The sequence below is a fragment of the Oryctolagus cuniculus genome, chromosome 7, assembly GCF_964237555.1.
Source record: "Oryctolagus cuniculus chromosome 7, mOryCun1.1, whole genome shotgun sequence".
Lineage (NCBI taxonomy): Eukaryota > Metazoa > Chordata > Mammalia > Lagomorpha > Leporidae > Oryctolagus > Oryctolagus cuniculus.
Genome location: NC_091438.1, coordinates 55,848,090 through 56,136,447, shown reverse-complemented (window position 1 = coordinate 56,136,447; position 288,358 = coordinate 55,848,090). Strand labels below are relative to the sequence as shown.

The 288,358-nt window shown below is 44.8% G+C and overlaps 1 protein-coding gene and 1 pseudogene across 2 annotated transcripts; one reads left to right on the top strand and one right to left on the bottom strand.

Annotated features, from left to right (window-relative positions):
• Positions 1 to 87,570: 87,570 nt before the first annotated feature.
• Positions 87,571 to 87,945, top strand: LOC127493662 (large ribosomal subunit protein P1 pseudogene; annotated as a pseudogene).
• A 45,243-nt stretch (positions 87,946 to 133,188) lies between these two features.
• Positions 133,189 to 282,980, bottom strand: TRIM33 (tripartite motif containing 33). Of its 2 annotated transcripts, XM_017345956.3 has the most exons (20): positions 282,340 to 282,980; positions 212,866 to 212,984; positions 212,307 to 212,451; positions 212,022 to 212,154; positions 184,157 to 184,273; positions 181,618 to 181,732; positions 179,097 to 179,243; positions 177,724 to 177,841; positions 176,179 to 176,453; positions 175,364 to 175,528; positions 164,982 to 165,182; positions 151,715 to 151,847; positions 149,603 to 149,666; positions 148,987 to 149,146; positions 147,208 to 147,557; positions 144,428 to 144,551; positions 141,809 to 141,883; positions 139,547 to 139,699; positions 138,083 to 138,133; positions 133,189 to 138,004 (listed from the first exon to the last, which is right to left on the bottom strand). In XM_017345956.3, the coding sequence occupies exons 1-20, from the start codon at positions 282,863 to 282,865 to the stop codon at positions 137,792 to 137,794; spliced, it is 3,384 nt and encodes a 1,127-aa protein (XP_017201445.2). In that variant the 5' UTR covers positions 282,866 to 282,980; the 3' UTR covers positions 133,189 to 137,791. The 2 variants fall into 2 exon arrangements, with proteins under 2 accessions (XP_017201445.2, XP_017201446.2); XM_017345957.3 differs by lacking the exon at positions 138,083 to 138,133.
• Positions 282,981 to 288,358: the final 5,378 nt, after the last annotated feature.

Genomic DNA, 288,358 nt, shown 5'->3' with positions numbered 1-288,358 from the left:
AGGCACATGCCGCATTCAGAACAGTCCACAAAGCTACAGCCTGGCTAGAGGGGAGGAAGGCAGAAAGGGCTCTTTCTCTTCTTCGTGTTTTTTTTTTTTTTTTTTTTTTTTTTTTTTTTTTTTTTTTTTTTAAGATTTATTTATTTATTTGAAAGGCAGAGTTGCAGAGAGACAGGAATGTCTTCCATCCACTAGTTCACTCCCCAAATGGTCACAATGGCCGGAGGTGGGCCAATTCAAAGCCAGGAGCCAGGAGCTTCTTCCAAGTCTCCCATGCAGGTGCAGGGGCCCAAGGACTTGGGCTATAGCAGAGAGCTGGATCAGATATGGAGCAGCCTGGACTCAAACCTGCAACCATATGGGATGCTGGCACTGTAGGCACTGTAGGCTGCAGCTTCACACAATGCCCAGAAAAGGCTCTTACAAACACAGACATTTTGCCTCTCCTGGAGAGCAACACCTGTTCGCTGTTTCTTTTGTTTTACTGGCGCAAAAGCACAGCTCATTGATTCGGGCTTCCCACGGTGCAGCCCAGTCTCAGCGGAGACAAGGAAAAGAAGAGCAGTTAATTCCTGCGTTGCAGCTCTCTGGGCAACTGGCTGATAGAATGTCTTGAGACTCCTCTGACTCGGGGGAGGTCTATTCTAGGCAGCTAGCTTGCAAATTCTCTCAATAGAAGTAAGCCTGGGAAAGTGCCATTACCCCGAGTTAGGGCTCGGCTATTGACCCAGCTCAGCTCTGTTTCATCAGAGGGAAAGTTAATTTTAATAATGAAATATCTGGGAAGGCTTCAGGGGCTAATTTTCCTCTCTTTGGATAATGTGGTGCTGTTGTCCCCAGGAGGAGCCTGCCAGCCAGCTGCCGTCACCAAACACGGAGCACAGGCACCCTCGGCTCCGGTTCCTTTCCAACTGGGCTGCCACACACGACTTGGTGAGCCGTCGCTGGCTGCCATGCAGGAAGACAGATGGCTGAGGACTGATTTCCTGGAGTTTCCTGACCAGATTTCTCTCCTTTGCTTCAGGAAGCAAACCAGTGCTTGAAGACGCAGGCCTGGGTGGCAGGTGGCCACAGCTCTGACGTGGAGCCTGCCTGGTTGGGAAAAGTCTAAACAACAGGGGATTTGGGTCAGCCCAAGTTACATTTTGGGGGGGGTGGGGGCACAGCTAGGAAGGAGGGAAAGCTAAGGTTTCCATAGCTGGCATTAAACCAAAGGCAAAGGCAACCAAGAATGGCCAGGCCAGATAGGAGCCTGAAGGTGGCCCTGGGCAGGGGCTGAGGCCACCCTGCTCCCCCACAGGGAGACGAGGACAAGGGCCTGTCCTGACCGCCACTCTCCCTGGTGCCAGCCACCTCCACGCGACAGCTGGCTTCTTCCTTGCGTCTTTGACCTTAACCACTTCACCCACGAAGACAGTGTTTCTCTTCACTGACCAAGTGCACTCCCTGGTGGTCACCTCTGCACGTGTGGCTTCAATGACCCTCCAGTCACTGTCAAGCACCCTTGCTCTTCTGTATCACCAACCCACTTGCACAATCTCCCACAGAGCCTTCCCACTGCCCCTGGGCCCAGCCTTGTGACCGTCCCTAGGACTCGCTCTCTTAGTCACCAAAGCCACTCACTTTCCTGTGGAAGGGCTCACCACAACACCCACCACATGGGTTGAGACCCCCTCCCTACCACAGCTGCTCCCTGGGGGACCCCCTCCCCATCCACTCTGGATCACAGCCGCAGAGATCATTCTCAGCACCTGATCCTGTTGCTGCCCGGTTCGAAACGCCAGTCTCCAGAATTGTCCCGAACCTCGCCTGGCTCCTCAGAGCCGCCCTGCCTCCCAGTCCCGCACCCCACATTCTATACGTGTGATGACTTTAAGTCCAGACCCTGCTTTTTCTTTCTTTCTCCAAACCTCTGAAGCCTGCTCCCTCTGTTGGAATGCTCTTACCCACATGTGATGATCCCTATACACCCCCACCTCACCTCGGTGGCTGATTCGTACTCACCCCCATTTCAGCTGAGATGTCCCTCTAGGAAAACCCCACCTCTCTCTTCCGCATCCCCTTGTCACTCTGTTCCTTTTTTTCTTTTTCAATATTTCACTTATTTATTTGAGAGGCAGAGTTACAGAGAGGGAGAGACACACAGAGAGATCCTCCATATGCTGGTTCACTCCCCAAATGCCTGCAAATGCTGCAACAGTCAGAGCTAGGCAGATCTGAAACCAGGAGCCAAGAGCTTTCTTCAGGTCCCCGATGTGGGTGCAGTGGCTCAAGCACTTGGGCCGTCTTCCGCTGATTTCCCAGGCCATTAGCAGAGAGCTGGATCAGTAGAGGAGCAGCCGGGACATGAGCCAGTGCCCATATGGGATGCCAGCGCCACAGGTGGAGGCTTAGCCCACTACGCCACAGCAGCAGCCCCTGTCACTCTGTTCCTATTCACAGTACACACCCCCCCCAGACTGTAAACGGCATAAGGACAGAGGCAATGACCTGCTCACCCTAGATTTTTTAGTGCCGGGCACAACATCTGACACACAGCAAGTGCTCAGAACCCTCGTGCTGAGAGCAAGTGAACAAATAAACAAGCAACTTGCCCGAGACTGCTCAGCAGGAAGATGTTGGCGTTAGAATTCCAACCCAGTCCTGTTTGCCTCCAAGTCAGTGGCCTCTCCTTTGCACTCTGATGACACAAGCGTCCTCATTCAGATTATTGAAAGCAAGGTGCGGTGGCCTCTGGAGCAGACACAGTGTCTTGGGGATCACTACTGTGAACCCTCAAAGGTGCTTTGAATCCGACGTTTTCCAATCAACATTGAGAAGGCGTCATCTGTCACTTACTACTCTGGTCTGCGAGACAGGTCTCGTACCTCCGATCTGCAGACTGACTGCCTTCAATCTCCAGGTTGCCCCTTGCGCTCCCCTAGAGCAAGGCCTCAGCTACAGCAGTCTGCTTCCAGGTCCAGTCCTACATAAAAGGCCCGGAAGAGCTAGAAAGAAACTGGACCGCCCAGACTGCGCTGACTTGCTGTGGATGCGATGTGACGAGCTGGCATTACAACCTTCCATGAGCCTGGGAATTTGAAGCAGGAACCAGAGAAGAGTCTCCAATCTCCTGCAGTCCCTGTAACACAAATCACAGTATTTGCCACAGGTGACTGCTTTATCTACCTCTGCTTTATGTAGATGAAGAGTTACGCACAGCGGGAAAATACAGAGACTCAGAAAATCCTGAAAGCCCTCAGAAGTGGCCTGGATTTCCCTCTCCCTGCAGGATCACTGGCTCCGACAGGGCAGGGCGTGAGCACAGCACACCAGGGCTGCCTGTGGCTCCCGGAGCGCCTCAGTGAGGCTCTCGCCTTGGGGGGTGTGACCACATAGGATCCTCAGAGATTCCTGCCATGCCTCCTCTGCGGAGGGAGCCTTCCATCTGTCTTCTGAGTCCTCAGCTGCTCAAACGCACGGACAGGAACCCTCCCACCCCTTATCCAAAGTTTCATTTTCCATGGTTTCAGTCACCTGTGGCTAACCACAATCTGAAAATAATTAAATGGAAAATTCCATTAATAAACAATTCCTAAGTTTTAAATTGCGCACTGTTCTGGGTGGTTGGAAGAAGGCTCACGCTGTCCCACTCCTCGCAGGGGACCTGAATCTTCCCTTCGTCCACTGTAATCACACTGCATACACTACTCACCCGCTGGCAACTCAGTAGCCCTCTAGGCTACCAGTTCACCCGGCGCAGTGTGGAGGTGCTTCTGTTCAAGTAACCCTTATTTGACTTTGCTTAATAATGGCTCCAAAATGAAGACGAGTAATGCCCGAGAGAAGCTGTCAAGTGTCTCCTTCAAGTATCCATAGGGGCCAGCACTACCTTGAGTTCAGGCACCCACTGAATATCTTGGAATGGCTCTCCCACGGGTAATGGAGGAGTTGTAGATGAAACAGATTGGCCATGTGTTGACATTACTGAGTTATATATGGGGGAGGGGAAGACACAAATGGTATATTCTCTGTTCTTTTCTATGTTTTCGAAATGTTCCATTGATAAAAGTTTTTTAATGCTGCATTTGAGTGTAATCTACTTTAATTTTTCTGAGGAATAATTTGTCATCAATATGTTCTAAAGTCCCATCACTCAGAAATTCTGAGAATTTACCCTCAGGAAATAATCACAAATGTGCGAAAAGTTTATCTCCTGGGATGTTGACCACAGTTTTGCTTGCTGTACTGGAGGAAAGAACTGCTTGATAGTGAGGACTAGTTAAATACAGTGTGGTGTGTCTTGTGAAGGGCTCTCCTGCAGTCATTAAAACAATCTTGGGTTTGACGACTGTGAAGAGAAAGTCATCGCATGCACTGATGATGGGAGTAAACTGAGTAACTTCTTTGGAAGATGAGCTGTTGTTGTCAATCATCACTTACGATGTATATATACTTGGACTCAACAATGAACATTTCTAAGAATTTTCCCCATTGACAGATGAGAGTGTATATACTGGGATGACTGCAGTAGTGATAAAAATTGGAAATATTATAATTGTTCAATAAATGAAGACAATTTATTGGCCTGCATCATCCTAGTTTTTCTATATTCATACAGATGTAAGGGTTCATACTGCTTGTCATCTGTATGGTTTTTTTTTATTATTATTACTTATTTGAAAGTCGGAGTTACACAGAGAGAGAAGGAGAGGCAGAGAGAGAAGTCTTCCATCATCCGCTGCTTCACTCCCCAGTTGGCCACAACGGCCGGTACTGCACCAATCTGAAGCCAGGAGCTTCTTCCCAGTCTCCCACACAGGTGCAGGGGTCCAAGCACTTGGGCCATCCTCCACTGCTTCCCCAGGCCATAGCAGAGAGCTGGATTGGAAGTGGGGCAGCCAGAACTAGAACCAGCACCCATATGGGATGCCGACACTGCAAGCAGCAGCTTTACCCACTACGCCACAGGGCTGACCCCATCTATGTTTTCATAATGATATGTTATGAATATGTTAATATTTAAATTACAGCTCAACGTTTAATTAGACTGATTTGAAGGTGTTATTTGTGTGTAATAATAATGTAACTTTTTTTTTTTTGACAGGCAGAGTGGACAGTGAGAGAGAGAGACAGAGAGAAAGGTCTTCCTTTGCCGTTGGTTCACCCTCCAATGGCCGCCGCAGCCGGCGCACTGCGCTGATCCGATGGCAGGAGCCAGGTGCTTCTCCTGGTCTCCCATGGGGTGCAGGGCCCAAGCACTTGGGCCATCCTCCACTGCACTCCCTAGCCACAGCAGAGAGCTGGCCTGGAAGAGGGGCAACCGGGACAGAATCCGGCGCCCCGACCGGGACTAGAACCTGGTGTGCAGGCGCCGCAAGGCGGAGGATTAGCCTAGTGAGCCGCGGCGCCGGCCAATGTAACAGTTTTGAAAGCTTACTGCAGACCAGGCACTGCTCTAAGTGTTTTTTACATGTTAACTTTTTTAATGTACTGACATAAGAACATCTGGGCATCACTGAGCCACCACTACCTAACAAATCACCTGTGTTATTTGGCTGTCCTGTATCCTGCCTCCCCAGGCAGCCGTGGGCCAGACAGGCAGCTCTGCTCATCTTGCATGGGTTCTTCTTCATATTTGGTGGTCATGGGGGTGGGCCAGGCTAGAATTGTCTTGCTGGGACAACTGACTTCCATAAGGACTTTCACGTCCCAACAGGCCAGCCTCAGCTTGTCCACACGGCAAAGGCAGAATCCCCAAAGAGAGCAGAAGCCCCCAGTGCTTCCTGACACTCAGATTCAGAACCGCCCCACCACCACTTCCACCATATTCTGTTAACAAAACAAACTCAGAGCCAAGGGACAGGGCAAGGTTCTCCCCTCTCTGGTTGGGAAGAGCTTCTAAGTTATGCTTCACGACATCTGTGGGAAAAGGGAAGGGAATGGCTGTGAGCAACAGTGTGTGCAGGATGCTTCCATTCGTTCAATAAAAGATCAAATAGCAGGCTCGTTGTCTCACTCACACACACACACACACACACACACAATTGTGTAGAAGATTGGAAGATTGCTGTCAGATACACAAAATTATACAAAATACACAACATTTACTAGGGTTCCCGCTGGTGAAAGGCTTTGTTTTTATTGAAACCCTTTCATACTATTTGAATTGTTTTACTCTGTGAATATGCTGAACTTACAATTTTTAAAACTAGGTATTAAAATTAAAAGGTCTCAAAAAAGGAAATAAAAATTCACAGAACTTAATGAAAATAAAAGTTATCAGACTCTGTGGGAGGCAGTTAAAGCATGAGCCCCTTATGGAAATTTTACTACTCAGGGGGTGGGGAAACTTTTTTCTGCCAAGGACCTCTATAACATCATTCATGGGCCATACAAAATGATCAACTTAAAAGTTGGCTTGGCAGCTCAACTCACAATAGCTAAAATATGGAATCAACCCAGATGTCCATCAACTGATAACTGGATAAAGAAAATGTAGTGTGCATACACAAAGAAATACAATTCAGCAATAAAAAAGAACAAAATCCTGTTTTTTGCAACAAAATGGATGCAACTGGAGATCATTATGCTCAGTGAAATAAGCCAGTCCCCAAAAGACAGACACCATATGCTTTCCTTGATTTATGATAACTAGCACAGAGTATAAAAAATGTAATACATATATAAATGAAATTGACATTTTCAGATTTGATTATTGTTTATAGCCCTTGTGTATATTCTTGAGAAACAATGGTTTTTCTACTACTAGTTGTTGAATTCTTTATTTAGTGGAAGGTTAAGATGATTATAGGTTATCTCATTGTAGAAATTAAAAGAAAAATGATGAAAGAAGGAGGGAGGGTAGGAGAGAGGGATGGAGGCAAGGTGATGTGAGAAGTACCATTATGCCTTTATTTTAAAGATTTATTTATTTATTTGAAAGAGTTACACAGAGAGAGGGAAAGACAGAGACAGGTCTTCCATTTGGTTCACTTCCCAGATAGCCTCAATGGCCAGGGCTGAGCTAAGCCAGAGCCCAGAGCTAGGAGCACCATCCAGGTCTCCCACATGGGTGGCAGGGGCCCAAACACTTGGGTCATCTTCTGCTGCTTTTCCCAGCCCATTAACAGGGAGCTGCATCAGAAGTGGAGCAGCCAGGACTTGAACCAGTGCCCATATGGAATGCCGGTGCCATAAGCAGTGGCTTTACCCGCTACACCACAGCACCAACTCCTCATTATGCTCTTAATAACTGTATATATGGGGGCCAGTGCTGTGGTGTAGGTGGGTAAAAGCCCTGGCTTGGGGTGCCGCCATCCCATATGGGCTGGTTCAAGTCCTGGCTGCTCCACTTCTGATCCAGCTCCCTGCTGATGGACCTGGGAAAGCCGCTCAGAATGGCCCAATTTCTTGGGCCCCTACACTCACACGGGAGACCTGGAGGAAGCTCCTGACTCCTGGCTCCTGGCTCCTGGCTTCGGATCAGCCCAGCTTCCACCATTGCAGCCATTTGGGGAATAAACCAGAGGAGAAAAGACCTCCCTCTCTCTCTGTCTCTACGTCTCTACCTCTCTCTGTAACTCTTTCAAATAAATAACAAATAAATCTTAAAAAAAAAAAAAAAAACCCTGTATACATGAAACACATTAATTTTTTCCTCTTTATAAATAAAAAAATTCTTAAATGGAATATTACATTAATTAGAAAATAAATTGGGGCCAACACTGTGGCATAGTGGGTAAAGCCACCGCCTGCAGTGCTGGCATCCCATATGGGCACCAGTTCGGGTCCTGGCTGCTCCGCTTCCAATCCAGCTCCTTGCTATGGCCTGGGAAAGCAGTGGAAGATGGCCCAAGTCCTTCGGCCCCTGCACCCGAGTGGGAGACCCAGAAGTACCTGGTTCCTGGCTTCAGATCAGCACAGCTCCCACCACTGTAGCCAATTAGGAAGTGAACCAGTGGATGGAAGACCTTTCTCTCTGCCTCTCCTTCTCTCTCTATGTAACTCTGCCTTTCAAATAAATAAATACATATTTTTTTAAAAAAACTAAATAAATATAGGTTTTTTTAAAAAAAAAAAAAAAAGGCCTGCTACAAATTTATTGAATTTTGAGTCCTTCATGTGGTTGCCTCGACAGAGCCAGACCAAGGGATTTTCTGGGCCTTAGGGGCTGGACGTCCACAACCCCTGTAGAAATACTCTGGAACAAATCCCCTTCTGCTGGCACTGGCGAGAGGGCATTCTGTTGCCGGAATCTGGTGGTCGAGAAGCACCAAAGCCCTCCTGGAGACTCCTCATCCCAGCACGCCGGGCTCCTGATCTCCCACCCGGCTTCTCTGCTTCCTCCTCAGTCTCCAGACCAACTCTGCAGAGTCCCTCCCCGCCCCCACACCAGCCACACCTTCAGGGGCCTTTGCATCTCAACTACCACTCAGGACTCGCAGCCTGAGGCCAACTCCGTCAGCCTTCTCTTTCTGATTCCTCCTCTGTCACAGGGCGGTAATGAGATGAGAGGGCAGGAAAGGCAGGGGCAAAGCACCGGGCTCCGGGTCACGGCGCTGATGTTGTCAGCGCCCGCGGCTCCCTGGCTCACTGCGCTCTGCGCTCTGCGGCGTCTGCCTGTAAGATCACACGGGACACGGACAAATGAGGGCTCTCTTAGTTTCAGCGTCCAGCCTGAAGGGAGGCCTCGCCTCCACACCGATCAGGACGCTCGGATAAAAGCCAGCGACTGACTAGGCACCTTCAGCAGGAAAGGGCATTTATCGGAACGCTAACAGGCAATGCTCATAGTGCATGGTTGGTAAGGGGACCGAGTTAGGAAAATGACAAGAAATGAAACCCGTCCAGGAAGCAGCCGCTGTCTGCTGCTACGGACAGTGGGCTTTAACTGTCCCTTCCTCTTGGCTCATCCCCACCAGATCAAAGGTCCCAGGCTAGAGGCACCCGGTCCGCCCAGTGCAGTTCATGTACCTGCGCCCTACAGCCAGAGTGTGGGGACCGCCTGACCCTTGGTTACCTGCCCCCAAACCAGTTCCAACTGGCATGTTCTTGAAACCATGGAGAATTAGATGATAGGCAGTGTATTAATCAGTGTTCTCCAGAGAAACGGAACGAATAGGATGTGTGTAGACACAGGTGTGGATACAGAGCAAGAAGTATTAGCAGGGACTGTCTCACGTGACTGTGGAGGCTGATGGTTCCCCGGGTCTGTCCGATGCTGACTCAGGATGCGTCAGTGAGTTGGAGACGCAGGAGAGCCGGTGGGGTAGCTCCAGTCTGAAGGCCAGCAGGCTAGAGTCCCAGGAAGCACCCACGTTTTAGTTCAAGTACGAAGACAGGAAGAAGCCGATGGAGCAGTTTGCTTGGACAGGTGGAATGTTCTTACTTGGGGGAGAGTCAGCCTTTTTGTTCCATTCAGTCTTTCAGTTGTTCGCATGTAGCCCACTCCCACCTGGAGGGCAACCTCCACTAACCTAAAAGTTAATCAGTCCACTAACCTAAAAGTTAATCACATCCCAAAGCAACTTCACCCAGGATAAGATTTGGCCAAATATCTGGGCAGCCATGGCCCAGCCCAGGCGATGCCTAAACCCAGTGCTCCATAAAGGGGTTCCCAGCACCCTTCAGGATTCTGCAGAGGACGAGGGTGTCAGAGATGGGGCTCACTGTGTGGGACACGACCTCCCAGGCAGCACGGAGGCTCGCATGTCTACAGCAGGCCTCATGGTTGAGGACAGACGACCCTCAGCGGGGTGGGAACCCATTGACAAAGTTGGGGAATCTGATGGAAGAATGCACAGGTGCTTCTCGACAGCAGTCTCGCTGGACCAGCTACATTCCTTGGTACCGGTGGAAAGATGAGAAATGTTTTCTGTTCTCACCAGTCTGACGCAGGATCCGGCTTTGTAATAGCCGTGTTTACCATGGAGCGCCTGTGCCTGGCCATTTATGTTATTAACATCCATTTGCCCCTATTAGGACACATTTCTACTTAGGAGTCTCATCATCAGAGGAGCAGCCTCTTTCTATGTCTGTCATTCTCTAGACAATCGGTGCTGATGACTTGTGAAAACACCAATGACTTAGCGCATTTTCTCCCTCTCGCTCTAAACCCTGGGCACGGTGCTCCAAAGAGGCCTTCAACACGATGAGGCTCCCAGCTCATCAGGCTTTTCACGATGAATCAGCCTCAGTTTTGAGCAATTTCCAGGAGAACATTCCATTCCAGCCTCCTCGAATTAACCAATGATTACAAACAGCACAATTCCTTTTGTGGATGTTGTCAGACATATCTCCTTGTTTTCAGTTAACAGAAAGAAAAACTGACAACCTCTGTAGGAAAATGTGCCAAATTCCCCAAAACTTGTTCAATCCTCTGGTGCAATTAAGTAGAAAGTCTTACACCCTGCCTAATGGGGCCTCCCCCAGGCAGTACAGATTAGACAGTTCTCTGCCAAAGAACCTTTCTCCCTGGCGAATGCACATGCTCCATTGAGGATGAGGTTTTCAAAGCTCTGCTTGAAATTTTTAAGAAAGTCATTTTTGCTACCTATACACGCAATTCAAATCCACTAACGGAACTTACGAAATTTGAAAATGCAAGCTGCAAAACCGTGGGCTTTTTCTCACTGTGGTAGAACTACTTGGGAAGGGCTCTGTATGTTTTTAAACAGAGATTTTTGAATAACCGCTGCAGAGAGCCATTGAGTACGTGGATGACCTAAATTCAGCATTTATCAAAACCCTTTCTACCACTGAAACTCAACTTTCCTCCTCTCTCTCTCTCTGTCTCCCTCACACCCTGGACATGAGGACGTGAGTAATACTAAAGAAGAGCAAGTGGTGATGAAATCAAGTCTCCAGACCCCACCAGCCAATCCCAGGCGCTCCCCACTGAGAGAGCCCAGGTGACAATCCTAACAAGACCAAGGCCCTAAGCCAGGCCAGCAAAGGAGGACCCTCCTCTTCTGGGGCCTAAAATCACAGGGAATTCTATGAAAACTCAGGCATGGATTTCGCTTGTCACCATCTTTGTCGTTAGGAGAATGGAATTCTTTCTTTTCGTTCTTGGTTTTTAAAGAGCCAGCTCCTCCTGGTGCAGGGCCTGCCCCTGACCCGGAGGCTGCCAGGGTGATGGCCTGCGGAAGCACCAGGCTGTGTCCTGTCTGTCACTCATGGGTGCACCATGCATTTGCATAGGTGCTGCTGGGATGCATACAATGCAGGAGACAGTCCAAGCTTTTCTGAATTCAGTGACAGCTCTTGGTGATTATCAAGCATCGTCTTTGCAATTGATGGACGCTAAAAACACAGCTCTCGTCATGTGAGGATGCTCAGTGTGTTTGGCTTTGAAAGGGGGGGCTCTTCTTACTTTAAAAAGCTGCAAAGTCCTGATGCCTTGGAGAGGGAGCCAGGCACCCCGCACAGCTCCCCTGCCCTCTGACCTCTGCAGTCTGTCTGGTGGTGGCTGGGACCTCTACACCCGGCATTGAAGTTTTATGAGGCTAAAAACCACTCTCTCCCAGCCATGTGGACATGAACACTTATAAGAACAGTTGACATTTTTAAAGGAATAAAACTATAAGATGTTCTCTATATGCACATAAAACAAGTGGCAGGTCAGGCTCTGTTAGTCTTCCTAGCGACTGTGAAGTTTGTTACTCAGATCTGTGCTCTCACGACCCCACTTTGCCATCCTGGGAGTCCTGCCTTCATTGCCAGCATCCTGTATATGTCTTTGGGGGGTTATTTATTTATTTTTTGACAGGCAGAGTGGACAGTGAGAGAGAGAGACAGAGAGAAAGGTCTTCCTTTGCCATTGGTTCATCCTCCAATGGCTGCTGCGACCGGCACACCGCGCTGATCCAAAGCCAGGAGCCAGGTCTCCTGGTCTCCCATGGGGTGCAGGGCCCAAGCACTTGGGCCACCCTCCACTGCACTCCCTGGCCACAGCAGAGAGCTGGCCTGGAAGAGGAGCAACCGGGACAGAATCCGGCGCCCCGACCGGGACTAGAACCCGGTGTGCCGCGCTGCAAGGCTGAGGATTAGCCTAGTGAGCCGCGGCGCCGGCTTGGGGTTTATTAATGTTGGTATTTTCTCAGCGACGATAAGGTAGCTGCTGATGCCTCTCTTCATCGTTGATCCGTTTCACTTGCTTGGTTTTATTTCGCTTTCCATGCCCTTGTCTGAGACCTAGCCTTGAACAGATCACTTTCCATGACCACAGTCTTCACACTCTGTTCCGAGCCACGTGGTCCTCTGCCGCCGGTGACCACCCGCAATTCATCAGTGGGAGTTGCAACTGCAAACACTCCCGCTGGTGCCTAAATAGTTGCTCCTCTTCTACGACAGCTTATTTCAAGAGAATGAAAGTCTCCCAGTTGAATAGTGAGTTTATATGCTCACTGTGGGTTGTGCCTCTGTACTCTGCTTTGAGCATACTGGGTTTTCCTGGTCTTTCCATGGTCACATTTCCATCTCTACCCCCACCCACTCTAGCCACGCTGCCCAACCAATCAGAATGCCTCTTTCTGTCTATACAATCAATCAGAAAGCCTCCTCATACCCAGCCTTCATTAAGCACCTGTGAGGGAGGAAAGCCTCTCTCTTTTAAAGAAAACCCAGACGCTTTAAGGTTTCAGTGCAGGAAAGAGACCCCGGGAGGGAAGGACCGACTGCAGGCCAGAGCTACAGCCTCTCTCCGGGGAAGGCACAGGAAGGAATTCTTAAGCCAAAGTGACAGAGCCCTGGACAGCCTTCTCTGGGACACAGTCTCACTGCCACCACTGCCGGCTCAACTATGGACTCAAACTGCTTTTCCTGGATTATTTTAGGACAGCCAAGGCAGGCTGGGATTTTCATTATATTTGTTAAACACTAAGGGATAATAAAAAGGACACACACAAATAATGAATCAAAAACATTTTTCAGGGGCCAGCACGGTGGCGCATTAGGCTAATCCTCCGCCTGCGGCGCCGGCATCCCATGTGGGCACCGGGTTCTAGTCCCGGCTGCTCCTCTTCCAGTCCAGCTCTCTGCTGTGGCCCGGGAGTGCGGTGGAAGATGGCCCAAGTGCTTGGGCCCCTGCACCCGCGTGGGAGACCTGGAGGAAGCACCTGGCTCCTGGCTTCGGATCGGGGCAGCTCCGGCCATTTCAGCCATTTGGGGAGTGAATTAAGGGACAGAAGACCTTTCGCTGTCTCTCCCTCTCACTGTCTGTAACTCTACCTGTCAAATAAATAAATAAAATCTTAAAAAAATTTTTTTCAAACTGAGAGTTCAAAGTACAGTGCGCTTAGCATCTCAACAGGTTGTTTTTTTTTAAAGATTTATCTATTTATTTGAAAGAGTTGCAGAGAAGAGGGACACACACACACACACACACACACACAGATCTTCTATCTTCTGGCTCACTCCCCAAATGGCCGCAACTGCCAGGGCTGGGCCAGATTGGAACCAGGAGCCAGGGGCTTCTTTCAGGTCTCCCACGTGAACATCAGGGGCCCAGGAATCCGGCCATGTTCCACTGCTTTCTCGGGCGCATTAAAAGGAAGCTGGATGGGAAGTGGAGCAGCTGGGACTTGAACCACCACCCATACGTGATTGGAGTCGCAGGCGGAGGCTTTACCCGCTGTGCCACACGCTGGCCCCGTGTCACCACTGTTTTCTTGAGCCTGGCCCTTTCCCTACACTAACCCATGAGAAGTCCAACTCGAAATGTCCCTGGCAGGAGTGGCTTACTTCCCCGCTTCCAGCCTGCCTTTCTCCCTCTAAACAGGGAAGCTACAAGAAGCTAGAAGTGCTAACCAAAGTCACCACTAATTCAGCAAACAGTTCTGGCCCCTCGTTTCTGGGCTAGACACGGAGGTGCCAAGGGTGGTGTGACACCACCCTACACTCCAGGTTGGTACTCCCTAGAGGGGGAAGCGACCAGCAGCCGTCAATCACGCTGCAGGACTGTGAGTGATGAGACGGGGACAGGCCAGGAGCATGCTCTGTAAATCAGACTGAGAGGTCAAGGAAGAGGTCCTGGAGTCCATCACACTTGAGGTGAAATGTGCAAGATAAGTGTGATTAGTGGGATTGTAAAAGGACATCGAGGAAGAAGGTCACGGCAGGCAGCGGGCCTGCGTGTGCAAGGAGGTGCAGTTGCATTGCCCTTTGGGAATCTTGCAGGCTCTGACGGGTTGGAGCCAAGGTGTGGGGAAGAAACTCAGGAGAAGCGGCCAGAAGAGGGTCAGAGGACAGGCTCACGGCAGGGTTTGTGTACCAAACTTTACCCCGACAGTGAGGAATTCCAAGCACGGCACTGACATGATTAGATCTGTGATGTCTAAACTCTGACAGCAAGAGAAAGGCTCAGAATGAAGTCTGGGATCTATTACAAAAATGCGTATAATAAACAACAAGGCGGTAAGCTAAGGTAGAGCCCACGGAGTTTTGCAATGACAGTGGGAAAGAGAAAAGCAAGAAATATCTGGAACACTGCCCACCTTTGTGGCTCAAACAGTTGGCTAAAAAGTAGCAGCTGATGGAGTTGAGTTCCTACTGTGTACCACATTCAGTGCTGTGTGTGCTCTCATTCCTCATTCAACCATTCCTCGTGAGAGCCTATGATGTGCCTAGCCTGGTCCTAGCTACTGCGAACAGGGCACTGAAGATAAAAACACTACACCCTCTGCCTACATGGAGTGTTCTGGAAAGCATAAGTAATCGGGAAGAAATTAAGCCAGGGAAGGCAGAGGGTCAGCAGGAGTGGGGAGAATTTGGAATTTTTTAAAGATGCATTTATTTAGTTATTTAGTTATTTAGTTATTTGAGAGGTGGACAGAGAGAGGGAGAGGTCTTCCATCCACGGGTTCATGCCCCAAATGATCTCAATGGCTGGAGCTGGGCCAATCCAAAGCTAGGAGCCAGGAGCTTCTTTGGGGTCTTCCACACAGGTGCAGGGATCCAAGGACTTGGGCCATCTTCTACTGCTTTCCCAGGCCACAGCAGAGAGCTGGATCGGAAGTGGAGCAGCCAGGACAAGAGAACCAACAACCACATGGGATGTCAGAGGCTTAGCCCACGACACCACAGCGCTGGCCCCACTTGGAATTTTAAATAGGCTGGCAGGGAAGACTTCACTAAGAGAAGACTGAGATGTGAGGCAAACAGTACTTGGGGGCAGGCATTCTGAGGCCCTGAGGTGAGGTGAGGTGAGCCTCTGACCCAGCAGGGCGGCAGGTGGTGTGAAGCAGAGCAAAGCAGAAGGGTGTGGTCCGAGGTGAGGGGAAGCCTGTGTCGAGACGACGTGCGGCTCCAGCTCTCACCCTACGGGAAACAGGAAGCTGGTGCTGGGTTTTGAGCAAAGGAGCAAAGTGATCTGACTTGCATTGGCACAAGATCATCCTGGCTGCTGTGTTGGAACCTGACAGAAGGGGGCCAAAACCAGATCTAGGAGACCAGCTTGGAGGCCTCTCCAGCAGCACAGACGCGAGAGCCCAGAGATCAGGATGAAGGCAGGGGTAGCTGTGAGAAGCTGACTTCTGGGTACGTTGTGAAAGTACAGATGTGCATGTAAGAAAAGATACCAAGAAGGTCAGCCATGGAGTTGCCATTCACAAGAGAAGTCTGCAAGAGGAGCAAATTGGGGCTGGGGAAAATACGACGGGCTTGGCTGTGACGGGTTCCTTCTGAGATGCCCATTAGGTACCCGAGGGAAGTGTTAAAGAAAGAAATTGAATACAGAAGTCAGGCCTTCCGGAGAGAGATCTGAGCTGAAGCCACGAATCGGAGACCCCAGCTTGGAGATGGCACTTGAAGCCATGATACTGGAGAAGGCATTATCAGATGTCCCATCTACACCAGTGAGTGAGAGGGATGGGGGCAGGGAGGTAGGTCCTAGTGGAAACCAGCAGTCCCCTGCCACTCACTCGCTTCAAGAGAGACCGTTACGGGAGACTGACAAAGAAGGCTTGGCAGGATTTAGGGTTCGAGGTCTTCACTTTGATCAGAAACCGCCTGTATGTCCTCACCCCAATTCTAGGATCCCCCTTGTTCCCATTCTATGTCCTGACTTCTGCATAAGATCCTTCCAGGTTATGAAGTTTTGTGGTTACAGCTTTTTAAAGATGGGTCACATACCACATAATCTATCCATTTAAAGTGTACAATTCAATCATTTTTCTTATATTCACAGATGTAAGTTCTTTTTGCTTTTTTTCTCTTTTAGTTGACACATGACTGTTTATATGTATGGGATATGGTGTGATATTTCAATACACGGATACAACGTGTGATGATCAGGTCAGAGTAGGTGGCATATCAGATGTAAATTCCTTTTGCATGGCAATTCAGCCATCTTTCAGATTGGACCCTAGGTCTGGAGTTCAGAAATCTTGGTCCTGCATCTACGGAAGCTGATGGTTTCTTTCAGGGCAGCCATAGAAGCGTTCACACTCAGGCTCTCTGGTGTGCTTAAAAGCAACCAAGTTCTTGAACAGTTTTATTTGCACCAAATTCATACATGGCACCAGCCATTTGGCACTCAGTGCCTTACTTTCTCTAACTTCACTGCAGGTGACTACTTAAGTCATTTTACTGCTGTGTTCCATGGACTACCATGCCCAATTTATCATTGGCAAGGGGGTCTTTGATGCCTTTACATCTAGTTGGATCAGTGAATCAGTCCCAGATTCCCGTCCTTGAGACTTTCCCCTGGAGTGAGCTTTAGTGTAAGTAACTACATGTATCAGTCATGGGAAGTCACTGTGGGTGTGTGGGGTAAGGAATTTACCACAGGTGGTTAGAGAATGTGGAAGTTCTCTTCTGATTGATGTGATTTTCCTACTGAGACTGAAACCAGCATCATGAGCAGAGAGCAAGTATGAAGCTGGGATTATTAAAAGTCTGGGGGGAAAAGGGGAGTTTGAAACAGTTGTGGAAGATAATATTTTTCAAAGCTGTCCAGAACAATATATATCCCATTCCACCTGCTCTTCTGACCAAGGTTGTTGACATCTCTCCATTAAGAGGTCTCTGTTGCCTTCCCTGGATCCCAGGAAGCGCTTTGTAATGGCTTCAAATAGAATGCAGAGAAGTAAGCTGTGTGATCTCCAAGGTCGGGGCACAACAGGCGATACAGCTCCCACCCGGCTTGCTCGTTCTCCCTCTCAGAACATACGCCTTGGAGCACTGAGTCACTGTGTAGGAAGCCAGCTCCACTGAGGCTGCCATGCTGGAGAGGCCACATGCATCATGCACAGATACAGAGAGAGGTGCAAGAGACCCTGAAGCTTCTCCTGCATCTAACTTTTGGAGTCTTGCAGCTAAACATGAGGAGAAGTGACTCTCAGATGGTTCCAGGCCCAGCTTCAAGCCACATAGCTGATGCTAAGTGGAACAGAGCCAAGCTATCCCCACTGAGTTGTGCCTAACTTTCAGATTCATGAGTAAAATAAATATTGGTGTTGTTTTAAGTCACTAAATCTTGGATATTCTGTGATGCAGACAACATAATTGGATCACTAGATACCCAGGATGCCTTCAGTTGAACCTGTGGGTTTGAATTAATTGACCAAGTGTGTATGGTTTATATCAAAGAGGTCTGAAGAACATTTAAAAAATGTGTACAAGCTGATCAACTTCTTGTCCCAGGGCCTCAGAACTGGGGTGGGAGAAGATCGAGGGAAGTACTCTTCAGAATTCACATTTTGGAGTAGTTCCAGAGGTAACTGATGTGAACTCCCAAGTTGAGAAGAACTGGCAAAAGTAAGAAACACATAAGGCTGAGGATCAAGTTCCATGGCAACTGGTATTTAAGAGTGAAGTGAGCACAGAGTGTGCTCTGGCTACAACGCTTCTCAAGCGTCTTTAAAAACAGCGTGATTGAAGTACAGCTTATATGTCATACACATTGGGAGTATATAATTCCATGTATTTTAGCAAATTTGCCCAATGATCACTGAAATTTTAAGACATTGTGGTCCCTTGTGCCTCTTTGCGGCGAATCCCTGATCCCACCACAAGCCCTAGGCAACTTCTAATCTACCTACAGTCTCTGCAAATTCACCTTCTCTGTAAACTCACCTCAGACATATGGGATCATGCAATGTGAAGACTTTCACAGAGCATGTTTTTGAGGTTCTACCATGCGGTAGCATGGATTGACAGTTTGCTCCTTTCTCATTTCTGACCAGTATTCCATTGTGTGGATAAATCACACTTTGTTTCATAAACAACTGAACTGCATAATGCTGCAATGGACAATCATGTGCCTATCTTCATATGGACATTCATTTCTTGTTTCTCTTTGGTAGAATTCCTGGAAGGCAATTTCAGAGTCATGTGGAAGGCAGAATTTCTTCAGAAACTGGCAAATTATATTGCAAAGTGGCAATACCATGTTACATTCCCACCAGCACGGATAGCTGGCATTGTGTATAGTTTTGATTATTGCTTTTCAAAAGAGTGTGTAAAAGTATCTCATTGTGTTTAATTTACATTTACCTAATGACTAATTACATTGGGCATGTTTTCATGCACTTATTATCCATTCACATATCTTCTTTAATGAAATGTATACTCAAATCTTTGCCCACTTTTAAATTGGGTCGTTTGTCTTCTTATCATTGAGTTTACATATTTTTGTCTTCATTTTCTTAATCATGGCTTTTGATGTGCAGATGTGCAGAAGTTTTTACTATTGATGAAGTCCAGCTTTTTTTTCAGGCTTTTTGTCTTGTTGTGCTTTGCTTCTATCCTATCTTCTTAGAAGATTTTTCTCTTTTATTTTCTCCTAGAGTTTGATAGCCTTGGGTGTCCACATTTATGTCTGTGATCTGTTTCTAGTTAACTTTTGTGTGTTTCTCTAACTTTAAATACAAATCACCTAGGGACCTTGTTAAATCCATATCCTTCAAAAATGTGTATTCTGTTTCAGTAAATCCAGAGTGCACAGAAGATTCACATTTCTAAAGTGCTCTGGGGTGATGTTGATACTGTAGGTCCACAGATCACACAGAGTAGCAGGGTTTGGGAAGATGTTATAGATTTAATTACCAGAAATGTCAAAGTGAAATGAGTAGAGTGATGTCACAGAACCAGAGGGAGCAGAGCATTTTCAAAATCAGGAATTGGGGGCAGGTGTTTGGTGATGTGGTTAAGACACCACTGGGGACGCATGCATCCCATATCACAGTGCCTGGGGCACAGTACTGGCTCCGCTCCCAATTCTATTTTCTGGCTCATGTGCACTCTTGGAGGCATCAGGTAATGGCTCGAGTATTTGGGTCCCTGCCATCCATGTGGGAGGCCTGGATTGAGTTCTGGGCTTTTGGGTTGTTGTAGGCATTTGAGGAATGAACCAATGGGTGAGAGATCTCTGTCCATCTGCCTTTCTCTCTGTTTCTCTGCTTGTCAAGAAAATGAAAACAAATAACAAAAAAAAAACTGTCAGAATTGGATAAATTAGTCAAATATTAATGACAGGTTAGTTAAGGATGGGGGCCAGGAAGAAGCATGGGTCTTAGTGAAAGCTGTTTCCAGGGAGTGATGTTAAAAGTGATATCCCAGAGGGATGAAAGCCCAACTGTGGGGAGTCGAGGAATAAATTCAATTAAAGCTAAATTAGAGATTCCCAGTGTAGAGTCCAAGTATCTAATGCTTTTTAAAAACGTGAGGGATAAGTACAGCCTATATTCACCTGTTATTCAGTCCCACATGAAGTTGCAGTCAAAGAAATAATAGAATGGCAACCAAAAAATAACTAAGTAGCTGAGATATTACTGAGGACTCTCAGTAAAATTCCAAGGGAGATTACAGACAAAACACATGCCATACTTCTTGAAAATACAGTTCCTCATCGAACTTGTTGAAATAACCTCTTCAGAATCACCAGTCTCTCCCAGCTGTCCGTTCATCTTTGATGCAATTATTTTTCACGTGAATCGTGCAGCCACCCTGACTTCCTGCTGTCTTCCCCTTTACCCATTGCCCAGCCCAAGGAGAGAAGACGAGCAGAACCCCTCTCCTATAGAAGGGGGGGTGGGGAGGGCTGCCACGACACCAACAGGATTCTCATCGGAGTGAGTCTGTGGATACTCACCTGCTCATATTTTTGCTTCTGCCCATAGGATAGCAATCAGAGAGAGTTGTAGATACTGGGGTGACAGGGATTTTTTGAGGAGAAAAATATGAACATATTTACACCCTGTAGGAAAAGAGCCAACAGAACAGGACACTCTGACGACGAGTAAAGAAATCTGGGACGCCTGATGGAGTAAGGTCACGGAGGTGATGTTGGGTTAAGGCATACAGCACAGGTGGGGTGGGATCTATGAAAGACATTGGTGGAGAGGGGCACCTGGCACACAGAAAAGGGGAACTTTAGAAGGAAGGAAAAAATGGCATCTCCCACAGAGGGAGTGTTGCACCTGAGCGAGTGTAAACAAAGGAGCATCACACATTAATAAAATCTGACGGTCCTTTAATGCCGGCGGTGGAGAGTGGGCTCATGCCCTAAAGAACTCTCGGCCCCGAAGTCCAAAGCAACAGTTTATAAAGACAAAAACCGCAAAATCGGGAGGGGAATACATGGTTGGTAGGATCCGGGGGGAATACATGGTTACCAGGGTCAAGCTGACCTAAAACCTATGCGAAACTAGTATCAATTATAATCTTGACAATACCAGTTACAATCTTAACAATTCCACTTATAATCCTGACATTAATGCAGGTATTGGTTTTAATCATATGTAGGACATAGACAAATTACATTTTTATCTTTAACGCAGGTGCCGCCTATCCACTTCCAAGCTTGAGCGATCATGCTAGGGGGGTTGCTATGCTCTGCCAAGTGTGATGTAGTGACTGCTATTGTCCGACTTTTTTAGATCATGGTTTCAGATCAGAGTCTCACGGGGGGGGGGGGGGTGGTACCATCCCAGAATGGAGTCTCAGGTTCTTCAAAATGGAGTCCCTACTGTCAAGGTGGTACTTCAGGAGTTAGGGAGGAGCAAGGGGTGGTACAGGCTGAACCCTCCACTGCTTTGCTTCCCCCAGGGAGGCAAGCAGCAAGGTGGTCGAGGAAGACAGAGGCAGGCAGAGGGCGTGTTTAAGGAAAACACTGATCGTATGCGCAGGTGCCCAGCACGTGGGGAAAGAGGTGGGCACGTGGAAGGATTTCCGGGCAGCGCATCCTCCTAGGAGGCTGGGAAGCATGCTTGCAGGCGGGTCCAGTTTTCTTAGCTACACACGCCGACCTGAGGGTGGAGATCCCGTGGCTGAGCTGACAGGGCTACAGTGCTGTAGGGTAGATGGCAAGAAAGGCAGTGGGGTAAGAAGGGAACAGGACCACGAGAGAGCAACTTGCTTAGCGTATGACGCCCATGCTAAGAAAGGGAGCTACGCTGCAGGAGAGGCTTGGGGACCTGGTGAGTGGGTCTAGGCTCAGAGACTGCGCTGGAGCTGAACGGGTGCTCAGGGGAGTGAAGGGGCTGCAAAGGTGGGACACTGTGCTCAGAAGGAACCTGGCTATTGAGCTTCTGGGAGGGAACAGCTCTGGGCATTAGATCCAGGCCAGGGGAGTGAAGACAAGCAGAGGTGAGGACGTGAAACAGTGGGGGGAGGGCACGAAAGACACGGTTCCAAGCACTCGGGCCATCTTCTGCTGCTTTCCCAGGCACATTAGCAGGGAGCTGGATCGGAAGTGGAGGAGCTGGGACTCCAGCCAGTGCTGATATGGGATGGCAGCATTGCAGGCAGGGGCTCAACCCACTGCACACAACGCCAGCCCCTGAGAGGGGATTTTTACATTACAGCGTCTGTCTGGCTTCTGTGCTGGAGACGAGGCATTAAGTGAGAACACTGTGGTCACCTCCTAAAGGTGCAATCACAAACCAGCAAAGGACGAAGGGTGGGTAGGTCTCCAGACGGGGTTAGGGAAGAAAAGCTGCGAGACTGTCACCCTGGTCCAGGGGGAATGAGTTGTCTGCCCCTGGTCATTTGTCACTGTGAAAAGGACAGATTGCCAAAGGCCCAGGGAGGAAGGGAACGCCCGTTCCTGAGGGCCTCCTGGCCGCCCAGCCAGCCCGCAGGTCTCTTCACACAACCCATTTCACAGATGCGGACTGGAGCCTGTGGGCGGGTAATAACTTGCACAAGGACACAGCAGCCAGGAAGCCAGCGAGCCCAGGTCCTTTGCATCTTTCCTTGTTGTCTGCTGAGTGAAAGCAGGGCTCTGAGCTAGGTCCGCTCCAGATCCAAACGTGACCTTCGCAAGGTGCTCTCTCTCTCTCTCTCTCTCTCCTATGTGTACTCATTGGCCCATGTCTCTGGGAGGGGGAGGGGCGGGGATCACACAGACACAGAAGAGCAGCCTGAAAATTAATTTCTAAAAGTCCTCAGGCTCTTGGCTTGTGTTTATCAAGCACTGCAAAGCAAGGACACGGCTTTGGGAAACACTTCTTAAAAATCCTTCCTTCTCTTCTCTCCTTTCCTTGGCTCCTCAGTCTGCTCTGTCTTGCCAACTCTGGAAGAAACACTGTCCCAGCCTCACCCTCCCTCCCAGCCCCGCCCCCCAGTACCGACCCTGACCTTTCTTGCTGTGTCCTGGGCGACACAGCCTCCTTGTGGGCAGGGGAGAGGACAGTTCAGAGACGGACACATGTCAATCCACGAGAAGTGTTCTCCTTGAGGAGGTTTTTTGTTTTTTTGTTTGTTTGTTTGTTTGTTTGACAGGCAGAGTGGACAGTGAGAGAGAGAGAGACAGAGAGAAAGGTCTTCCTTTGCCGTTGGTTCACCCTCCAATGGCCGCCGTGGCTGGCGCGCTGCAGCTGGCGCACCGCACTGATCTGAAGCCAGGAGCCAGGTGCTTCTTCTGGTCTCCCATGGGGTGCAGGGCCCAAGCACTTGGGCCATCCTCCACTGCACTCCCGGGCCACAGCAGAGAGCTGGCCTGGGAGAGGGGCAACCGGGACAGAATCCGGCGCCCCGACCGGGACTAGAACCCAGTGTGCCGGCGCCGCAAGGCAGAGGATTAGCCTAGTGAGCCACAGCGCCGGCCCGAAGGTCTTTGAGATTAAGAAACTGAGGCCGGAGTGGGTAGCCTGCCCACGGTTGTGTAGCTGGTTTGAGGGAGATAACCATGATGCCACCTTGAACTTCTGGAGCCTCACCTTACACTGTGTAGCTGACACAGTATAATTTACTGGTTCGTTTTAGCCTGCGCTGTGTTATTCTTGTTTTGTTCTCTGGCTGTTTTGTGCTCAATTGGAGTAGCTTTCCTTAGCCTTGAGTTTCTGGTATAATTATTCCACTGCTGTCTCCCTTAATTACATGGCCGGCGTCCTTCAACTCTTTATTTTCGTTTGTCGATATCGATTATGCTAAGCACCCTCTAATCCTTGTTTGGAAGGAAGTGGAGCATAAGCACGGAAGAGAAGAAAACAGCAGCTTCATGAGTGCTTCTGACACCTCCCTGACCGGATCGGGAGCGCCTTGAAGCCAGGAATCGTGTCTTGGACTTTATGTATTCACAGTCCCCAATGCACACAGAAGGTTCCACAAACCCTTGCTCCATAATTTTTTTTTTTTTTTTGGACAGGCAGAGTGGACAGTGAGAGAGAGAGACAGAGAGAAAGGTCTTCCTTTGCCGTTGGTTCACCCTCCAATGGCCGCCGCGGCCGGCGCGCTGTGGCTGGCGCACCGCGCTGATCCGATGGCAGGAGCCAGGTACTTATCCTGGTCTCCCATGGGGTGCAGGGCCCAAGCACTTGGGCCATCCTCCACTGCACTCCCAGGCCATAGCAGAGAGCTGGCCTGGAAGAGGGGCAGCCGGGACAGAATCCGGCACCCCGACCAGGACTAGAACCCGGTGTGCCGGCACTGCAAGGCGGAGGATTAGCCTAGTGAGCCGCGGCACCGGCTTCCATAAATATTTTTGAATTGAGGGAGGAGGGTGGAGCCAGCGCTCATTGACTGCCTTCTTCCATGAGATTCTTTGCAAACAGTATTTCAGTTCATCCACACGAGAAATGCAGCGTTCATACTCTTGCTTCTGCACTGGTGACCAATTTGTCCCAGATGGCCCGGGGCTTAGCCAGCTTTTGCACAAACTGTCCTGTGCCCCAGGCAAACCTGGGAGGGTTGATCATCTTCTACATTCTAGAGATGTGGCCACTGGACCTCAGAGATTAGTCACCTTCTACCACTTGTCTTACAGACTCAGGTTCAAATCCAAGTATGGAACAATGGGACCTGTTGGAGTACAGGAGCATGAGAGTGGAGTTGTCCAGGGCACCCTGATAAAGGGCTCCGGCCAGTGGCCTCTGGGTGCAGTTGTAGTCCCATGAGAAGTAACTACAAATGCCTACCAAAGAGGGTGGGAAGGTTTAAGGAGCTGCAGGTGGCAGGCCAGGGAGCTGGTTGGAGGATTAACCCCAGGGAGTCAGGCATGGCATCGAGATGGTGCCGAAGGGCAACGGGGCGGGGCAAGCTGGGGAGGACTCCTCTCACTCCAGTGGGGCTACCTGGAACCTCTCGTGGCAGCCACGGATGGATGGTTTGCCTGCCTGCTAATTCCATCACAGACTTGATTCGCACTGGCTGTATCAGCTGACACTAAGCTCTCCACTTACCCAGTAACAAATGAGTAATTCAGACCTGATCATCATTCCACGCTTACCACTCACACACAGATATTTATAGAAACGAATCGTGTGGCATGAAGGTCCCAGCTGGGAGAGGGGAGACATCAGCTCCCCTAGTCCTCCCCCTTCCCCCAAGCAGACAAGCACTCAGGCTTGAAGGAGACCTGCTAACGACTTGGTGCCATAAAATTAAGGACCAGACTTATTTATTTATTTATTTATTTTGGCAACAAGATAATTTAGAGGCTCTCTAGAAATCTTTCTTGTGTTCTTCCAACTTTTTTTTTTTTAGATTTATTTACTTATTTGAAAGGCAGAGTTAGAGAGAGAGAGAGAGAGAGAGGCAGAGAGAGGGAGATCTTCCATCCACTTGTTCACTTCCCAGATGGCAGCAACAACCAGGGCTGTGTCAGGTGGAAGCCAGGAGCCAGGAGCTTCTTCTGGGTCTCCCAAGTGGGTGACAGAGACTCAAGCACGTGGGCCATCCTCCGCTGCCTTCCCAGGCCATTAGCAAGGAGCTGGGTGGGAGGGGCTGAAGGTTTTGGTCTGATGATGTGGTAGAGGCCACATCCAGGGGGCCCCTGATCTGTGCCATGCGCTGAGCCTGCAGCTGGGCACCCCAAGCTGAATGGTGAGGTCCCTGTGCTCACAGCACTCTCGGGATAGTAGGGTACCCACAGCCTGAAGGCACTTGTGGAGAAAAATACATCATTATGGTTTATGTTGCTGATATGATTAAAGAGCCATGTTATATCCTTCCAAAGGCCCAGAATGATAGTAACACAGAGCGACACAAAGCCACGCTAACCATCAGTTAAGAGACGTATTTCCAGAATAAAAAATGATGGGGAAAATTTTTTATTATGTCATTGTGTGGGTAAGAACAGTGACCCAGTTACTTTCCAGATTCCTTTTGAAAAATAATTTTATCCAAACACACCAGATTTCAACTTCTGTCATTACACTCTATGGTTTATTAGCTAGTCAATCCTGTAATTCTCCATCTCAAGCCGTACAAGTATCTACCACTGATTTTAGGGTCTAGAGTTTCCCTGACAGAATTTCATAAATCAGATTTATATAGAGTCATATAATTCAGATTACATTTATATTCTTATTGTAAGCGAAATTCATATCCAGTGAAAGCTTTCAATTTCTAAAGGGCTGGCTGGCTCACCTGATTTGGGAAAAATGAACTCTCCCAGCAAATTGCTTTGATTTGCACCTCTTTCAGCAATCAGAACTCTAAAAGCCAATTTATTGGTCTGGATTCGAGAGCGTGCTCCTTTTAATTAGGTGTATAAATCCCCTTACCTCATTTTCCATTACAGCTGTGTGTGGACTCAACCTTGCTCTGTTAAAGTACAGAATAGATCATGTATTTCACCAGCAGTAAATCCATCCCTGGAGGGTTATCACATGGCCTTGACCTGCCAATGGTGGTCAGAAGATCAATGACTTAAATACTCTCTAACATGGAAGAGATTTAGTGACTAATTTTCTGAGACAGCGTAGATTTATTTTAGAAAATAGTAGTATTACAGTGAACTTCCCAAAAGAGGTTTTTAAAAAATTTTAAATGTCCCAGAGAAAGAAAAATTTATTTCAGAAATGATATAAAGGACAGTGTGGAAGGTGAGAAGAGGTGCGATAAGCTTGTTCCTTTCCTATCAGCTCTAACTTCTATCAGATGCTTCTAACCAAGCACATGTCTTCAGCTTACTTCATTAAAGCTAGAAAATGGTTTTTTAAGTTTCAGGGTTTGAGAATGATTCTTCAAGGAATCAGGGGCCACTGGGACCTCCTAGAACTTGCATGGAATAAGCCTCTGATCTGCTATGTGACTTCTTCAGGGCCACGGAGTGAACAGCAGACCTATGCTGAAAGGTGCCGTGCATGGAGGCAAAACTGCTTTGAGCATTTCAGTGAGTACAGAAAAGAGGAAACGTGACCCTGTGAACAGTAATCCCTCAAGGAATCCTGCCTCTGTCCCCAGGAGCTCTGTGCGGAGGGAGAAGGCAAAGCCAAGCGCACAAGGATGATTTCCTCCTTCCACGTCCCAGCCCCTCAGCCACCTTCTGTCCTCACAATGGGTTACAGCTCTCTGCAGCTTAGCAGATGTGTGCCCAGAGCAAAGAGTGATTCTTGAAGACTGGGCAACGGTGACTCAGGCTTAATGGGACATTCAACAGTGATATAAGATGCAAGAGGTACACTGAATGGCTCCAAAACGTCCATATAAGTTTAAAGGAGAACATTTCACTTTTCACAAACCACCCACTGTACTTGACACCACTGAACCCTAACGTCTGTCAGTGATCGCCTCTTCAAGTCAAGCCATACCGGCTTTAGCTTAGGGAGCTGGTATTAACCAAGGCCAAGACTGTAGGTTCACAGAGAACATTGGCCAATAGCTGTTCCGTGCATGCTAATTTCAGGGTGGGTTGTGCGGCTCAGCACAGCCACTGGAGGACTGAAAACTGGGTCGGGTGCTGTGGCGTGGTAGGCTAAGCCTCTGCCTGCGGCACCTGGCATCCCATATGGGTGGTGGTTCGTGTCCTGGCTGCTCCTGTTCTGATCCAGCTCCCTGATAATGGCCTGGGAAAGCAGTGGAAGACAGCTCAAGTGCTTGGGCCACTGCACCTGCATGGGAGACCTGGAAAAAGCTCCTGGCTCCTGGCTTTGGATCAGCTTAGCCCCGGGTCGTTGAGGCCATTTGGGGAGTGAACCAGGAGATGGAAGACCTTTCTCTCTGTATCTCCCTCTCTCTATATGTAGCTCTACTTCTCAAATAATAAATAAAATCTTTAAAAAAAATGAATGAATGAATGAAAACTGTTCCAGGAGTGGGCATTTGGTGCAATGGCTAAGACACTGCTTGGACGCCCACAACCCAAATCCAGTGCCTAGGTTCATGTCCCAGCTCCACTTTCGAATCTGGCTTCCTGCTAATGTACACCCTAGAAGGCAGCAGGTGATGGCCCAGGTAATTGGGTCCCTTCCACCCATACTGGAGACCTGGATGGAGTTCTGGGTTCCTGGCTCCAACCTGGCCCCAACCTCAGTCCTTGAGAACATTTTGGAAGTGAATCAGTGGATGGAATATCTATCTTGTATCCCTGCCTTTCAAATAAAATAAATAATAAATAATAAGTACAAGGGAAAAACACTCCTATTTTAAAGGGATGGGAAGGTGGAGAGTATCTGCTATTACTGAAGACCTGCTGTGCTAGGCACTTTCCACATCTCTTTTAATGTCAGCATCAACGGGGTTTGTTCCAAATAAAATGGACAGAAAATCGTCTGTACAGTCTATAAGAGGTTTTTAAAATGCTATATGCAGGGGCCAGCGCTGTGGCATAGCAGGTAAAGCCACCACCTGCAGTGCCAGTATCCTATATGGGCACTGGTTTGCATCCTGGCTGCTCTACTTCCAATCCAGCTCTCTGCTATGGCCTGGGAAAGCTCTGGAAGATGGCCCAAGTCCTTGGGCCCCTGCACCCCAGTGGGAGACCCGGAAGAAGCTCCTGGCTCCTGGCTTCGGGCTGGCACAGCTCTGGCTGTTGTGATCGTCTGGGGAGTGAACGAGCAGATGGAAGACCTCTCTGTCTCTCTCTCTCTCTGCCTCTGCCTCTCTGTAACTCTACCTCGCAAATAAAATAAATAAATATTTTTTAAAAAGTACCGAATTCTACGCAGCATATACTATTTTTCCCCATAAGCCCTGTAATGTTTTCCTGCAGAGGAAATCTGTCCTTCCGATGTTTTATGCCCTTGCGCCTCCTTGGCATCACTGCTCTTGCGCTCAGGGGCCATGGTTAAGTAAAATAAAGGTTACTGGACACGAGCACTGTGAGGACGCCATGGTGGACCTGATAACCCAGACTGCTACTGAGTGACTAAGGAGCAGGCAGCATATACACCATGGATACACTGGACAAGGGGGTGGTTCATGTCCTGGGCAGTCAGGAGCTGCTTGCCAAGAGATTCCATCAAGCCACTGAGAACGGCACACAATTCAAAGCTTATGAGCTGTTTATTTCTGGAATTTTCCACATAATATTTTCAGACGACCATGAGTAACTGAAACCATGGGAATTGATATCTGAGATTACTACTGTATGTGACTCATCCTGCCTGTATCACTCATAGTTGAAAATCCAGGACTTTGCACAGGATCTCATTTTTTTATAGTAGTTGCTCAACAAATATTTTTGAATGAATGCATTTTATAATCTATTCCTCCTTCAGAAAAACAAAATCCTATATTTTACTATATAGTACCCAAACAGCTAATCATTACGATGGAAATCAAATTTTTAAAAATGGAAATTTTGAATAAGTTTTTCCACATTATACCTATCACACCTTTTGCCATCTCTTCTGAGTGCTATGCCTCACTGCCAATAACAGCTTAGACGGGACCAAGTCTGAGGTCTAAAAATGACAGGAAGATCACAAGGAAATGATCCCAGATGTACACAGGAACTCTGTACAGAGTGTGGTTATTTACACAGTCAAAGAGTAGAAGGGGCCAGCCCTGTAGTGTAGTGGGTACAGCTGCCACCTGCAGTGCCAGCATCCCATAAGGGTGCCGGTTCAAGTCCCGGCTATTCTACTTCCAACCCACCTCTCCTCTGTGGCCTGGGAAAGCAGCAGAAGATGGCCAAGTCCCTGGGCCCCTGCACCCGCATGGGAGACCCAGAAGAGAATCCTGGCTCCTGGCTTTGGACCAGCCCAGCTCTGGCCATTGAGGCCATTTGGGGAGTGAACCAGCAGATGGAAGACCTTTCTCTCTCTCTCTTTCTCTTTCTCTCTCTCTCTCTCTTTCTCTCTCTCCCTCTTTCTCTGTAACTCTTTCAAATAAAAAATCTTTAAAAATTTTTTTTTAAAAGAAACAATATTTTGATAACAGCACAATGGAGACACAAAAGAGTTTACTTCTTGCTGGTGCCATGATCTGCTATAGGGAAATAGCAGGAGATATTTTTATGCCAGAGAATCATTCCTTTTGCTAAATATTTGTTTAGGATTCTCCCCCCGACTAGGTTCATGACCAATATACTTGCCCACTTTTCTGATTCGACTCAATATTTTGTCCTTGTCATTTTCCCCATTAGCCCAGGCTGTGGCTGTTCTCTCCACATTCTGTGGGAAAGGTTTCAAAAGTAAAACGCTCCTACAAATAGTATCATTCATTCACTCGCCAATCGCTGTGCACTGACTGGGGCCCAGGAACTGGACAGCATGAGAGGAAGGCGCCCTTCAGTCTGAGGTCTCTATCTCCATCTTGAAAAGCCAGCTCTTTATTTCTTCCCAGGGGCTCCCACTTCTGCAAAGGTGCCAGCAGAGCTTCAGTCAAAAAGAAAAGGCTCGGCTCAGATGACAATTCACTGAGTCAAAAAGCTGAGCACGGCCCTGCGGGCAGCTGGAGTCTGCCTGGGGACAGCCCTGCCTGTGCCAAGTCCTGCTCAGCTCAGAGGGCTGCCGGCCAGGAACTCCTGGAGCGAGTCCGCAGGGCAGGCACACTCTGCCGGGAGCAAAGGAGGAGGGGAGGGAGGAGGGCAAGGCTGAGTGTTACATACAAAGGGAATATCATTTTTTTTTATTTGACAGGTAGAGTTATAGACAGTGAGAGAGAGAGACAGAGAGAAAGGTCTTCCTTCCGTTGACTCACTCCCCAAATGGCCGCTTTACCCACTATGCCACAGTGCCAGCCCCAGGAAATATCATTTTAACACAATACTGCAGGGCTGCCTGCAATGCCAGCACCTCATGTGAGCACCAGTTCAAATCCAGCTGCTCCACTTCCCATCCAGCTCCCTGCTAATGCACCTGAGAAAGCAGCAGAAGATGGCCCAAGTGTTTGGGCCCCTGCCACCCAAGTAGGAGACCAGGATGGAGTCCCAGGCTCCTGAGTTCAGCCTGGGCCAACACTGGCTGTTTTGGTCATTTGGGGGAGTGAACTAAGAAATAGAAGACCTCTCTCTCTCTCTCTCTCTCGCTCTCTGTCTCCGTCTCTAAGTGTCACTCTGCATTTCAAATAAATCTATCAAACTTAACCAAAAACAAAACAAAACAAAACAAAACAAAAACAACGCTGCTCCAGTTTCTGGTCCAGGCAGGAGTTTAAAAGTTACCACTCTAAGCCGGCGCCGTGGCTCAATAGGCTAATCCTCCACCTTGCGGCGCCGGCACACCGGGTTCTAGTCCCGGTCGGGGCGCCGGATTCTGTCCCGGTTGCCCCTCTTCCAGGCCAGCTCTCTGCTATGGCCAGGGAGTGCAGTGGAAGATGGCCCAGGTGCTTGGGCCCTGCACCCCATGGGAGACCAGGAAAAGCACCTGGCTCCTGGCTCCTGCCATTGGATCAGCGCGGTGCGCCGGCTGCAGCGGCGGCCATTGGAGGGTGAACCAACGGCAAAGGAAGACCTTTCTCCTGTCTCTGTCTCTCTCTCTCACTGTCCACTCTGCCTGTCAAAAAAAAAAAAAAAAAAAAAAAAAAGGACACTGAGGGCTTTAATGGAGAATAGACAGGAGGCAGGAACCAATGGGCAATGCAAGCAGAGAGATGGAGGTTCCAAGCAAGAATCAAAAAGAAATGCAAGAGATCAACACTACTGGAACAGAAATGAAGGCTGCCTTTGATGGCTTCTCAGTGGCCTGGCCATGGCCAAGGCAAGAACCTCTGAGCTTGAGGTTATCCCAGGGGGAACCTCCAGAACCGGCACAGCAAGAGCAAAGACGGAAAACAGCAACCGGACATCCAAGAGCTGCGGGCCCCATGCACACGGTCTAACACGCAGAGGAGGGGCAGAGGAAGTCTTCGAGACAACAGTGAGAGGGCCCCAGCGTGATGTCAGACACCAAACCACACAACCAGGAAGCTCAGACAGCACCAAGCCGCACAGAAGCAGAAAACAAAGCACGGCACACTTGCACATACTGTTTTCAAACTACGCAAGAGCAAAGCCAAAGAAATACATCTGGGGGCCAGTGCTGTGGTACAGCAGGTTGAAGCTCCAGCCTACAGTGCCGGCATCCCATATGGGCGCCAGTTCGAGTCACAGCTGTTCCTCTTCCAATCCAGCTCTCTGCTATGGCCTGGGAAAGCTCTGGAAGATAGCCCAAGTCCTTGGGCCCCTGCACCGTGTAGGAGACCAGGAAGAAGCTCCTGGCTCCTGGCTTTAGATCAGCTCAGCTCTGTCCATTGCAGTTATTTGGGGAGTGAACCAGTGGATGGAAGACCTCTCTCTCTCTACCTCTCTCTGTAACTCCATCTTTCAAATAAATAAATTAAATCTTTCTTTTTAAGGAAAGGTGCAGGGACCCAAGGACTTAGGCCATCTTCTACTGCTTTCTCAGGCCATAGCAGAGAGCTGGATTGGAAGGGAGCAGCCAGTTCTTGAACCGGTGCCCATATGGGATGCTGGCGCTTCAGGCCAGGGTGTTAACCTGCTGCGCCACAGCGCCGGCCCCTAAAATAAATCTTGAGAGAGAGAGAGAGAGAGAGAAATACATCTGAAAGAAGCTGGCGGGGGGGGGGGGGGGGGCAGAGGGATACCTTACATGTAAAGGACCAGATATCAAGAAGACAAAACAAAAACAAAGCCTTGTACCCTACACAAGGCTCTTTCAAAAGTGAAGCTGAAACTCTCTCAGACAAAACATTGAGAGACTATGTCACCAGCAGACTTGCATTGCAACAGATGTTAAAGAAAATCTCTGGAGAGAAGGAAATAATAAGGGTCAGGAATTCAGATTTACATAAAGAAAGGGAGGATGGAGAAGGAGGAATAAATGAAGGTAAAATAAAAACTTTGAATTTTTTCTTATTCTTAATTGACCTAACACATAACAGTTTATTCAAAATATTAATAGCAACAATGTATCCAATTATGCTAATGTATGTATTTTGTATATGCGTACATATATGCTTATGCATGCTAATAATAAATGAAATGAATGAGAGCAATGATAAAAGGGATAGTAAGAAAGAGTTATGATAATTATATGATTATAAAGAACTCACACTACCTGGGAAGTAGTGTAGGTTGTAAGTAGGCTCAGATTTTTCCTAAGTGTGTGTCACAAACACCATGTAAAAGATTTAAAAATACATATTATGATGTTCTTGGTTTTGAGATTCTTTTTTAAAAAATTTATTTTTATTTATTTGAAAAGAGGTCTTCCATCTACTGGTTCACTCCCCAGATGGCTGCATTGGCCAGGGCTGAGCCAAGCCAAAGCCAGGAGATTCTTCTGGGTCTCCCACACCAGTGCAGGGGCCCAAGTACTCAGGCCATCTGCTGTCTCAGGCACATTTACCAGGGAGCTGAGTCAGAAGCAGAGCAGCTAGGCCTTGACCCAGTGTCCATATGGGATGCCAAGTGCTGCAGGCAGCAGCCGAACCTACTAGGCCACAACATCGGCCCTAGAAGAGTTTTTTAAAAAAGTAGAACTAACATGCTAGGAAAGAAGAGAATCATATAAAAATTCTCAGTTAAAATCCTAAAAGTTAGAAAAAGAGAAGAAAACAAAAACAGGAATAACGAACAAAAGCAACCACTAGAAAACAATAACAAATATAGCTATTAATCCAACCATATTGATAATTATTTTAAACATCAATGATCTTAATGTACTAATTACAAGAACAGAGTAAGTGGAAGTGAATTAAAAGCAAGACCCCTCCGTAAATTCCTTAAGAAATCCACTTTAATTATAAAGACAAGGATAGGTTGAAAGTAAATAAATGGACAGCCTATCCTATACCATGCTAACACAAATCTAAAGACAGCAGCAGTATCTATATTAAGTTCAGACAGAGCAAGCTTCAAAGCAAGGAAAGTTATCCGGCATAAATAAGGACATTTTATAATGATAAAGAGGGAAGTTTTTCAAGAAGAGGGAGTAGAGGCCAGATTGTAGTGTAGCAAGTTGCCCCTTGTGACACTGGCACCTCTTACCCAAGTTCCACTTCAAGTCCCAGCTGCTCCAATTCTGATGCAGTTCCCTGCTAATACACTTGAGAAGGCAGTGGAAGATGGCCCAAGTGCTTAGGCCCCTGCCGCCCATGGGGGACACATGGATGAAGCTCCAGGTTCCTGGTTTTGGCCTGGCTCAGCCCTGGCCATTGCAGTCACTTGGGAAATAAATCAGTAGATGGGGGCCGGCGCTGTGGCGTAGCAGGTAAAGCCGCAGCCTGCAGTGCCAGAATCTCAAAAGAGTGCTGGTTTGAGTACCGGCTGCTCTACTTCTAATCCAGCTCTCTGCTGTGGCCTGAAAAAGCTGTAGAAGATGGCCCAAATCCTTGGGCCCCTGCACCATGTGAGAGACCTGGAAGAAGCTCCTGGCTCCTGGCTTTGGATAGGCATAGCTCCGGCCATTGCAGTCAACTGGGGAGTGAACCAGCGGATGGAAGACCTCTCTCTCTCTGCCTCTCCTTCTCTCTCTCTAACTCTGACTTTCATATAAATTTAAAAAATCTTTATTTATTTATTTTTGACAGGCAGAGTGGACAGTGAGAGAGAGAGAGACAGACAGAGAGAAAGGTCTTCCTTTTCCGTTGGTTCGCCCTCCAATGGCCGCTGTGCTGATCCGAAGCCAGGAGCCAGGTGCTTCTCCTGGTCTCCCATGCGGGTGCAGGGCCCAAGCACTTGGGCCATCCTCCACTGCACTCCCGGGCCACAGCAGAGAGCTGGACTGGAAGAGGAGCAACCGGGACGGAATCCGGCGCCCCAACCGGGACTAGAACCCGGGGTGCCGGCACCGCAGGCGGAGGATTAGCCTATTGAGCCGCGGCGCCAGCCAAAAAAATCTTTAAAATAAATAAATAAACCAGTAAATGGAAGATTTCCCCTCTTTCTGCTGCTGCTCTTTCAAATAAATAGATAAATCTTTTTTTTTAGAAAAAATGATGGTGAGATCATTAACACATATATACCTAACAACTTAGTGCCAAACTACATGAGGCAAAAACTGAAAAACTGTAAGGAGAAATAGATGAATCCAATATTATGGTTGGATATTTTGACACCTCTAATCATAAATGCACAGATCTAGCTTGTAGAAAATCTAGCAGGCAGGACATAGCTGAACTCGACTTTGTCATCCAACATTCTTCTCAAATTCACATGGAACGTCACCAAGATTTTTTAAATACTTTCTAAGCCGTAAAACACGCCTTACTAACTTAAAAAGAATGGCAATCATACTGATGTGGTCAATGAATATATCAATTTTTAAATACAGGTTCTTGTCTCCTGCAGAGATAGAAATACTAAGCAGAGAGTGGCATTGTGTGCAAACAGGAGCAGAGCTTATTTGGCAGTGAGGGAATAAATGCAGTTTCACGCCTGAGTGTGGACTGCCCCACACTGAGAAATACCCAATAGAGTGGGACAGGAAATTGCCCATTAACTAGAGAGAAAACAAAAACTGAAAATAGTAGCTGTCGTTGGAAAGGTCTGTCCAGGAATGGGTCAGCAGGAGGGTGCGGGCTCTGCAGTAGAGCAGTATAAATGAGAGTGGTTACATCCGAGTGTGTTCCTCAGCGGCAGGACAGAAACCCAGAGTGCTGCTTCTAAGCAGGGTCCATGGGAGAAAGAGGGCTCTCTCCTGCCGCCCGCCTCTTTTATAAGGAGCTGGTGGTACCCCAGTTGGATATGCAAATGGGGAAGGGTCTTAGCATGCGCCCTGGTCCGGTATGCCACAAGTGTGTTGCGGGAAGGTGGGCGTATCAACGTGACAGTTAAACAGACAGCATCATTTTGCAAGCTTACAAGAGTTCCAGCTGGCCTAAACTTTAACTAGTTATACTGTATCAATGCAATGTCTACTCTCAGACCACATGGAATTAAACTAAAAATCAGTAAAGGAAAGATAGCTGGAAAATTCCGAAACATGGAGATTAAACAACACCCTTTGAAATAATCTATGGGTCAAAGAATAACCTCTAGAGAACTTTTAAAATATTTTAACTAAGTTATCAAAGTTGAGTTGGTCCTTGCAGCTCTCTATTTCCTGGTTCACAGTGGGCCCCTCCCTCTGCCCACATTCCACAATCCATCACCTTCATCAGACATCAGACATAAGTTCCAGATCTTGGACTGTGAACCTCCAAAACTGAACCAAGATGAACCTTTTTCCTCCTAAGTACTCCCTGCAGGTATTTTAGTTAAAGTCACGAAAAGCTGAAAAGTGGGGCGATTGCTATTCATTAAACCTGAAGATGTGGTGAATCCTTGGGAATTTGTGAACTGGAAAAGGTTGCAAGAGTTGGGAGGAGTGGGCTAGAGAAAGTGTAGAATGCCATAAGCCGAACCTTACATGTGGTTCCGATGAGAGCTTAGACGACCAGACACTGGTACAAGTGTGGACAGTGAAGTCCATGCTCATGAGGTCTCCAATGGAAAGCAGAGTTTTACTGGGAATTGGGGGAAAGGTCCTCCTGATCAAACGGTGGCAAAGAACCTGGCTTTTTTGTGTCCATGTCCTGAGACTGTGGGAGGCTGAACGTAAAGATAGTGACAGGGGCTGTGCCAGCACCAGCAGGTTAAGCCCCAGCCTGAGGGGCCAGCATCCCATATGGCTGCCAGTTGGGAGTCCCAGCTGCTCCACTTGCAATCCAGCTCCCTGCTAGTGCACCTGGGAAAACAGCAAAGGATGGCCCCAGTGCTTGGGCCCCTGCACCCACATGGGAGACATGGATGAAGCTCCTGGCTCCTGGCTTCCACCTGGCCCAGCCCTAGCTGTTGCGGCCATCTAAGGAGTGAACCAGCATATGGAAGAATTCTGTCTGTTTGTCTGTCTGTCTATCTGTCTCTCTCTCTCTCTTCTTTTTTGACAGGCAGAGTTAGACAGTGAGAGAGAGAGAGACAGAGAGAAAGGTCTTCCTTCCATTGGTTCACCCCCTAAATGGCCGCTACAGCCGGCGTACTGTGCTTATTCGAAGCCAGGAACCAGGTGCTTCCTCCTGGTCTCCCATGCGGGTGCAGGGCCCAAGCACTTGGGCCATCCTCCACTGTACTCCTGGGCCACAGCAGAGAGCTGGACTGGAAGAGGGGCAACCAGGACAGAATCCGGCGCCCCAACCGGGACTAGAACCCCGGGGTGCCAGGGCCGCAGGCGGAGGATTAGCCTAGTGAGCCATAGCGCCGGTCTCTCTCTCTCTCTCTCTCTCTCTCTCTCTCTCTCTCTAACTCTGCCTTTCAAATAAACAAATAAATCTTTAAAGAAAAAAGATGGTCAACACATCTGTCCTTAATGTGTTGTCCAATGTGAATTAATGCTATAACTAGTACTCAAACAGTATTTTTCACTTTATGTTCTGTGTGGGTGCAAACTGATGAAATCTTTACTCAATATATACTAAATCGATCTTCTGTATATAAAGATAATTGAAAATGAATCTTGATGTGAATGGAATGGGAGAGGGAACGGGAGATGGGAGGGGTGTGGGTGGGAGGGAAGTTATGGGTGGGGGAGCCATTGTAATCCATAAACTGTACTTTGGAAAATTATATTTACTAAATAAAAGTTTTAAAAAAAAATCACTAAATCAAATTGAAAAAGAAAAAAATGGTGACAGTGGGAGAGATTTCAAAGCAGGAAAGGGTGCTGGCTGCAGCACTGGGATGACTGGCAGCTGTCGTACAGGGAGAATCAGGAGCAAACGGGAGCCGGGCAGAAAGAGTGGGAAAATTTGCAGCCTAGCCTAGGGAGAAAGGAAGGAAAAGCTTGTTTGGGACAGGAAAGTGAGGTGGAGAAACTGTTAAAAAGATCGGTGCAAGTTAAAGAGAGCTGTATGTTCACAGGCTACACTGCAGGGGTGGGAAATAGGCCAGTGATATCATCTGGTCCAGCCTTGCCAAGGCAGACAGAGGTGGGACTCCAACTGCAATAAATCTATAGCAGCCCAATTTTTAAGTTATTAATTTTGCGTGACTTTTGAAGGACGACGTAAGAAATATCCAAATGGCCCTTGGCAGAAAAAAGATTCCCCACCCGTGCTGGAGGACAGAACAGAACAACGACCAAGGCGGTTCAGAGCTCTTCCAGGAGACCCCGCCCATCACAGCCCCATGGGAGGCCGAAGAGCGCAGTTTTGTCTCAAAGATCTTCCAGGGCAGAACCCTTCTGGGAGAGAGCCCAGGGCCGCTCCCTCTGGATCCTGGCTTGCTGGCAAAGTGCTCAGAGGTCACTGTGGCCCTGGTTCACATGGACCTGCAGACCTGCACGATGCCAGTTTTGCGTGTGTGCAGAATGCAAGAGTTCTGGGCTCGTAGTAGCCTTCCAGTATCCTTTCAAAGGAAAGTCTGAGGTCGGTCAGAGACGCACTGCAGGGTTGCAGCCCTGCATGGAGCCCCTGGGGAGGGGTGGGAGTGGCAATGCTTGTGAAGCTTTGAGGACGAAGCTGTAGTAGACGTCCCAGCAAGGTCGAGATAGGAGCAACGTGACAAGCCCGAGGGGGGACCCTGCAAGCAGCCTGCAAGGCAAGCCCAGGAAAGCTGTGTACACCACACGCAGCCTCAGAGTACAGCCATGGGGGCAAACAGCCATGGAGGCAGGAGGCCTCTATCTAGATTTCAAAAGATGTTTTGGACAAACTAGGGAACCACAGAGGCCTGTCATGGAGGTGGAGCCATTGTAGAGAATCTCCACTGGGCAGAAATGTGGGGTTGGAGCTGTCACAGAGTCCCAGCAGAGCGATGCTTAGAGGAGCTGCAGAGATTAGACCCCCAGCCTGGCGTGGGGCTGCCCAAGTCACTGCGCACCTGGGATGCCAGAGACGGGACTTTAGGACCTAACGCTTGTCCTACTGATTTGGGGACTTGTTCTGACCCAATTCCTACTATTTCCCCGTATCCCCCTTTCTGAATGGAAACGTATACCCTGTGTCTGTTTCATTATTGTATCCTGGGAGAATGAAACGTGGTTTTGATTGTCCAGGGGTTCAGAGCTCAGGGAGTTTGCTTTGGTTCTCAGATGAGACTTTGGACTTCTGAGCCCTGCTGGAGTCTTAAGACCATGGAACTCTGGGGAATCAAATGAACATATTTAGCACTGTGAGATTGATGTGAACACTCAGGAACCAGGGTGGGGGAGTTTGAGTGTCCCCCAAAGTCCCACGCCTTACATTAATGGTTAATGGATTAACGCTAATGGGTTGAGTGTAAACTTGATCTACTTCTGGTGTCTAGGAGGTGGCCCAGAGGGGCATCGTCGGGTCACTGAGGCATGCCCCTGGAAGGCAGTTCTTGTGAGAGGACTGACTGTAAACACTGAGCTGGGCTCAGCTGCCCATCTCTGCTTCCTGCCTCACCATATGTCCCCTCTCTGCATGTGTTCCACCATCCATCACCCTCATCAGACACCAGACCACATGAACTTGGACTGTGAATTTCCAAAACTGTGATCTAGAATAAACCCTCCTTTAAAACTGGCTTCTCTCAGGTGTTTTAAAGTAATGAAAACCTAACAAATAAGCCTTATCACACCTCCCTCTACACCACGCAGCACGGCATGGAGAAAGACTCCTCCCACTCGGGGGAGGGATAGGGAGTTAAGTCCCACAACTAAGAACCAAGTTTCACACCAGGTCCACCAGGATAAAAATCCAGTGCTGGACAGAGCCTCACAGCCCCTGTCCTCAAAAGATAAAAAATTGGAAAAGGAACCAAACAGAAATATTGAACTTACGAGCTCAATAAGTCAAATAAAAAACACAATTGAACACCTCAACAACAGACTAGATAAGCATAAGAAAAAATAGTTGGGGATGGGGGTTGGAGTAACAATTAAGAGGCTGTTCTGGATGCCTGCATCCCACACTGGAGTACATGGGCTAGAGTCCCTACTCCACTCCTGATTCCAGCTTCCTGCTAATGCAGACCCTGGAAGGCAGCAGGTGACAGCTCAAGCACTTCAGGCCCTGCCACCTAGGTGGGAGACCTGGATTGGGTTTCTGGCTCCCAGCTTGAGCCTGCCCCAGCCTTGGTTGTCATGGGCATTGGAGAGTGAACCAACAGGTGGGGGATTGCCCTCTTTCTGTATGCCTCTTTGCCTTACAAGTAAAGAAAATAAACTTGGGACTGGGTATTGGTATTGTACTGGTATTGTGGTACAGCAGGTAAGGCTGCCACCTGTGATGCCAACATCCCATATGGATGCCAGTTTGAGTCCTGGCTGCTCTGCTTCCAATGCAGCTCCCTGCTAGTGGCCTGAGAAAGGCAGTGGAAGATGGACCAAGTATTTGCCACCTCCATGGCAAACCCTGTTGCAGCCACTTGGGCAGTGAACCCGCAGCTGGAAAATCTCTCTTTCTCTCTCTTTGTGTGTGCCTGTCACTCTACTTTTCAGATAAATAAATACTTTTAAAAAAGAAATACAGGCCAGCGCTGCGGCTCAATAGGCTAATCCTCCGCCTTGCGGCGCCGGCACACCAGGTTCTAGTCACGATCAGGGCGCCGGATTCTGTCCGGTTGCTTCTCTTCCAGTCCAGCTCTCTGCTGTGGCCTGGGAAGGCAGTGGAGGATGGCCCAAGTACTTGGGTCCTGCACCCCATGGGAGACCAGAAGAAGCACCTGGCTCCTGGCTTCAGATCAGCGCAGTGCGCCGGCCGCAGCGCACCGGCCGCAGCAGCCATTGGAGGGTGAACCAACAGCAAAAGGAAGACCTTTCTCTCTGTCTCTCTCTCTCACTGTCCACTCTGCCTGTCAAAAAAAAAAAAAAAAAAAAGGGAAAATGCTGCTGAGGACATGGAGAAAAGAGAACTCTCACACATTGTTGGAGAGATTGCAAATTAATGCAGTTATTATAGAGAACAGCATGGAAGTTCTGCAAAAAATCAAAAATAGATCTACCTTGGGGCCAGTGCAATGGCACAGCAAGTTAAGCCACAGTCTGCAGCACCAGCATCCCATAGAGGTGTCAGTTCATAGTCCCAGCTGTTCCACTTCCGATCCAGCTCCCTGCTAATGGCCTGGGAAGGCAGCAGAGGATGGCCCAAGTTCTTAGGCCTCTGCACCCACATGGAAGACCCAGAAGAAGCTCCTGGCTCCTGGCTTCAGCCTAGCCCAGCTCTGGTCATTGTAGCCATTTAGGGAGTGAAGCAGCAGATGGAAGATACCCCCCTTTCTCTCGCTCTCGCTCTCTCTCTCTCTTAAATGAATAAAGTAATTGAAAAATAAAAAAGAAACAATAAATCAAGATCTATCATATGACCCACCTATCCCAGTTCTGGATAGATAGCTGAAGGAAATTAAATCAGTGTATGTCAGAGATACCTGCGCCCCATGTTTATTGCAGTACCATTCACAATAGCAAACATATGGAATTAACCCAGATGCCAATCAACAGATGAGTAAATAAAGAAAGTGTGGCATATATAAAAATGGAATATTATTCATCGATAAAGAAGAATGATATCCTGTCATCTGTGACAAAATGGACTTAAGTGAAATAAGCCAAGAATAGAAAGACAAATAGTTCATGTTCTCTCTCTTGTGTGAAAGCCAAAAAGAAATAGTTAATCTGAATGTAGAGTGGTGATTAACAGAGGTTGGATCACGGGCACCAAAACAGTTAGATAAAAGGAATGTTTCTAGTATTCCACAGCACAGTGGGCTGTCCACAGTTCATGATAACTAGCAAAGAGTTTGAAGGGTCCTAACACGAGGAAACGATAAACAGATGAAAATGTCAATTACCATAATGTGACCAACATACACTATATAAATGTCTTGAAATCTCTCTGTACCCCCAAAATATGGACAATCTCACATGCTAATGAGAAGCTGTATGGGGTAGGCATCCAGCCTGGTGGCTAAGATGCCGTTGGGTTGCCAGTGTCCCACACTGCAGTGAGTCCCTGCACTGACATCCATCTCTGGCTCTGACTCCAGCTTCTTACTGATAGGCAACAGTGGCAGCACAAGTAATTGGGTTCCTGTCACCTATGCGGGAGCTCTAGATTAAGTTCCTGACTCCCAGCCTTGGTCCAGCCATTGCAGGCATCTAAATGAGGCCAATGGATAGAGTATTTCTGTCTCTCTGCCTCTCAAATAAATAAAAATAAATTTTGAAATTAATAAAGTGCTTATTAAATATACAAAATGAATCAAAACTATTTCTAAATAACTGAGTCAATAATTAATAGCATGCAAAAACAGAAATCATCAGGTCAAAGGGGTTCACTGGTGAATTCCACCAAATATTCTTTTTTTTTTTTTTAAAGATTTATTTATGGGGCCGGCACCGTGGCTCACTTAGTTAATCCTCTGCCTGCGGCGCCGGCATCCCATATAGGTGCCAGGTTCTAGTCCCAGTTGCTCCTCTTCCAGTCTAGCTCTCTGCTGTGGCCCAGGAAGGCAGTGGAGGATGGCCCAAGTGCTTGGGTCCTGCACCCGCATGGGAAACCAGGAAGAAGCACCTGGCTCCTGGCTTCGGATTGGCACAGTGCCGGCCATTGCGGCCATTTGGGGAGTGAACCAACGGAAGGAAGACCTTTCTCTCTGTCTCTCTCTCTCTCAATGTCTATAACTCTACCTGTCGAATAATAATAATAATAATAATAAAGACTGATTTATTTATTTGAAAGTCAGAGTTATACCGAGAGAGCTGGAGAGGCAGAGAGAGAGAGAGAGAGAGAGAGAGGTCGGTCTTCCATCCTCTGGTTCACTCCCCAATTGGCCACAATGGCTGGAGCTGCGCTGATCAGAAGCCAGAAGCCAGGAACTTCTTTAGGTCTCCCATGCAGGTACAGGGGCCCAAGGCCTTGGGCCATCTTCTGCTGCTTTCCCAGGCCACAGCAGAGAGGTGGATCAGAAGAGGAGCAACCAGGTCTCGAATTGGCACCCATATTGGATGCCAGCACTGTAGGCGGCGGCTTAACTCACTATGCCACAGCACCGGCCCCCCACCAAATATTCTAAGGAAACAATTATAGCAACTCTCTGTAGAAGAGAAGCAGAGATAATATGTCCTAACTCATGTCAGCAGCCAATATCACCCTAATACCAACACCAGACAAAGATGTTACAAAAAAGGAAAACTACATACCAATATCTCTTATGAATACAGACACTAAAATCCTCACGAGCAAAAAAAAAACAAACATGAGCAAGTCAATTCCAACAATGTACAAAAAATTACATACCACAACCAAGGGAAGTTTATCTTAGTTTTGCAAGACTGATTCTTGCAAATATTAGCTAATGTAATTCATCACATCAATAGGCAAAAGTAGAAAAATCACTTGACCTTATCAATAGATGCAGGAAAAGCATTTTTCCAAATCCAGTACACATTCATAATAAACACTCTGTAAACTAATAATAGAGGGAATTTCCTCAGTTTGATAAAGAATGGCTTAAAAGAAAAACTCTCCTGCTAATATTATACATACTAAGAAACTAGAAGCTTTCTAATTAAGATCAGAAAAAAGGCAAGCATGTACTATTTGTTAAAGATTTATTTATTTATTTGAAAAGCAGAGAGGCAGGGAGAGAGGTCTTCCATCCATTGGTTCACTCCCCAAATGGCCTCAATGGCTAGAGCTGGGCCAATCTGAAGCCAGGAGCCTGGAGCTTCTTCCAGGTCTCCCACATAGCTGCAGGGGCCCAAGATCGTGGACCATCTTCCACTGCTTTCCCAGGCCATAGCAGAGAGCTGGATCAGAAGTAGAGTAGCCAGGACGCAAACCGGCACCCATATGGGATGCGGGCACTGTAGGCAGCGGCTTTACCCACTACGCCACAGTGCCAGCCCCAAGCATGTACTTTCTTACCACTCTGTTTCAACATTATGCTTGAAATTACAGATAATGCATAAGACAAGAAAGAAAATGGAAGTAATACTGATTGTGAAAGAAGAAATAAAACTGAGTTCACATATGACCCGATCATCTATGTAGAAAAACCCAAAAGACTCAACAACAACAAAATGTCCAGAACTAATCAGCAAGGGTAGCAAAATTTCAGAATGTAAAGTCATACAAAACTAAGTCACTTTCTCACATGTCAATAATTGACAGGTGGAGCTTGAAATTACAAACATGGCATCTTTCACATTAGCAACCGCTAAAATGCAATACTTAAGTACAAATCGAACTAAATGTGTACAAAATGTACATGAGGAAAAGTCCAAAACTCTGTTGAAAAAAAAACAAAGAAGAATTAAATAAACAGGGAAATATTCCATATTCGTGGATAGTAGGATTCAGTATTGCCAAAATGTCAGTTCTTTCCAGCTGTGTCAATAGATTTAATACAATTCCAATCAAAATCTTGGCAAGTTTATTTTGCAGATATCAACAAAATGATTCTAAATTTAATTTAGGCAAAAGACTCAGAATAGCCAGCACACTACTGAAGAACAAGAACCCAGGCAGAGCCTGGCACTATCCAACTTCATGCCTTGCTATCAAGCTGCAATAATCGAGACAGAATGGAGTTGTCAAAAGACAATCTACACAAATACATCTCTCAAATCTAGACAAACAGATCGACAGAGAGCCCAGAAACAGACCACACAAGTCAACTAATCTTTTTTTTTTTAACTTTTATTTAATGAATATAAATTTCCAAAGTACGGCTTATGGATTACAATGGCTTCCCCCCCATAACATCCCTCCCACCCGCAACCCTCCCTTTTCCCACTCCCTCTCCCCTTCCATTCACATCAAGATTCATTTTCGATTCTCTTTATATACAGAAGATCAGTTTAGCATACATTAAGTAAAGATTTCAACAAGGTCAACTAATCTTTGACAAAAGAGTAAAGGCAACACAACAGCAAAGAGATAATCTTTTCAACAGATGATACTGGCACAACTGGACATTCACATGCAAAAAGCAGGCTGGCGCTGTGGCTCACTAGGCTAATCCTCCTCCTTGCGGCGCCGGCACACTGGGTTCTAGTCCCGGTCGGGGCACCGGATTCTGTCCCGGTTGCCCCTCTTCCAGGCCAGCTCTCTGCTGTGGCCAGGGAGTGCAGTGGAGGATGGCCCAAGTCCTTGGGCCCTGCACCCCATGGGAGACCAGAAGAAGCACCTGGCTCCTGCCATCGGATCAGCACGGTGTGCCGGCTGCAGCACACCGGCCGGAGTGGCCTTTGGGGGGTGAACCAACGGCAAAGGAAGACCTTTCTCTCTGTCTCTCTCACTGTCCACTCTGCCTGTCAAAAAAAAAAAAAAAAAGAAAAACAGAATAAAAAAAAAAAAAGAATCTAGACAACCTTACATACTTAGCAAAAAATTAACTCGAAATGGATTCCAGACCTCAACATGAAATGTAGAGCTATAAAACTCCTACAAGATAGCTGGAGAAAATCCAGATGACTTTGGGTTTGGTGAAGGCCTTTTACTTGAAACACCAAAGGCACAATCTGTGAAAGGGAGCTGATACACTGAGCTACATTAACATTTAAAATGTCTGCTCTGTGAAATAAAGTTCCAAGAGAACGAAAAGGTAAACCAGAGACTAGGAGAATATATTTGCAAAAGACGTACCTGATAAATACTGTACTTCAAAACACAGGAAGAACCCTTAATGCCCAACAATAAGTAAGCAAATTACCTGATCAAAAAAAAAAAAAAATAGGCCAGAGACTAACAGGTACCTCACCAAAAGACAGATATACAGATGGCAAATAAACATACGAAAAGGTTCTCTGTATCGTGTGTCATCAGAGGAAGGTACATTAAAACAACCATGTGATACCACTGCACTTTGTAGAGTGGCCACACTCCACAACAAGGACCATACCGAGTCCTGGTGAGGACGTGCAGCAAAAGGAACCCTTATTCATCGCTGGGGGGGATGCTAACTGGTGCTGTGACTTTGGAAGACAGTTTCTTTCAAACTAAGCATAAACACAACCTTATCATAAATCCTTGGATTTACCCAAAGGAACTGAAAACTTGTATTTTTACAAGAGCCTTCACATGGAAATTTACAGCAACTTTCATCATGATTGTGAGAACTTGGAAGCAGCCAAGATGCCCTTAAGGAGATGAATGGATAAATAAACTGCCATACCTCCAGACAATGGGAAATGCTTCAGTGCTAAAAAGAAATAAGCCATCAAGCCATGAAAAGACATGGAGGAACCTTAAATGCCTCGTAGTAAGTGAGAGAAGCCCATCTGAGAAGGCTACATACTGTGTGATTCCAGCTGTACACATTCCATCTTCTGAAAAACTATGGAAGTCGCAAATTAGTGGTTGCCAGGTGCTAGGAGGAGAGAGGGTGAACAGAACGCAGAGAATGTTCAGGGCAGTGAAAGCACTCTGTGTGATATCATAGTGGTCACTGGCCTTTATACACCTGTCCAAACCCATAGAAGGGACAACAGCAAGAGTGAACCCTAATATAAACTGCCGGCTCTGGGGCCAGCATTGTGGTACAGAGGCTTAAGGTGCGTCTCTCGTGAGCACCTGCTCAAGTCCTGGCTGTTCTGCCTCTGATCCAGCTCCCTGCTAATGCTCCTGGGAAAGCAATGGAAGATGGCTCAAGCCCTTGGACCCCTGCCACCCATGTGGGAGACCCAGAGGAAGCTTCTGACTCCTGGCTTTGGCCTGGCCCAGCCCAGACTGTTGCAGCCATTTGGGGAGTGAACCAGTGAGTAGATTTCTCCTTCTCTCTCTGTAATTCTTTCAAATAAATAAAAAATAAATATTAAAAAAATGCCCATGTGTCAAACACACAAAACTGAATTGCTTTTGCCAAAATGACATCCACTATGGCAACAATGTGATGATAATAAGTAAACAGACAAATAAGTAAACAAAGGCAGCTACAGAGAGCAGTGTGCAAGGTGGAAGGTACCAGGGCTATGGTTTAGCACACCTGCCCCCACTGCTTGCTCTGAGACCCTGGGCCAGGTACTCAACCTCTCTGCCCGAGCCGCTCTCTACAAAGTGAGCATTCCTCTTGCATGATTGTTTTGAGAATTAGAAACAGTATGTCGAACATGGAGGGTACAACCCTGACAAATATTAGGCGTTCAATCATGATAGCTATAAAACTAAACTCTTATCCTGCACTTCATATATTTAGAGCTACCTACATCTGTACAGCAAGGATTGTTATTATTTTTTTCATGGCCAGTTGGTAGCTGGGAAGGTGGGAAGGAGTTCAAAGCCAAGTGCTGCATGCAGCAAGGGCTGATATAGGCATTCAGAGCCAAGCCCTGGAGACGCAACTGAGTGCTAGAGCTCCCCCTTCAGGCAGAGCTCGGTGTACTGGTGCAGCCTAAATGAAGGGGAACCTGCCTGCTTCCCGGCTTGGTTTGTGTTTTTCTATGAAAAATAGGATTGTTTACTCAGCCAGACTTACAAAACATTCGCTTACGATTGCTATATTTAATATTATAATATTTATGTTACTACGTTTAATTAGACAGCACATGATTTAGAATCAGTTTTTTAATACCAACACCCTGATCTAAATAAATATATAACTTGTTTCATTAACCGTGGGTATGAATCAGTGATTTTTTTTTTCACCCAAAGCTTAAATAGAACTGACTCATCCTATATCTTTCTTGGCTTGTCAGAATCCAGTTCCCCATCTCTCAAAATCATCTTCAACATTTCTTTTTCTCACAAAAATGGAACATTTATTACTCACGAACTCTATACAAAACAGTATGCTAAAAACTCAGGAGAACACACAGAAGGAGAAGGTGTGGCTCCCTGCCAACTAGAACGTTCTAGTCCAGTTTTGAGAACCAAACCCACCTGTGTCCCCTGTAAGGGCTGCGTCTTAGTGAACACGCGGAACCTACTGGGACAGATGTAAAAGACTGCAGGCAAAACCTTGGGAACGTCCATTCGTGAGTCGGCTGGGGAGTGCTTGGAAGGCCCTCACGCTGCGTTCGCTGCGGGGAGCCGGGCAGGGTGCTGGTGGTCAGACACTCGGGGAGGAACTGGTGAAGCCGCCTTGCCACAGAGGCTGAGGAGCCTCCAGGAGAGCGCGCGCTGTGCGCACTGCTCAGCCCGGGTGCGTCCGGAGACCCGGTCCGGTCCGGAGACCAGACAGGAGACAGCTCCGGGTCCCACGAATGGAGCGGGAAAGCAGCCAGGTGCAGAGAACTGTGCTCCGAAACAGGGCTTGTCTTCCCGGAAACAGAGCTCTAACTAACTGTGCACTGCAGTTAGGGTTCCTCTTTGTGCCTGTTTCAAACGTTTGTAGCCTAGTGTAGGTAAATGGTTCAGAAAATGAGTGCTGGGCGCCAGCCTTGTGGCGTGGCAGGATGAGCCGCCGCCTGTAATGCTGACATCCCATATGGGTGCACGTTTGAGTCCCAGCTGCTCCACTTCTGATCCAGCTCCCTGCCAATGCGCCTGGGAAACAGTGGAAGATGGCCCAAGTCCTTGGGCCCTTGCATCCACGTGGGAGACTCCGATGAAGCTCCTGGCTCCTGGCTTCAGCCTGGCTCTACCTTGGTCACTGCTGCCACTTGGGGAATGAACCAGTTGATGGAAGATCTCTCTCTCTCTCTCTCTCTCTCTTCTCTCTTCTCTCCCTCTCCCTGTGACTCTTTCAAATAAATAAATAAATCTTTAAAAAAGAAAGAAAAATATTTCTGAATAAAGTGCATTCCTAAAAAACAAATTGCACATGAAATGGTTAAATTGCAAACAAGAAAATGATTATGTGAGAGCTTGTGTCCAAACTCCACCCTACTCCATGTCCCTCATTCGCAGCTTATGGCAAGACCCAGGGCTCAGCACATGTTTACTGAACTAAACTGAATAGCATGTGGATTCCAGAGAATAGGGAATAAACACTAAAGGAATATAAGGACCAGTTTTTAAGATTTTTATTTATTTCAAAGACAGATCGCAGCCTCCCCACATGCCAACAACAGCCAAGACCAAGCAAGGAACTCAATCCAGGTCTCCCGTGTGTGGCAGGAAGCCAATTACTGGAGCCATCACCTGCTACTTCCCAGGGTGCACATGAGCAGGAAGCTGGCATTAGGAGTGGGGCTGGGACTCCCAGGCCCTCTGATACGGTCTCAACCACTGAGCCAAGGGCCCACCCTTGAAGGACAGCTTTTAATACCTCTTTTCCTGCCTCATTCTTCTCAATGCTTGCCACCTTCTAGCACTCTGTCATTTGTTTTATCACCTATCTCTCCCCCTTTAAAAGCAAGCAGTTAAAAGTAAGCAGAGGGTTTGTCCATTTTATTCATATCCACAGAGCATAGGCTCCTGTCTGGTGCAATGTGGTCACCAAATAAATGTTTTTGAGTGAGCAAATAAATGAATGAAAGAATGGATGTTTCAACTGTGACTTATTAAGTAGGTATATCTTAGGTGAGACTGAGATTCCTGGAATCCTGTGGAATTCCAGGCTGAGAAGAAAGCACAGGATGAAAAACCCAGTCTCTACCGGGTGTATACTGTGGCTTTGTTTACAGTCGTGGCAAACTGGAAACAATTTAATAGAGGGAATGATGTGTGTTTTATATTCCACCTCTGTAACGGACCTCTATAATGAGATGGTACATCTTTTTAATGTGATAACATAAATCCATCAAAAATAGCAGCATCAACTAGTATTTTTTTAAAAGATTTATGATAAAGCAGAAGTGATCAAATAAAACCACAAGCTACGGTCCTGTTTTCCAAAACAATTGTGGCGGGGAGAGAGATCTGAACAGAAATAAGCCTGAAAGGACCTCCCCAGGGTGCAGGGTGGAACTTTCGAGGTTTTCTTTAAGACTTTTCATGTGGTCTGATTTTTAAAATGCGAATAATGTGCATGCATTATTTTTAAGTCAAAAGATAAGGGTATTTTGGTTTTTTTTTTATCTTTTATTTAATGAATATAAATTTCCAAAGTACGACTCATGTGTTACAATGGCTTCCCCCCCCCATACCGTCCCTCCCACCCACAACCCTCCCCTTTCCCACTCCCTCTCCCCTTCCATTCACATCAAGATTCATTTTCGATTATCTTAATATACAGAAGATCAGCTTAGTATACCTTAAGTAAGTATTTCAACAGTTTGCTCCCACACAAAAACATAAAGTGAAAAATAATAGATGATTTTTTTTAAATGATGATGAAATCAGATCAGACCTATTGTCATGTTTAATCCCAGTGAGAGTCAAGTTGGGAATTGATAATTTCTTTCTTTTTTTTTTTTTTTTTTTTTTTTTTTTACAGAAGATCAGTTTAGTGTACATTAAGTAAAGATTTCAGTCGTTTGCACCCCCATAGAAACACAAAGTGAAATATACTGTTTGAGTACTCGTTATAGCATTAAGCCTCAGTGTACAGCACGTTAAGGACAGAGATCCTACATGAGGAGTAAGTGCACAGTGACTCCTGTTGTTGACTTTACCAATTGACACTCCTGTTTATGGCATCAGTAATCTCCCTATGCCATCTCACTACTCCAAGTGATCAATTTCAGTTCACAATTGATCATAATGAAAGGACTAAGAGTCAAAGGGAGCACATAAACAAGTCTAGTATCTGCTAACACTAACCGATAGAATAAATAAAGGGGAGAGTGATCCAACATGGGAAGTGAGATACTCAGCAGACTCATAGAATGGCGGATGTCCTAAATAGCACTCTGGCCTCAGAATCAGCCCTAAAGGCACTCGGATCTGGCTGAAAAGCCCATGAGAGTATTTCAGGCATGGAAAGCCAAGACACTCTGGCAAAAAGATCTCTGTGAGTGAGATCCCAGTGGAAAGAACAGGTCTTCAAAGAGGGAGGTGCCTTTCTCTGAAGGGAGGAGAGAACCTCCACTTTGACTATGACCGTGTCTAAACAAGATAAGAGTCGGAGAACTCAAGGGGCTTCCATAGCCTTGGAAACTCATAACTGGTGCATAGGTATTTTGGTTTTTGAAAAGCAACTGTCTGGGGATTCAGCCTCTCAACAGTGCAACGGGGACTAAGGAATGAGCTGCCTGGGTCCTACGGTGGCCCTGTGTTGTCACCTTCCGGGCCCTGCCTCGTGGCAGCCTCCCCAGGGGCTCCTGCCTGACACGAATTACAGCTGACCGTAACTGACCCCGCCAGTGTGATGTGATCGATTTCAGATGGTGGTCAAATTTCACAGCCAGCGGTCATCACAGAGCTACCTCTCCATCGCGCTCCTTGATGCAGCTGCCCCAGACTGCCCACCGAAGCTCCTTCTGTGAAAGCCTGGAGCCTCTGCCTCAGGTCCTGGCAGCAGGGCTCCGTGCTCCCACAGTCCTCCTCCCCTAATGGAGCAGAGACAGGGCCAGCACGGGCCGGGGAGGAAGAGTTAGTCAGACTCTGACTGGGACGAATATACTTTGGAAGTCACAGTGACTGGGGGTTGGGAGGAATGCAAGCCCCTTACCTGGGGGCTGTGCTGGGGAGTCCTCCATGTAAGAGTTCAAGGCCTGAACAGCCACCTCCGCCTTCTGGTTCTGCCTTCATATGAACCCTGGAAGCGATACAGTATATACCAGCCCACAGAGCTGTGCAGTGTGAAGTCGGGATGGCATGGATTTTTGCCATCATTATTGACTTTGGCAAAGGCCTTAAGTACTCTGCTCTTCAGGTCTCTCTCGCCCAGAAAATTGTGTTATTGATACATACTTCACATCCTAAAGAATGCAGGAGAGGGGCCGGTGCTGTGGTGCAGCGGGTTAAAGCCCTGGCCTGGGCCAACGCCGCGGCTCACTAGGCTAATCCTCTGCCTGCAGCGCTGGCACCCCGGGTTCTAGTCCCGGTCGGGGCGCCGGATTCTGTCCCGGTTGCCCCTCTTCCAGGCCAGCTCTCTGCTGTGGCCAGGGAGTGCAGTGGAGGATGGCCCAAGTGCTTGGGCCTTGCACTTGCATGGGAGACCAAGAGGAAGCACCTGGCTCCTGGCTTCGGATTGGGCGCAGCGCACCAGCTGTAGCGGCCATTTGAGGGGTGAACCAACGGAAAGGAAGACCTTTCTCTCTGTCTCTCTCTCTCACTAACTCTGCCTGTCAAAAAAATAAAAATAAATAAATAAAAATTTAAAAAAAAAGCCCTGGCCTGAAGCACCAACATCCCATATGGGCACCAGTTCTAGTCCCAGCTGCTCCTCTTCCGATCCAGCTCTCTGCTGTGGCTTGGGAAAGCAGTAGAAGATGGCCCAAGTCTTTGGGCCCCTGCACCTGCGTGGGAGACCTGGAAGAAGCTCCTGGCTCCTGGCTTCAGATAGGCACAGCTCCGGCCATTGCGGCGATCTGGGGAGTGAACCAGCAGATGGAAGACCTCTCTCTTTGTCTCTACCTCTCTGTAACTCTGTATTTCAAATAAATAAAATAAATCTTACCAAAAAAAAAAAAAAAAGAAGGAGAATGCAGGAGATTCAGGGAGGCTGGAAGATGTCTAATCGGTTCATAGCACACATTAGGGGTTTTGATGCTATTCATCTGTCAGTGTCTACTGTGGTTATTCAGAAAAGAGGATGGGGCCATATATTGCGATCCTGCTAAATGCCAGCCCCCCTCCCAGGGGGTATGCTTCCATCCTGTTCTCCTAACTCAAAAAATGTTACTACATAACTAGCCATTGCACAGATGAGGCTCACAGAGGCTGCAGGACTTGCCCAAGGTCATGATCACAAGTGTCTGCTGGTGTTTGTATCCAAGAGTGCCTGCCTGCTCCTAGAGCCTGTTATTTTCTCAGCAAAAAGTGTCAACCCTCTACAAAATGTAGGCAAAGTCCAATCTCATATTTTAGTCACAAAGATCTCTGCAATTATCCATCTGGGGACTGCGGGATATGCAATACGTGATAACAGGAGCTTGCACGTATCAGGCTAAATGCATTGTAGAGACTAAATGGATTCTCATTCCATTTCCTCCGTAGGCATTGCCAGTATCCACATTTAGCAGGTGAGAAGTCTGGCATCCAACAAAGCTGAGTGACGTGCCCCTAAGCAAAACCTGGTTTGAGTGACTCACCAGACTACCCACCACCCCTGGAAAGGTGTGTCTTGAGACAAGGAGACTGACCAGGTGCCGTGCACGGCTCCCATGGAACTTCCTGAGAACCAAGTGGCACCTGTCCACAAGGTCCAGGGGTACCAGACCTCGGAGATCTGTTGGTTTGCAGCTTCTGGGGCCAAAGCAGTGATGGGAGCCCCTAGCCAGGGAGGAGGAGCCTGGCCCCTGTCTTGACTTTAAAGAGGGAGAAAAGGGCCAGGTCAGTGGGAGCCCTGCGCTTGGGGTCAAAGCAGGCAGCAGTAGCTTAGAAGGCAGCAAAAGCACCTGCCAGAAGACAGGTGTCTGAGACAGCTGCAGCAAAAGAATTCGACTGAGGCAGAGACAGGGCCACGCGCGAAAGAACATGTCTTAAACTTTCTGTGACCATGACTCACCAGCCAACACAGTGTTACACATGGAGCGGTTATGCAAATTTGCTGCCACAGAAAGAAAAATCGTTGTCAGACGGGGCACAAAAATAGGAAGGGAAGTCTTCCAACAGTTCGTGGAAAATGTGTACACGCAATGACTACACATGGGTTTCAAAAGTCCCCTGCCCCAAAGTCAACTTATCTTTTAACTCTGTTTTCCCATAAACTTTTTGTCGCTCCCCCTCTTCATGGAGGAACGACACTAAACCCTGCCTAGGCTTCATATCCGAGTCATGGCACCATTATGTCGCTCCCCCTCTTCGTGGAGGAACGACACTAAACCCTGCCTAGGCTTCATATCCGAGTCACGGCACCATTATGTCGCTCCCCGTCTTCGTGGAGGAACGACACAGGACCCTGCACTGTTCTTTTGTCTGCTCGGCCCTCCCCGGGTTTGCTGCTGGTTCTTCCCGGGTTGGCTACTGTCCCTTCCACCTCCGTGGAAGGGCGGTTCCCCCTGCCACTTTCCCCACTTCCACGGGGGAGCGGCACACCGCTGGCCGGCTCTCTCGGGGGCTGCTCAGGTGTTCCTTCAGATAGATGTTCCCTGTGCATGTTGTCTCTCTCCTCCTTTATAGTCCTCTTCCACCAATCCCAACTCGGCTACCCACACGCCGAGTACGCTGCTCTCCTGCAATCAGGAGCAGGTCCTGCTCTTTATTGGTTGAACTGGAGGCAGCTGTGTAGAAGCTGTTTCCTCCTCTCCCAGCGCCATATTGTGGGAGAGCAGATGCATAGAATAAGTCTTAATTCCAGTAACAGTCTAGTCCGAGTTGCTCCCCACAACTTTTTGAAATACCCTCATACATACAGAGAAGAGATTTTAAAAATATAAATCACACTGCACGATGCGGAGACAGAATTTATAAAGCTATATTTCCGTATCTCTGTTGTGTAGCATGAAGTGGTGATTTGTATAAAACATGGATCCACTGTCAGGAAGGCTCACAGCACGCAGGAAGGCTTTCAGTGAACACCAACATCCAGACAGTGTTGTTGAAGAAATGCAGCGTATGGGGCTGGGCCTGTCGTGCCGGCATCCCACATGAGCATGGGTTTCAGTCCTGGCTGCCCTACTTCTGATCCAGCTCCCTGCTAATGTGCCTGTGAAAGCTCCACAAGATAACCCACGTCCCTGGGCCACTGCTACCATGTGAGAGGCCTGGATGGAGTTCCAGTCTCCTGGCTTAGGCCTGACCCGCCTCTGGCCATTGCCATCATTTAGGGAAGGGAAGAAAGACCTCTCTCTCTCTCCCTCTCCCTCTCCCTCTCTCTCTGCCTCTCTCTCTTTCTCTCTGTGACTCTGCCTTTCAAATAAATAAATAAATCTTTTTAAAAACAGAAAAGTAAGAACTGCAGCTTGTAACTGAGTAAGAAACAAGTGTAGCTGGGTTATAGAATCAACTTGGGTACCCATCGATGAATGAATGCATAAAGAAAATGAGGCTTATATTCATAATGAAATATCATTCAGTTGTTTAAAAGGATGAAATCCTGACATTTTTCACAAATGGTTATAAACCAGAGGAAGACAAACACAGCACTTTCTCTCTCACATGTGAAAGTTAAATTGTCTGCCAATCTCGACAGGAGTAGAGATGACTCGAGGCTGGGAGGGGCTGGGGAGGAGAGAAGCGGGTTGGGTAACGCCCCAGAACACCGTCAGCAAGAAATCACAAGTTCCAGCTTGTCATAGCACAATGGGACGACTCCCACTCACCACAACGCACTAGTTCTGTGAAGAACTGGGAGAGGGGATCTGTCAGGTTCCAGACAGAAAGAAAGGATGTGAAAATGGAAAAGCTAGTTGCCTGTTTCGATCCATCTACATTGTGTATGTGTTGGATTATGACACTGTACCTGATAAAAATACACAAGTAACACATTAAGAAAAAAAGGAAACACAATAAGCAAAGAGGAAAAAGAGCCACGTCCTGGATCTCAAGTCTGTACAGATCAGCCCGAATGACAGAATATTACCTTAAAGGAACAGGACATGGTAAGGCAGATCTAGTTCTCTAAAATGATCTATTGTTCTCACACGACCCTAGCAGTAAAGCTTCTGGGACACGCACCTTAATATAGCATATTTATCTACCTGTAAATTATATACATGTACTTTTATCATTAGCAAACATCTCGAAGCTTAAAACTTAGGTGAAGTTCATCCCAAATACCAGTGGAAACAAAAGCCCTGTCTTCATGATAACCTCATACTCTGTCAATAAGTATAAGAAAATGCTGATCCATTTTTTTATAGATTTATTTATTTATTTATTTACTTGAGAGGCAGAGAGAGAGAGAGGTCTTCCATCTCTAGTTCACTTCCCAGATGGCCTCAGCGGCCCGAACTAGGCCAATCAGAAGCCAGGAGCCAGGAGCCTCTTCCGGGTCTCTCACGTGGGTGTAGGGGCCCAAGGACTTGGGTCATCTTCCACTGCTTTCCCAGGTCATAGCAGAGAGCTGGATCGGAAGTGGAGCAGCTGGGACTCGAACCCGCTCCCATATGGGATGCCAGCACCGCAAGAGGCAGCTTTACCTGCTTCGCCACAGCACCAGCCCCTGGTAATCCATTTTCAACACAGAATGGACAATTACTGCTAGCTGGCTTGCAGATACAGCAAAACTCAGTAGGCAAACAGGGTGCTATGGAGCAGCCAACTCACAAGAAGAAATTAAAGTACAGAGCAGGAAGGAGGGAAGTAACTTTGTAACTCAGGAGACCTCCCAGAAGACTGTGCACCCCATAGTACTCAGCCAATGAAGACTGTGGGAGGTACCTGCTGCTAGGATATAAATAGCTTTCTCTAACAGCTCCAGGTGTGCCTGCTCATCACACACTGCATCTTGAAAGCCCAATAATAAAGCCTTTCTGTCACTGCACTTCCTGAGTCTGAGTCCATCTCTTGAGTTGACAGGTGAGTATATTTCCCATGATGAGCTTGCATTGAATTAGGATCCCTGCTATTTTCTTGTTAACTTTGTTGTGCACAGCTGTTATCATTATATTCCTCCATTCTTTCTTTGTAGGGCTCTTAAGTCTTTCCTCCTCTTTGCGGGGTTTGTTTGTTTAGATAAAATTAAATTACACAGGCTGGTGCTGCGGCTCAATAGGCTAATCCTCCACCTGCGGTGCCGGCACACCGGGTTCTAGTCCTGGTCGCTCCTCTTCCAGTCCAGCTCTCTGCTGTGGCCCAGGAAGCCAGTGGAGGATGGCCCAAGTCTTTGGGCCCTGCACCCGCATGGGAGACTAGGAGAAGCACTTGGCTCCTGGCTTCAGATCAGTCTCTGTCTCTCTCTCTCACTCTCCACTCTGCCTGTCAAAAAAAAATTTAAATAATGCAATTTGTACATTGTCTCAAGTTGTGCAAATATGCTGCAAAACTATGAAGGCAGATGAGTGAACCACTGGCCCGTGTGTGTGTGTGTGTGTGTGTGTGGTGTGACACTCAGGATGCCCTTGGGGTCTACATGTGACATGGGACCCACAGACTTACAGACCAAGCAAGCATGCTCGCATCACTCTGCATATTATTTTAAAATAAAGCTCAATTCCCTTCTTATGGATAAAATGGCAGCAGACACCTCAATATTTTCTTTTCATCCCCCCGGTTTGTCATTCTGCATTCCCTGGGCTGACCACTCCCTCCTCTGCAATGCCAGGGGCCATGGCTTCACAGACGCAGGAGCTCTTTGGGTTCATGCCTGTGGGCAGATTTATGAGGTTCTGATTTCTCCACTGACTCAGGTTGCCCACAAAAGGACCTCAAACCTTGCATCATGGCAACAAAACCTTCTTTGAAAAGATTCTGTTAAGGAAAGGAAGCACTCCTCCATCCTTTTAACCAGCCTGGGCCAGCCTCTAACGTAATTCTAGTCATTGTAAATAAGTCCTGTGGCTGTAGACCAAATGATTTCACTGGAAAAGTCCATCTCCATGAGGCAAGGAAGAAATTAACAAGGTTGACAGGGGTCGGTGCTGCTGCGCAGTGGGTTAACGCCCAGGCGTGAAGCACTGGCATCCCATATGGGCGCCAGTTCAAGACCCAGATCCTCCACTTCCAATCCAGCTCTCTGCTATGGCCCGGGAAAGCAGTAGAGGATGGCCCAGGTCCTTGGGCCCCTACATCCACATGAGAGACCTGGAAGAAGCTCCTGGCTCCTGGCTTCGGATCAGTGCAGCTCCAAACGTTGCAGCCAATTGGGGAATGAACCAGCGGATGGAAGACCTCTCTCTCTCTCTCTTTCTCTCTGCCTCTCTTTCTCTCTGTGTGTAACTCTGACTTTCAAACAAATAAATAATATTTTTATTATTTGACAGAGTTCAGAGTTACACAGTGAGAGAGAGAGAGAGAGAAAGGTCTTCCTTCTGTTGGTTCACCCCCAAATGGCCGCTACAGCCAGAACTACACCAATCCGAAGCCAGGAGCCAGGTGCTCATCCTGGTCTCCCATGCGGGTGCAGGGCCCAAGCACTTGGGCCATCCTTCACTGCCTTCCCGGGCCACAGCAGAGAGCTGGACTGGAAGAGGAGCAACCGGGACTAGAACCCCGGCACCCATATGGGATGCCAGCGCTGCAGAGGATTAACCAAGTGAGCCATGGCACTGGCCCCAATAAATCGTTTTTTAAAAAAAAGATCTCTTTACTAAAGTCATGACCAATATTTAAAAAAAAATGGTTGACAAAAAGGAAAACAGAATTAAAGAAAACAACGAATATGAGGAGCAGAAGTTTGGTGTAGCAGTTAAGATGCTGCTCTGGATGCCTACATCCCATTTCGGAGTGCCTAGCGGCAAGTTCCAGCCCCAAACCCAGTTCCAACTTCCTGCTAAAGCACATCCTGGGAGGCAGCAGGTGATGGCTCAGGTATTTAGGTCCCCTGACACCCAGTGGGAGACCTGGATTGAGTTTCTGGCTCCTGGGCTTTGAGGGAGTGAAGAATGAACCAGTGAATGGCGGTTTCTCTCGCTCTCTCTCTCTCTTCCCCGATCCCTGCCTCTCAAACAATTAATTTTAAACACCATGAGTTCCTTTTGTCCCATGGATTGTGTGATACAGTTGTTCCTCCTGCTACTGCACAACACCTGTCACGTTGGTCTGATCTGGTGCAACAGTTGATTTTCTGCATTTGTCCCCTTAACTAGATTATAGGTACCTGGAGGCAGGACCAATACAGTTTTATAGCCTTGGCACCTAGCATAGCGCATGACAAATCGTAGATATTCAGTAAATGTTACCGAGTGAATACACTCTTGGGGATGATATTAACAACCAGTGAGCATCAACAGAGATCCTGTAAGTAAAGCACTTAGCACAGGGTAATTGCTCAATAAATACACGTGTACACATTTACTATTGCATAAGGAAATACAGCTGCTCGGTGAGCAATGGTATTATTGTGCAACAGTACTTTGTAAACTGCAAAACGGTGCATTAACCTATGGTTCTGAACACCCCCTTCCCAGTCCCGCCCCGTTGCCACCATACACACTAAACCTCTGAGACACACCCAGGGCCTAGAGCCAGCCCTTTCCACTCTGCAGCGTGAGAATGCCATTGGCCAGGGGCTCGGCTCTGTACTTAGGAAGCTGTAGTTAATCAGAATGCATGTTACCCAGGCGAGATGGGAGATACAGAGGTTTACTCTCTCTCCCTTAAAGCCCAAATTCGAGAGTCAAATTCCCTGCGTTTGGGGCTGCCACACATGTTGCTGCTCTGTAGAAATAATCTGACCAATGCCACATCCTCCAGCTTCTACACTGAGATGCCAGACACCTCCACATGCCGCCAGTCCTTTCGGGAGCCTCCACTAAGTGTCTGGCTCCTCTAGGAAGCCCCATTCCTCATGCCCCAGTGGTCAAAGTCCCTTTTGATCCGTGCCATCCTTCCAGCCAATCATTCAATAAATACGTGTTCTCTCTTCTACTCACCATGTACTTGGCATTATCGTAGGTGCTGGGGAGATAGCAGTGAACAGAGCGCACATGAATTCCTCATGGAGCTTGCACTCTAAATAGAATAAACCAGTCAACTGTATAGTGCCGGGGGCTGATATGCATTCAAGAAAAACAGCAGAGCTGACAAGGGGCACAGAGACTTTGGCATGGTGGGAGTTGGATGCACACGTTCAAAGGATGGCCCCAAAGGTCCCACTGCGAAAGTGACAGGTGCATGAAACCTGAAGGAGGAGGGCATGTGCCAGGCAGGTTCTGGAGGAAGAGGGCCTCAGACTGGAGATGCCTGCGACATGCGGAGTGGGCTGGGGTTGTTATAGCGAGAAATGACCTGGGTGCCAGACTGGTAGCGTGTGTGGCTTGTGGGCTGAGTGGGGTGGGAAGCCGTGGGCACAGAGGAGTAACGTGACCTCACTTAGGTTTTTTTTAAATTTTTTTTTTGACAGGCAGAGTGGACAGTGAGAGAGAGAGACAGAGAGAAAGGTCTTCCCTTTGCCATTGGTTCACCCTCCAATGGCCGCCGCGGCCAGTGCGCTGCGGCCAGTGCACCGCACTGATCCGATGGCAGGAGCCAGATACTTATCCTGGTCTCCCATGGGGTGCAGGCCCCAAGTACTTGGGCCATCCTCCACTGCACTCCCTGGCCACAGCAGAGAGCTGGCCTGGAAGAGGGGCAACCGGGACAGAATCCGGAGCCCTACTGGGACTAGAACCCGGTGTGCCGGCGCCGCAAGGCGGAGGATTAGCCTAGTGAGCCGTGGCACCGGCCCGACCTCACTTAGGTTTTCAGAGGGAGTGTGCTGGACTCCGGGGGCAAGGGGAGACCACTGGAAGCAGAGAAGCCAGCGAGAGGGTTTTACCACAGCCCAGGTGAGACGTGATGGGACTGGACCGTGAGATATGGTGGAGGTGGTAAAAAGTAGCCATATTCTGGAAATGCTTTTAAGGTAGAAAATGCAGGATTTGCTGACCCAATAAATGTGGAGTTGACAGAAAGAAGCATCCAAGCCCGGAAGCCCGGGATGAGTTACTGCCCCTTATGCCTCTTGCAGGGAGCTGGGAGCTATCTGTTCCTCTCAGCGTTTGCTCTAATCCAAAGCCGGGTTTCCAAATTGAGCCTTTATTTTTTTTTTCACCGTTGCTCAAAGCATGCATTTCTTGAAAAGTAAGGGCACATGAAGTTCCCAAATAGTTTAACAGCGCATAAAGTAAATGATGGCTGCTGATGCTGTGCGATGAGTAGCAGCCTCGAAAACTCCTTGCTTCCCGTGGAAATTCTGTCAGCAGAATTAGGGCTGCAATTTCATTCCTCCTCGGTTGTCTGATTAAGGTTTCATTTAAGCCTTGGGCTTATTTTCGAAAGCCCTATAAACATTTTACACACCTACTCATGTATTACCGAAGCCATTCTCCGAATCCAGCCTACAGTAAAATTAATTACCGTGTCACGAGTCAGCCACATTTCAAGAGGAATCATAAATATTTACTCAGACCTGATTCAATGTCACTTGGAAATGAAACAATATTGGCAACAGATTTCTTTGTATTACGGTACACTCTTTACTTGGAAGCTTTCCATGGCAATATATCCATAAAGTTTTTAGAAGGCCATTTTCAACGTATGGAGAAGATAGTAAATCAACACTCTGATCGCTCCAGAAATCTGCAGGCCCAGAAAACCCATCTGCTGCCCCAGTTCCTCCGGGGACTGCCCCAAGGGGCTGGCAGCAACAGGCACAGCAGGCAAGCCTGGGAGAGAGGAAGAACACACATCCAGGGACCGGTGGGAGGGGCACCAGGACCCCTGCATGTCGGGAAGTCCTTGCAGGTCCTTGCAGGTGATGGCAGTGCACCGTGGGCTTGAGGGGTGGAAGCCAGACTTGCAGGCAGTCTGTATCCTGCAGACTTAGCAGCAAGCCATGTGGTAACATGGGAGAACACTGGGCGACATGGGTTCAAATCCCAGCTCTGCCACTTGGACACCGTGCAACTTTAGGCAAGAGAATCTCTTTCCATGCCTCAATTTCTTCATCTGTGAAAAAGTACCTTTGTCTTGGGTTGTGGTGAGCATGCGTAGTAAGGAGCTTAAAACAGGAGCCTGGGAGCCAGCGTTGTGGCACAGCAGGTTAAGCCACTGCCTGCAATGCTGGCATCCCATGTGGGCACTGGCTCAAGATCCGGCTGTTCCACTTCCAATGCAGCTCTCTGCTAATGCACTTAGGAAAGCAGTAGAAGATGGCCCCAATGCTTGGGCCCCTGCACCCACGTAGGAGACCCGGAAGAAACTCCTGGCTCCTGGCTTCAGATCAGTTCAGCTCCAGCCTTTGAGGTCATTTGGTGAGTGAACCAGCAAATGAAAGATTCTCTCTCTATGTCTCTCTGCCTCTAGCTCGCTCGCTCTCTCTGTAACTTTTTCAAATAAATAAAATAAATCTCAAAGAAAGGAGCCTAATACATAATAGACGCTCCACATATATGCACACACACGTGCATCTGCACACACATCTGTGCACATGCACGTACACACAGATATGTGTGTTGTAGTACTTCTACATTGTACCTGCTGCACAGTATACATATACCATAAACAGCACATCCATCATCAGTGTATATACGCACATACACACTTATACCCCGGTCTGTGTGATTAATTGGAGTCAGAGGACTGGCTTTGAGTCTCCAGCTCTGTCACTGGTTTGATTTCACCTCGCTCCCTTGGTTTCCGGGGAAGGTCATGGCCATTTTGCCCGGAGGCTGAGCAGGTGAAGTAAGAAGGCTCTGCTCCCAAGGCCACAGCGAGGCAGGCGGTTTCTGGTCTTCCGGTTTCTGGTCTGCCGGACCCCTGGGAGGGGAGGGGCTGAGTCTTCCGTAGGGGAGTAGGAGGGGGGTGGGCAGTCACGGGCTTGGGTCTCCCACCCCCTCACCCCTCCTCCAGGACTGTGTCACAGCAAGCACGTGAGTCTCCCCAGGCTGGAACTGAAACGTGTGGGCTGAGCTTGCTCACTCCGGGAATGCCGGTCGTTGTGCTCTGCACTCGGATGACTAAAGCCACAGCTAAAAGCGGAGCTGAGGGGGCTGTGGGCCTGGCGGGCGGACGCCGGTACACGGCGGGGAGGCGGCCCCAGGAGCCCACCGTGCTCCTGGCGCTCAGCTCTGCTGGGGCCCCAGCCGCTGGCAGGATTCTGCGCCTTCGCCACTCTGAGGACACCGGAACAGAGCTGCTAAGTGGAAAGGAAAGCAGTGCGAAGTCTGGGGCACCCAGAAAATCCAGACCCGCGGAGAACTCTAGAACCCCGACTCTTCTTCTCTTTCCTGAGTGGAAGGAAGAATTTTTGGGTGAGTTTTTTTTTTGGGGGGGGGGGTCTGGCTTTTGTCTTCTACTTTCAGCAGCTTCACTGACATACAATAGGTGCGTAGCAAAATTCCCCAGTGTAAGAGCACAGCTTAATGATTTTTAGTAAGTTTACACAGCCGTAAAATCGGCACCACAATCTAGTCCCACTGATCCACACAGAGAAGCTGTGTCCAGGTGCAGTCTGCCCCACGGCCACCCCCCCACCCTCCAGGCAATGTGCCTCTAGCTCCCTAGACTTGTCTTTGAGAAATGGCCTCTGTATGGAATCGTGGGCTCTGTAGTCTTCTCTGCCTCTTTGCAGTAGCATGAGGTTTCTGGGGTTCAAACGTGGTGGTCAGTGATAGTCCATTGTTTGGGAACTTTGTTCATCCATTCACCGGCTGCTGAACATTTGGATGCTTTATGGCTTTTTAAAAAACGTTCTAAGTAAAACGAGGTTGGTCTCATGCCTTTGAAGACATTCTTTGTTAATCTTCAACAAAACCATTTCTTTGTGTTAAGAACTGGGACCTTTGAAACAAGCTTCTTCCAACATGATGACATCAAAGAGTTCATTCTAACCCTGTCCCGAGGCACGCCTCCTTAGAGGGAAGCCCAAATGTTAAAGTAGGGGAGTCGTACGTTTCTCAGTGTGCGAAGCCTTCAAATACAGGACTGTTCCAGTTGGAGAAGACACACAGGCTGAGGACCTCTGCATTGGAACCTGCACAAAACACCGGCAGGTTACACCGCTGCCTGTGACACCAGCATCCCATATCACAGCTCTTGTTCGAGTCTCAGCTACTCCGCTTCTGACCCAACTTCCTGCTAGTGCACTGCAGGAACCAGCAGAAGACAGCCTCAGTGCTTGGGTCCCTACCACCCATGTAGAAGACCCAGATGGAGTTCCAGGCTTCTGACTTCAACCTGGCCCAGCCAGCCTGGCCATGGTGGCCATTTGGGGAGTGACCCAGCAAATGATCTCTCTCTCTCTCTCTTTCTCTCTGTCACTCTGCCTTTCAAGTAAGTAAATAAATAAATTTCTTTTTTTATTATTTTAAAAAGAATCTGTGCACAGGGTGTTTACATGTCCCAGTGTATAAGTGCTGACCACGAGAGGGACCAGAACAAGGACATCCCGGTGGCCTGGGCCCATAGTATCATCCTAGCCACAGCGGAGCCACACATTCCGAAGGTGGAGAGGATCCTTGGGCTGCCTCTAGAGCTTATAATATGGAGTCAAAAAAGTAGCTTGCCAAAAACCTATCACCAGGGCCAGGCCGGTGCTGTGGTGCAGCGGGGAAAGCTGCTGTCTGTAGTGCTGGCATCCCATATGGGCCCAGTTCGAGTCCCAGCTGCTCTACTTCCCATCTAGTTTTCTTCTGTGTCCTGGGAAAGCAGCAGAGCACAGCCCAAGTGCCTGGGCCCCTGCATCCTTGTGAGAGACCCAGAAGAAGCTCCTGGCTCCTGGCTTCGGCCTGGCCCTGCCCTGACCATTGTGTCCATCTGGGGAGAGAGCCAATGGATGGGAGGTCTCTTTCTCTCTCCTTCTCTCTCTCTGTAACTCTATCTTCTGCCCGATCTCTCAGTCAACAGGTGCATGTGGGCTGCCATAATGCACGTGTCAGCAAGCACTGGGGTGGAGGGAAGATGGGGCTGCTGGCCTTGATGAGTTCACTGTGTAACGAGAGAGAGAGAGAGAAAGAGAGAAGCATGCTCCTGATAAACAAGTGGCTGCAACCCTGTAGAAAATGTTCTCCCAGAGCCCCACAGAAAGCCCCGAGAACACGAAGGCAAGACCTGGAGGGGAGTTACAGACCAGCTGGCAAGTCGGGCAACAAGCGGGAAAGGAGAGAGCAGCGCTTCAATGGGAGTGTCCAGACAGTGCTACACTGCGGGGGTGGGGGGGGGGTAAAGCTGTGCCTGGTCAGCTCCACCCAGGGCTCCCCGCTACCAGACCACCATGCTGGTCCTGACATCTGCCAAGAAGCCCTGGAAAGCTGACGGCTGGCCGGCACGGTGCACCAGCCCCTCGGGCTGCTAACCACACACATTTGGTAAGCCACAATGGCTGGCAACAGAGTCATGGGGAAGGGGATTTACTTGACAGCCAACTTGGCCAAGCAACTCCTCTGCTCTTCCACAAAGAACGCCCTTGCTTGGTCTTTTTTTTTTTTTTGACAGGCAGAGTGGACAGTGAGAGAGAGAGACAGAGAAAGGTTTTCCTTTTTTGCCGTTGGTTCACCCTCCAATGGCTGCCACGGCCGTTGTGCTGCGGCTGGCGCACTGCACTGATCCGATGGCAGGAGCAGGTGCTTCTCCTGGTCTCCCATGGGGTGCAGGGCCCAAGGACTTGGGCCATCCTCCACTGCACTCCCTGGCCACAGCAGAGAGCTGGCCTGGAAGAGGGGCAACTGGGACAAAATCCGGCGCCCCGACTGGGACTAGAACCCCGTGTGCCGGCGCCGTAAGGCAGAGGATTAGCCTAGTGAGCCGCAGTGCCGGCCACCTACTTGGTGTTAAAGTCAAACTTCTTGAAGCCCGCCCGGGAGTCAGCCATAAAGAGCATCACCAAGACTTTCATTGGCATAATGCAACTTGTGTGTGCCGCGGAACAGGCAGTGCAGCCTGGCCTAGGGACACGATGAGCTCGAGTTCTACAATCAGGGGGCTTCCTCTTCATGAGTCTCTGCAAAATCAGGGGCTGCTCCGAGGAGTTCCTGGTTAAACTCGGTGACTAAAACACACACTCTGATCTCTGCCTCCCACCGAAAGTCCACTGAGACGGTAGTGCAGAATGTTAAAATCAGAACTACAAAGACCAGGAGAACAGGGAGAAATTCAGCAGATAACAAAGTCTATAAAAATATCGGACTCTGAGAAGCAGATGGACCCCCGGTAACCGGAAACACAGTTATCAAGAGAGGGAGGAGTTGAGAGGAAGCAAACTTATCTGTCCTGCAGATCTCTGGGAAGATTCAGGAATTGCACCAACCAGGTGTCTGAAAAGATAGAAGCACATGTCAGGGACAAGAAAAGGGCAAGTGATTAAAAGATCAAAAGAAGCAATTAGACCTTCTCCTTCTCCTTCTTCTAGCTTTCCCCTCTGTTATCTCAGTGAACTTCCGTTAGGAAACAGAAATGAAGGCATGCTTTCTCATTGCCACATTTCACCAGTAGCCTCCCTGCATGCTCCAACCCTGGGGAGACCAGGCCTCACTGAGGACGGCTTTTAGCCCGACTACTGAAAATGTAAATAGTGGGGAAGCATGAATACTGCCAGCCCCAGCCCCCTTGCCCTGCTCTGTTCCACAATGTCGGAATGTAAGCTTGTAAACCTCATATAAGATCCCTCTCTAGGGAAACCGGCTGGCTCAGGAGAAAACGCCTATAGGTGCTGGCCGTGGGGAGAGCGCCAATGGAAGAGCCGGTTCCCCACTGATCACCACTGCACAGGAAAGCCCACTGGACAATAAGGCCCTACTGTGTGCACAGGGCTTTAACAATACCTTCCTGTCTTCAAAATGAGCAATCAAGGTTGATCAGACATTTGGCGAATACCTAGAATGTGCAAGAGATAAAAGTAGACCAGTAGATAAAAGAAACTTAGGAAGAGGCAGTAAAGGGAACAGAAGAAGACATTCTGAAATCTGTAAATATTACCCGTGGAGTAATGTAAGACGATTGCATCCATGAACTTGAGAACAGGGGACTCCAAAAAGTAGAAATTCAGGAGTAAGCATATAGCAGGGCGGTTAAGCTGCTGCCTGGGACTCTGTGTCCCATACTGGAGGGCCTGGCTTGGGTCCTGGCTCTGCTTTCACTTCCAGCTTCCTGTAATGAGCATCCTGAGAGACAACAGGTGATGGCTCAAGTACCTGAGTTCCTGCCTCCCACGTGGGAGACCCAGAATGAGTTTCTGGTTCCTGGCTTCAGCCTGGCCCAGAGCTGACTGTCATGGGCATCTGGGGAGTGAACCAGCAGATGAGATCTTTCTCTTTCTCTCTCTCTTCCAAATAAGTAAGTTTTTAAAATAAATAAACATTCAGAAAATAATAAACAGCACTTGAAAGTTAAAGATGTGATAAAAAATGTTTTAGCACAATAGGAAATTTGGACAATAAAATTGAGAAAGTGTCCCAGAAAGAGTCAAAAGAAAAATAAATGGGCTGGCGCCGCGGCTCACTAGGCTAATCCTCCGCCTTGCAGTGCCGGCACACCGGGTTCTAGTCCCGGTCAGGGCGCCGGATTCTATCCCAGTTGCCCCTCTTCCAGGCCAGCGCTCTGCTGTGGCCAGGGAGTACAGTGGAGGATGGCCCAAGTCCTTGGGCCCTGCACCCCATGGGAGACCAGGATAAGTACCTGGCTCCTGCCTTCGGATCAGCACGGTGCGCCGGCTGCAGCACGCCGGCCGTGGCAGCCATTGGAGGGTGAACCAACGGCAAAAGGAAGACCTTTCTGTCTCTCTCTCTCTCACTGTCCACTCTGCCTGTAAAAAAAAAAATACAAAAAAAAAAGAAAAAGAAATGGAAAAGGAAAGATAAAACAATTGAAGAATCCAAAAAAGGAGACCAGCATTTGAACAACAGACATTCCAGAAAAAGGAAAGGGGGGGGGGGGGGAGAGAAAGAGAGAGAGAGAGAGAGAGATGAGAAGAAATTCCTAAAGAAACAAGATAAGAAATTTTCACAAAACAGAAGGAAATGGACCTACAGTCTTATCAACAGAAAAAGACAAAAACTCAATGCTAAAGTTCATAATGAAGTTTCAGTACACTAAGGATAAAGAAAAAGAAAAAAATCCAAAAAGTTCCTGGAGAAAGGAAATTGGAAAGGAGCAAATTCACATTTCTGAAGTTGACGGGCAATCGGAATGGCAACAATTCTCCCAACAAAACACCGGGAGTCAAAAACAAAAACAAAAACAAAAACAAAACAAAACAACAAATAAACAAACCAAAAAAACCAATAGAACAAAGCCTTCAACAGTTTGGAGGAAAATTACTTTCAACATAGAATTCTGTGCCTGTTTGAGTTATCACTGAAGTGTGAGGGTGAACAAGACTTTTTCAGACATGCATGGTCTCCAAGAATGTCCTTGCTTTCTGCCTTTCTCAGAAAGACACTGGAAAATATGCTCAACAAGATAGCAGAGAAAATTAGCGGAAAAAAAAGCAAGGAATCCAGGGACTACCTGGGATCCACGTAGTTGGGGCGGGACACACACATCAAGGAGGCCACGGAGACAGCCAGGGTAGGGCCAAAGGGATTTGAGGGCTGCAGCCCTGCTGGGGAGAGAGAGAGCCCAAATCCAGAGGGAGCAGCTTGAAGAGCTCAGTGTGGGGTGGAGGGTGGGGAGGGGACAGACACCGAGTACTCAAGGTAGCTCTGTGCTGGGAGACGTTGCAGTCTCTCAGAGAGCCCGGGATGAGTTCGACAGCCACCAAATGACTGCTTAGCAGACTAAACACAGGATGATTGTTTTCAACTCCAGAAAAGAAGAAAAAGATGAATGAGAACAAAATGTAACTGGAGTACACCTTAGTGTTCCGCTGAGACAGAAAGTCATGATTCTGCGAACTCTGAATGTTGATTTTATTTATTTATTTTTATTCGAAAGACAGAGTGACAGGGAGAGGGAGAGGCAGAGAGAGAAATCTTCCATTTGCTGGTTGGCACTACAAATGGCCACAGCAGCCAGGACTGGACCAGGCTAAAGCTAGGAGTCGAGAACTCCATCCGGGTCTCCTTCCCCGGGGGGCAGGGGTCCAAGCACTCGGGACTCCTCCGCTGCTTTCCTGGATGCATTAGCAGGGAACTGGATCAGAACTGGAGCAGCTGAGACTCAAACTGGCCCTCTGTTGTGGGATGCAGGCACTGCAAACAGTGGCATGCAGGCCCCTGAAGGTTGATTTTAAAGGGTGATTTAATGATGCCGAGAGAGCGGTGCAAGGACAGAACTCACAGGAAGGAGTGTGTGACAGCTAAATCCACAGGTACCACGGTACAAAGTCAAAAGGACATATTTAAAGCAGAAGAAAACTAAATAATAAAAGCATGTTTGAAAGCTATGTGGAAGCACCAGATTAAATACCTAACAGAGTCGACAGTGGGTGTGATGCTGAATTTCGTGCGTCACTGTTGTGAGTCGTGACACCACAGATGTTGGATGGAACATGACTCTGGATTTCCTGTGAGTGTGTTTTTAGATGAGCTTAGGATTTAAACTGGCAGGCTCTGAGTAGAACACACTGCTGTCCACAGTGGTAGCCTTCAGCCAATCAGTGGGAGAAACTTCAAGAACAGAGACGGACCCCCCCCAAGCAAGGAATTCTGCTTGCAGTCGGCCCTGTGGCCTGAGCTGCAGCCTCAGCTCTTGCCTGGGTGTCCAGGCTGCAGCCTGTGGCCTTCCGAGACTCCAGTATCATACTAGCCAACTCCTTAAGCCAGGTAAATCCCTTCTCTCCCTCTCCCTGTGTGTACTACACACAGGCACATGTAGGCACATGCACGCATACATGCACACACACACACACACTATTGGTTCTGCTCCCCTGGATCCTAATACACTGGATGTCACCCAGAGCAGCTCAGGATTCGGGGCACTGGTTGGAAGATGGCTGGGTTGGTCATGAACCTGGTTATAGTTTTTGATCTTTTAGTCTATGTGCATTTGTTCCCCTGGGAGAAAGAATTAAATTTAAAAGAAGACGATGACGTGCTTTGGAATCAGGTGGCGCTGGTATGGCTTCGGCCTCAGCCACTTACGGGCTGCGACCTTGCACAGGTCTGAGCCTCAGTCTCCCGCGGGTGAGCTGGGTCCTGGCAGGCAGCAGGAGCGTTGAAAGCAATGCATGCAGAATGAGGCTGGCGTGGCCCAGGCTGCATGGAGGGCAGTTGCTTTTCTGACAAAGACACTCTGGCTGTCATCCGTTCTCCTGGCAGGGCTCGGCGTTATTCTGACTTTGTCAGGATTATTGTTCCAATAAAATACACTGGCAGGAAAACTCATTCTCTCGGAAAAGACTATGTGTGGCCTTTTAATATTTTATCTCGGATGTGCTACATCAGACAAACACGCTTCAGCCTTATCACCACAACTCATTCCAGTGGGGCCTCCCGGAATGGAGATCAGCCCACCCCACTCCCTACATCCGGGGGCTGCCGCCCTGGGCTCAGCGATTTCCTGCCCCTCACCTCTGGGTGCAAATGAAACCATTTCAAATGACCTGATGCGCATGTCTGCCGCTCAGAGAACTGAGTGAGGAGGCAGAGGAGCAGCAGCACGGGAGGTCCCAGGAGAACGAGAGCACCTTGTGGCTGCATCCCTCGGGTGACCGAGTGCAGGAAAGTATGAGGTTGGAAAGGCATTTGCCAGCAATGGGGTCTCGCTGCCAGGGACCCATCTGCATTCCCGGCGGCGATTCTGTGTTTGCCCGTGAAGTGACCAGACGCTGCCTTGCATGGTGATCTGAACCCAGGAGCCAGGCGCAGCCTCCAGAGGAGTCTGCAAACTTCCTCAAACTGGGCTGCGGTTTTCCTGTGTTTTCAGAAGAGCTGTGCTCCTCAAAATGTGGCCTTGCCTTGGCTGGTGGTGTCTTCTCTGAGATATTTGAAAAAAAAAATTGTTTTGTTTATTTGAAAGGCAGAGTGACAGAGAGGGAAAGAGAACGATCTTCCATCCACTGCTTTGCTCCCCAAATGGCCGCCCCAGGCAGAAGCCAGGAGCTCCATCTGGGTCTCCCACGTGAGTGGCAGGGGCCCAAGGACTTGGACCGTTCTCCACTGCTGTCCCAGACCATTTGCAGGGAGATGGACTGGGAGCAGAGCAGCTGAGACTCAAACCAGTGCTCCAAAATGGGATGCCGGCATTGGCAGCCATGTCTTACCCCACCGGCTAGCCCACAACACCAGCCCCATCCTTTGGGAAATCCTGAGTATGTCAGTTTTGCAAGCTGAGATGTTAGGGCTTGGAGTGGCCCTGAGTTCTGTGTAAGTCCCAGTGCAGAAGTGTCAGCACGGTGTCCTGTCTGCTCCCCGGATCCCCCCCCCACACACACACACCGCGTGGCTGTTCTGACCCCTGCATTGGGCCTCTGAGGCAGTAGGTGCCCTAGGGCATTCCAGCGTTTGCACTTCTTCCCACCGTCCCAAGTTGCCTCTTGTGCACTGCTGGCTTCAACGTTCAGCCTTCCCCACGCTGAAGTCCTCCCCCACCTCCCCTCCCCAACCCCTGCCCCCACCCCCATTTAGCCCGGGAAGCCCCTGCCTGATTGAACTCCATCCTTCTTCCTTCTTACCTCCCAGAGCACCATGCACTTGCTGTTACCACAACAGTGAGCACGTGGGGTGTTTTCTGTCCTTTTCCTTTAAATGTGCACCCTCTGAGGAAATATGATTCTGTCTTTCTCATGCCTACGCACAGTGAGAAATCACGTGCATCCCTCGCTCCAGCTACTCAGGTCCGCCTCAATTCCCCACTGCAATAAGCTCTCCATGCCTCCTTGCTCTCTTCCACACCGTTGACCCACATGGAATAAACAAACCGGCACATAGAATGTGCTCAATTAACACGTCCTCCATGCTCGTGGTTAAAAAGATGGATTGTTTCCTGATCTGTCCTAAATCCTTCCTAATCGTGTTTCTTTGTCATGTGCCTCAAAAATGTTCTGAATGCGACACAGCTTTCCCAAAGCCCCTAGTATAGGCGCTCCTGGCGTAATCTCTGTTGTTGAAGGAAGGAGAGCGGAAAAGATGAAGGATTACTGACACGAAGCTCTCTGCTCTCGTAGCAGCAGAGGAAGCAAGAACACACCCAGAACTAGCCTCTCCAGGGACAAGTCCCCTAAAAGAAACGACAAACAGAATCAGACAGCACAGATCCCTGGACATTTTTCTTTCTTGATGAAATCGGACAGGACAGCAGGTTTCCGTCCACGCAGTGCTCGCCGCAGGAGGTCTCTGTTTTACTGCTGGTTTCATGGCCACATCTCTCTCTCTCTCCTGGAAAAAGAGATTTGCTGGCGGCTGGCTGGCTCCTTTCCCATGCAGGTCACCAGAGAGCCGCTGGATGCTGGGAAACAGTAACCGCAGTGAAATGTCAGGGAAGATTTAGTGAAACTGACCGCGGCCATGATGCCCCTCCTCCGGAAGGAGCCAGGAGAGCCAGGACCACACACGAGGAGCCCAGGGCTGATTGCAAAGGCAAGCGCAGGCTGCCCCCGCACTGGGGCCATGTTCTCTGCAAAGGAGGAGTCTGCCCAGGAGCTGCAGCGAGTGACAGAGGCCTTGGAGAGTGGGAGAGAGTCCTGCGTCATCCTGTACCTGGAGCACAAGCCGGGCCGCGCCTCAATCTTTCTGTTTTCTCACCAGGAACCTGGCAAAACGCAATGCCTGATTCTTTCAATAAGGGAACATGGACAGCAGCAATCTACAAAGTGGATCTTAGTCTAAAATGGACCCTGCTCCACACAGCGAAGTCCCTGAGATGCCTGTGGTCCCTTGGACTGGACAGCCAAAAGGCCTCAAATCCTTCCACCTTGGGAATGGCCTTCTGCATGTGGGCAAGGGCTCAGACCACCTCTCTGGACGGGCTGCAAGTGAATGGAGCATCCAGAAAAGGAGCTAAATGTTCAGAGCCGGGAGACAGCTAAGGTGTTCGGAAGTGAAGCCACTAACTGAAGCCTTGCGCTCTTGTCTCAAGCAGGTAGTGTTCACACTCCACGCGGCACAGCTAAATCCATTGACCGGCACAGGCCACCACGGGGACCAGGCACGCTTGGTTCCAGACCACTGCCATAAAACAGACACCTCAATAAAGCGAGTCATGGGATTATTTGGTTTCCCAGGGGCGTAAAAAAGTTGGGTCAGGGGGCCAGCACTATGGTGCAGTGAGCTAATTCTCCACCTGAGCGTGCATTCCATATGGGCACTGGTTCGAGTCCCAGCTGCTCCTCTTCCAATCCAGCTCTCTGCTGTGGCCTGGGAAAGCAGTGGAAGATGGCCCAAGTGCTTGGGCCCCTGCACCCGCGTGGGAGACCTGGAAGAAGCTCCTGGCTCCTGGCTTCAGATCAGCTCAGCTCTGACTGTTGTGGCCATTTGGAGATTGAACCAGCGGATGGAAGATCTCTCTCTCTGCCTCTCTGTAACTCTGTCTTTCAAATAATTAAATAAATATTTAAATAAAAAAGGTCAGTTTCACTCATATACATTTTATCTTTTTTTGAGATTTGATTATTGTTTATAGCCTTTGTCTATACTTTTAAGAAACAGTAGTTTTTCTACATGTTGAATTCTTTACTTAGTAGAGGGTTACATAAAAGTATGTCATAAAAATTAAAAGAAAAAAAGAAGGAGAAGGGAGGGAGGGTAGGGTGGGAGATAGCCTTATGCTCTTAAAATTGTATATAGGAAATCCATGAAATTTGTTCCCTTTATATAAATAAAAAGTAAATTTTAGAAACTCTTTAAATAGATGGTTAACCTAGATCACATGGGAAAAAGTTGTGTTTATACTATGCTGCAACTGATTCAATGGCATTGTATCTTTTTTTAAAAAGTACCTGCCTTAATTTTAAAATACATTATTGATAAAAAAAAAAAAGCTAGTGATCATCTGAGTTATTGGGAAAATGGCGCTGATAGACGCATTCGACATGGGGTTGCCAAAAACCTCCCATGTATAAAAACGCAAATCTGCAAAGCACAGTGAAGCACAGCACAAAAAGCGAGGCTGGCCTGGTTCTAGATAGATCCGAGCCCACCGGCCTTTGCATTTGGGAAGGGTCAAGGGTCATGACCCTCACCTCCGTTAACAGTCTCCCCTCCACCTGCCACACAGCTCCCAGAAAGCTCCCTGGGGGAGCAGGTAATCGATTCTTCTTCCTGTAGAACTCCAAGATCCCGGATGTGAGAACCTGGGCAAGGCCCCTGAACTTCACTTTCTCCCTCCACACAGTGAAGTGGCTCTCTGTGGTCCCCAAGTGGCACTTGCCGCCCACCGATATTTCTTCTATGGGGCTAAGAGAAACTATTTTCCAACAACTGCTGTAGTGTAGCAGGTTAAGCCGCCGCCTGCAACACCGGCATCCAGTATCAGAGCACCAGTTCGAGTCTCAGCTGTTCTGCTTCTGATCCAGCTCCCACTAATGCGCCCGGGAAAGCAGTGGAAGCTGGCCCGAGTGCCTGGGTCCCTGCACCCACATGGGAGACTGGAGTAAAGTTCTAGGCTCTTGGCCTCACCCTGGCCCAGCCCTGGCCCAGCCCTGGCCATTGGGTGTATTTGGGGAGTGAACCAATCGATGGAAGATCTCTTTCTTCTCTCTCCATCTCTCCTTCATTCTCTGTCCCTCTGACTTTCAAATACACACAATAAACCTTTTAAAACAATAAAAATTAAAAATAAGTATTATCCTAGACCTCTCCTTATGCATGCACTCAAATAGAAAGGTGGCTAGCTGGTTGGAACTAATTTTACAAAAATTGAATTACACTCTATATGTTATATTTGACAAAAATATCACATTTAATGTTATTTTTGAATTTAACATGAAAAAGAGATTGAAGTGAAACGGAAAATATTCTATGCCAAAAAATATGTAGTGACAGATGTGATGGCAAAGTGGTCACAAATTCTTTCCCACTTCTCCAGCAGAGAAGGGGGAATCTATTTCTCTATCCCTTGAAGGTGGGCTGGGCCTAAGATTGCTTTGACAAATGGAACACAGCAAAGTCATATTGTTCCCATTCTGGGCCTAGCCTTCAAGAAGTCTGGCATCTTCTACCTCCTCCCTCTTGGAACCCAGCCACAGGTTCCTTCAGAAATTTTCTGTAGTAATCCCTGTGGTATTTCCATGTTGTTTTAAGACAACTGAGGAGAATGTAGCAGGGCAAACGAGTATGTGGGTGTGTTTATGTTCATGTGTGAGGGCGTGCCCCCAGTGGGTAGGCACATATGTGTGAGTGCACACGTGGGTGAGTGTGTGTGTTAGGTGTGAAGATGTGTGTATGTACAGAAATACATGCATGTTTGTGTGAATGTGTGTGAGGTCATGATGTATGAGACAGACACTGAGACAGAGCTCTCCTATTTGCTAGTTCTCTCCCCAAACATCTGCAACAGCTGGGCCTGGGCCAAACTGAAACTGGGGGCAGGAGCTCAAGCCAGGTCTCCCTTGTGGGTGACAGCGACTCAGCTACTTGAGCCATCACCTCTGCCTCCCAGGATCTGCGTAGGTGGGAAGTGGGAACCTGGAGCAGAGCCGTGACTTGAAGCCAGACACTCTGATGTGGAATGCCGGCATCTTAACTGCTAGACTAAAGGGCTGCCCACGATGGTGGTTTTTGTTTGGTTGTTTGTTTGCTTTTTCTCATATGGTCTTGCAATGTCTCTGGAGAGCAGCTGTGAACTCTAACCCTACCCTGACAAGGCTTCCGAGGATTTGGCTGTGGCTGTACTCAACATGTCTCTCCCAGGATGCCTCTTTACCCTGATGGACAGCCTGGAGCCCAGTGTCCTACGTGTGGCCAGGTGTGTGGTCAGCCTGGCAGATACCCCTGTGGCTTCTGTCTCGCCTGTGTTCAGTGTACTCCCACCTGCACAGCCGCATCCAGGAGAGCCCTAAGTGAGGTTGGGTGTGTTGGGCAGGTGAGATGCAGGGGTGGTCACTCAACAGACAGACAGGAAACACCACAATCAGTGCAATATGTGCACTCCCAGTGAGAGCTCACTGCCTTGTAGAGCCGGTGGAAGCAAGGAGCCATTCCAGATTCACACTCAAGCAGTGTGTAGGAAGCCAGACAGCCAGCAGCATCCTGCTATATTCTTCTCCCCATTGAAAGCAAAATGCTCTTTGGCATTAAGGAATAGCATCTTGGGGCCGGCGCTATGGCACAGCAGGTAAAGCCACCACCTGCAGTGCCAGCCTCCGATATGGGCACCAGTCTAAGTCATGGCTGCTCCACTTCCGATCCAGCTCTCTGCTATGGCCTGGGAAAGCAAAAGAAGATGGCCCAAGTCTTTGGGCCCTTACACCTGTGTGGTAGATCCAGAAGAAGTTCCCGGCTCCAGGCTTCAGATCAGCCTGACTCCAGCTGTTGGGGTCATTTGGGGAATGAACCAGCAAATGGAAGCCCTCTCTCTTTGTCTCTGCCTCTGCCTCTCTGTAACTCTGCCTTTCAAATAAATAAATAAATCTTACAAAAAAAAAAAAAAAAAAAGGAACAGCATCTGTGCAGCCATAGAAACACTCAGAATGTGGCCTTATTTGTTGCAACAGTGGCTTGGAGGACAGCTAACTGAACTATGGCGCGAGGACGGCCAGCGCCGCAGGTCAAAGGAAACCTGTCCTGGTGAGAGCAGGAGCTGCACGGACTGTCTCCTAAAAATGTGCGAATCGTTACAAAGCCAAACCTCAGTTTTCCTGTGTGAGTCTTTAAAAGCTCAGATACGATCTTTATCTCGGGAAGCCGCAGCTGAGTTCATTAAAAATGCTTGTTAACCTAATTAGGTGACTGAATGAGCCCGCAGGCCAGTGGGCAGTGAGCCGGGCTGAGTGGGGGGGCTTGCTGTTCCGGAGCTGAGCTGCCAGCAGTGGATTATTTTAGAAAAGTCATGTCTTTAATGAAGTATGATTAGTATCTGACTTCTCACGTGTGTCTGAGCTGCTGTACTCCAAGCATCACCGTGCTGGATGGAGCTCTACAGAAGTCCCCGGGAATTAAGCTGGCAATAAGCCTGTGTCACTGGCAACAGGGTCTCCAAGTCCATGTCTCCTGCTTCATCCACCTGCTGTCTACGGCAGCACCCACCCTGCTGGACAGAGCAGCCTGGGGATCTCCAAGGGAGCCAACGCCCACTGGCAGCACCAGCTGAGCCCTGCCCGGCTTGCTATGGCACCACTGGGGGACCCGAGACCCCATGAGAGTCCATTTCCAGGAGCCAAGACTCGTGTGGGAGGGGGTCTTTGGACTCAACCGTGTGGGCTGGTAGGCTAGAGAAGAGCTCCGTGGAGAGAGGGGTTCGTCTAGAAAGCCAAAGGAGCGGCTCTAGTGGAAGTCGGGGCAAGATTCCGGGCACAGCTGTGAGTGAAGCCGCCAAGCAAAGCCAAGAGCAGAGCAGTCGGCATCCCCGCTTCAGTGTGGCAGTGGGGTGAGGGGGACGCTCCCGGCACCCGGTCTGACACGGGCCACCAGCAGGGGCAGCAGAGACTGGTGGCCTCCCTGGAGGGCATCTGTGCCATGGGCTTCCAGGAGAGGGTCCAGCAAAAGAACCCGTGAGGACTCACTCCTGAGTCACTGTGAGCCCTGGCATCCCAGGGGAACACTGCTGCGTTGGAATCCGGTGTTGTCCCAGAGAGAGGTGCACGCAGGTCAATGTCAGTGTGACATCTCGTCCCCTCAGACTAGGGAAATCTGAGACACTCAGACACACTCCACAATCAGCATGGAAATTATCCCTACCCTCATGGAACCCTGCGTGCAGACATGGCTGTCGGGCCTCTGGGAACTCAGCCAGACATGGTATTCCCGGGCTCCCTGCGAGGGTGTCCCTGGGACTGGAACGGAAGTGGGGAAAACACCGACCTGGCTCACGACTGTCTCCCACTGGCTACAGCCTAGCTCTCTTCCCGTCCCTCAGTGGAGTGGACTGGACTCCCCGGACCCAGAGGAGGCCAGAGCCACATGGTGGACGCAACCTTGCCTCGGAACCTTCACCTGGAGAGCCACCAGGGGGCACCCACCCACAGCGGCAGCACACAGCACAGACACCTTTGCAACAAGCACTGATATTTGGGGAGTGTTTGTTGCAAAAGCCAATGCTGGTCACCTCACTTATTGCACCAGAGAAGAGTTATTATCCGCAGTCTACAACAGCAGAAAGTGGCGCTCATAAGGGTTTAGTCGGTGGTCCTCACCCAGGAGCGATTATGCCTGCCGGGGAGACATCTGGCAGTGTTTGGAGATGTTCGGGGGTTGTCCCACGTGGCAGAGAGAGGGTTGAGGGAGAACCCACTGTGCAAAGGCCAGCGATGCTGCTGCACATCCCGGGGTGCACGGGACGGCCCCAGCCGCAAAGAATCATCCGACCCACAGCGCTGAGAGTGTGGAGGCCGAGGAGGCCGGTGAGGCTGAGGGGAAGGGACAGATGTGTTCAGCCGCTTGAACCTAGTGGCTGGCTCATGACCCCAGTCCTGTCTTAGAATCGGAGTGTCTGTTTACCTGTGTGGGTGAGCTGTCAGGTCACCCCCAACTCTGGGAGGGAAGCTCCCTCCTGGGACCAAAGGAGCCCAGTGGAGGAGTAACAAATGCACACACAGATTTCCATAAGCTGTGTGGGAGACCACACGGATGTTTCCTGTTCATTCAGTAAGCATCAAATATTCCTTGAAAATTGGTAAACGTGTTTGCTGCCCTGACTGGGGGACAAACCCGAGAAACTTCATTTAGGGAGAAACTTCACTTCCTCGTGCCTGGTAGAATTCTTACAGCTCCACGTGAGTAAAACAAGAAGATGTCTGGTTCTTTCTCACTGCTTTCAAAAGTAATGCTGGCTTGTTTTTTTTTTTTTAGAAAAATGACAAAAATAGAAAATAAAAATATACCATCTTCCCTAGGAAGTCGTGATACGTAATTTCGCTCATATTCTCTCTCATGTTTGTTTCTGCGCATATGCTAACATCTGTATTTTTTAATAGGGGATGTGGGGTGTGTGTGTGTGTGTATGCTTGCGTGTGTGCATCTGCACTTCAAACATCCATGGAAAATGGAATTAAAAGACAAGTCTAGGGGCTGGCACTGTGGCGTAGTGGGTAAAGCCATCACCTGCAGTGCCAGCATTCCATATGGGGCGCTGGTTCTAGTCCTGGCTGCTCCTCTTCCAATCCAGCTCTCTGCTATGGCCTGGGAAAACAGTAGAAGATGGCCCAAGTGCTTGGGCCCCTGCACCCACGTGGGAGACCCGGAACAAGCTCCTGGCTTCGGATCGCCACAGATCTGGCCGTTGTGGCCAACTGGGGAGTGAACCAGTGGATGAAAGACCTCTCTCTCTCTCTCTCTCTCTCTGCCTCTCTTTCTCTCTGTGTGTAACTCTGATTTTCAAATAAATAAATCTAAAAATCTTAAAATATATACAAGTTTATTTGGTGCAAAAATTTTTTGAAACCCACAGAGTTTTTCCGCAGTACGCATATTTCAGAAACTTGTTTTGACACGCTTCATATGTTTATATTTCAAGAAAAAATTTGTATCAAAATAAACTGACCTTCTAATCCTGTTGTCTATAAACTTTGTGAAGTACCCTTGAGTGTCAGAGACTGCTAGGTAAAATCTGTTCTCGCACCTTCCCCAGAGCACACCGGGCAAGCATTTCCCAGCCTGCCTTGACGTGGTCATGTGACTGCCCTCCCCAGTGGAGCGTGGGTAGATCGACATACATATCTTCTAGGCCTGGCTACGAATGCCTCCCTCTCCTGCTGCCCCACATGCCTGTCTCCCCCGAGCTGGCTGAGATGGAGGTGACCACGTTGAAGATGACAGGCGCCTCTTTCCACCTTAGCTCCACATGACTGGAAGAGAGTCACCCCAAGAAGCTGTTCACTGTGGGGAGCAACTCGGACTAGACTGAGTTACTGGAATTAAGACTTATTCTATGCATCTGCTCTCCCACAATATGGCGCTGGGAGAGGAGAAAACAGCTTCTACACAGCTGCCTCCAGTTCAGCCAATAAACTGTAGGACTTGCTCCTGATTGGAGGAGAGCGGCGTGCTCGGCGTGTGGGCAGCCGAGTTGGGATTGGCGGAGGAGGACTATAAAGGAGGAGAGAGACGGCATGCACCAGGAACATCTAAGGGGAACATCTAAGGGGAACACCTGTGCAGCCCCCGAGAGAGCCGGCCGGCGGTGTGCCGCTCCCCTGCGGAAGTGGGGAATGTGGCAGGGGGAACCGCCCTTCCACGGAGGTGGAAGGGATGGTAGCCAACCCGGGAAGGACCAGCAGCCAACCCGGGAAGAACCAGCAGCAAACCCGGGGAGGGCCGAGCAGATGAAAGAACAGCGCAGGGTCCTGTGTCGTTCCTCCACGAAGAGGGGGAGCGACAGTTCACCTGCTTTGAGTTGTTACAGAAGCAAGAAGTATACCTGCTTGGAACACGCAGGGCCTGGCTGTGACACAGGTTAGCAATGCTGCTCTGTACTTCTTTCACTTAAAAATATGTCTGGAACATTTTTCCACATCTAGTGGACTTCTTATAAGATGTGCTTTACTTCCCACAATTTAACTTTCCTGAAATTGGGAGATGTCTCATATTTGAGAGGTTCAGTTGCCAAACATTTCCATTAAATGATTGCATCACCACAGAATCAAGTAAATACCACAATTCTTACTTTTTTTAGGCTTTAAAAATAATAGGAATTTATTGCTGCTCTTAAACAACCAAATAGTACCACTGGGTTTATTTTTTCATATATTGTTTACTTATTATTATTATCATTATTTTAGGTGATTTGCCACAAAGATTTAATTGGGGAAAATACAAAAGATATTTAACATGCAGTATGTGACAGTGTAGTTTGTGTAGACAGTTGCTGTTTGATATACATCTGAGAATACCAAGTTAACTCATCATTTTAAGACTTCATAGTCTAGAATTACTTGTTATTTTTAAACTTTTATTTAATAAATATAATAAATATAAATTTCATAGGTACAGCTTTTTGGAATATAGAGGTACCACTGGGTTTAAAAAGAAAAGTCTGGGGCTGGCACTGTGGTGTAGTGGGTAAAGCTGCTGCCTGCAGTGCTGGCATCCCATATGGGCGCTGATTCTAGTCCTGGCTGCCCCACTTCCGATCCAGCTCTCTGCTGTGGCCTGGGAAAGTGGTAGAAGATGGCCCAAGTGCTTGGGCCCCTGCACCCATGTGGGAGACCTGGAAGAAGCTCCTGGCTCCTGGCTTCGGATCAGCACAACTCCGGCTGTTGCAGCCAATTGGGGAGTGAACCAGCGGGTGGAAGACCTCTCTCTCTCTCTCTGCCTCTCCTCTCTCTGTGTAACTCTGACTTTCAAATAAGTAAATAAACTTTAAATAAATAAATAAATAGAAGGAAAAGTGTCTGGCATGGCAGAAATGTTCAGACAGGACAGAGAAAATAGATTTTGCTAATAAAGGAGCAGAATATCCACAAGTGAAGGTGTTGGGCTGCAAACATCCCCGAGAGCCCCAGTCTGAGGTAATGAAAGCATTGGCATATGTACGTCGTGCTCAGGTTTAATTTTGTGAACCATTCAGAATACATTCAACAGCTATTATGAAAAAAGATTGTATCAGGAGAATCATACAAATTTAACTTAAGAAAACATCAGGGCCGGCGCCGTGGCTCAGTAGGCTAATCCTCCGCCTTGCCGCGCCGGCACACAGGGTTCTAGTCCCGGTCGGGGCACCGGATTCTGTCCCGGTTGCCCCTCTTCCAGGCCAGCTCTCTGCTGTGGCCAGGGAAGGCAGTGGAGGATGGCCCAGGTGCTTGGGCCCTGCACCCCATGGGAGACCAGGAGAAGCACCTGGCTCCTGCCTTCAGATAGGCGCGGTACGCCGGCCACAGCGCACTGGCTGCGGCGGCCACTGGAGGGTGAACCAACGGCAAAGGAAGACCTTTCTCTCTGTCTCTCTCTCTCTCACTGTCCACTCTGCCTGTCAAAAATAAATAAATAAATAAAAAATAAAAAATAAAAAAAACATCAGAAAGCATTCCTAAAAAGGATTTAAGTGGCAAGATGTGAGACAAAGATGTGAAATCAACCAACTAAGCATTCCACCTCACAGAAAGATTGAAAACCCCTAGTTTGAAGGCCTTCTTCGAGTCATGTTTAAGAAGAACGATCATATTTTTACTTTCTTACCACTTGTCAAACTTCCCACATTCAGTAAACTTTTTAAAAAAAAAATCTATTTATTTGAGAGCCAGAGTTACAGACCGAGAGAAGGAGAGGCAGAGAGAGAAAGAAGGGGGGGGAGGTCTTCCATCCACTGGTTTATTCCCCAGACGACGGCCACAACAGCGGAGCTGCACCGATCCGAAGCCAGGAGCCAGGAACCAGGAGCTTCTTCTGGGTCTCCCACGTGGGTGGCAGGGCTGCAAGCACTTGGGCCATCCTCTGCTGCTTTCCCAGGCCATCAGCAGGGAGCTGGATCAGAAAAGGAGCAGCAGGGACTCCAACCAGCACCCGTATGGGATGCTGGTGCCACAGACGGCAGCTTAACCTTCTACGCCACAGCGCCTGCCCCATCAGTGAAGTTTTTAAATTGGCAAGCACATTTGGTATTATATGAGAAATGGAATATTGGACCCAGGTTTGGGGATTGGAATCAACTTCTCTCTCTTTAAAGGCTTTGGAAATACTATGCACTTAAGAAAGGCTTTTTTGCAAGATGAACTCCATAAAACATTAAACATGAAAAGCAAGGAGGAGACACTGAGGTAAAATTTGACACATTAAAATTAATTCTCCTTCTAAAATGCAATTGCTGTTTTCTCTCCAAAGCAGTGAGAGGGCCTGTGGTCACTCTACAACTCTGGTTGGCTTCTTTTGATGGTTTCTGAGTTCCCTGGACACCCTAAATTATTCTCTCTGAAATATGTTCTCTTTGGCAGAACAGAACTTTTTCTCACAGAAAAAAATTGGTGGTTAAAAAATGCCTTTTTGGGTAGAGAATAAAACATTCATCAAATCCTGTCTCCCGATCTCCAAACATGTATTTATGAGAACTTGCCACCAAGAGTCTAATGGTGACAAGAACTCTTCCCAGCTGATAGCTGATTTACATTATGAGTTGTACATTCCTATTCTAGCCTGTAAACATTCCACAAATCGTGGTGTTTGTATAGCAAGCGACTTCTGAAATTTTCTTCCTTTTGAATTACTACTTATGGCACCTACACCCAATATTCAAAAAATGATAAGTCTTGGACAAGAATTCACCTGCAAAGGTTTAAGATGCAGCTTACAGGATTGATAGAATAAATTCCAGAAACTCTCTGCCCAGTGTCATTTCTGACAAATGAAGAAAATATAGGTTCTTTGAAGAAAAATCTGTGATTTGTAAAGCTGGCTGAGCCATCATCTTCAAAATAAGAGAGCCACAGGCGCCTCACTATTAATAGGTATATTTTATACCCCGAGTCATGTGGGTTCCTGCTGGTGAGTAATGAAATCCACTTGGTTTTTTGTCCAAGTAACAACAAGTCTTGTTCAAAGGAATGAGTTTTATTTAAAGCCTTGAGATTGTTGGGTTTTTTTCCCCTTGGTTGAAAGAAAAAATACAGTCAGAAACACTGACTTCTTTCTTTACTATAAAAAGGGGAAACTGCTTATTTTCTCCGAGTCCTCTACGAAACCTATATTCATGTGGAAACGAGCCTGGCAGCACTGCACCCGGGTCTAACTCCCTTCTGAAACTGTGTATCGGGTGCATTTGGCGAGCGGGTCTGCAGCCTGCTCTGCACCAAGCCTGTTCCAAGCACTTCACCCCTGGGAACCCCATTAACCCTCGGGTACCCACAGGAGACTTTCCTGCTCACTGCCTCTTCCCCCTCAAATTTAAGGTGACAGTGGCTTGTGGCTGTGACTAGAACCCTGATTTTAATGTAAGTCTTCATGCCCTCTAGGATTATCCCAAGTGGATAAAAATGAGGGAGAATAAAAAGTTAATTTCTAAAATATGATTTTGGATCAACATCAATAGAAAAGTAACAAATAAGAAAGTGCCCCAAAATAAATATTTAAGTCGACAGAGCTTGTAGTTTGAGAAATTTATATGAAAACAGGCTAACTTCCAACCATATAAGCTAATGAATTTGTACTTATTATAACAAAAAGTCAGAAACTTTGTCACAGATACACAGTTTCATAAAATGCCATGGTGCAGACTATATGCTAGAGTTAATAGAGTGAGGTTAATACAGTTTTCATCATGCTTATTTAAGCATTTAGGGAAAATATCTCTATGTAGTCCAATGTCATCTTACATAGTAAAAGCCAAGGTCCCAGGTTGGTCTTTCAGTTCTTACTCAACGTGTATTCAGTTTTGTCCCTTGAATACAGGGACAGAGATAATGGCACCTGTCTTAATGAAAGTCGGAGACTGGCCAGATAACCCCTACCACGTCCCTCCAGTGCGATCCAGCACCCACCAACTCTCATCAGCACAGCACTTCCCAAGCTGTGATTCACCAAATGCTAGGTTTGCATAAAAAGGAAGCCTTCCAAGATACAGCACATTCCCCTGCTGCGGTGCCCAGAGACACAGCCTGCAGTTTAGACTCCCGGAGCCCTGCAGCGGATGCTCTGCGTCATTTGTTCAGGCAGAGAATGTGGCTGGGGCCACTGCTTTACGTGATAGACTGGACAGTCTGCCTTAGTGCTCAAGGCTGAACATGGGGCAGATAAGAGGGGACAAGTCGGCGGGGGCCGGGGGTGGACTTCTTGGGGGATTTCTATTTTGGTTCTGAGGTCGGATTACTCGGACTGCTCCCTTGATGATCCGTTTTCCCCGTGGTCAAAGCAAGACTCCTCTGTGCCATTATTCTTAATTCAGTCATATTTTAAATGTATCCTGAATTTATTTAATCAAATAAGAAGAGACATGAAATGACTGTCATGGAGACAGAGGATTTTTTAATATTTATTTATTTATATTTTATTTATATGAGAGGCAAAGACACAGGAAAAGATAGAGACAGAGATCTTCTATCTGCTGGTTCAATCCCCAAATGTCTACAACAGGTAAGGATGGGCCAGGCAGAAACCAGAAGCCCAGAACTGAATCCAGGTCTCTCACATAGCCGGCAGGGACCCTACGACTTGAGCCGGCATCTGCTCTTTCCTGGGATGCACATTAGCAGGAAGCCGCATCAGAAGCAGAGCCAGGCCCCCCGATGTAGAATGCAGGTGTCCCAAGCGGCGTCTTCACCACTGCGCCAAACGGCTGCCCCTGGTTGTTGCTGTTGTTTTTGTTTTTAATCTATTCATTCAACAGGCAGAGAGAGATGAACTCCAACCTGCTGGTTTGTCCCTCAAATGCTCGCAATGACTGGAGGCCAAAGCCCGGAGCCAGGAACTTAATTCAGGTCTCCCACATGGGTGGCAGGAACACAGCTACTCAAACCATCACCACTACGGCCCCGGATCTGCATCAGCAGGAATGCTGGACCCAGGAGCCAGAGCCAAGGATCCAACACAGGTACTCCGATGCGAGCCTCAAATGTCCTAACCAGCATCTTAACTGCTGGGCCAGACTCCACCTTGGAAGCTTTTGTACTCAAAGGGCTCCAGAAACAGGAGGTGGGGCACATGCCGCGGGGAAGCTGGTCAGGAGATGCTGCCATGGGAGTCACAGGTGTGGGGCAGGCATTTGGCATGGTAGGAAGACACCACTTGGGATGCCTGCATTCCCTATCAGAGTGCCCGGGTTCATGTCCCAGCTCTGCTTCCCATTCTAGTTTCTGGCTAATACAAACTCTGGGAGGCACCTATAGTGGTTCAAGCACTTGGATCTCTGCAATCCATATGGGAAACTCAGATTAAGTTCCTGGCTCCTGGCTGAAAATAAATTTTTTAAAAGAAAGAAACCCAGGGCTGGCACTGTGGCTCAGTAGGCTCAGCCTCCACCTGCAGCACCAGCATCCCATATGGGCGCCGGTTCTAGTCCCAGCTGCTCCACTTCTGACCCAGCTCTCTGCTATGGCCTGGGGTAGCAGTGGAAGATGGCCCAAGTGCTGGGGGCTCTGCATTCCACACCTGGAGCTCCTGGCTTCAGTTCCGCCCAGCTCCAGTCATTGTGGCCATTTGGGGAGTTAACCAGTGGATGAAAGACCTCTCTCTCTCTCTCTCTCTCTCTCTCTCTCTTTCTCTTTCTGCCTCTCCCTCTCTCTGTAACTTTGCCTTTCAAATAAATAAATTAATTTTAAAAAGAAAAGAAAAGAAAGAAAACCATAGGAGTATAGTCAGTGAGAGAAAATGTGGGCCAGCATCCTTGCTGTGGTTTTCATAGACGCAGGCTGCCAAAGGCTTAGTTAGCACTGGCCAGCATGAATAATTTCAGGGGGCTCTGAAGAATAGGAGCTGTCTCCAGTTGTCTGCTCCCTGGCCTTGGGGCAGTCCCTACCAGTGCGAGGCCTCTGAGAGCCCCGGAAGGCGGAAGGCGGTGTTTTGGGCTCTGGGCTCTGGATTTGCTGGCTTGCGTATAAATGGCGCACTCCCTGCCACGTTCCCTGCTTTCTGCAGGAGTGAACTGCTCCACAGGCCTCAGGTGCCAAAATTTATCATAAGAAAAAGACTTATACAATCCCTAATTTGCACACTCAAACCCTTCCCCCAAATAAAACTCATTCTAAAGCATGGATACATAACCTTGGAAATGTAAGTACCCTTGCAAAATATGAAGTGAGTTTAAGTGTGTATGTGACTTTGGTTAGCATAAGTACTACCCTGCGATATCGTCTTTCTCACTCTGTTTCTCACTTTTTTCTTTCCCATCCATATTCCACCTAGTCTGAGCATGTAGCATCTAGCTGCAGTATAATATTTTTAAGGATGTACTTAAGGTATACTAAGCTGATCTTCTGTATATTAAGATAATCGAAAATGAATCTTGATGTGAATGGAAGGGGAGAGGGAGTGGGAAAGGGGAGGGTTGTGGGTGGGAGGGACGGTATGGGGGGGGAAGCCATTGTAACCCATGAGTCGTACTTTGGAAATTTATATTCATTAAATAAAAGATAAAAAAAATAAAATAAAAAAATAAAAAAAATATTTTTAAGGATGCTTTTGACTTCTCTGTTCCTCCATAGAAGGCTCCTGGTCGCTTCTAATTCCTCACCACGAACAGCCTTAATGTTCCTTTGCGCTGGAGTTTCTGGATTGTAGCTGCTGTGTCGAGGGCAGGTTCACATGCACCTGTCCCACATCCTGCAACTGTGCTCTCTGGAAAGGCAGGGCCAATTTCTACCCCAGCCAGTCACACTTAGGAGTTCTTATCTCCCCACCCACACCGACATGAATGAGTTTCCTGTGATTATGAAACCGATCTGCTTATCAATATTTCCGAAATGAATAAGCTGTGTGGGTTCTTCCAGGAATTCAGAGAAGAATTCTAAATACTGGCTCAAGTAAATCAGACGACATGGTCATTTTTAAGGATGTTATTCAGTGAGAGAAATGCATAGGAGAGGGAGAGCTTCATCTAAGGGAGAAAGAAAAGTCTAGAGAGTAAGTTGGGGCCGTACCAAGCAGAGGGCAGGCCAGCAGCCACATGCAGCCACAAGCAGCTCATCAGGGGTAGCAAAGAGAAGGCAGAGAGAGCTGATGCCCAAAGGCCACGTGCCCCCAAGGCAAGGGGCAACAAGCAAAACAAAAGGCAATAAGGTAAAAAAGGGAAGATGAAGGACTGGGCCCACCATCTTCCAGGCCTTTTATCCACTTCCAAGGGGGAGTGGTGACATAGCCTGGTTGGCAGCTGAGGATACAGGTGGGGTCAGGTAGGGGCAGGAGATCACACAGGGGGCATGGTGAAGGCGTGGTCTTCCAGCTCACAAACCTAATCAATTTTAACCTGTCTCCCGACTACATCAGTTATAGGACATCCATGTGGTCCCAACTTGAAATCACTGTGCCAGACACAGGCAGTACAATGCCCTGCACTGGGGTTCCCTCCTAAGTTTTCTCAGACTGCCCTCAGTGCCGAGAGACTAGATTGTGAAGGCACCAAATGAACTTCCTGCCTCTCTGTAACTCTGCCTTTCAAATAGATAAATAATCTTAAAAAAAAAAAAAAAGGAAGAAAGAAAGAAAAGAAAAAACAGCAATACAGAGGCCTGTTCATGGAGTAGGCTGACTTTAAGGAGCATGTTGACTCAGGAAATCGGGAAGAGCTGGAGAAGTGGGTATTCACCCAGCCGTTCAGACAGCCGTGTCCCACAGTGGAGTTCCTAGATTGGGTTCTTGGCTGTGGCTTCCAACTCCAGCTGCCTGATAATTTGCATCGTTTGAGGCAGTAGTGATGGCCCAAGTCGTTGGGTCCTTGCCGCCCACAAGAGAGACCCAGACTGAGTTCCCAACTCCCAGCTTCAGCCCAGCCCAATCATGGCAGGCATTTGAGAAATGAAGCAGCAGATGGCAGCACTCCACCTTGCTTTCTCTCAAACGCAATTGTGAAGACACACAAGGAAATGGCAGAGCTTGAAAACCGTGACCCAGCCTTTCCTCAGGAGCCACTGGGATGCTGGGGCCTTCCAAGGAAGCCGAGGCCCACTCTGTGGCCTCTGTCTCCAAGCTGGCCTGCATCTACTCAAGCCTCAGCCTGCACGAGGATCACGTGACCGTCACAGAGGTCAAGATCAATGCCCTCTTTAAAGCAGCCGGCATAGAAGGTTGAACCTTTTGGGCCCCAGTTGCTTACAAAGGCCCTGGCCAATGTCAACATCAGAACCTCATCTGCCAGTAGCTGATGCTGCACCAGCAGGAGGTCACCCCCTGCCCCAGGCCCCACTGACAGAAGGAAGTGGAGGCAAAGAAGAGCCAGGAGTCCGGCATTGACATTGGCTTTGGCCTTTTTGACCAAACTTCCCTTGCAACATGTGCAATAAAAACCTGAACTCATAAAAAAGAAAAACATGACATTTTTTACACTCAGGCAGGAGCAGTGAAAGAAGAAAAACAAAACTAAAGGTCACGTAATTAATCCATAGAAAGAGACAGATTTCCTTCGAAGGGAAGTTGAGAGCTCAGGTGATGGGATGAGCTGATTTCTACAGAGGACAATGGGAAGGGGGGAGATGTTTCGCATGGTACTGAGAGTGACTGGCACCCAGTGAAATAGAGAAAAACAGGGCAAGATTAGAGAATGAAGGCTGCAAGGACTTCCCCAGAAGTACCTGCGATCCAGGGAGCCCCTGATTTGTGTGACCCCCACCTTACACCTGCAGATAAAGCTGAGAACAGCTAGGGACCGGCCTTGCAGACTGGGACCGCTGGACCACAGGGCTAAGGAAATCTGGGTACAACGGTGGAAGACCATGAGTTAGTGACAGCACTGAACTTCCAGATGCTATCATTATCAGGAGATGCCCTGGGGCTTGTGCCTGGGAGGTGCGTAGATCAGCTGATGGGCGGGACTGCACGGGGCAAGTGCAGCGAAGGTGAGACCAACTGCAGGCCAGTAACAGAGGGACACCTGCGCTGGGTGCTGCTCTCACGAGCGACATCTCCTGGGCGGGAGGATCTGGCCCCTGACATTGAGGCACACTCAGATCTCAGTGATCTCTCTGGAGACCTATAAACAAAACCAAGAGGAAGGAATATTTCTGTGACAGAAAGCAAATGAAATGGGGGAAAAAGCAAACAGGAAAGCATTCAACTGCAGCAGTCAGTGTAAACCTGGTGTAGCCTGCTCAGGGTGTGGGTTAAGCTGTTAGAAACCCACCTACAGGACCGGAGCTGTGGCATAGCAGGTTAAACCACCACCTGCAGTGCCAGCATTCCATACGGCCACCAGTTCATGTCCTAATGCTGTTCCACTGCTGGTGGCCTTGGAAAGCAGCAGAAGATGGCCCAAGCATGTGGGTCCCTGCCACTCACCTGGGAGACCCAGAGGAAGCTCTTGGTTCTTAGCTTCTGCCTGGCCCAGGGCAGAATGTGGCCATTTGGGGAGTAAACTAGCAGATGGAAGATATCTCTCTCTCTCTCTCTCTCTCTCTCTCTCAGAACCAACGGCAAAGGAAGACCTTTCTCTCTGTCTCTCTCTCTCACTGTCCACTCTGCCTGTCCAAAAAAAAAAAAAATTAAAAAAAAAAAAGAAAGAAAGAAAAGAAACTCACAAGCCCTCCTGAGAGCAGAACTGAGAGTGAAACACAGCACAGGTGGTAACTTCCCTGAAAACACGGAGCATGGCCAGCACTGTGGCATAGTATGTAAAGCCTCTGCCTGCGGCTCCAGCATTCCATATGGGCACTGGTTCGAGTCCCAGCTGCCCCACTTCCGAGACAGCAGAGGATGACCCAAACGTCTGGGCCCTGATGAAGCTCCTGGCTCCTGGCTTTGGTCTGATCCAGCCCTGGCAGTTCGGGCCTCTGCCTTTCCTCCTCTCTGTAACTCCACCTTTCAAAAAATAAATCAATCTTTAAAAAAAAAAAAAAAAAAAAAAAAAAAACAGAGCAGAAAGCAGTGCTGGGCCAGCCAGGAGCTGTGGAAGGCCCGTGGTGGTCAGGCGCCGACGCTCGGGGCCAGGGTAGGTGGTTGGGGTCCTGGCTCCAGGTCCTTCACCCAAAAAGGCACAGCCAGTGTGGAGAGGCAGGGAGATCCCTCCCTGTGAGTGTGCCCAACACTCACATCTCTCTCAGCCTCACCACCAGCACAGGGGCCCATGAGCCCCCTCAAACCCCACAGCCTCTTGGCCACCACATCACCCAGCAGGACTGCCCCCCGAGCCTCTCTTGCCTCACCCACTGCACAAAGCCAGCCCCCTAGTCATCCCCATGCACCCAGATCCTCACCCCACTGTGGCTTCCTCAGCACTCACACTCCCCAGAGGACACCAGGCTCTCCCGCTAAGGACCAGGCCTCCCCTGCACCCTCCCACTGGGTCACGGGAGGGAAGGACTTCCCAGCATTGCTCACTATCATTTCTGAGCCATCGTCCCTTCCCTCCTAAAAGAACTCCAGCTCCTGTGACCCTCACCCTCCAATAAAACACCCAGGGCTCCGCTCACACACACTCACACTCAGAGGGCCCAGCTCTGGGCTCACCGGCTTCTCCACAACACGCCTCCCATCTGTGCGTCCAGAGATCCCTTGTGAGGCCCAGGGTTGGCCTTCTCCTCCCCTGGGCACCAGCCGCCCACTCCCACAGCCGCACCCTGGTCATGACCATCGCAGCCCTTCCCGCTCACAGCCGCGAGCATTCTCATGCTTTTCTCGCCACTGCCTACCTTTTTTATGACTCCACTAACCCAGCGAGAGAGGGCTGCCGATACCAGGAATGAAAGAGGTGACAGCACAGATTCTAATGACACGGCCAGGTAAGATGGCAGCGCCGTGGGGATGGGCGTTGTGACGCCCTCATCCCACATCAGAGCGCCTGCGTGAGTCTGATCCTGCACTTCCCATCCAGCTCCCTGCTGATGCATCCTGGGAGGCAGCCAGACAACGGCTCAAGGGCTTGGTTCCCTGTCACCCGTGTGGGAGACCCAGATGGCGTTCCAGGCTTGTCTTTGTCCTGGCTCAACCTTGACCCTTGTGGGCATCTAAGGAGTGAACGAGAAAATAAGAGATTCTCTCTCTCTCTCTCCTCCTCCTCCTCCTCCTCCTCCTCGTCTCTGCCTTCAAAATAAAAAGAAAATAAATAAATAAATATAAAAAGAAGCAGCAGCTGGCATTATGGCTGACATCCCATATGAGCCGCAGTTCAAGTCCTGGCAGCTTTACTTCTGACCCAGCTCCTTGCTAATGCACCTGGGAGAGCAGCAGAAGATGACCCAGGCACGTGGGCCCCTGCCACCCACATTGGGTGACCCAGATGGAGTTCCAGGCTCCTGGCTTCAGCCTGGCACAGCCCTGGCCATTGCAGCCATTTGGGGAGTGGGCCAGCAGATGGAAGACTTCCCTCTGTCTCTCCCTCCCTCTCTGTAACTCTACCTTTCACATAAATAAATGAATATTTTTTAAATGTTTAAAAGACAAAAGGAGAAGTGAGGCACTGTCTTAAAGGAAGGAGATTATGAAGGGTGGCTTACCAAGGCCACAAACTCCGGAGGCTTTTGCCAGCGAGAAAAGATGTCCGCCACTTTCCTGGTCTGTTCTTCCCTCACTTGGTGATCAGCCTGGACTTCACTGCCGATTTGCTGCTCTCTCTCTACAGAGCTCCAATGGCATTCAGCAGCAGCACCCTGTCTCCTGTGGCCTCCCCACAATGGTTTTACCCAGCTGGAAGATGAGGCCAGGTGAGGTTGGCCCCTGAGCTCCCTCTGCTTATCCCAGAAATCAGGGAAATGGAGCTCTGGACCCAAGTGTCCAGGGTGTGTGTACCTTCGCTTTTGCATAAAAGCAACATAATATGAATAATCATAAAATTGATTATTGATTAATAATTAATAATCAAATTAATGATCAGAAAATGCAAATTAATAATCCAGAACTTATAGGCTGCAAGTGACAAAAACTCAGATTGAGTAGCTTAACTGACGCTGGTTGGGCCTCCCAGACAGCCCATTTGGAAGCATGGCGCCTTTGGAAACAGCTGGATCCAAGGACCAAGTGACAAGTCCAGGTTCCGTCTGTTTCTGCTCTCAGCGCTACACCCTTCATTGTGCAGGGAGCCACATTTTTACTTGGGAGCCATTGCTCTCCCCAGGTAGCTAGGAGGGACAGGCAGCCAGGAATCACATCCTTCCACTTAGAACACAAGTGTGAACAGGCGAGGGCCTTTCCTAAGAGATGCCTACTGGGCCACGGAAAGGAACGTTAATGACAGGTCCTACTGAGCCACGAGCCTTGAGCCCACCCTTCTCTGCTGCTACGGGTATGAAGAAAACCAATGATCCATGTAACCTTCCATATATTTCTTGAATAAAATCAAGTCCCTCATGGCTCTCCTGCACTGCATGCTCTCCTGAGACAGTGCCGCATTGCAGCGCCATGGCCCAAACTAGTCTTCTTGCAGTCATTTGTTCTTCCAGTCATTCAACAAACAGCCCGCACCATGCTGTGCCTACACAGGTGCCACAGATGCAAGATTAGACGTGGTTAGAGTTTGGCCTGAAGGCACTTCTGTACCTGATGTTGCCGGGGGTGGGGGGGGTTCCGCTCCCAGGGGCCCGGGAACAGAACCACCGGAGCGCCACTGTGGAGACGCGTTCTGGGGAAAAGCAGGCACTTCGTGGCAAACGCCTCCAAGAACCTCAGTGTACACCCGCCTCGCTCTTGGCTCGCAATTTTGCAAGTGCCCCAGATAGCCTGGGGCCCACGTTAGCTAGTTGGTCTCTGTCTCACGCAGTGCTGTGGACTTGAACACTCAAAGTTTCTTACTATAAGTTATTATGTATTACTCTGGCTTCCAGACAGCAATAGCATCTGGAAAACCAGCTCCTGCAACAGCTGCTTGTTAACTAATATGAAAATGAGGGGAGCAGTGCTCATTCCAAAGAGAACAGGAACCAGGGATGCTGCGGTCATCCCAGACCATTTCTATTGTGTATTTATGCACTTGTCTTTCCATAATTAGATTTTGTCCAGGAATAGCAACAAAGACGCCCCCCCCCCGCCCCCGTTCTTCAGTTAATAAGTGTTTGCGACCTCCATGGGTACGAAGATATCAAAAGGCTGTGTTTGAAATGCAGCTCGGAGCTGTGATGTACTCATCCCAGTGTGCTGTGCGGTTTGGCATTCATGTGCTGTTGTGGTATGGATGCTGTTGTGTAGATCGCGGGAAGTAACCCTGGGGCTGCCTGCTTTGTGTAAGTAACCCGAGCTTCCCCTCTCTCCTTTAAATTAAGCGTGGTCTGGAGCCAACCTTTCTGCGTGTTCCGAGAGAGAGACTGATGGCCCTCCACACAGGGACACAGAAGAAGGTGACACCCACACGTAAAGGAGTCCACATCCATACACGACTTCCACAGGAGACCCGGGAGGGGCGGGCACTTGGCTTGGCTGTTAAGCTGCTGCTTGGGACGGGCACACCCCCCGTCAGAGCACCAGGGCTGGAGGGCCAGCTCCCATTGCAATTCCAGCTTCCTGCAGTGAGGAAGTACTCAAGTTCCTGCCACTTAGACAGGAGGCCCACGTGGAGTTCCTGGCCACTGCTGGCAACTGGGGAGTGAACCAGTGGATAGGAGTTCTCTCTCTCCCTCTCCTGCTCCAATAAGTAAAGTAACTTTAAATGAATATTCTCTTTCAAACAGATAAATTGAGGATCATCCTTTATACTTTGACAAAACGAATGCTTACTAGAGAATTCCTAAAATTACATTAAAGATCTCATAAAATCAAAACATCGCACAGAGTCCCACACATATGTATGATTATTGTGTGAATCAAAAATTGTTAAAAAAACAAAAGGCATTAATTTTGGAGGCCGGTGCTGTAGCACAGCAGGTAAAGCTGCTGCCTGCAGTGCTGGCTTCCCATGGGGGCTCGAGTTTGAGTCCCAGCTGTTCCACTTCCTATCCAGCTCTCTGCTATGGCCTGGGAAAGCAGAAGAAGATGCCCCAAGACCTTGGGACCCTGCATTCACGTGGAAGACCGGAAAAATCTCCTGGTTCCTGGCTTTCGATTGTCCCAGCTCCATTTGGGGAGCTCCATTTGCAGCCATTTGGGGAGTGAACAGCAAATGGAAGACAACTCTCTCTCTCTCTCTCTCTCTCTCTCTGCCTTTGCCTCTCCGTAACTCTGCCTTTCAAATATATAAATAAATCTTTTTTTAAAAGCATTAATTTTATATCACAGTAACAAAGCTTTAATTCACATGTACTGTGTTAAGGATACATCCACGTGTAGACAGATACACTAGCAAAAACAGACAACAGATTCTATAAATGGCATCAAAACTTTTGCCCCAACACCAGTACAATTCCTAGGAGGAGTCCACAGCACTCAGAAGAGCACCTGGCCCTCCGGCTCCTCTCCAGCCCTGAGATGAGCCCATACGTCAGCTGATTACCCTCCAGGCCTTGGATCCAATTTAAATTTGGTTGGTGGCAGTTGTCGGGGAAAACGTGGTACAGCAGATTGGAAATTTGCGAACCTCCTGGAAAAGCTATTTGCTAAGCTTGTGTCAAACGCCTGAGTAGGCTGTGGCAGCTGCACAATGGAAGCTCCCGGGGTGCAGATGGTGCTCCTGTCCCATGGCCAGCGCTTGGCTGCCTCCCTCAGATCATGGAGCCCATCAGCCAACAGGGCTGGGTACTTCCTCCAGGACACCTGCACCCCACTCCAGCCACCGCCACAGCCACCCACGGCTGCCACACTGCCACGGGCACAGTGGCAGAGAAGGGTGTCGAGGTGGAGCTTGCTCTGCCCCTCCGTTCACTGCAACACTGGCAGGGGCTTGGAATGAGTGTGCCCTCCCCATAGATCAAGAAGAACTGGAAAAACCCTAGCTACTACCCAGAATAGACACATGCCTCCAGCAACGCTAAGCCCTCCCCATCCCACTCAAAATGCATTAACTATCTGTTTTGGCACCTCTGGCCCCTGCCGATCTGGCTCTCTCTGCTGCACAGACCGGCACCTGCCAACAAGCCCAGATGCGTCCTCTCTAGTGCGGTTTGCCATGACTACAGGCTCACGATGTAGTCAATCACTGATTCAACCACTCGTATACATGTGTATTGGCTGTGTAGCACGTGCTAGGTGCTGGGGATACAATCGTGAGAAAGCCCGATCCTGATAAGTAAGAGGAACATCTATGAACACCTAGTCAGGAAGATCAATAAGCAGGTACACAGGGAGAGAGAGAAGTCCAGATGTGACAGGGGCACCCAGGAAGATTTCTAAGCAGACTTGCAAGTAAGAGAGACTCCGTGGAAAAGCCGAAGTCTAAACTGAAACCTACAAGGTCAGCAGGCACCAGGCAGGTCCAGGGCAGCATAGCAAGGATGGATGCAAGAGAGTGTGGACCACGCACAAAGGCCAGGGACCCCAGGGAGCACAACCCAGATGGGGCCTGCAACAAGTGTCAGCGAGGAGGTAGGACTATATTTGTTTGATTTTCTTTAGATTTTGTTTTGTGTGTACTTTTAAATTTGTATCTGTGGGGCCAGCATTGTGGCGTAGTGAGTAAAGCCACTGCCTCTGACACCAGCATCCCATATGGGTATTGGTTCGAGTCCCAGCTGTTCCACTTCCTATCCAGCTCCCTGCTAATGCACCTCTCCTTCTCTCTGTGTAAGTCTTAAAAAATTTATATCGATAGGCCAGCGCCGCGGCTCAATAGGCTAATCTTCCACCTGCGGCGCCAGTACCCCGGGTTCTAGTCCCGGTCAGAGTGTCGGATTCTGTCCCGGTCGCTCCTCTTCCAGGCCAGCTCTCTGCTGTGGCCCGGGAGTGCAGTGGAGGATGGCCCAAGTCCTTGGGCCCTGCACCCACATGGGGAGACCAGGAGAAGCACCTGGCTCCTGGCTTCGGATCAGCACGGTGCGCCGGCTGCAGTGTGCCAGCCGCGGCGGCCATTGGAAGGTGAACCAACAGAAAAGGAAGACCTTTCTCTCTGTCTCTCTCTCACTGTCCACTCTGCCTGTCAAAAAAAAAAAATTGATATCGATGTTCTATCTCCTTTTTTACCGATTTATTTATTTATTTGAAAGGCAGAGTTAGAGAGAGATCTTCCATCTGCTGTTTCACTCTTCAAATACCTGCAACAACCAAAGCAGGAAGCCAGGTACTCCACCTGGGTCTCCCACATGGGTGCAGGTCCTCAAGCACTTGGGCCATCTGCTGCTGCCTTCCCAGGCACATCAGCAGGGCGCTGGATGGGAAGTGGAGCAGCCGGGACCCGAACTGGCGCCTGTATGGAATGCCGGCATCACAAGCAGCAGCCTAACCTGTTACACCACAACCCCAGCTCCATATGGTGATGTTTTTATTAATTTATTTTTGCTATTTGCCAACCTGTCAAGGCAGGGAGATCTTTCCGTAGCTTCCCACATGCTGTTTGTCGGGCTCTCCAGCATCAAGGCGTCCACCTGGGCACCCGGCCGAGGGAGGGACTTGGAGCTTAGAGGGTGGTGTTCAGAGGGCACCCCCACTCTCGTTGGGAGGGGTAACAGAAATCCCTAGCGCAGTGCCACAGGGAAGGGAGGGGAGGAGGCAGCAGCTTTGTAGACGTTCTATAGCATTCCCAGACACCGGCTTCTGGAGGCTTCCGGGAGGCGTTCTTGCTCACAGCACGGTGCCTGCATTGCCTGCGTGTTTCCCGGACCACACGCACGGCTCTCCTGCCGCGCCCTCACTGCTCCTCGGCAGCCTTCCCTGCAGGCCCGCCTTCTTCCACGGAGCTTCAAATGCTGGGAGGGGTCGAGGCTCTTTCCCAGATCCCCTTCTCAACTCACTCCGTGCTCTCCTGGAAATTTTTCCCACACTGTCTCTCTGGTGATCGATGCCTGGCGGATTGCGACCTACTGTGCAGCTCCCGCAGGAGCAGGCACTGGCAGTTGTCATTTGTTGGCTGCTTAGCATCCCAGAGTCTTTCCTCCCGTGAAGAACCCTCGTGTTGTTGGCGTCCCTGTAGGAAGCAGAGCTTCGTTCCCCGATGCAAGCTGAGACGTCAGAGTCATAGCTTCCCTCGTTCACCGAGCAGCGGTGACCCAGGCTCAGTCCATTACAGGTGCATTCAGAGCCTGAGTCTAAATCTTTCCAGAGGACAAAGGTGAGCTACGGCCGTAGCCTCCCGAGATGGGCAATGGAGGATGCTTCCTCCGTGTGGCACTGGCCCGGATGCTGGAGACACAGCCCGCTCTGATTCTTCCTGCCGGCCTCACAGGCCTGGCACGGCAGGCCACCTCGTGCTTCTGTGAGCTCCGCAGTACACAGCAAAGCTCTTAACAGGGACCGGCACTGTGGCGCAGCGGGTTAACGCCCTGGCCTGAAGCGCCAGCATCCCATATGGATGCTGGTTCGAGACCCCGCTGCTCCACTTCCCATCTAGCTCTCTGCTATGGCCTGGGAAAGCAGTGGAAGATGGCCCAAGTCCTTGGGCCCCTGCACCTACGTGGGAGACCCAAAAGAAGCTCCTGGCTCCTGGCTTCACATCCGTGTAGCTCTGGCCATTGCGGCCAACTGGGGAGTGAACCATCATCCATCTTCTACTGCTTTCCCAGGTCATAGCCTCCAGCCCCTGCAATTGAGATTTAAAAAGTTCATGGGAGTGACTTCAGATTTCACATTGCCACTCGTCATTAACAAGCCACCACTTGGCCAATTCCAATATTGCATCAGAGAAGAATGCACACAGTTACAGCCTCTTTTCCCTCTGCCAAGGCAGTGCTGTTCACACACTTCAGCCAAAACAGCCCCCATGGCAGACTGAATGCAGCTATCCCATAGCCTTCCACAGAGCGAGGCATGAAAAGGATTTGCAAAACTGTAGAATAATGCCCCCTTTCTCAAAAATTTTTGTTTAGGAAATGTGAGTTTTCAAGTAAAAATATTATTTATTAAGCATGTAATGCATTTACTGTTGTTACTTTTTAATGAATAAATGATTTTAAACTTTCTATTTTAGGGATGGGCACTTGACCTAGCACTTAAGATGCTAGTTAAGACCCTCACAGTCCATATCCAGGTGCCTGGTTCGAGTCCCAGCTCTACTCCCAGTTCCAGGTTCCTGCAAATGTGGGCCCTGGGATGCAGTAGTAAGGCTCGAGTATTTGGGACCCTGCCACCCACGTGGGAAACTTGGACTGAGTTCTTAGTCCCTAGCTTTGGCCTGGCCCAGCCCCAGCTATTGCAGGTATTTGGGGAGTAGACCAGCAGGGAGAAAGGGGTGGGGTGGGGGGGAGTCTGCCTCTCAATTTAAAAAAAAAATTTTTTTTTATTTGACAGATAGAGTTAGTGAGAGAGAGACAGAGAGAAAGGTCTTCCTTTCGTTGATTCACCCCTAAAATGGCCGCCACGGCTGGTGCAGTGCCAATTCGAAGCCAGGATCCAGGAGCTTCTTCCTGGTCCCACACGGGTACAGGGGCCCAAGCACTTGGGCCATCCTCCACTGCCTTCCCGGCCCACAGCAGAGAGCTGGACTGGAAGAGAAGCAACCGGGAGTAGAACCCAGTGCCCATATGGGATGCCGGCGCCGCAGGTGTAGGATTAACCAAGTGAGCCACGGCGCCGGCCCTCAATTTTTGTTTAAATATAAAAATTGTTTGGGACATACTTGCACTATAAAATTATTTGCTGCTTATCTGAAATTCCAATTTACTTAGGCTTCCTCTGTTTTTCCTGCCGCTCTACTATAAAGCTCTTTGGGATTCTCCATCTTTTTAAGAATGTGAGTGAGTCCAGAGAGCAACTGTGTAAGGGCTGCTGCCTGCTGTTTTGTGCAAGTTCCCCACTGCCCTGCACAGGGCTCGGTAGCTTCTGTATGAGGGCTGCGGGGCAGGCCCTGGGGAGGGGAGTGCACCCTGGACAGCTCTCGGTCCTCGTAGGGCCAGACTCCGCTTCCCCCTTGGTCTCTGCACTCCTTCCTCTCCCACTTGAGCTGCCTTTCTCCTTATGTGGCCCCTTCCTCCAGCGCTGGCCTGTAAGCATTCATCAGACACGTGTGCCTGGCCCTCAGCTCTCTGCATCTCGAGGTGTTGTGTCCCCCAAGGGTAGGCTGGAGGAGGAGAAGCCACCCCTGGGAAACCCAAAAGCAAAAGGGTAGAAAAATGCACAGAAAATAGATTAATGTTTCACAAAATCTCCAACTGGCCCTGTAGTTCAGGGCCCAGCCTGTTCGGCTGCCCCGTGGACTCCCCTTGCAGCCGATGACTTCCCTGTGCGGTTGCCTGCTCCGAAAGTAACTGTAACTCCCACCTGGAACGCTCCCCGACTCAGTGCTTGGTTGAACCTAAACATCACTTTCTCAAAGAGGCTTCCTAAGGCTCCCCACTGAGCCTTGTTTTTTCTCCTTCCTGATATGAGCATAATTTTAACTTGTTTTATTTATCTCTGTTTGCTTGTTTATTACTTTGCTCTCTTAAAAAACCACAGGACAGCAGCAGCCATGTCTGTTCTCCCCTGTCCTATATACCCAACAATTAAGTGCTCAATATTAACTCATTAAATAAAGTAAGAAAGTTAAGACCACAACTATTACTTTTTACCTTTCTTTTTTTCTAATGTAACTATTTAAAGTCATAAATCTTCCTCTAAACATTGTTACAGCTGCATCCCACAAATGTTGGTAGCTGTATTTTCACCATGATTGCAGTTTAAATATCTCTTAACTTCACTCTTGATTTCTTTAGTGACATATAGATTATTTAGATGTGTGGTTTGATTTAAATATCTTGAGTTTTCCTAGATTTTTTTAAAAGATTTATTTATTTATTTGAAAGTCAGAGTTACACAGAGAGAGAAGAGGCAGAGAGAGAGAGAGGTCTTCCATTTGCTGGTTCACTCCCCAGTTGGCTACAACGGCTGGAGCTGCACCAATCTGAAGCCAGGAGCCAGGAGCTTCATCTGGGTCTCCCACATGGGCACAGGGGCCCAAGGACTTGGGTCATCTTCTACTGCTTTCCCAGGACATCTAATGCTTGTATAACTCAGGGTGATCTGAGAACATACTATATGTGATTTGAACCCTTTAACACTTATTGAGATTTGTTGTATGGCCCAGAAAATAATGTGAATTCTGTGTTTTAATGTATAGTGGTTCTATAACAATATTAATTAGATCAGCGTATTGATTCTGCTGTTCAGACCAGTTCTGGCATTTTTGGCCAATTCTTCTACCAAGTGCTGAGAGAGTGGCTTAGGCTTCATCTACACTGAAGTGCATGCATGTTTACATTTGTTATATCTTCCTGGTGACTTGATCTCCTTGTCATTATCTGATGTCTCTCCTTCACACTTTTGTCTTAAGCTCTGTTTTCTATGTGCATTCCTCTCTCCTTAAACCGAAGTAAAGCAGAATCATTTAAACTCCGACCTTGCTACATTTTTTTCTTCACATTTTTATCTCTGTTATTCTCCAATGTCAGTGGTCAGGTCAAACAAATTAGAAAAAGTGGCACTAAGCAAAAAAATAAAGAGAAAAAAGAAGAAGTGCATAAAAGAGCATAAAAGAGGCCGGCCCATCCCCCGTGCTCTTCCCTAGCGCAGCAATCACTCGCCAAGGAGATGAGCTGCACTGCCCCCCCAGTTCCCAGGCTTCACTCTGGAAGGTTCGCCCCCCGGATTACAAAAAGCAGCAACACTCATTTCTAACATTTTTATGCCTTTGACTTTATTAAACTTGGGACTTTCAATAATGCATGAAAAGAAAATCATTTCATGGCTAATAACGCAGGGTTGGAAGGCAAACTTTTGAGCAGAGCATCTAACTGTGAACACAATCAATACAACTTTCACAAGCAATTCAATCTAGTGCAGACTCCGGGGAGAGTTTCCTGGCACTCGGAGGAAGTCAGGTGCAAGGTTAACTGTGATTTTTCTTCTGTTTGAATTTTTCAGAACATCTTCAGTTCCTGTAATGAAAAATAGCTGGCAATATAGATCTTATAGACTTTCACAGTAGAGTCACAAGGGCTCCCCTAAACATTCATGTTAATGAAAAGTTTGGGGGTTTTATTATTGTTTTCACTAAATTTCTATGTTTCAATTGCTGGAAGAAACTATTGTTAATCTTGGATTGTTTCCAATCTTCTTGGAAATCTCCAATGTCCATTCTGGATATCTAAGGTCATTAAAAATGAATCAAAACCAATTTCCATGTGGCATGGGCTCTAAACCTCATACCCTACTATTATTGTAGGCAACTCCATGAGTGTTTATGGCAGGCAGCTATGCAACAACAGGATTCCAGAGGGCCACAAAGGCCCTGACATGGTGGCAGACATCCCTATCAGTTACTCCTTAGGATGAGACATTTCATTCAGAAGGCTCCTGTCACAGCTGCTCGGGAACCATGAAAACTCACTTACACATTGGGACATTACACATTGTGTTTGCTTATCTAATCTAGGAGTGATTCATTAGGTTTTGCTCCCTATAGCCAAAAAACAAAAACAAAAACAAAAGCCTGCAAATTCCTCTCTTTATGCTGTCCTCTCTTTCTCCCTAGCCCTAGTATCTCCCACTATCACCTCAAAACAGATGGTGCCAAAGATACGCCTCTAGTGCAGCTCTTTTTCCAAATAATACATCCCCATCTCTGGTCTCCAGGTGGTCATTCCACTAGCTGAAACCCACCTGTGATGGCTAATTTTGTGTCAACTTGACAGCATTAAGAGATGCCCAGATTTCTACTAAAATGTTGTTTCTTAGTGTGTCTGTGAGGCTGTTTCCAGAAGATACAAGCATTTCAATCAGCAGACTAAGTAAAGATCACTCTCACTAATACGGACAGACATCATCCAATCCACTGAGGGCTGGAGTAGAATAGAATGGAAAGGTGCCAGAAGGGTAGGTTCTCTCTCTCTCTCTCTCTCTCTCTCTCTCTCGCCCTCGCTCTCGCCCCCTCCACCCCACTTTGAGTTGGGACATTCATCCTCTCCTGCCCCTGGACCTCAGAGCTCCTGGTTGTCAGGACTTAGATCGAAGCGTTCACACCCGTGGTCCCCGCGGTTCTGCAGCCTTCAGCCTCAACTGAATTACACCACCAGCTTTCCCCATCCTCCAGCTTGCAGACGACATAGCTCAGGCCAGCTCCCGTGATAAAGTCCCTCCCACACAGCGGTATGCATACTACTGGTTAGGCTTCTCTAGAAAACCCTAACACAACAACTTTCCAAACCACAATTCATTATCACATCTCCACCCAGCAAGCCCTGGGTGGGGATTTAATTTTACTCAGTGACTTATCATGCTCCAGTCACCTTGGGAAGAAGAAACTGCTCTCATTGAAGAAGTCACAGAACTCTTCTAGTCAGTATGAAGAAGGAGGAAGAAGAGGAGGGGGAGGAGGAGGACGAGGAGGTGGGAGGAAGAGGAAGGAAAAGATTCAGAAGGAGGAGGAGGGGAGGGGATGAAGGAGAAAGAGGAGGAGGAAGAAGAAGATGACAGTGACGATATGAGGTCATTAATAGCTAAGAAGTCAATGGCTATGAGGGAGTCTAGTTCAGATCCACATTTACTAAGCAAGTTCTAAGGGCCAGACACCATACCAGGTGCAAAAACCCAGAAGGCCTGCAGCAGTATGGAAGAGAATTGTCAGCGACAAATGCGTCAGGCTGCCGCTGTGGGGTCCAGCGACTGGGACACAGAGAGAGCCTCCTGAAGAAGTGATGCTTCAGCTAAGGGCTAAGGGCAGGAGAGGAACGAGCCTGATGAAGTGAGGTAGACAGGCATCCCTGTGGAAGGAACGGCCTGCACGAAGGCATAAGACAAATTTCCGGAGGCTTTGTGTTTCTGATCTCAAAGTTCAAGCTGGGGAGTGGATGGGTAGGTGGAGGTGGTGAGAGACGAAATTTAGCCAGGGGCCAAATTATGAAGAACCTGGCAACGCAGCCTTCACTTTTCCTACAGAAACCAGAGTTTTAAGCAGGGAAGTTACAGAGTCCTCCTGGCATTTCTGATAGCTACTTCTGGAAGCAGAAGTGTGGATGGATCTGCAGACAAGACAGGGTGCAGGGAAGCCAGCTGTCCTATATGGAAACATTAGGCCTAACTCTCCACTGCACTCCAGTCACATACGCTGCACCTCTCCCATGGCGGCTGCAGTCCAGTTCCCACGCGCTGACCATGGACATGACATGGCAATGGGAGATCAATGCCCATGGCACAGGAGAGATTCTAAATATGCTTGCCTGCTTGTGCTAAGGTGTTGTTCTCCTGGCTTCCACTATGAGAAGAGCATGCCTCTGGCAGCCAGAAGTCTTAGAGGATGACCGTCAGGTAGAGCAAACCAAAACCCAGCCCACAGCTGGGACTTGAGGCAAGCGCAGCCAAGGCCATCCAAGGTCCCTCAACCACAGCCAACGAGCCGAGACTGGGATGAGAAAGACACGCCTGTCTGAAGTCATCGAGTTCTGGGGTGGTTTGTTACAAGAATTACTGCTTCAATGGTCAGTTTGTATACTAGTTTAAGAAGGTCCTGGAATGACAAGAGAATGAAGAGGACTTTGACAGAGGGTAACAGCCATGAAAGACAAGGAAGAAACGAATACATGAAACTTGCAAGAGGCAGGATGGAAAAGACCGGATCACTGACTGGATATAGGCCACAAGTCGAGGAAGGCTCGCGGGGTTTAAGCTGGGGTGACTGAGTGGGTGGAGAGAACCTGCTACGCTTATGTCACCTCCGGAGCTGGAGTGAGTAAGAAAAGGAGAAGATGATGGTTCCAGTTAGATATTGGGAGCTGAGCAACCTGCGGGGCATTTGATGGGAATCAGCTAATTCTATGTAACTCTTTGTTTCATTTGTGAAACAAAAAGAAACATCAGGAGATAACCGGGGTTTTGCCCAGATGGCTCTGGGTGGGACATCCTGGGACCTGTGTTGGCTGCTGCAGGGGTGCCTGCCGTCTGTGGCGGCTGTAGAATCCCCTATCCCACCTTATCCTGCATCCTCCTCGTTTTCCAAACCTGGTTCTCCAGCGCCATTTCAGACTCTGTGAGGGAACCCTCCCTAAATCAATTCTATTTCTTATTAAATCAACTAAAGTTGATTTCTGTTATTTGCTCTCATGAACTATAACTGGTAAAGAAATCAACAAGGCAGAGATGCCAGGAAATCGGAGGGTTGACTGGAGGAGTGGTTATCGGACCATCAGAATATAGCACAGTGAAATCCTGTTAATGTTCAAGGGATCTGGCCACCTTTGGCTAAAATTAAATGATCACTTATAGTCACCTGGAATGGAGAAGTCATTAAAGCAAAACATTGAAGACCATATTGCTGCTCACAGGGAACAAAATGAAGAGCATGGATCACAGACTCTCAGAAGTGTGGCTTCTCCTACAAGGATGGACAGTGTAAAACAAAGAAATAGGGAACAAGCTCAAATCTCTAAATTCTCAGCCCTGAGACTTTCTAATAATGTGCTGGAACAATATCTTATTTGCAGTCTTTTAAGGCTAAGGTAGCTAAAAATCAAGCACAAAGTCGCATTTCCAATTTCAGCATCTGCTGAACTGACAAATCCCCTAGTTCTACTACAGGACGCTCAGTGCATTGTTTAGGGAAAAGTATTGTAACCCCCAAAACTGTAACAAGGGTTTTTGGGGGAGACGTAGAGAACTCAATAGACCCTGAATATTGAACCCCCACTGAGTCTCCCTTGCCAGCGCAAACACATGCCCCGCCCTTGCCTGGGGAAGCTGCACCTGCCGGGTCTGAACGGGTCTGAACACGGAGTCCCTCCTGCATGCATTTGCTTGCAGAAGGAAGGCAGCTGAAGTCATGACTCTTTCCTCCACTTCTTCACTCACTGCTTCCTCCATGTTCCTGCAGAGTCAGACCCCAGCATGACCTGGAAGCAGGGAGGAGAGGTCGTGATTACGTAAAAAGCTGAATCCCCACCAGTAGAATTTCAGAGGAGGGTTTGTCACCGTGGTTAACATGCGGCCAGCACCGCGGCTCAATAGGCTAATCCTCCACCTAGCGGCGCCGGCACACCGGGTTTTGGTCCCAGTCGGGGCACCGGATTCTGTCCCGGTTGCCCCTCTTCCAGGCCAGCTCTCTGCTGTGGCCCGGGAAGGCAGTGGAGGATGGCCCAAGTACTTGGGCCCTGCACCCCAGGGAAGACCAGAAGCACCTGGCTCCTGCCAGCGGATCAGCGCGGTGTGCCCGCCGCAGCGCACCGACCGTGGCAGCCATTGGAGGGTGAACCAACAGCAAAAAGGGAGACCTTTCTCTCTGTCTCTCTCTCTCACTGTCCACTCTGCCTGTCAAAAAAAAAAAAAATGCCACCTGGCATGCCCATACTGGAGTGCCTGGGTCTGAGTCCTGGCTGCTACACTTCCAGTTCAGCCTCCTGCTAATCCACACCCTGGGAGGCGGTAGCTGATGGCTCAAGTAGTTGGGTCCCTGCCACCGATGTGGGAGACACAGATGGAGTTCCAGACTCCTGGCTCCAGCCTAGCCTGGCCTTAGGTGTCTTTTTTTTTTTTTTTTTTTTTTTTTTGACAGGCAGAGTGGACAGTGAGAGAGAGAGACAGAGAGAAAGGTCTTCCTTTTTGCTGTTGGTTCACCCCCCAATGGCCGCTGCGGCTGGTGCGCTGTGGCCGGTGCACCACGCTGATCCGAAGCCAGGAGCCAGGTGCTTATCATGGTCTCCCATGGGGTGCAGGGCCCAAGCACTTGGGCCATCCTCCACTGCACTCCCTGGCCACAGCAGAGAGCTGGCCTGGAAGAGGGGCAACCGGGACAGAATCCAGCGCCCCAACCGGGACTAGAACCTGGTGTGCTGGCGCCGCAAGGCGGAGGATTAGCCTATTGAGCCGCGGCGCCGGCCCCTAGGTGTCTTTTTAAAAAAGATTTACTGATTTATTTGAAAGTCAGAAGTACAAAGAGAGACAGAGAGAGAGGCAGAGCTCTCCCATGTGCTGGTTTACTCCACAAATGGCCATAATACCAGGGCTGGACCAGGTTGAAGCCAGGAGCCAGGAGCTTCTTCCAGGTCTCCCATGAGGGAGCAGGGGCCCAAGGACTTGGACTGGACCATTTTCTACTGCTTTCCCAAGCCACAGCAGAGAGCTGGATTGGAAGTGGAGCAGCTGGAACTTGAACCCCCACCCATATGGGATGCAGGCACTGCGACAGCAGCTTCACCTGCTGCACCACAGTGCCAAGCCTTTAAGTCCAGATCTTGACTTGAAATTCAGTACCAGTGATAAAAACAACAACAAAAACAAAAAATGGGGCCAGCACTGTGGTGCAGTGGGCTAAGCCACTTGTTATGTTGGCAGTCCATTTGAAGCACCCATTCAAGTCCAGGCTGCCCTACTTCTGATCCAGCTCCCTGCTGTGGACCCAAGAAAGCAGCAGAAGATGGACCAAGTGCTAGGGCCCCTGCGGTCATGTGGGAGAGCCAGAAGAAGCTGCCGGCTCCTGGCTTAGGTCTGGCCCAGCCCCGGCCATTGCGGCCATCTGGGGAGTGAACCAGTGGATGGAGGATATACACAATGCACTATTACTCAACCATGGAAAGGGTCTTCTCATTGGCAACAGCATGGGTGGAGTCAGAGGTCATGAATGGGAATCGAAGCCAAGCACGGAAAGACAAGCACTGTGTGAGATCTCACCCCTACAGGCAATCTAACCAGTTGATCTCATGGAAGCTGAGTCACCAGACGCTGGGGAGAGTGGGGCGGGGAGAGATGGGAGCAGGCTGATTAGCAGGTAGAGTCAGACAGGAGTAAGATCTGGTGTTGTGTTGCACAGTAAGGGAGCTATAGACGAGGATCTCGTGATGTGTCGCTCTCTTTTAAAACAAACCAGAAGAAAGGATTTTCCCCATGAAGAAACGTTATATGTTTGAGGAGATAAATGCATTTACCCTGACTGAGCACCATGCAGTGTAGACATGTGCGGAAACACCACATGGGGCCCTGTTAATACACCCAGAGTTTTATGTGTCAGTTAAAAAGAACAGGAGAAAAATCGCAAACAAATAAATGTATTGTTCAACCGCATCTTCCCAGAGAGAGAGAGAGAATCAGAATATTGGCCTGTGTTGGGTGCTTTTTGCCCCTTTTAATGAGAGGACTGGCGGGTCTGCAAGTGTGGGGAGGGGCGGATGTCTCTGCCTGCAGCCTGCCTTGTGAGCCGCGTGAGAGTCCAGGACATGGAACTTCCACATCAGAGCAGGGAAACCGCTCGTCGCTGAAATCAGCGCCCACAGTCAGAGAGCACCCTGGCAGCAGGAGCTGGGTCCCCGGCTGTGGCCCTGAGCCTCTTGCAAACATCTCTGACATCTCTCCCTGAGACAGAGAACCACCCACTGGCCCAGCGTGGACTCGGGGTGTTTCCTTCCCCTAAGAGCCCACTCTCTCGGGCAGCTTCAACATAACCACCACTCAGCTGGGCTGGAGAAGGAACAAACTCGGCACAAAGGTTCGTAAGCAAACAGCCAGAGCTTGGGGCTTAACAATCTGTACTTAGAGAAGAGAGTGAGCGAGGCTGCTTCTTGCACCTGGACGCAACCAGGAGCAACGGAAGAGGAGGCAAAGGTAGCACAGCCCTCGCCTGAAAAATCTTGGTCTGCCTTCAAGTCTGCAGCCGTTCAACCTTTCTACTGCAAAGGGGATGGGGTCGCTGGCTAGTACCCCGCGGGGTAGGGGGTTCCCTGCCTCTGAGGCCACTTCCTACAGCTGCCACCGCGCAGTGGGGGGAGCCCCTCCTCCCGGCGGCCAGACCTGGAGCGGCCGGCCTGAGCATGGCCCCCAGCTCTTGGGCAGGTGGCACAGAGCAGTTAGAACTTCCTCAGGCCACCGCAGCGGGACCCAGGGCCAGGGCAGTGGGGCCAACCCTGCCAGAGCCGGAGGCCCTGGGGCGGCCCTGGGGTGGTGGCCCTGGCAGAGGTTCCAGCCACTGCTTCCCCATCGCTGGGTCTCTTTAGCTTTTCTTTTCAAGTCCTAAGAAAGCGTTTACCTTTCCAATAAATTATTTTCCCACTGAAGATAACCAGTCTCCTGCTGCTATTGGACGCCAAGAAGCAGGACGGTGGCCGGGAAAGGCAACTCCCGTGTACTCTCAGCACCGGGTAGAAGCTGAACCTCCGCGGTGGTCTGACCTTGCTCGCAGGGCGACAGAACCCTTGGGAAGGGAAACATTTCAGGGAGGGAGAGCAAAGCAGAGGGAGAGACCAAGTGCGAGGGTAAGAGCGCCTGAGCCGAGACTGAGTTCCAAGCTCAATGTTTGGCATTGGAGTCGTTCTAGATGCAAACGGAGCGGGCAGGTGACACAGCAGCCACCAGGGGGCGCCAGTCAGCACAGGGTCATTGACTTGGGGAATCACAGAAAATGCACACGATGGATTTTCACTGATAATCCAAGTCATTTCTTAATGCATTTTCCGCTTAGCACCCTAAATAAGGAAGCAGCAGTCAACAACCAGAGAGACCCAAGAACCTCAGGTCCAAGTGGCAAGTGTAGCGCTGCAAGGGGGTCCCGCGTGCCCCTGGGCAGATCTGAAGAGGCCGAGGCAAGGAAAAGCTCCCAAGGCCAACCTGGGGTGGATGACAGCGGATATCCCCACAGTCATCTCCGCCACCGTGACTGACGCCCAGGGAGCTGTGGGCCCGGGGTTGAACAGCGGGGGGGGGCGCCTGTACAAACACTTGCTGCATACGGCTGTGGTGGCCTCTGTGTCGTGTTGCGGCTGTGGCAGACTCTCTCGTGACAGCCACTCTCAGAACCCTGTCCCAGAACCTCCCGCCGTTACTTATGTTGCATTTTTGTTACAGGCGACCCGGGCAGCCCCACTGCCACGCTGGTAACTTTAATGTTCCTTTCACAAGCCCAACAATTTTGCATTACCCCTTTTTTATATTACTGAAATAATTTTCACCGCCAACAATTCTTTCAGTTTAGATTCCACCTCACAAAGATAATCCATCATCAGGTGTGGGGTCATATAATTCTACCAATTGTAGCATCTACAGTTGGACATTTTTTAAAACTTGTATTCATTTTATCTGAACCAATGAGAAAGAGAGAGAGAGAGAGAGAGAGCGCACTTCCATCTGCAAATTCATTCCTCAAATGCCTGCAATAGCCAGCGCTGTACCAGACCCAAGCTAGGAGCCAGGAGCTCCCCCTGGGTCTCACGTGGGTGGCAGGGACCCCAGTACCCGGGCATCAGTACTTATCCCAGGCACCTGATACGGGATGCAGACGTCCCAAGCGCCAGCTTAACTCACGCTACCATAATGCCTGGCCCAGAAATTTTTAAATATTTATTTATGTGAACGCTGGGGTGACTGAGAAAATGGGGCAGACACAGAGAGAGAGAGACAGAAACAAAGAAAGAGAATCGTCCTTCGTCTGGTTCAACTCCCCTAATGGCCAGCAGAGCCAGGACGAGGCCAGGCCAACCTCAGGAGCCCAAGGCTCAGACCAGTTCTCCGACGTGGGTGGCAGGGACCCAAGTACTTGACGGGTCACCTGCCGCCTCTCAGTGTGCACAGCAAGGGAGTGGAGCTGGGGCTCTAAGCAACATCTCTCTCTGTCTCTCTCTATATTTGCCTTTCAAATCAAATGAGAATGAATAAATAATTTTGATAAGTAGTGTGAATTTCAGTGTATGAATTTCAACGCTTTGATTTAGATAGCAGCCATCAAGGTCCTGTGGCCTCCGCGCCTCAGGACGCGCGCCCCCTACGCAGGAGGGGGCTCGCCCCTCACCTCCGGTTTGATGCAAGCGCCCCCCCCCCGCCCCCGCAGCCCAGGTAAGGGGGAGTCGGCTTCTGGATGCCGCGGATTTGAGCTCTCATGTTCTAGGCCATCAAGGCCTGTGGTGGGATAAGCGGAGACGCGGGCTCCTTGCAGAAGGTTCTGGAGAAAGGGTGCGGAAGGCAGAGGGGGGTGAGGGCACGAGGCCCGGGCCCCGGATCACACGCCCGGACTCCCACCTCAAGTTGTCCAGGAAGACGCCTCCTCCCGTGGACGAAGGTGCCACAGCACCAGGGGCTGAGGGAGGCCGGCGGGCGAGAGGCCTCGGAGCGCTCACGGGCCCCTCTCCAGGGGCCGCCTTCCTCCTGCCGCCCCCTCAGGGGACCCCGGGGAGGGAAGGCTGCGGCAGCCGGGGCCTCCAGCCCGCCCATTCCTCCCCGCCGCCGTCTTCCAGGCGCTCTCTCAGGCTCTCCCAAGCTCTGGTGCACGCCCAGTGTGAAACAGCAAGAGCGTGCATGCATTTCCCAGATATTTTTCACGCTCTTGGAACAAAGAGAAACAGAGAGCGGTGCACATTTTCCAAGATCACGCCTGGCCCAGGAAGTGCTTTCTGATCACAAAAGCCCCGCGGCCGCATCCCCAACTCGTAACAGCCAGAAAAGAAACCCAGCGGCGTCCGCGCGCCCCCAGCGGCCTCCGGGCACTGCGCCTCCGCCGCGCCGCGCCGCGCTGTCCCTCTCGGCAGCGACCACCAGAGGGCGCGCGTGCTCCTCAGAAGCGGCGCGCCGGCGCCAGCCCGGACGTGCGGACCGCGCGGGGCACTGCAGGCCCCTTGCTGCCAGGCCACAGTGGACCCGCACAGGCAGCCCCGGGAGTGCTTTCAGACGAAAACCGTTTCCCATTCCTCCGCGCTCTCTCGGCCTCCCCAAGTTCCTTGCCGGCATCAGCCCTTCCCCCCGGGACACGTTCCCGGTCAAAGTGGATCCAGCCACCCGCACATTTACTCCTGGGCGGGCAGCTGCGTGAGAGCGGGTGCGGGATGAGGCGGTGGTGCGGCGTCTTAGGGCCGGGCCCTAGCCCTCTGAGTGTGGCTCCCGAGGCTCGGAGGAGGCCCGTGCGCCCTCCCCCCACCCCCACCCCCCACCCCGTATTCCCGGGCCGGCGGGGACAGAGCGCCAGCACTGCCCCGGCCGTGCGATCCCCGGGCCACTCGCGCCGGGGCACTGTGAATCAGAATAAATGAGTGCCTCCGTGACCGGGGAGCTGTGCCTTAGCCATGGGCTCGCGATTAAAGGCGACGATGCACGTCTCACGTCCCCGTGCTGTTTGCATGCAGACTTAAACCGGGTGGTTTCCTGAGCAGGGGAGGAGCTCACAGCAGCAAACATCTGTCCATACAGGTGTCACCTGGGCTTTTCTGCTGTCCCATGGGCTTTGTTTTAGAAGAAGTCGTTTTCAGGTGCGGGCCTGAGTGTGGTTTGTCTGATCCTGAGCGTTACTGAGCCATCTGTGCGCCGCCCCTGCTGTTACTCATTAAATGCACGCCAGGACCCTGGCAGGCAGGTCTCGTGACTGTGATTCCCATTTTGCAGACTGAGGTAGAGAAAGCAAGAGGGACCTGCCCAAGACCACAGAGCTGGGATTCAACCCCAGCAAGTTGGCTCCTAACTAACTAGAGGACACTGCCGAAGGCGCATTCCCCGAAAGAAGAGATCGGAGTTAGAACAGGGACGCGGTGGCGCCCCGAGATGTGCACCGTGCTAACAGGAGCCACTTGCCTGGGGAGGAAGGGCCCGGAAAGGGCGTGCAAGGCTGGTAGAGCTGACCGGCGACAGCTCCAGGTATCCCCAGACATGTCGCAGCCCCAGACAGCACCACCCCCAAAATCAGCCCTGTGCGAGCCTCAGAGACCCCAGGCTGCCGTGGGCCTCCCACACACCTGTTGTGTAGCGGTCCAGATAAGCACTGCTCACAAGGCTGTGGCCTAGGGCTCCCACCACGGGGGGCCTCCGCTGACTCGCCCACGGCCCCAGAGACCTGCTGCTCACTGATAATCTCGCCACAGTCCCCTTACAAGCAATCGTGTCCAACACAGCACACACCCACACCCCCAGCATGGAGCTAGCCTGATTGAAGACAACACGTATGTCTCCCATGCCGACCAGGAATTCTGCAAAGGGAGTGGCGTGCCCATCTCCTTGCTCCCTTTCTTCCCTTCAAAACAGTCCAGTGCCCCTTCCCTCGCTGCAGCACTGGTTTCAGCGGCTTCTGGCCTGGGCTGCCCTGCAAACCTCTTCTGCTCTAGCTCTAAGCCAGCAGGGTGCCCCCACCTGGGCTGGCTGAGTGGGAGGAGTGGCCCTTGCCTGGACCGGGCAGGAGCAGATGTCTTTTTTCTTTCTTTCTTTTTTTTTTTTTTTTTTTTTTTTTTTTTGACAGGCAGAGTGGAGACAGTGGCCTCCAATGGCCGCCGCGGCTGGCGCGCTGCAGCCGGCGCACCGTGCTGATCTGAAAGCAGGAGCCAGGTACTTATCCTGGTCTCCCATGGGGTGCAGGGCCCAAGGACTTGGGCCATCCTCCATGAGCAGATGTCTTAGGGATGCCCTCTACTTCCAGACTGTCAGATGCCACTTTGCTCCTGCCTCAGCTTCCAGGCCTCTTCCTCCCTTTCCCTCAACTGTCTCTCTCTCTCTCTCTCTCTCACTCCCCCCCCCCCCCCCCCCGTAACTCAGTCTTTCAAATATTTATTTCAACAGGACATCCTGGTCTCCTCCATGGGTGGCAGGGACCCAAGCACTTGGGCCATCCTCCGCTGCTTTCCAAGGCTCATTGACAGGGAGGTGGCTTGCAAGCAGAGCACCCAGGACTTGAACTGGTGCCCATATGGGATGCCAGCTTGGCAGGTGGTGGCTTAACCCACTGGGCCCCAAGCTGGCCTCACCTCTTTGTAGTTTCTGCTTCCTCAAAACTGCAGCTAAGACCGGAGAGTCTTCCCCCGTCAGCCCCACGGTGTGATCTATCAGCCACAGCCAGCGCTGCGTGGTCCCCAAATCCAAACGCCTGTCTCAAGCCAAGCAGCCTCAGGATGCCAGGGAGCCGCGGGTCCCTGTCCTGGAATCTCTACCGGTCAGGGGAGACTGGGACGCCGGGTCCAGAACCCCACCCCCGACCCCGGGCCTGAAGCTCTGAGCCTAGGTGTGAGCTCAGCTACTGTGGAATGACGGGTAGCTTTGGGATCCGCAAAGAGGGAAGGCCTACACTTCCGGGAATGGAGAGGCCTACTTCCAGGGAAGAAAGTCCTTGCCAAGGTCCCTGCGGGTGCCTAAAGGTTAACCAATGAGGATCAGACCTGCCTCAACCTTTAACCCCCATGCCCTGAGTCTATAAGAGGAGCTCTCCCAATCTCTGACGCGCGACTTCCCCGGCCCCCGCTCTGTTGCTCTGTTGGGACCGGGCAACCTCGACCGGGAGCGGAATCCCAATAAAAGCCTGTGAATTAATTGATTCATCTGCCTGGGAAGATTTGTTGCACGGGACACCTTACAATGACACTATGGGTGGACCCCACGTATGGAGGCACGGGATTCTGGGACTCTGGGGAAGCTGGTGTTGCCTTCGGGAAACTGTCCCAGGCAGAAGGTTGCCCCTGGGACTGTAAAAGCCACACGCCGCAGGGGCAAGCAGGTGCCCCGCACTGTGAGAAACCCAGGCTACTCCTGCAGCCCTCCTGGGACAATCCCTCCTCCTCACCCAACAAGGGAAGCTGTGTGAATCCCGCTATTGTAAACCCAGAGCAAGGGAAAAGGAGGCAGATGCGTGGGTTAAAGATGTGGGAACAGTGAGGCCCTTGCCATGCCCGGGGTTAGGAAAAGGGGACACACATCTGCTGGTAGCAGCGACCCCCAGCTAATCCCACGATGGCAGCAGTAACTGGCAGAAACCCTGGGTTGGGAGCGCCCGGCACGCAGGTGGTGCTCTGTGAGTGTTGGCTGAGTGCCATCTGGAAAGCTGTGTCCAGTCCCGCGCTGAAGGTCACCAGCAGGGTCTCAGCTCGCCTCTGCCCCTTAGCCTCTGGGCTTGGTGGCACCTGAGATTCTGCTGGCGAGAAGATTCTGCGGCTCTCCGCCTGGGAGCTGGTCCTGACGCCCGAGCCTCAGGCCTCCCGTCCTCGGCCGCCGCCAGATCACTGCCCAAGCCCGGGAGGGGACGCGCGTGCATGGGGGAACGGCACAGCCCCCAGGTTCGGCGGTGGGGGTCCCAGACGGAGGCAGGAGGGAGGAGTCCGCGGGCTGGGGAACTGAGCCCAACTGGCAGGAGGGGGGTGGGGAAGTGCAGAGGAAATCGGGGCCGCCAGCTCCCCGGGGAGGGGATGAGCCAGAGACGGCGGGAGAGAGGGCCCTGCGGCAGCGTGGCGGGGAAGAGCAGATGGGGCCGGCAGATGGGAGCCGCCAGCCTGGCGAGGCCGGCGGGCAGCTCAGCATTCTCAAGAGGCAGCTCCACCGAGCAGCCCGGGGGAGGGGGGAAGGTGGAGCCCCCAGCCCCCTGCTCTCCTGGCCCCCATGGCGTCTTTCTGGGAGACTCAGGGGGGAGGGTTGCGCGGAGAAGTCAGGGTTACGTCCCAAGATCAATGATCACATCTCCATTTAAAAAAAAAAAATCAGCCGCTTAACTGAAGCAGGTTTCTTTTTAGCTGAGAGGGGAGGCATTCCTGAACCCCTGCTGAACGGCAGGTCACGGGGGTGGGGCACCCCCCCCCCTGCTCTGCCCTGCGGGCACGCTCAGGCAGGGAGGGGCTCAGGCCAGCCCTAACAGGCGCGGACCCTAACAGGCGGTACAGGTGGGGCGTGCACCTGCTGTGCCCGCTGGGAGGAGCGAGAAGGACACCTTACTGGAAGAGGACTGTGACACGGGAGGCGTGACGAGGCCTTGAATTGAGCGTTCCACAGTCCCACGGAGGCGGCGAGACCTTCCTTCCACGCTAGTCAGTTTGCGTGAGGACACAAAAGCCAGCCTCTGAATTCAAGACGCCAATCAGGGAGCACAGCAGAGAAGGGATCGAGAAATACTAAGAGGCGCGTTTGGCGCAGCAAAGTCACCACTTGTGAAACCCATATCCCACACCAGAGGGCGTGCTTGAGTCCCGGCTCCTGAATTTCTGATCCAGCTCCCTGCTGGGAAAGCAGCAGATGATGGCCCAAGTACTTGGGCCTCTGCCACCCATGTGGGAGACCCAGATGGGGTTCCTGGCTCCTGGCTTCAGCCTGGCCCAGTCCCAGCTGTTGTGGGCATTTGGGGAGTGATCTAGCAGATGGGAGATCTTTCTCACACACTCTGCCGTTCAAATAAATTAATTTTTAAAAGCAGAAATATGAAAAGGTGCAATGCAGTCCCTAGTTTTCCTTTAATCCAGTTTGCTTAAGGGAAGATTTCTTCATCCAAAGTAGAAATTGGAAGGAGGAAATCCTGCCATCACACCCCAGAACCCACCCCCTACCCAACACAGGACACCTACCCTGCTGATGACCCCAGGCCTTGTCTCTGCTGGGTCCCCTGCATCACTTTTGAACTTGCTCAACTACCTCATTTCAAACAAACTATCCAGGGCTGGTGCTGTGGTGTGGCAGGTGAGCTGCTGCCTGCAGCACCGGCAATCTGTGTAGGCATAGGTTCAAGTCCCAGGTGCTCCACTTCCAATCCAGCTCCCTGCTAATGTGCCTGGGAAAGCAGCAGGAGATGACCCAAGTCCTTGGATCCCTGCACCCATGTGGGAGACCCAGATAAAGCTCCTGGTTCCTGGCTTCTGCCGGGCCCAACCCTGGCCATTGCAGCCATTTGTGGAGTGAAGCAGTGAATGGAAGCCCTCTCTCTCTGCTCTCCCTCTCTTTCTCTCTCTGTACCCCTGCTTTCAAATGAATGACTAAATCTTAAAAAAAAAAAAAAGCAACGATTCCCATCTATATTTTCTTCTCTGTCTTTGCCTCATTGTGCCTAAATATCTTTAAAATATTAAAATACAGTCTAGAAGGGGCATTTGATGTAACACTTAAGTTGCCTCTTAAGACACCCAGGACGTGTATCAGAGTGCTTGGGTTTCAATCCTGGCTCCACTCTCCATTCAAGATTTCTGCTCAGGTGCGCCCTAATGTGAGCAGTAGGTGACGGCTCAAACAAATTCACCCAGCAAATTCACTCTCTCTCTTACCTTGCCCCTCTTCTTTGCCCTTTAAGCTTCAAGCCCAACGTTGGAAGCTTTCCAACGTTGCACCTGAAGCATTGCTCTAGGGAGGAAATGCATTGCTTGGGGCCTTCATGAATCCCTCCCAGTGAGGGCCAGTGAAGACGAGCTGGGTGGACAGTCTGCAGAGACTAGGGAGAGCGATTTAAAGTCCCGATGCCCAGGAAAACGGAAGATGACAAAGAGGAGAAATTCATCTTCAAAGACAAGAGTCTGCAGTTGTTTTTTTAACTCTTGCAGTTTTTTAAATGCAGGTAGCCTTGTATCTGGTGGATTTGAAAAGAACCCGGGTCTTCCAGTCATGGTGGGCAGTTTGTGAACTCGTTTGTACATTTTCACCCAAAATGCGCACCTTTTGGAGGACTGACACTCAGCAGTTAGCTGATCTCATGGGCTAGCCCACATGTGGTACAGGCTGACTTGAGGGAAAAAGAGTGTTGCAGAAGAGCTGTGCGGGGCCAGTGCTGTGGCATAGCAGGTGGGGCCTCTGCCTGCAGTGCCAGCATCCCGTATGGACACCGGTTCAAGTCCCAGCTGCTCCATTTCCGATCCAGCTCTCTACTGTGGCCTGGGCAAGCAGTAGAAGATGGCCCAAGTCCTTGGGCCTCTGCACCCACATGGAAGACCCAGAGGAAGCTCCTGGCTTCAGGTTGGCTCAGTTCCGGCTATTGCAGCCATCTATGGAGTGAGCCAGTGAATAGAAGACCTCTCTCTCTCTCTGTGTGTGTAACTTTTTCAAATAAATAAATAAATCTTTAAAAAAATAAAAAAGAAGGGCTGTGCATATGGAAGCTAAGAAATGCGAGTAGAATTGTGATGAGGCACTGAAGGATGAGGTCTGATAGATGAGGATTGCAGATGAAAGTGTTATGAATATACGTAGACAGCAAAGAATGAAAAATGTAGCACACGCCTTCAGTCTAGTTTTCTTTTCTCGGGAAAATAAGTGAATAGGAAATGAGTGGGTAAGTATTCTCTTTTTTACATTCCTCATATGATTAGTACAATTCATCTATAAATTCAGTTTCCCTTGGAGCTATCTTTAATGGAAGGTTATAGACCCAAGTTCTTTCAATTTTGTAGGGATTTGCACCTGTTTTGATTTTTTAGGACTTTATTTCATATACAGCTTCAAACTTATTGGCATGAAGTTGTCCATAATATCTGTTTTTTTAAATTCACTTTGAAATATCTATTTTTAAAATTCACTTTGAGGGGGCTGGCGCTGTGGCTGCTTGCAATCCTAGCAGCCCATGTTGGAGCACCGATCTGGTTCCAGTCCCAGCTGCTCCACTTCTGATTGAGCTTCCTGCTAATGCTCCCAAGATGGCAAAAGAAAATGGCCCAAGTACTTGGGCCCCTACCACCAATGTAGGAAACCTGGATGGAACTCCAGCCTCCTGGCTTTAGCCTGGCCAAGCCCTGGCTGCTGCAGCCCTGTGGGCAGTGAACCAGCAGGTGGAAGATCGTTCTACCTCTCTCTGTGTCTATCTCTCCCTCTCTCTCTGTAACGCTACCTTTCAAGTAAATAAATACATCTTCTTTAAAAATGTATTCTAAGCTTTTAATTATAAAATAATGTAAGGAAATCAAGCAAACATGCAGTTTAGGGAATTTTGACAAGGTTGTTACCATTGCAACCACTAATCAGATCAAGAAATGAACTCTGGGGTGGGTGTTGTGGTACAGGTTAAGCTGCTGCTTAGGATACCTGCATCCCATGTCAGAGTGCTGGTTCAAGTCCCAGCTGCTCCACTCTGATCCAGCTTCCTGCTAATGCATCCTGGGAGACAGCAGGTGATGGCTCAAGGGCTCTTGGCTTTGGCCTGGACCTTAGCTGTTGTGGACATTTAGGGAGTGAAACAGCAAATGGAAGATCTCTCTAGATGTGTGTATGTGTGGGTGTGTGGGTATATATGTAACTCTACCTCTCAAGTAAGATGAAAAATAAATAAGCATTTTTAAAAGATTTTTTTTGAAAGGCAGAGCCACAGAGAGAGTGGGGGAGAGACAGAGAAAGAGATCCTCCATCCACCGACTCACTCCCCAGATGGCTACAACAGCTGGAACTGGACCAGAACAAAGCCAGGAGCCAGGAGCTTCTTCCAGCTCTCCCCTGTGGAACTTGGGCCATCTTCTGCTGCTTTCCCAGGTGCATTAGCAGTGAGCTAGATTGGAAGTGGAGTGGCCAAGAATTTAACCAGTCCCCATTCGGGATGCTGGGATGCCAGAGTCACAGGCGGCAGCTTAACCCACTACAACAGACTACTGGCCCCATAAAAGCAAACAAACAAAAAATTGTTTTTAAAGGAAGTATAATTCTGCTAGCCACCTCAGAAGTCCAACCACACGCCGTGTTCCTATCATAGCCCACTCCCTCCCTCCACGAGTAACCACCGTCTTGACTTACATCCATCACTTTACGTTTTATAACCCAAAAATGCATCCTCACACAGTATATTTTAGTGGTTGAAATGTGCATGTTGGGGCTGGAGCTGTGGGACAGTGGGTTAAAGCCCCAGACAGTAGTGCCGGCATCCCATATGGGCATCAGTTCGAGTCCCCGCTGCTCCACTTCTGATCTAACTCTGCCATGGCCTGGGAAAGCAGTGGAAGATGGCCCAAGTGTGGGAGATCCAGAAGAAACTCCTGGCTCCTGGCTTCAGATCAGCTCAGCTCTGGCCATTGCAGCCATTTGGGGGAATGAATCAGAAGGTATAAGACCTTTTTCTCTCTCTCTCTTTCTCTCTAGCTTTACCTCTCTCTGTAACTCTGTCTTTCAAATAAGTAAAATAAGTTAAAAAAAGAAAAGAAAAGGAAATGTGCATGCCTTTTAAATATCTTCTAATGCACACTTTCCCTTTCCACCACTTTATTTTCCTCACAGTGTATCTGCTGACATAGTGCGTCTGACCTAAAGAATTTAACATAGTTTGAATTGTGCTGACTGCATAATTGCGGTACAGCTCAACATGTTCCTTCTGTTGTCTATAATTCCTACAAAGTGGCAGCGGGATCCAGAGGCTTTATTAGACTCAAGTTCAATTACTTTGACAAGACTGTGGGTCGTGTGCTTGCATTAAGCAGAGGGATGGGTATTTCGCCTGGCAGTTCAGCCTGCACTTGGCATGCCTGTGTCCTGAATCAGATCACAAGGTTCCATGTCCAGCTCCACCCCAACTCCAGATTCCTGCTAATGAATACCTTGGGAGGCAGCAGTGATGACTCAAGTCACTGGGTCTCTGCTGCCCATATGGAGACCTAGAAAGAGTTCCCAGCTACCAGGTTTGATTTGGCGTAGCCCCAGCTTCACAGGCATTTGGGAAGTGAACCAGCAAATGAGAGCTCTCTGTCTCTCTGCCTCTTTTCAACAATGAATACACTTTTTAAAAAAAGAAGCATATGCCTCTCCCTCCATTCATTGCTCTGTACATCCATTAATTCTTCAAGAGCTGCAAAATGATATTCTAATTCTATCATTTGCTTTTCATTCATTATCTGAGGTATTTTTGTAAAGAGATGCTTCCTTCACACTCTACTTAGCTACTCATTGATACAGGACAGAGAGGCAAGAGGCAGAAGTGCTTGGTTCCTTCCATATACTTACCAGTTGTCAAGGCAACGAATTGACTTCTGCCATCTTCTAAAGGGGACAATTCTAATTTTTTTTAAATTTTTTTTTTATTTGAAAGGCAGAGTTACAGAGAGGCAGGAGCAGAGAGAGCATGAATCAGCTGATGGAAGGTCTCTCTCTGCCTCTCTTTCTCTCTCTGTAACTCTGATTTTCAAATAAATAAAACAAATCTTTAAAAAAAAACTAGTGATTCTAACTACAAGAAACTCCTCTCTTCAGTGCAGATGCACATAGACTGAAAGTAAAGGGATGCAAAAAGTTCACTGTGCATACAGAAGTCAAAAGTGAGCAGGAGTGGCTATACTTGTCTCAGATGAAATGGTCTTTATTTCAAAAACTATAAAAAGATAAAAAGAGAGTAAACTATATGATGATAAAAGGATCAATTCAACAACAACAAAAACTAACAATTGTAAATGTATATCCATCAAACGCTACAGCACTGAGTTATATAAAGCAAGCACTATTAGATCTTAAGGGAGAGAGATTATAATGATAATTGAGGAATTCAACACTCCATTTTCATCAATGGATATATCATCCAGATAAAGCATCAACAAAGAAATATCAGAGTTAAACTGCATTACAGGGGCTGGTGCTGTGGCATAGTGGGTACAACTGCCACCTGCAGTGCCGGCCATCCCATATGGGCGCTGGTTCGAGTCCCAGCTGCTCCACTTCCGATCCAACTCTCCACTATGGCCTGGGACAGAAGTAGAGGATGGCCCACGTCCTTGGGCCCCTGCAATCACAGGGGCGACCTGGAAGAAGCTCCCAGCTCCTGGCTTCGGATTGGCCCAGCTCTGGCTGTTGGGGCCGCTTGGGGAGTGAAACAGTGGATAGAGGACTTTCTCTCTCTCTCTCTCTCTCCCTCCCTCCCTCCCTTCCATTCGTGCCTCTGCTTCTCTGTAATTCTCTACCTTTCAAATAAATAAACAAATATTTTTTAAAAATAAACTATATTATAGACCAAATAGACCTAACAGACATTCACAGAACATTTCTGTCAATAGCTGCAGAGTACTTGTTCTTCTCATCAGCACATGGCACGCTGTCCAGGACAGACCATATGTCACACTGCAGATTCAGAAGTCCTGAGCCTGGGGCAGATGTGGCACAGCAGGCTAAGCTGTTCCTTGAAACACCTGCTTCAGATATCCAAGTGGCGGCTGGAGTCCCAGCTCCTCTGCTCCTGATCCAGGCTCCCGGTGATGCCCCTGGAAGGCAGTGGATGATGGCCCAAGTACCTGGGTCCTGCTCCCCACTTGGGAGACCTGGATGGAGTTACAGGCTTCTGGCTTTGGCCCCGCACAGCCCGGGCTGTTGGGAGGGGCATTTAGAAAGTGAACTAGTGGATGGAAGATCTCTCTTTCTTCTCTCTCCTCCTCTGCCTCTCACCCTCTCCCCTTGTATCACTCTGCCTTTCAAATAAATAAGTATATTTTTAAAAATATTGAAACCATTCCAAATATGGACTATAATAAGCGCAAGAGGAACTTTACAAATTATCCAAATATTCATAGATGGAAATTAAACCATTTTCTCTTATTTTCATTTTTTAAATTTAAAAATCAGAGATGGACAGAGACAGACAGAGATCTTCCATCTGCTAGTTTACTCCCCAAATGCCCACAATAGCCAAAGCTAGGCCTGTTTTGGGCCAGGACAACGTAAGGAGCCTAGAACTCAATTCAAACCTCTCACATGGGTGGCAGGGACCCAAGGACTTGAACCATCATCTGCTGCCTCCCAGGATGTGCATTTGTGGGAAGCTGTATCAGAAGCAAAGCAGCCAGGATTTGAACCAGATACTCTGATAAGGGGCGCAGGCAAGCGGCAATTTAACCACTTAAAATAAATAAAATGCTGGCTCCAAAGGCATTCTCTTGAACAATGACAGGGTTAGTGAAGAAATGAAAAGGGAAATTCAAAAGGTTCTTGGAACAAAGGCAAATGAAAGCACAACGTACCAAACCCTATGGGATACAGCGAAAGCAATACTCAGAAGGAAGTTCATAGCAATAAATGCCAAGGCCAAATAATAGAAAGACTTCAAGTAAACAGCCCAAGGATGTAACTCAAGGAATTAGAAAAGCAAAAACAAACCAAACGCAAAATTAGTAGAAGGAAAGAAATAATACTCATCAGGGTAAAAATAAACAAAGATTAAAAAAAATCCAAAATGTCAATGAGACAGAGTTGTTTTTCAAAAAGATAAACAAAAATCAACCCACATTTACAAAGAAAAAACGATAAACCAAATGACTAAAATCACAGATGAAAAATAAGAAAATACAATCAATACTACAAAAATATGACAGGCCATCATGAACTCTGATGAACTGACTATACGCCAACAAATTGGAAAAACTCTAAAAAGCAGGTAAGTTTCTGGACACGTATAACCTACCAAACCTGAGCCACGAAGAAATGGAAAACATGGACAGACCGGTAACAAGGAACAAGGTTGTTGAGCAATAGAAAGTGTCCCACCACAAAAATCCCAGGATGAAATGGTTTCATTGCTGAATCTTACCAAACTTTTAAAGAGGCAGTAACACCAATTCTCGAACTATTTCAAAGTTTTTTAAAGAACATCTTTTATCCTTTGAACAAATGGAGTGCTGCGTCCATATGTGGCGAATCTGCTGAGTCCTAATCCTGTAGGCACCTCTCTGAAGGGGATTTCTCCAGTTTATAGCTGGGGAAGCCAGGTCAGAGAGGACCACTGAGTTACCGGAAGACCCAGGATGCCCCCTGGTCCTCTGCTCGCCACACCTACAGGGCGTTTCATCCAGTAAAAATCCACTGCCTTAGGCCAGAGAGAAAGGGTCCTGCTTTTATAATTTTCTAAGCAGAAGGCACAGCTTTGAGCTGTTTGTGGGCAGGAACTTCCAGGGAGGGATGACAAGGCAGGGACACCATGCAAGGGTGCATGCTCCAGGCTCCAGTTAGGGGTCTCAGCACTTTGCTAAGAGGAAGCTGAGCTCAGGGGCCCATGCCAGTGCTGGTTTGAGCCCCCTCCCCACCTTACAAGCCATCTGTGTTTCCTCGTTGTTTACGAGAGGTTAATATTTCTGGCAAATTTATTGACATATTTAACATGCCATGCAATTCACCCATTTAGCAAAATCCAACGGTTTTAGCATATTCACAGATATATACAATCATCCCCAGTGGTTTCAGAACATTTTCATCGCCTCCCAAAGAAGCCCCAGAAGAAGACATATTTCCAAGTATTTAGATCTTAACTTCTCTCAACAATGAAAGCTTTGTACTTCTTTTTTTTTCTTTTTAGATTTTGAGAGGCATTGCTTAAAAACAGAGAGGGAGAGACAGAGAGAGAGGGGTCTTCCATCTGCTGGTTCACTCCCCAAAAGGCTGCAACAGAGCTGGGCCAAACAAAAGCCAGGAGCCAGAAGTTTCATACAGGTCTCCCTCATGGGTGCAGGGACCCAAAGACGTGGGCCATCTTCTGCTGCTTTCCCAAGCTCTCAGCAGGGAGCTGGATCAGAAGTGGAGCAGCCGGACTTGAACCGTCATCCATATGGGATGCTGGGAATCTCAGGCGGCAGCCTTACTGGTGCCACAACACCGGCCCGAGAACAGAATTCTACATCTTTTTCCTGATACCCAAGAGCAAGCATTCAGTCTTTAATGATTGAGTGATGTTAGTTGTGTTACTCATAGATGCGCTGTGTCAGGTTCAGAAAGTCCTCAGCTATTCCTAGTTTGCTGATTTTTTATAAATCATGAAACAGTGTTGGATTTTCTCAAATCCTTCACCTGCACTTATTGAAACATGTGATTTTTATTGTATTCATATTATGTATTACATTGAGTTTCAGATTTTGAACCAACCTTGCATCTTGCTTGGTCACGATGTCTAATTCTTATGTTGATGAATTCAGTTTGCTAGTATTTCCTTAAGGGCCTGTTCATTCATATTTATGAGAGATTATTGGTGTGCAGTTATTTCTTGTGATGTCTTTATGTGTTTCCTTTTAAAGATTTTATTTTATTTAAAGATATATTTATTTGAGAGGCAGAGTTACAGACAGAGAGACAGAGAGAGAGGTCTTCTATTTGCTGGTTCACTCCTCAAATGGCCAAAACGGCTGGGGCTGCACCAATCCGAAGCCAGGAGCTTCCTCTGGGTCTCCCACATGGGTGCAGGGGCCCAAGCACCTGGGCCATCTTCTACTGCTTTCCTAGGCCATCAGCAAGGAACTGGATCAGAAGTAGAGCAGCAGGGACTAGAATCCGCACCTATATGGGATGCTGGCACTGCAGGCAGATGCTTAACCCACTACACCACAGTGCCGACCCCAAGATTTTATTTTTTTGAGAGGCATAACTACAGAGAGAGGAAGAGACAGAGAGAGAGAGAGAGAAAGAGGAGTCTTTCATCCACTGGTTCACTCCCCAGATGGCCCCAACGGCCAGGACTGGGTCAAGCTGAAGCCAGGAGCCAAGAGCTTCTTCTGGGTTTCCCATGTGGGTGCAGGGGTCCAAGCACTCAGGCCATCCTCTGCTGCTTTCCCAGGCCATAAGCAGAGACCTGGATCAGAAGAGGAGCAGGTGGAACACAAACTATGCCCATATGGGATGCCGCCATAGCGCCGACTCCTGTGCAGTTTTAATATCAGGCTAATACTAGCCTCAAATGGTAAGTTAGGAACATTTCCTCTTACATTTTATAAGTTTGTGAGAACTGTTAATAATTCTTTGCTACAATTCAGCAACAGCTTTCTTATGGTTGCTGTTTGCATGCTACAACCTTTAACCTTCAATCTTTTTTTTTTTTTTTTTTTGGACAGGCAGAGTATACAGTGAGAGAGAGAGACAGAGAGAAAGGTCTTCCTTTGCCGTTGGTTCACCCTCCAATGGCCGCCACGGCTGGCGCAGTGCGGCCGGCGCACCGCGCTGATCCGATGGCAGGAGCCAGGTACTTCTCCTGGTCTCCCGTGGGGTGCAGGGCCCAAGCACTTGGGCCATCCTCCACTGCACTCCCTGGCCACAGCAGAGAGCTGGCCTGGAAGAGGGGCAACCGGGACAGAATCCGGCGCCCCGACCGGGACTAGAACCTGGTGTGCTGGTGCCGCTAGGTGGAGGATTAGCCTAGTGAGCTGCCGCGGCGCCAGCCCATAAATCTTCTTTTATCTTTGAATCTAACACATGTCTCCTGTATACAGTAGTACATATAAATAAATGACAATCTGTCTCTTGTATTGCTTAATCTATTTGTATTTAATGTGTGATTATTGATATCATTGGGTTTATGACATTTTGGCTTTTGTTTTCCATATCTTACGTCTTTTGGCTCTTAAACTCCTCCATTAATGCTTTCTTTTGCACTAAGTGAATATTTTATTTTTGAAAATTTTATTTATTTTATTTGTAAGGGAGGGAGTGCAGTTCCACTTACTTGAGTACTCTTCAAGTGCTCATGACAGCCAGAGCTGAGCCAGCTCAAAACTTGGAGCTGGGGTAGACTAAGCCTCCGCCTGCAGTGCCTGGCATTCCATATGGGCGCTGGTTCGAGTCCCAGCTCCTCCTCTTCCGATCTAGCTCTCTGCTGTGGCCTGGGAAAGCAGCAGAAGATGGCCCAAGTCCTTGGGCCCCTGCACCCACATGGAAGACCCAGAAGAAGCTCCTGGCTTCCGATTGGCCCAGCTCTGGCTGTTGCAGCCATTTGGGGAGTGAACCACTGTATGGAAGAGCTTTCTCTCTGTCTCTCCCTCTCTCTGTCTGTGACTCTACCTCTCAAATAAATACATAAATAACCAAACCCAAAGCTGAGAACTCAGTCTGGGTCTCCCACATGGGTGGCAGAGAGTCGGCTAGCTGAGCCCTCACCACTGCTTCTCAGGGCCCACAGCAGCAGGAAGCGGAAGTCAGCAGATTCGAACCCCGGCGCTCTGACATGGGATGTCCCAAGTGGCATCTTAACCAATGCACCAAATGCCCACCACGAGGCTTGGCTTCATTTTGAACAACATGTGAGGGCGCTTCAGAATGTTTGTGGAAAATGGAATTTAAAGATTAATTTACTTTGATGCAGTTAGGTGCATTAAGTGCATTTTCAACTTAACAATATTTTCAACTTCTGATGGATGGGTTTATTGGGGCTCATGACCATTGAATGTCAAGGAGCATCTGTATTCATTTCTACTGTCCTATGTAATTACTCTTAAAAAATATTTATTTGCTTATTTGAAAGGCAGAGTCACAGAGAAGCAGAGAGAGAGAGAGAGAAAGAGAGAGAGAGACTCTGGTCTTCCACCTGTGGTTTCACTCCCCAAATGGCAGCAATGACTGGAGCCGTGCCGATTGAAGCCAGGAGCCAGGAGCTTCTTCTGGGTCTCCCACATGGGTGCAGGGGCCCAAGGACTTGGGCCATCTTCTACTGCTTGCCCAGGCCACAGCAGAGAGCTGGATCGGAAGTGGAGCAGCCGGGACTTGAAATAGCGCCCATATTAGATGCCAGCAATGCAGGTGGCGGCTTTACCTGCTATGCCACAGTGCCAGCCTCCTTTCAAGTGTTTTTTGTAAGACAGGTTTGCTAACAAAAAATCCTCTCACTTTCTGTTTATCTGACAAAGTCTTTGCTTTGTCTCCAGTTCTGAAAGATAGCTTTGCTGGATATAGAATTCTTGGCTAACATTTTTTTCCTTTGAGCATTGCAGTCAACTATTTATTGCTCTTATTCCCTTGAAAGTAACAAGATGGTTTTTTTTTTAATTTTATTTATTTTCATTTTATTTGAAAGGTAGAGAGATAGAGATCTTCCATCTGCAGATTCACTCCCCAAATGCGCAGAACAGCCAGTATTGGGTTGGGTGGAAATCAGGAGCCAGAAAATCAATGGGAGGTTTTCCACATGGTGGGCAAACACCCAAGTACTTGAGCTATCATTGCTGCCTCCCGGAGTGTGCATTAGCAAGAAGCTGGAACTGAAAGTGGAGCTGGTCTCCAGACCCAGGCACCCCAGTGTGGGATGCAGGTTGTGGGTGTCCCAAGAGGTGACTTAACCACAGCACCAAACAGCCACTCCAAGTTGTTTTTCTTTGCTGCTTTCAAGATTTTCTCATCTTTTTTAGTGTTTCATTTTGCCTTTTTTTTTTTTTTTGACCATGATGTGTCAGGCTTTGAATCTCTTTTGAGTTTATCCTACTCAGGGCTCACACTGGTTTCTGTGTGTATTATTATTTTGCAATAAATTTGGGGAGCTTCAGCCATCATTTCTTGGAAGGTATTTTCATCTCCCTCCTATTAGGGGTTTGCTGGTGTGTCTAAAGGTGTTGCACGTTTCTCCAAGACTGTGTTCATTTTCATTCCTTTCTCTCCAATCTTTATTAGCCTATCATTTTGCCAGATTCTCGCTAGTGGATTTCTACTGCACTATGCAACTTCAGAATTCCTATCTGGTTCTTTTTAATATCTCTGACATTCTGTTTGATGCAACATTATCGTAACTCTTGAATCATGGTTTTCTTTAGTGCTGAGAACTTCTTATTACTGATCTATATTTTTCTTTGAAAGGTGGACAGAGAGCCCTCATTTGCTGTTTCATTCCCCCAAATGCGTCAAGTGTCCTGGACAGGGCCAAGGCCAGCAACTAGACCTGAAGCTCCCACAAAGGTGGCAGGGACCCAATTACTTGAGCCACAGCACTTGACACTTCCCAGGGTGCACATTAGCAGGAAGGTGGAATCAGGAGCAGAGCTGAGACTTAACCCCAGGCACTCCACTTTGAGATGTGGATGTCCCAAGCTGTATCTCCCGAGACCTTTTTTTTTTTTTTTTTTTTTTTATTGACAGGCAGAGTATACAGTGAGAGAGAGAGACAGAGAGAAAGGTCTTCCTTTGCCGTTGGTTCACCCTCCAATGGCCGCCGCGGCTGGCGCAGTGCGGCCGGCGCACCGCGCTGATCCGATGGCAGGAGCCAGGTGTTTCTCCTGGTCTTCCATGCGGGTGCAGGGCCCAAGGACCTGGGCCACCCTCCACTGCACTCCCTGGCCACAGCAGAGAGCTGGCCTGGAAGAGGGGCAACCGGGACAGAATCTGGTGCCCCGACCAGGACTAAAACCCCGTGTGCCGGAGCCGCTAGGTGGAGGATTAGCCTGTTGAGCCGCGGCGCCGGCCCTGAGACCATTTTCAATGGTAACTTTCATGTCTTTTTCTAATAACTCAACATGTTTCATTCTCATCGTTTCTATTGCCTATTTCCAGTCTCTGGGTTGCATTCTCCTGGCTGTTTGCATGTCCGGCGTTTATTAGAGACTAGACATTTTAGAGCATACATTATAGCAACTCTTGGTTCCCCCCCACCCCCACCCCCCCACCAAGGGCTGTGTGAGTGACTGGCGGGTTTATTTAAGCTGTGTTTCTTTCTCCCCACTCCCATGCTTCTGCTGTCACTCCTCAGGCAACAGAAGCCCAGGTCTCTTTGGAGTGACAGTGGCTTTCCTGAGCCAACCAATTTCAGTGACCAGGCTTGACTGTTACACTCCAACACCTGTCCTAATTGCTCTATTTCCAACAATGCTGTGGGGTGTAAATGACTGCAGAAATTAATCCAATTATATTCTGGATCCTTCAACAGAGCTCTGAGGTCTGTTTCGTATTTGTTCTGATCCCAGAAGAGCGCCTGGGCACCATCTTATTCTCTGGTTCTCCCCTACCAACTAACCTACCTATAGCTTCAACAGGATCTTGGATTTCTTCAGTTTATTTATTTATTTGCCAAACTCTCCAGTGGTGAGCCTTTATCTGCACTGTTACAAATGGAACTCATTTCTTGTGGAAGAGATTAGGGGTTGTTTCACAGTCTGATTAAGGACAAAGGCAGAAATCTCTAAAGCAGGACTTTGGAAGTGGCCCAATGGCAAGCTTTTGACAGGGGCACCAGCACCCTCTGTGCCCATGCTAGAAGCTGAACGCTCAGTGGAGTGGGCAGGGCAGCAGCCTGAGGCCTTTGCAGCTTAATTCTCCAGACATGCAACCTCTGTCTCATGAGTCAAGGCAAGGGTGATCATGTATTCAAAGAGTGCCGCACCCAAGGTTGAGCCTTTGTTCTCCAGGCGGGAGCCCACCCTTCTCACAGCACTCGCCCAGGCATGGTGGGCAAAGAGGGTGGTGGTGTGTCACAGGCGCAGGATGAGAAAGAGACACGCTGCTTTTCCCAGGAAGACAATCCTCCAACTAGAAGCTGGGAAAGAGAGTTTTGGGTGGAATCTCCAATAGCCAAACTTAGATGGCGGAACAGGGAGCAGTCAAGGTTCAAATATCACCCTCACATTTCCCACACAACTCCGGGGTTCCTCCAAATGCGTGGTTCCTCTGCTGTTTGCTCAAAGAGTAACTCACAGAGGCTTCGCATGTTTGTGCGGATTTTCACGTTTTCCAGGGAGTGGGAAAGGAGAGCTTCTTGCATTGTCATACTCATTCATGTGTCTTATTTAATTCACAATTTTATGGCGTTCAGTTTACCCTCATGTACCATTTTCTTTCTCACTAGCCCTTGTCTCTTTTTGACTTGACTTTTACCAGAATAAACTCCCAGAAGTTCACTTAATGAGGATACGTTAGTAATAAGATAGTATTAAATTAGGTACAGAATACTCACACATAAAAATTATTCCACTCTGCTCTGATTTCCACTGTTGACAATTAGCAGTCAAGGTAACCATGGTTAGTCTGTTCTTGGTGGTTCCTTCCTACGGCTGTCACACTCCATTGTTTTTGCAGTGCTACACTTTTTCTTCTAGAACTTAGCTCAGTAGGTATTTCCCAGCTCCCCAGATCTAAGGACATATGACTATGACAATTCTCAGACTTGTCCTCAGATATTCAATTCCCCCTCTCATTTCAGTCAGGTACTCTATCATGCGTCCACTGACTTTTTCTTTTTTTTTTTTCTTTTTTTTTTTGACAGAGTTAGAGAGAGAGAGAGAGAGAGAGAGAGAGAGAGAGAGAGAGGCAGAGAGAAAAGTCTTCCTTCTGTTGGTTCACTCCCCTAATGGCTGCCACGGCCAGAGCTACACCGATCCGAAGCCAGGAGCTGGGTGCTTCCTCCCAGTCTCCCATGCGGGTGAAGGGACCCAAGCACTTGGGCCATCCTCCACTGCCCTCCCAGGCCACAGCAGAGAGCTGGACTGGAAGAGGAGCAGCCAGGACTAGAACCTGGGGTGCTGGTGCCGCAGGCAGAGGATTAGCCAAGTGAGCCACGGCACCGGCCCACTGACCTTTTCAACATGTCCTTGATGCCTTTTCCCCCACACCTCTCTGTACTGCATTTTGTATAATAAATTCCTCATCTTGCTCTTCTGATGCACTGTCTTCTGCTTTACCTAGTGTTTTGCTTTCTTGTCTAGATGTCTCATTGCTTCCAAATTTGATCACTTTCCACTCCCATCCCATACCTCCATCATTTTTAAGGCTTTCATTCTCAATTGTTTTATATTCTACTCCTTACACATATTGCGTTTCTTTGAATCTAAGGCATCAAGTATCAAGACTTTTTTGTGTCATGCTAATTTAATACTGTAATGTCACCTCAAGATTAGAGATATCAAAATGGCTTTGTTAGTGGGTTTTTTGGTGACGTCTTTGAATACGTTCATCCAATAATCCCAACATCTGTTGTCGTTGCAGGTCACATTCTGCTGTTTCTCCTGATTTATTCATTTCACTTTTGTGACTTCAAAAATGAGTTCTAGTGCTTTCCTTAAGACAGCATTAACATTTACTTCTATTAAATGCCCAGGAGCACTTCGAACCTCAGACCACTTTTAGTTTTTCTAAATACATGAGTAGCCTGAGTTTGGTTCCAAACTGGTCTGTGGGGCTGGCTCAGTAGAACAGTAGGTTAACCCTCCACCTGCAGTGCTGGCATCCCATATGGGCGCCGGTTCAAGTCCTGGCTCCTCCACTTCTGATCCAGCTCTCTGCTATGGCCTGGGAAAGCAGTGGAGGATGACTCAGGTGCTTGGGCCCCTGCACCCACATGGGAGACCTGGAAGAAGCTCCTGGCTCCTGGCTTTGGATCGGCGCAGCTCCAGCCATTGCGGCCATCTGGGGAGTGAACCAGCGGATGGAAGACCTCTCTTTCTGTAACTGACTTACAAATAAATAAAATAAATCTTTAAAAAAAAAAAAAAACAAAACTGGCCTGTTGGCTTGTGGACACAAACTCTCAGGAGCAGCTTTCCTCCCCAGGTAGGATGTCCTGGCGCACTCTTTCACGGGGTATCTTGTAAGGTTCCAGGTTCTGGAAGGTCTGCCTTCTGGAGCTTAACACATTCCAGACACAGAACCGGCAGGGCTCTCAGGGCACCTGTCCCTTTATTTCTCTAGATTTGGGCTTTTTTTGTTCAATTCCACGATAATCTTATTTTTACATTGTCCCAAGTCTAAAAGGAAGCTGAAGGAGTACACTGAACATTGACTGCCTTTCACTGAGTCACCAGCTATTATGCTGTATTTGCACTCACATGTTCTCTCTCTCTCTCTCTCTCTCTCTCTCTCTCTCTCTCTCTCTCTCTCTCATACACACACACACACCCACACCCACAGATTTTGGCCTACCCACTGGGAGGTGGCAAACAGAATACCTCATCTCTAGGTATTTTGGCATGTATCTTCAAAGAAGCAGGATGCTGTGATTCAGGCACATAAAACCATTATCATACCTAATGAAACACTGTTTTGTATCATGTAAGAATTCATTACACATTTCCTGCAGCATCTGTATCTCTTTAATGGCTGAATTTTAAATCAAAGTTAATGCACTGCATCTGACTCTTCTATCTAGAGCAATCTCCTTCCTTGTTTCACACATTAAGAATGCAGCCCGTGGGTCTGTGGGAACCCTAATGCACCTTGTCTGAATCACTCTACACAGGTGTGGAAGGCAGTTCCGAGTATCCTTCCTTGCTAGCTACATGATGAATTAAAAATTTTTTAAATGGACTTTATCCAGTATTTCAGGTATTTGGGCCCTTAGGGAGGAGTAGTCTGTCACGCTGTCAGGTGTCCCTCTGTCTGAACTGCCTTTCCAGAGTAGTGGCATGTCTGCACCGGCCACTGCTTGAGGCCAGGAGCTTGAAACAGAAGCTTGCATTAGATGTTCCACCTCACTAATTCATGTCTGTATTCATTGTTTTCTAAGAATCCAAAGCCTAACGTGCGTTTTCTTGGGAGGGAGTTCAGAAGTCCAAGGATTGATTAAATGAATGTAAAATTACATTAATACTTAAGAGCTAAGCCTTCAGTTGAAAGACAAGTTCCAGTATGGAAAGCTTTTTTAATTTCATCAATAAACAGGGAAAAATTACATTTATAACTTGTCTTTTTTTTCAGGGGCCGAAGCTGTGGCACAGAGGGTAAAGCTGCCATCTACAGTGCCGGCATCCCATGTGGGCGCCGGTTCGAGTCCCAGCTGCTCCTCTCCTGATCCAGCTTTCTGCTATGGCCTGGGAAAGCAGAAGATGGCCCAAGTCCTTGGGCCCCTGCACCCACATGGGTGACCGGGAAGAAGCTCCTGGCTTTGGATCAGCGCAGCTCCAGCCATTGTGGCCATTTGGGGAGTGAACCAGCAGATGGAAGACCTCTCTCTCTCTGCCTCTCCTTTTCTTTCAAATAAATCTTAAAAAAAAAAAAAAATGGAAATTACATGGTGGTTGAGAACTTAGTATGCCATCCCGTGCTACAAATGATTTCAATTAATCTCTATTAACTTCATGGCCCAGATAGGACTATCTTCACACATGAAACTCTGCAAGTCCATACTGAAGTCATACTAACTGCTAAAACTAGGGTTCAAACCAACGTCTGTACAATGGCCAAACTCTGCATTCTTTCCCACTAAATCAAGTGCATCTTTAACAATTAGGAATTTTCATTGTTTTCCTTAGTTATTCATGACCTTAAGTTCTCTATAACCTAAACAAAGTCAAACTGTTTGAAAGGACAGTCTACATTCAAATTGGTCTTTCAATGCCTCATACATCTCACCCATGGTACTCTCAATCTGGAACTGGCTCTGACCACTTACTAAGTTAATGGTTCAACATGAGACAACCAGCATTTTATTAAGTGCTTGTCAAGTGCTAGACATATTTAGGGATATCTCATGAGCATTAGAACCACAGACACCTGTACCTTAATTTCCCATTAGTACCTCAAACTCAACAAGTCTCAAACGACTCGCTCCCCTCTCCATGTAATTATAGCCTATTCCCTTCTTCTCTTTTTTATTTTGATTGGTACTAGCAATTATTGGTCTGTTGTAATTTCGAAATCTCTCTAGAAATCGACTATAATCCATTCCACTGCCAGACAATTAGTGGAAGGCCCATCTGGATTACTCACAGCTCTCTCCACCTCCGACGCCCTCCAAAGTCCATTCAAGGGTTAAAATAAACTCTCAAAAGGGCCAATACGATGAACCACCCCATCCATCCTCCCACATTGACAAGACTCCTTCAAGCCTCCCACATTGACAAGACTCCTTCAAGGGGTCCTCGTTGGCCTCTCCTTAAGTCCCAAACCTTTCTGTCTGACCTAAGACTCTGCTTGAAGAGGACCCTGCTCAGTTTTTCAACTTGAATTTTACCACTCCAGCTTAACACTGTTACAGCTGAACTCAAGCTTTCAGTTCCTGGAATACACGAATGTCCTCTTTTACGTACAGGATTCTGCATTTTATATTCTCTATCCCTGCTCCATTGCCTTATCTTTTAGGAGCAAGACAGACTGCTTGTCTGACAATGAAGTTGGGTTAGATTCTTAACCATGCATTTCAAATACATACCATGTTAATCCCATCGTAACATTCATTATTATATCACAGAAGCCCAGCATCATGAAGGCAGGAACTTCTATTGTATCTTGTTCAACACTGTATTTCTGGTGCTGGTAGGCAGTATAATCTTTTTAATGAATTAAAATTATTAAGTAACAATTTAGAGAAGGAAAAAAAAGAAATTCATTTGAAAACTTTTTCAATTTTCTAATTTAATAGAAATAACCAAAACAATGTGGTTTTCAAACAAGGCTTTAAACTAATCTAATACAACTTCTACAACACATTCCAGAGCATTATAACAAGAATTATTTACAGGCAGCTAATGTATTAAATAACCATGAAAAGAAAAAACTTGCTTTCATTACACACCAGCAAAAAACACAGGAACAGAACAATTAGAAACTGCAACCTTGTTTAAAAAAATTAAATATGATTATTTCGAGAATACAATACCACAGAAACAGCACTTTTTCTTTAAGGATCATGTTGAAGGGTACTTAACTATGTGCAAAAGTAATAGTAGTGGTAGTAATAATAATGAGGGGAGGAGACCAGTTGAAATACTGGAAGCAAGGAATTAGTAAGGCTGTGAATTTAACCCTTTCATGTGGAGATACCTCTACATAGAAAATTAACAAGCTCTCAAATTTCACATATCTTTTTTATAGGCTAATGTACATGTTTCACTGCTTCAAAACATAGTAAAAGCCCACATTTTTCAGACCAGGAGCAGACATGCAGTTCATTCTAAATATTGAAATTTAGGCCACACTTGAAAGGGAATATTGCAGTGGCACTTACAAAATCATTTTGGTGCCTTCCCACATATAAATTTGGTGAATTTAAAAGAAGAGCATTTCCAATTTTAACTATCACCTGCTAGAAAAGGGCTAAACTTAATTTTTACATTCTGCATTTGATATGGCAAAAAATATTTAAATTAACTTATTTTTGAAGATAATTTTGTTCTGCAGATATCATAAAAATATATATATATAAAGGACCACATAGGCAAACATAAGAAACTAAGATGGAAGAAATGCATTTTGACCACGACATGCATTTTGACCATAAAAGAAATCATTATACCCAAGTGTACATGTTGAAATCTGAAATGTTTACATAAATTGTGGCATATAAATTTTTTTTGTTAAAAAAGTACCTTCAATTTTTTTTACTCAAACACCTACTTTTAAAAAAATATTCAACTTTCCCCAATTTTTAAAATAAAATGCCACATATATTGTCATTACCTCCAGCATACATTTAAATTTCTTAATTTTTAAAAGAGACTAGGTGATATGCATACAAACTTTCCTATAAAATCACCATCCAGGAGAGGATTATGACATGCTATTAGGCAACAGACTTAAAGCAGTGTTATTGCTTTATCAAGGAGGAGATAACCATGAGAAAAAAATTAAAGGAAACATCCAGGTCTGGTATAAGATCAAACTTTAATATGCCTTGAAAAATCTTGAATCATCTTGAGCAGATAATATAGTATATAAATGAAAATTTCATGGGATGAATTAAGAACTTGATCATTTTAACTAAGAGAGTGGGGTGGGCAGATTTTTGTACAACTACTCACAGATCCAATGCATAGTATGCAAATAAACAGTGCTGATTGACAAGAAATGAGATTTTCATACTTCATGTGTTATATGCAATAGGGATGGGTACAGGATGTAAAGGCCACTAGGGAGGGGGCCACAGCAGCTACTCCCCTTCAGAAAGAGACCACTTACGAACACAAGGTAGGGCCACAATCCAAGGGCACAGTTGGAAGTCCTGAATCTTTTTATAAACATCAATCACTAATAATTACGTGGTGGGGTGCCTGCTGAGGTAACTGATAAATCTACAATTTGCACACTTTGCAAGCATTATTTCTTTGGATTAACTAAAAAAGAAATCTCAAAACTGTTACAATAAAAAGTCGTAAACTTAAGTGATTTTTAAAATTACCTAAGCTTCTCTTATTTGAGGAATCTAAATACCAAAAGAATGAATGCTGACACTGGGCTCCACACCTTAGCAGCATTGGGGTGGTGTCTTCAAATACATCATGGACTGCAATCTAATCATATTTGGGAATTTTCCCATGTTTCACTTTGCAAAGCAATTCCTTCATTCAATGAATAAGCTGCCCCAAGTGTGAAAAAACACATCCAGGAATATGAAAGAAATGGAGTTTAAAAACAACCTGCCTTCAGAGATTGAGAGATACTCAACTTCTTTTTAAAAAACATCAATTAATAGGAAAACACATATCTGAATGTCAATTTAAGTTTTTATACTTTTTAAGCAGTTATGTCACAGCTGAACAAATAGCTTAGCAGCACAATAATCAGTGTGCAAAAAAAAAAAAAAAAAGCTTTAATGAAAATGAATCCCTTCACTTAATGGTGGTTTGTTGATAGTTATTAAAAGTAATTCCTCAGCAGTATGAAATACCTTGTTTCAGAAATGGAGCCAAGTAAATGCTGATAATAAAAACACTTTTAAATTAATTCAACCAATCTTAACTCAAACAAAATTAACAAAACCCAAGAACTCCGTCTAATATAAAAATGTTAAGGGGACACATTATTTTGTAAGGCCTCAAACACTGACAAATATTAAATCTGTTTCTCCTGCAATCTGGGAGAATCTATTTATGACTTACTATCTAAGAGTTTTGAAGAGTAAATACAAAATATCAGAACTCAGAGCCTTGACAGAAAGTTAAATACATCTTCTTTTCCAAACTGTGGCCCTGCACATCCGTCTACTTAGACACTGCAATCTGGGATGTGGTGGAAAATAGGCATAGATAAAAGAATTTTTAAACGATGTCCTCCCTCTTATAAAAAAACTCCTCTTGAGGATCTGAAGTTTGAGTAAAATAAAACCAGTTTGGTAAATTTATTTTAAAGTTTAACTTATAACAAAACAAACAGAAGCTAAAAGGAAGCCAGGGGATATAAAGTTAAGTCAACAGCAGTAACAAAATCCATATCATTTAAACACACCATCAGAAGGCCTGGAATTGTATTCTTGTTTACCCACACCACTTGTTAACAAAGAAAAACAATCCAAAAGAATCTGTGTAATAATGCCTTTAGAGAACTTTATTTGATTCAATATGCACTAAAAATATTTACCTCTTAGACAATTACGTCAAATAATTTTCTGAGTAGTCTACTGTTTGAATTGCTCAAGCTGATTTTTTTTTTTAAAAGGCAAATTAACTTGCCACAAATCTGCCGACATCTGAAAAATATCTAATGGCAAATTCTATTTTGGTCACTTTATATTCTAATATGTCCATACAAAAGTAGGACTAAAATTTTTTATCCAACAACAAAAAAAGCCTGTACACAGTCTAGAACACACATCTTGAATCTGAGCATACAAATGAAGAGAAGAAAAATGAACCAGAGCCAAGTTGGTTTATCTGCCTCAGGTGCTGTAGCCAGGGTAGTACAGGTGGGTTTACTCCAGTAACCATTCAAGTGGGGATTGGCTCATTTTCAGAATTTACTTACAGGCCTCTTCTAAGTCTTTTAAGCCCCCAGTCCATGCAAATGTCCCACTTGGTGGACAGATGAGTAATCTAACCCCACCGGGTTTATCTTAATATTTTGATATTTCAATAATAAGCTGCTTCTGAAGATTTTTTGAGAAGTCTGTTCTCTATTAAAATAAGATAGAACCTCAAAATATGAATGTGAACATTAGAAATAGACAGCATATATTACAAATCCATTCTTGATAGGAACATTAGTAAGAATACACATTAGCTTAAAAAACAGGCTCAGCAAATGTTGCTGATCTGCCAGAAGTTTTAGTTCACTATTTACAAATAAGACAAAGTGAAATACAGAAAATTTTACACATTTGGTAGTTGACAGATTACTGTTTGCCAATAGTGGTCTATCAGAAAACTGATATGAAGGAAGACTGGATAAGAGCCAGTTGTCACCTTCTCAATCAAATTTAAATGTACAGAAAACTAGATTATTTTTGAAACAAACATTCTGCCTTTCATGGGAATAACTATATGATCAGATGATCTGATTGGGAAGTGTAATCGTGTGGAAGTGTTTTCTGGAAATGAATACTATAATTCTATATGATCCACTACTAAAAGTTACCATTTTAATTTCATTATACCATTGAATTTGATTAAATGATGTTCAATGGTCATGTTTCTTATATGCAAAGTATGATTAAAATTAAAATTACTTGATTTTCTTAAGCCAATTTAAAAACGAAGGCCCAATAGTATCAAAATGAGAAAAAGTATATGGCATGATTTAATGCACATCTGCACTGAGATTAAGGTAGAATCTGAGCTATTTTGACTTTTACCTAGAAAACAACCCAGTATTTATGTGTGTGAAGGGGGAGGCATAAAAGTTGTTTTAGTAAGTGTGCACTCTAGTCCAAAGACACAATTTATCAAGCAACGTAAGTCTCAAGTATTTACTTGTACATCAGTATCCTGCACCAGTCAATATTGCATGATCGTCAACATCTGCCATTTCTAACACCAGAGGAATCATCCTTGTTAGTAACAGAACTCCTTGTATCATTTTATTTTTGCTTTTTATAGTTGCATATAAAGTTCTCTCCCCCTTTCTCAACAAGAAGTATTTTCTGGCCATCATTTCAATCTAACACTGTGTGGAAGCTATCAGCTTCTTCAGGTGGTGCCCATGCAGGCAGGATATTCCAGCAACTCTTAAAAGTTTTCTGGTTTCTTCCTCTTCTTCCTTTTTAAACAACTGATTTAAGTCCACGTCATTTACTTTATATGTACTGGTCTTTCATCTGACTTTAGGCGTTTTCTGCGGGGCTGTATAAAGTCTTCATCAGAGTCCTCAGTTACCTCACCGTCATCCTCTTCCTGCTCAAACTCTGGCAAAGGTGCGAAGGTCCTGTCTGAGTAGATCTCTGTGAGTTTATCTTCAAAGTACAATGCAACTGCTTTCCCTGCCTGAGCTACTTCTGAATCAGCCTGCAAGCAAAAGATAGGAATATTCACCTTGGGTAATGCATATTCCTTCACCAAGTTTGCATGGTCTGAAAAGCTTACCTTCAAATTAATCTCTTGTGTGTCTGCATAAACTTGAACAACTTTCATCATCTAAAAAGGATACCAGAGTCAAAAACAAAAAAGGGAAATTATAATCCTTTCTAAAGTTATGAGACTGTATAGGATTGGTGACGAAAGTCAGCCATACTAGGGAAAACAAATTGCTACAACCAGATTAAGTGATTTCTAAAATTCTTCTATAGAACATGGAAGCACTTTTTTTTTTTTTTTTAACAAAACTGTCACTAAAGCTATTGTGAAATCTAATTGTCGCATTTCAAACAGGTAAGGTCAATTTGAGTAGGAATTGGTCTGAATACATCAATCTATCCAAGAGAAAAATATTTGTGAAAACAGTGATATAAAGAAACATGGCTTTAAAAAGCTGTCAACCTTTCAACAAGCAACTTAATCAGAATTTTATCTTTATGGTGAAATGTTAACCATAAATTATTTAACCATTAATAAGGCAGGTAAAGTGAATTTTTGGGTCAACTTACAAAAGCATACATATTTGAAAACATCTAACTGCATTAAAAAACAGAAAAGTTGGGAACTGTACTTTATAAATTCAACTTAGTAAGATTTTACTAATTTACTATGTGGCATATTACATTATTGCTATAAAGATGACTAGCCTTTTCACTTTAAAAGGATTACTTGTTTTTAATTTTAAAATGCTGTCTGATACTTCCAGAAGCACGATGGGTAGACATTAAAGGATTCAGTGTGATTTATTTTGGCAAGAAGCATTTGGCACCCAAATTTCATCAGCAATAAAAAAATTTTAGAATTAACCTTTATAAAAACTTTTAGATTCTCATACTCAACACCATTCTCTTCTACAAGGAACATTGCATAACATAATAGATTTGACTTCACCCAAAATGTATCACAACATAAGTTCCTTGAAAGAGGAGTACATCATACTATTTTTTAAGGTGCAGAGGGCTCATCCTTATTCTCAAAAAATTACATAACCAAAGTAAATAAAAGTCAGATTGCTGAAAAGTGAAAACTCAACATTCTATATTCTGGGTCCTATCCTAATGAGCCACCAGAGATTAGTTTATGATTTTAAGGTTCTACATTTATGGAGTCAATAATAAAACCCTAAGAGATTGGTACAGATACCCTTCCTAAATGTACCCAAAATGTGGGCTCTCTTTAATCGTATCTCACAAAATATACTTAGCTACAGACAACTTTCCATACTTGGCCCAACCCTCAACTTACTGAGGAAGGGATATTCAATAATATTTTTAATTCATTATATTTAGATATATATATTCCAATTATACATAGTAAACTCTCTTCTTCGGAGCTGTAAATACAAATTCCATTTTTGACAGGACTTAAGCAGAAAAAAATACTTTAACTAAATTTGAAAACCTAGCAGAAAAACCAAAATCAAACAAAGAAAAATGAGTAAAGGAAGACTCTATAGGTTGGAAGCTAACATACTTCATTAAACCTTTCACAGTTCTTGAAGATCAATCGGACATCAGCCACAAAGTCATCTGGGATTTGGTAGTGTTGGGAATGTTTTTTCTGAAGCTTCTTTTTCACTGTGGATAAATCCATTGGTTTCTTTATAATTTTATAGTAGTTCGGTATCTAAAATAAATAAAAAGGATAGATAAGAATTCTCCAAAAATGCTTAACCATTTAGTTTGGTAATGTACATCATATTACTTTTAGAAAAAGAGATATTGATTACTGAGTCAGCGACTTGGAAATCTGAGGTACGGCAAATGTATTTTAAATCTTCTGCCTCAATCATATAGTGAAAACCAAATTTACAGAGTAAGTGCCAGTCTCCACAACTGATTTATAATAGAGATTCCCAAAATTCTGTCTTTAACCAATAGACTTGGGAAGAAGGCAATCAGCAAGGGTGACTAACCAGTGGATAGTTTCTACCTTTCAGATAGAAGTGAATGTAGAAAAGCTATTGAAATACTTGATGAAAAGAAAACAACTGAAAGAATTTCTACTGTGAAATCTATGAATCTGAGGATAAGATACTTTCTAGAGGGGCCAGCATTGTGTCACCATGGGTTAAGCCTCTGCTTGCTATAGTGCCAGCATCCCATATGGCATTGGTTCAAGTCCCAGCTGCTGTACTTCTAATCCAGCTTCCTCCTAACGTGCTTGGAAAAGCACCTGAGGATGGCCCAAGTATTTGGGCCCCTGCACCCATATGGGTGACCCGGATGAAGCTCCTGGCTTTGGCCTGGCCCAGCTTTGGCCACTATAGCCATTTGGGGCATGAACCAGCAGATGGAAGATTTCTCTCTGCACCTCTGCCTCTTTACAGCTTTACCTCCAAAAAAATAAATATTTTTTTTTTTTAAATAGGAGGGAGTACATTTTAACATCAGATGATTATTTAAAATCTTCCTTCTGTGTACATCTATTACAGTTTAAAATTCATCTCTCTGCTTACCCAAGAAAAATGTCAACTACCATTTAACATTCTTTAGCGGGCCTGCTATGCAATATCTTATACAATAACTGAGGGTAGCAAATAAAATAGAGGTAGCACATTCTTTTTTTTTTTTTCTTTCTCTTTCTCTTTTTAAAATATTTATTTACTTATTTGAAAGAGTTACAGAGAGAGGCAGAGGCAGCGAGAGAAATCTTCCATCCGCTAGTTCACTCCCCAGATGGCTGCAACAGCTGCAGCTGAGCTGATGATCTGAAGCTAGGAGCCAGGAGCTTCTTCTGGATCTCCCACACGGGTGCAGGAACCCAAGGACTTGGGCCATTCTCCACGGCTTTCCCAGGCACATTAGCAGGGACCTACCTGGACAGGAAGTGGAGTAGCCAAGACTCAAACTGGTGCCCGTACAGGATGCAGCGCTGTAGGCAGGGACTTTAACCCGCTGTGCCACAGCACCAGCCCCCAGACAGCACATTCTTATCCCAATTGTTAGTCACTGAGACTTCCGCTCACTCTTTTTTCTTTTGTATTTTAGAGCCTTTCCTCCTTACCAAGTCTCCCTCTCTCTTAAGATAGACAAAAAGCAATGACTTACAAAATTTCCCAGGTGTCTTTCCTCAAATTTTGACTGTTCATATAAGAAGTCTTATGAAGGCAGAGTCAGTGGAAAAGACTCAACTGTATGTTTTTATCCAAATTAATATTTACAAAGAAATTATTTTTCCTCATAGTATACAGCCTGGAATCACCAAGACTACAATCTTAGAAATAATCCAGACTAATACTCTTACTGCATAGTTAAAAGAATAAAATCAAAAAGTATATAATTTCCCCAGTTATATGTTGGTTGATGGCAGAACTTAAGTCAAGTCTTCTGACTCCTAGTTATTCTTTCCATTATTACTACTTTGTGTCTATCTTAACATTAAAAGGTTGAAGAAATTAACTGGGTTCTCAGCAGAACAAAATCATGCAAAACAAATTTTTACAAGTGAATGTCACATTCATTTAGACTAATAAAATATATGATTACACAAGTGCCTAGTATGTTATCAGGTACTATGCGTAGGTTAAATACTTCATATAAGTTATCTTTTATAACTTCATGGTAATCCAAGGAAGTAAGAAACAGCATAAGGAAACAAAACTTGAGTCTTAGGAAGTTTAGGAGCTTATTCAAAAATTCTGAGTTTTAACACAGTCCAGGGCCAAAACCTATACTCTTAAGTACCATATGAGACTACTTCACCAGTGAGGGCATATTAAAGTACTCGACTCACCGAAACAGGAACAGGCTCCTGGAATTCAATACTTAGTTCATGGCAGTAGAGGTAAAGCAGAAGACGTTCACATTTCTGGTCCCCCCCAAAACAAACAAAAAAACAGAAAAGAAAAACATGAAATGTCTTCTCCCCAGATAGTCTTGAGAATGAGAACTTTATTACTACAGAATATTTTTACAACAAATTGGACAGAAGCCTCCTACTTACTAGACATTCAAATAAATATAAAAAGAAAATCGCTTCCTTTCTGTTTAGTTTCAGACTATCTTCTTTCCATTTTAAACAAGCAAGAGTACCTTTATCCTAAAATGCTAAGGTAATTTATCTATTAGTATGTCTTGATTACACAAGTGGAAGAAAACCATCAAAGCAATGTAAAGCACTTTGTGCAAAAATTAACAGACTACCTGGCATTAAATAATCACTGGGGGCTGGTGTGGTACAGCAGGTTAAGCTGCCACTTGCAACGTCAGCATCCCATATGTGAGGATGGCTGGAGTCCCAGCTGCTTTGCTTTTGATCCAGCTCCCTGCTAACATGCCTGGGAAAGCAGCAGCAGATGACCCAAGTACTTGGGTGCCAGCCACCCACATGGGAGATCTAGATGGGGTTCGAGGCTACTGGCTTAGGCCTGGCCCAGCCCTGGCCACTGCAGCCTTTTTCTCTCTCCTTTCTCTGTCACTCTTTCAACTAAATACATCTTAAAAAACAAAACAAAACAAAAAAACACCCATTGTTGTAACTCACTCTAAGTCCTCAAAACAAGCAAGACAAACATTATTACCCCTTCTTCAAATGACTGTACTCAAGTTCAAAAATACCAAAAAAACTGCCTTCTCAACCCAATTTTAGATATTTTAATGTTACAATTTTCTATTTATTAAAGCTTCTTTTAATTTAAGTTTATGAAACCCAAACACACATCTTCTCGTTGTAGATACAGGAAGAATTTTTAAATATATACATCAGATTGGAGCCAAACTTAACCCTAATGACCACAAAACTATATGGAAGAATATTTTGTCTTTGGAAATCAGACTACATATCAAATGAGCAGAAATCTGAGTAAAGAGAAAGGATTTTAGATTTCACTTTTTTTTAAGGTTTATTTTATTTATCTGAAAGGCAGAATTATAGACAGAGAGAGGGAGAGAGATCTTCCTTTTGCTGGTTCACTCCACAAATGGCCACAATTGCTGGGGCTGGGCCAGGTCAAAGCCAGGAGCCTGGAGCCTCATTTGGGTCTTTCACCTGGGTGCAGGGGCCCAAGCACTTGGGCCTTCTGCTGCTTCCCCAGGTATATCAGTAGGGAGCTGGATTGTAAGTGGAGCAGCCAGTACTCAAACCATTGCCCATCAGGGCTACTAATGTTGCAAGTTGCTGTTTAACCCATTATGCCACTATGCAGTCCCCTAGACTTCACTTTTAAAAAAGATTTATTTATTATTTATTTGAAAAGTAGAATGATGGAGGGGGGGCCAGAGAGATAGCTATCACTCTTCCAGTTGCTGGTTCACTCCCCAAAACAGGTGTTAAGCCAGGAGCCTGGAACTCCATCTTTGTCTTGCATGTGGGCATCAGAGGATACAAGTATTTGAGCCATCTTCTGCTGCTTTCCCAGGCAATTAGTGGGGAGTTGGATCGGAAGGAGAGGACCTAGAACTCGAACTGGCACTCCAATATGGAATGGCAGAGTTGAAAGCAGCAGCTTAACCCCCAGCACCTCAATGCTGGACTCAGACTTCATTTTTAATAGTGAAGGGAGGCTATTAGAAGTTAAGCAAGTGAGTGATAGATCACTTTAAAAAAAGAAAGAAAACTCTTCAGTGCAGAAAACGGACTCAAAGGGGACTAGAAGGAAGAACAGTTAAGAGAGTACAGTAGTCCAGTTGACAAATTATGATTGCTGCCTAGGGTAGTAATAATGATGGGAGATTACAGTCATTCTTGTTCCAATAAGTTTCTCACCTGAACAACAGAAATAAATGGTGATGCCTTTGAATGATGGGGAATACCAGGAGAGGAATGGTTTTTATATATTATTATTTACTTGGTTTTTGCCTTTTGTTTTTTTTTTTTTTTGAGGAAGAGGATTAGAAATGAAAATCTTAGTTTGGGACACATTAAATTTGAGAAAGCTGGGTATAAGGATCTAGAGTCCAGGGCTAACGACAAAGATTTCAGAAGTCACAAAAACACCATCAGAGGAGTAGCTCTAGTAGTTAATAAACGTACAATTCAAATCAGAGTAACTGCATTCAATTACTGGCTCTAGCTCCAGGCTCCAGCTTCCTAATACAGGCCCTGGGAGGCAGCAGTAAGGACTCAAGTAATTGGGTTCCTTCTACCCCCGTGGGAGATCCTGGACTGAGTTCCTGGGTCCTGGCTTTGGACTGGCCCAAAACAGATACCTGTTGTGGGTATCTGGGGAGTGAATCAGCAGATGGGAGTTATCTCTCTCTGCTTCTCAAAACATGTTCTTAAAAACCATCAAATGATGAGATTAAAATAAATTTTATTAAGCTATGTATATGCTACACAGAGGAGTAAAAAAAAGGATGTTCTAGGCAGACAATTACAGAACTCCCACTACTAAGTCAACTATTTGATACTTACCCTTTGGTCCACGGGGCTTAAACCCTGTGCAGTTTTCCCCTTTTTACTATGTTGCAAATTGTCACAATCATATTCAACTTCTGGCTTCCCAATATCTCTGCAAAATGTGCATATCCAGTCCCCACTAAACAGGGAAATAAACAAGACAATCAGTCCACATAATTAAAACAAAGCTTGCTTTAGAGAAGGTAGTTAACTAGATGCAATTCTCTAGTTTGTTTTCTTTAGTTTCTAATTTTTTGGGGACAAAGGAGAGTTCTACAGCTGTCTAATCTTCATAAGGTGAACTTGTGTGATAATAACTTCCCACAATTTTTTTGCAGCCAACTGATTATCTTCTATAAAGCAATATAAAAATGACACCTTTGCATTAAAAAGGTATCTCATTATAGGAACAAGTACTTGTACCATAGGTCTAAGACCAATTCTCTGAGGCCCTAGTATTATCATTACATGGACAAGATTCACAAAAGAAAAGGGGATAGGCTATAGAGTTCCTTAAGTATTTTGTACTTTTTTGGGGGCATGTATTAAATAGGCCAAAAATAAATGAATTATTTTTTATGGCCATACAGAAACTAGAATATATACATACCTGCAAACTAGAGTGCATGTACATATGCATACTCTTATCTTTTAAATCTGTTGTCTACTGTTTTTATCAGTATTTCTATCAAACTATAATTCTAAAATGACTTATTCATACTCATTCTATATACACATACATAAATATACAGACAGACAGACAGATAGAAATCCTACATCTAGGGATTGTACTCACTAATCTATATGTGTCAACAGTTAACAATTCCTTCCAAAGCATCTGCCTTTGAAAGAAAGCAGTCAGTGGCACAATCCTAACATACCAAAAAGAAAGAAAAATATGAAAAGCCTTAATTTCAAGACCAAAGTGTCGATGCTTTTCTTTTCTGCAACAGTAAAGAAAAAGAAGGCCTTTGATTACACTTGTGGAAAATAACTTCTTCCTAAGATTTAGTAAGAATTACAATTCTTCAAAAAAACATTGTGGTTCTGTTTATATATCCACTACTTTCCCAATCCAAAAGGTTGAATCTTCCAAAGACAATAGCGTCATTTAATTAAAATCACTGCATCTTAAGGAACTTCAGAGGAAATCCTAGCAAGAAAGAAGCTGAGTTTCCACAACAGTATTGGTTTATTTTCATTTAAAAACAAATTGTGTTGTTCAATGTGAATTAATGCTATAACTAGTACTCAAACAGTATTTTACACTTTATGTTCTGTGTGGGTGCAAACTGATGAAATCTTAATATATACTAAATCGATCTTCTGTATATAAAGATAATTGAAAATGAATCTTGATGTGAATGGAATGGTAGAGGGAGCGGGAGATGGGAGGGTTGCGGGTGGGAGGGAAATTATTGGGGGGGGGGGAGCCACTGTAATCCATAAACTGTACTTTGGAAATTTATATTTACTAAATAAAAGTTAAAAAAAAATCACAAACAAACAAACAAAAAAAACCAAATTGGGTATTAAAGGAGAAAGGGGAAGACTTAAACAAATATGCCTTTACTATGCTGTGGTCTCTGAAACCAATCAGATAAGAGATTGCGTGAACATAAACATAAAATTAGGGGGAGAAGGCTGGGGAAAATTTGATAAATAGGCACTAAGTAAGTAGTAAGGACTTCTGGGGTCCTATTGCACTGCAGGGTGACGACAATGTTAAATGTACTATATATGTCTAAAGAATTTCTTTAAAATTTACATATATACACGTTAACTGGAAGGGAAGAACTGGAACTCTTCTGAATAAAACCGTATCACTTTAGATGTAGAATCTGATCTCTGAAAATTAGCACGTTGCGAAAGCTCACTAGAGAATCGCAACAAGACTACTAACCTAGCCCAGCAAATCTGCTCCACTTTATCAGCTGGTATCACTAGCTCGCCTTGGGTGTTCATCAGTTCATCAATGACTTGATGCTTGAAACTGTAATTGGCAGGCATGGGATCAGTCTGAGGACAAAGTTCATAATCTCCCTCACTCTTTTATCTTTACTCCAAGTTCTTATTTACATAAGGAATTCGGCAACTGTCCAATCCGAAGTTAATGACCCCTACTAGTTGATCAAAGGAAAAGCCTGAGAATTCTGCAGAGTGCTTCAAAAGGCAGGCACCATCAATCAACTATTTCCAGTGGACAGAAGCAAACTATTCCCCTCTCACTCTCTCCCCTAAAAAACCGAAAAGATATTGAGGGTGTTTTTACAAAGGATTGTTTTCTTTTTTTTTTTTCTTTAGAATGCCTTTTGAAAGTTTTAAAAATGTTAAAAAAGTTTTGGGTATTACTCCCTAGAGCTGCCTCAAACTGAATTGTATATTCATAAATAAAATCACAATTGTAGACCATACAAAGATGATGACAACCGATAAAAACTCATTTTCATCTGGAAAGAAACTTTCTCCTACACTCTGATCTCCTTGGCTCTCTGGATTTTTATCTAATTTGCCTACGCTAAATGTAAACTCAAAGCCAGGAGAGGACAAGTACTCTTCATTGTGAATGTTACCCTTAAGATTCTAGACATTTTATTGTTCTATTTACAGTTTGTTTGGAAGGTAATACCAAAGAACTAAGAGGTTCCCCATTTTATAGAGATACTACACACTTGTAAAGGACATGCACCTGGAACAATTTCCTACTGTTTCTAGCCTATGAAAAGAAACAACAAAAATCAGATGAATGAATAAAGAAAATGTGATACAGAAACAATCAATTATTTTACTGGTACCTTGGGAAGCTAAGAAGGGTCGGAACATGACAAGTTAGATGAAAGACCTTTGGACATTTTTCACAGCATAGGAGATCCCCTCCATTTTGGCAGACAGCACACCAGTCTTCATTTGGGTCATCATCTTTGCTATTGCCGTCTCCTCCAATCCTTGCCGACCTGTGCATGAGGCTTCTAATAGGGGACTTTCCATTAACCAGGCTGCTGAGCCCTGACTGTTTGCAGCTTTCATTCATATCTGTAGGTTCGGTTTTCACATGATTTTCCAGGCTTGTTAATGTATCCAACTCACTCTCTAGGTGCAGGTTGGTTGAGAGAGGTGGTGTCAAACTACTCTCAGGACTGCTCAACTAAAACAAAACAATGACAAATTCTTGAAGAACCATTTAATCCTTATTGTTTCACAATATTTACTTGAAAGTTCTGTCAATATCCATATAGATAAGGTGACATAAAATTATTTTGTCAATCATTTTAGTGACATAAAGGAATAAAAATAACCTTAAATTTATTTAAGCATGCTAATATGTAATCTTATGGGGTCTGCCCCTCTAATATTGATTCACTCAGATAACAAGGAAATTAATTAAACTAAGCACACTGATTCAGAAGTGAGCACAGGGTTATTCTCATTATAGGATACTATTTTTCACACGAGAATTTGCTCATGGCACTTCAGCAGCATTCTATAATAATCCCCCTTTCATTCTACTGATGTAGGAATATTGTGACAATGTAAAGGAAATCTTCCACACCTTTATGCACCCACTTTCATGGAGGTATTTTCCAAATCAAGTTCTGTATCAAGAGGTGACACTGTTCCAAACACAAGGATAATTCTGTTTCATGCTCTTTTGTTCTCTCTCAAAAATACACACAAATAGGGGCGACATTGTGGCGTAGTGCGTTAAGTCCCTGCCTGTAATGCTGGAATCCCTTATCAGAGAAGATTTGATTCCCAATTGCTCCACTTCCAATCCAGATCCCTGCTAATGTGCTTGGGAAAGCAGTGGAAGAAGACACTTATGTGGGAGATCTGGATGGAGCTTTGGCCTAGCTCAGCCCAGTGCATCATGGACACTTGAGAAGTGACCCAGCGGATGGAAGATCTCTTTTTCCTCTGTAACTGTGCATTTCAAATAAATAAATACGCACTTATAAAGTATTAAATATGCTAATACATTGAGATGAAATTCCCACGTGCCAGTCTGAGGAAGAAGAAATAACAAAAATCTAAACTGCTAAACAAAGAGAGGCGTGGGTCTTTCTTTATCCTATAGTCTAAATTTTATGAAATCTTCCATTTGCTCTAGAATGGTTAATAATTTGTAAGCAAAAAGACAATCTTCCCATCACAATAAACTGATCAATAAACTGTTTTTATGTCAGCAACATTAATGCTGAGCTCCTAAGACCAGGTGAACAGCTAAGGCTCTTTTGTGGCCTGAGATTCAATGTGAATACAGAGAATGATAAATAAATTCAGAATACGATAGAACCCGATTTATAACCATGGCAACAAACAAACAAACAATCAAAAAACTTGACTAAACAGAAATTCAAAGATAATTCCAAATGAGTACATAATACAATTAAACCTTTTCTGATTACAGCTGCCTTTTACCAACAAAGTCGAGTTGGAGAAGAGGTATATATATGGAGTATGCCAGGCGCGAAGCTGACAGACTCTGGGACCTCTTCTCAGTCTAAGAGACTCAGAGACGTAAGAATCAGTGAAGTGACTTTGGGAAATCCTTCCCAGACCACAAGGGTGCTTACCATGCAGGCACTCCTCCTGCCATCCTCTGTCTTTTCTTGTTTTACAGTTCCTGAAAAGCTACATATTTCATCTTCAGTCCCAGGTTCTTGCTTGACCTTCACTTGATCAGATTTGAAACTAAGACTTGTCTTCTCAGCAGTTCTTCCTGATGACCCACAGCTAATTAACAACAACAAATAAAGGTCACAAATATGGTACAACAACTATATAAGAAAATAACCATATTAAAGTGAAGACAACAATTAACCTCATAGAAGATAAGGACACCTCATAATGTGGCTAACAGAAATATGGTATTGACCTAGATTCAAACTGTTTGAAAATACAGATCAAACTTCCAAAAGACTTTCTAAAAATACATTTTCTGGTCTGAGGCACTTACAGTAAACCACTTAAGGAATCTACTAAACAAGGCCCATGCAGGTTAAGAATCCTTTATCTAAAATGTTTGGCATGAGAAGTGTTTCAGGATTTTTTTGAATTTTCAAGTATTAGCATATGCAAAGTAAGATATCTTAGGGGTGGATGATAAGTATATGGGTGTTCATTTTGTTAGATATATTTGAAGTTTTCTTAATAAAAAGAAAAAAATATGTATTAATAATAAATACTCACCTGCCTCTACTGCCAGTACTAGAGGTACTAGGAGGTCTCACAGGTGTGTGAGAATTGGATAAACCTAAAAAGTAAGTCAAAATAAAAATCAAGCCATATAGGAAGATTCAGAATTCTACTTAGTAGCTAAGGAACTCAAGGTTATAACCCTAACTTAGAAATTCCTGGAGATCAGAGCCAGCTGCAAAGTTAGGGATGCCAAGTATAACCATTAACCAGCTTTCTCTCAGTTGATCCCAGAATCCTCCTTTGGGATGGGCATTTAGTCTATCAGTAAAGATGCCCACATACCATGTAAGAGTGTCTGGGCTTAAAACCAGGCTCCAGGCTGGTGCCGGGGCTCACTAGGCTAATCCTCCGCCTGTAGCGCCAGCACTCCAGGTTCTAGTCCCGGTTGGGGGCGCCGGTTCTGTCCCGGTTGCTCCTCTTCCAGTCCAGCTCTCTGCTATGAGCTCTGTGGCTCGGGAAGGCAGTGGAGGATGGCCCAAATGCTTGGGCCCTGCACCCGCATGGGAGAACAGGAGGAAGCACCTGGCTCCTGGCTTCAGATAGGTGCAGCATGCCGGCTGTAGCAGCCATTTGGGGGGTGAACCAACGGAAGGAAGACCTTTTTCTCTGTCTCTCTCTCATTGTCTAACTCTGCCTGTTTAAAAAAAAAACAAAAACAAAAAAACAGGCTCCAGCTCCTATGTCCAGCTTCCTGGTAATGTGGATCCTGGCAACAACAGTAAGCTAAAGTAGCTGGGTTCCTGACACACATGTAGGAGAGCTGGGTTGAGTTCCTGGCTCCCAGCTTCTACCTGATCCAGCCCCAGTGGGCAGTGAGTTAGCAAATGGTAGTGATCTATCTCAAGTTAATTAATTATTTTAAATTAAGAATTCTTTACAGTGCAACATTATTTAATCAATCCAAATCAAGTGAAAGCTATCTGCCATCAATCCCCAAATCATCTGATAAAATATTCTACTTAGATTCCTATATTATTCTTTTTTGACAGCCTGGAATAATTCTTAAGTCTCAAAAATTATGTGACTTGGGCCTGGCATGGCGCAGCAGGTTAAGCTGCCACCTGTGATGTCAGCAGCCGGTATCAGAGCACTGGTTTGGTCCTGGCTGCTCCTCTTCCGATCCAACTCCCCACTAATGTGCCTGGGAAAGCAGAAGATAGCACAAGTACCCGGGCCCCTGCCACCTACATGGGAGAGCCAAATGAAGTTCTAGGCTCCTAGCTTCAGCTTTCCTGTGATCATCTGGGAAATGAACCAGCAGAAAGGGAAATCATTTTCCCTGTCACTCTGACTTTCAAATAAATACAATAAATCTTTTTTTAAAATGACTCAAAAAATTAATGATGCACTATTCTTCCTCTAGAAACATTAGATGGTCTGATTCAGTAAGAAAGAAATAACATTTATTTACACTGAAACAAGTGTTACATAACCACTTATGGACTGTAGATCTTTTAGGAGCTGCTTTGATCATGCAATACTATGAGTCTCAATTCAATCACCTGCTTGGAGTCAGTAAAACTGGGATTTTGAAGACAGCTACACCTCATGGAAATTACGGTAGTAAGCTTTTCATGTTAAAATTACAATCTGAAAATTCACTTATCTTTACTCAATTCTTGTTTTTGGAATGTTCCAATCTTTCATTATTTTACAAAGTATTAAAGTTTGGTTAAAACTCAAGAACTCTGAAACTATTTGCATCCTTAAGTATAAAACATGGAAAGTAAGTGCATCTAAAAACAAGGAAAAGAATGTGAATGGACATAGGTACTTTAGAGTTCTGAACAGTATAGAGAATGCATACGTATTCATATTACTTAAGACAGACTGACTACAGTATTTGAACAAAAGTAATTAAAACAATCAGGAAAAAATACGTTATTTTGATGGTTAATTTTAATGTGACTACCTGGCTAGGATATGTACTGTTTAACCAAGTATCACTCTAGATGTTGCTGTGAAGGTATTTTTTAGATGTAATTAACATTTAACTCAGTAGACTCTGATGTGTTTTTCTGGAGAACTCCAACTAATATAGATATTGAGACACATTTCTTTTTGTAGGTGTGAAAGAAATGAGGCATTACTCATTTGCTTTACCTGATGATCCTGGAGAAAGAGCAGAGGGTCCTGGGGAGGGATTCATGGTGCTTGTCGGCTGTGGGGGTAGGTGACTGCCTGAGATGTATCTACTTAGTAGATTATCTAAACTACTTGAGCCAGCATCTTCCAGCTGAAAAGACAGAAAATAAATTTCCTTTAATAAAGCAGTGAATTTCATTAGTGTCACACTTAGCAATTCACTAATAAACTAGCAAATCATTCAATATCAAACTCAGTTTAACAGCTGCTTCTTTAGACTTCCTGAAGACCCACACAATATAAAGTTCATGTGAGTAAAACAGTATCAACTGGACAAGGCAAATTCTAATAATCCACTAAATCCTATAAGTTCTATTATGAAAATAGCTCTGGCACACTGTGACACTTTTGCCTTTTCTCAAAACTGCTACTGAACCCTATTTTTAGCATTCTTGTCCCTCAACTCCCTCCTTCCTCCCTCTTTTTCAATACCCACAGTCGTGCCAGAATCATTTACGTAAACCGAAATGGAATCGTGTCAGAAGCCAACTTTAAAGCTCTAAAAAGTTCTCTTTTAAACATCTGTTTATTAATCATTTTCATTTACTTAAAAAGGCAAGAGATGGGGGAAGATATCTTCCATCTGCTGAAAAACTCCCCTAGCGCCCCAACAGTCAGCATTGTCCAGGCCAAAGCCAGGAGCCAGGACTCCACCTGGGTCTCTCACATGGGTGGTAAGGCCCAATTACTTGAGCTCTCATCTGCTCCTAGGATGTATTAGCAGGAAGCTAGACAGAAGCAAAGCAGCCAATACTACAACCAGCACTTTGGGAGGGGGGAATCTACAGTAGTGGTTTAACCCACTGTATCACAATTATGTGCGCCCCTCTTTTTTTTTTTTTTTGACAGAGTTAAGACAGTGAGAGAGAGAGACAGAGAGAAAGGTCTTCCTTCTGTTGGTTCACCCCCCAAATGGCCGCTACAGCCGGTGTGCTGCGGCGATCCCAAGTAGGAGCCAGGTGCTTCTTACTGGTCTCCCATGCGGGTGCAGGACCCAAGCACTTGGGCCATCCTCCACTGCAGTCCCTGGCCACAGCAGAGAGCTGGACAGGAAGAGGAGCAACTGGGACAGAATCCGGCGCCCCAACCGGGACTAGAACCCGGAGTGCTGGCGCCGCAGGCGGAGGATTAGCCTAGTGAGTCACAGTGCCGGCTTATAGGGCGTTCTTAAAGCCACAGAAAGTTTTTATATAAGGTCCCATATATATATAGTCCCTTATATTACATGTTAAAAAAAAAAAAAAAGAAACAAAAAAAGGAAATGTGAAACCCTTTCATTCTTAGAGGCAGTTGAATCAAGTCAGAGAATCTGGCATTATAATTTTGTGCAGATCACCAAACTGAATGCCAGTCTATATTTCAGACTGTAATGAATAGGAGAATACCTATGTAAAGCAAAAGTAAAAATATACTAAATAAAAACTACCTTAAATTTTACACTACTCCATTAGTCAAATCGTTCTCACTTAAATTATTAATCTTCTTGCTTACTGGTCTACTTATACCTACACTTGCCTCCTGTCAATCTTCTCCCCTACTGGAGGTCAGATTACTTTTTATGCAAATCTATTTCTCAATCAAGACAGGAAACTGAACACAGGTACTTACTTCTTCTATTTTCCTCTAACTGATTTTTACGGCTATAAAATAAAAAGGATATTTCTCTATCTCTCTTTCTCTCTCTCTGTCACTCTTGCCTTTCAAATAAATAAAAATGAATCTTTAGGGGCTGGTGCTGTGGCATAGCAGGTAAAGCCACCACCTGCAGTGCCAGCATCCCATATGGGCACCGGTTTGAGACCTGGCTGCTCCACTTCCAATCCAGCTCTCTGCTATGGCCTGGGAAAGCAGTAGAAAATGGCCCAAGTCCTTGGGCCCCTGCACCCGCATGGGAGACCTAGAGGAAGCTCCTGGTTCCTGGCTTCAGATTGGTGCATCTCTGGCAGTTGCAGCCATTTGGGGAGTGAACCATCAGATGGTAAACTTCTCTCTCTCTCTGCCTCTCTGTTAACTCTCCCTTTCAAATAAATAAAATAAATCTTTAAAATAAATAAATGAATAAATCTTTAAAAAATTAAAATAACAAAGGGGGATGTCATCGTGGCACACGGGTTGAGGTGATATGTATTGACACTGGCATCCCGTATCGATGATGTACCAGTTCTGAGTCCCATCTACTCTGCTACTGATCCAGTTCCTGTTAAGGCATCTAGTACTTGGGTCCCTGCATCCACAGGAGAGACCCCCCCCCCCCCCCCATAGAGTTTCAGGCTCCTGGCTTCAGCCTGGCCCAGTCTTGGCCGTTGTGGCCATTTGGTGAGTGACCTAGGGGAAGGAAGATCTCTCTTTTTCTCCCTCTCTGTCCTCTTCAGTCTGCCTTTCAAATAAATCAATCTTAAAAAAAAAAAAAAAATCCCATACTGAAAAGATGAAGGCTGAAGGTGAGTGGGCTGTGGGTTAGCTGAAGCAAAAATAAAGGAGAGTAACAATTATGCTTGCCTACTTTTTTTTTTTTTTTTTTTTTGACAGGCAGAGTGGATAGTGAGAGAGAGAGAGAAGAGAGAGACAGAGAGAAAGGTCTTCCTTTGCCGTTGATTCACCCTCCAATGGCCGCCACGGCTGGCGCGCTGCAGCCGGCGCACTGCGCTGATCCGAAGCCAGGAGCCAGGTGCTTCTCCTGGTCTCCCATGGGGTGCAGGGCCCAAGCACTTGGGCCATCCTCCACTGAACTCCCTGGCCACAGCAGAGAGCTGGCCTGGAAGAGGGGCAACCGGGATAGAATCCGGCGCCCCGACCGGGACTAGAACCCGGTGTGCCGGCACCACTAGGTGGAGGATTACCTATTGAGCCGCGGTGCCGGCTGCTTGCCTACTTCTGAGTCAGAGCTGCTGGCCAAGGGCTCCCTTGTAAGCTATAGTTATAGAAGAACTACTCACTGCAACTCTAGTCAACTGTAAGGAGTTGTAAAGAGGGATGGCCCTAATGAAATCACAGATAGAAGTGGGACTGATTTCATCTAAACATACTGGAGGAGCAAATGACTAAAAAAGACATGTCACCCATGCTGACTCCCACTAATTTTACTCTCAACCTGCAATTTTTTTAAATTTACTTTTTAGTTATTTGCAATTTTTAATTTCTGTCAAGACAGACAACCCTAAGGGTAGAAGATTGGAAAACTCAGAGGCAAACAGGACCCATGGAATAAAAGGGCTTCCTTGAGGCCATCATAGTTTCCAACAGGAAATGCTAACTGAAGTATTTACCTAGAGGCTTTACTAGACACAAAGAATCACCACAAGTGAAGTTAAAAATCTATCCAGAAAAAATTAACTTTCACTTATAAACTCATTAAGTCAGATTTTTGAGTGCACCAAAATATATAGTAAAAAAAAAATGCAACAGAAAAATGAGCAGAGACCAGGAGACTGGCCCAGCAGTTAACATCCTTCAGCTGAAGAGACACTTTGAGCCGATATCAAAGTGCCTATGTTCAAGTCTCAGCTCTGCTTCCATTCCAGCTTCTTGCTAATGTGCACCAAAGAAGGCAAAAGGTTATGGTTCAAATATCTGAATCCCTGTCACCCATGTGGAAGACTCACACTGATTTCTGGGCTCCTGGCTTTGGCCAGGCTCAGCCCTGGTGTTGTGGGTGTTTGGGGAGTGAACTAACAGAAGATCTCTGTTTGCCTGTCTCAATGAATAACCAATGTACATAAGACAACCAACCGTATTAAAGACATGAAAATGAAATCACCATCTCATTTTTACCTATTAGATTGGAAAAAAGGAAAGAAAAGAATGACTATTTACCTAATACTAGGAAGACAGTGCAGAAATGGGCATTTTCAAATACATAAGCTGCCACATTATTTTTGTAGAGCAATTTGTCTATATCCATCCGAAACTTAAAAAGTGTATTCGTGGGGCTGGCACTTTGGTATAGCAGGTTAAGCCACCACTGCCATGCTGGCATCTCATATGGGCATAAGTTCGAGTCCTAGCTACTCTACTTCTGATCAAGCTCCCTGCTAATGCACCTAGGAAAGCAGCTGAAGATACTTGGGCCCCTGAACCCAGTGGGAGACTTGGCAGAAGCTCCTGGCTTCCAGCTTCGGATTGGCCTAGCTCTGGACATTTAGGCCATTTTGGTGAGTGAACCAGTGGATGGAAGATCTCTCTGTCTCTCTCCCAAAGTTACTCTGTAACTTTTGCCTTTCAAATAAATAAATAAATCTTTTTTTTTTTTTTAAGTGTAATCACTTTTGAATCAGTAATTGCACATCAATCAACTTAGAAAAACATGAGGGCACTTCAAAATCTTCATGAAAACATAATTTCTGTTAATTCCACTTTTCTATGAACTTTCTGCAGTATTCTTGTATTAATGTATCTAAAATTTTATGCTCCTTATGCTTCAATGCAGCTTTCAAGATAAGCAACAAATGACACACAGTAAACCACATGTACAGAAGTGCACCATTTTATATGTTCTTACACAACACAGAACTTGAGAACCAAAATCAAGAAAATAGGGACGTGTGTTTGGCACACCAGTTAAGGTGTCACTTAGAATACCTGCATCCTCTATCAGAGCACCTGGGAATCCCCCACTCAGCTTTCAATTCCAGCTTCTGGCCCCCCGGGCACCCTGAGAGGCAGCAGGTGACAGACAGCTCATGCACTTGAGCCTGTAACCCACATGAGCACAGGGGAGACTCAGATTTTCAGGTTCCTGGCTTCTGCCTGGCCCAGCCTTGGCTACTTGAGAGCATGTAGGGAGCTAACTAACACATAGAAGTTATCTTTCTCTGTCTGCCTTTCAGATAAATAAATGAAAAAATACATATTATTTATTTTTTAAAAATGTGAACACATCATATCTATCACCCCCAGGGTTTCTCATGTCAACCTCCCAAAACTAGTCCTCAAATAACACTTGCCTGCTTTCCATCATTTTAATTTTTCCTACAGTTTTATATAAATGGAATTACATGTACTGTGTACTTTTTTCCATCCATTTTTTTTCACTTGGCATAATTATTCTGAGGTTTATGCATGCTATTGTATCATGTTCACTCTTTTTTACTGAGTTAATTACTATACATTGTATGGATATACAAAAGAAGTTCAAAAATTCATGGAAAAACAGAATTAAAGGGTAACACTTACTTCAACTTTCTGAAGATCCCTTGTATAATCTGTCCACTTACCCATAGCTGGATATTTAGGCTGTATTTGACATATTACAAATACAGATGCTATGAACATCCATGTACAAATCTTTGTATGGACATATATTTCATCTTTTATTTGGCAAATACACAGATGTGGAATGACGAACTCATTATGGTAGAAAGATGGTTAATGTTTTACTTTTTCATCCTTATCAACTGTGGGAGGGGTCTAGTTCCTCTCACTTTCTCATTAATTCTTGCTATAGTTAATGTTCAGTCTCTATTTTTAGCCATTCTAAAAGGTGTGTTATGGCAAATCTCACTGTGATTTTAGGTTACATTTCACTAATAACTAATGATAATAGCATTTTTCACAAAAGAATTTTTGTTTTTAATGCTAAAATGATGAATAAACCAAAGGTTTACCAAGAAAAGGCAGAAAGAAATATAATGCATGCAACAAAATAGAAAGCCATACAGATTTAAAAACAAGAAACCAATACAAACTGACTTTTAAAAGACTAAAAGCAAAAGCATAAAATGCACAGACCATTATTTATAATGAATAGTAGGTGTGTATATATAGTATAAACTCATTGCCTGCTATTTTAGGTGAAAATAAGTAAGTCAACATTTACAAAAATAGGTATATACCAAGAATCCCACCACGCTGTACCCCACCAAACCCTTCAAAATGGCTTATCACTGAGCTTATGCAATTTAAAGAGGGTCCTACATGATCTGGTTTCCATTTTCCTCTGCAGAATTATTTCATACCACTCCCACTTCCTCTTGTCCCCTTTCCTAACTGGCCATTTTTATGTTCTTCAAAAGTGCCCAGGTCCTTCATACCTCATAGATTTTGAAGTTTTGTTTCTTTAAGGAAATCAATTTACTTTTTTTTAAAAAAGATTTATTTATTTACTTATTTATTTGAAGGACAGAGTTAGAGAGGCAGAAGCAGAGGCAGAGAGACAGGTCTTCCATCCTCTGGTTCACTTCCCAAATGGTGGCAACAGCCAAAGCTGGGCCAATCTGAAGCCAGGAGCCAGGAGCTTCTTCTGGGTCTCTCAAACAGATGCAGGGGCCCAAGGACTTGGACCATCTTCCACTGCTTTCCTAGGCCATGACAGAGAGCTGGATGGGAAGTGGTACAGCCCAGACTCGAACTAGCACCCATATGGGATGCTGGCGCTGCAGGCAGCGGCTTTACCTGCTACACCACAGCACCAGCCCCTGGAAATAAATTTACTGCTGATACTTCCCTTGCTAGAACTCCAACTCGGCCTCCAGGTTTCAAAGAATACTTTGCAACCCACTAGATTTACCTTGTGGTTTCATCTTCTAATAAACTATGCAATTTATTTTAAGTAGAACTTGGTACAAGAATCGATGAATGTCTCCATTATCCTGGCAGTAAACTCTGTTATACCAGGTCTGGCTGTGGCATAGAGGGTAAAGTTGCAGCCTGCAGTGCTGGCATCACATATGGGCACCCGTTCGAGTTGCGGCTACTCCACTTCTGATCCAGTTCTCTGCTATGGCCTGGGAAAGCAGTGAAGAAAGGCCCAAGTCGTTGGGCTCCTACACCTGCGTGGGAGACCCAGAAGAAGCTCCTGGCTCCTGGTTTAGACTGGTCCAGCTCCAGCCACTGTGGCCATTTGGGGAAAGAACCAGTGGATGGAAGACCTTTCATTCTCTCTCTCTGTCTCTCTGTAACTCTTTCAAATAAAAATAATAAAAAAAGACATGCATATCATTTGTTGAATGAATGGTCCTTATTTTCCAATTAAACTTCAATTCTTTCTCCTCTTTCACAAAGTTTACTTAATAATAATGAGAAGTTGGTGTTAAAAGGTGAAGGAAAATAAAAAATTAACGTTTAATCTTACCAACAAGTACATGGGAGGGGGAATTCTACTATCATTTTAAGAGTTAAAAATGAAAGAATGGCAAAGCCAATATTTTTTTTTTTTGTTTTTGTTTTTTTTTTTTGTTTTTTTTTGGCAGGCAGAGTGGACAGTGAGAGAGAGAGACAGAGAGAAAGGTCTTCCTTTTGCCGTTGGTTCACCCTCCAATGGCCGCCGCGGCCGGCGCGCTGCGGCCGGCGCACCGCGCTGATCCGATGGCAGGAGCCAGGAGCCAGGTGCTTTTCCTGGTCTCCCATGGGGTGCAGGGCCCAAGCACCTGGGCCATCCTCCACTGCACTCCCTGGCCACAGAAGAGGGCTGGCCTGGAAGAGGGGCAACCGGGACAGAATCCGGCGCCCCGACCGGGACTAGAACCCGGTGTGCCGGCGCCGCTAGGCGGAGGATTAGCCTAGTGAGCCGCGGCGCCGGCCGGCAAAGCCAATATTTAAATCACAAAATCTGCTCTTCCCGTAAGTGGCCTGATGTAACCTATGAAAATAGTTCGCTATTCTCTCAATCCAGAATAACTCACAAAATCATGAAGTTCAAATCCTCCTTTTACTTTAAGAACACTTGAGAAAACTACTCAGGCCATCAAGGGTACACATATCCAAAAAGCTACCAACTACCTGAAAGATGTCATGTTAAGGAAACAATGTGGGCCAGCACTGTGGCATGTAGGTTAAGCCTCCACCTGCAGCACTGGTTCGAGTCCTGGCTGCTCCTCTTCTGATTTAGTGCCCTTCTAATGCACCTGGGAAAGCAGCAGAAGATGGCCGAAGTGCTTGGGTACCTGCAACCCATGTGGGAGACCTGGAAGAAGCTCCTCCTGGCTCCTGGCTTCAGATCGGCCTAGCTCTGGCCATTGTGGCCATTTGGAGAGTGAACCAAAGGATGGAAGACCTTTCTCTCGTCTCTCCATCTCTCCCTCTTTTTGTAAATCTACCTCTCAAATAAATAAATAAATAATTTTTTAGAAATGATATCCAACTATTCCAGCGTCATGTGTCTGTTTTATTTGAAAGTTAGAGTTACACAGAAAGAGGAGAGAGAGAGAGAGAGGTCTTCTATCCGATGATTCACTCCCCAGTTGGCTGCAACAGCCAGAGCTACACCAATCTAAAGCCAGGAGCCAGGAGCTTCTCCTGGGTCTCCCACATAGGTGCAGGGGCCCAAGGACTTGAGCCATCTTCTACTGCTTTCCCAGGCCATAGCAGAGAGCTGGATTGGAAGAGGAGCAGCTGGGACAAGAACCTGTGCCCATATAGGATGCCGCCGCTTCAGGCCAGGGTGTTAGCTCGCTGCACCACAGCACTGGCCCCAATAAATAAATCTTTAAAAAGAAAGAAAGAAAAAGCAGTAATGTGTGTCACTCATCATTACAATGGTGGAGTTGGTAGGTGTGCCTAAAGGGGTGGACATAGTCACTGCTCCAAAAAGGGTGCTAAATTTCTGTTGCACATGCCTAAAAATGCAGGGTGATGCCTAACTTAAGGGTTTGGATATAGAGTCTCTGGTCACTGAATACATCCAGGAGAACAAAGAACCCAGGATGCTTCAGCACACCTACAAAGCTCACAGTAGGATTTACCTATACATGCAGCTTCCCCCTGCCACACTGAGATGATCCTCACTGAAAAAAAAACTGTTCCTAAACCAGAAGAGGATGCTGACATTGTGGTGCAGTGGGCTAAGCCCCTGCCTTTGGCGCTAGCATGCTGTGTGGTCACTGGTTCAAGTCTCAGCTGCTCCACTTGCAATCCAGCTCTCTGCTACGGCCTGGGAAAGCAGCAGAAGATGGCCCAAGTCCTTGGGCCCCTACACCTGTATGAGAGATCTGGAAGAAGCTCCTGGCTCTCGGCTTCAGACTGACTCAGCTCCAGCCATTGTGGCCATTTGGGGGAGTGAAGCAGTGGATGGAACACCTATCTTTCTCTGCCTCTGCCTTTCTATAACTCTGCCTTTCAAATAAATAAATACAACTTAAAAAACAAACAAACAAAAAACAAGAGGAAGATGTGGCACAAAAGAAAAAGATTGCAGAAGAAACTAAAACATATAACTCAAGAATAAATTCAGCATAAAATAAATGTAAATTAAAAGAAAAAAAAAAGAATCACAAAATCTGACCTCAGATTTTATTATCTCCTGCAGTTCACCTAACAGCTTGGGATCTCACACTCCTTTCATGTGTGGTAGTTTTGTAAATAAAACTTCTCCTCCCTAGAATATCTGTCTTCCTTAACCTTCATTGCTTAACATTCTCCTATTTACCTTTAAAAGTCAAATTTAGGGACAGGCATTGGGGCTGTTTAGGATATGCATATCCTGTATCAGCATCCTAGGACTGAGTCTCCCCTCTGCTTCTGATCCAGCTGCCTGACAATACACCTGGGAGGCAGCAGCTGATGGACCAAGCACTTGGGTTCCTGCTACCCACTTGGGAAGACCTGGATGAAATTCTTCGCTCCTGGTTTTCTCCCGGCCTAGCCTTAGTTGTTTTGGGCATATGGGGAATGAATCAGCAGAGAGAATATATTGCTCCTCTGTGTCACCCTGCCTTTCAAAAATACAGTATCTAGGGGCTGGCACTGTGGCGCAGCAAGTAAAGATGCCACCTGAGGCACCAGCATCCCATGAGTGTGGGTTCTAATCCCAGTTGCTCTACTTCCAATCCAGCTCTCTGCTATGGTCTGGGAAAGCAGTAGAAGATGGCCCAAGTGCTTGGGCCCCTGAACCCATGTGGGAGACCCGGAATAAGCTCCTAGCTCCTGGCTTCGGATTGGCCCAACTCTGGCCACTGCAGCCATTTGGGGGAATGAACTAGCAGATGGAAGACTTTTCTCTTTCTCTCTGCCTCTCTGTAATTCTTTTAAATAAATAAATAATCTTTATATTAAATAAATAACTGAATCTTTAAAATATATGTATGTATGTGTATATAAATAAAATCTGTGGGGCTGGCCCTTAGCGTAGCAGGTAAAGCCACTGCCTCTGACTCCAGCATCCCATATGGATATCAGTTCAAGTCCCGGCTGCTCCACTTCCAATCCAGCTCCCTGCTAATGCATCTGGGAAAGCAGTGGAAGATGACCCAAATACTTGGGCCCCTGCACCCATGTGGGAGACCTGGAAGAAGCTCCTGGCTTCTGGCTTTGGCCTGGCCCAGTCCTGGCTGTTGTGGTTACTTGGAGAGTGAATCAACGTATGGAGGACCTCTCTCTGTAATTCTGTCTTTCAAATAAAAAAATTCAAACTTAAAAAAAAATCACTTTTAAAAATTAGTCAAAATTTAAGATTATTCTGATTTCCACAGGCAAATTCAGATTCTTCTATTCTTCCACTGTCTTTTATATATGACAGTACTTCAAAAAGTTTGTGGAAAGTCATATTAAAAGATGTTCATTTTGGTGCAAAATAATTTTGAAATCCATGTTTTTTGGTAACATATTTTCCATAAACTTTTTGATGACCCCTTTTAGATATGTACTTCAAAAAAATTTTTGCACCAAAATTAACATTTTAATTCCTTTTGCCAGACTTCTCAAGTCCCTTCATTCATCTACTTGTAGCAATAATATGAATTGTTTTGACCTTGATTAGAAAACTCCATTATATGGAAAACTTTTAGTTAGGAACCATTTCCCTTTGATCCTTATAGAACCAGTACCTAGGATTTAGCATATGATACATTGTCAAGTAATTGGTGAAGAAAAAAATATACAAATACATTAATAATAGTGAATCTTATGTTCAGAAATTCTCTGGAGTTATACTGTATGAAGATACAAATGCCTGATACTGCAGGTATTTGGGGAGTGAACCAGTGAATAAACTCTCTATAACCACTTAAATAAATAAAATAAATTTTAAAAGTGAAGAGGTTTATAGGAGAAAGCATGGATTCTGTTCTTCCCACTACAGTTTAAAAAATTAATGAAGGGAACAGATACATTCTGAAGTTGTTGCCTTCATCCCAAAGCTCTTCCAGGCAGAATGACCAAGGAAGTCTAATACAAGCTTACTTCCTTGATAACGCCCACCTTTTTAAAAAAAATTTATTTTTATTTTTATTGTTTTTTGACAGGCAGAGTGGACAGTGAGAGAGAGAGAGAGAGACAGAGAACGGTCTTCCTTTTGCAGTTGGTTCACCCTCCAATGGCCGCCACGGCTGGCGCACCGCGGGTGCAGGGCCATGTGGGTGCAGGGCCCAAGCACTTGGGCCATCCTCCACTGCACTCCCTGGCCACAGCAGAGAGCTGGCCTGGAAGAGGGGCAACCGGGACAGAATCTGGCGCCCCGACCGGGACTAGAACCCGGTGTGCCGGCGCCGCAGGTGGAGGATTAGCCTAATGTCCACCTTTACAAAGCACCTACACCTCCTCCACCTGCTTTCTTTGGGACAAAAGAACTGAACCAAGTTAGAATAAGACTAGCTTAAATAAGCTTAAATCTAACATTAGCAACTATCCTTCTTTTATAAGTTTCTTAAGAACTAGAACCTAGTTTTTCTTCTTATCTTCAATATCCATAGACAATAGCAGCAAAGTACTCCTTAACACTGTGCAGATCTTTGTTTCACCAGGGCTATCAATACCATCCCTTCCAAGACATATTATCTCCTTGGTATTGTTATGGAGAGCAGAGAGGGAATGAGACTTACAAATCAGGAGTCTGGGCTTCTAATTCTAACCTTTGCACTAACCCTATGACTCTGGAAAAGTCACTAACTTCACTTACATCAGTTAAATAAGGACATTATCATAGCACGTGATTTCAAGCATTAAAGTGATAAACTGTGAGAGTATATTGTTATTATCAACTTTAATTTAGATGCTACTTTATTATTTCCATTTCAAAATTTTCTATTCTATTTATTCAGTCATCTCACCACCAACAAAAACTATCATTCTCTTATCAAAAAAAAAAAAAAAAATCTCCTAGTGTCATGGAAGCAATCAAATTGAGAGAATTCACGGGGCCAGTGCTGTGGCATAGTGAGTAAAGCTACCACCTGTGATGCCGGCATTTCATATGGATGCTGGTTCATGTCCTGGCCACTCCCTTTCCAATCCAGCTCCCAGCTAATGGCTTGGGAAAAGAAGTAGAAGATGGCCCAAGTGGCTGGGCCCCTGCCACCCAAGTGGAGATCCAGATGAAGCTTGTGGCTCTTGGCCAGCCAGGGCCACTGCAGCCATTTGGGGAGTGAACCAGTGGATAAAGATCTCTCTCTCTCTCTCTTACAAATAAATGAATAAATAAATTCACAGTAATTTTCAAATAATTTTGTAGTTACAGACTATCCTTTAAAACTCTTATACAAACTCATTAAGCAAAAGAACAGATTAAACATCTCTGCAGCCACAGAAAGAGTCAATGGTTCTATTGTCAGCAGTTTCACTGCTCTTTGCTCCCATGGCAACCCATAACTCCCACATAACTCAGACAATGCATAAGTTGATTTAGTATAATCCTTCCAGGTTATATTCACATTTAAAAATAAAATGTTTAATTCAAATGAATCTGCAAGATTTCATAAGTCACTGAAACGTATTTCTTCAGGAAAATGTCACAATGATAAAAAAGCAAGAAGCCTCCGAGTCCCCTCCTTACCATTACTTCCCCTTTCAGTACATTTCTCCAAAGGGCCTGATACCTATCTACAGTCTCCAGCCCTATCCTTGTTCAGTCCAACCTGCTTGCATAAAAGGTTGACCATTCATTTTGGACCTAAGAGAAGAATGACAAACACGTGACCACATTTTGGTCCTGGGTCTCCTCACTGACCCTAAACCCATTCCATCTCATACAAGGTTTGCCAGTTGGGCAGGTGGTATAAAGGAAAGAACTAGCCTATTAGCAAGGCTGACATTAACTCATTATTATATCTCTGTTTATATAGTCTCATAATTTGCTATTCATGCAGCCTATAATTTAAAAATATTAAGGAATGCTACTTTTAGCATACTAACTCTTCAATACGCAAACATTTCTACTTTACTTTTTAGAAATTTCAAAGAAATGCTGGTCCTGAATAGAATTAAAAAAAAAAAAACAAAAAACAACAACCTTGAAATATACAATTACTTCCCTAATTAACATGAGGTTTTAAATGCCTCATTTAATTTGAATACAAACCTGTATGGGTGGAATATCTGGCAGTGATGGAAGGTTTTCTGGATTGGTAACTGAGGGGATAAGCTCTATTGCTGTAACAGATGGGCTGGTAGGACCTCGGTTTGCATTTGCCATAGTTGCTGTAGTAGGGCTTGTAGGGTTGATTGTGGTGTTGTGTACCGATACAACAGGAAAGGGTCCAGCATGTCCTGGGTTTGAGTGCTGTTAAGAAAGTAGACATTATCAATTATCTCATTGGCCAAGATACCTAAACATGAACAATACCTTTACAAAAGTTTTAAGAATTCTTAAGGGCTTGATACCTGTGGTTAAGAAACAAAGAAATGGGCCCTCTCAAATGTATGCAGAAAAATAGCTCAAAGTTAGTCATTTCATTTTTCTATTGTGTAGTATCTAGGGAAAAACAGACTTACCAATAGTTTTCAACCTATCAGTCTGGTGCTATGATATTATTTCAGAACAAGGAGATCTGGAAGCCTCCAAGTTTTTAAAGAGCAAGCCAAGAAATCCAGTTATGTTTATATTCCTCTTTGACCTGTAGGGGGTATTTCCTAACAAAAATATTTGTATCATGTACTTGCTACGATAGAAAGAACAATTATCATTTACAGAAAGGAAATATGACACCAGTTCCTAACTCTAATTCTATGTGTCTACTCTTGGTAATTCAGAAATGGGGATAATGAGACTTCATTCCTGCATCACTGTGAGGACTATTAGGAGGAACATTTAAGGTAACACAGGTAGAAATCTATGGGAAACAAATTATTATACAAATGTAAATAAATCATTTGAAATATTGAAAAACTAAAAGCACATTCACAGTTATTTCTTTAGGAGCACTCCTGAAGTCTAAAGACAACGTTCTGAGATGGTGAGTCCGATTCTGTAGCTTCTGCACTCCTTGAATGGTATGCCTGGCCCCTCATAATAATTGAACTGAGGTGTACGTGGTATATGAACAGTTTAATGAAATTAATGCCTAAAACTTGAATCCCCATATATTAAAGAAAAAAGGAGAAAGGAAAGAGAAAAAAGGAAAAGATAAGAGAGGGGAAGGGAAGGAAGGGAGGGAAACAATTTTCCTGAGAATGTACATGTTCTGCAGGATCTTCTTTTCCATTTCTCTTCCCTCTACCCTTCTCCCACTTGACAAAAGAACAGCACGCCCCTGACTCATTCCTAATCTTAGTCTGAGATATTGTTCCAGCATGAAAGAAACTACAACCAAAGGTTCAACTGAAAATAATAGTGTTGAATTTGAAAAGTGACTGCCTCTAAACCCTGGGAAAGAAATTTCCAAATGGATTGTAATAATGTGATGATCAACAAAAATGAAGGCTCAAAGAACCTGTCACTGACAAAGAATTTTTAAAGTTTTGATTAGATAAACATGAATTTTTTTTGCAATTTAGAAAACATTCAAATAATTGAGGAATATAAAATAATTTTAATCCTCAAATACATATTTTTGTAAACAAATTTCCTGAGCACCCCATGAAAACAAAACAAAAAAAACTATTAATAAAATAAATGCTGAATTCCTACTCTAACAATAAACAGGAAACAACATACAAATATACATGAGTGAAAAGAAGGTGGCTGGGGCTGTCGATGTGGCGTAGCAGGTTAAGATGCTGCCTGCAGTGCTGGCATCCCATGTGGGTGCCGGTTTGAGTCCCGGCTAGTCCACTTCCAATCCAGCTCTTTGCAATGGCCTGGGAAAGCAGAAGATGGTACAGGTCCTTGGGCCCCTACACCCACATGGGAGACCAGGAAGAAACTTCTGGCTCCTGGTTCAGATTGGCACAGCTCCGGCCCTTGTGGCCAACTAGAGAGTAAACCAGCAGATGGAAAGATGGAAGACCTTTCTCTCTCTCTGCCTGTACTCTCTCTGTGTAACTCTGACTTTCAAGTAACATAAATAAATCTTAAAAAAAAAAAAAAAAGGTGGCAAAGAAGCTCCAGCTATCCCAATGAAATGTATAACTAAAATATTTCATGTTTTCTAATATTCATTATTTAGGAACAATGTAATAATTGAGCCCACAGAAGAATTTGATAACAGACTTATTGTTGTTGCAAATTTAACAAAGAATTTTGTCATTGAAATAAACATTTTTCCCACAGACAATTACAATAGGTTTATTATGCCTATCATGCATAAATATATTAAGATCTAAATGAAAAGAGGAAGGAGGAGTAGAATTCTAGTCCAAGGAGAAAAGGCTATAAAATTTCAACTTTCAAAAGAGCTTGCAATGGTATTTGAGATTCTAGATAAATTATACAGGTGGGGAACCTTTCTTCTGTTAAGGGTCATTTGGATATTTGTAACATCATTCATGGGCTACACAACATGATCAACTTAAAACTTAGCTGCTATAGATTTATGGAATTTCAAGCTCCTCCTGCGGTTGCCTTGGCAGGGCCAGATGAAACGATTTCATTGGCTTTATACAACCCATAGGGAGGACATTCCCCATTCCTGGTAAAAGAATGCTATAAAGGTTTTACCTTATAATGTAAATATTTACAATAAACTTTGTAAAAGTATGACTTTTGCAACTATTTAAATTAATAATAGAAATTTTAAATGAAGGTCTTCAAATATGAAGGAGTACATATTTTTTAGATAGTATAGAAGTACTTGGGTCAAAATCCTGCAAGACCATTATTCTAGGACAGTGTTTTTCCAACTTAAGGATACACACTGACCTCACAGACTTTGTAAAAACTTACATAACTTAGTAGTGTCCTACTAGAAACTGTGATGCAGTCATTATGGCTTGGCCCATTCTGACAAAGTTCCCCATTCCACCCAAGCAGACTTGGACTTCAAAGTGGCCTTTACAGCATGTTTTGAGAAACACCACTGTTTTTTTGTTTTGTTTTGTTTTGTTTTGTTTTGTGTGGGGAGCCATTGCACGGCGCCCTAAAGATGGCGCCGGCTCCTTTCCCCCAGAAGGACTGGCGAGAAACAAACATCTCCTAATAAGGAGATGTTTGAGCTCCCTTCCGGCTTCCGCGTTGCTGTACCAATCAATGCTTGCCACTTGGCCGCTTTTGATTGGTGCGCGGATGGCTATAAGAGGGAGGGGAGAAAAAAGGGCGCGAGATTCAAAGTTTGAAAGAGGTTCCTGAATAAACTGCTGGAAGAAGAGTTCGGGTCGTGTCTTCCTTGCTGGTCGAGGGACGCGACAACTGGTGGCCCGTACGGGGAACATCTCGAACGCGAACTCAGAACTTCCTGCAGTCAGGGCAGCGCTGGTAAGTCCCCCGGGAAAATAAGGTGGGGATCCGCGATAAGAGCGGGCAGTCCTGCAATAATAGCGGGAGGGTAGTTCTGCGATTAAAGCAGAGGAAGTTCTGCGACAAAAGCAGAAGGAGCTCTGACCCGTGGCCAGGGAAGGAGCGCAATTTTTGACGATGGGTAATTCACAGTCCCATGAAATTTTTCTGGCGCTGAATGCGCTGCTTCGGGAAAACGGTTTGAAACTTAAGCCTAGTACGTTGCATAGGTTTTTACGTAACTGCGATACCATTGCACCCTGGTATGGGGTTTCGGGAAGCCTTACTATCCCTTCATGGGACAAACTAGGCAGGGATTTGGATTTTGCATTTGAACAGGGTAATCTTGAAGGGGGAGTGAGACCAATATGGAAGTTAGTGCGAGCATGCCTCGAGGATGAGCAGTGTAGTGAAGCTATTCTGAGCGGTCAAGCTGCCTTGGAGGAGCTTCAGGAAGAGCGCTCCGAGAGAGCTGCCAGTGAAAAAGGGAAAACTTTGAAGGAGAGTCGGAAAAGAACTAGGAAAAAACTGTACCCCGATCTTTCCGAGTTGCGCAGCCCCTCCTTAGTAAGTAGTTCTAGTGCAGAAAGTAGCTCAGAAAGCAGCAGTGAGTCTGAAGAGTGTGGCGATAACAAAGAGTCTGATATAAAGCAAGTACGGGAATTAAATCGGCAAATGAGGAAATTGCAATTAAAAGGAAAAAAGGAACTTAAGCATGGTACTTTCAAGGGGAACTTAGGGGAGGAGCCTGAAGCCTCTCCTCCTCAGTATGAGCCTGTATCCGCGCAAGAAAGAGGGCGGACTTTCTGTCCAGGAGTCTGGAAACAGGTTGGTGCGGAGTTGTTAAGTGCCTATCCTGTCTTCCAAGATCCGCAAGGGCAGAGGTACGAGGAACCCCTCGACATAAAGATAATCAAATCACTAGCGGAGTCAGTAAGAGCCTATGGCATCAGCGGCTCGTTCACGCTGGCTCAAGTAGAAAATCTTCAAAGATACTGCATGACTCCAAATGACTGGAGTGGGTTGGCTCGTGCTGCATTGTCACCAGGACAATACTTAGACTTCAGAGCTTTCCTGATTGACTTTGCCAATGAACAAGCGGCAGAAAATGCAGCGGCAGGGAATCAGCATTGGGACAGAGATATGCTGCTAGGCATAGGGAGATTCGCTAACCAGCAGACAGGTTACCCACATGCAGTGTATGAACAAGTTAACAAGATAGCCATCAAGGCTTGGAAGTCTATACCCAACAGAGGAGAGGTAAGTGGGAATTTGACAAAGATTACACAGGGACCCACCGAGCCGTTTTCAGACTTTGCAGCGCGCATGGTGGAAGCTGCGGGTAGGATTTTTGGAGATCCAGATCGCGCCATGCCGCTGATAGAACAGTTGGTTTTTGAGCAGTGCACTAAGGAATGCAGAGCCGCTATAACACCATGGAAGAGCAAAGGGCTTCAGGTATGGATAAAACAATGCAGGGAAATAGGAGGGCCGCTATCCAACACTGGCCTTGCTGCAGCAGTCCTTCAAATCACGAAGGGCAATAGGGGATCAGGGAACGCTGGAGCATGTTTCAGCTGTGGAAAAATGGGACATATGAAGCGGCAATGTCCGCAAAGGGGAAGAGGCAAAGAACAAAGACAGGAAGGACCAGGAATTTGTCCAAAATGCAGGAAGGGAAAGCACTGGGCCAACGAATGCCGCTCGGTAAAGGACATTGACGGCAACGTCCTTGTTTCTGGCAATGGTGGGGCGCGTCCAAAAAACGGGCAGCGGGGCCCTCGTCCCCAGGGCCCGCAAATATATGGGGCATTCGAGAGTCAGCATCAGGGCGCCCATCAGGACCAACAGCAGGGGAGGCAAAGTCAGTGGCCCAGCTTCAGACATCCCAGAGACCACGGAGAGCCACTGCAGGCTCTGCAGGCCTGGACCTCTGTGCCACCGCCAGACTCATACTGACACCAAAAATGGGAGTGTAAGCCATTGAGTCAGACTTTCAGGGACCCCTAGAGGAAGGGACAGTGGGATTGTTGTTGGGACGTTCATCCTCTACCTTGAAAGGTCTCATAATTCATCCAGGAGTCATAGATTCGGATTATACTGGCATGGTGAAAATCATGGTTGAGTCCCCTAGAGGTATAACAGCTATTAATCCAGGAGATAGGATTGCACAACTTGTAATCCTTCCTAGCAAGCATTTGCAGTTCAGTGCATCAAAGAAACAACGAGGAAGTGAAGGCTTTGGATCCACAGGCGTAGATTGTACCTTCTTGTCTTTAGAACTAGACCAGAGACCAACCTTAAAGATAAAAATAAATGGAAAGGACATTCTCGGCCTACTAGACACAGGTGCAGACCGTAGTATCATCGCCTCCAAGGATTGGCCTCCAAAGTGGCCTAAGCAGGCATCCTCACAATCCCTTCGGGGACTGGGATATTCAGAAACTCCTGAGATGAGCGCAGTAATGCTGCGCTGGGAGGATGCAGAGGGACATTCAGGCACGGTGCAACCTTATGTTTTGGATTTACCTATCTCTTTATGGGGCCGAGACCTTTTGAAAGACATGAACTATAAATTAAGTAATGAATACTCCCGTGTTTCTCAAAAATTGATGAAGGATATGGGACACCATCCGAATTATGGAATAGGAAAATTCTTACAAGGAAGAAATGAGCCCACTGAAGTAGTGCAGAGGCCTTCTCGCCAAGGGCTGGGTTTTTCATAGGGGCCGCTGAGGAAGGTATTCCCATTACTTGGAAGCACGAGGACCCAGTGTGGGTTCCTCAGTGGCCTCTGTCCTCAGACAAATTGGTCGCAGCGCAGCAATTGATTCAAGAACAATTGAATTTAGGACACATTAGACCCTCTGTATCGCCTTGGAATACTCCTATTTTTGTAATAAAAAAGAAATCCGGGAAGTGGCGGTTGCTACATGACTTGAGAGTTATTAATATGCAGATGCAGGTCATGGGGCCGGTGCAACGTGGGCTGCCTCTTCTATCTGCACTTCCACAGGGATGGCCCATAATAATAATAGATATTAAAGACTGTTTCTTCTCCATACCCCTACATACAAAGGATTGTGAAAGGTTTGCCTTTACCTTGCCGGCGTGCAATCATGAGCAGCCTGACCAGAGGTATGAATGGGTTGTGCTTCCACAGGGCATGGCTAACAGCCCCACAATGTGTCAGCTATTCGTGGGTCAAGCGATTGGGCCTTTACGTAAGAGATTTTCTTCCCTAAAATGCATCCATTACATGGATGACATCCTCTTAGCAGCAAAAGACGAATTCGTATTAGATGATGGCTTTGCATATTTGATTCAGTTGTTAGAAAGTAAGAAGTTATTTATTGCCCCTGAAAAGGTTCAAAAAGGAAGCATTGCAACTTATCTGGGATCCTGCATAACTAGTACTCAAATTGTTCCTCAAAAGGTGGAATTGCGCAAAGATAGTTTAAAGACTTTAAATGATTTTCAGAGATTATTAGGAGATATAAATTGGGTTAGGGGTTATTTGAATCTTCCCAATTATGAACTTAAGCCACTTTATGTCATTTTGCGTGGTGATTCGGCATTGGACTCACCGCGGTGCTTAACTCCGGAGGCCAGGGAGGCCCTAGAGAAGGTAGAAAAGAAATTACAGGAGGCATTCTTATGCAGAATGAATGAAAATCTGCCATTGTCATTATGCATTCTCCCAACGCTTAGCCAACCTACAGGGCTAGTATGGCAGGAAGGTCCGCTTTTGTGGATACATCCAAGGAGCTCTCCAGCCAAGTCTATTGAGTATTATCCGGCAGCGGTGGCAAAGCTAGCACTGGAGGGTTTGCAACAATGTTTACAATATTTTGGAAAATTGCCGTGTGAAGTGATTGTTCCTTATGATGCCAAACAAGTCAACGTCCTATGTGCTCTTTTAGATGATTGGGCAGTGTTTCGCTGTGGGTTCCCAGGCTTTATAGACAATCATTTACCAAAAAGTCCATTGTTACAATTCTTTAAAGAACATCCAGTAGTATTTCCAAAAATTACAGCCGCTGAGCCATTACTAGGTGCTCCAAATATATTTACGGATGGGTCAAAAACAGGCTGTGGGGTTTATGTGGTAGAGGGTAATGACCCGGTATTTCATCAGTTTCAGCCAGGCTCACCTCAAGTTGTGGAGTTAAAAATAGTTATTGAGGTCCTTAAGCAGTGCTCTTTTGCCTTTAATTTGTTGTCAGATTCCTTATATGTGGTGAACGCATTAAAGATATTGGAAACCGCAGGGCCGATTAAACCTTCTAGCCCAATTGCATCCCTATTACATATAGCCCAGCAGTTGCTTTGGTCACGGAAAAATCCCTTTTTTGCTCAGCATATTAGAGCCCACACAGGTATGCCTGGTCCTTTATGTGAAGGCAATGCGCGAGTAGATCTGTGCACTAGACAGGAATTCATCTTTTTTACTACTTCCGCAGAGGCTGCTAAAGCTTTCCATCAATCTTTTCATGTCAACGCGCGCGCTTTGCAGCAGAAATTTCATCTTTCCCGCGCAGATGCCAGACAGATTGTACTTGATTGCGCTGACTGTGCTGTTACTCGTGCACAACCCAGTGTTGGCGTAAACCCTAGAGGGTTACTGCCTGGGAGAGTATGGCAGATGGATGTGACCCATGTATCGGAATTTGGGAAATTGAAATATGTTCATGTCTCAGTGGACACGTGCTCAGGCATTATGTATGCCTCTCCCCTCAGTGGTGAATCTACACGTCAGGTGATTGCTCATTGTCTGGATGCATGGGCCGCCTGGGGGAAACCCCAGGTGCTAAAAACTGATAATGGCCCGGCCTATACATCTCAAACCTTTACCACCTATTGCCAAAAAATGGAGGTTCAACTTGTCCATGGATTGCCATACAATCCTCAGGGCCAGGGCATAATTGAGCGAGCACACCGCACACTGAAAGAATATCTTTTAAAACAAAAAGGGGGAGTTGGCTATAGCCGCACCCCGAGAGAGAGAATTGCCTTAGTCTTATTTACAATTAATTTTTTAAATTTGGATGTGCATGGGCACTCAGCCGCGGACAGGCATCAGCAACAAGGAAACCCAAGTAGAGGGTTGGTAAAATGGAAAGATCTCTTGACGGGCCAGTGGCGTGGCCCTGATCCCGTGCTGGCATGGGCACGAGGTGCTGTTTGTGTTTTTCCACAGGATCAACATGACCCGGTGTGGGTTTCGGAGCGAGCGGTCAGGCGGGTCTGCCACGAGGAGAATCCTGCTGTTGCTTTTGATACTTCTGCCTCAAATGCAGTGGACACTGGCGGAGCAGAGATGGGGGATTCTATCAGTATTCCCAAAGCCGATGCCGAATTGGTCCGCGGAATTTGACTACACCTTGGAGCAACTGCGCCTTGCCCTGGTCACCATCAACTCCACGCATGTGGATGTCTCCTTCGCATCTGGACTGTCATCCCAGATCCAGCCATCTCCAGCCTGAAGGAGTGGGTGGGACTTGGAGCTTTGACGGGGTTGCTGTTACTTGTTGTGTTATTTTGCCTGTGGTGTTTGTGCAGGATGAGGACAGCTCATTGGCGGGAATTGGCCATGATAGCTCAAGCTTTTTATGCCCTTGAGGCTGGACAACTGCCGCAAGCATGGCTGGCCTTCCTTGAATGCTAGGCATGGGTGCAGGGTGCGAGGCAAAGCACTGCAGAGAGAACGAGCCATTATGTTCTCTGGAAGGCAAGTCTGTCTGCATGTGGGTTGGCATCCCAGATCCCACCCCCGCGAAAAGGATGCTGTTCCAGGTGGATGCCTGGCAGTGGGGGACAGACCCCTACCTTCTCCTGTAATCCTTAGATGCCTAGTTCTAAAACAAAAAGGGGGAACTGTGGGGAGCCATTGCACGGCGCCCTAAAGATGGCGCCGGCTCCTTTCCCCCGGAAGGACTGGCGAGAAACAAACATCTCCTAATAAGGAGATGTTTGAGCTCCCTTCCGCCTTCCGCGTTGCTGTACCAATCAATGCTTGCCACTTGGCCGCTTTTGATTGGTGCGCGGATGGCTATAAGAGGGAGGGGAGAAAAAAGGGAGCGAGATTCAAAGTTTGAAAGAGGTTCCTGAATAAACTGCTGGAAGAAGAGTTCGGGTCGTGTCTTCCTTGCTGGTCGAGGGACGCGACAGTTTTGTTTTGTTTTTGACAGGCAGAGTGGACAGTGAGAGAGAAAGAGAGAGAGAGAGAGAAAGGTCTTCCTTTTTACGTTGGTTCACCCCCCCAATGGCCACTGCGGCAGGCGCTTCTCCTGGTCTCCCATGTGGGTGCAGGGCCCAAGGACCTGGGCCATCCTCCACTGCACTTCCAGGCCATAGCAGAGAGCTGGTCTGGAAGAGGGGCAACTGGGACAGAATCCGGCGCCCCGACCGGGACTAGAACCCGGGGTGCTGGTGCCGCAAGTGGAGGATTAGCCTATTGAGTCGTGGCGCCTGCCCAACACCACTGTTAAAAACTAAAAGTGAACTTCATTATTTTATAACCAGAAAACCTATGTAAAACTAGCCTCATTGTATAATCTTATCTCTCATACAAATATAATCTACTCTTCAGGCCAAGATTATAAAACACATCTCTAAATATGCTTATTTTTAAGATTAAGAATATCTAAGAAATAACACTTGAAAAGCAAAAGAAAAATTATATTAGCAAGGTCTGTCACTTGCAAAGTCCTCTTCATAAATTAGGATCAAAAAGTCACATCAAAAGAACAGAAAAATTTCAAGAAACCAATGTTCAGATCTTGGCTTTATCATTATCTCTTGTAACTTCAGGTAAATCACAAAAACTTTTCCACTTCTACAAATTGAACAGTTTCAACTACATCAGGGATTCTTAACAAACAAAAATTATCAGTTTAAAGGGATCAAAAAGGTTCTTGAAATTGAATACAGAATTTCATTTGTATGTATTTTTCTAGAACAAAATGATATAGAGCATTAATTAAATTATCAAACATATTACCCCACCACCACCACCAACTGATCTTAAAAAAAAATTGTGTCTTAGTTTTAAAATTGTGTGATTCTTACAAATGTAACTCTAGGCATACTTGTCTTTGGAGGTGTGGCTGCATCATGGAATACTGAGGGCCGCTGTGCCTGGGTATTCCTGGTATTCTAGCAGCATTCTGAGCCAGTCGCATTTGATGGGCTTGAAAAGCTCCACAATTCATGTTGCCTCTTTGCATTGTTTGCACACTGATCAATCTTGGAGGCTATAAAGAACAAAAATGGCAATTCACGTAACAATTTTTAAAATAAATCTTTCAATTATAAAATATTATGGTAAAAGTAAATTAGTCAAAATAGAAGAGTACAAAAGGGTATAAAGGTTAAGTCATTCTTCTTTAGCCTCAATTCGAGAGAATTGATAATTTAACTAGTATTTGTATATCACTCCCAAATTTCCCTTTATTCTCTCTCAAGTGGTGGTGTAGGTGTATGTTTAAAAGCATATCAATATCATCATCTTCCATCCTCAAATAATAGCTTTCATTGTGGTAGGGGCAGGAGAGACAAGCAAATGGGAATGATTTGAACAACTGCCTGAAAAACAGATCAGATTTTGGGCAGAAGCAATCTGGTTCTTTGGCCACAGCATACATGGAACAAAAGAGATGTGATGCATAAGGATAAGAACTTGTGTACTTATAGAGTATTAGTGAGTTAATCTTGTTTCTCATAATTAGTTATTTTTGTGTTTATTCAAGGTTCCCCCATACTATAACAGAGCAAATATTTAAACTCTGTAACCTCTGATCACTAATCCTGCCAATAATTCAAGATGTGTAATTCACCTGTGTAGGATAAAATGTGGTCTTGAGATTTTTGTAATCTCTCAGTAATACAGTGACATAATACTGACCTGTTGTTGTAACATCTGAGGGGCTGCTTGTCTAGGATGCTGTTGTGTTGTTGTTGTTGTAGTCGGTACAGGTGCTGGTGGCTGTTGCATCCTCATCTGTTGCAACTGCTGATGTTTCTGTGCATACACTTGCTGTTGCATGTGCTGAAGTCGAAGCTGTGCTAAATTAATCTGTCCGGGAGTTTTACTAATGTGGTTTGTCCCTGGAGGAACTTGCCCAACAACAACATTAGGAGTATAACCAGGAGCTGGTTTACTCTCTATTACAAGATTACCTGAAAGATTTAAAAAAGAGAAAAACTTGCATATTACCAGCTAAATCAACTACTTTCCAGATTGATCACTATCTTTTGTTTCCTCTGCCAACTTTCAGCATCTCAAAGCTTCCAGAAGTACAGCATGGCTGGGAGCCACGTTGAAAGATAATGTTGATCAGAAATATAATATATTCAAAAGCCAAAAAATGGTTTGATTATTCAGAATAATATAATAATTGCTCCCCCCTTTTTTCAATTAATTTATGTATTTGAAAGGCAGAGATAGAGAACTTTCATTTGCTGGTTTTCCCCAAATGGTCACAACAGCCAGGCCTGGGCCAGGCAGAAGCCCAGGAATCTGGAACCTGGAACCTCATCTGTATTTCCAACGTGGATGGCCAGGGTCCAAGTACTTGGGCCATCTTCTGATGCTTTCCCAGGCACATTAACTGGATTGGAAGTGCAGCAGCTGGGACTTGGTCCGGATGTTCATACAAGATGATGGCATCACAGACAGCAGCTAAGCCTATTTACTTTTCATGTGAAAAGGCTACCTCTTTTCTAACAGCCCTCAAGAAGTGAATACCACACATGCCAGCTTCCTGCAGGCCCTCTTCCAGTGTACACATGGGCATAAACTCAGAAATTCCCCCAACCAACTGCTAATATCTATATATGAAACAGTATATAAAAACAGTATTTAAAAAATAGAGAGAAGGGGCCGGCGCCGTGGCTCAATAGGCTAATCCTCCACCTAGCAGCGCCGGCACACCGGGTTCTAGTCCCGGTCGGGGCGCCGGATTCTGTCCCGGTTGCCCCTCTTCCAGGCCAGCTCTCTGCTGTGGCCAGGGAGTGCAGTGGAGGATGGCCCAGGTGCTTGGGCCCTGCACCCCATGGGAGACCAGGAAAAGCACCTGGATCCTGGCTCCTGCCATCGGATCAGCGCAGTGTGCCGGCTGCAGCGGCGGCCATTGGAGGGTGAACCAACGGCAAAAAGGAAGACCTTTCTCTCTCTGTCCCTCTCTCTCTCACTGTCCACTCTGCCTGTCCAAAAAAAAAAAAAAAAAAAAAAATAGAGAAGGACCTAGAAATGGTACATATTAAAAAAAAAAATACAAATTCAACATTGTTAAGACAGAATGACAGCAACAAAAATAAACATTATAGCTAAAGTGAGCTTCCAATGAATAACATCATTTTCCAAGTAGTTTACATTTTAAAGTTGAAAATTTTTATCTAAAATTTGCATTAGATGTTTTATCTTAATTTAGTTCCAAGTTATACTCACCTAAATTAACTACATTCTTTGCCCAGAAGGTGGGATCACAATGGAAACGTATTGCTCCATTAGCAGCAGGGACAGGATCACATCGTGCTTTCAAAATATGACGCAACTGGAAAGTGATCTTAAAGGGAAAAAGTCACATTAGTCTTAAAACTTACAGAACAAACATAAAAAAAAGCTCATGCAAAGACATCTTCAAAAAGTTCATGGAAAATATGTATTTTGAAAGAACTATAGGATTTCAACATTTTTTGCACCAAAATAAATGCACATTAACTTGTTGTAACATGTTGGACAGAATCTAGTTTGAGGCACTAAAAAGGATAGGCATTATTTTGAAAATAGCCCCATCAGAGCAACCTGAATTCTGCTAAAACTGAAACAAGAAAAGACATCAAATGTATAATTATGCCTGGGTAAAATAGGGATGAAATCATAGATGCTCCCCTAAAAGTTTATGTTGACCATGTTCCAAAAGTTGGCAGTTCAGAATGGGTAACTCCTTTTAAGCAGAAACAGGACAAGTAACCACAGAAACTACAGCCAATGCCACAGATATTTCCATTGGTTCAGCTTACAAAATTTTGATTGAAAAATCAAAGTGAAGGAAATTTTCTGTTTGATGTGTACCAGAACTGTTGCACCCTATCAGCTACAGACAAAAGCAGAGCTTTAAATTAAATTTTTTAAATAAGGGGTATCAAGATCCCAATGTGTTTCTTCTGAGAATTTTAACAGAATATGAAACATAGCTTTACTGGTACCTGGTCTTAAAACATCTTTAAGGTGTGCTCACTTTTCTTCAGTTAATAGTATAAAAAAAGACAGTACTAATAGAAATAAATTCCCAGCAACTCAGATTTTCAGGTAAGGCTAAATGCCTGGTGTCTTCACTCACAAAAAAAGTGCCTTGAACTTGATGGAGCTTATGTTGAAAAATAGTTTTATTTTATTTTTGTTTTAATTTCACAAACTTTATGGTATTCCATTGTACAGTTCCACAGTGTCAATCTCATATGAAAGAGATTTTATAAATATTTAAATTGGCAATCAAATCACAGCAAATATCCATGTCTATATTTCTGCTATTTCTGGTAACAAACTGCTTTAAGAAATTAGGTGTCTTCAAACAGTGCATACTGTATGATCTCACTTACATGAAATTCTAGAAAATGACAGAGATCAGATTAGTGGTTGCCCACTGCTGGGATAAAGGAGAACAAGCAAGTTTTTAGGAATGACGGAAATTTTCTGTGTCTTGAAATAGTGGTGGTCACATTTGCAAAAATTTAAATTTATACTTCAAACAGCAGTTCATGGAATATAAATATCTTAATAAAGCCAATCAAGAAAAACAAAGATACTAAGTGTCTCACCAGTCTCTTGCTGTATAACAGTGCTGTGCTGCTGCCACTAGCAATTGCCCAATTTGTAAAGTTCATAACGTGCTTCACCTGCCGGGATAGGCCCGTGATGTCATTCTGCTGCTGTAGTAACTTCATCTGTCTTTCTTTTGTAACATTCTGAAACAGAAAAAGAGCTCTGCTGAAGACTTCTGTATGAAGAAACTCAATCCAAATTACTGCAGATTGCCACAATACCTACATTTCTTTTAAAAATGAAATGAGTGTCAGCTCATTATTATTTAATGAGCCTATTATTGATCAGAGGAAAATTCACTGATAAAAGTAGGCCTAAAATTTGTCTGCACTAAACAGGACATTCCATTTACAGAAATTAATGTTGATTGATGTCTCTTTTCTTTCAGCACATAACATGTCTGTTAAAAAAGGCCTTCCTATTAGGTTAATCCAACATACAGAGTTTATGGCATAATGAGCTGACCTTTAGAAATTTTACACAATCTAAGCTGACTACACATTTCAGGCCAAAGAAAATGTTGTGTCACTAGTGCCACCTACTGGTAAGGCAAGAGGCTGAAGTTAAAATCTTGGAAAATAAAAAAGATAAAATTTCAGAACCCTTAAGAGGAAGAATTAGAAAAACGTTTGATATGATAAAAGCTCTTAAAGAACAGAAAGGAAGGAACCACTGGCCAGACTGGAAAAACCAAATACAGGGAAATGCTGCAAAGGAAAAATAAACTTCTTTATAAGAACTAAAAGTCGGCCGGCGCTGCGGCTCACTAGGCTAATCCTCTGCCTGCAGCGCCGGTACCCCGGGTTCTAGTCCCGGTCGGGGCAGCAGATTCTGTCCCGGTTGCTCCTCTTCCAGTCCAGCTCTCTGCTGTGGCCCGGGAAGAGAGCGGAGGATGGCCCAAGTGCTTGGGCCCTGCACCCGCATGGGAGACCACCTGGCTCTTGCTTGGGATCGGCGCAGCACACAGGCTGTAGCGGCCATTTTGGGGGTGAACCAATGGAATGAAGATCTCTCTCTCACTGTCTAACTCTGCCTGTCAAAAACCAAAAAAACAAACAAAAAAACCAAAACACCAAAAAACTAAGTCTCAGAAGGAATGGATAATGTTCCATGTGCTTCGACAGCATGCCTAACAACCTATCTACTGTTTTCTTTACTTTGTTCTCCCTAAAATGATACAATATGGTTTACTGGACAATGTTTTTCCTAAAGAAACAAGCTGTTCACTTTATAATGTGAACCAATGGACCAAATTATTCAAATGAGAAGTTTGCTTTGTAACTTCACTACAATTCCCCTTTGTAAAATTTCAGAAAACCTCTTTTACAAAGTTTAAGAACCTGTTATACTAGAAAACACATTTCTCAAACGACCATCAGGTAAGGAGTAGGTATATTTACAGATAATTCAACTTTAAGAAGCATGTTTTAATTCAAAAGCTCTTGAAATGGCTTTACAAGTATTTTAGATTTATAGCTAAAATGTATTTACAATAAATTAAAATATAAAAATAGTTATTGCTAAGCGCTCTCCATTCACATGGGGAAAAAAAATCTGTTAGGGTTAAATCCAACTGACTAGATATACAACAGGGAAGAGATCCCCAACTTGAAAGAAATGGGTGAGAGAACTTCTCATCTCACAACTGTGTTTCAATAGAAAAGGAGTATCTAAAAGATAGAAATTCAGAGAAAATATTCTGCTCACATAAAATCTACTGTGGAAATTGTGAAGTAATAGAAGTTAAACAGTCAAATACACAGCTTAAATTTTTATATTTAGTGGCGTAGAAAACATAATCCCATATCATCTAAGCCTAGTTAGGAGCATTAAATTTTCAAACAGAAAACAAATTTTTCAAAAATTCAACTGCTTAAGAAGATTCATTCTTGAAAGGTGCTGAGAACAAATCAACCGAGGGCCAGCAGAGATGAATCTGATTAGAAATTACTTTGGATTTCACAAACTGACTACATTCTCATTTAGAAATGCACATCTACATATTAACCTCAAAATAGGCAACACAAAGACCTAATACCAAGCACAAAATTACCAGGAAGTTTAAGGATTATAAATTTCAAAGTAAGTTACATTTTTGTTAAAACTACTAAAATATTTTGAAAATAAAGTGAAACACACAGAAGACTTAAGCAGAAGCTCAACATGCATTTACAAGAAAAAGTCAAACTGAGGTTTCATATACAGAGGGGAGGGGGAAATGTGGGCCTGCACTGTCTTCATTTACATCACATTTCAGTATTTCATTCCTAAGAAGATATCACTGTCTCCTGACACATATAGCTAAAATCAGTGTTACTGAATTGGGCTCCAAAGTTACTTAAAAAAAAAAAAAAAAAAAGTTTCCTTCCCAGTAGCAATTAAAAAAAAAAAACAACCTTAGTTTGTATTTTACTTTATTTCCATACCCCCCAACCCATCTAAGAATTTTCAATAAACATTAAAACAGCTGAAGAGCAAGAGAAGCAGTTTTTGTTTTATTTTGGCTTTGAACCATACCTCTAGCTGCTGTAAGAGAGATTTTCCTTTCTTATTAATTTCATTGATAAGGGTGAAAATGGCCACTTTAATTTCCTGTTCTACTCGTTTGTTAGTCTCATTTACTTCTTTTATCCTGAATAAGAGAAATGCATCATTAGGTTATCAACTTATCCTATGTCTCTGAGTCATCAATTGTTACAGAAATTCATCCAACTGGGCACTTAACCGAGTAATTAAAACTTAAGTCAAAATGTACAACCTATGTTTCGGCACACCTGACCACTCAATTTGGTCCAAACAAGCTATGTATATAGACAAAGAATGAATTTAGTATTTAGTAATTTTAAATTAAGCACATAAAGGCCAGTTTATTAAGCTGCATGGCAACTTCCTAAAGCCACTGACAAAGTGGATGTGATACAAATGTCTGACACCAAGGATTCCTTATTAGAATCAAATTGGCACATTGGTTCTGTGTAATCACAATACTTTTTACAAACAATGTGCAAAAGAAGGATATAACAACCAATACTGTCTTTTTGAAAGGGTAGGAGTTGAACTCAGAAGTATTTAGTTTCACTTATAATTTAACCACTTCAAATGTGTTCTGATACATCCATTAATTTCCTCTCAAAATGGTTTCTTACTGTATACAGTAAAAGGCATAAGATATTTTCAATTCATTTTAAAGAATAAATGTTAGATATCTGTAAAAATAGTTACGAACACTGATAGTGGTCATGAAAGTTTGGTTGCAAACATGAAGTGGCTAATAACGTTGGTACTTATAAAACAGGAAGTGGGGAATCCCACCAACATAAATACATAAAATGTCAACAATAATCATAAGAGGCAGCCTTCAACTGTTAGACATTCTACTTCTGTACAAACTATAACCCACACTTTCAGCCCTTAAACTACCTTTATTTGCCAAATTCAAATTTGAATAACTTTAAAACACTCTAACCAACAGTAGTATGTCCTCCTTTGTCTGTATATCACTACTTGTTTGGGTACTTATTTGGAAATTTTATTGAATTCTGTCCTTATTAAGCTGAATGGAAGACCCTTAAAAAAAAAAAAAAGGTTCTAATTACTAGTGATAGTTAAGGCCTCAAAGGTAAAGTGATTGATCCAAAGATAAAAAATCATTTAGCATGCTGAAAGCAGAGAATAATTAGCCTTAGTTTCTCTTACTGGAACCTAAACAGTTTGATGTTTGAACTGTATGTTCAAATGTGAAGAAAGAAAAAAATATACAATAAAAAATAATGGAGATAGGTCACTGAATAATATGTCTAAAAGGAAGTTATCATTAGAGATTTTAACACTTATTTTTTAAGCTTTTTGGAGATGAAGTCATTAATTTCTCCAACCCTCTGCAATCTTATGTAACATGTAAATGACTTCACTATGCTTCTGTATACAGGTTCAGAAACATTTACCAAGAATGTCAAAGATATACATAAAAAATGTACACATAAGAATATGGGACCACCATATGAATCAACTAACTTCCTCTGAAAGGGATATTTATCTATAAATTGAGAGAAGATAAAGTTATCCTCTGCAATATCAGCCATAACATATTAGTAATTTAACCTAAAACATCCAGATATTTGGGGAAAAAAAATCTATGAGCAATGTGTATATACTGTATCTACTAGTAGCCCCAGAAGAACCTTCAATTTTCTTTTTGTATCACTTACGATGAAAAATTCTACCATGTGTTAAAGTGATATTTCATTGACACATTGAACTATTTAGTATTTTTGGCATCCAACAGGGTACTTCAAATGGTTCATGGAAATAATAAAATTTTTTTATTTTTGAAATCTATGCATAGTTTTATCATAATATATGTCTTCCCTGAACCTTCTGAGTCTACAGAATGTTTTTGAGTCTATATAATAAACACATACCTTTTCATACCTCTGGGAATTCACAAGTTTTAATTCTGCCAGCTGCAAGTGTTTGTCTTTGTTGTGCAAAAGTCCTAACCTTGTTAATCTGCTCTCTCATGGAACTTACTCCCATTTACAATTGTATCAAAACAGAATAATTTTTATATAATGATACTAAAGATAAAGATAGCAACAGCAGCTAATATCTATTTACTATGTGCCCGAAACTGTACTCTGTATTCATCTTATATGCAAATACTAAGGTAAGTACTGTTTTTGATGCTTGTTTTATAGATGGGGAAATCTGCTCATTACTCTTGATACTCTCTCCTGAATATTTTGTGTTCACTTAGTCTCTAAATTTTATACTTCAGTGGTCTTAATATTAATTTGTTTTTATAAGTCAAAGCCTAACAGAATAGAATCTTGCTCATTATAAAATCCAAATGTCTTTTAAGAGTACACAAGCTTTGGCCAGTTAAATTTTGTGTAACTAACGAAAATAATACCAAATTCAAATTACATCATTTCCCTGTGGAAAAAGTTTTCAATCTGTACTTAAAATAGTATAGGAGGAAAACAAATTTAAACTGGACCCACTTCTCTTTAACAATTTTTATAGGAAAAGTATAGATTTAAGGCAACACATTTACCTATTTTGCACCTGAGTAGCTGCAAAATGAACATAATTCTTCTTCTCAAGAAGCTTAGCCAGTAGATTCTCAATTGCACCTTTCTGATTTTGAAAAGCTTCTTCCAAAAACTGATACCTTCAAAATAAAACAAAACTATATTTAAAACAGAAAACTTACTATTAAAAAATCAAGAATAGCAACATGCATAAATCTTGAAACCTCACTGAAATGATCAACTCCATATACTGGCCAGTCCTACCTCAATAGCAACTTAAAGTAATTTATATAAAGAGGACATATTTCATTTATATAATTTTAACCAACCCTCCCCCCATAGCAACTTTTAAATGGTAATTCCTGCTCTTCAGACCAGAGAAGCCATCATAAAAGGAAAAATTTACAAAAAAAAAAAAAAAAAAATGCTTGGCTACCCTTGTATTAGGATTTTAATTCAGGATTACTTTTTTTTTCCCCCTAAATCTAAGTACTGGGACAAGTTAAATACATTTTTAAGTCACTAAATACAAGCACATTATAGGAAATACTATCAAAAGAGGAAAAACTATTAACAGTTCCAACATCAAACAGTTCACTGCTGCTACCATTATATATGGTTTCTTATTCTTTTAATTATGAAAAGTATAATCATAACATGCAAGTTATTTTATGTAACTTATTCATCTTCATAATCACATTTGAAGTAACTTTTCAGCTGTAAACAAAATTTTTCCAAAAGCTTATATCATTTAAAAATACCAATACCTGTTTTATTATAACTGTCAACATGAGTGGTATATATTAAAATTTTCTAATAGTGAAAACTTAAGATTTACTATTAATCCTAGGTTTCTTTGGTTTCTAAGAAGCTACACTAATAGCTTTCTTTCCTTTTTATAAATTATTCATTAACTAAAAAATCATTGAGGCTAGCTTTGTGGTATACCAGATTAAAGTACTGCCTGTGACACCAGCATCCCACACTGCAGTGCCAATTTGAGTCCTGGTTGCTCCACTTCCAGTACAGCTCCCTGCTACCATGTTTGGGAAGGCAATGAAGATGGCTCAAGTGCTTGGGCCCCTGCTATCCATATAGGAGACCCAAATGGAGTTTCTGGCTTTGGCAGGGCCAGACCCAGACCCAGACTCAGCTGCTGAAACCATCTGGGGAGTGAATCAGCAGATGGAAGATCTCTCTGTGTCACTCTTTCAAAGAAATAAACTTAATTTTTTTTAGTTTCTTCTATATGCTTTTTACATGGATAAAATGATCCCTTATGGTTCACACTCTAATAATAAATAGGCACAAATTTGAAATGACCATACCATGACAAGATATTTATTTATTTATTTTATTTTATTTTATTTATTTATTTTTTGACAGGCAGAGTGGACAGTGAGAGAGAGGGAGAGAGACAGAGAGAAAGGTCTTCTTTTTGCTGTTGGTTCACCCTCTGATGGCCGCTGTGGCTGGTGTGCTGTGGCCGGCGCACCGCGCTGATCTGAAGGCAGGAGCCAGGTGCTTCTCCTGGTCTCACATGTGGGTGCAGGGCCCAAGGACTTGGGCCATCCTCCACTGCACTCCCTGGCCACAGCAGAGAGCTGGCCTGAAAGAGGGGCAACTGGGACAGAATCCGGCGCCCCGACCAGAACTAGAACCCGGTGTGCTGGTGCCACAGGCAGAGGATTAGCCTAGTGAGCCAGAGTACCGGCCAGGATATTTATTTATATATTCAGCCTCAAACCAATGAAAGCTTCACAGAGAAGTCAGAATAGCATCCTGATTGCAGAAACATGTTTACTGTGTAATAAATACTTCACTATCACCAAAGAAAAACATACGATGGTCAGAATATGAGACAATAACTGATAAAATCCGGAAGCAGGTTGTGAGATAGGGTATGCCTTGCTATTCATACATTTTATTCTTGATGTAATAGGAAGCTCTTGAAGAAACCTAAAAAGAACGTAATAATCAGATTTTTTATTCTAGAGAATTCATCATACAGAAATATAAAAGACCTGAAGAAAATATAAGGGGAAAGACCAGCTTAACTCTAAGACAGTAAGTAGCTCAGATCAAGGATCAAGATATAGTATTGGTTGGTAGAGCCAAACAGATATGCTGGAAAAACTGTCAGAGAGATCAGCAGTTTTGGTGATTTGCAACATTACGGAAAGGTCCCCGGGATGGCCTGAAAATCACATGCCTATTTAAGGCAGCATCAAGGTCACTGGAAATTAAGTGTTTCAGGTACTGACACAAATCACTAAAAGACAGGAATTCAGAAGAGGAGGAAGATTTCTAAAAGACAGGATTCAGAAGAGGAGGAAGATTTCATAATCTAGATATCTTTGCCCTCAGTGAAGTTCTCAGGCAGACAGGAGGAAATGCAATGAAAGTGCTTACATTAAAGGAAGGTTTTTTTTGGTGTTGTTGTTGTTGTTTTTTTTTTTTTTTTTTTTTGTGGTTTTTTTTGACAGGCAGAGTGGACAGTGAGAGAGAGAGACAGAGAAAGGTCTTCCTTTGCTGTTGGTTCACCCTCCAATGGCCGCTGCGGCTGGCGGGCTGCAGCCGGCGCACCGCGCTGATCCAAAGCCAGGAGCCAGGTGTTTCTCCTGGTCTCCCATGCGGGTGCAGGGCCTATGGACCTGGGCCATCCTCCACTGCACTCCCTGGCCACAGCAGAGAGCTGGACTGGAAGAGGAGCAACCGGGACAGAATCCGGCGCCCCGACTGGGACTAGAACCCAGTGTGCCAGCGCCGCAGGCGGAGGATTAGCCTATTAAGCCGTGGCGCCAGCCAGGAAGGTTTTATAAGATTAAAAAAAAAAAAAAAAAAAGCTTGCTTAGTGGTGGGATTCAAGCAATAAAGCAAGAATGGAGTTCAGCTGAAGGTAAAGTAGAGCAATTGGGGGAAATGTATCAGGAAAACAGCAAGTAAGAATGGATTTTACTCTGAGCACTCATTTAAGGAAATGTTTTACAGTGGTAAAATGAACATTCTAAAACTTACCAGTTTAATCATTTTTAAAGAGAATATTTTTAAAACAAACTACCAATAAAGTCAAACACATTATAACTTGTATAAGATATTAAACAGCAGAAAGAAGTATGTAGGTATTTTATTTTAAAATACTTTTAAAGAGTTTCTTCTAAGAGAAAAGGGACCCAAAGACTGTTTCTTCACTGACAAGCAATATTTGATTTATCTATATACTAGGATTGCTCTGTGTCCCATAGAAAGTTTTACTATGTCAAAGTTGTGCAAATAAAGTAAAAACAAGAATTTCATGTTAAACCTTTTAAACTTCATGGCTTTATTTACATTTTTTAAGAAAGTTCTTTTTGAAATTTGATGATGTCAGCAAATAGGAAAGTATTTGGTTAAAAAAGTCAACTATTATCAAAATTCACAAACTTTTAATCTACAAAATATCATCTTATACAAATTTCTCAACTTCCAATGTTTCCGGAATATTTCTGTAAATATCATAATGAATTCATGTGAACAAGAAACAAAAATAATTTTCCTAACCATTATACAGATGGATGAAAGAAAATATGGATACTTCACTTCTCGTACATAGAGTTTGACAACCTGAATGGGATGCTAAAAATAAGAGCTTTCTTGTTAGACAATCTCAGGGGGGAAGAGAAGAGCTCTGGGGGCAGGGGTAGGGATAAATCTGGACATACAAAAGTATAGTGTCCTGAAGCCACCTGTCATTTTTAGGGCAAAAAGGAAGTACACAAAGCTAGAAGTGAAGGAAGATATCAGATGCTAAAGAGGCCTGTAAATATTGCTGAGTTAGATTAAGAAAATAAATAATGGTGAAAAACAAAAGGACAGATGGAAAATTAATAATCAGATTTGTCTCTGGTCACTTGAACAAATTTCAATTGTATGATTAGAAGAAAAACACTAGCAACAACTTAAAAACAAAGAGGCACTATGGAAGAAATTTTGATTACAAGCTCCTTTGAAAACCTGTGAAATAAACTTTCAAATTTATAGTTAAAATATGTCAGAAATGGGGAGAAAGAATAACAATAAACAGACTGAATATAAATGATTAATATGTCAATACTTGGAGAAATTTTAGATTTTAATCTTGTAATATAAAGCAGTGATTTTTTTTTTAAGATTTATTTATTTGAAAGTCAGAGTTACAGAGAGAGAGAGAGAGAGGGAGGGACAGAGAGAAAGATCTTCCATCTGCTGGTACACCCTTCAAATGGCCACAATGGTCAGGGGTGGACCAAGCCAAAGCCTGCAGCCAGGAGCTTCTTCCAGGTCTTCCACACGAATGCAGGGGCCCAAGGACTTGGGCCATCCTCTGCTGCTTTCCCAAGTGCATTAGCAGGGAGCTGGATTGGAAGTGGAACATCTGGGACTCGAACCAATGTCCATATGGGATGCTGGTATATCACAGGCAGAAGCTTTACACACTACGCCATAGTGCCGGATGCACTAGTGATTTTTAATGTGGATTTTTTGATCATACTGAGACAATTTCAGTAGCATTTCAAAGGTCTAACTAAAAACTATGTTAGCTCAGGATTCAAGTAGGAAAGTCCAATTAAACTTTCTGTACTTTAGAATTACAAAAATTATAATAAATACACCAGCGGTTATTCAGTTTTGATTAGAATTGATAAGCATACTTATTTTTGTTATTATTTAGAAATCAATTATATTTAATTTGGTTTTTAGTTTTTTTAAAACTATGGTGCTTATGAGTAAAGGATGGGGGATGAATCATAAAAAGGCTGTTTTTAAAAGGTTGAGAATGAGGCTGGTGTTGTGGTGCAGCAGGTTAAGCTAACATCCAATATGGGCACCTGTTCTGAGTCCTAACCACTCCATTTTTTTTTTTTTTTTTTTTTTGACAGGCAGAGTGGACAGTGAGAGAGAGAGAGAGAGAGAGAGAGAAAGGTCTTCCTTTTGCCGTTGGTTCACCCTCCAATGGCCGCCGCTGCAGCCGGCGCACCGCGCTGATCCGATGGCAGGAGCCAGGATCCAGGTGCTTTTCCTGGTCTCCCATGGGGTGCAGGGCCCAAGCACCTGGGCCATCCTCCACTGCACTCCCTGGCCATAGCAGAGAGCTGGCCTGGAAGAGGGGCAACCGGGACAGAATCCGGCGCCCCAACCGGGACTAGAACCCGGTGTGCCGGCGCCTCAAGGTGGAGGATTAGCCTATTGAGCCACGGCGCCGGCCTACCACTCCATTTTTGATCCAGCTCCTTGCTAATGTCATTTGGGGAGTGAACCAGTGGACAGAAGCGTTCACTGTTGCTTCCCCAACCCTATAACTGCCTTTCTAATTAATTAATTAATTAGTTAAAAAAACCCTGAGAATCACTTAGCTAACAACGTTTTTTATTAAGTCCTAAACTCTACTCTTTACTTGCCAAGTGAGTACAGTTTCATTATTCCTTGTAATTTTCTCTATGATAATAATTGATAAGAGCTGATCCTGACACATCTATGAAAATACATTATCTTGTTTGTATCCAAACTGAGTATGTAGAACAATCTTTTACAATTGACTCCACTTCATTTTCCAATTATTCCATTTTAAAAATTACATACAATTTTAAACACATATTAGAAGTTCAATTACACTGAACTTAACATCCACATTCAAAAACAAGCCATTTATAGCCAATTTTATCTATATACTCACCCACTCTATTCCCTAGATTACTCTGAAGAAAACCTGAAACATCATTATTAATCTAAGCATCTCTCAATAGCTAACCTATTTAAGAGAACTACACTGTCAGGTACTGTGCTAAGCATCTTTACAGGGATTCTTTCATCTGATCTTTAGAAAAACTTTCCTGACTTAAATAATACTACTATCTTTACAGTTAATGGTTGGATGATCTGGATGATCCTCTGTGTCTCAGTTCCCCTTCAATAAAATATGAAATCATCATAGTTACCTTTATAGGACTATTGTAAAAATTAAATTGGTCAAAACACAATAGCACTTAGAGAACAGTAACAGTTTAAGGCTTGATGTCATCATCATTATTCTCAGCAATTTTAAAGGATTTGCATTGCTTCAACATAAAACCTATTCATCACAAACCTTCAAAATCAAGTCTACTACACACAAAGATCTGATGAGTATGTTTTAGAGAACATTTTAAAATTAAGTTAATAGTTTTTAATTTAATGCTCTATGTAAAGGGGAGGCAATAAAAAGCCTTGGCATTCAGGGAGTATAGCAGACAGCAGGAACTATGAGCAGAAATGAGAACCTAAAGGGTGGAAATTTCTAGAAATGGAGCCAGAGTTGTGGTGCAGTGTGGTAAAACACTGCCTGTGATGCTGGCATCCTATCTGTGTGCCATTTCAAGTCTCAGCTGTTCTACTTTCAATCTAGTTCTCTGCTAATATACCTAGGAAAGCAGAAGATGATACAAGTACTTGGACCCTGCCACCCACATGGGAGACCAGGCTGGAGTTTCAGGCTCCTGACTTCAGACTGGCCCAGCCCTAGCTGTTGTGACCATCAGGGGAGTGAACCAGTGGATGGAAGATCTTTCTCTGTTTCCCTCTACATCCCTGCCTTTCAAATAAATAAATCTTAAAAAGAAAGAAAGAAGGAATATTTCTAGAAAGTATGGGAAGACATTAGATTTCCCACATAAATGTAACAGGAATCAAAAGCCAATTTTAATTAAATCTCAAAGGGCATAGTGACATCAACTGATATTTCAGTTACCTAAGACTTCATTTGTAAGCATGATGTCACCTTCTATTGCTGTCTTCAAAATCACTAATCTTTTCTTTGATGATGCTTAATCTGCTGTTAATTTTATCCAAAATTCAACTCAGGAAAACACTGGAGAAAAAAGAATAGCAATGGTGAGTCATAATCACACTAATAAACTCCTAAGTTTAATTATAGGTATTCCTAAAGAGAAGAAAGAGGGAAAAGAAAATATTGGAAGAAATAATAATTATGGACAGAAATTTTCCAAATTTGATGAAAACTATAAATGTACAGACTGAAGAATCTCAATTTCTCCCATGTATAAGAAGTATTAAGGAAATTATATAAGTTATATCACTTCCAAACTGCTTTAGACCAGTAATAAACAGAAAAATTTAAAAATATGGTAAGACAGGGAAAAAAGATCATGTACACATGAACAAAGATAAAACAATTTCTCAAGGAAAACAATGCAAATCACAAGAGAGTGTGAAGGAAGGACACCTTAAAAATAGTCAAAGTAACTACCAACTTAGAATCTCTCATCTAGCAGTATCTTTCAAATATGAAAGTGGTGACAGGCATTTAGCACAGTGGTTAAGAGACTCTTGGGAAGCTTACCTCCTATGTCAGAGAGCCCAAATACCTGCTCCTCAGCTTCCTGCTAATGGGCATCTTGGGAGGCAGCTGGTGATGCTTCAAACACTCGGGTCCCTGTACCCTACATGGGAGACCCAGATTGAGCCTTGAACACCTGCCTCTGGCCTGACCCAGTCCCAGATGCTGCAGGCACTGAAGAAAGAGATTCTCTCTTAGCTCCAGCCACTGTAGGCATCTGGAGAATAAACCAAAGGATGGAAGAAGCATCTATCTCTTCTGTTCTCCCTACCTTTCAAATAAAACGGAAATAAATTTAAAAATTTAAATATACGAAGGTGAAACTTTTTGGGAGTGATATATTTGCATCATCATGATGATGGTTTCACAGGTGTTAACCTATGTCATCATAAAGTAGAGATCCCCAGTATAAGGATGTAGTAAGAGTAACCTGCCCTTCTTAAGAACGAGATGGTTATAATGATGATGTGCAAGTGGAGGGGAAGGCTGGAGGGAAGGCTCTGGATGTGCAAACAAGCAGCGCTGATTATAGTGTTCAATCTTCTCTATTGTCTAGGTACCTGCTGAACCTGAGCCTGGATTACCTACCTGGCACTGGAGGCTTCTGTTCTTAAGAGCTATTTACATGAACCCATGTATGGCTTCCTCCCATCCTCTGACCTGCTGCCATCCCTTTGGGGAGAAGCCTCCCTGGTCTAGAACTAACACCTGAATGGCTGGGGCAGGAGGACTCTCCAGTCTGCTGGACCCACTACCTGGGATTGGCAATTCCTAATGCTCAGGACTGTGGATTTTGAGTTTATACCGACAAAGCAGAACTTGGCTGTAAGGACTGGCAAGGTAAGTCGGCCCATCACATCCTCAATCTTCCTCCAGGGTTGCTGATGAAATCTGACAAAGCTTGTTTGCCTGCCTGAATCAACCACTGGACTCTCAAACAGTACTTCTTCTTGCCTTTGAGGAACATTTAACTGCTCTCCGCTAAGTCAGGAGGAACCGCTAGCATTATGAACTAACGGCTGACACTGGCCTGTGTTGTGTCCACCTGCACCTGCCCCTGACCTCTAACCTGAGGTAGCATGAGCAGGCTGCCCTCATGCTGCTGCCTGTTCACGATCTGAGAAACAGTGATTTCTAACACAAAGCCCTTTTTAGTAGCTCTGAAAAGGGGAAGTTTCAACTTTTCCTCCTCTGAAAGATGGGTCCATCAAGCAACAAAAGGAAGATTTCCATCAAAGATCTGGAAGTAAAAGGGCCTTGTTGCCTCAGCCCATGCCCTTGAACACAGACACAAAGGACTGCCAAGTACACACTGCAGGAAAGAGTGTCAGCAGCTACGGGAGGTACATAATAAATTATAAAACTCTTTAAAGGGGGCAGGCACCAGAGCACAATGGGTTAGGCCACCACTTGTGACAGCATCCCATACTGGCATGCAGGTTTGAGTCCTGGCTGCTTCACTTCTGATCCAGCTTTCTGCTAATGAGCTTGGGACGACAGTGGAGGATGGCCCAAATCCTTGGGTCCCTGCCATTCATGTGAAAGAACCAGATGACATTCCTGGCTCCTGGATTCACCCTGGCCCACCCCTAGCTGTTGTGTTTATTCTGGGAGTGAATCACAGATGGGAGATAGATCTCTCTCTCTGCCTTTCAAGTAAGTAAGTACATAAATCTTAAAATTAAAAAAAACGGTTTGGAAGTTGAGTCCTGCTATGTTAAAGAAGCTTAGGAACTATCTTGGGCTTTCCACAAAGATCATTACTAACAAAGCATGAAGCCAAACTTAGACAAGATCAAAGTAAAGTGATTATCCAATAATTTAACTGCCTACCTGAACAACCAACAGGCTGTAGAGGAGAGATAACAGAATTTACAATTTCTATAATATCTAAACCATAAGAAAATCAGTAAGCAATCAAAGAAACAAGAAAGTCTGATTCATAGTAAAGAAAAAAAGCACTCACTGTGGCATAGTGGCTAAAACTACTGCCTGCAGTGCCCGCATTCCATATGGGTTCGAGTCCCAGCAGCTCCATTTCTAATCTGGCTCTCTGCTATGGCCTAGGAAAGTAGTGGAAGATGGCCCAAGTTCTTGGGTCCCTGCACCCATGTGGGAGACCCAGAAGAAGCTTCTAGCTCCGAGACTTGGATCAGCTCAGCTCCAGCAGTTGTAGCCATTTGGGGAGTGAACCAGTGGTTGCAAAGACCTCTCTCTCTCTGCCTTTCAAATCAATAAATAATCTTTAAAAAGAATAATAATAATCTTAAAAAGAAAGAAAAGAAAAAGAAAAAAGCACTCAACAGAAAATAACACCATGATGGTCCAAATGTTGCAATAAGTTAAGAATTTAAGTGGGCTATTGTGTGTTCAAAAATTTTCATAAACGCAGGTTCTTTTTTTTTAAAGATTTATTTATTTATTTGAAAGTCAGATTTACACAGAGAGAAAGAGAGGGAGGTCTTCCATCCACTGGTTCACTCCCCAACTGGCTGCAACGGCAGGAGCTGCGCCAAACCAAAGCCAAGAGCTAGGAACTTCTTCCAGGTCTCCCACGTGGGTGCAGGGGCCCAGAGACATGGGCCATCTTCTACTACTTTCCCAGGCCACAGCAGAGAGCTAGATTGGAAGTGGAGCAGCTGGGTCTCGAACCGGTGCCCATATGGGATGCCAGCACTTCAGGCCGGGGCATTACCCACTGTGCCACAGTGCTGGCCCCATAAGCACAGGTTCTTAAAGAATGAACTAACAGGTAATCTCAATAAAGAAATAAATTCCAAAAAAGAAACCGAAGTCCTAGAAAATAAGAATAACTGAAATGAAAAAAATTAGTAGATGGTCTTAGCAAATGGAAGATGTCTGAAGAAAAGGTTAGTAGTGAACACGAACTTAATACCTACAAAAGTATCCAATCTGAAGATAAAAGAGAAAACGGACTGAAGAAAAATTAACAAAGTATTAGAAACCCCTAGGACAAGATAATATGTGTAACTGTAGTCCTAGAAGACAGTAAAAGTACGGAGAAATTTTTGTTAAGAAATAACAGCCAATTTCCCTAATATGATGAAAACATGAGCTTAAAAGGTAAAAGCAGACCGGTGTTGCAGCTCACTAGGCTAATCCTCCGCCTACGGCGCCGGCACACCGGGTTCTAGTTCCGGTCAAGGCCCCAGATTCTGTCCCGGTTGCCCCTCTTCCAGTCCAACTCTCTGCTGTGGCCTGGGAGTACAGTGGAGGATGGCCCAGGTCCTTGGGCCCTGCACCCGCATGGGAGACCAGGAGAAGCACCTGGCTCCTGGCTTCGGATCAGCACAGTGCACTAGCTGCAGCGGCCATTGGGGGGTGAACCAACGGAAAAAGGAAGACCTTTCTCTGTCTCTGTCTCTCAATGTCCACTCTGCCTGTCAAAAAAAAAAAAAAAAAAAAAAGAGGTGAAAGCAGGGCTGGTGCTGTGACGCTGTAGGTTAAAGCCCCAACTTGCAGCAACAGCATCCTATATGTGCCTGTTCTAGTCCGGGCTGCTCCACTTCTGATCCAGCTCTCTGCTGTGGCCTGGGAAAGCAGTGGAAGTTGGCCCAAGTCCTTGGGCTCCTGCACCCACATGGGAAACTTAGAGAAAGCTCTTGGTTCCTGGCTCTGGATCAGTTCGGCTCCAGCCACTGCAGCCATCTGGGGAGTGAATTGGCAGATGGGAACCTCTCAGTCTGTACCTCTCTCTGTAACTCTTTCAAAGAAATTAAAGAGCTTGTAAAAGCAGCACAGAAATCCATACAGAATAAAATAAGAGAAAAACAAAATTAAATGAGAAAACCAAAGGAAGAATTTAAAACAAAGAAAAGCCACACACAATTCAGAAAGGAACAGAATGAATGATATCAAATACAATGTAATGGCATCTGTTAAATGCTATGGATGGGGGGACAAACCCTTCAACCTAGAATTCTAGTGCAAATTATCCCTTCTAAACTGAGGGATTTCTTATGAACAGAAAATGAGCAGATTCACTGTTACCTGACCTACAGAATAGAAATGCTGGAGAACACTCTTCAGGCCAAAGGAAAACAACAGATGGAAATTCACTTACAAGAAATGAGGTGAAACAAAAATCATAATACACCGACAGATATCAAACATTAGATTTTTTTTTTTTTGACAGGCAGAGTGGACAATGAGAGAGAGAGAGACAGAGAGAAAGGTCTTCCTTTGCCGTTGGTTTACCCTCCAATGGCTGCCGTGGCCGGCGCACTGCGCTGATCCGAAGCCAGGAGCCAGGTGCTTCTCCTGGTCTCCCATGGGGTGCAGGGCCCAAAAGCACTTGGGCCATCCTCCACTGCACTCCTGGCCACAGCAGAGAGCTGGCCTGGAAGAGGGGCAACCAGGACAGAATCTGACGCCCCAACCGGGACTAGAACCTGGTGTGCTGGTGCCGCAAGGTGGAGGATTAGCCTATTGAGCCACGGAGCCGGCAACATTAGATTTTTATTTTCCCTTCCCATAACATTCTTGAAAGACAGCTAACTGGATGTAGGCTGTGGTGCACCAGATTAAGCCACAAATTGGGATGCCTGCATCCCATATCAGAGTGCTGGGTTCAAGTCACAGCTACTCTGTGCTTCCAATCCAGCTTCTTGGGAATGTACCTGGGAGACAGCAGATGATGGTTTGTGTCTGGGCCCCTGCCATTCATGGGGGAGCCCTGCATGGGGTTCCTGGCTCCTGCTTGGTCTGGCCTTGGATGTTGCAGGCATTTGGTGAGTGGAACAGAGGATGGAAGATATCTCTGTCACTCTACATTTCAAACAGAATAAATCTTTTAAAAAATAATTTTGGGGCTGGCACTGTGGCACAGTGGGTTAACGCCCTGGCCTGAAGCCCTGCCATCCCATGTTGGTGCTCGTTCGAGACCCGGATGCTCCACTTCCAATCCAGCTCTCTGCTGTGGCCTGGGAAAGCAGAAGATGGCCCAAGTCTTTGGGCCCCCGTGCCCGCATGGGAGACCCAGAGGAGGCTCCTGGATTCGGATTGGCGAGGCTCCAGTCATTGCAGCCATTTGGGAAGTGAACCAGCAGATGGAAGACCTCTCTCTCTCTCTCTCTCTCTCTACCTCACCCAGACTTTCAAATTAATAAATAAATATTTTTTTAAAAAAGGTGTTTTGTTTTGTTTTTAAAGAAAAGGCACTGATGGGGCCGGCTCTATGGTGCAGCAAGTTAAAGCCCTGGCCTGAAGTGCCGGCATCCCATATAGGCACACCGGTTCTAGTCCTGGCTGCTCCTCTTCTGATCCAGCTCTCTGCTATGGTCTAGGATAGCAGTAGAAGATGGCCCAAGTCCTTGGGCCCCTGCACCCAGTGGGAGACCCAGAAGAAGTTCCTGGCTCCTGGCTTCAGATTGGTGCAGCTCTGGCCGTTACAGCCATCTGGGGAGTGAACCAGCAGATGGAAGACCTCTCTCTCTCTCTCTCTCTCTACCTCACCCAGACTTTCAAATTAATAAATAAATATTTTTTTTAAAAAGGTTTTTTTTTTTTTTTTTTTTTTTTTTTTTTTTTTTTTTTAAGAAAAGGCACTGATGGGGCCGGCTCTATGGTGCAGCAAGTTAAAGCCCTGGCCTGAAGTGCCGGCATCCCATATGGGCACACCGGTTCTAGTCCTGGCTGCTCCTCTTCTGATCCAGCTCTCTGCTATGGTCTAGGATAGCAGTAGAAGATGGCCCAAGTCCTTGGGCCCCTGTACCCGCGTGGGAGACCCCGAAGAAGCTCCTGGCTCCTGCTTTGGATCAGCATAGCTCCGGCTGTTGCGGCCAGCTGGGGAGTGAACCAGCGGATGGAGGGCCTCTCTCTCTGTCTCTACCTCTCTCTGTAACTCTGTTTTTCAAATAAATAAAATAAATCTTTAAAAAAAAAAAAAGGCACTGAAAGGTATGGTACATAATAATGTATATAAGAATAAATTATATCATAAAAGTACACAGGAGAAGGACTAGATAAATAGACCTATCCTTTTTAAAAATTTACTGTATGTGTAGAATGAGAATCCAGACAATATTATAAACAGATATTAAGTCAGAAATGCTTGTCATTATCTCAAAAGCTAATACTAAATAGAATAAAAGAAGTACAGCTTAAAAAAAAAACAAAATATATATAATATGGAATATCAAAAAAAGATCTGTAAATTCAAAAGAAGGTAGAAACAACAAAACAAATCATGAGAAATAAAAACAAACAGCAAACTGTAGGCTTAAACCTACCTATAATCAATAATTACATTAAATATAACCTGAGGAAGCAATCCAATTTAAAGAACAAAGGTGCCCTGAACTATTTGTGCAACTGGGAATTAATTTTTTTTAAAAGATTTGTTCTATTTCAAAGGCAAAGTCACAGAGAGAGGGAGAGACAAAGATTGAGAGGTGCTCCATCTGCTGTTTCACTCCCCAAACAGCCTGGCCTTGGATTGGCACAGCTCCAACTGTTGTGGCCAACTGGGAAGTGCACCAGCAGATGGAAGACCTCTCTCTGTCTCTCCTTCTCTCTCTGTGTAACTCTGGCCTTCAAATAAAATAAAAAAATCTTAAAAAAAAAAAAAAAGAATAGTAGTAGGTGACCATCAGTGAAGTGGGAATCAAAATACTTTTAACTGTTAGCATCCTATCAATGGCCAAGGTTGGGCTAGAAGGGAGCCTAGAGCCAGGGTTTCCTCCAGGTCTCCCACGTTGGTGCAGGGGCCCAAGTACTTGGGCCATCCTCTGCTGCCTTCCCAGCCACATAACCAGAGTGCTGGATCAGAAGTGGAACATCTGGGACATGAACCAGTGCCCATATGAGATACCAGCGTCACAGGTTGCAGCTTTACCTGCTACACCACTCTGGCTCCCAGACTCGACTACTGAATCCAGGTATTCTGATATGGATGTGACATTTAAACTGCTAAGTCAAACACTCATCTGGTTGTTTTAGACTATGTAGCCCAAAAGGCAAAATCAAAGATATTATATAGTTTATATATTGTTTATATAACGTAAGGAAAATCAATTTTCATGAAATTATTATTGACAAATAATTATGTGGGCTTTGTTGTAATAAAATTCTATTGTACAGGAAAGTGTTCCATGTAATAATGAGACATGGTAGAAACAGGACTCACTGAAAAACAAGTCCCTGGGCTGGTATTATGACACAGCAGATTAAGTCACGATGTGCAAACTGGCATCCCATATTGGAGCACTGGTTCAAGTCTGAGTCTGGTGCGTTAGCAGGAAGCTGGATTGGAAGTGGAGCAGCCGGGTCTTAAATTGGTGCGCATGTGGGACACTGGCAATGCAGGTGCAGGGTTAACCTTCTATGCTCCCTACCCTGGTCTTAACCACCATCAGTTCTTGCTTGTATAACTGCAGAAGTCTCTTCAGTTGTCTCTACTATTACCTCTCTTCAGTTCATTCTTAACATTGGTGCTACAGCATTATCTTGAGCAGACTGTGTCACTTCTCTGCTTAAAACCGCAGTGGCTCTGGCTCTCTTGTTCAGAGTTCTCATAGTGGTCTCACAGGCCACATGTACTTCATCTGTTAAAACTCTCAGTATTCCTCTAGTACAGCTAGAGGCTTTCTTGCTGTTTCTCAAACATTTCAGATATGCTGCTGCTCGGCCTAGAATGTTTTTGTTACAGTTGGTCTATCAAGCCTCTGTTTAAAGAAATGTAACTTAAATAGTGAGATTTAGTCTAACTGATTGTAACTGTCTCTTCATTCTTAATCTACTTTGTAATGCTTTTCTTTTTTGTATAATCACTTTCTAAATATAACCTATAACTTAAAACTTAATTCAAATGTAAACTTCATACAAGAAGTCTTTATTTTATTAACTAAGAACTCTAAAGGATGTAGAATAGTATTTAACATAAAGTCAGACATTTGATCTATTCAACAGAAACTTACTGACATAGAACCAGGAAAAAAACTGTAGAGCTCCCTAAACAGGTGAGTTTTCACTTGTTATAGAAATTAATTCTGAGGCTGGCATTGTGGCATCACATGTTAAGCTGCCACCTGCAATGCTGGAGTCCCACACAGGCAACAGTTTGAGTCCTGGCCGCTCCAGCCGTTCCACTTATGATTCACCTTCCTGCTGATGCACCTGGGAAAGCAGTGGAAGATGGCCTGATTACTTGGACTTCTGAACCCATGTGGGAGACCCAGAAGAAGCCCCAGGCTCTTAGCCTCAGCCTGGCCCAGCCTCAACTGCTACAGCCATTTGGGAAGTGACCCAGCAGATGAAGATCTCTCACTCCTCTCTTTGTAACTCTGCCTTTTTTTTTTTTTTTAATTTTTTGCCAGGCAGAGACAGAAAGAGAGTTATAGACAGTGAGAGAGAGGTCTTCCTTCTGTTGGTTCACTCTCCTAAGGGCTGCCATGGACGGTACTCCGCTGATCTGAAGCCAGGAGCCAGGAGCCAGGTACTTCCTCCCGGTCTCCCATGCGGGTACAGGGACCCAAACACTTGGGCCATCCTCCACTGCCTTCCCAGGCCACAGCAGAGAGCTGGACTGGAAGAGGAGCAACCGAGACTAGTACCTGGCACCCCAGTTGGGACTAGAACCTGGGGTGCCGGTGCTGCAGGCAGAGGATTAGCCAAGTGAGCCACAGTGCCGGCCATAACTCTGACTTTCAAACATAAATTTTTAATTTCTGCTATCTTAACCATAAATTAGTAAAGTTCAGCAGCTTAAAAAAAAAATGACTAGATTAGTAGCAACAGAATGAGCATGAGGGTCTCGTGCTTGGTGCAGTGGGTTAAACGCCCTGGCCTGAAGCACCCGCATCCCATAAGAAAACCAGTTAGAAACCCGGCTGTTCCTCTTCCGATCCAGCTCTCTGCTATGGCCTGGGAAAGCAGTAGAAGATGGCCCAAGTCCTTGGGCCCCTGCACCCACGTGGGAGACCCAGAAGAAGCTGCTGGCTCCTGGCTTCAGTTCTGGGCAGCTCCAGCCATTGCGGCCATCTGGGGAGTGAACCAGTGGATGGAAGATCTCTCTCTCTCTCTCTTTCTCCCTCCTTCTTTCCCTCCCTCCCTCCCTCTCTCTCCCCCTCTCCCTCTCCCTCTGCCTCTCCTTCTCTGTGTAACTCTTTCAAATAAAATAAATAAATCTTTAAAATATCCAACTTCATGTTAATATTTCAAACATGAAGTAAAAGATTTTCTGGTGAGTTCTTATCTGGGTATGCAAAAAGGAGTATAGCTAAAGACTGTGCCAAGATTTTTAGCCTATGCAGTTGCAAAAATGCAAATGCCACAAACCTGGTGGTTGCAGGAGAGGCAGATGTCAAGGATGTCGGAGAAAAGGCTTTGCAAGGGGCAATCAGTAATTCAGTTTCAGATGTTAAATTTTGAGATAGCAAATTTTCATGTAGATATCAGAGTCTGCAGAACAGAAAACTATGTAACTTCAGGAGTGCCTATCTAGAACTGTATATGGATGGTATGTAAAGCCACAAAACTGTAGGTGTAGGCAATGGTATAAGTTTTGGCACATCCAACATCAGGAGAACAAACAAACGAGACTGAGAGTAAGTGATTAGCATCACTGGAAGAAAACTAAACAAGGTCTTCTAATAGAGCCAAGTAAATAAAATATATTAAAAGAATGATCATGGAGCCGGCGCTGTGGCACAGTGGGTTAACACTCTGGCCTGAAGCGCCAGCATCCTACATGGGGGCCGGTTCAAGACCCAGCTGCTCCATTTCCAATCCAGCTCTCTGCTATGGCCTGGGAAAGCAGTAGAAGATGGCGCAACGCCTTTCTCTGAAGGGAGGAAGGAACCTCCACTGTGATATGGCCTTGACTAAACAAGTTCAGAGTCGGTGAACTCAAGGGGCTTCCATAGCCTAGACAGCTCATAGCAAGAGTCTCGGGTGATTGCTGACGTCATAAATAAGAGTGCCAATTGTTAAATCAACAACAGGAGTCACTGGGTACATGCTCCCCACGTAGGATCTCTGTCCTTAATGTGCTCTACTATGAAACTTAAAAACAACACTACTAGTCGAACAATACCCTATACCTTGTGCGGTTGTGTGAGGGTAGCCTGTTGAAATCCTTGCTTAGTATATACTAAGTTGATCTTCAGTATATGAAAGTAATTGAAAATGAAACTCCATGAAGGGTGGGATGGGAGAAGGAGTGGGAGAGGGGAGGGCCATGGGAGGGAGGGAGGTTGGGGGGGGCAGAGAAGCCACAACAATACAAAAGTTGCACTTTGTAAATTCACATTTATTAAATAAAAAAAAAAAACTATATAACAAACAAAAAAAAGAAGAAGAAGAAGAAGAAGATGATGGCCCAAGTCCTTGGGCTCCTGCACCCATGTGGGAGACCTGGAAGAAGCTCCTGGCTCCTGGCTTTGGATCGGCACAGCTCTGGCCGTTGCGGCCAATTGGGGAGTGAACCATTGGATGGAAGACCTCTCTTTCTCTGTGCCTTTCCTCTCTCTGTGTAACTCTGACTTTCAAATAAACAAATACATATTTAAAAAGAAAAAAGCATGATCAAACATGTCAAATGCTAATACATAAGGTATTCCGATGACAACTGAAAAACAACCTCTAGACTTAGTGATATAGTGGCTGCTCACAATCTTTAAAAAAAGAACATTGTTGATAGGATGCTAACGGTTAAAAGTATTTCGATTCCCACTTCACTGATGGTCTGATGGTCACCTACTACTATTTTTTTTTAAAGATTTATTTATTTTATTTGAAAGTCAGAGTTACACAGAGAGAAGGAGAGGCACAGAGAGAGAGGTCTTCCATTCGCTGGTTCACTTTCCAATTGGCTGCAATGGTTGGAGCTGTGCCATTCCGAGGTCAGGAGCCTGGAACTTCTTCCGGATCTCCCATGCAGCTGCAGGGGCCCAAGGATTTGGGCCATCTTCTACTGCTTTCCCAGGCCACAGCAGAGAGCTGGATCAGAAGTGGGGCAGCCAGGAGTCAAACTGGCACCCATTTGAGATGTCAGCACGGCAGGCGGCAGGTTTACCTGCCACACCACAGCACCAGCCCCACTTACTACTATTCTTTGACAACTTTCTTGATCTTAATTTTAATCTACAACACACTACCAATTTATTATGACATACATCTTTATACAGGTCTTTCTTATAATCATTGTTCTGGGCATTTAAGTGGGACATTTCATTTTGGTGACTATAGGTTCTTCGGAGAATTTTTTGCTTTAGTTATGCACTATTTTCCTCCAAATTTTGTTTTTTCTCTAAAATTCATACCAACTGTCAGTTGAAACTCATAATATTCTTGGTTTTTAAAAGTTTCATATTTATTCTCAATTATTTGAAAGAGAGAGAAAGACCATCCATCCACTGGTTCACTCTCCCCAAAATGTCCACAACAGCTGGCACTGGGCCAGGCCAAAGCTGGGAGCTAGAAATTAATCAGGGTTTCCCACAAGATGACAGGGAACTAAGACCTTGAGTTATCACCTGCTTTCTCCCACGATGTACATTATCAGGAAGCTGGAACTGGAAGTGGAGCCAGGATTTGAACTCAGGCACTCCAGTGTGGAGGCATCCCAAGTGGTGTATTTACCACAGAGACAACTACCCACCCCTTTTTAAATGTTCTCTGGCTAGTCTATTTTCTAGGAGCTTATCTAGATTTGGGCAACCAAGTCTGTTAACTTTCGTATTTCAGTTATCATTCTTCTTATTTTGATTAGGACTTTTACAGAGATCCGGTCATTTTGTGACCAACTTTTCCTCTTTCAAAACACTATTAATTTTGTTTTATATTTCCTTTTGTTTTCTTTTTCTTTTTTTTTCAGCGCACATTGATCTTCAGAATGTGAGTGTGTCAATCAGAAATGCCATGACTAGTAGTGACTCATATAAGAAAGAAACTGGTAGCTGATGGTATCAGTTCAACACACAATCTAGAACCTTTGAGATTATCTTTGCTTTACCTTCCCATGTACACAATGATGTCACAGTTCCAGACATCATATCCAAATGCAACAAAGGAAGAAGTCGGAAAAAAGGCTAATACCAGCAACATCTGTCTCTTATATTAAACACAATTTTTTCTCAAAAACCCCATTAAGCAGAATTCTCATTTTTAAATGGTCTAAGTTGTGTATTAAAGTTATCCTAGTACCAGGAACACAAAAAGAAAATACTTAGTTTTTCCAGTCTCTATAAATATTTGAAGCCAAGTGAGAAGAGGCTGGAAATTCTGTACATATCCCCAAATTTGTTCCACATTGGCCCTTCTCCACTGTCAAAAGTCATTGTTGAACACTGACAAATCCAGAGAGAGAGACAGAGAGAGAGAGAAGGAGGGAGGAGAACATATGAACTGATAGGATTCACTTTAATGCAATTTGGGGGTGACAGCTTTTTTACTACAAATGAACCTCAAATGTCAATGTTTAGAGTTCTTTTCTGGTCACTCACTTTCTCCAGAGGATGAAAAGGTTCATAATTCCAAAGAGGGAGGTAAAGAAAGACAGTAAGCTGGTGCTGTGGCTCACTTGGCTAATCCTCCGCCTGCGGCGCCGGCACCCCTGGCTCTAGTCCTGGTTGGGGCGCTGGGTACTAGTCCCGGTTGCTCTCTGCTGTGGCCCAGAAGGGCAGTGGAGGATGGCCCAAGTGCTTGGGCCCTGCACCCGCATGGGAGACCAGGAGGAAGCACCTGGCTCCTGGCTTCAGATTGGCGCAGTGCGTTGGCCGTAGCGGCCATTTGGGGGATGAACCAACAGAAGGAAGACCTTTCTTTCTGTCTCTCTCTCATTGTCTAACTCTGCCCGTCCCCCCCCCCCCAAAAAAAAAAAGAAGAGGAAGAAGAAGAAGACAGTAATATGGGGGGAGGGGTGTCACTGTTGGTAATCTGGATGTAAGATAGAAAAAGAGAAGGTCCCACAGTGTAGTGGGCAGATTTACAATTAATTTTCTTGATTTTAGCTGCATTAGTACTTCATCCTCACCTTCCATGTGGGTCTAATACCCTCAAACACAGAATCTCTCATTCTATCTCTCTAGAGAATAAGCCCAACAATCAAGACAAAGATCATTTCTAGGATCTGAGTTGTTTCAAGTTTCTAAAAAATAAATTGATTCATTTCCTCTAAGTATCCTTTGCATGTAGCTATACTAGGTCAATTTTCAGACCCACCAAATCATTCATCTATTTCCCAACTTTAAATTTCTCAAGTTGGGGCCACCATGTGACACAGCTGGTTAAGCAACTGCCTGCAATGCCAGAATTGCATATGAGCACTGGTTCAAGTTCTGGTTGCTCCACTTCTGATTCAGCTCCCTGCTAATGCACCTGGGAAAGCAGTGGAAGATGGCCCAAGTCTTGCCACCCACATAGGAGACCTGGATGGAGTTCCTAGCTCCTGGCTTCTGCCTGGCCTAGCCCCAGCTTTTGTGGCCATTTTGGAAGATATCTCTTTCCTGCCCCCACCCTGTAATTCTGCCTTTGAAATAAATTAAAATTTTTTTTTCTGAAGAAGTTATACCTTCTAATTGCAAAACAAGAAATATGAAAGATTTCTCAGGAAATAAATTTAATTCTTTCACACTTTATTCAGTCTGTTAAAACACCTGTGATGAAATTTTTCTGAGGTTTAAGTGAAAGAATGAAAAATGATAGCTAAATAATACAGATTATATTTAGAATTCTGATGTATAATCCTGAGATTTAGAATAATGCTAGGTTTGTGTTACATGGCTGGTTATTCACCTAATCCATAAAATGATCATAATGACTATAATTTATCTTTCTTGCTGCACACTGATTTTAATGGGTACTACTAAAGGCTTTATCTTCCACAGCCATGTGGCTCTAGGAGTCAGCCTCATAACTCACCCAATGGTGATTCCTGTTCGTTCCACCATCACCTAACTCTGACCACTTACTAACATTACTATTAACATACTAATCCAAGTTACTATCATTTCTCCTCCTCCTTATTTTCGATTTCTGCTCAGTGTATACCCTCTCTGTCAATTCTACTTCAAATATAGCTCTATGAGGCGGCCATTCATCCCACAGATGCTTGTATCCCGTTATAAGAGCATCTGGGCATTGATACTCAATTCTGCTACTGACTCCAGTGACTAGATACCTGCCACCCATGTGGGAGACATGGATCCAGTGCCTGGCTCCCATTGCAAGCACTAAAAAAGTAAATCAGTCAATGGGAGCTCTCTTATATAGTCTCTCTAATAAATAAATAATTAAAAAAAAAAAGAGAGAAGCTGGGGTCACTGTAGTGGCATGCAGAGCAAAGCTGTTGCCTGCAGCGCCATGGGAGCCAGTTTGAGTCCTGGTTGTTCTTCTGATCCAGTTCTCCGCTAATGTGCCTGGGAAAACAGCAGAAGATGGCCCAAGTGCTTGGGCCCCCACACCCACGTGGGAGACCCAGAAGAAGCTCCTGGCTCCTGGCTTAGGTTGGGCCATTACAGCCAACTATAGAATGAACCAAAAGATGGAAGAATTCTCTCTCTTTCAAATAAATAAATCTTAAGAAAAAAAAAAAAAAACCTGAATCTCCATTTATTTTTTTTTTATTTATTTATTTATTTTTTTATTTTTGACAGGCAGAGTGGACAGTGAGAGAGAGACAGAGAGAGAAAGGTCTTCCTTTGCCGTTGGTTCACCCTCCAATGGCCACCGCTGCAGCCGGCGCACCGCGCTGATCCGATGGCAGGAGCCAGGATCCAGGTGCTTTTCCTGGTCTCCCATGGGGTGCAGGGCCCAAGCACCTGGGCCATCCTCCACTGCACTCCCTGGCCATAGCAGAGAGCTGGCCTGGAAAAGGGGCAACCGGGACAGAATCCGGCGCCCCAACCGGGACTAGAACCCGGTGTGCCGGCGCCGCAAGGCGGAGGATTAGCCTATTGAGCCACGGCGCCAGCCCTGAATCTCCATTTATAAAGACTAAGGTTCTTAGTCTTTATAAATCTATACCTTTCCCCCTCTTCATTTCTTTCTTGAGAGTGAAAGGCAGAGACAGAGAATGAAAAAGAGGGCATGTGTACTTCCCCACTTGCTGGTTCACTCTCAAAATGCCTCCTATGGCCAGAGCTGGAGCTGGGAGCCAGAAATGCAACTGAGGTCTCTCACATAAGGAGCAAGGACTCACCAAATAATTGAACCTCCCTAGGTCTGTATCACCAGGAAGCTGGAATCAGTAAGTTGGTAATCAAACCCAGGTTCTCTAATATGCGATAGCAAGCATCTTGACCACTAGCCTAAATGTCCACTCTAATTGGTACTTTTTTATTCGTTGACTGTGAAGATAGTTTTGACAGAAAAAAGGAATAGCCCCATTGTTTACCTACCAATCATGTAATGCTTTGAAGTACAGAACTGTAAGCAGCAGTAAGGCTGCCTTCCTTTTCATGAACAGCTTCCAAGAACATAAAGTAAATGAAATCAAGGCCCTCAATAAATCGTGTTTAAAGGTAGAGTGAGAGAGAAAAGAAAATGCATAGGTTATAATGTTAATTAATAATAGCTCTACTGTTAGTGAGTATCTATAGTGCCAAGCACTTACTAAGTACAATTCCTGGTTATAAAGTTGGTAGTACTTTCTCAATTTAAAAATGACACAAAGGAACAGGTGACTGACACAGCAGTTAAGACACCACATGGGACACCTGCATCTCATATCAGAATGCCTGGGGTTCAAGACCCAGCTCCACTTCTGACTCCAGCTTCCTGCTCATGTATACCCTTAAGGGGCAACAGTGATGGCTCAGATAGTTTGGGCCCCTGCCACCCACATGGGAGACCCAGACTGAGTCCTCAGTTTCTGGCTTCAGCATGGCCAGCCTTGGCTGTTTTAGGCATTTAGGGGAGTGAATCAATGGATAGAAGATCTCTGTCCCTTTCTGCCTTTCAAAATAAAATAAAGGTAAAAAAAAAAAATTACAACCCTATGGTCAAGCTAATAAAGAGTAAGAAAATAAATTTAGTTATGCAACATCATAAACAAGAAACAGATAAAACCATGGATCTGTATACATATTAATATATTAATGCTATATAATAAAAACTAATGTTTTTAAATCTATTAAGTAGATTATTAAATAGACTGAAAATATAACATCATCACAGCTGTATCGTTGACTCAAGAAGAGGTAAGAAATTTGACTTGATCAATAATATGGAAGAAACTGAGACTCTTAAAGACTAGCTCTGAGAGACCTAAGCTTAGACAAGAGAAGTGGGAAAAAGAACAGAGATTAGATAACAAAGAAATAAACTGGTTTTATGGTTAAATATCTTTCCTAAAAGATAAGGAGAATGTTCTAAAGTTTAAGAAATTCCAAGTATTGGGGTTTGGAACTGGGCAGTTTCTGGCCATAGTGCAAATGGGAGACAGCAGACTAAGTGGTAAAGAATTTAACCTTGCCCCAACAGAAGTCTAGCCTTTGCCTTCAGTTTCTGATAAAGGCAACCTCTAAGCCCCTAAAATACCCTACCTAATAAAGTATCTTTGTTTACTTGGGGACCTTGAACCAAACCAGTCTATGCTAATAATATGATTTACAGTGGAGCTCTCAGTCACATCCTGTCAGGTCAACCTCAAGAGGGCTTGTCCTAAAGACTGAGTCTGCCACTTGGGCAGTGCATAAAAATTCTCAAAACCACAGCTTGGGTGAGCTTCCCTGGTCAGCAACTGTCTATGCAAATTATCACATATCACTGACACGAGGAGTTAACATTGTTCATGATCCCACTGGGAAAACAAATGGAAGCTCCACATTTGAAAATCTCCTGGACTTTTCCTTAAACCTTTCCTTTGGAGGACATTAATCTGTATCTTGTCCACTATAACAAACATAACCATAAGTAAAACAACTTTCAGGGAGTTGAGTTCTAGAAAATTATCAAACTGGGGCTGGCGCTGTGGCGTAGCGGGTTTAAGTTGCTGCCTGCAACACTGGCATCCCATTTGGGCATAGTTTCAAGTCCTGGTTGCTCCATTTCTGATCCACCTCTCTGTTAATGGACTGGGAAAGCAGCAGAAGATGGTCCAAGTCCCTGGGCCCCTGCACCCATGTAAGAGACCCAGAAGAAGCTCCTGGCTCCTGGCTCCTGCATGGCCCAGTTCCAGCCATTGCTGCCATTTAGGGAAAGAACCAGCAGATGAAAATCTCTGTCTCTCCTCTCTAACTCTTTCAAATAAATAAATAAATCTTTTTTTAAAAAGTTACCAATGGAATTTAGAAATTAATGACCCAATTCCTGTTGAGCTGACTCACTAGGTAAGTAATGAAATAGAAACTAGTAAGACTAATTATATATTTTGTTTCTGTTATCTGTAATAGTTAAAATGAAAATAAGAGACGGTTGAGATAGACTCAATACTGGGTTAAGCTCATATTTGGTCTGAGCCATGGTTACTAGCCTCACAATAATTTCAAAAACTATAAAATTTTGTGCTGGGACATTAGCCAGTACCACTACAACCTCAGGCAACAAGAAGGTAGTCCAGAGGTGAGTGTTGCGGGTTAAGCTGTTACCACAGACACCTACATTCCATATAAAATGTGCTGGTTCGAGTCCCAGCACCTCTGCTTCTAATCTAGCTTCCTACTAATGCATTCCATGAGAGAGCAAATGATGACCCCTGTTACCCACATGGGAGACCTAGATGGAGGTCTGGGTTCCTGGCTTCAGCCTAGACTGGCCCTGGCTATTGCAGGCATTTGGAGAGTGAACCAGGGGAAGGAAACACTCTCTCACACATACACATTCCCCCCATCTTTAAGTAGATAAAAATAAACATTAAAAAAACTTCATCCATGTGAGAAAAAGATGAAACCAAGAAACTGCTGAAATCAGAGAAAAAGGAATTGTCTCATTTATGGATTAACACCGTCAGCTTCCTGAAGAAAAATCTTACACTGAAACAGATTGTCAACATGATTAACATAGAGGCCAGGATTTCTGGTCTGAATGCTGCAGAATGATAGAGCACGTTTCAGTTGATGCAGGACCCACAGCTCCCAACTGAACAACCAGATGGCTACACATGATCCAGAAACACAGCATGTTATTCCTTAGGGAACAACTAGCCTGGTGGACGAGATCAAAGCCACTGTAAACTTACCCTGAAGAGAGCAACTGTCCTCCTCTTATGAATGCCAAATGGAACTCCCCAGAATAAGAAACTGATATGCTTCTTATGCAAGTCATGCTGAACTGGCACTATGGTAACTGGAGTATCATCCACTGTGTATGCCTCATGCCAAGTGGCAAATACTGTGATTAAGGGGCCCCTTTTGCAAAGACACACCACATGACTTCATCACTACAAAAATCTAGCAAAGACAGCAAAAGCCTTACCTAATTTATTGTCTCAGTTTCCCTTGATAGTTGTTACAGATGCTAAGAAAATTTAACAGATTCATTGAAAAACAAGGGAAAACAATGCAGAGCAGGTCAAGGGACTTGCCAAGATGGAAGTTTTTTAAAATGGATGAATAAAATGGACGTTTAACCCAGCCATTAAGATGCTACTTGGAATGCCCACATCCATATCAGAGTCCCTAGGTTCATGTCCTGGCTCTGATTCTTATTCTAGCTTCCTGTTAATGTGCACCCTTGGAAGCAGCAGGTGATAACTAAAGCAGCTGATCCCTGCCAACCACATGGGAGACACGACTGAGTTTCCAGCTTCTGGTTTCAGAGAGGTCCAATCCCAGCTGTTGTGGGCCTTTGGGGAATAAATCAACAGATGGGGATATTCTCTGTTTCTTTCTCTCTGCCTCCCAAATAATAAAATTTTAAAAATGGGGTTGAGAAGAGCCACAGAGACAAGATGATAATGAGAAGCCTAACCTCAAATTTCTTGGGTGAGGAAGGATTTTCTTAACTCAACCTACCAGTTTGGAAATCAAGGTAACATACTCATGTGTAGGTAAAAAGGCCAAGGGGTAGATAAGAAGTAGTTCTGGAGTTTTTGACAGGGAAGCCAAATGTATTCTGATGTCAAAATCTGCTGAAGGTTAAACTGGGAGGAAAGAGTGACTGCTGATACTAAACGTGAGAGGTTAAATTAGATTTAAAATGTTTTCACAGGCTCTATGGGAAATGATTATATCTCCCTGGCCTGAACATATTATTAGAATGGATACTATATCTAGCTAGTAAATATTTCATTTGCCTAGTATTATAAAACAAAAGGCATAGAAGTTCACCTTAAGGCCAATCTTGACTGGACATGCTAAATGGGAACCACCAGAACTGCCAAGTCCACAGAGGTTGTTAGTTTAAGGTAGTCCCAATACCAGCACTTAAATCTCATGGGTAGTTGGTATAAATGAAATAAACATTCAGCATTCAGAAAACTGCCTGGCAAACTAAGAATACAACCACTGTTAAAAAATTAGGATTAGCATATTCCCTCTTTAAGAAGATTCTAGTTGAGGCCGGTGCTGTGGCACAGCAGTTGAAGCTGCTGCCTGCGGTGCAGGCATTCCACATAGGCAAAAGTCTGAGTCCCAGCTGCTCCACTTCTGATCTAGCTCCTTACTAATGCGCCTGGGAAAACAGCAGAAAATGGCACAAATACTTGGGTCCCTGCACCCACGTGGGACACCCAGAAGACGCTCCTGGCTGAGTCCTGGCCACTACGGCCATTTGGGGAGTCAACCAATGGATAGATCTTTCTCTCTCTGCCTCTGTGACTTTGCTTTTCAAATAAATAGATAAATCTTTAATCAAAAAAAGAAGAAGAAGAAGAAGAATTATTCTAGTGAACCTCAAAAATTCTAATGAATTGAAAATCTAAGAAAACATACAGCTAACAAACATATTTAGGTGTAATTAATCCAACCTCTCTACTCTTTATTGGCAATATATTCATGAAATTTACTTCCATTTAATCAGAAAAGCACTTCAGAAAATCCTGGACTACGGAGGTTAACTTATCTTTTTACCTGTAATAATCATATGCCATGGAAGCTAAGGAAATTTAATGGAGAATTTTGTTATACATCTAACTAGAAGTTTTACAATTCCAAATAGTTCAGATGAAATGTCTTTGGATAAATGAATATTATTGAATTATATGGGAAAAAGAGTTAAAATACAAAGTTATTTATCAATGACTTTTTGTTCATAAAGCCTTAGTTTTCTGCAAAGTATACATCCAATATTAAGCTGGTATATTTATGGTTTGATGTAAAAACAGTTATCAATTAGACATCCTGTGGGAATGTGCCTTTCCAGAAGATAGCCTATAACCTAAGTACTATGTCACACTTGGAAAAAATTTGATCCACTGGAAAAACAAACAAAGAAATAATACAATTCCATTCTTGTAAACCCAAACCTGCATGATGATATATTTTAACAAATACTCATAAGACAATTAGATATGAATGTGGAAGCAATTAAATGAAATACATATTGCTTCAAGACAAAATTATAGAAACAATATTTGCTTTAAGTAAATTTTACAATTATTTTAAAAATTTCTTGGTAAGTAATTATGATTTCTGTACCTATGTTCTTTGTGCTCCAGTAGCTGACAGTCTCTACAGGTCAGTCTGTCACATGTTTCACAGAAAAGTTTCAACTGCTCTTGTTTGTGTACAGGACAGAAAACAGGGCGCTGACCAGATGTCCCAACAGATTCTGTAGCAAAATAAAACAAAGATTTTTTTTTTAAAACTAAACATAAAATTTTGTATACTTTCCTAAATCCTTAGTGATGCTGGTATTCAAAATTTATATGAGTAAGTAGAAAGTATTATAGAGGAAAGTTAATTACAATCTATCCATCTTACCTGAGACATCTTCTTTCTTCCTGATCAAGTGATCTTTAGTGAACTTTACTCTTTGATGTGCTTCAATACAGGTTTTACAGAGCCACTCTCCACATTCTACACAAAAGCCAACAGCACTTGCATTGTCTTCACAACTAGTACATACCTAAAAACATGAAATGCTAATCTACATTAAATTTACAAACACAGGTCCACAAAATAAAGGTGAAAACATGTTAACTTGTTCTCAAAAATATTGGCTAATTTTCTATACACAGAATAAAATTTTGTTATCCATTTATCACCAACAAAATCCTTTTCCTTACAAATTAAATATTCAGGTAGTCAAAATTTTAGACTCAGAACCCAAAGTCAGGGTAAGTTGTGATTTTTTTTAATGAATATATAATGACACAATTCTCATTTAGCCAAGCTCAAGGGTATAGAACAAAGTTATCCTTTATTATTAATTTAAAAAAATGAGCTACAGCAAAGCTATTCTAAATTACTTAACCAAAGATTTTTATCAATTACATTTTAATATCAAGATAGGATTATAAAGAAAAATTGAAAAGCATACCTGTTCTGATTTCTCATCAGAACTGCTAGGGGCTTCAGATGTGTCTTTCACAAAGTAATTATCCACAAGGTCTATCTGTCTGCATTCTTGGCGACATACTGGGCACCGTATTACACCAACTACAACAAAAAATGACAACATTTAAAAAATATTCTTCAGGAAAAACTAAGGAAACTGTGCACGATGTTCATATGGAACTATTCATTAATATGTCACAGACAAGATCAAAGAAAAGAGCATTAAGATATGAATAGAACAACCCGGAACTATATGTCATCTTTTGGAAAAATGACACCGTTCTCAAAGAGAAAACAAACATGGAATATGGTCCTCCCCAAAAGTCATTCTTTATTATAGTATGTGGTTAGCTGAATAATGATCCCAAAAGAAATTCAGGTCCTAACTGTCAGAACCTATGAATGCTCTTTTGCATGGAAAAAGGGGCTTTTTGCAGTAGTGATCAACCAGTGGGTCCTAACTGTAATCAAGTGGTATTTTAACAAGGGGATTAGGGATTGGCATTTTGGTGTAGCAGGTTAAGCTGCCACCTGCGATGCTGCCATCACATACAGGCACCGATTCATATCTTGGTTGCTCCCCTTCCAATCCAGATCTCTGCTAATACGCATGGGAAAGCAGCAGAAGATGGCCCAACTGTGTCCCTGACACCCACACAGGAGACCCAGAAGAAGCTTCTAGCTCCTGGCCACTGCAGTCATTTGGGGAGTGAAACAGAAGATGAAAAGAGTTCTCTGTCTTTCCTTCTTTCTGCAACTCTGCCTTTCAAATCAATCAATCAATAAATCCTTTTTAAAAATTAAGAGGAGAATTAGACTACAAAGAGCAAAAGCCACCTGACAATGAATGCAGAGATTGAAGCAATGTACTTTTAAGATGAAGGAAGGGGCCACAATCCAAACAGGTGAACTAGAAGCTAAAAGAGACAAGGAAAAGGGTTCTCTCCCATACTCCAAACTGAATCAGTCCTGCCAACACTGACTTACCTAGTGAAGCCAATTTCAAATTTCTAACCTATAGAAAGCCACCCAAGGTTTCGCTCATTTTGTTACAGCAACGACAGAAAACTGATACACAATCCATCATCTTATAAATTCCAATATGATTCAGAAATGTTTTAGTTTATATTGATGTGGGAAGAAAAGTCATCTTTGCCTTCACCTGCTAGTGTTCTAGCATCTATCAGAAACGATAAACTGCTGGCATCCCATGTGGACACCAGTTGGTGTCCCCGCTGTTCCACTTTCCAGCTCTCTGCTAATGGTCTGGGAAAAAAGCAGCAGCAGATGGCCCAAGTTTTAAGGTCCCTGTCACCATGTGGGAAGACCCAAATGAAGCTCCTAACTCTGTCCTGGCTGTCGCAGCTATCTGGGTAGTAAACCAGTGGATAGAAGATTGACCTCTCTTCCTCTGTCTCTGTAACTCTGACTTTCAAATAAATCTTAAAAAAAAGAAAAGATAAACTGCTGAGGCAATAAAAGGAAGCTAGGAGTGGGTGTTTGGTACAGCAGATAAAAACGCTGCTGGGGACACCCACATCCCATATCAGAGATGGGTTAACCACACCTCCACTCCCAATTCCAGCTTCCTACTAGTGTGTACCCTAGAAGGCAGCAGATGATGGCTCAAGTACTTGAGTCCCTGTCACCACATAGGAGACCTGGACTGAGTTTCCAACTCCTAGCTTGGCTTTGGCCCAGCCTCAGCTGTTACAGGCACTGAGGGAGTGAACTAGCAGAAAGAAGACCTTTCTATCTGGCCTTCAAATAACAGAAAATTTTATATGTATGCATAAAATACATATTTCACTGCATTTATAAATTATATATGTGATTTTTACATAGAAGCTTAAGAACTTAAAATTAGCAATATACCTACTATGTGCCAGCCATGAAATTGAGGATGTCACATAAATGACACAATCTTTGTTTTCAAGAAAGTGCTCAAGACTAGTATATATGGTTTACACTGTAACAAAACTACAAGAAGCATGATACAAAGACTAATAAGATAGAGAGTCCCAAAGAGTTGCAGAACCACATATAGTCATTCTTGTGGAAAATGAAAACATAAAAGAGGCAGTATCACAGTTTCCCAAGAGACAACACAGACACTGTTAGAACAAATTCAAATATGTGGTTATAGATTTTTAAACAAAACAGTTTAATATTGATAATTATCATGCATTTTACAAACAAAATACTGTAAGCAAAATACGTGTAAAGATATTGCTAAAAATACACAAAAATGTTTCAAAAGGAAGAAACAGTAAGGAGAAAAAAATAGGAGAGTGCTTCAAAAAACTTATAGAAAAAATTAAAGATAAATTTATTTTTGTGCAGAAACAATCTATATATAGTTTCTCACAGTGCACATTTTCTAGTATTTTCCTTGCACTTTCACATTTGAGGTAGCATGAATGAAAAACCTTTTCAAGAAACAGTATAATTAAAAAAAAAAAAAAAAACTGAAAAAACTGTGAGTGTGGGGGCAAAGTTCCGGGAAAAACTAAGTCTTCCTGGAAACAGCTTAAGTTGTCACTGAAGAGATGAGTACTTTCTATATAGTCTTGAAGAATGAACACATATTGACTAGTCACTGCACACTCCTAAGAATGGCCTACCATAGGACTAGCCCTTCACTGACTCCTGAGAGATAAGCTCTGACCCACGGAATAGTCTGTGAATGAGTGTTCTGGATGTGAGGCTTGGGGCCACAGAATATTGGTCAGGCCAGACAGTTTACACTCACTGTGTGACTTATGGGAGAATGCCTATTTTAGGATGCCTGAAGCCATGAATCATACTGTACACAGATTTGATTCTAGGGTGGACTAAAGTCCAATTAACTGATGTCAGTTCTGCCAAGGATGCACTACTATGAGACTGATGCCTCAGTGAAAAACTCAAGACAGATTTTCTCCCTGGAAATACTCCTGTGTATTGTTTCACACTGTTGCTGGAATAACTATGCACCTCCCTGTTCTATATTAGAAGACACCTAGCTTGCACCTGCTTTCTCTTGGACGTCATACCATGTACCTTTTCTCTTTGCTGATTTTAATTTGTCTTCCTCCCTTCACTGTAGTAAAATTCAACCATGAATACAAGTTTTTACAAGTATAAGTTATTCTAGTAGATCATCATTCCCAACACTGGCCCTGGAGACTGTCGCCTCAGCTAGAAAGTAGGAAACAGCATGCAAACTGAGAAAATAAAAGAGGAGGATACAAGAGAGCAGAAAATATCTACATGCATATATAGATATATATATAATTACATGTATATAAAATATCAAGTTAATGAAAAATTTCCTACAGCTAAATGAAGAAATATTCTTGTGAAAGGTCACAAAAGATGGGGATATTCTATGTTCTTAGCAAGAAACATCCAAAATTATGATACTACCAATTTTATCTGTGTAATATTAGGTGTTTTCCTTTTTTGAACTGCAGCCAAGTTAATTAAGAGTCTTATAAATTTCCATCCTAGACTGATACAATGATATATCAGTCTGGTGATATATATATCTACACACACACACACACACACACACTTATCTTCTCATTCTAAATCCCCACTAAAATGATACTAAGCAATATCATTGTGACCCTATAGATTAAAATGTCAGCATCCCATTTGCATATGGAGCACCAGTTCAAATCTTGGCTGCTCCATTTCTGATCCAGTATTGTCCTAATGCACATGGGACAACATTGTAAGTTAGCCCAATGATTTGGGCCCCTACCACCCATTTGGGAGACCTGGATGAGGCTCCTGGCTTCTGGTTTCAGCCTAGTCTAGCCTATCCCAGCCATGCCTGTTGTGGCCATTATAAGAGTGAATCAGAGGATAAAGGCTCCCTTTCTCCCTCTCCCTCTGCCTCTGCCTTTCAAACAAATAAATAAAAAATAAAAAATAAATAAAAAAAAAGAAGTTGCTACATCTTAATATACATGGACTAAAGGTAAACACAAAGATGCCTAAGTTTGGGAAATAGTTATATTTTTACTTCAGTTTAAGAAAATCATTTTAATTATCATATGAAAGGAAAACTGAGATACTAAAACAGAGTTAAAGTATAGTGAGGGTCTAGTGTTTATGGCACACTGGGTTAAGTTGCCACATGCAACACTGGTTCAAATCCCAGCTACTATTGTTTCCAACCCAGCTCCCAGCTAATATGCCTGAGAAGGCATCAGCAAAGGTCCAACTGCTTGGGCCCGTGCCACCCATGTGGGAAATCAGGGTGAGTTTCTGGTTCCTGGCTTTGGCCTGACCCAGAACTGACTATTACAGGCCATTTGGAGAATGAACCAACAGACAGAAGATCTCTGTCTCTTCTGTGCTCTCTGTTGCTCTTTCAAGTAAATACACCTTTAGAAATAAACAACAGAAGGTCCTGTGAACCCAGGTGGGTGCTGTGGGTTAAGCTACTGACTGGGACTCCTGTAATCCGTAGTGGAGGGCCCAGGTCTGAGTCCTGGTTACTGGGCTTCTGATCTAGCTTCCTGCTGCAGCACCTGGAGAACAACGGATGACAACTCAAGTACCGGACTCCCTGCCATGCACATGGGAGACACAGATAAATTTTCTGGCTCCTGCTTCAGCATGGCCCTGTCCTGGCTTTTGCCATCACTTGGGGAGTGAACCAGTGCATGTCAAGATTTCTCTTTCTCCATCACTGTGTATGTCAAATAAATAAATCTTAAAGAAAAGAAAAGAAAGAAAAAGAAATGCCAAGAAATTTGTTTCAATACAGTGAGGCCCTGGAGAACTGAATCACATAAAATGAAATGCAGTTATTGTGAAGCAAAACAATCTGTCCAATCCTGCTCATCTACCCATTAACAAGTTTCAGAGACCACAGATGGGTTCCATGCTGAAGCTATGGCTCCAAAGGACATACTGTGATAACAACTGTTCTAAGACACAGGCAACAATACTAAATTCGTGCCGTTTTCAGTTTGATTTACCAAAATTGGGACTCTCGGGTCACATGCACTGTCTGGTGTTTCCCAGCCCAACCCTGCTCTACTCTGTACTTTTACCCTCACTAAAGAATTTTAAACTGCCTTTGGAGAATGAGAGCTGTGCTGAGGACAGGAACCAATAATGATAAAATCACATCTAAATCTGCATTAATATAAGGTTTTAAAATCAGTACTTCTTAAGAATTCATACATATTTGTTTCATTTAGTCCTTATAACAGCCCAATAAAGTAGGTTCAATTACTCTTCCCTCTTTTAAGGCAAGAAACTTGAGGTTCAGGGAAATCAGGGAATCTGAAAGCCATATAGCAAAGTAAAATAGGCAGGCCAAGATCTGAAACCAAGCTATCTCATTCCACAGCCCACACGCTTAAAAAATATACTAAAGTACTTCTTCTCTAATTAAAATGATGGCCTATTAGTAACAAAATAAAGGACTACAAAAGTAGTCATAACAGAAACACAGAGGATATAGAGGATAAATTTAAGATGAAGCAGAATCAATTGGACTTAATGAATAGCTGCATAATGACAAAACAGTTACAGCAAGGGAGGAATTTATAAATTCTAGATGATTCTCAAGTTTCTGGCAAGGGTAAATTCATGGATAATTACACAATTATTCAAAATGAGGGGAAAGTGTTTTAGCCAAAATATAATGTGCTCAGCTAGCATCATCAAGGACCTGAGTGGTGTGGAGAGAATTGCTAGCATGCATATAATTCAAATCTGAAATGCAGTTATTTTTACTGAGGAAGACTTGGTTACACCAACATGTACAAGATGAAAAAGAGCTTTCAGATATAAGAGACTGCTTTTAAGCATTTCCAACTGCAAATCACAAGAAGCACATGTCACATCAAAAGCCAGTACACAACTCTGAAACAAAACAAAAACAAATAGAGGTCAACTACTTTTCCATTAACCATTTGTGATCAACTTGTCAAAACTGTACCAATTTACTTTTAGAAATACATGCCATGCTTAAACATCTGTTAACTCTCTAAATGACCTCATAAACTTTTTATTCAGCTCTAGCCTCTCCGGTGTCCTCAAGCAGTCATGCAAAGCCTTCAATCATTAATAATTCTTTTCTTCGGCCGGCGCCATGACTCACTTGGCTAATCCTCTGCCTGTGGCGCCCGCACCCCATATGGGCGTCAGGTTCTAGTCTCAGTTGTTCCTCTTCCAGTCCAGCTCTCTGCTGTGGCCCGGGAGTGCAGTGGAGGATGGCCCAAGTGCTTGGGCCCCTGCACCTGCATGGGAGACCAGGAAGAAGCACCTGGCTCTTGGCTTTGGATGGGTGCAGCGCTGGCCGTAAAGGGCCATTTGGGGAGTGGACCAATGGAAAAAGGAAGACCTTTATCTCTGTCTCTCTCTCTCTCTCAGTGTCTGTATCTCTACCTGTCAAATAAAGAAATAAATAAAATACATTGACTTCAATTAAAAATTTTAAAAATAATTCTTTTCTTTTCCCAGAAAATAATTAAAAATGAAAAACTGCAGATACATTTTCAGATGGACAAGGGAGTTAAAGGAATTTATATCTATGGCCTAATTACATAAATGAAAGGCCAGTCCAAGTGACAAAGTCCAGTGCAATCAGTGTTCCAGGTGTTGCTGGGAGCTGGCATTGTGGCACAGTGGGTTAAGCTGCCACCTTATGAAGCCAGCATGCCTGAGAGTACCAGTTCCAATCCCAGCTGCTCCACTTACAATCCAGCTCTCCAATAATGTGCTTGGGAAAGCACTGAAAGAAGGCTCCAGAGCTTGGCCCCTGCCACTCCCACAGAAGACACACATGAAGTTCCAGGCTCCTGGCTTCAGCCCAGCAGAGTCATGAACCAGCGATTCACTCAATCTCTTTCTCTCTTCCTTTCTGCAACTCTGCCTTTCAAATAAATAAAAAAAAATTTTTTTAAAGAAGATTTGGCTGGAATAATCCAGGAAATTGGGAGAAATGAAATGAGAGAGAAAAACACCACTGTCAGGTAGTTCAAATCGACCTGAACTGGAAAGGTGTAAGCATTTCTAAGACTAATTCCTCTCTACATCACATTCCTATGTTCCATTTAGCTCTGTTCCCAACTTAGGTGCACAGAGCAATAAACATATAGGAAGCAATATATATTTGCTGAGAGGAACAAAACAAAACAAAAAATACTAACTGGAGGCAGGCATCCAGCACAGCAGTTAAGGCACCAATATCCCATATCGGAGTGGTTGGTTTCAAGTCCCAGTTCAGCTTCCAATTACAGCTTCCTGCTAAGGAACACCCTGCGAGACAACACTCACAAGGAAGACCTAGACTGAGTTCTTGGCTCCTGGTTTTGGCCTGGCCCAGCCCCAGCTGCTACCAGCATTTGGGGAATGAACTAGCAGATATGAGGCCTCTCTCTGTCTCTTTAAAATAAAATGAAAATAAATAAAAATTTTAAAAACAATTCTGATGCAACAGTACAGTGATATCTTCTACAAAAACTTCAAAGCAATGAAAGTAGCAGCAGACAGATGTCAGTAGGAGTATGGATGGCTAAGGTTGTGCAATGCTGAATATGTTGCAAAATCTTACGAAAAAGCTGAGACAGAATGCTTTGCAAGGAAGGCAGAATAAAGAAAAACTGGAGTTATAGGAGAAAATAATTTATGCACATACTGGTTTAATTCTATAAAATAACAGCATACAGTAACCTATAAGAGTATTTAGATTTTGCTGGTAACTCCTGCAAATTTCTACAAGTCAGTTTTACAATTAAGAATGAAATGGGCTTAAGTTGAAGTCATAGCTATATATGGTCACGCATGTACACATATAACACTGACATAAAAACAAAAGATATTCAGGAAACATTCAGCGTGGATATTACAATAAAGTTTCTTGGTATTCTTTTTATTTTTTAAAGATTTATTTATTTATTTGAAAGTCAGACTTACACAGAGAGAGAAGGAGAGGCAGAGAGAGAGAGAGAGAGAGGGGTCTTTCATCCGCTGGTTCACTCCCCAATTGGCCACAATAGCCAGAGCTGTGCCAATCTGAAGCCAGGAACCGAAGCTTCTTCTAGGTCTCCCATGTGGATGCAGGGGCCCAAAGACTTGGGCCATCTTCTATTGCTTTCCCAGGCCATGGCCGAGAGTGGGACTGGAGGTGGAACAGCCGGGACACGAACTGATGCCCATATGAGGTGCTGGCACTGCAGGCGGCGGCTTTACCCGCTACGCCACAGCGCTGGCCCCTCTTGGTATTCTTAAAACTTCTTATATTCTTAAAGATATATCAGTCTTTAAATAAAAATTGAAAAAGTTTCATCAGAAAATTATAAGCAGTTCATTACCAAATATAGCAATGTTTTTCCTATACTTAACTTCATCCGGGTCTCCCATATGGGTGGCAGGGGCCCAAACATTTGGGCCATCTTCTGCTGCTTTTCCCAGACCATTAGCAGAGAGCTGGATTGTAAGTGGAGCAGCCAGGCCTCCAACCAGTACCCATATGAGATGCCGGTGTCGCAGAATGTGGCTTTACCTGCTATGCCACAACACCAGTCCCTTAGCAGTTATTTTTAAAATGCAATTTTAGGGGCAGGTATTTGGTAAAGCAGTTAGTAAATCGCTTGACAGCCACATCTCATATCAGAATGCCTGGGTTCAAGTCCCAGCCCTGCTTCTGATTACAGCTTCATGTTAACGCACACTGAGAGGCAGCAGATGATGGTTCAAATACTTGGGTTCCTGTCCCCAATGTGGAAAACTGAGATGGAGTTCCTTGCTTTGGTTTGGCAAAGTCCTGGTTGTTTCTGCCATGTAGGGAGTGAATCCGTGGATGAAAAAAATCTCTGTCTGGCAAAACAGCTCAACAAACAATTTACTAAAGATTTTTTACGTTTGAAAAGTAGAAGAAAGAAGGAACTAGTTACAGAGACTATATGTGGCATACAAGCCTAAATTAACTCCCAAAGCTTTACAACAAATTTGCTAAACATCTAATATAAATGAATGATCTGTCACAAAATCAGATGGAAACTATATGATACAACCAGAAACTCTGAAAGTTCTTGAATTCAAGCACTCAACTCCAAGCAGTGGATGTAGTTCACAGGAGACAGGACCTCAGCCTACATGTGTTCATGTGTGCTTGTGTGTATGAACTTGCATGCAAGTAGGTGTTTTCTCTCTTTTTATGGAGGAAGGAGGTAGGAACTACAAAGATTCTGTAGAACCTGGGCTGTGATCAAGAAGACCCATGCTTCCAAGGTTGCCTGAATCCAGTGCATCTTCTTATTCACTGCCTCCTTTAGTAAACATCTGAATTATGCACTGATAGGCTCACTCAATTAGTCACAAAGAGATCATGAGATCTGCTTCTTCAACCCCAGCTGTACTAGCTGAGCAAAGCAACAGTGAGGCTCTGTTACTCTTGGAATAAGGCATTTAATTAGAAAATACATTGAATACAGAGCAGCTAAAACAAAGTATATCATGTCTTCCATGGTCTGCTGGTTCACCACTAATAACCATACCACTACGCCCGAACTCAACACCATAAAGGGAGCCATATGTGTAAATAAGAAACAACACATTCCATTCGAGGAGCTCCACTAACTTCAGACCAACCTGAACAACTGAACAAGTTGGCTGACTCCTCCTGAGGCAGAACTAATGGAAGAAACAAAAGAGAAATTGAGTTTCTAGGAAAAAAAAAAGTAATGAGAACTCTCTGGGGAAAAAAATGCCATTAGAATAAATATTACAAATACAAAAAAGAACCCAGCTAGAATTAAATAAATATGATTTTCACATTTGGAAACTTTTTTTTTTTTTTTTTTTCATTTGAAAACTTAGAAGACCTTGTGGAGGGGTTCAGAAATGAAAAGGAGAGGGGAGGGAAGGAAGCCAGGGGAGAGGAGGGGAGGAGGAAGGGGCATTTGTTGCAGCAGTTAGGAAGCAACTGAAACACTTGCATCCTATATTACAGAGCCTGGGTTCAAGTCTCAGCTATCCTGACCCTAGTTTCCAGGGAGGCAGTAGGTGAGGGCTCAAATAGATGGATCTCTGCTACCCACATGGAAAACCTGGATCCAGTTCCTGGTCCCCAGGCACTTGGGGAATGAACCAGCAGATGGGATTTTCTGTATCTCTCCCTTTGTCTGTTTCTCTGCCTCCTGAAAAATATTGGCAGGGGGTGAGGGGTAGGTGGGTGCGCTGGGGCAGTGGCATTGTGGCTTAGGGGGTTAAGCTGCTGCCTGTGACATTCCATATAAGCATTGGTTCAAGTCCCAGTGGCTCCACTTCTGATCCAGCTACATGCTAATTACCCCAGGAAAGCAGCCTTAGATGACCCCAAATGCCTGGTCCCTGCCACCGACAGGGGAGATTCTGATGGAATTCCAGGCGCATGGCTTCAGCTTGGCTCAGCTACAGTCATTTGGGGAACCATAATGGAAGATCTCTCTCTTTCAAATAAACAAATAAATCTTTAAAAAATAAAAATATTTCTGAAAAGGGAAAAAATATAAATAGATTATCTAATCTAAATTTAAGTCAAAAACATTAATTAGGACAAGGAGGAATAGTATCCAACAATGAAGGATACAATTAACAAATTCAAAAATTTCACGGAGCAAAGAAGATAGCAACAACTAACAAAATGCAGAAACACATGTAAATACATAAACATGCTATTCAATAGCAAATACTGGGGCTCGCGCTGTGGTATATCAAGTAAAGCTACTGCCTGCAGTGCTGGCATCCCATATGAGTGCTAGTTCCAGTCCCGCTGCTCCACTTCTAATCCAGCTCTCTGCTACGGCCTGGGAAAGCAGTGGTAGATGGTCTAAGTGCTTGGGCCCCTGTGTGGGAGACCCAGAAGACGCTCCTGGTTCCTGGTTCCGGATCGGCGCAGCTCTGGCCATTGCGGCCAACTGGAGAGTAAATTAATGGATGCCAGGCATCTCTCTCTCTTTCTGTAACTGAATTTCAAATAAATAATCTTTTAAAAATATATGAAAATTTTAGTAGAGGTCAAGATAATATATCTTTATTCAATTTCTGTAATACAGAAAATTCTGGCATGTTTGGCTTTCAAACACACTTAGTGGGGAAAAAAAAAATTTACACTAGCATAAATCTTTTTATCTATAGTTGCCCCATTCAGGATAAACATTGCTGCAGAAATCCAAAGTAAAGCATTTGATTATAGGGTACACACACTCTGCTGAATACTTAAGTACCATATTGCTCTTATGAACATTTAGGCATCCCAAAACACATTTAACACCAAAGTTGGATCTAGGAATGGAATTTTTAAACTTAAAAATGGGAAAACATGGTTTTTGTGGGTCCACAAAACTGCAATCTTTTAACTTGATCACAAAAAAGAAAAAAAGATACCAAAAACTAAAAGGTTTAACTAACTACATAACAGACATAATTCAATAAACCTTAGAAAAAATTAAAACGGTGTACCCTCCCCCAAAGTAAAATAACTGCTAATTAAGAAATAATATTGGCCGGTGCCACGGCTCACTAGGCTAATCCTCCGCCTGCAGCGCTGGCACACCGGGTTCTAGTCCCGGTTGGGGCGCTGGATTCTTTCCCGGTTGCCCCTCTTCCAGGCCAGCTCTCTGCTGTGGCCAGGGAGTGCAGTGGAGGATGGCCCAAGTGCTTGGGCCCTGCACCCGCATGGGAGACCAGGAGAAACACCTGGCTCCTGCCTTCGGATCAGCGTGGTGCGCCGGCCACAGCGCACCAGCTGCGGCGGCCACTGGAGGGTGAACCAATGGCAAAGGAAGACCTTTTCTCTCTGTCTCTCTCTCTCTCACTATCCACTCTACCTGTAAAAAAAATAATAAATAAAATTGTAGTTCAAATAGAAATATTTTAAGTGAAATTTTTAAAAATTAACAAAGCAGAAAGCATATTACAACATAATGTTATCTTCTTCTCATCTGTTCCCATTTTTTTTTAATATTTCATTTATTTACCTGAGAGGCAGAATTACTGACAGAGGGAGAGAGAGAAAAGTCTTCCATCAGATAGTTTACTCCCCAAATGCCCACAACAGCTGGAGCTGGGCCAATTCAGTCAGGAGCCAGGAGCTTCTTCCTAATCTCCCACTCCGGTGCAGGGGCCTATGCAGTTGTTCCATCTTCTACTGATTTCCCAGGCCATCAGCAGGGAGCTGGATCGGAAGAGCAGCCGGGACACAAACTGGCACCCACCCACATAGGATGCTGGAACCACAGGCGGAGGCTAAGCCTACTGCACCACAGCGCTGTAACTATCTTTTCCCTTTTTTACTTGAGAGGCAGAGAGACAGGAGAGCAAGCTCCCACCCTTTGGTTCACTCCCCAGATGCCTGCAACTGAAGCCAGCAAGTTATGAACACAATCCAGGTCTCCTACATAGGTAGCAGGTATCCAACTAGTTGAGCCATCAAAACTGGAGGAATGTGGATGAGGAACTGGAGTCCAAACTGGGAGCACTCCTATGTGGAACAGTGACATCTTAACTGCTAGGCTAAATGCCCATCCCATATAACATAATGTATCTTATTTCAAAACAAAGTTTTTTCAAAAAAAAATACAGAGGAAAATACTTGGCTCTGTGGTCTTTATTATAGAAAATAGTGAACATGAGCTTCTCTTTTAAAGATAGAGTTACAGTTAAAACTACTGAAAATTAAAGACAAGCAAATTCTGAGACAAATAACTCAAACATAAAAGAGAACGATAGATTAATAACAGTAATAACAACACTTAGCAGAAATAAGATACCAGAAGACCATGAGATTATGTAATTCAAAGTGGTAAAAGAAAAAATTGCCAGGGCTAGCATTGTGGCGTAGTGAGTAAAGGCCACATCTGCATCCCACATGACTACCAGTTCATGTCCTGACTGCTCCACTTCAGATCCAGTGCCCTGCTGATGGGCTAGGAAAAGCAGTGGAAGCCGGCTGAAGTGCTTGGGCCCCTCCACCCACTGCCCCTGGCTTTGGCCTGACTCAGTCCTGGCTATTGCAGCCACTTGGAGAGTGAACCAGCAGATGGAAGAACTCTCTCTTCCCCCTCCCTCTTTGTAACTGACTTTCAAATCAATAAACCTTTTTTAAAAAAAATATCAACAAAAAAATTCTACATCCATCAAAACTACCCTATAAAATAAAAAAAGCATATCCAGGCCTAGGAGGGCAGTGGAGGATGGCCCAAGTGCTTGGGTCCCTGCACCCACATGGGAGACCGGGAGGAAGCACCCGGCTCCTGGTTTCAGAGTGGCGTAGCTCCAGTCATAGCGGCCATTAGGGGAGTGAACCAGCGGAGAGGGACCTTTCTCTCTCTCTCTCTCACTGTCTAATTCTGCAATGATAATAATTTAAAAAAAAGCATATACAGATAAGCATGCTATAAGCCAATCAGCCTTACAAGAAATACTAAAAATGGCTCTTCAGATACAAAGTGCTATCAGACAGTAACTAAAATACATGCAAAGAAATAAACAGAGAGCCAGTGGTCTGGAGCAGCAGGTTAAGTTACCTCCTACAATGCTGGCATCCCATTTGAGCAACTATTCCAAGTTCTAGCTGCTCCACTTCCAATCCAACTCCCTGCTAATGTGCCTGGGAAAGCAGTGGAAGATGGCCCCAAAGTGCCTGGAACCCTGCCAACAACGCAGGAGATCCAGATGGAGTTCAGACTCCTGCCTTACACCTGACTCACCTCCTGCCATTGCAGCCATTTGGGGAGTGAATCAGTGAATGGAAGGATACTCTCTCGCTCGCTCGCTCGCTCTCTCTCCCTCCCTCCCTCCCTCCTTCTAACTCTGCTTTTCAAATAAAGAAAATAAATCTTAAAATCAAAATATAGGGGAAAAAATAAAGAGTTCTGGTAAGGCTAACTACATAGGTAAATATATAGCATATATAAGTTGACTTCTTCACTTTCCTTAACTGATTTAAAAGGAAACTGTATAAAACAGTAATAGCAAAAAAGAGGTGAAAGGGATGAAGGTATGGCGGAGAAAGAACACACCACCACACTGGAATCCACAACTGGAATCCATAGCTTAAGATTACTAGAAATGGTAATTAAATATGTTAATATAAAGGCTCTATAAAATAGTTTGCTCTCTCTTAGCTTCTTTAAAAACTGTTAAGAGTATATAAAGCAGATACCCTACCACAATACTGCTGGTATATATGCTACATATTTAACAATAATACAAAAGAAGAGAGAGAAAAAAGTAGCTATACTGAAGAAAAGCTTCTGCGTCTTACTGAAATTACTCATTTGAAGAAAAGCGATAATTTAGATGTGTATTTTAATCTGTAATACAATCACTAAGAAAGGTGTGTGGAGATGCCCACATCATGGCCCATGTCCCACTCCACTCCTGACTCGCGCTTCCTGCTAATGTGGATCCTGAGAGGCAGTGATGACAGCTCAAGTGATTGAGTGCTTGCTACCCATATACAGTACAACTGGAATGACTTTCCACCCTCATCTGGGGAGTGAGCCAGCAAACAGGCATTTTCACACATGCACTGTCTCTAATAAATTTTTTAAATAAATGAATACATTTTTAAAATAATTAACTCAAAAATTACAAAACATCAACAAAGGAATTTCAACAGTATACTAAGGGCAAGTATTAGCATAGTGGTTAAAGTAGCTTAAGACACTGCTTGGGAAGTCCACATCCCATATCAGACTGCCTGTGTCTGAATTCTGGCTCTGCTTCTAATTCTAGCTTTCTGCCAATGCAGAAAGATGGCTCAAGTAACTGAGTCCTTGTCACCCGCCTCAGACAGTCTAAGTTCCTGGCACAAGGCTTCAGCCTGGCCCAGCCCCAGCTGTTGTTGGCATTTGGGAAATGAACTAGCGCATGGGAGATCTGTGTGTGTCTGCCTTTCAAATAAATGAAATAAAGAAAATGGCACACTAGAAAATACCTAATACAAAAGGTAAAGGACAAAAATACATGAGTTAAACAGAAACAAACAGTAAAACCAATATAAATCTTGTATTAATAATGACAGTAAGTGGGACTGACAAGCACTACAATGAAAAAAAGAGATGGGCAGATCAGATAAGATCAACTATGTACTGTTTACAAAAGACATGCTTTAGATCAAAGATGTGCTAGATGAAAGAAAAAATGATGAAAAAGATAGATCACAGAACACTAATTATAAAGGAGCTCAAGTAGCTATATTAGTATCAGATAAAATAGATTTTTACACAAAAATAATTACTAGACAAAAGTGAATGTTTTGCAATGATAAAAATATCAATTCTCGGGAAGACATAATCAAACCAATATATGTACCTAACAAAAGAGCTTCACAATACATGGAGAAAAATCTGGCAAAACTAAAGTCACAGAAAAACAACATGAAGTATAAAGATGAACAAAAAATACTACCCCCACCCTAAAATAAACAATCTTCACTACCAGTGGGACAGTCATTAACTGGTCTAATATACGGGTAAGTGAGTCCCAAAAGAGAGCAAGTTTTTTTCTTTAAGAAACAATCAAACAAAAAAAAAGGCTTGGGGCTGGCGCTGTGCTGTAGTGGGTTAAGCCTTTGCCTGTAGCACTGGTATCCCATATGGGTGCCAGTTCGAGTCCTGGCAGCTCCTCTTCTGATCCAGCTCTCTGCTATGGCCTGAGAAAGCAGTGGAGGATGGCCCAAGTGCTTGGAACCCTGCATTCACGAGGGAGACCTGAAGAAGCTCTTAGCTCCTGGCTTCAGATCAGCCCAGCTCCAGCCATTGAGCCATTTGGGGAGTGAACCAGAAGATGGAAGACTTCTTTCTCTCCGCCTATAACTCTACCTCCCAAATAAATAAATAGAATCTTAAAAAAAAAAAAAGAAAAGAAAAATTATTTAAGAACGAATGACAAAATTTTTCTCACTTTAATATACTGTAATCCAGAGACATGAAATAACCTCAGTATTGCTGAACCTAACACCACTAAACAGAACTATGCAAGAGGACTTCATATTCAGGACAAGCATATGACAAAATGCATCCCATATCAGAGTGCCTGGCTCAAGTCCCAACTTAGCTGTGTTTCTAATCCAGCTTCCGGCTAATGCACACCCTGGGAGACAGCAGATGATGGCTCAAGAACTTGGGTCCCTGCCACCCACATTCTGGCTTCAGAAGGACACAGCTAAGGCTATCAAAGGTATCTGGAGAGTGAACCAGCAGATGGAAGAACTCTCTCAGCTTTTAAAAATAAATAGAAGCCAGCGTTGTGGCATAGCAGGTTAAAGCTCTGCCTGCAACACTGGAATTCCATGTGGGTGCTGGCTCGAGTCCCGGCTGCTCCACTTCTAATCCAGCTCTCTGCTAATGTGCCTGGGAAAGTGGCAAAAGACAGCGCAAGTGCTTGGGCCCCTGCACCCACATATGAGACTCAGAAGCAGCTCTGGGATCCTAGCTTCGGCTTGGCCCAGCTGCAGCCATTTGGGGAATGAACTAGTGGATGGGCGAGCTCGACCCCTCTTTCCCTTTCTCTATAACTCTTTCAAAATAAATAAAACAAATCTTTGAAAGATTAAATAATTTTGTTAAAGTATATCATAATCAAATTGGTGACAGCTAGTAATAGTTTTAATGCAGAGGGGAAAACTACACATTTACATACTTGAGAACAAAGACAATGACAGATCTTTCATTAGAAGCTATGCAGGACATAAGTTAGCACAATGACACCTTTAAGGTAGTGAAAGCAAGGAAATAAGTGAATTAAGTGAACTAATTAAAACCCACAGGTTGGGGTTGAGTGTGATACTGTTGCACAGTGGGTTCAGTCACACATCATCAGAATCCCTCGCCAGAGTGCTGTGTTCCAGTCCCAGCTATAATGCTTCTGATCCAGCTGCCCACTAATATGCCTGGGAAGGCAGCACAGGATGGCCCAATTACTTGAGCCCCTGCCACCCACCCATGTAGAGACCTGGATGGCGTTACTGGCTCCTGGCTTCATTCAACCTAGCCCAGCTCCAGCTGTTTCAGCCATTTGGGGAGAAAACCAGCAGATGGTAACTTTTTATCCTCCCTCCCTCCCTGCCTCCCTGCCTCTCCTGCCTCTGATGTCCTATATTTCAAATAAGTAAATATTTTTAAAAAACAGTTACATGGGGCTAGGACTATGGCACAGCAAGTTAAGCTGCCTCTTATGATGCTGGCATCCCATATCAGAGTGCCAGTTTGAGTTCTAGCTGTGCTGCTTCTGATCCAGCTCCCTGCTAGTACACCTGAGAAGAAAGAAGATGACCCAAGTACTTGGGTCCCTGACACCCATGGGAGAGGACCATGATGGAGTTCCTAGCTCCTGGCTTTGGCCTGAACCAGACCTGGTTGTTGTTCCCATTTAATGAGAGAACCAGCAGATGGAAGATCTCTGTCTTTCTATCTCCCTATCACTCTGCCTTTCAAAAAAATAAATATATTTTATTTTTCAAGCTTCAAATGACTGGAAAAAATTAAAAACAACTGAGATTACACATTCAACAAAATACCATTAACTACAACAAATGAAAAATAGCCTGACAGCAGTTTAAAAGGAACAGAAATGTAGGGGTTAATGTACTGGTGCAGTGGGTTAATCTGCCATCTCCAACAGCAGTGCCCCATATGGGTGGGTCTCCACTTTCAATTCAGCTCCCTGCTAATGCACCTGGGAGAGCAGTGGAAGATGGCCCAGGTGCATGAGTCCCTGGACCCACGTGGGAAACTGGGATGGGGCTTCCTGGCTCCTGGCATCAGCCTGGCCAAGCCCTGGACATTATGGCCATTTGGGGAGTGAATTAGCGGATGGAAGCTCACTTGATGGCACATGCTCTCTCTTTCCCTCCTTTACCCTCCACTCCCTCCCTCCCTCCAACTCTGCCTTTTAAACAAGTAAATCTTAAAAAAAAAAAAAAAATTTAGAGGGGTCGGGCTGTGGCATAGTAGGTTAAGCCACCCTGGCCTGAAGCGTCGGCATCCCATATAGGTGCTGGTTTGAGTCCTGCCTGCACCACTTGCGATCCAGCTCTCTGCTGTGGCCTGGGAGAGCAGTAGAAGATGGCCCAAGTCCTTGGGCCCCTGCACCCATGTGGGAGACCCAGAAGAAGCTCCTGGCTTCCGATCGGTGCAGCTGCAGCCGTTGCGGGCAATTGGGGTGTGAACCAGAGGATGCCAAGACCCCTCTTGCTCACTCGCTCGCTCGCTCTCTCTCTCTCTGCCTTTTCTTCTCTCTGTGTGTAACTCTGACTTTCAAATAAATAAATAAATCTTTTAAAAAATTTCAGAAACAAAACAGCTAAATAGGACAGGGGAGAACTATTCAAATGAAAGGAGACCATGACAAAGGTAGAATCACGCTGAAACTACTTGGTAGACTTTCATGGGTGGATAAAAACAGAACAATATAAAGTAAGTGTATAATTTATTTTTTTAAGATTTTATTTATTTATTTGAGAGGTAGAGCTACAGACAGTGAGAGGGAGAAACAGAGAGAAAGGTCTTCCGTCCATTGGTTCACTCCCCAAATGGCCACAATGCCTGGAGCTGTGCCAATCCGAAGCCAGAAGCCAGGTGCCAGTTGCTTCTTCCTGATCTCCCACGGTGTAGGGGTCCAAGGACTTGGGCCATCTTCTACTGCTTTCCCAGGCCACAGCAGAGAGCTGGATCGGAAGAGGGGCAGCCAGGACTAGAACCAGCGCCCATATGTGATGCTGATGCTGCAGGCAGAGGATTAACCTATTGCACCACGATGCCAGCCCAAAAATAAATGTATAATTTAACAATTTATATATTCCAGGAATAAAACATACACATTTTTTGGTATGACTATGCAACACAAACTTTGATCTTCTATTTAGCTATCAAAGGCAAACAAGAAATACACCTTTCAATTCAAAAGGTACTGATTTTTACATTCCACAGGTGAAATTTATAAAAAGGATAAGACTGATACAAAACTCCAAAGATCTCCCATAAGAAATCAAAATTAAAGTCACAAGCTATTAGAAAACAAAGTAATATAAACAATTCATATTCATATTACTGGTATCTGTAGCCTTAAGTTTAAAAAATACTAAAAATAACTCAGTTCTTTCCCTGAGAAATCAAAAAAATACAATAAACCAAAGTGTATAAACAGAATTAAATATAAAAGCTCAAAGTGAAATACACATTACCAAAAACAAAACTAAGGAAAAACTAGTGACATAAAAACAACTTCTCTGGGCCCAGCATTATGGTCTAACAGGTTAAGCCACCACCTGTAGTGCTGGCATCCCATATGGGCCCAATTTCTAGCTGTTCCACTTCTGATCCAGCTCCCGGCTAATATGCCTGGAAAACTATGCAGAAGATGGTCCAAGTGCTTGGCCCCTGCACCCACGTGGGAGACTCAGAAAAAGTTCCAGGCTCCCGGCTTTGGCCTAGTCCATCCCCAGCTGTTTGAGCTGTTTGGGGAGTGAACCAGTGGATGGAAGATCTCTCTCTCTCTCTAACTCTGCCTTTCAAATAAATAAAATAATTTATTTGAAAGCCACATTTAAGAATCTAATTAAAAAATATGTAAAAAGCAGGTTGAAAATGGGAGAAGGCAATAAATACAAAAGAATTTTCAAATAATATCATAAGGTCAGTAAATACTCTTGGGATGCTAAAGTAATTTTAAGATCTTGAGTTCATGGACAAATTCCTGGAAAAACATGTTTTATCAAAGCAAACCAAGAAGTAAACTTTCATACATGTATAAGCACGTAAATATTTTTAAAAGCAGCCATTATGGGGTTGGTGTTTAGCCTGGTGGTTAAGGCGCCTATAATCCATCCTGGAATACCTGGATTTGATACCCACCTCTGACTCCTCTGAGTCTAGCTTCCTACTTATGCAGACCCTGGGTGGCAGTGTTAATGGCTCCCATAATTGCTTTCTTGCTACCCATGAATTCAGTTCCTAACTCCTGGCATCAGCCCTGGCCCAGTCCTACCCATTCTGAGTATTTCTGGAGTGAACCAGTAGCTGGGCACTCTCTCTGTCTCTCCATCTCTCTCATTCTCTCTGCTTCTCAAATAACTTTTTAAATAAAAATTTTAAGCTGACATTTTAGAAAAAAATCTGATGGTTTATATATGAGTAAGGTTTAAAGAACAAATAAGCATTCCACTTCCAAAACTAATACAGAACAAAAGAATGGGGAAAAAATCGTAATTCATTTTATAGAACCCAACACTGCTTTAATATTTGCATCTGACAAATACAAAAGAGGAAAACTGCAAACCATCCTGCATTTCTAAATAAATTACTAGTAAACAATCTGGGGGAAAAACAGTATTATCACATTGAAGTAGGTTTATATTAGGAATCCAAATATTATTCAAATATTTGAAAATTTAATAAAATAATCATACCAAAACTGAAGAGGAAAATCAGTTATATATAACAAGATACTAAAGTGGCATACGATAAAATTTAGACATTACTAATAATTACACTAATAAAGTCAACAACTTAGATATGACAAAATCATATATCCAAACAGCAAATATAATTTGAAACTCACAAAACATAAAACCTTTTCAAGTCAGAAATCAGGCATCACTTATCAAAGAATCAATACACAAAACAATTAGTGGCATAAACTCTGGAATCAAACTATAGTGGCAGACCCTCTTAATCACAGGGGATTCTTTCCAAGACCCTCAAGTGAATGTCTGAAACCTCATACTCCAACTACAGGTGCTAGCATACCATATGGGCACTCCTTTTCCAATCCAGCTCCCTGCTAATGGCCTGGGAAAGAAGTGGAGGATGGCTCAAATACTTAGGCCCCTGCACTCACATGGGAGGCCTGGAAAAACCTCCTGGCTCCTGACTTCAGATCAGCCCAGCTCTGCCCGTTGTGGCCATTTGGGGAGTGAACCAGCGGATACCTCTCTCTCTCTCTGTCTCTCCCTCTGTTTGTAATTTTGCCTCTCAAGTAAATAAATAAATCTTTAAAAAAATACTATACACACACATACACACACATTGTTTGTTCACTATATACGTACCTATGAGTAAATTTATGATTCAAGCACAGTAAAAAAATAGAAAATGTAACAATTTTAACAATATATGTACTATAGTACAATTATAACAATATATAAGCACTGTAGTAAAAGTTAGGTGAGTGTGGTCTCTCTCAAAATATGTTGTTGGAATACTCACCCTTCTTTTAATGTGAGATACTGGATACAACACCTACACGATGAAATAATAGAGTACCCTGAACCAGTACAAATTAAATCTCATCAATTTTTTACTTCTGAAATCTTCCATTTAATTTTTCTGGACCACAGCTAAGCACAGATAAATGAAACCACAGAAAACAAAGCTGCAGATAAGGGAGGACTACTAATATCTCAGGTATTCTACACTTTCTAAAACTTCACTCTCCTGTACCAAGTCACTTGGAGATTCTGATTTTTAAGATTCATTTAATTATTTGAAAGGAGGGAGGGAGAGGGAAAAAGAGAGATCTTCCATCCACTAGTTCACTCCTGAAATGGCTTTAACAGCCAGGGCTTGGTCAAGCTGAAGCCAGCAGCCAGGAACACCACGTGGGTCTCCCACCTGGGTGCCAGGGGCCCAAGTACCTGGGTCATCATCTGCTGCCTACCCAGGTGCACTAACAGGAAGCGGAAAGGCAAGCAGAACAGCAGAAACTTTAACCAGCACTCCAGATATGGGGTACCAGAGTTCCAAATGGTGCTAAACTGGCTTCACCACACCAGCCACAGCTATTTGATTTTATATATTGAATTTTTTTCACTTATTTGAAAAAAAGAAGGAAACAGACTGAGAGAGCTCCCTTGTGCTGATCCATTCCCCAAATGCCCACAATGAGGGTAGGGGTAAGGGTGGTGGTACTAACACGGGAGCCAGGAACTCAATCCAGGTTTCTCATGTCTCATAGTACAAGAGGAACCCAACTGCTTGAGCAATCAACTGCTGCCTTGAAAGGTCTACATTAGGAAGAAGCTGGAGTCAGGAGTCAGAGCTAGGGATCAAAGCCAGATTCTTGAATGTGGAGCTGTCCTAATCAGCTTCTTAACTACTAAGCCAAATGCCTGACCTTCTCGTTGACTGTTGACTTTAAGATATCTAAAATAGGTCAGTGCCGCGGCTCACTAGGCTAATCCTCCGCCTTGTGGTGCTGGCACACCGGGTTCTAGTCCCGGTCAGGGTGCCACATCTGTCCCGGTTGCTCCTCTTCCAGGCCAGCTCTCTGCTGTCGCCAGGGAGTGCAGTGGAGGATGGCCCAAGTGCTTGGGCCCTGCACCCCATGGGAGACCAGGAGAAGTACCTGGCTCCTGCTATCGGATCAGTGCAGTGCGCCGGCCGCGGCGGCCATTGGAGGGTGAACCAACGGCAAAGGAAGACCTTTCTCTCTGTCTCTCTCTCTCACTGTCCACTCTGCCTGTCAAAAAAAAAAAAAAAAAAAAAAAAGATATCTAAAATAAATTTAAAAGTTGAGAGTTGCACTAGCCACTTACCAAGCAAGCCACCTACTGTACTGGTTACCACATTGGACAGTTCACACACACATTTTCATTATTTCAGCAAAGTGTGTTGTTACCCAGTAACACTCTCAAGTACTTAGGGGTTACCATTATGGTGTAGCAGGTTAAGCTTCTACCTGCAATGCAGGCATCCTCTATCTGAGTGCTGGGGTTTAAGTCCCAGCTACTGTGCTTTCGAAACATCTCTCTGCTAATGCACCTGGGAAGGCAGTTAAAGACAGCAGCCGAAGACATCCTCACCACCCTTACAGAAGACCTGGATGGAATTCCAGGGTCCAGGGTTCCGCCTGGGTCAACCCTAGCTGTTGGGGCCATTTGCGGAATAAACTAGTAAATGGAAGAGGTCTCTCTGTCTCTGGTCTCTCTCTCCCTCCTTCTCTCTCACTCTGCTTTTTAGTAAATAAAATCTCTTTAAAAATAAAATATTTGAGGAAAACACCAACTTACAACAACAGTTTACATTTTCTAAGTACAAAAGACAGGGATACTTTCTGAGAACAGCCTCATTAGGCAATTTTGTTGCTATGCAATGGTCACAGACTACACTTAACCAACCTGATGGCATACCCTACTGCACATCTAGTCTAATACTGGTTTTGCTATTCCTTTATACAACTGTCAGCACAGTAAGTTGTATACTAGCATCACAGGTATGTGAGTAATGTGTTACACTATGATCTTAAAATGAGTAAAACATTAGGCAGTAAGAATTTTTCAGCTCCATTATAGTCTAATGGGACTACCATAGTACGTGCAGTCTTTTGTTGACCAAATGTCATTATGTGGTGCATGACTGTACTGTGTGTCAGATTTTACATATATTAACATATGAGGGTACTTCATAAGGGTCATATAAAATTTAAGGCAAGTATGTTCTTTTTGAAAAAATTTTGAAATCCATGAATAGCTTTTTCACAACACAAATTTATACTTTCAACAAAGTTTTCAAACCACTCATACTCATGGATTTAAAAAATTCTCATACTGAGGCCGGTGCTGTGGCGCAATAGGTAAACACCCTGGCCTGAAGCACCACACCAAAACAAATTTATCTTTTTTTTTTTTTTAAGATATATTTATTTATTTGAAAGTCAGAGTTACACAGAGAAAGGTCTTCCATCTGATGGTTCACTCCCCAATTGGCCGCAAAGGCCAGAGATGGGCTGATCTGACCCCAGGAGCCAGGAGCTTCTTCCGGGTCTCCCACGCGGGTGCAGAGGCCCAAGGACTTGGGCCATCTTCTACTGCTCTCCCAGGCCACAGCAGAGAGCTGGATCAGAAGTGGAGCAGCTGGGTCTTGAACGGGCACCCATATGGGATGCCAGCACTTCAGGCAAGGGCATTAACCTGCTGAGCCATGGCACCAGCCCCACAAATTTATCTTTCAATTCCATTTTTCACTGAACTTACGGAAATATGCTCATAAATAATCTTTCTAACAGCCTTTAATATAGATACTATTAGTATCCCTATTTTTTTAAAAAAGAGTTATTTATTTGAAAGAGTTACAGAGAGGCAGAGGCAGAGGCAGAGGCAAAGAGAGAGAGAGAGAGAGAGAGAGAGAGAGAGGTCTTCCATCCACTGTGGCTGCAATCAATAGCAGGAGCTGGGCCAATCCAAAGCCAGGAGCTTCTTCCAGGTCTCCCATGTGGGTGGCAGGGATCAAAGGACTTAGGCCATCTTCTACTGCTTTCCCAGACCATCTGATTCAGAGAGCTGGATCAGAAGAGGAGCAGCCAAGACTCAAACCAGCATCCATATGGGATGCCGGCACCTTATGTGGCAGCTTTACTCACTATGCCACAGTGCTGGCCCTTAGTGTCCCTATTTTACAAATAGGAGAGTTAAGACTCCAAGGTACTAAATAAGGTAATAACACTGTCACACAGCTAGGAAGGGGCTGGGGCTAGGATTTAAATCTAATTATAATAACCCTCTGCCCCCTGGCCATTTGTTTGCAGTTTAACTTTCTGCCTGAAAAGTTAACTGCATTCAACCAGAAATAATTGTTTTTAAACTTTATTTTCATTTTTATTTGAAAGAAAGAGAGAGAAATCCAGAGAGACCTCCCATCTGCTAGTTCACTCCCCAAATGCCCAGGCTGGGTCAGGTCAGAACCGGGAGACCAGACCTAACCCAGGTTTCCCACATGGATGTCAGGGCCCCCAAATACCTGAGCCATCATCTGTAGCCTCCCAGAGTGTGTATTAGCAAGAACCGAAATTAGAAGCAGAATCAGGACACAAACACCAGCACTCCAATATAGGATGCAGGTGTCCCAAGTGATATATTAACCACTGTGCCAAATGCCAACTCCCATTAATAAGGTTTAAATTGCACACTGTTCTGAGTTGGACATTCACCTTACTTCATCTCATTGCATAGGCACTGTACCATCTCACATCATCACAATAGGACATTTGTAGTAAGATGTTTGCCACAGCATATTCATAACATTTATCACGCTAGTCACCCTATCATATCTGTGAGTACCACATCCAAAAACTCAAAAAACCTCAGATGAAAAATATTCAAAGACTTTTTCCTTGTCATTACTCGCTAAACATTATAGTATCACAATTACTAACATGTCATCTGTGTTATATTAGACATTAAAAGTAATAGAGATGACTTAAACCATACAGGAAGATACAGGAAGGTTATATATGCAAACACTACAACTACTTTATGTAAGGGAGAAGTATCACAGATTTTGATATATACAGGGAGACCTGAACCAATCCATCGCAAATACCAAGGAATAACTAGTTATAACTGTTTTTATTATTAGTTATTGTTAATCTTACTGTGCCTACTTTATAAATTAAACATTAGCACAGGTATGCATAGGAAAAAGCACAGTGTAAATAGGGTCCATTATTACATCTGTGGTTTGAGGATTCCACTGGGGCCTTAAAGTATCACTTTAGGGTAGAGTGGGAATTCAGTATTTATTTAAGACTACAAAGATAATTTTACAATAAAGTAAATGCACAAAAATAAGAATTAAAAGCTAGCTAACTTCCAATGAGGACACAATGAAAAGCAAAATTTCTCCTCTAAGTCAAAATATAAAATTGTACAAAAACTGTCAAGAGAAATGACTAACTCAAGCCACTGGCATAAACTACTATCAGACAAAATCAGAAGCACTTATTTTACAAGGACTACTAAAGTTTCAGGTTTAAACAGTGGGAGGAACTGAACTTCCCATCTGATACTTCCATTTGGAAAGGTGTACAAGATCAATAATTTTACTAGAGTGGAGATGATGATAAAAAAAAAAAACAGCAGCTTTGCTGTCGTATGGGGCAGAACCAATAGAGGAAGGGAATAAATGCAAAAACAGAAGTTTGGCCTGCTCAAGCTTGGTATCTCAGTTTGGAAAGAATAGGCACTGTTATACACTACACAGGTTTGATCATACCTGTACAAAGCAGCAGTCTAACCTTAAAATTAAGATGAAGAACTCTGAAATAAGAGAGTCATAGAAGTGCAAAAATAACCTCTCCACATACAGTTGGCCCACTGGGAAACCACACAAATGAGAAGGAGACAAAGAAGCCCTGCAAGGACAAAAGGGCAGCTGAGACTGCAAACAAAGATTTCAAAGTAGGCATTACAAATATTGTCAGAGAGTGAAAGGAACCTATGTTCAAAGAATAAATCAACCTGCAGTGCCTCAAAATAAATAAATAAATAAATAACAACTCTTAAGAAAGAACAAGAAACTATCAAAAGAACTCATGCAAATGAAAACTATAGTACCCAAAAATTTTACCACATATCTGGACTCAATAACAGCCTTTATTGAACTTGTAGCTAGATAAATTAAAAGGATGCAATCCAAAACCAGAGAGGGAAAAAAAGACATAAGAGAAACAGATACTCCTCAAAGACTGGCATACATTGTCAACCACATAAATATAATAAAACTCACAAGAAATAAGAGTAAAGAAATAGGGAACTGGGGGCCGGCACTGTGGCATAGCGGGTAAAGCTGCCGCCTGCAATGCCAGCATCCCATATGGGCGCCGGTTCGAGACCTGGCTGCTACACTTCCGATCCAGCTCTCTGCTATGGCCTGGGAAAGCAGTAGAAGATGGCCCAAGTCCTTGGGCCCCTGCACCCACGTGGGAGACCCAGAAGGAGCTCCTGGCTCCTGGCTTCAGATCAGCGCAGCTCCGGCCACTGCAGCCAATTGGGGAGTGAACCAGCGGATGGAAGAACTCTGCCTCTCCTCTGTGCAACTCTGACTTTCAAATAAATAAATAAATCTTAAAAAAAAAAAGAGAGAGAAAATGTTTTTTAAAAATGTCAGAAAACATCAAAATTTAATGAAACACATTAAGTTACAGGTTTAAAAAAACTGAAAGAATCCCAAACAGGATGAGTATCAAGTGAAATGAACCTACACTCATCACAGACAAACTGATGAAAGCCAAGAGAAAAACAATTCATCAGGGAACACTGTCAACATTTGATTTCTCATCAGAAACAACAGAAGCCAGAAAGCAAAGAAATGACACACTCAAAGTAGTGGAAGACTAAAATCAAAAACTGTATATCCAGTGAAAATATTTTTCAAGACAGAAAGGCAAAATAAAACCACCCACCAATGAAAACTGAACGACTACAGCTAGCATACTTGTACCATCAAAAAAAAAAGAAAACCAGCAAGCCTGTCAGGCTGAAAGGAAATAAAATCAGACTGTGACTAGGATCCACAGAAAAGAAATGAGCAACAGCAAACATGGGGGAAATATATAAGAGTGTTTTTTCTCTTAATTCCTTTTTTTAAAAAAAAAAAGCTGGGGCCGGGATTGTGACACAGTGGGTTAAAGCTGCTGCCTGTGATGCTGGCATCTCATACCAGAGTGCCAGTTGGAGTCCCTGTTGCAACTGTTTCTGATCCAGCTTCTTGCAAATGCTCCTGGAAGACACAGAGGACAGCCTAAGTGCTTGGGCCCCTGACACCCATGTGGGAAACCCAAATGGAATCCTAAGCTCCTGGCTCCAGCCTGGATCAGCCCAGCCATTTGTGGAATGAACCAGCAGTGGTAAGATCTCCCTCTGTCTTTCCTCACCTCTCTTTCACTCTACCTTTCAATTAAATATGTAAGTAAATCTTTAAAAAAAAATGTGTAAAGCAATAGTCATACCACTGTAATCACGATGATGTGTTAAAATCATACAAATGTAACCCAATAGGACTAAAGAGCAGAATGGAGCTATAGTAGAGCAAAGTTGCCAAATTTTAAGACAGTTAATACAGTATTATCCCAAAGTAGAATTGCTAGAATAACTGAAAAATAAATAAAAAATTAGATAAACTGCTTAAATACACTAAAAACAAAGAATAAGCATTTAGCTTATTGGTTAAGATACTAGTTAGGACACCCACATGTCATATCAAAGTACTTAGGCTCAATCCCTGACTCTAGCTTCTGACTCCAGTTTCCTGTCAATGCACATAGAACCTTGAGAGGCAGTGTTGATGGCTCAGGGAGCTGAATTTCTGCAATCCATGGGGAGAACTGGATGGAATTCCTACCTCCAGTGCCCAGGGCCACTGTGGGTTTTGGGAGTAAAGCAGCAGATTGGAGTTCTCTGTTTCTATTTCCCAAATTTTTTTTTAATTCTAAAGTAAAAAATGTAGGTTAACACAAAAATCTTGCTGAAGAACAAAAAAGATATAAAAGACATAAAAAAACCCAGCAAAATTGTCAACCTAAATCTAACCACAGCAATACTTATATTAAATATGAATGGAATAAACACTCCAATAAAAAGGAAGAAATTGTCAAGACTAGGAGGGGGGAAAATACAACTATATGCTGTCTAAAGAAACATTCTTGGAGTTGACACAAATAAACTGAAAATGAAAAGGGAAAAAATGTAACATGAAAACAGTAGTCTTAAGAGAGCTGGAATGACTATACTCACATCACAAAGAATCTCTAATGCAAAAGGTAGCCTAGTGCCAGCCTGCCAGTTGGGATGCCCACATTCCATATCACAGTAACTGGGTTCAAGTCATTACTCCACTCTCAATTCCAGCGTCCTGCTAATGCGCACACTGAAAGGCAGTAGTTCATAGTTCAAGTAGTTGGATCCCTGCCAGCCAAGTAGGAGACCTGCACTGAGTTTCCAGCTCCCAGCTCCCATCTAACCACTGCAGTATTTGGGGAGAGAATCAGAGGATGGCAAAAAACAAGTAGATGGGTGCACTTGCTTGCTGTCTGCCTTTCAAATAAATAAATGGGTTTTAAAAATATTCTTTTAAACACAGGGAAAAACAGACTCTCAAAGATTAATACAACACAAAAAGAAGTATTTTGTATGTTAAAGGATATGTAACAATTATAAATGCAAATGCATACACAATGAAAAATTAATAACTGAGAAATGGACAGTTCAACGATTTTAGTTGGAAGATTTCAACACTCATTTCTCAGTAACTGATAAACAACCACACACACAGAAAATGAGTAATAGAAGGTTTCAACAACAAACTAACCAAGTTGAAGTAAGTGCCATATAGAACACATATAGAACATATAGACTGTATGATACACATTCCATTGAAGCAGAAATGGAACATTCTCAAGGACAGACCATTTATTGAGCCAGAGAACAGCAAACTGAGGCCTGTGGGCCAAATAAAAGTCACAGTCTGTTTCTGCCTGGCCTGAAAACTAAGAATGGTTTTGCATTTTTAAAGAGCTGCAAAAGAGGAAGGGAAAGAGGGAAAAGAAAGAAGAGTTGGAGGGGAAGGCTAAGGGATAATGATGGCAACAGATAACAGACTATACGTGGCCTGCAGGGCCCAGAATTATTATTCATTCTCTGGTCCTCATAGAAATATTTTGCTGACTCCTGTGCCAGTTAACCAAGATACACTTCAGTAATCTGTAAAGGCTTCAAATCAAACAAAATATTTTCTCCTACTATAACTGAACTTAATTAGCAAGTTATAACAGAAAAAAAATTGAAAAGGGCCAAATATTTGGAAATTTAAAAACAAACTTATTTTTAAAATTCACAGATGAAATGAAATCACCAGAAAAAAACAGAAAATATACTGAATATATATACTCTATGTGCATGCATGTATGTACTTATTTTCAAGAGATGCAACTAAAGGAACGTTCATTATCCAAAAGAACTTTCTGCCATAATGAAATGTTCTGCATCTGTGCTATCCAATATGGCATTTCCTAGCCACATGTGGTGACTGAATACTTGAAATGCGACTATAGTGATTTTAATTTTACATCACTTCATAAGTTTAGCATTTATTTCCACATATGGCTATCAGGTACCACAATCTTAAATCTACAAAGACCTATATTAGAAAATGATAAATAATCCAATCATCTGAACATGGCCCTTATTAAACTAGAAGCCCAACAAATCAGAACCAAAGTAAATTTTGATGGGAGTAGAGTAGACAGGCAGTTAGGAGAGAGGGATGAAATGCAAAGCTGGTTCTTTGAAAAGACTAACAAGGGGTGAGTGCTGTGGGAGAGCAAGTCCTATGAAGTGCACAGGAACAGTGCTGCATCCACTTCTGATGCCTGGGAGGTGTCTGGGAGGCAGCAGATGACAGCCCACATATCTGGGCTCCTGCCACCCAGGAGTCTCATGAGAGACTCAGATAAAGCTCCTGGTTCCTTGCCTCAGCCTGGCCCAGACCTGGCTACTGCAGGCATTTAAGGAGTGAACCAGCAGATGGAAGATTACTTTCCCCCATTCTTTTTACTCTACCGTCCAAACAAATATTCTAAAAAAGAAAAAAAAAAAAAAAAAGACAACAGAACTGATAATCAGCCAGATAGGAGAGTGTAGAGGCATAAATACTGATAATGAGCTTACACAATAAGACAGTACAGATTACCAACATCAAGAATGCAAGTTACCAAAACTAATTCAAGAAGAAATACAGAAACTAGATAGACTAATATCAAGTGAAGATTCTAAATTAGTAACTAAAAATCTTCTGCAAAAGTCCAGAGCTGTTTGGTTTTAATGGTGAATCTCCCAAGAATAACACAAAGGTTTCTGTAGCAGTCCAGCTTTGCTCCTGATTCAAGATTTTCTGCTGTGATACTTCAATCCAAAAAGAAAACCTGGATTGGGTTTCCAAAATCACCAAAGATAAAAGACAAAGATATCACAGACAGGGGCCGGCGCCGTGGTGTAGCGGGTATAGCCGTGGCCTGCAGTGCTGGCACCCCATATGGGCACCAGTTCTAGTCCAGGCTGCTCCACTATCTGATCCAGCTCTCTGCTGTGGCTTGGGAAAGCACTAGAAGATGGCCCAAGTCTTTGGGACCCTGCACCCATGCAGGAGACCCAGAAAAAGCTCCTGGCTTCGGATCGGCACAGCTCTGACTGTTGTGGCCAACTGGGGAGTGAACCAGCGCATAGAAGACCTCTCTCTCTCTCTCTCTGCCTCTCCTTCTCTCTGTGTAATTCTTACTTTCAAGTAAATAAATAAATCTTAAAAAAAAAAAAAAAAAGAATCCCCTGTCAAATTATAGACCTTAAAAAAAAAAGATATCACAGACAAGTCATCACTAGAAAACCAATGACTAGGGAATAAAGGAGTATTAGAAGAGATGAGAATGACCCTCAAGTTTCTCCCTCAGAAAGCTGGAGTGATTATTCAATGAGTTTAGAAACTTTTCAGGTAAGTTCAGTTTTAGACATGATAAATTTGAGATGCATCTGGGTCATTCAAAAAGAGATGTTAAGTAGGCAGTTGTGCTAAATAAAGATGTACTTATATGAGTCTACCTAACAATATATCTTATTTAGAAGTAATGGTCTACAATACTTTTTTTAAAAATATTTTATTTATTTATTTGAGAGGTAGAATTACAGACAGTGAGAGGGAGAGAGAGAAAGGTCTTCCACCCTCTGGTTCACTCCCCAACTGGACACAATAGACAGAGCTGAGCCAATCTGAAGCCAGGAGCCAAGAGCTTCCTCTGGGTCTCCTTCACGGGTACAGGGGCCCAAGTGCTTGGGCCATCTTCTACTGTTTTCCCAGGCCACAGCAGAGAGCTGGATCGGAAGTGGAGCAGCCGGGACTTGAACCCGTGTCCAAATGAGATGCCAGCGCCACAGGCGGAGGATTAACCTTCTGTACCACAGCGCCAGCCTCAAGACAAGATTTCATACAGCCTATTAAGAACTTCCTGGTAACCGTGTTGTTTTACATTTTCTGGTAAAGATTGATACAATCGTATCTTATTTTGGAGATTTATGGGTTCAAAAGTTGTCACTATATATTTATGTTGTCTGAAATTCTAACCATGTCTATGTTATATTTTTTCAAATTAACTTTAAAAACTGAACTGGCAGAAAACATCTTATTTAAATAATCTTCAGTAAGAATCTCTAATGCAAAAGATAACTAAATAATCACCCTTCCCATTTAAAATTATGTGTTTGTTTACTCCAACATGATATTCCTGGGGGCAGAAATAACCTACCATTGCCTTGCACAGCATAGGTATTCAAATAAGCTCAGTGAGTCATAATCTTATATATGCCTATCTATAATCTACAAAATGCTGGGACATAAAGAATGTCAATATGTCCACTGCTAAGGCCTAAAATAAAGGAACTCTCCATTTTTTGCCTCCGATTGAAGAATTCATTGTTTTTTGATGTAAACTACTGAAATAACTTTCTATTCCTTAGTATCAATAGCAAGTCGCTGAGAGCTATTTTTTTTTTTTAACAGGCAGAGTGGACAGTGAGAGAGACAGACAGAGAGAAAGGTCTTCCTTTGCCGTTGATTCACCCTCCAATGGCCGCCGTGGCTGGCGCGCTGCGGCCAGCGCACTGCGCTGATCCGAAGGCAGGAGCCAGGAGCCAGGTGCTTTTCCTGGTCTCCCATGGGGTGCAGGGCCCAAGCACCTGGGCCATCCTCCACTGCACTCCCTGGCCACAGCAGAGAGCTGGCCTGGAAGAGGGGCAACCGGGACAGAACCCGGCGCCCCAACCAGGACTAGAACCCAGTGTGCCGGCGCCGCTAGGTGGAGGGTTAGCCTATTGAGCCGCGGCGCCAGCCAAAAGAATCCTACTTGGCCGGCGCCACGACTCAGTAGGCTAATCCTCTGCCTTCGGCACCAGCACCCTGGGTTCTAGTCCCGGTTGGGGCGCTGGATTCTGTTCTGGTTGCTCCTCTTCCAGTCCAGTTCTCTGCTGTGGCCCGGGAGGGCAGTGGAGGATGGCCCAAGTGCTTGGGCCCTGCACCCACATGGGAGACCAGGAGGAAGCACCTGGCTCCTGCCTTCAGATCAGCACAGCACACCGGCCGCTGCGGCCATTTGGGGGTGAACCATGGAAAGAAGACCTTTCTCTCTGTCTCTAACTCTGCCTGTCAAAAAAAAAAAAAAAAAAGAATCCTACTAAAACCATTATGTGCCAAGGCAACTATACATGCCCAAGGGTTGGCCCTCTGAGAAGAGATTCAGAGTCTTTACACTGTAGTAGAAAAATGGATTTCAGTAAAATGATCCAGCCAAGTCACAAAAGAAAATGAGCAAATAACAAACTGGCAGCCCTGAGACTGGGAAAGATCAGTATCATTAAAGGCAGCAGTAATGAACAGGAACACATGCTATATAGGACAAAAGAAAAAAGCAAAATGAGAAGCATAACTCCAACTCTATCAACAGTAACATTAAATGTGAACAGACTAAACAATTCCATCAAAAGGCAGGAATTGCCAATCTAGATTTAAAACAAAACCAAAATTCAAATATATGCTATTACATGAGACACAGTTTAGACTGTAACACACAAGTAAGTTCAAAGTAATGGATGGAAAATACATAGTAAGTAAACAGCAACCATAGAGAAGCTAGAGTGGCTATACTAATTATAGTACGAAGAAAAATAGCCCTCCTAAGACACCCCCAGAATTTGTTGAAGAGTGGAAGAACATACAAAATTCAACTGTACTTCTATGTACTAAATAATGAGTAATTTTAAAACATACATGCACCCCAAAACAGCAGTACAATTCAATTACAGAAGTTGTATTCATAATTTTATGGGAAAACGGCAGCAGAGAAAATATTACCTCGGTTCTTTGTCTCACATGGAAGAAGAATTTCAAGCGAACAGGTAAAAAGAAAAACAAGACTTAAAGGTTTAAAAGCAAGATTTATTTTTATTAGATTCAAAGACCTCCAGCCAAAGTGGCATGAAAGGGGGCTGCAAGAGAAGCAAAACCCAAAGGACCCATGGCACCGGGGTTTTTAAGTACAATTTTGGAGGTGAAACTATCAATAAGGTGAGGACAACCCCAACAAAAGACCGGATTTACAATTCCTTATCCTAGCTCAAGATAAAACAAAAAAGCATCTCAAGAGTGGGATAGGTAACTTGTTTTCACAATTTTTCAGTTTTGTAATCACCACTCCCTTGCTATTCTCAAGGTAAATTTTGAGATTCCGAAGGAATGAGAGTGGTCAGTTTGTTCTTGCTAAAGACCACCTTTTGGGGGAAAGAAAGCATTCAACACCCCAAATTCAAATGGGACCACCCTTACTGCTTATTAACCCATCTGACTCCTCATAGTAATAGCCAAAAAAGAAGAAACTACTCATGTCTATCAATGAGACAATAAAACAAAACGTGACATAGCCATAAACTGGAATATAAAATAGGCTTGAATGAAATACAGGTGTATACCTCAGAGATATCACAGGTTCAGTTCTAGACTACGATAAGAAAATACCATGAGAAAGTGAGTCACTTCAGTGTGGGTATTTGGCCTGGCAGTTAAGATGCCCATGGTTTGTATCAGAGTACCTGGGTTTGATGCCTGGTTCTGACTCCAGCTTCCTGCTAATGCTGACACTGGGAGGCAGTGGTGTTCGCTTAAGTGATTGGGTTCCTGACAGCCCCATTGGAAACCTGGATCGAGTTCCAGACTCATCTCCAGGCCACTGAAGGCATCTGAGAAGTGAACCAGCAGAGAGAAACTTTGATTCTCAAATAAAAATACTTTATTTAACACTACAGTCTATTAAGTGTGCAACAGCACGTCTAAAAAATGTACAAATTTTAAAATATAATTATTAATTAAACAAGGCTAACAATCATCTGAACCTGGTAGGTCCTGCCACAACATTGATTCTGACTGGTGGTTGCTGAAGTCTAGGAAAGCTGCGGCAATTTCTTTTCTTTTCTTTTAAAAAAAGAGTTATTTATTTATTTGAAAGTCAGAGTTACACAGAGAGAGAAGAGGCAGAGACAGACAGAGAGGTCATCCATCTGCGGGTTCACTCCCCAACTGGCTGCAACGGCCGGAGCTGCACCAATCTGAAGCCAGGACCCTTTTCCGGGTCTCCCACGTGGGTGCAGGGGCCCAAGGAGTTGGGCCATATTCCACTGCTTTCCCAGGCCACAGCATAGAGCTGGATTGGAAGAGGAGCAGCTGGGACTCAAATCAGTGCCAATATGGGATGCCTACGCCACAGTGCCCACCCCCTATTTTTTAAGATTTATTTATTTATTTGAAAGGCAGAGTGACAGAAAGGGACTGGCAGAGAGGATCTTGCATCTGCTGGTTCATTCTCCCAAAAGTCCAAAATGGCCAGGGCTGAGCCAGGCGGAAGCCAGGAGCCAAAAGCTTGAGCCCTCTTACGGGCCTCCCACATGGGTGCATGAGTCCAAGCACATGGGCCATCCTTGCATGCTTTCCCAGGAGCATTAGCAGGGAGCTGGATTGAAGTGGAGCAGCCAAGTCAAGAATCAGCATCCATATGGGATGCCAGTGTCCCACACAGCAGCTTTAGCCAACAACTGCTTAAAATAAGACAACAATGAAGTTTGCCATATCCATGAATCTTTCACAAAATTTTTCTCTGTGGTACGTGTTTTTATTTGGAAGCATTTCATCTAAAAAAGTCTTTCAAAATGGGAGTCAATCCCCTCAAACTCAGCCACTAACATTCTAAATTCTTTGTTGTCATTTCAATAATGTTCACAGCATCATCACCAAGAGAAGAATCCATCTCAAGAAGCCACTTCCTTAGCTCATTTGAGAAGCAACTCATCATCCACTCAAGTTTTACCATGAAATTGAGGCAACTCGATCACATCTTCAGGCAAACTTCTAATTCCAGTTCTTTTGCAATTTCCATCACATCGATAGTCACTTCCTCTACCAAAGTCTTGAACCAGTAAAAGTCACCCATGAGAGTTGGAATCAATTACTTCTAAACTCCTATTAATGTTGATCCCTTGGCCTCTTTCCTGGCCCCAAGAACCACAAACGTTCTTACTGCTATCTAGAATGCTGAATCCTTTTCAATAATTTAAATTTACTTTGCCCAGATTGAGCAGAGAAGCACCAGAGGAAGTTACAGCTTCACAGAACGTATTTCTGAAATAATATTTCAAATTCAAAATTACTCCTTGATTTTTGGGCTACAGAAGATATATCATGTTAGCAATTATAAAAACATGAAAATAGTTGTACATCTCCATCAAGGCTCTTGGGTGATAGATTTAACAAGGTACACTGTCAATGGGTAGCAATATTTTGAAAATTATTTCTTCTGAGCAGTAGGTCTCAACAACAGGCTTTGACATATTGTGAAACTTTGTGGCTCCATTTCTAGAGCACAGGCAGAGCAGATTCAGTATAATTCTTTTTAAAAAGATTTATCTGAAAGGCAGAGTAGGGAAGAAGGGAAAGGGGAGAGGGGAGCAGAAGGGAGAGGAAGAAACAGAAAACATGAGATTTTCATCCACTGGTTCACTCCCCAAGCCTGGGCTGGACCCAGCCAAAGCAAGAAGCCAGGAACTCTGAGTCTCCCACATTGTTGGCAGGGGACCAACCACTTAGGCCATCTGCTTTCCCAGCAGCATCAGCAGGGAGCTGGATCAGAAGTGGAGCAGCTGGGACTAAAATGATGTTCATATGGGACACTGGCATCACAGGTGGAGACTTAACCTGCTATGTCACACAGCTGACTCTGATTTAGAATAATTCTTAATGGCTGTAGGATTTCCAGGTTGATAAATGAGTATTGGCCTCAACTGAAAATCACCAGCTGCAAAAACCCCTAACAAAGATACAGCCTATACTTTGAAACTAGACACTGACTTCTATTTATTTATTTATTTATTGACAGGCAGAGTTAGTGAGAGAGACAGACAGAGAGAAAGGTCTTCCTTCCGTTGGTTCACCCCTCAATGGCCACTACAGCCGGCACACTGCGCCGAACCGAAGCCAGGAGCCAGGTGCTTCCTCCTGGTCTCCCATGCGGGTGCAGGGCCCAAGCACTTGGGCCATCTTCCACTGCACTCCTGGGCCACAGCAGAGAGCTGGACTGGAAAAGGAGCAACCAGGACAGAATCCAGTGCCCCAACCAGGACTAGAACCCCGGGGTGTCGGTGCCGTAGGCGGAGGATTAGCCTAGTGAGCTGCAGTGCCAGCCAACAATGACTTCTCTTCAGCTATGAAAAGTCCCAAAAGGCATCTTCTTTGATTATTAGACTGTTTTGTATACCTTGAAAATCTGTTTAATGTAGCCACCTTTATCAATTATCTTAGCTAGATCTTCTGGATAACCTGCTGCAGCTCCTTCACCAGCACCTGTTGCTTCTCCATCTTGCACTTTCATGTTATGGAGACAGCTTCTTTCCTAAAACTTCATGAACAACCTGTTAGCTTTAAACTTTCTGCAGCTTCCTCTCAGCCTTCACAGAATTGGCAGAGCGAGGCCCTTGCTCCAATTAGGCTTTGATTTTAAGGGAATATTGAAGTCAATTTGATCTTCCATCCAGACCAGCAAAGGGACTGTTTTACTTTCCTACCATGCATGTGCGGACTGGCGTAGCTTTGTTAATTTCCTTCAAGAACTCTTCCCTTTCACTCACAACTTGATTGGTGCAAGAGACCTAGCTTCCAGCCTTCCTCTCTAAGCTTCATCATTTCTACACTCTGATTTAACATGAAGGATGTGTGGTTTTTCCTTTTGCTTGAATCACTGTAGGGTTACTAACTAGCCTAGTTTTTTTTATTTAATAAATGTGAATTTACAAAGTGCAACTTTTGCATTGTTGTTGCTCCCCCTCCAACATCCTTCCCTCCCGCAGCCCTCCCCCATCCCACCCTTCATCGAGTTTCATTTTCAATTATCTTTATATACAGAAGATCAACTTAGTATATACTAAGCAAAGATGTCAACAGACTGCACTCACACAACCACACAAGGTATAGGGTACTGTTCGACTAGTAGTGTTATCTTTAACTCTCATAGCAAAACATATTAAGGACAGAGATCCTACGGGGTGGGGGGGGAGCATGTGCTCAGTGACTCCCGTTGTTGATTTAACAATTGACACCCTTGTTTATGACGTCAGTAATCACCCGAGACTCTTGCCATGAGCTGTTGAGGCTATGGAAGCCCCTTGAGTTCACCAGCTCTGAACTTGTTTAGCCAAGGCATATCACAGTGGAGGTTCCTTCCTCCCTTCAGAGAAAGGCGTCTCCCTCCTTGATGGCCCGTTACTTCCGCTGAGGTCTTGTTCACCAAGATCTTTCATTTAAGTTGTTTTTGCCACCATGTCTTGGCTTTCCATGCCTGTGAGACTCTCACAGGCCTTTTAGCCAGATCCGAATGCCTTAAGGGCTGATTCTGGGGCCAGAGTGCTGTTTAGGGTGTTTGCCATTCTATGAGTCTGCTTCCCCTGCAGGATCATTCTCTCCCTTTTAATTATATCCTTCATTATCTGCAGACACTGGTCTTATCTGTGAAATCTCTTCCACACTTACCCTATCTTTTTGATTGGTTATGTACTTATACTTATCACTTTACCAAGTGAGCTGAACTAGCCTAGTTTTAATACTGTTGTGTCTCAGGAAGTAGGGAGGCCAAAGGAAAGGGAGAAAGATGGTGCAATGACCAGTGGATGGAGCAGTCAGAACACAAATAACATATATCAATTAAGTTTGCCATTTTATACAGGTGCAAAACAATTATAACACTAACATCAAAGATCACTGGTTACATATCACCATAACAGATAATAATGAAAAGTTTGAAATACTGTGAGACAGAAAATCTGACAAAATGAGTGCGTGTTGTTGAAAAAATGGTGCTGACAGACTTGTTTGACATAGGCTTGCCGCAAATCTTCAATGTGTAAAAAAAAAAAAAAAAAAAAAAAAAAAAAAAAAAAAAAAAACACCAACTGCAAAGTACAATAAAATGAAGCATGCCTGCACTGATGATACACAATACAGCATGGACAAACCTTGAAAGCATCATGCTGAAAGAAAACTATCAGCAAATGACCCCACATGTGAATTCCATTTGTAAGAAGTGCTCAGTATACCCAAATCCATACAGACATAAAGTAGATTAATAGTTGCTTAGGTTTACAGGAGGGTATTGGCAGCTAAATGGGCAACAACCCCTAACGGGTAAGGAGTTTCTTTTGGTAATGAAAATGTTCTAGGGGCCTACGCTGTGGTGTAGGTAAAGGTTCTGCCTGCAGTGCCAGCATCCCATATGGGCGCCGGTTCGAGTCCTGGATGCTCCATTTCGGATTTGGCTCTCTGCTATAGCCTGGAAGAACTGCAGAGGATGGCCCAAGTCTTTGGGCTCCTGCACCCACTTGGGAGACCTGGAAGAAGCTAATGGCTCCTGGCTCCAGACTGACCCAACTCCAGCCATTGCGGCCATTGGAGGAGTGATACAGCAGATGGAAGACTTCTCTCTGCCTCTGCCTCTCTCTGGCTCTGCCTTTCAAATAAACACATCTTAAAAAGAAAAGAAAAAATGTTCTAAAATTCATTGTGGTGATGGTTGTACAACTTCATGAATAAGCTAAAAACTACTGAACTGTACATTTCAAATGTATGAATCATGTGGTTTAGGAACTATGTCAATAAAGTTGTTACTCATTTAAGAGTGGCTATATTAACATCATATCAAACAGACTTCAGAGAAGTATTCCATTTACATGAGAAATGATTGTGTTTGTATTGATATAAGGTCAATTTTATTACTCAGGATAGCTATGTTTAAATACAAAGTTGCCACAAACAATAAATTAAATACTGTACCACTGCTCCAATGAGAAATACAGGATTCGGTTCTTGTGAGCATTGAGTCACAAGATTTTCATCAACCAATCAATATATAACATTGTTATATGTGCATTTATATTTAAAGACACTTCCATATATATATTACAGGTTAATTAACATTGAATCTACAACCAAAGCACATCACTCAAGCCTGAACGAAGTTAACTAATGCACATTTTTTCCACAACCTTGGTGCTTTTAAAACACTAGAGGGTGGCCGGCGCCGCGGCTCACTAGGCTAATCCTCCACCTTGCGGCACCAGCACACCGAGTTCTAGTCCCTGTTGGGGCGCTGGATTCTGTCCCGGTTGCCCCTCTTTCAGGCCAGCTCTCTGCTGCGGCCCAGGAGTACAGTGGAGGATGGCCCAAGTACTTGGGCCCTGCACCCCATGGGAGACCAGGATAAGTACCTGGCTCCTGCCATCGGATCAGCGCGGTGCGCTGGCTGCGGTGGCCATTGGAGGGTGAACCAACGGCAAAAGGAAGACCTTTCTCTCTGTCTTTCTCTCTCACTGTCCACTCTATCAAAAAAAAAAAAAAAAAAAAAAAAAAAAAAGAAAAAAAAAAGAAAAGAAAAACGAGGGCACTTCAGTTTTATTTGTGGGGACATTTTTAAACATGAAATCACCCCAAAAGCACAGAAGGCAAACACTGTTAACATTAAATGGACTGCAATAAGGACATGTGTTTACAGGATGAGAACTGAAAGAAGGCAGAGCACTATTTTGCTCAACCTAACCCAGAAAGCAAGTCAAATTTTTTGACAGTGCCCATGTCCATGAATGATGGTTAAGCACTAGAATTATTAATATTGGCGTTATAAATTTTAGAAACAGGTAAATTCCAACACACAGAATCTATAAATAAAGGCCATCAATAAATTTGTAAATATGAGATAAAATACATCATTTTTAAATCTCAAAGGAAATAAACATTTTTATTTTAGTATAAAATATAAAATATTGCCAACTCAACTACTGCATATAAACTTGTGTAGTATAATTACGTTCAAATGTTGTACAACCATCTATCACTTCCATTTCCAAAACTTTCCATCTTCCCAAACAAAACTGTGTTATGTATTAAGCAACAACTCCTCATCTTCCACCCCTCCCCAGCAAGTCCTTGATAAACTACTTTCTGTCTCCATGAACATGCCTCTCCTAAACAGTTCATTTAAATGTAATTACAAAATAGTTATGGTCCTGTGATTAGTATATTTCATTTATGTTTCAAAGATTCACTCATGTTACAGCATGTATCAGAAATCCCTCTTTATGGATAATTTTTTTTAAAGATTTATTTGTAAGGCAGTGAGAGAGAGAAAGACAAACAAGTTTTCCATCTGCTGGTTCACTGAAAAATGGCCACAATGACCAAGGCTAGGCCAGGCCAAAGCCAGGAGCTTCTTCCAGGTCTCCCATGTGGGTTCAGGGCCCCAAGCACTTGATCTATCTTCCGTAGCTTTGCCAGATGCAGTAGCAAGGAGCTGGATAGGAAGTGGAGGAGCCAGGACATGAACCAGCATGAGATGCTGGTGTCACAGGCAGTAGCTTTACCCACTAAGCCACAACACCAACTCCTATGGATAATATTTCATTATACATATATACACCAATTGTATTTGTCATTGGACACAGGCTGTTTCCACCTTTTAGTTACTCTGAATAATGCTGCAATGAGCATTGCAAAATATCTGTTTGAATCTTTTCAATCCTTTGGGGTATATCTGTACACAGCAGAGAAACTGCTCAGTCACATGTTAATTCTGCATAACTTTGTGAGGAGCCATCCAACTAATTTTCATAATGGCAGCACCATTTTACATTCCCACCCACAATATAAAATGATTTCATGGCCAGCGCTGTGCTGTAGTAGATCAAGCCTCCACCTCCCATATGTGCACTGGTTCCTGTCCCAGCTGCTCCACTTCTGATCAAGCTCTCTGCTAAACGGCCTGGAAAAGCAGTAGAGGGCGGCCCAAGTGCTGCACCACGGGGGAGACTAGGAAGATCCTGGCTCCTGGCTTCCAACTAGCCCAGCTCCAGCCTCTGTGGCCATCTGGGGAGCGAACCAGCTGATGGAAAGCCTCTGTCTCTCCCTTTTTCTCTCTCTGTAACTGTCTCTCGAATAAATAATATATCTTTTTAAAAAAAAAAAAAAGGATTTCAATTTCTCCAACATCTTTGTTTTTGACCAGACATTCTAATAGGTGTGAAGTAGTATCTCATTGTGGTTTTCTTTAAATGTCTCTCCAGAGCCGGCGCTGTGGCACAGTGGGTTAACTCCCTAGCCGGAAGCACCAGCATCCCATATGGATGCCATTCGAGACCCGGCTGCTCCACTTCCGATCCAGCTCTCTGCTATGGCCTGGAAAAGCAGTAGAAGATGGCCCAAGTCTTTGGGCCCCTGCACCCACGTAGAAGACCCGGAAGAAGCTCCTGGCTTCGGATTGATGCAGTTCTGGCCATTGTGGCCAATTGGAGAATGAACCATTGGATGGAAGACCTCTCTCTCTCCTCTCTGCCTCTCCTCTGTGCAACTCTTTCAAATAAATAAATAAAATATTTAAAAAAAAAAAATGTCGGCCGGCGCCGCGGCTCACTTGGCTAATCCTCCGCCTGCGGCACCAGCACCCCGGGTTCTAGTCCTGGTTGGGGTGCCGGATTCTGTCCCGGTTGCTCCTCTTCCAGTCCAGCTCTCTGCTGTGGCCCAGGAAGGCAGTGGAGGATGGCCCAAGTGCTTGGGCCCTGCACCCGCATGGGAGACCAGGAGGAAGCACCTGGCTCCTGGCTTTGGATTGGTGCAGCGTGCTGCCCGCAGTACGCCGACCATAGCGGCCATTTGGGGGGGTGAACCAACGGAAAAGGAAGACCTTTCTCTCTCTCTCTCTCTCTAACTCTGCCTGTCAAAAAATAAATAAATGTCTCTCAATGAGAATATTAAGCACTTTTCACATGCTAATTAGCCATGATTGTATTTTGAGAATTATCTATTCAGATCTTTTGTCCATTTTTTAACTGGACTGTGTCTTTATTAGGTTGTAAGAATTCTTTTTATGGGACTAGAGTTGTGGTACAGCAGGTTAAGCTGTAGCCAGCAATATTAGCATCTCATATGCACTGGTCCAAGTCCCAGCTGCTCTACTTCCAATCCAGCTCCCTGTTAATGCTCCTGGGAAAGCAAGAGAAGATGGCCCAAACGCTTGAGCCACTGCCATCCACATGGGAAACTAGGATGGCATTCCAGGCTCTTGTTTCAGCCTGGTCAGCCCCAGCTATTGATGCTATTTGGGGACTGAACCAGTGGATGGAAGATCTCTGGGTGTGTGTGTGTGTGTCTCTCCCTGTCTATAACTGTGCCTTTCAAATACATTTTAAAAACAAACAAAAGAATTCTTTAGATTCTGAATACTATACTCTTAACAATATTTCTCCCATTCTTTTCACTTTTTTTAAGATTTAATTTATTTGGCAGACAGAATTAGAGAGAGAAGTAGACAAGGGGGGGGGGGGGGTGTCTTCTATCTTCTAATTCTCTCCCCAGATATCTGCAACAGCCGGAGTTGAGCCGATCCAAAGCCAGGAGCTTCTTCCAGGACCCCTGCACGGTACAAGAGCCCAAGGACTTGGACCATCTTCCACTGCTTTCCCAGGCCACAGCAGAGAGCTGGATTGGAAGTGGAGCAGCTGTATGGGATACCAGCGCTGCAGTCTGGGACTTTAACCTGCTGTGCCCCAGTGCTGGCCCCTCTTTTCACATTCTTGATAAAATCCTTTGCTGTAAGGAAACTTAATTTTGAAAAAGTCTTTTGTTGCCCATGCATTTAGTGTCATATCAAAGAATCCACTGCCAAATCCAAAGTCAAAGATTTACCGTGATGTTTTCTTCTAAAAGTTCTATGATCACAGCTTTTATATTTAGGTTGTCAATCCATTTTGCGGCACTTTTTATCATTATTTAAAAGGCAGAGGAGAGACAGAGAGGGAGAGATCTCCCTCCTACTAGTTCATTCCCCAAATGCCTACAGCAGCCCAGGCTTGGCCAGGCTAAACCGAGGAGCCAGGAACTTAATCTGGGTCTCCCAACTGGGTAGCAGGAACCCAACCACTTAAGCCATCACCTGTCTCCCAGGGTATACAAAAGCAGGAAGCTGGAATTGAGAGCAGAGCCAGGCACCCCAACATGGGATACAGGCATCTGAAGCACCACACCAATCACCAACCCCTGAATTAACTTTTCAATATAGCATGAGGCAGGGGCTGGCGCTGTGGCACAGTAGGTTAACGCCCTGGCCTGAAACACCAGCATCCCATATGGGTGCTGGTTCGAGACCCAGCTACTCCACTTCCTGTCCAGCTCTCTGCTATGGCCCGGGGAAGCAGTAGAAGATGGCCCAAGTCCTTGGGCCCCTGCACCCACGTGGAAGACCGGGAAGAAGCTCTTGGCTCCTGGCTTCAGATCGGCACAGCTCCAGCCATTGCTTCCATCTGGGGAGTGAACCAGTGGATGGAAGACCTCCCTCCCTCCCTCTCTCTCTCTCTCTGCCTCTCCTCTCTGTGTTAACTCTGACTTTCAAATAAATAAATCTTTAAAAAAAAATATATATAGCATGAGGTAGGAGTCCAACTTCATTCTTTTGTCATGTAGAAATCCAACTGTCCCAATACCTTCCCTGAATGGATTTGGCAGGCTAATTAACAATGATTTGGATGTAGTAGAAAAACAAATTCTTCACACACATTATGTGTAGGGGGAAACAGGAATGGATGAGGACAGGGGATGGTAGGCTTTTCACTATTTAGCTTTATATTTAATTTTTTTGGCCAAAATAAAAGTACTGTTTATTCAAAAGCTAAAGCAATTTTAAGGTTTTATTTATTTATTTATTTATGAGATGTATTTACTTGAAAGATGGAGTTACATGGAGGGATGCAGGGAGAGAGGGAGAGAGGGCCAGAATGACTGAAACTGGGCCCAGCCAAAAGCATTAGCCAAGAACTACATCTGGGTTTCCCATGTGGATACAGGGGCCCAAGGACTTGGGTCATCCTCCACCACTTTCCCAGGCACATTAGCAGGGAGCTGGATTTGAAGTACAGCAGGGGCTGGCGCTGTGGTGTATCGGGTAAAGCTGCCTTCTGCAGTGTCAGCATCCCACATGGGCGCCGGTTCAAGACCTGGCTGCTCCATTTCCCATCTAGCTCTCTGCTATAGCCTGGGAAAGCAGAAGATGGCCCAAGTCCTTGGGTCCCTGCCCCTGCATGGAAGACCTGTAAGAAGCTCCTGGCTCCTGGCTTTGGATTGGCACAGCTCCGGCCATTATGGCCATCTGCCTCTGCCTCTCAAACAAATAAATAAATCTTAAAAAAAAAAAAAGAAGTAGAACCGCTCATAAGGAATGCTGGCATTGCAGGCTGTGGCTTAACCTGCTGCACCACAATGCTGGGCTCTAAATTTAACATTCTGAAATACAATTATTGAAACCATTATACTTAGTGAAATAAGCCAGTTCCAAAAAGATAAATACCATGTTTTTCCTGATCTGTGGTAACTGAGTACCAAAAATGTAACATATAGGAGTGAAATTGACATTCTGAGCTTCAATAATTGTTTACAGCTCTTGTCTGGACTGCTGAGGAACAGTTTTGTTTTTTTTTCTTCATGCTATCTGTTGAACTCATTACTTAGTGTAGGGTTAATTTTATGAGTATAAAGTAAACTGAAAATAGATCACTGTAAAAACTGAGAGGGAATAGGAGAGGAAGGAGGAGGAAAGCTGGGAGCACCGGTAGGAGGCAGGGTGGGGTGGGAAGTATCACTATGTTCCTAAATCTGTATATATAGAAACACATGAAATTTTTATACCTTAAACAAAATTTTAAAAAACTACAATTACTAGGCAAGCCACATAGTAAGACATATATCTATCTAACAAAGGACTCATGCTCCCACTATAAAGAATCCTACAAAAGCACTGAAAACAAGGCAGACAACCACAGGGGGGGAAAAAAAGTACACACAATGGTATGTAAAGGCCATTAAACACACAAAAAGATGCTCAATATTACTGATTATCAGGGAAATGCAAAATAAAATGATTTAAAAAAACAAAATGGTTACAGAATTAGTGAAATTCTGTTGGCATCAATGTCATAGTTAAAAAGAATTTGTGAACTTGCTTTGAGACCCAAGAGCCAATTCATCTACTAAATCTGACTACACAATGCATATAAAATTTGCAAAGTTTCTTGCCATTTGACTCTTCAACTAGACAGTAAAAACAAGCTGATCATTGATCATTACAATGTTTACTTCTTACATAGTATAATACAGCTTGCTGAAACACCTTAAAAGGCAATGTTTACTTTTATAAACTTTTACCATTATGAAATCAAACTAATTATAAATAAATTATATCTAACTCAAGTAAATGTAACTAATCAAATTCTACTGCATTAGGACAAATGCAGAATAGTTTTCAAATTCAAACTTTAACATCTGTAAACTGAGCAAGCTTTCATAGTCTCTCTATTGTCTTACCTTAGATCCCAATTACCTATCTAGCTCCTGAAGACATCTGAGTCTGTGCCATTATCTCCACGTGGAAAAATCACATTTAGCTATACAAGGATACTTCAAAAAGTTCATGGAAGACAGAATTTAAAGGTAAGTTTATTTTGATGCAAAAACATTATGTACAGTTTTTCATAATAAGCATTTCCATGAACTTTTTGAAGAAACCACATATGATTTCAGATTTTTTTGGGTGGGGAACTGTATGCTTCTAACTTTACACTTAGCCTCAGCAGCCTTGTTTGTTTTAAAAAAATTAGCATATTACCCCCCTAGACTTTTTAAATTTTAAGCTTTGAAGCATTTGCTTTCTTCTTTTCAGGGAGAAAAAGAAATAGTGAGATCCCATCCACTGACTGACTCCCCAAATGACCACAATACTGCAACTGGGCCCAGGCACGCACATCCAGTGACCTACAAGTGTGGTTGAAACCCAATTACGTGAGCCATCACCACTGACTCTCAGGGTCTACATTAGCAGGAATGCTAGGAGAGCCAGAGGCAGGAATCAAACCCAAGTGCTCTAACCTGGAACATTGGAATACACCTGTCCTAACCAGCACTGTAATCATTAGGCTCAACACTTGTCCCAGGAGAGTTTTACAAGCAGATAACATGAAAAAGTTTAAAGACAGAGCTGATATTATTTTATAGACAAAGAATAGCAAGTCTAGACAGATTCAAATAACTAGACTACAACTAATTTTTTCCTCTCTTTAACTTAAATAATCTACTATGAAAGTATACAACATAATTTGAGGAAGAAAAAGAAAAAATTGGTTATCCAATTTATGAAAAGCCTAAATTACAGTTAAAAGCATACAGGCAAAATCAATCATATGCACATGAGAAAGGGGGTCATCGCCTCCAAACTAACATCAAGGGCAGAAACAGTGATGTCAGCCATGACTCATCTCTATGTCCAAACTGTATTTCAAAGATCACGAGATTACTAACTTTTCATTATAAAATGTTTTACACTGAGACTGATGTTGGGGCACAGCAAGTTAAAGCCGCTATTTGATGATGGTTCCAGCTGCAGCTATTCTACTTCTGATTCAGCTTCCTACTAATGCGTGGGGGAAGGCAGAAGATAAGTACTTAGGCCCCTGCTACCTATAACGGAGACCAGGATGGAGTTCCTGGCTGTTATAGTCATTTGGGAAGTGAACTAATGGATGGAAGCGCCTGCTCTCTAGCTTTCTAGCGCGCGCGCGCTCTCTCTCTCTCTCTCTCTCTCTCTCTCTCTCTCTCACACACACACACACACCACTCTACCTTTCAAATATTTAACTTTTTTAAAAAAAAAATCTTATTCTATTATTTAACAACGTGAGTCATATCTTTTCAGTAAGGTTCAACAGGTTCATTATTTATATCCCTTTTATATGCCTCACAATACATAAAGGAGATGCTCCACACAAGAGCAGAAAATTTAATACACAAAAGGATTACTGAAATGCAATGCTCTCCATTATTACTTTCAATTCTTCAGACTCATAAACACATTAATACAGTGAATTCTAAATACACTACCCTCGTATTTGCTCCAATGCAGGTGAAAACCTGATGTAATCATGAGTGACACTAGTTTTTTCCTTAAGTATTTATTATGGGAAGTTTAGTGGTTTTTTTTTTTTTTTTAAGATTTATTTATTTATTTGAAAGTCAGAGTTACACAGAGAAGGAGAGCCAGAGAGAGAGAAGTCTTCCATCTGCTGGTTCACTCCCCAATTGGCTGCAACGGCCAAAGCTGCGCTGATCCAGGAGCCAGGAGCTTCTTCCAGGTCTCCCACGTAGGTGCAGGGGCCCAAGTACCTGGGCCATCTTCTACTGCTATCCCAGGCCACAGCAGAGAGCTGGATCGGAAGTGGAGCAGCCGGGTCTCGAACCAGCGCCCATACGGGATGCCCGCACTGCAGGCCAGAGAGTTAACCTGCTGCACCACAGCGCCAGCAGGAAGTTTAGTTTTTAAGTCAATCCTCAGTAATGGGAAAGGAGATGTGATGTACAACTTTCATCCATTATAGTCTATTAAAGGCCAGAGTGGTCCAAGATTCTTATTCTGGCAGTTATTTATAATGTTAGAGTGGAAATCTAGACATTCTCATTCTTCCAAATCTATTCTGGATACAGGTCAGGCTGTATATATCACATACCACACTCCTTGTAACTCAACTCATAATCAAGTCTAATAATTCCTGCCAAATTCAGACATGTAACATGGATTCAGAAGGCACAGTAATATTTCAGGTTTTGCAGATAAAAAGATAATACACAGAATATTATGTAGATATTTACATTAACAAAGGGAACAAGCTTCCAAATTTTTACTGACAAAAGTCAAAGTATTACAATTTAGTAATTTTTTAAAAAAAATCAGTTCTACTAATGAGAATAACAGAACTCTATTTGGAAAGTAACATTTTTGCTTGAGTGGGAAGGATATGATTACCCATAAGCAGAGGACGTTCATTCTTTGGGTAACAAATGAGCTACTGGGAAACTTAGCTTGGTTATAGCCTCATTTTCACTTGTAAGAAGTCCTGCTGTGGTTATATTCAATTTAAAATTTAAAATTTTATTACTTTTCTACTCTTTTCTACTGTTGGGAACAATATGACCAGTGCTTAGTGTGATACTGTCAACATATGTTGTAGTCTTTTAGCATATCTATAGTGTAAGCCCCTAATAAACGATGCTTGGCAATCTAATTCAAAACAAAATAATACATTCCACTGTGCCTTCAAAATGTGACACCTGAAACCCACTCTCTCTCCTCTTGTGTGGAACTGTAAGAATGTACTGGTAACTTTGTAAAAAATTTTTAAACATTATGCTACAGCCATATGCCCGCCTATCAAATTTTAACTGCATCACTGCAATTTGTAATGCACCAAAAAACAATACAAAGAACTAAGTATCACATCCTTTGACACTACTAATCAATACTGCCATTGTAGAATGAAAGCAGGTAAGCATGGCTGTGTTGCAATAAAACTTTATTAATGAACACACATTTGAATTTCATGTAATGCTCACATGTCACAAAATATTCTTTTGGTGGTTTTCCAACCATTTAAAATTAAAGTCATCTTGGCTTACAGGTCTTACAAAAAACAGGAGGTAGGCTGGATTTGGCTCTGGGACTTATTTTTTCAATCCCTGTTATTAAGCATCTGCCAACAAACTAGACAAGATTCATTCATACGCATAAATTCCCCCAATCAGAATTTTGTGCCTCACTCAAGTTAGAAAATAACCAGATTATCTACTGCTTAAGGCAACCTCCAAAACAGAGAGATCAAGACACAAAAAATACCTAGAAAGTAAAACAGGCAACAGTGGGAAATGAAAAATACTAGCAGGAAAAACTACTATCTCCAGAGAAAGAAGATATTAAATCCATAGAAAAAGATCTATGGAGGGGCCGGCACTGTGGTGCAGTGGGTTAAAGCACTGGCCTGCAGTGCTGGCATCCCATATGGACATCGGTTTGAGTCTTGGCTGCTCCTTTTCTGATCAGGCTCCCTCCTAATGCTGCCTGGGAAAGCAGTGGAGGGTGGCCCCAAGTGCTTGGGCCCCTGCACCTGTGTGAGAGACCCAGAAAATGCTCCTGGCTTCCAATCAGCTCAGCTCCAGCCCTTGTGGGCATTTGGGGAGTGAACCAGTAGATGGAAGACCTCTCTCTCTACCTCTCTCTGTAACTCTTTCAAATAAATAAAATAAATCTTTAAAAAAAGAAAGACAAAAAAGACCTATGGAATGCTATAAAAATTCAATCTAAGCAAAAAAATACAATGTAATTTATGAAATAAATTCAACAAATAAACAAAAGCCAAGCAGATCTTTCAGAAGGTCAGTTAAGTAAGAAGGACAACATAAAAGATGGAAAAACTATGAACCCAAGACAGTCAACATCCAAAAAAATTTCCAAAAAAGGGCTGGGAGTAAGGAAAGCCCTTAAGAAAAAATTTAGTTTTCTTACTATAAAGATTGCAAGATAAAAGTACAAAAGCATATGAGAGTACTTTAGGCATGGAAATCCAAGACACTCTGCCCCCCCCCCCCAAAAAAAAAACAAAAACCAAAAAACAAACCCTCAATGAAAGGTCTCTGTGAGTGAGATCCCAGTAGAAAGAACGGGCCATCAAAGGAGGAGGTACCTTTCTCCGAAGGGAGGAGAGAACTTCCACTTTCACTATGACCTTGTCGAAGTAAGATTGAAGTCGGCGAACTCAAAAGGCTTCCATAGCCTTGGCAACTCATGACTAGAGCCTAGGGAGATTATTAAAGCCTTAAACAAGAGTGTCAATTTGTTAAGTCAACAACAGGAGTCACTGTGCACTTACTCCTCATGTAGGATCTCTGTCCTTAATGTGTTGTTCAATGTGAATTAATGCTATAACTAGTACTGAAACAGTATTTTATACTTTATGTTCTGTGTGGGTGCAAACTGATGAAATCTTTACCTAATATATACTAAATTGATCTTCTGTATATAAAGATAATTGAAAATGAATCTTGATGTGAATGGGATGGGAGAGGGAGTGGGAGATGGGAGGGCTGCGGGTGGGAGGGAAGTTACAGGGGGAAAAGCCATTGTAATCCATAAACTGTACTTTGGAAATTTATATTTACTAAACAAAAGTTTTAAAAAATATAAAGAGATAAAGATATTAAAATGTTCCAAAAACAAGTTTAAAAAAACAAACCCAACTGGGGTTGTTCAAAGGAACAAAATCACACTAGAACCAGCAACAGTGATTTATTAAGACACTAGAAAAGGGTTTGTAGTTTAACCGGTTAAGCTGGCACCTACAATGCCAGCATCCCATATGGGCTCCGTTTGAGTCCCAGCTGGTCCATTTCCAATCCAGCTCCCTGATAAGGTGCCTGGGAAAGCAGAAGATGGCCCAAGTCCTTAGGCCCCTGTACCCACGTGAGACCCCGATGAAGCTCCTAGGTCCTGGCTCCTGGCTCCAGGTGAGCGTCAGCCCCAGCCACTGCAGCCATTTGGGGAGTCAAACAGCAGATGGAAGTGCGTGCTCTCTCTCCCTCCTCCCCTCTGCATAATTCTGCCTTTCAAATAAATCTTTAAAAAAAAAAAACTAGAAAATATAGCATATACCAAGATGGAGGCCCCTGTGGATGTGAAATTGAAGAAGTCTTTGATATAGCTTCAAGTCAAAGTCACTGACGCTCAACAGAAGGTAACTGGACAGATAACAGAATGAAAAAGTACCCACATCTCACAGATACACAATTACAAGTTTGCTAGATAAATGTATGAGGGTATATAAACAATTATTATTCATCAAATCAGTTGTTAGAGAAAGAGAAAACAGAAGAAAAATTAAAGAACTAGAATAGAAAAAAAAAATCCTACCTAGACAGTAAGCTGCATAAGATGGCAGGAGGTACACACTGGTTTTTTTGTTTGTTTTTTAAGATTTACTTTACTTATTTGAAAGGCAGAGTTACAGAAAAGGAAGGGATAGAGAACACACGCGCGCACGCGCATGCGAGAGAGATCTTCCTTTCATCAGAGAGGAAGGGGGAGGGGGGAGAGGGGAAAGGAGAGAGGAGAGAGGGAGATCCTCCTTTCATCCACTGGCTCACTCCCCAAATGGCTTCAAGAGCTGGGGCTGGTCCAGGAGCCTGGAACTCCATCAGGGTCTCCCACCTGGGTGGCAGAGGTCCATACACTTGGGCCATCTTCTGCTGCATCCCCAGCCTTATTACAGCAGGAAGCTGGATCAGAAATGGAGCAGCCAGTACCTGAACCAGCACTCACATGGGATGTCAGTGTCGCAGGAAGCAGCTTAAACCACTGTGCCATAACACTGGCCCCAGAGATACACAGTAGGAGCTTCTAGGGCAGGGGGTAGGGAATATCAGATCCACATGCCCAAAGGCCTGCAAAATCACTTGGTCTGACCTTGCCAAGGAAACCGCAGATGGGACTTGAAATTTAATAACTCTGTAGCCAACTAATTGTTTAAAAGTTAGTAATTTTCTAAAGTCCACAAATGATCTATAAATATCCAAATGGCCCTTGGAAGAAAAAAGGTTCCTCACCCCTGCTAGAGGATGTTCTCTTGAGACTTTTTTGGGGTAGGGGAGACATCTTCCCCTCTGCCCTGATGGACATTTTATTGATCAGCCTAGCAACCCCACATTTTCTATATCACCTTGAGTTCCTGATTTCAACCTTTTTTTTTTTTAAAGTAAAGACTATTCTCAGCCATCTTCTTTTGTTTCTAAGTTTATTGATTTTTATATACTTGAAAGGCTGAGCAACAGAGACAGATAGACAACTCCCACTTGTGTGGCAGGGATCCAAGTACATGAGCCATCATCTGCTGCCTCTCAGGCTGCATATTAGCAGGAAGCTGGATTGGAAGCAGAGGTGGGACTCAGTGGCCTAATCCAGTGCACCACAACATTTGCCCTCCACAAAATCCTGTTTTTTCTTTTTTATCTTAGTCTGCCTGCCATCCTTGCCTCAGATATTCCTGTCTTAGAGTGAATCATGAATTCCCTAGAGAGACAAGGAATACTGGAGTCAATAAGGACAGACAAGGAAGCTTTACCTCAAACTCCTATCAGGCATGCTGGTCAAACCAATAGAAGGTATCTGTCATTCTCCCTACCCCCAATCCCAAGACACTACAAAAGGAGCTTCAACATTCTGAGGAAAAAAAGATTTTAACCTAGAGCTTCATGTCCGGCCAAGTTATCACTTAAGTACAACAGCAGAGTAAAGAGACCTTCAAAAATGCAAAGACTGGGGTGCTAGCACTATGGTGCATCAGGTTAAGCCAAAGCCTGTAGCATCACCATCCCACATGGGCACTGGTTAAGAGTCCAGCTGCTCTACTTCCAATCCAGCCCCCTGCTAATGCACCTGAGAAAGCAGCAGAAAATGGTCCAGGTCCTCTGGCCACTGCCACTCACATGAGAGACCTGGAAGAAGCTTCCGACTTTGGCCTGACCCAGCTCTGGCCATTTCTGCCATCTGGAGAGTGAAACAACAGATGAAAAATTTCTCTTTCCTTCTATCTCCCTTTTCTAACTCTGCATTTCAAATAAATGAAATCTTAAAAAAAAATGCAAAGGCTGAGAAGTTTTGACTCTTCTTTAGGATATACAAATGAGAGAATAAAACAAATGGTGGGGGTGGCACTGTGGCATGGTGGGCTAGGTCTCCACCTGCAGTGCCAGCATCCCATATGTGCGCACTTCGTGTCCCAGTTGGACCTCTTCTGATCCAGCTTTTTGCTATGGCCTGGGAAGGCAGTAGAAGATAGCCCAAATATTTGGGCCGCTGAACCCACATGGGGAGACCCAGAAGAAGCTCCAGGTTTCAGATCAGCCCTGCTCTGGCTGTGGTGTCCATTTGGGGAGTGAACCAGCAGATGGAAGAACTTTTTGTCTCTCCCTCTGTCTGTAACTATATCTCTCAATAAATACAATCTTAAAAACAAACAAACAAATGGGGAAGACATGCTATCCCAGGATCTGTGTAAACTAATCAAAATCAAAACTCTCTTAATAAAAACAACCCCAAGGATTATATTTCCATAAGAAGGGTCCACAAGTAAATAATAGAGTTTTTTTTTTTTTTTGACAGGCAGAGTGGACAGTGAGAGAGAGAGACAGAGAGAAAGGTCTTCCTTTACCGTTGGTTCACCCTCCAATGGCTGCCACGGCTGGCGCGCTGCAGCCGGCGCACCGCGCTGACCCGATGGCAGGAGCCAGGTGCTTCTCCTAGTCTCCCATGGGGTGCAGGGCCCAAGCACTTGGGCCATCCTTCACTGTCTTCCTGGGCCACAGCAGAGAGCTGGACAGGAAGAGGGGAAACTGGGAAAGAATCCGGCACCCAACCAGGACCAGAACCCGGTGTGCTGGCGCCACTAGGTGGAGGATTAGCCTATTGAGCCGCAGCGCTGGCCAATAATAGAGAATTTTTAAAGTCAAATCTGTGGGCTGGCCTTGGGATGCCAGCATCCTGTACTGTAGTGCCTGGGATCGAGTCCTATCTTCCCATCTGATCCAGCTGTGCCTGGAGTCAGCCAATGATAGCTCAAAGTACAGGAGTCCCTGGCTCCTTTCTTCTGCCTGGCCCAGGCTGGCTGGTACCAGCATTTGGGAAATGAACCAGCAGACGGAAGATCTCTCTCCTGCTTTCTCTTTGTCACTCTGCTTTTCAAATAAGTAAATTAACAAATCCTTTTTATTTTAATCTGACCAACAGCATATAAATGAAGAGATTTGTCTCTGCCTGCCTGAGTTCAGAGTGAGGAAAAAAAATCTCTCATGACAAGTTTCAAATACACATCATATATTAGTGTAAACACTAATAAATCAACATCTGCCAGTCCTAAGAAATTACACACTAAAAGTAAGCTTTAGCAATTTTTATGTTGATGGCACCTGACAAAAGCAAATGCAAAATGGCCGGCGCCGCGGCTCACTAGGCTAATCCTCCGCCTAGCGGCGCCGGCACACCGGGTTCTAGTCCCGGTCGGGGCGCCGGATCCTGTCCCGGTTGCCCCTCTTCCAGGCCAGCCCTCTGCTGTGGCCAGGGAGTGCAGTGGAGGATGGCCCAGGTGCTTGGGCCCTGCACCCCATGGGAGACCAGGAAAAGCACCTGGCTCCTGCCATCGGATCAGCGCGGTGCGCCGTCTGCAGCGCGCCGGCCGCTGCGGCCATTGGAGGGTGAACCAACGGCAAAGGAAGATCTTTCTCTCTGTCTCTCTCTCTCACTGTCCACTCTGCCTGTCAAAAAAAAAAAAAAAGCAAATGCAAAATACCCTTTGGAGTCTTGTTCCATCAAACCTGGTCTGACGGCATTCACAGAAATGAAGCTCTGGTGAACACACTCACAATCTAAAACCACAAAACACAGGAGGACACTACCTACTAGAACCAAGACTAGGCACGTGCAAACAGTAAAATAAGAACTCGAGAACTTCTGATAATGGAGTCATCAAATATAAATACAAAATCAGTATACTCACAATATTTTTAAAATAAAACAGATATAGCTATACAGTTTAAGAAATCATTTCTTTTTTTTGGGGGGGGGGACAGGCAGAGTTAGACAGTGAGAGAAAGAAATCATTTCTATTAAAAACAAAAACACAGGGGCAGACATTTGGAGTAGCAGTTAAAATGCCATATGGGAAGCCCACATCCTGTACTAGAGTGCTTGGATTTGAGTCTACTCCTAACTCTAGTTTCCTGCTATTACCCTAAAAAGCAAAAGGTAATGGCTCAAGCAGTTGGGTCCTTGCCACTCACATGGGAGACCCAGATTAAGACTGGCTCCTGACTTAGGTCTGGTTCCACTCTAGCTGTTGTATGCATTTGGAGAGTGAACCAGAAGATGGGACATCAGTCTGTCTCCCTCCCTCTGCTTTCACCTAAATAAGTAAAAATTTAAAAATACATCTAAGTAAATAGGAGTAACTCAAGTGGTGTGCAAGACCATCCCAGAACCACCAAAATATTCAAAAACAGAAGATTTAAGCCTATGTAAAGGCATATTATGTTTATGAATAAGCAGACACCATAATATAAAATTATTTTCTATATACTTAATCTATGCATTCAACTATAATTAAAGATATACAACCCATATAAATTAATCTATATACTTAAAGATACTTTTAAAATTGACAAGTTTTCTAAATCAACTTCCACAAAATGATTCTAGGTATAAAAGAACACAAGGTCAAGCTCATGGGCAAGCATTGTAGCATAATAGGTTAAACTCCATTTGCAATGTCCACATCCCACATTAGAGTGCTGGCTATAGTCCCAACTACTCCACTTTTTTTGTTTAAAGATTTATTTATTTATTTGAAAGTCAGAGTTACACAGAGAGAGAAGGAGAGGCAGAGAGAGAGGGAGAGAGGGAGGGAGGGAGGGAGGGAGGGAGGTCGGTCTTCCATGCACTTGTTCACTCCCTAGATGGCCGTAAAGGCCAGAGCTTCATCGATCCGAAGTCAGGAGCCAGAAGCCTCTTCCAGGTCTCGCATGCAGGTGCAGGGGCCCAAGGATTTGGGTCATCTTCTACTGCTTTCCCAGGCCATAGCAGAGAGTTAGATCGGAAGTGGAGCAGCAGGGACTTGAACTGGTGCCCATATGGGATGCCAGCACTGCAGGCAGTGGCTTTACCTGCTACGCCACAGCACCAGCCCACTACTCCACTTCTGATCCAGCTTCCTGCTAATGCACCTGGGAGCCAGCAGATGATGATGGCCCAAGTACTTAGATCCCTGACACCAGGGCCAGTGCTGTGGCACAGGTTAATTCTCTGCCTGCAGCGTCTGCATCCCATACGGGCATAGGTTCTAGTCCCGGCTGCTCCTCTTCCAATCCAGGTCTCCGCAATGGCCTGGGAAAACAGTGGAAGATGGCCTAAGTGCTTGGGCCCCTGCACCCATGTGGGAGACCTGGAGGAGGATCCTGGCTCCTGATCAGCAAAGCTCCAGGTGTTGTGGCCATCTGGGGAGTAAACCAGCAGATGGAAGACCTCTCTCTCTACCTCTGCTTTTCTGTAGCTCTGCCTTTCAAATAAATACATTTGAAAGGAAAGAAAGAAAGGAAGGAAAGAAAGAGGAGAGGAGAGGAGAGGAGAGGGGAGGGAAGGAAACATGCACAAGTAATTCACGAAGGAAAATACAAAACCACGTAAAATAGCATTCAAAAAGAATTGTTCATTAGTATCATACAATGCATGATATTTACAACACTGGGTCATAGGCTTCAAATATTTCTCTAGAAATGATACATTTGGGGCCGGTGCTGTGGCACAGTAGGCTGAGACTCTGCCTGCAGCACCAGCATCCCATATGGGTCTGGTTTGTGTCCCAACTGCTCCTATTCCAATCCACCTCTCTGCTAATGGCCCCGCTGCTAATGGTCTCCCATGCTGAAACCCAAAAGAAGCTCCTGGCTTTGGATTAGCCCAGCTCCAGCCATTGTGGCCATTTGGGGAGTGAATTACAGACAGAAAACTTCTCTCTGTCTCTCCCTCTCTAATTCTGTCTCTCATAAATAAAAAGTCTTTTTAAAAAAAGATACATTTACATTTGCTCATCCTTGTTTTCTCACTTTCCCTTAGATCCAATGGCGAGGCACAGGGTAGCAGTTTGTAGACACAGAAGAGACTGAGAAGTTAACTTATCCATCACCCTGAGCCCAATCTCTGAATTCCATCTCAGTAAACTCCAGTGATGGGACTCAGTTGTAAACACGAAATACTCAGCAGATCTACAGTACACTATTTACAAAAACTCAAATTCAGTTAATACATACTTTCTTCATTTTAACACTCTTTTGGAAGCAGGCTCTTTATGCATCACGATGGCTATCTCAAGTGAATATACCCACTATGATGAGTATCTCAAAATGAAGGACTCGGGCCAGCGCCGTGGCCCAGTGGTTAAAGCCCACTGCAGCGCCAGCATCCCAGTTGAATCCTGCCTGCCCCACTTCCGATCCAGCTCTCTGCAATGGCCTGGGAAAGCAGTAGAAGATGGTCCAAGTCCTTGGGCCCCTGCACCCATGTGGGAGACCCGGAAGTTCCTGGCTCCTGGCTTCAGATAGGGCAGAGCTCTGGCCATTGCAGCCACCCGGGGAGTGACCCAACAGATGGAAGACCTTTCTCTTGGCCTCTGTCTCTGTAACTCTGCCTTTCAAATAAATAAAACAAAAATGAAGGACTATAAATGTGTAACTCTGCAACCTCCTTCTAGTCTAAAGCCTCAAAATTTTGGTCTCACTGGTGCTCTTACACTTTTTTTAATTTACTTAAGATTTATGTTTATCTGAAAAGCAGAGTTTTAAAGAGAGGTAGTCACAGGGCCAGCGCCGTGGCTCACTAGGCTAATCCTCCGCCTTGCGGCGCCAGCACACCGGGTTCTAGTCCCGGTCGGGGCGCCGGATTCTGTCCCGGTTGCCCCTCTTCCAGGCCAGCTCTCTGCTGTGGCCAGGGAGTGCAGTGGAAGATGGCCCAAGTACTTGGGCCCTGCACCCCATGGGAGACCAGGAGAAGCACCTGGCTCCTGCCATCGGATCAGCCGGCCACGGCAGCCATTGGAGGGTGAACCAACGGCAAAGGAAGACCTCTCTCTCTCTCTCACTGTCCACTCTGCCTGTCAAAAAAAAAAAAAAAAAGAGAGAGAGAGAGAGGTAGTCACAGAAAGATCCTCCATCTGCTGGTTCATTCCTCAAATGGTCCCAACAGCTAGAACTGAGCCAGGCCAAAGCCAGGAACCTGGAACTCCAATGGGATCTTCTACAATGGGTGGCAGGGGTCCAAGCACTTGGGCTATCTTCTTCTGCTTTCCCAGACAAAATAACAGGGAGCTGGATTGAAAGTAGAGCAGCAGGGACTTGAACTTGCACTCCTATGGCACACAGGTCTCCCACGCGGGGTACAGGGGCCCAAGCACTAGGGCTATCCTCCACTGCTTTCCCAGGCCACAGCAGAGTGCTAGATCAGAAGTGGAGCAGCCAGGACTTGAACTGGCACCCATATGGTATGCTGGCACTGCAAGCGGTGGCTTTACCCACTAAGCCACAGCACCGACCCCTACATTCTTTTATTTATTTTTTTAAAGATCTATTTATTTTACTTAAAAGTCAGAGTTGCCCAGAGAAAGGAGAGGCAGAGAGAGAGAGTCTTCCATCTGCTGGTTCACTCCCCAGTTAGCTGCAATGGCCGGAGCTGTGCCAATCTGAAGCCAGGAGCCTGGAGCTTCCTCTGGGTCTCCCATGTGAGTGCAGGGGCCCAAGGACTTGGGCCATCCTCTGCTGCTTTCCCAGGCCATAGCAGAGAGCTGGACAGGAAGTGGACCAGCCGGGTCTCGAACTGGCGCCCAGATGGGATGCTGGCACTTCAGGCCAAGGTGTTAACCCGCTGCGCCACAGTGCCAGCCCCTACATTCTTAATTATTGAAGATTTCAAGAGCTTTTGTTTAGATGGGGTATGGGCATCAATATGTATTGTATTAGAAATATAAAAATGAGAATTCAAAGATATTTACTAATACATTGGAAAATAAGCCCATTTCATGTTTAAATAATACTTTTGTAAGAAATTACTAATTATTTTTGTTTTGGAAAATAAAATCAAGAGTGGCATTGTTCTATATTTTCTAAATCCGTCTGATTATTCTTTGATACAACAAAAACTTAAAATATGCATTTCTCAAATATCATTTGTAATGTGGAATCTCAAACCTCATCAATGAAATTTTACTACTCTAACATTAAAATCTATTTATTACTCTATTTTGTACCTTAATTAAATCTTTTTCCCTATGCATAATTTTGTAACGCAGGCACTGGGCCTTTGAATAACATTAGTCATGCAGTTCTTCTAAATGCTGACATTTCATTACACAATATCAAAAAAAAAATCACATGTTCATTAATATTGCTACCAATTTCATCAAAAGGGGGGGTCTTTAAATATTGAGAAACTGTCAAGCTTCTGGCAGTAGATACAAGTTTTCCAAAACTCTAGTCTTCATTTAATACTGAATTTTCATCATCGGCAATATATAATATCAGTTGTTTTCCATGAAGTGACAGGCTCAATTCATTCGTTTTTAAGAAAATGGCTGCCAAATATCCATGCCTAAAAATCAGTTTGTCAATCATTCCTTCAAGTAAAAATTATTTTCCATGAAAAATATTGATTCAGTGTGGAACTCAAACAACTGCATAAGTACTTTTCTTCTTGCACTTCAGTCAGCATAAGAGGCATTTATTTTTATATTTCCCATTTCAACACACAGAACATTAAGGATAAAAATTCAATTAAAAAGTTTTTTAATGCTTACTTAAAATATTAAGTAAAGATGGCATTTAAATTTTTTTTTACATCTTATATTTTTGTACATATACTTGGGGCCAGCCAATTTTTAACATTTACTTATCATTTATTTGAAAGCACAGTTACAAAGAGGGAGAGAGAGTGAGACAGAGGGAGAGCTGGATTGGAAGTGGAACAGCCAGGACTCAAACCAGCACTCATATGTGAAACCAGTGTTGCAGGCGATAGTTTAACCCACTACTCCACAAACTGGAACACTGGCCCCTGTATTTTTTTAATTACTAGTTGAAATGTTCTAAGCATCTGGCAGTAAAAATTCAACAGCTTTTAATTATTTATTTTCATCTACTTGAAAAGTAGAGTGGTGTAAAAAGTTAAGCGGCAGCTTTCAACGCCAGCATCTCATATCTGAGTGTCAATTCAAGACCCAGCTGTTCCACTTCTGGTCCAGCTCCTTACTAACGTCTCTAGGAAGACAGTATACCCAAATACTTGGTCCCTTGCCACCCATGTGGGAGACTTGGATTGAGTCCTGAGCTGGCCTGATTGAATTCAGCCTGGGCCAGATCTGGCTATTGCAGCCATTTGTAGAACAGCCCAGACCTGGCTGTTGTGGCCATTTGTGGAATGAGCGAGCAACAGGAAAATTTCTATCTGCCTCTCCCTCTCTGGTGCTCTGCCTTTCAAATAAACAACATCTTTAAAAATAAAGAGAGGTATCTTCCATTCACTGGATTGGAAAAGAATAACCAAGACTCTAACCAGCACTCCGATATGGGATCCGGGAGTTCCAGGTGGCAGCTTAACCCACAGCAGCACCACAACACTCACAGCAAGATTCAATAAAATTTAGTATGGCTTGAACCAGTTTAACCCATCACTGCCTCTGCCCCATCAATAGAAATGTCAGAACAGTGAATAAGACAAATAATGAACTAATCTAACTGTGAAACAGTTTTAACTGTGTGGCCCCCTGAAATAATCTCAGGACACCAGCACCACTACATTCTCTGGACCATAAGTGAAAATCACTGCTCTAGGATATTCTCCCTTAGAGGCCAATAAGTATAAATAAGGAAACAGAAGGCAATTAGGTGCTCCTAGAATTTTTTATACAAATATTAGGCATGATTAAGACTTAGGGTTTAAAGATTAGCTTATACGTATTTTTTTTTTTAAGTTTATTTTTTAAAAGACACAGAGACTGACAAAGATCTTCCATCTGCTGGTTCAATGCCCAAATGACCACAACAGCCAGGCTTGGCTAGTTTGATGCCAGGAACCCAGAATTTGATCCAGGTCTCCCATGTGGGTGGTGGGGACCTAAGTACTTGAGCCATCACTTGCTGCATCTCAGATTGAACACCAGCAGGAAGCTGGAATCAGAACAATGTCCCAGGTATTCCCAATATGGGACATGTATAGCATCTGAACTGCTATAAACACCCACCCCAGTCTACAAGTTTTCACATCCTAAGTTGTAGGTAGTTGGAGAGGTCTGGAATTCAAATGACTTCCAGATCAGGTATGCTTATACACCAGCAAATTTCAGAAAATACCAACAATTTACACTCCTGCCTTTTGTATTTATTATCAGACAGAGGCAGTCACAAAGTCAATGGGGGACAACTGGAAGATGATTGAGACTACAATTCATAATTTGCAATAAATAACTCATTTAAATCCTCACAGTAACACAATGAGGTAAGTATAATTACTACTCCTAATTTATGGATGCTAAATAACTTAATCATGGTAATTCAAGTAGTAAATGGTAGAGCTCAAAAATGAATTCAGGGAGCCAGCGCTGTGGCGTAGCGGGTAAAACCGCCACCTGCAGTGCCAGCATCCCATATGGGTGCTAGTTCAAGTCCAGGTTCCTCAATTTCCAATCCAGCTCTCTGCTATGGCCTGGGAAAGCAGTAGAAGATGGCCCAAGTCCTTGGGCCCCTGCATCCATGTGGGAGACCTGGAAGAAGCTCCTGGCCTCCGTTCGGCGCAGCTCTGGCTATTACGGCTATCTAGAGAGTGAACCAGCACATAGAAGACTCTTCTCTCTCTTTGTAATCTGCCTTTCAAATAAATAAATCAATCTTTAAAAAAAATTGAATTCAGAGAGTCAGCATTGTGGTACAGCAGGTTAAGCTGCCACATACAGCACCACATCCCATATTAGACTACTGGCTGGAGTCCCAGCTGCTTCACTTCCAATCTGGCTTCCTGCTAATGTGCTTAGAAAAGCAGAAGATGGCCCAAGTACTTGGACCCCTCCCACCCATGTGGGAGACCAGGATGGAGTTCCTGGCTTCTGGCTTCTTCCTGGCTCAAAGCTGACTGTTGCGGCCATTTGCGGGGGGTTCAGGGCTGGGCCAAGCCGAAGCCAGGATCTAGGAGCTTCATCTGGGTCACCCATGTGGGTGCAGGGGCCCAAGTACTTGAGCCATCCTCTTCTGCTTTTCCAGCCACTAACAGGGAGCTGGATCAGAAGTGGAGTAGCCAAGACTTAAACTGGTGCCCATACGGGGTGCCAGCACTGCAGGCAGAGGCTTAACTTTATACACCACACTGCCGGGCCCCCTTGGTTTCTGATTCCAATTTCCTGCTAATGCGTATGCCAGGAGTCAGCAGGTGATAGCTGAAGTACTTGGGTCCCTGCCACTTACACTGGAGACTCAAACCAAGTTCTAGGTTCCAACCTTTGGCCTTGCCTAACCCTGACTGTTATAGGCATTTGGGTAGTGACCCAGTGAACAGAAAACCTTTGTCTGTCTTTCACATAAAATTAAAACAAATAAGCTGGCGCTGTGGCTTAATAGGCTAATCCTCCGCCTTGTGGCATCAGCACACCGGGTTCTAGTCCCGGTCGGGGCGCCGGATTCTGTCCCGGCTGCCCCTCTTCCAGGCCAGCTCTCTGCTGTGGCCCAGGAGTGCAGTGGAGGATGGCCCAAGTGCTTGGGCCCTGCACCCCATGGGAGACCAGGAGAAGCACCTGGCTCCTGCCTTCGGATCAGCGTGGTGCGCCGGCTGCAGTGTGCCAGCCATGGCAGCCATTGGAGGGTGAACCAACAGCAAAAGGAAGACCTTTCTCTCTGTCTCTCTCTCTCACTGTCCACTCTGCCTGTCAAAAAAAATTATATATATATATATACATATATACACAATTTAAAAAAGGATAATCCAAGTGTATTTCTGTGAAATACATTAGAGAAAGTAAGTTCCCACATAAGTCACACAGAGGCTGAAACAGCCATACTGTGTATGCACAAGGATACATACAGAGTTGTACATACACAACAAAGGGTATCTATGCAATAAATTGTTGAGGGGGTGGGTGTTGGGACACCCACATCTGATATTAGAGTGCCAGTTTGAGTCCTGGCACCTCTACTTTCAATCCAGATTCTTGCTAATGTGCACCTTGGAAGGCAGCAGATGATGGCTCAAATGCTTGGGCACCCCTGCCAGCCATATGGGAGAGCCAGATGGAGCTCCTAGTTCCTGGCTTTGGCCTGGCTATTGCAGGAATGGGGGGAGGGGGAGGAAGGACAGCAGATGGAAGATGGCTCTCTAGCTCTCCAAGCAGATGAAAATAAATATTAAGCTGACTGAAAAATCAAAGCATTTTGGTGCAAAAATACTTTGAAATCCATACAATATTTTTTTCATAATACACATTTTCCAGTAATCTTTTGAAGACTTCTTGGATGTATGGATTTAAAAAATTTTTGCAGGAACATAAATGCATCCTTTAATTTCATTTTCCACAAACTTTCTAAAGTACCCTCATATTATGAGGGTAAGAACTTCCATGGGCTCAAAAGAGAACTCCCCCAAGTGACCCACCACAGTCTGTGATGAAGACAGAAACACTATGAAGAGATACTCTTCAAATCATGATTGTTTCCATCAGACTTTTCACAGTAACTTGAAGAATTCAGAAACAGAATCATCTTTCCATATTGATTCTTCCATCAGTCCCCACAAACTACAAATATTTTAAATGGAAGCAGATGTAAAAAGTTACGTTTTGTCAAAGACAACAGAATCCCAAAATCTTATAGAACATTAACTCAGCCTCTTCATATTGCAGATCTATGGAGGTGGCTCCCTAGGTGCCCTGCCCCATGGTTACCCAGCTAATTACTAGAAGAACCCAATGCAACTTACTCTCAATTCAGTTCTTCAGCCACATCACGGCTGAAGCTATGTCCCATTACAAAAGTCTCAGCTCCTTCAAGAGTTTGACAGTTTGTTCAGAAGCATCAATATAAATTTGTATTTTTACTGATACATTATCGACTCATACACAGTCACCACTGACAGCATCATGGCTTAACCTGAAAAGACATCAAATTTTTATTTTGGGGCTGGCACTGTGGTGCAATAGGTAAACCTTGCACCTGCAGTGCCACCATTCCATATGGGTGCCAATTCAAGTCCCAGCTGTCCCACTTCCAATCCAGATCCCTGCTAATGGCCTGGGAAAGCAGTGGAACATGGTCCAAGTACTTAAGCCCCTACACCCATGTGGGAGACCCGGAAGAAGTCCTGGCTTCAGTCGACACAGCCAGCCCTGGTTGTTGCAGCCATTTGCGGAGTGAACCAGCAGACAGAAGATTAATCTGTCTTTCCCTCTCTCTCTAACTCTGCCTCTCAAATAAATAATCTTTATTTATTTATTTATTTTATTTTTTTTTTACTTTTAACAATCTGAAATGCAGAAAGAGAGAAAGACAATGCCATCCCCATCCACTGGTTCACTCTACAAATGCCTGCAATGGCTGGGGCTGGACCAGATTGAAGTCAGAGGCCAAGAACTCCATCCAGGTCTCCATGTGGGCAACAGAAGTCCAAGTACTTGGCCCACCTTCTGCTGTTTCCCCAGAAACATTAGCAGGAAAAACTGGACTGGATGCAAAGAAGCCAAGATTTGAAAACAGAATCCCAGCATCACAAGCAGCAGTTTAACCCACTGCACCATAATGTCAGCTGCCAATTTTCGTTTTGTTTTGTTAATCACAAAAGCACTTTTAAAAGCTCACTACTGGATCTGTCCTTGTGGCATACCAGGTTATGCCATTGCCTACAACACCAGCATCACTTATGGACGCCAGTTCAAGTCCCTTCTGCTCTACTTCAGATCTAGCTCCCTGCTAATTAATGCACCTGGGAAAGCAGCACAAGATGGCCCAAGTCCTGGGGCCTCTGCACCCACCTGGGAGACTGGCTCTGGCCTGGCCCTGCCCTGGCCGTTGCAGCCATGTGGGGAGTGAACCAACAGATCACAGATCTCTGCCTCTCCCTCTAATTCTTTCCAATAAACAAATCTTTTTTAAAAAAAATTCACTATTGAGATATAACAAATATTAATTAGTATATTTTGATTTTCCCACTGCTCCAATAGAATACAGATCACACTGTCTCTTCAAAATATTTAAATTTACGTTTCTCAAAGTGTGGTGGGTGCCACCTCCATCAGAACCACATGGGAAACTTGTTAAAATTGCAGACACATGCAGTCATCCCCAAATCTACTGAATCAGTCTCTGAAGAAACTTCCAAATTAGCATGTTAATCAGTTCTCTAGGTGATTCTTACTCATTCAAAAGCTATTTATTGAACAATCATTCCACATTCTAGTGGGAAATATGAGATGAGCAAGTAAACAAAAATAGACATTTTGATTTTAGTTGAGCTTTAAAATAAAAAAAGTTATCACAGAGTGACCTGGAGGACTACTTTAAAATAAGCAGTCAAGGCCGGCACCGTGGCTCAATAGGCTAATCCTCCGCCTACGGCACCGGCACCCCGGGTTCTAGTCCCGGTCAAGGCCCCAGATTCTATCCCGGATGCTCCTCTTCCAGACCAGCTCTCTGCTGTGGCCTGGGAGTGCAGTGGAGGATGGCCCAAGTCCTTGGGCCCTGCACCCACATGGGAGACCACGAGAAGCACCCAGCTCCTGGCTTCAGATCAGCGCAGTGCGCCAGCCGCAGCGGCCATTGCGGGGTGAACCAACGGCAAAGGAAGACCTTTCTCTGTCTCTCTCTCTCTCACTGTCCACTCTGCCTGTCCAAAAAAAAAAAAAAAAAAAAAAAAAAAAGGCAGTCAAAATAAAGCTTTTCTGGGGCCGGTGCTGTGGTGTAGCGGGTATCCCATATGGGTACCGATTCCCGATTCGAGTCCCAGCTGCTCCTCTTCCTATCCAGCTCTCTGCTACAGCTTAGGAAAGCATTGGAAGATGGCCTAAATTCTTGAGCCCCTGCACTCACATGGGAGACCAAGAAGAAGCTCCGGGCTCCTGGCTTCTGATTGGCCTAGAGGCCATTTGGGGAGTGAACCAGAGGATGGAAGATCTCTTTCTGAACCTTTCTCTCTGCCTCTGTCTCTCTGTAGCTCTGCCTTTCAAACAAATAAATAACTCTTTAAAAACAAAATAAAAACAAAGCTTTTCTGAGACAATGTTTGAAATGAGGAGCCCTTCACTAAGGAACAGTGGTTCAACTGAAGTGGACATCAGAATCACCTGGAGGACTTATGAAACCATCACTGGTCCAAAGATCTGAGAATCTGCATTCCTAACAAGGTCACAGATGATACCGATGCTTCTGGTCCAAGAACGCCCTTGTGTGAACCTCCAGAGGGGTCAGCCACAGTGTGTTAGGAGAGACAGAAAAACACCATGTAGAAAAAACAGTACCATACTCATCACTGATTCAGAGCCACCAGAGAAATAGTGAATTAATCCACCAGCTTTGGTTCTTCAGATCACAGATTATTATTCAATAATACCTTCAATAATGCATTTTTGAAGCATTTCACAGTTACAAACAAAGCATTTTCACATTCATTTTTAATTTGACTTAGTAAGTGATTGTGAATAACTACTAGCTACATCTGAGAGACAAAGTTAGGGAAACAGTATGAGCCTCTGTTAAACAATTAGGTGGCAAAACTACGACCACTAACTCCATCCAACCCAGAGTTCTTTCCACAGAGCTTGCTCTCCTTTTTTCAAGAGCAAAGCAAAGGATACACACAGGAGTTCATACTGACAAATTATTTTCTAGACTTCCTACCTAAAAACATGGTAGTTTCCAGATTGTTTTAGATACTGGCTAGAAATCAACATCACTTAAGAACAACAGTATTTAGTCCTTTCCACTTACTTCTTCTCCCAGCTCAAAAACAAAGGTGGAGAAATGAAGAGAACGTATGGGACTATATTCTCTCATACATAAATTTCAGAAAGCCAATTTCATAACCTCAGTTCCTCAACCAACACAATTTGCATCTTGAGTTCCCTCTAAATTGCTCACCTAATCCAGGTTCCCACAAGGACACTGAATCCCACGTGTCTTATTATGCTCATGGGACCACGACCAGCTATCCTCTCTACACCTATTACCACTTAGTGTCTCCTCCATTAAACACAGATCTTTTTTCTTAACATTCTTATCTGCATGTCCCAATAACAGCTCAAACCCAGAAGTGAAGGTATTATATCCTCTCTCCACTACAGACACCTGCTTCTGTGCCTGAATTCTTTGCTTGCACTAACAGCACTGTCAGCAAACAAGAAACCTAGAACTCGGTCTACACACCAATCTCAGTTAGCCCCTCCATCTCCATTACTAACAATAAACTAGCAGCCATTTCACTAGTAACTACTGTATATGAGTCACTTTACATATCTTATTTCACTTCATTTTCTCAATAATCCCATGAGCAATATACTTTTTGTCCCTGTTCACAAATGAGAAAACTGAGGTGAAGAAAAGTTAATCTGTCCAAGTTCTAAGTAGAAAGTGGCGAAGAAGACACCTGAACTCATTTTGATGTCTCCCTGACATCAAAATGCTTCCTTCTGTAATGCCTGGCATCAGACCTCTCCTACCCAATCCAAATGACAATTTCCAATCTAGGTTGCTGCCAAGGTTCCCCTAACTGGCCTCCCTGCATTCTTTCATCTCTCAACGACTTCAGGTGATCTTTGTAGATCACAAATCTGACTTTACCCTTTGGATAGAGAAGTCCTTTGGGAACGCCTTGTACAGGAGACACTGCACAGGACACATCCCAACCCCTCAGTACTGTGCCAAATTTGCATACCTGCTTAGAAACTTCACTTCTGTCACATGTTTACAACAAAGTCCACCACGTTATTGTGATATTCGTGTGATTCAATGAAGAAACTTTCAAGTGCTCAATAATGAACTGTTATTCCAGAATCCCACCACTGCTGGAGTACTACATAAAAGACATAGTACATAAAAGACCTTACCAAGAAAAATTCCCAAATACTGTATTCTGAAGTCCAAAACACATCTTGTCCCAAGAGTTGCTGGAAAAGGATGTGGAACTCCTTATCCACGCAGCTGATCAATGCAATCTACTGTCCACCAGAGGTCTTGCACAAGGTGGACGCACCTTGTACCCTCGATCCCCTCCACCCAGTGAGGCAGGCAATCACCCTTCAGGAAACCTGCTCCAGGCCTTCCTTTCCTGGGAAGTTTCCCTGACTTTCCCTCCATTTCGCCACAGCCATGATAGTGAGCGCCCACCTCCACTGCTGCAGGCTACAGTTTCCCCTGTTAAGACTGGGAAGGGGGTCCTAAGCCAGCATCACATCCAGTCCCAGCAGCACCCAGAACGCTAGGGGTTCCTTAATGTACAATGAACTGAAACAAATGCATGCCCAGCTCTATCTGACCCTCAATCTCAGTCCAAGTTCATTTCTGCTCATCCCCAAACCTTACTCTTGTCCCTAACCATGCAGGTCCCTCACTGCTATTCTCATCTCCTGAGATGCTCCTTCCCAATGCCATCTTAAAATTCTTTTCCATCAAGAGCCTTCTCTTGGCTCCAAGTTTCCCAACGTCTTTTAGCCGCTTGCATTTAAACCGCAGTCCTCTTTGCTCCAAACCGGGCAACGGGCCACGTCCCCTCCCTCCAGTGCAATCCATCCTCACAGCCCTCCTCTCTTTACCTACTCCACCACCACCACCACCTCTCCCGGGCCGGGCGCCCGTCCACCCTGAACGCTGGCTCTGCTGTCCGGGTCCAGCTTGCACATCCCAAACCTCCTTCGCTGTGTCCCCTCCCCCCAACCCCGTCTCACAGCCGGCTCCCTCCCTTCATCCCCCTCCTTATCTCTCGCGGTCCAGCTTCTCTGGAAACTGTCCCAGGGGCCGTGTCTTTCACTTCGCCCACCCCTCAGGATCGCGCAGGTCCGGGCAGCCCCGAGCCCCAGCACTTCGGTCCCCAGATCCTCCTGGGCTCCGCAAATGCCCCGCGGCCCAGACGTCGGGCCGGGCCTCCGGCTCACCTTGCTGGATGTCGCCGTTGCTGCCCCCCGGGATGGGCACGCTGAGCTGGCGCTCCGGCTCCGGCAGGCAGCGCAGGCAGAAGGAGTGAAGACAGGGCAGCAGCTTGGGCTCCGCCTCACGCCGGCTCTGCAGGCTCTGCTGACACACGGCGCAGGTGTCCAGAAGCGAGGCTGGCGGTCCAAGAGGCGGCCCCGCCGAGGGACCCGGAGCAGGGGCTGAGGCTGGAGCTGGGGCCGGCGTCGATACGGTCCCCCCGGGAGCTCCAGAGCCCACTGAGGCTGCAGGAGCCGAGGCAGCCTGAGCCGAGCCCGAGGAGGCCGCGGCCACCCCCCCGTCGTCGGGCCCGGCCGCGCCGCCCTCCGCGCCGGCCCTGCTGCCTTCCTCCTCCTCCTCCTCCACCAGCACCGCGGCGAGAGGCGGCTCCGCCTCCTGCGCCGCGGGCCCGGCGGCCCCGGCAGTTACCGGCGCGCTGCCGCTGCCCCCGCCGCCGCTCTCAGCCTCGCCGCCGCCTTTGTTTTCCGCCATGTTTTCCTCTTTGAACCCGCCGGACCGCCCCGCGCCGCCCGCCGCCCGCGTCGCCGCCGCCGCCGCCCCCAGCCCCAGCCGCAGCGAGAACGGCCGCCGAGAGCGAGCAGGCGAGCGAACCAACGAGAGCGCGCGCGCACGCGGCGCCCCCGCCCTCGCGTCGCGCGGCTGAAGAGGGCGGGCGCGGCGCGCGCACGTACGCACGGACGTCCTCTGGAGGGAGGCGGGAACTCGGGGCGCGGGCGCGGGCGCGGAGTCGTCCGCGACGCTCGTCCAGACGTCTGGGGCTGGGGCGTTGCGTCAGTGCCGCGGACCTTTAGCGCAACAGGCGCTAGCCTTTAAAAGCCAGAGGCCGTGGCAACCTGTCGGCCTTTGGCGGATCGTGCTGCTGAGTTTGGCCTCAGCTGTGGTGCGGAACGAGGGGCGGACTAAGCTGGACGGGTCGGAGGCCGCGGCTGTGGCTGCCCCAGCGAGCGTCTCCTCCGAAGCTTCTGCAGCGTGATCGGACGCCAGGGCCTCGCGGTTCTTGGTGCTGTGCGAGGCACCTTCTGCTGTTTGTGGCTCAGGGGAGCAGTAAGCCGAGTCTTTGGTTTTTTTAACCGGAGGTCTACCAGAAATAGGCTGAAAAGACCCGGTGAGGAAGAGACTCACTGTGCGGCTAATTTCCACTACTTAGTGTGATTCCGGGACGTTGCTACGTAGCCGAAAACCGGTCACCTCAGGAGCTTTTTGAAAAGCCACACCTCAGCCCAGAGTCCGGAAGTGGGGCAGAGGGCTGATTCTGATGCGCCTCAGGTTGCGGAGCCAAGATCTCACCTCCAGTGTGGTGGCCTCTGAGAGTCCCACTTAGTGTCCTGGGTGAGCCCGGTGACAAATGCCCTCCAGGTAGAAGCTTTCAGAAAGGGTTGGCCTTTTATTTGGGAAACAAGTGTTTCTGCAGAGCAGTGGCTGTTTGGGCGTGAGACGCTTGCACTTCTTTGGTCTTTATCTCTTGAGCTGGTCTAAGTCCCTAAACCATGTGCAAGCCTTGTTTATTTACTCACTCCAGAAGACTCGCCTCTATTAGGTGTCAGTGTTTTAGATACCCTGCGATTACAGCAGAGAGCAAAAGAGGCTCTCCCTGCCTTTAAAAGAGTTCACGAGCTAATGGTGCAAGGTTTGGAATAAACGAGGGTACTTCAGAAAGCTCTTGAGAAATGTGTATTATGAGAAAACCATGTGTGGATTGGAAATTTTTTGCACTAAACTGTCGCAGTTTCATTTTCCATGAACTTAAATTTTAAGTACCCTGATAACATGCGAGGTAAATGCCAGGAAGAAAAAGCAACTGGAGCAAAATAGAGATTGAGGGAGGCCTGTTGATAAGATGAAGGAGTCTCTCTTGCAGAACAGTGTTCAAAGTAGAGGAACAAATAGTGCAAAGGGCATGAGGCAAACGTATCCTTAGCTTATCAGAACAGCAACGTATCAACTTGGATGGAGTGGCTTGAGCAGAGAGTAGTGAGAGATGAGGAAAATTATTAAAGGAGCTAGCTTTTGTTCTCTAAAAGAATTTTGGAAAACTATTTCCCATCAAGCATTGTAATTTGATTTTAAAAGAAGTTTAAATAATTGCAAAGGAATGGGCATGTAGCCTGGTGGTGAAGATACTGTTTAAGATACACAAAGCCCTCGTATCAGATAACTGGATTTGAGTCTCCTAACTCCAGCTTTCTGCTACTGCAGATGCTGGGAGGCAGTGGAGATAGCTCAGGTGATTGGGTTCCTGGCGCTTGGCTTTGACCCAGTGCAGTCCTGGATATTGCAGGCATTTGGGAAGTGAACCTTCAGGTGGGAACTTGCACATCCTTGCCTGCTGTCTCTCTCTCTCTTGCCTCTCAAATAGTTGCAAAGTGTCATCTCTGATATTTTAATTATTTCAGTTTATGATAATCTAATGGAAAGGCCGGCGCCGCGGCTCACTAGGCTAATCCTCCACCTAGCGGTGCCGGCACACCAGGTTCTAGTTCCGGTCGGGGCGCCGGATTCTGTCCCGGTGCTTCCAGGCCAGCTCTCTGCTATGGCCCTATGGCCCGGGAGTGCGGTGGAGGATGGCCCAAGTGCTTGGGCCCTGCACCCCATGGGAGACCAGGAGAAGAACCTGGCTCCTGCCTTCCGATCAGCGCGGTGCGCCGGCCGCGGCGGCCATTGGAGGGTGAACCAGCAGCAAAAGGAAGACCTTTCTCTCTGTCTCTCTCTCTCACTGTCCACTCTGCCTGTCAAAAAAATAATAATGATAATCTAATGGAAAAGTTTTTTTAAGTATTAAACATGACAAAGTCTTGAGAATGTCTTTTAATAACGTAGCTGAGTCCTTTTTTTTCCCCCAAAAAATTAGGTAACCATGAATTGCTAGGATGAAATAGGGTCCTGTATCAGTTCCATTTTTCATTTTTATATATTCCAGTACTACATTAAAAGCTACATATTTATACATATATGATGAATTTTATATATATAAATGGTTTATATTTAACATAAATAAGTACTCCCCCAGAAGCACTCATACCCTGGTTTTGAGACCACCAAGTGAGATAGGAAGCCCACAGTAGGTTTTGAGCAAAGACACAAAATAGGGTCATGAATAGAGTCCCTATATCTGCTTAATGAGCTGCGGAGGGTCAGAGTGGAAGAAAGAATACCAGTTACTAATAGGTCAGGCAAAGAATAATGATTGATTGGACCAGGCTAGTAACTGTGCAGGTGGTGAAAGATACAGAAAAATTATAAATACTTTTCTCTAGGACAAGTGTGATAAGGTGGGTTAAGCCACCATTTAGAATGCCTGCACCCTCTAACAGTGCCATGGGTGGAGTCCTCCCTCTTCCTATCCTGCTAATGTTCCTTCTGGAAGACAGTAGATGATGGCTTGAGTTCTTGGCACCCTGTCATCCACATGGGAGACACCAATGGAGTTCTGGAGGTCCTGGCTTTGGTCTGGCCCACTTTGCTGTTGGGGACATTTGAGGAGTGGATCAGCTAATGGAAGATCTCCCTCTCTGCATCTCTCTTTCTCACAGTCACTCTGCCTTTCAAGTAAGTTAAAAAAAAAAAAAAAAAAAAACACCTTTTCTGGCCAGCGCTGCGGCTCACTAGGCTAATCCTCCGCCTGTGGCGCTGCACACCGGGTTCTAGTCCCGGTTTGGGTGCCGGATTCTGTCCCAGTTGCCCCTCTTCCAGGCCAGCTCTCTGCTGTGGCCAGGGAGTGCAGTGGAGGATGGCCCAAGTGCTTGGGCCCTGCACCCACATGGGAGACCAGGAGAAGCACCTGGCTCCTGCCTTCGAATCAGCGCAGTGCGCCGGCTGCAGCGGCCATTGGAGGGTGAACCAATGGAAAAGGAAGACCTTTTTCTCTGTCTCTCTCTCTCACTGTCCACTCTGCCTGTCAAAAAAAAAAAAAAAAAAAAAACTTTTCTCCAAATTCACTGCAAAATTAAATGGACTGAGTTTCTAAAGATTTTGCTTCCATGTGTTTCTTTTTTAACCTGTTAATGTCTGCTACTGCTTGCCTTTATTAGGATATATTATACTAGTGTTTTGAGAAACTAATTTTTTTAAAGATTTACCTATTTGTTTGAAAGTCAGAGTTACACAGAGAGAGGAGAGGCAGAGAGAGAAGTCTTCCATCTGATGGTTCACTCCCCAGATGGCCGCAATGGCCGGAGCTGTGCCGATCCAAAGCCAGGAGCCAGGAGTTTCTTCTGGGTCTCCCACGCTGGTGCAGGGGCCCAAGGACTTGGGCCATCTTCTAATGCTTCCCCAGGCCATAGCAGAGAGCTGGATCGGAAGAGGAGCAGCTGGGACTAGAACCAGTGTCCATATGGGATGCCAGCGCTTCAAGCAAGGTCATTAACCCACTGCACCACAGCGCCAGCCCCAGGAAACTAATTTTTAGGGTGGAAACTACCTGCATGAAGTTCAGTTTGCTCTGAGAGGCCAGTTTCTGGAATTGAATCATGATTAAATATTTTTGGACATTGAAATAGAACTCCGGTTATATCCTTGATTTGTAATAGGAGCCCAGATATCTTGTGAAAACATCTGTGAAATAAATCTAAAGACAGGCTGAGATATGAGATGCAGAAATACGTCTAATGGATGGAGACTACATACTGTAGGGGCTGAATCTGTGCTCTGGAGCCAAAATGCTTCCTTTGAAGCCTTGTCCCACCACCTCATAACTATCACTTGGGGCAACTTACTCAACTTGCCTCTGTTTCCTCAGTTATAAAGGGTGTTTGCTACTATTAGGACCAACCTCAAGTTTATTTGGTAACATTTTTGAAGTGGTAATAGCAGTACTTATGGTTCACTGAATGTCAAAGTAGACCCAAAGTTACCTGGAAGGGAAAACAAAGATGCTGCTGGGAGAGATCTTCAGAAGAATCAGGTCCGGGGATGAACTGAGCACCAAGTGTAGATCAAAGCTGTGTCCAGCCATTCCCTTGACCTAGCAGACTGGCTCCTGACCTTGTTTCCTGAACATTTCAAGAAAAACACCATGTACAAGAGATGGCTACAGGCATGTCTGTGTCAGTTCTACTATGAAAGAAACCCCTCAGAGACTGGTGGTAACCGGAAGTGGAAGGAGCTTTCCAGTTGTCCAGAAAGAGAACCCTGGAGGTGAGTGGCCCAGGTAGGTGAGTGATGGTGAAAACACACTATGTCCATCAGTTGGGCACAAGAGGTAGCAGCCCAAGAGGCAGTAGCCCAAGGGTAGCATGAAGATTTGCAGAGACATCTGCACCTCCTGGACAGAGCAACTCTAGTCAGCAGGAGGGGAAGAGTGCATAAGGGGCAGCAGAGGGATGCTGTTCCCGGATTGGGAACATTTCTGTAAGTGCACCACACTTGCCTTCACCAATAAGTGAGGCCAGGAAATATAAAGGTAACATTTTTATCTTTAAAATTCATTTAGCGTTTCATTTCACTTTGGCTTCCAAGTACTTTGTAGTCTGAACAAGATTGGCAACCACTAGTAATGACAAAAGCAGGATATAGAATTCTGAGTCTAATTACAATCTATTGACTTTTCTGTGTTTGAAAGACCTTTCAGGTATGCATAGTAATTCTAGTAATAAACACAACACTTGAACATTGAAGTGGTAGTTTACCATTTATAAAGTGCTTTCACACATATTAGTCTTGCAGCAAGATACATTTCAATTTAGACAATAGACTTTGTTATGTAATGTAATAGCTGCCTGTTGTTAGACAATAAGGTTTTCCTTTTTTTTTATTTTAAAGATTCATTTATTTAAAAGGCAGAGTAGGTTAATCCACCCCCTGCTGTGTTGGCATTCCCATATGGGCACCGGGTTCTAGTCCTGGCTGCTCCTCTTCCGATCCAGCTCTATGCTGTGGCCTGAGAAAACAGTAGAAGATTACCCAAGCACTTGGGTCCCTGCATCTGCATGGGAGACCAGGAAAAAGCTGGCTCCTGGCTTCAGATGT

Excerpts from the sequence above, each read along its gene's own strand:
- TRIM33 (XM_017345956.3), bottom strand. The coding sequence starts at position 282,865 with ATGGCGGAAAACAAAGGCGGCGGCGAGGCTGAGAGCGGCGGCGGGGGC. Across the intron at positions 176,454-177,723 it reads AAAGAATGTAGTTAATTTAG|GTAATCTTGTAATAGAGAGT; the intron begins GTGAGTATAACT and ends TAAATCTTTCAG. Across the intron at positions 149,147-149,602 it reads AGTACTGGCAGTAGAGGCAG|CTGTGGGTCATCAGGAAGAA; the intron begins GTGAGTATTTAT and ends GTTGTTAATTAG.